The 288,358-nt window shown below is 47.3% G+C and overlaps 4 protein-coding genes and 1 long non-coding RNA gene across 12 annotated transcripts in view; 1 reads left to right on the top strand and 4 right to left on the bottom strand.

Annotated features, from left to right (window-relative positions):
* The window catches only part of KCNH4 (potassium voltage-gated channel subfamily H member 4), a 90,010-nt gene extending 6,368 nt beyond the window's left edge, over nt 1-83,642 (bottom strand). The window contains exons 1-14 of the mRNA XM_084804691.1: nt 83,362-83,642; nt 63,745-63,978; nt 59,276-59,407; nt 47,973-48,100; nt 41,775-42,018; nt 39,703-39,860; nt 32,294-32,495; nt 30,139-30,333; nt 28,863-29,062; nt 26,699-26,948; nt 25,571-25,785; nt 11,100-11,138; nt 7,845-8,212; nt 6,377-6,483 (exon numbers count right to left, since the gene is read on the bottom strand). Of these exons, the coding sequence (XP_084660817.1) occupies nt 6,377-6,483; nt 7,845-8,212; nt 11,100-11,138; nt 25,571-25,785; nt 26,699-26,948; nt 28,863-29,062; nt 30,139-30,333; nt 32,294-32,495; nt 39,703-39,860; nt 41,775-42,018; nt 47,973-48,100; nt 59,276-59,407; nt 63,745-63,978; nt 83,362-83,437 (2,548 nt within the window). The 5' untranslated portion in view covers nt 83,438-83,642. The remainder of the gene's footprint in view (nt 1-6,376; nt 6,484-7,844; nt 8,213-11,099; nt 11,139-25,570; nt 25,786-26,698; nt 26,949-28,862; nt 29,063-30,138; nt 30,334-32,293; nt 32,496-39,702; nt 39,861-41,774; nt 42,019-47,972; nt 48,101-59,275; nt 59,408-63,744; nt 63,979-83,361) is intronic.
* Nucleotides 83,643-90,760: 7,118 nt separating this feature from the next.
* Nucleotides 90,761-101,386, bottom strand: HCRT (hypocretin neuropeptide precursor). The gene is made up of 2 exons (XM_084807320.1): nt 101,276-101,386; nt 90,761-91,183 (listed from the first exon to the last, which is right to left on the bottom strand). Exons 1-2 carry the CDS (start codon nt 101,384-101,386, stop codon nt 90,761-90,763), a joined length of 534 nt encoding a protein of 177 aa, XP_084663446.1.
* A 24,247-nt stretch (nt 101,387-125,633) lies between these two features.
* On the bottom strand, nt 125,634-175,575 carry LOC146341073 (inactive phospholipase C-like protein 2). 3 transcript variants are annotated; one of them, XM_084804689.1, is made up of 6 exons: nt 174,985-175,575; nt 145,261-147,747; nt 141,882-142,091; nt 140,356-140,431; nt 132,505-132,614; nt 125,634-127,476 (listed from the first exon to the last, which is right to left on the bottom strand). In XM_084804689.1, the coding sequence occupies exons 1-6, from the start codon at nt 175,201-175,203 to the stop codon at nt 127,291-127,293; spliced, it is 3,288 nt and encodes a 1,095-aa protein (XP_084660815.1). In that variant the 5' UTR covers nt 175,204-175,575; the 3' UTR covers nt 125,634-127,290. The 3 variants fall into 3 exon arrangements, with proteins under 3 accessions (XP_084660815.1, XP_084660814.1, XP_084660816.1); XM_084804688.1 differs by lacking the exon at nt 174,985-175,575 and adding an exon at nt 148,552-148,781; XM_084804690.1 differs by lacking the exon at nt 174,985-175,575 and adding an exon at nt 148,537-148,612.
* Nucleotides 174,658-189,039, top strand: LOC146341072 (uncharacterized). The gene is made up of 3 exons (XR_014783820.1): nt 174,658-174,803; nt 184,116-184,324; nt 188,580-189,039. It is a non-coding gene; the product is annotated as an uncharacterized LOC146341072 (long non-coding RNA).
* LOC146341071 (signal transducer and activator of transcription 5B) lies at nt 182,304-284,969 on the bottom strand. 6 transcript variants are annotated; one of them, XM_084804696.1, is made up of 18 exons: nt 284,851-284,952; nt 279,591-279,632; nt 227,397-227,534; nt 224,958-225,114; nt 224,645-224,734; nt 222,670-222,844; nt 221,117-221,247; nt 220,862-221,013; nt 218,795-218,950; nt 218,319-218,498; nt 217,469-217,556; nt 216,544-216,966; nt 214,262-214,356; nt 213,896-214,026; nt 208,001-208,156; nt 206,868-206,919; nt 205,262-205,369; nt 182,304-182,460 (listed from the first exon to the last, which is right to left on the bottom strand). In XM_084804696.1, the coding sequence occupies exons 3-18, from the start codon at nt 227,522-227,524 to the stop codon at nt 182,352-182,354; spliced, it is 2,331 nt and encodes a 776-aa protein (XP_084660822.1). In that variant the 5' UTR covers nt 227,525-227,534; nt 279,591-279,632; nt 284,851-284,952; the 3' UTR covers nt 182,304-182,351. The 6 variants fall into 6 exon arrangements, with proteins under 6 accessions (XP_084660822.1, XP_084660825.1, XP_084660819.1 ...); XM_084804693.1 differs by lacking the exon at nt 182,304-182,460 and adding an exon at nt 191,730-197,120 and having other exon boundaries at nt 284,851-284,969; XM_084804694.1 differs by lacking the exons at nt 182,304-182,460; nt 284,851-284,952 and adding exons at nt 191,730-197,120; nt 284,754-284,838.
* Nucleotides 284,970-288,358: the final 3,389 nt, after the last annotated feature.

The following is a 288,358-nucleotide window of genomic DNA, read 5'->3' as shown; positions in this document are numbered from 1 at the left end:
CAAAGTCACTCTGGGAGCTTCCATGGCCGAGTGGGGACTAGAACCCAGATCTCCGGGCTCCCAGTCCAACACTCTCACCACTGCACCGCACTGGCTCTCCAGTGGCTACATTCAACTGCCAAACTGTTGCGCTCCAGTCCCAATTGGAGCATGTGGGGTATTTCCTAGCTAGTAACCATGACCCATCAATGCTCATTAAAATAAATATCTTCTAGCCATCTAAACCCATCAATCAAGCATCTTCTCAGCTAGATCTAGAAACATCAATGGGCCATTAGTCTATTAGCAGGCAAAACAGTATACAAAATATGGCTATCTCTTGATACCACATGAAAGCATTTCAGTTGCCTCTATTACTTTTGTATATTCTTTTCATTTAAATAATAATAATAATAATATGAAAAAAAGATTAGAAAGGCTACAAGAGCAAGACCCTTCATGGGGGGAGCAATCCTATGGCCACAAGTCAGTGCCTAGACGGCCATAGGATATCTGGTTTTCTGGGAACCAACAGAACAGCCCCATTCTCCACACTCGGAAGAGGAGCACGGAGCGGCCAAAACGGGGAGTTCTGGGGCGGGGAAGACAAAAATGCTGGTATGACACATCCTATGTGTCATCTGGCAGCCTCCTCCCTGGCTCCGCCTACCTGTGGCTAGACAGCTGAAATCGGCTGTCTATCAGAAAATGCAGGGCAGGAGAAGCGTGGAGGGAATGATCCCCTCCATGCTTCTCCCGCCCTGCATTGGATAGGTGGTCGCCTCTGAGTTCGGAGGCGGCCACCTATCCCCATAGGATTGCACCCTAAAAGTGTTTTCTCACTGAGATACAAAGATAACAGTGAGAAGATCTGTGTAAGAAATGGAATTCATTGCTTGGAATGTGCCGCCCAACAGCCCTCATATAATTTCTCCTGCCATTTGAACATTTGAACATGTGGACCAGCCCCTGTGTGGACTGGGAGGATGAGGTGTGAGCGTGACCCACAAGAAAATCATCCTCTATTGAAAGATCCAAGGACCGGTTTGCAAGTTACCTCCAGGGCAGTGTTCAAACGATGGGAGAAGCGGCAGGGGGACCCTTAATGAAATCCGCAAGCCCACCCGTTCATCACGCCTGCTCCCTGAAGCCTTCTAAATTCGAAGGTAGCCGTCTTCTCTCACCATCCCCCCTTGGATGCGCAATGTTTCAGGATAACAACCATTTGTTGTTCAGTCGTTCAGTCATGTCCGACTCTTCGTGACCCCATGGAACATAGCATGCCAGGCCTTCCTGTCCTCCGCTCTCTCCCGGAGTGTGCTCAAGTCCATATTCATTGCATCAGTGATGCTATCTAGCCATCTCACCCTCTGCCGTCCCCTTCTCCTTTTGCCTTCAGTCTTTCCCAGCATCAGGGTCTTTTCCAGAGAGTTTTCTCTTCGCATTAGGTGGCCAAAATATTTGAGCTTCAGTTTCAGTATCTGTCCTTCCAATGAGCACTCAGGGTTGATTTCCTTTAGGATGGACTGATTTGACCTCCTTGCAGTCCAGGGGACTCGTAAGAGTCTTCTCCAGCACCACAGTTCGAAAGCATCAATTCTTCGGCACTCAGCCTTCCTTATAGTCCAGCTCTCACAGCCATACGTTACTACTGGGAAAACCATAGCTTTGATTAGACGGACCTTTGTCGGCAAGGTGATGTCTCTGCTTCTGACTATGCTGTCTAGGTTGGCCATAGCTTTCCTCCCAAGGAGCAAGCGTCTTTTAATTTCATGGCTACAGTCACCGTCTGCGGTGATCTTGGAGCCCAAGAAAATAAAATCTGTCACTGCTTCCATTTCTTCCCCTTCTATATGCCAGGAAGTGATGGGGCCAGATGCCATGATCTTTGTTTTTTTAATGTTGAGTTTCAAACCAGCTTTTGCACTCTCCTCTTTCACCCTCAACAAGAGGCTCTTTAGATCCTCTTCACTTTCTGCCATTAGGGTGGTATCATCTGCGTATCTGAGGTTGTTGATAATTCTCCTGGCAATCTTAATTCCAACCTGTGATTCATCCAACCCGGCGTTTCTCATGATGTACTCTGCATGTAAGTTAAATAAGCAGGGCAACAATATGCAGCCTTGTCGTACTCCTTTCCCAATTTTTAACCAATCGGTTGTTCCATGTGTGGTTCTTACTGTTGCTTCTTGACCCTTGTACAGGTTTCTCAGAAGACAGGTAAGCTGGTCTGGTACTCCCATCTCTTTAAGAACTTGCCACAGTTTGTTGTGATCCACACAATCAAAGGCTGTAGTGTAGTCAATGAAGGAGAAATAGACGTTTTTCTGGAATTCTCTTGCTTTCTCCATGATCCAGCGAAAGTTGGCGATTTGATCTCTAGTTCCTCTGCCTCTTCGAAACCCAGCTTGTACTTCCGGTAGTTCTCGGTTCACATACTGCTGAAGCCTAGCTTGTAGGATTTTGAGCATAACCTTGCTGGCATGTGAAATGAGCGCAATTGTACGGTAGTTTGAACACTCTTTGGTGTTGCCCTTCTTTGGAATTGGAATGTAAACTGACCTTTTCCAGTCTTGTGGCCACTGTTGAGTGTTCCAAATTTGTTGGCATATTGAGTGCAGCACTTTAACAGCATCGTCTTTTAGGATCTTAAATAGCTCAGCTGGAATACTTTCATCTCCGCTAGCTTTGTTGTTAGTAATGCTTCCTAAGGCCCACTTGACTTCACCCTCTAGGATGTCCAGGTCAAGTTCAGTGAGCGCACTATCATGGCTATCAGGGACATTCAGATCTTTCCTGTATAGTTCTTCTGTGTATTCTTTCCACCTCTTCTTAATCTCATCTGCTTCTGTTAGGTCCCTGTCTTCTTTGTCCTTTATCATGCCCGTCTTTGCACAAAACGTTCCCTTGAGATCTCCGATTTTCTTGAAGAGATCTCTAGTCTTTCCCATTCTGTTGTTTTCCTCGATTTCTTTGCATTGTTCATTTAAGAAGGCCTTCTTGTCTCTCCTTGCTATTCTCTGGAACTCTGCATTCAGTTGGATATATCTTCCCCTTTCTCCCTTGCTTTTCGCTTCCCTTCTTTCCTCAGCTACTTGTAAAGCCTCATCAGACAGCCACTTTGCTTTCTTGCATTTCTTTTTCTTTGGGATGGATTGAGTTGCTGCCTCCTGAACAATTACGGACCTCTGTCCATAGTTCCTCAGGCACTCTGTCTATCAGGTCTAATCCCTGAAATCTATTCCTCACCTTCACTGTATATTCATAAGGCATATGATTTAGGTCATACTTGAACGGTTTAGTGGTTTTCCCTACATTATTCTATTTAAGCCAAAATTTTGCAACAAGAAGCTCATGATCTGAGCCACAGTCAGCTCCAGGTCTCGTTTTTACTGACTGTATAGAGCTTCTCCATCTTTGGCTGCAAAGGACATAATCAATCTGATTTCGATATTGACCATCTGGTGATGTCCATGTGTAGAGTCGCCTCTTGCGCTGTTGGAAAAGAGTGTTTGCTATGATCAGTGTGTTCTCTTGGCAAAACTCTATTAGCCTTTGTCCTGCTTCATTTTGTACACCAAGGCCATGCTTGCCTGTTATCCCAATGATTTCTTGACTTACTTTAGCATTCCAATCCCCTATGATGAAGAGGACATCTTTTTTTGGTGTTAGTTCTAGAAGGTGTTGTAGGTCTTCATAGAACCGATCAACCTCAGCTTCTTCGGCATCAGTGGTTGGGGCATAGACTTGAATTACTGTGATGTTGAACGGTTTGCCTTGGATTCGTACTGAGATCATTCTATCGTTTTTAAGATTGTACCCCAGTACTGCTTTTCCCACCCTTTTGTTGACTATGAGTGCTACTCCGTTTCTTCTAAGGGATTCTTGCCCACAGTAGTAGATATGATGGTCACCTGAATTAAATTTGCCCATGCTTGTCAATTTTAGTTCGCTGATTCCCAAGTTGTCGATGTTCAGTCTTACCATCTCATGTTTGACCACCTCCAGCTTACCTTGATTCATTGATCTTACATTCCAGGTTCCTAAACAATATTGTTCTTTACAGCATCGGATTTTCTTTTCACCACCAGACACATCCACAGCGGAGTGTCCTTTTGGCTTTGGCCCAGCTGCTTCACTCTTTCTGGCGCTACTTGGTAATACCCTCTGCTCTTCCCCAGTAGTATATTGGACACCATCCGACCTGAGGGGCTCATCTTCCGGTGTCATCTCTTTTAGCCTTGTGATACGTTCCATGGGCTTTTCTTGGCAAGAATACTGGAGTGGGTTGCCATTTCCTTCTCCAGTGGACCACATTTTGTCAGAACTCTCTGCCATAACCTGTCCGTCTTGGGTGGCCCTGCACGGCATAGCTTATGGTTTCACTGAGTTACGCAAGCCCCTTCGCCACAACAAGGCAGTGATCCATGAAGGGGATAACAACCATAGGGAGCCCTAAAGGAGAGTGCAGCTTGCTCCACCCTCAGGAATATTCCAGGCTCTCTTGCTGACTGTTCAGCTTTCATTTTAAATGAATAAAGAAATCAAAGTACCTTGGGGGGTTTATTTTGCAGTTGCCCTGCCTCATTCCCAGAATTTCACATGAGGTTCAGATGACGACGTCTACCATTTGTAGCCCTCCCGTGTTTTCCTATCACTTCTTCTAAATGGCCTTTATTCCATTGTTAAAAAGATTGGAGATAATGAGCTATTAAATTACTCCACTTGTGTTCCGCTTGCGTTCCCTCTGTGAAAAAGGAAAAGCCGCAAGAAGAGGAGCGAGATCAATGAACGATATGGAAAACTCCAATAAAGCGGAGGAGGAGGGGGAAAGGGGAGGAGCAAAAGGAAGCACGTGTAAAGGGAGTCGTTGTGATCCTGCATTTAAAATGGAAGCAGAAAGCCCCATTTTAAATGCAGGATTTTAGGCTGGTGTAGAGATGCTCATAAGAGAAAATGCATATAGGCAATCTTTTGTCCTATATCAATAAAAAGGAACCCTTCTTCCACCTTTTCATGTTCTGGCGAATGCGTGCAAAGACAGTGGGAACGCTGCCAAGTACATGGCAATCAGTCAATCAGTCAGTCAGTCTGTCTGTCTGTCTGTCTGTCTATCTAGCAAAATTACATATTATTGAGGATTCATATTGAGGATTTTGCCATTGCGCATTGACGTATGATAGCCCTTCCCACATAAAATTGCTCGCTATAGACCTGGTTGCTTGATTCATGTGCAACTCTGCAACTCCCATCATTCCCAGGCAGCATGGCAATGGTGGGAGTTGCCATCCAACATATCTGGAGGGCACCAGGTTGGGAAAGGCTGATGTAGAAGGAGCTTTACCAAGTGGACCCTCCAAACTGTATCAGCATTTTCATGGCCTGTGCAGCAACTAAAAACCCAGCTCGTCAGCTTTCCTGTTACGCTGCTCCTGAATATGCTCAGAAGCAGCAGCTGAAGCCCTATGACCTTTTTTTGCCCACACTATGAATCAGATTCCTATAGAAATGCAGACAAAATAAGTCTCCTACATCTTGTAGTACCAAACTTTAACATACTGATATTTTCAGAATATCTTGCAGGCTGGGAAAGCCTGCTGGATTTGGAAAGTAATCAGTTTGATTCACTGAGATATGAGCAAGACTTTTGGCTTGCCTGAAATCTCTTCACTCCCGCCTTTGCTCAAACAAGCAGAGAGACCAGGAAGTGTTAAATTAATTACACTTTCCGGTTTCATCTGAACTGAGAAAGGATGGCTAACACCTTCCAAATACGTCATGATATAAAACCACGTTTTGATGTTTTTTAACATTCTGGCTTGTTCCAAAGCTGTTAAACTTTGTGGTCCAGACAAAATGGGAACTTGAAGACTTGAAGACGTCCTGGTTTGTTTGATCCCACTAAGAAGAGATGAGCAAAGAGGGTGCGAGTGTAGCCAAAAGGTGCATTCATATCTCGGCTTGTTAAGATACCATTTGAACTCTCTCATTATGTGTATGTGGATTTTTTTTTAAAAAAATCACTTCATTATACCTATATCCTGCTCTTTTTATATAGGGCTCCCAGTGGTCTCCTGTCCACATTACTTGTATCTGGTCAACATGCCTCTTCGATTCAGTAGTTCTGCAACATCTGATGCTTCCAGATTCTTCTCTGGGCCTTCACTAGTAAACTATTGTAACAGAAATACTATTATGGTGGGTCAAGCAACCACTCATAACTTGATGGCTTGCTAATGAGCCCTGGTGCTCAATGGAGGCTCCTAGGGCTAGCTGAAGATGCAGGCTCAATTATCTACAAGATGTTTCTTTAATGAGCATTGATGGTTATTGGCTAAGTGGCTTCTTACCCTCGAAGGCAGGTGGAAAGACCCCTCTCCTCAGCTGCCATGGTTACCTGACACAGGAAGCTCTTGCACCGAGCTCTGTGGGTGGTGATCCATGTTGAAACTGAATGTTTGTGTCTCCGATGCTCTGCCATCATCTTCAATTCCATCAACGACTCTAGGGGAGACAGATTTGCTTCAGCAGGGGTCAAAAGGTAGGAGGATAGGGTCAAGCAATTGCTATTACACAAGAATAGAACCTCCATATTCCCAGGCAGCATGCCTCTCTATACCAGGTGTTGAGGATAAACAAGAGGAGACAGCTCTCCCCATCATGCCCTATTTGTGAGCTTCTCCATGGCATTCGGTTTTCTGCTCTTGTGGACAGAGTACAGGACTAGATGACTCTTTAATATGAACCAGCAAGATAATTCCTGTGTGTCGCTAATCAAAAGAATGCATCTGAGCCTGTGTAGAATGCATACACATCATGACGAAGAAGAGTCACCCGTTCATCTGAAATTAGGGGAGGACAGCTTCCAAATCAGAAGGTGTAACCCATGGATGGCTACTTCAGATGATCCGGGGGGCAAAAATGGCCTCCTGACAGACCGCCCTCCCCCGCAGGACCCCAAACCAGTGGGAAAATTAAAAAAAACAAAATGGCATCTCAAGCCTGCTATGGAGTGCCAAAATGGTCAAAATTATCTTGTTTGTAAGCTAATTTTGACCCTTTTGTGACTCTGCAGGAGTTACGGACACCATTTTGTTCACCAATTATTATTTTTTTTAGGATTTTTTGAGGGGGGAGTTACCCCCACATTTCAGTGGTGTGGTGGAGGCTGCACTGGGGGACTGGGGGAGCCACATGCTGCCCACCCATGGTCTTAAACCATTGAGAACGCTTGAGCCCAAGCAACTCCCTTTTTTAGAGATAAAATATCAGATACACAAAGCCACAAAACAACAACAAAAGGAACAAAAAAAGATTGCTGCACAAATAAACATGGTTCCCAAAGCATTTCAAAGAAACTTTATCAAGGGGATATCTGTAAAAAGCAAACTTCAATAAGCACCAGGTACATACACATCATTCATCCAGTCCAAGGAACTTGATTTTAAGCGTTTTTTCAACCAAGGGTTATTGCTAGGGTTTTATAAATTGCAGGAATTTCACTTGTACTGTAAGGCAATGCCAGTATATTTTAAAACCAGATCATCATGAAAATAAAGTCAGCCGACTAAACACACACACACACACACACACACAATTGGGTGAAAGCTTTAAGGGTATATAAGAAAACCATGCTGGCTCAAGACAGTTTCATGTGTGAGGCAGAAAAGCCAAATGTCATATCCCTCTCCTCCCACTCTTTAATGTGGAACACAACCTGCTAGGACTTTTCTCCTGCATAAGAGCACTGTGTCGCCCTTGCGCATCTCCTGTCCATTTTAATGGGGCTTATGCAAGAGATCTTCCCCATGGGTCAAATCTTTTTGCCATTTAGGCCCATCTGGGAGCACGATAAGGGCCCTTACCTGGGGCTGAGGTCCGGGGGTCCATAGTTCATGAGGGAGGGAATGAGGAGTTTGCCAGGTTTCCTGCCATTGTTGCTCTCGCTGTCCGAGTGTCGTTGTTCCCAGCGCCACCGCGGAGAAGGGCTATGTCCCCGGTTGCAGCGGGCCGGGGACCGACACGTTCGCCGCAGGGCTGAGAACTGGCGCAGGTCATCTCCTAGCAGGCTGCTGAGCGAGCCGCGCCTCACGGGGCTGTTGAGGTTGGGCAACAGGAGTTTACGGCGGGTGATCATGGCAGGCGAGGGTTGGAAGAAGTCTTCAGGATCCTCACCATATTCCTGGATGGAGGACAGGGGCTTTTCGGGGGTAGCACCACTTTCAGGGTGAGACTGGCCAAGAGGAAGGAAGGAAGATGATGGCTGAGGGGCAGGAAGAACTTTTACACATGTGAGACTTAAGTCACCTTAAGCCTCTCTCATGCTATACATGTCACCCTATGAGCATTGTTAATGTGGAAGGTATACAATTGTCAAGTAAAGGAGCATTATAAACCAGTTTAAGCCTCATATGTGAAAATGCTCTTAGCTTCATACCTCTATTCATCATTATCACCCATCCTTTATATAATATTTTTAAATTTAGGAATTGCTGTATCAAAATTTATTTATAAGGTTAACCATTTTTCTTCTCCCCTGTTACAGAGGAGGTTACAGGAACTAAGACTGCACCAAGAAATCAGGCTGCTGCTGCATGGTCATCCCTAAACTACCATATCAACAAAAGTAGGAGCAGCTCATAAAACAAATTGTCCTGCCTATCACTTAAAAAATTGGAGTTCTGACGAAGACGGAAGCAGTCCTGGATTAAGACTTGAGCTGCAATTCCACCCAGATCCACGATTTGGCAACAGTTCTGATTTAAAATTTCAGTTGCAAGTATTTGTCAAGCTTGGCTTTCAAGTTTTGACTTTGGATGGATCATGCTCTAAGTTTCCAAAACATATCCCTCAAAGTTTATGTACTTTTAAGTCTAATTAATTCAAACAGGAGAGTGAAACACATGCTAAACACTCCCCCCATACTGAAATCTATGGAACTTTAAGGCAATTAACTTTGTGACTTGATCATGCCCTTAAACAGTAAATATTGTGAGTTAAAACTGGTCTGATTGAAGTTTAAAGGCCAGAATGTTAAATAATTCGACAAGTATTAACTTGCCACATTCAGTACTTTAAACCCCTGGATTGCCCCACTAGATTCTTGTCTGACACTGTGGCACTATAGGCTCCAGGTTATTGTGGGGGCAGGGGGTGTCTTGGGCAAAGTGTCCTCAGTGGGCCTTCCTTCCTCTTCAAGATGCCACTGCCACTTTTGCCCTCATTTCTCTAGGGCTGCCTTTACACTAAGGAAAAAACCCACAGTCCTCCTGTTCTGGAGCCTTTCTGCATTTACAGCGGGCTCCCAGACAGCGGCTACATGATTGCTGAGGGGGAAGCTTTTAATTTTCAAGGTTCCATAGAACTGAATGAAACAGCGCCATCTAGTGGCTGTTTTAATCGCGTAACATTCTGACTTTTAAAAGATAGTTCATTATTTCCGGATCTTTTTGAGATTGAATAACCAGGAAATTCCTCTGGATGTGCCCTGGAGGTTGATGATGGCACGAAAAGGACCCGCAAACTTCCATGAGTGAGCAATCTCAATAGCAGGATAAAAGCTCCATGTGAAGAAGCCTTAGGGAGCTGCTCTCTCTCCTCACGCCTCTCTTTGCTTACATTGTTAGCGAAGGCAAGTGAACAGGCAGCGGCAGCAAGCAGGAAGAGGTGGAGGACCACAGGGCTCCAGAGCATGTCAGTGCAGGGATGTGGGCCTCCCCAATTATGCCCACCCCAATGCCATCTCTACACTGTGGGGCTCAAGCCAGGGCAGGACCGGCCAAAAACGTTTTGCTGCCTGAGGCAAAACACACGATTCCACCCCCTCCCCCTCCAATTCCACATACAGAAGCCAACCGGACCGGCAGTTGAATTTTACCTCAAAGTTGGTGACGGGTCAGCATCCTCCACTGCAGGGCTGGGCAGAAGGAGTTTTGGACTCCAACTCCCAGAAGCCCCTGCCAGCAGCGCCAGTGGTCAGAAATGCTGGCAGTTGTTCAAAACATCTGGAGATCTACTTTATGCCCACTCCTGCTCCATTGCATTTGAAGGCAGCAGGCTAATTGGGGATTGTGGGGGGAGGCCAGGCTGTGGAGCACAGACAGCTCTGTCCTCAGGCAACTGACCACCACTCCTGGTCCCACAGCATCCTCACTCTATATTTATTCATTCATTCATTCATTCATTCATTCATTCATTATTTCATTTCATTTCATTTCTATGCCGCCCAATAGCTGAAGCTCTATCTATTGGTAGGGCCAGCCCTGAGCCAGGGAGCACCGGTTCCCTGCTTCCTGCAACACAGGGGCCAGTCAGAGGAGGAAGCGGCAGGCAGTGAAATATGAGACAACATCCTGGAATCCCCCTGGCCCTGCATCTTTCCCTTCCCAGTTATTTTGGCGGAGTTGGTTGTGTGGCATGGTCCTCTCTGGAGAACTTGGTCCGCAGATTCCGGACATTCGGTGGTTCCTTGGACTAAGGTGGCAAACTCTAGGCTCTGGGCATGTTCTCATCTTGCTCCACGACTGTGGAATTCTCTCCCTGTATACCTACATATGGAACCAGAGTTGGACAAATTTAAATGAGGCTTGAAAACTTATTTGTTCGAGTCAGGAGAGAGGAGCAATTGGTTTGTAACTGGGTTTCAAATTGGTTGGTTGTTTTAACTGATCAGTTGTGAGTAGTTAAAATTTTTGATTAGTTGTTTATTTAATGAGTAATTACTGACTTTGTTTATATTATTCTGTTGTATGTTTTGGGGTTAATTGCAATGTGCTCTGGTATAGAGCGCAATATAAATATAATTATTATTATTATTATTATTGGGTGACATTAGAGGGCCAATCCCACACTGCTGTTTGAAATAAAGAAACCAAATTTGTTGTACATCCTCAATCTGTGCAGCTCATTACTGGGTGAAGCTTCTAGCTTATTCCTCTGTGTCACCAGACTACTGGTTTGCTGAACACCCGCCCTTGTCCTGCAAGTGCCCAACCATCTAATTAGCAGATGTTGCTTGGCTATTTATCCTCCCACTCCCAGCATTCCTTCTGGCTCTAATCAAGACAGCTTCCCCCATCCTTGCCCCTGTGCCGCCCCCCCCAGCATAAAATCCAAATTACCTGGGATAAACGCGGAGACCTGGAGAATCGGAGAAGTCCCTGGAAAAGAAAACAACACCACCACAAAAAAAAGTCAGTTCGCTCTTGTGGTTTCCACTGCCCCAAAGCTAACTGCCTTTGGCTGTTAGACTGATGACCCGGCTGAAAGCTGAAGAAAAGATACCTGACAGACAGTTTTTGCTATGGTTCTGACACCTGTGGCTTGTAGGCCATGAAACTTCTACTCCACCAGAAAGCTACATGAGACACCACTGTCCAGTGGCTTCATCTTGTCCTTGAACCATCAGATATCAGCATTTTTTCCAGCCAAAGCTAGGCCAGTGGTCATCACCTGGTAGCCACTATAAAGTAACAGGGATCATGACCTGAAGTGGGACCTAGATAGTTTATTTCCTACACCGCTAAGTCAGCTTGCTGGAGGAGAGAGCTGCAGGCATGCCCACTCTCTGCTGCACTTTAGTACCACTGCAAATGGCCACAGTGATATAATGGCTACTTGCTGAGTAGCGGTCAGGTGACAGAATGGGCCAAGAGGGCTTCACGGGGTCATATAAAGTTGCTGCCTCAGGCCTGGAGACTCACAGCCTGAGCAAGTTTTGGCCAGTTGATCCCTGCCTGACGCCCTTCATCCACACCACCAGCCTCAATACACAGGGAGCCAAATCTGGCCTCTGGGTTCCTGCTATTTGTCCCACCAACTAGTGGGGCTCCTACTTGCCTGCCTATCTATGTTTTCCTCTTCCACTCCCCTTATTTATTAATTAAATTAATTATTCATTAAATTTCTTAATCACCCATCTGGCCAGTCACCCAGCCACTCTGGGCGATACAACAGTTAAAAACAATACAATTCCACATTAAAATATTATATTTCTAAAAATACCCTAACCCACCCCAAATGCTTGCCTGAACAACCACGTTTTAATGTGTGGAGGAAGCTCATTAAAGAGGGGGCATGGCAGAGTTCCCTAGGGAGGGAGTTCCACAGAGTGGGGCCGCACAGAGAAGGCCCTCTCCCTTGTCCTCACCAGCCTAGGTGTCCTGGCTGATGGGACAGAGAGAAGGCTGTCTGAGGTTGATCTTGTTGAGCGGCCTGTCTGGTGTTGCTGGAGGCGCTCCTTGAGATAGGCTGGGCCGGAACCATATAGGGTTTTAAAGGTCAAAACCAACAGCTTGAATTTGGCCCGGAGAACAACTGGTAACCAGTGCAACTCCTTCAGCACCGGAGCGATGTGATCACACCAGCGGCTGCTTTTGCACCAGCTGCAGCTTCCGAACCGTCTTCAAGAGTTAACCCCACGTAGAGCGCATTACAGTAGTCTAGATGAGAGGAGACCAGGGCATGTACTACCGATGGGAGCAGATGGTCGGGAAGGTAGGGGCGCAGCCACCATATCAGATAGAGTTGGTACAGCACTGTCCAGCTCACAGCTGACACCTGAACCTTCATGGAGAGCTGGGAGTCTAAAATGACCCTCAGGCTGCGGACCTGGTCTTTCAAGGGTAGCCGTACCCCATTCAACACCAGGTCAACATCCCCCAACCTCCTCTTGTCTCCCACCAAAAGTACCTCAGTCTTGTCAGGGTTCAGCTTCATCTCATTCCTCCCCATCCAGCCAGAAAAAATTCTAGTTTGGGGATATGCTGTTAGACATCCTAGCCCATACACAACTCATGGGACTCCAGTTCCCAGGGTTACCTGGAAAGAGGAAATGACTATCGTACCAGTTTAAGTCATGTGTTCACTTCAGATGTTCAATCCGGTAGAACAAGAGTTCCTCCAGACCTTGATGTAGTTTTATGTGGACCTCATCCCACTTTGCCAGTTCTGCCCACTTTGGCTCTGGCTGCACCCACTGCTGCCTCCACCCCACCCACCACTAGCATGCAGCTCTTGACAGATCACCTCTGAGGGAATGAGGCGCTCAACAGAAAAAAATATGTTCCCTTCCCCTGAGGTGGAATGGACGCACACGTGGCAGAGAAGCAGCACTGTGGTGCTGAGCTCTGCCCTCTCCCTTCCTGTGTGTGTTCAAAATAATATATGTCATGGGAAGGCATCCTGGTGCCCTCCAGATGTTTTGGATGACAGCTCCCAGAAGCCCTAGGAGGAATGGTCAATGGTCAGGGATTCTAGGAGTGGTAATCCAAAACATCTGGAGGGAAGCAGGTTACCTACCCCTGATGTATGTAGCGGGAGCAAGCACTAAACTGAACAAATGTCGGTTGGGTTTGGAGCCTGCCTTTCCCCATGTGTGTTCATTCTGCCTGAATGAATGTCTGAACAGGGCTTCTGTAGTGTAGATAGGCCCTTATTCTTTGCAAACTGACAGGCTCCATCCAGAGTCTCTGAGGGTTCAATCCTATGTATGTTTAGACAGAAAAACAACCTACAATTCCCAGCATTCTCCAGCCAGCCATGCTGGCTGGAAAATGCTGGGAGTTGTAGGACTTTTTTTTTGTCCAAACATGCGTAGGATTGCACCTCGAGGGTCTCATCCTTGCCTGATGGACTTTCCTAATGACCTGTTCTTCTACTTGTTCCTTTCCTCTCTGTTTGGGGACCTGAAAGTACACCCCTCCACCACACCAGACAAACCTAGGGTCAGACATATTTCCATGTGCTGCATCAAAATGTGGGGAGGGGAGGCGGGGATAGGGGGAGAAAGGGCAGGGGAGCTTTTGACACTGAGTGGGTCATTGCGATGCCATGTGGGAGCAGCAAGGTGTGTTGCAGGGGTGGCGGGATGAGGAAGGACAGGATTGGGTTGGGACACACGACCTTTCACCTCTAGGTCACTGGCTCGAATGTAGCCCAGGCCGGTAGCGCCCAAAGCATGTTACCATCCGATGGCTGCTGGAGAGCCTACGGCCGATTACTGGCTGGTCACGGTCTTGGTCCTAGTGGACAAAAACCACCGTCACAATCAGCAGGAGGACGGGCAGGTCCAGCCAAGGGGAAATGGTGGATACAGAGAGAAGGAAAGATCGGGCAAGGAATGACCAGAATGTCCTAGGTCCCTCATTTGTTGGCTGGGCAATCCTAAACTTGGATATTAGATGCCATTTTCCCAGCTGTTGTGATCCCTGAAAGTTTCATGGAAACTCCTTCTACTCTCCAAAGTAGCCAGGCTCCCATGACTTAGTTTCTTTACATTAACAACAGCAGGGCTCTTCAGTCTAACTCTTCCATTGCCCAGCTAGGTTTTAGATCCAGTTGGAAACCTTCAATAACGTGGCCATCTTGCACTGGCTTACTTTTGTTAAACCAAACACTGAGGGCCAAATTGGACATGACGCCAGAGTTCTTCTTTTGCTTAAAAGCAACTACGGGGACAGTTCTTAGGCATATGCACAATAAAATAATATTAACGTATTAATTTTGGAAAGCCAGGCAAAAATAACTGTTCAGATGAGCAGCCTTCAGCGATCTTTCTAAAAGCTTGATAATAAGGAATTGGTGGACAGAGCGATTCAGCTTGTTGAACCTCCCTTTGTCTAGGTGAGGCAAACACTTGATGTGATCCCACTCCACTGCTTTCCTCCATGCCCCCAAAATGGAACCTTGATTTCCCAGTTGCAAGGAAGGCCAAATGGGTCAATGTTGGAAATGCAGAGCTGCTTTACTGCCTTGCAGTAGCAGCTTAACGGACTAGGTTATGCAAACAATAGAAACAAGAACTAACCCTTTTCTTGGACTCCCTGTCAACCAGGGGTGTTGCTAGGCACCCAAAAAATTCAGGGCCCAAGCCCATAGGACATCAATCTGCAAATTTAGAAAGAATTACTAGGATTTATTTAAATTTCATAGAAGGCAAAGCCAGCCAATTCATTTCCCATCCAAAGCACACCAAATAAATATGGACTGAAATAAGTGTGGGTGGACATAAGCCGATAGATAGATAGATAGATAGATAGATAGATAGATAGATAGATAGATATTTCATACCTTTTTATACACTAGACCATTGAAGAAGACTTTAGGTCAAAATGTGTTTGGTTATCTCTGGTATTGTCAGATATTATTGCACCACTGTGTTGTACTCTCTTCTATTTCCTTTCAATTTATGTCCCCCCACCCACCCACCACACACAAATTGCCAGTGCAGGGGGCCTAACCTATACCAGGACCCTACCATGGCGGTTGGGGTGGGTGGGTGTTGCTTTAATTATTTACCCCTGCTGTTGTGCTGATCCAGATCAGGGGCCGCTACACCTGCAATCTGCATTACAAAAAAAGATTCAGTTTTTTTCAATGGGATGTTTGGGCGGGGGGTTGCAATCCAAATTCCAGAGGCTGATCTGGATTGGGGCCATAGCAGAGGGCAAAGGGTTAAAGCTGGTTCCCCCCACTTTGGTTTAAGGGCTGATAGGATGTGGGGAGGAGTGGGGACTGTCAATATGGAAGGAGATGGGAAATGGTAAATCTGCTGGTATTCTGGCACATGTGGGGGTGGGCAGGGGGGACACATTCTTTGAGTTGCCAAATGGAACTTTTGCACTCAGGTTAAAAAAAAAGGGGCACCCATGCCAAGCTAAGCAATTATGCCCATTATATGGGCATGGATCAGAATGCTGAGACTTCTCAAATTGTTGGAGAGAGCAACAAAGTTTCATAAGAACGTAAGAACACAAGGAGGGCCCTGCTGGATCAGACCAAGGGTCCATCTAGTCCAGCATTCAGCTCACACAGTGGCCAGCCAGCTGCCCACAGGAAACCCACAAGCAAGGCATGAGCACAACAGCACCTTCCTGCCCATGTTCCCCAGCAACTGGTTACATAGGCATACTGCTTCTGATACTGGAGGTAGTATATCGCCATCAGGACTAGTAGCCATCGATAGCCTCCTCCAGGAATTTGTCTAACCTCCTTATAAAGCCATCAAAATTGGTGGCTATCACTACGTCTTGTGGTAGCGAATTCCATAGTTTAACGATGCACTGTGTGAAGAAGTACTTCCTTTTATCTGTCCTGAATCTCCGGGTTTCTCCACATGAGGCTTTTATCCTGCAATTGAGATTGGTTACTCACGAAAGTGTATGGGTCCTTTACATGACGTCGTCAAACTGCAGGGCCTCTCCCATGCTTTCTGACTGTTATCCCGGTTTTTTAAAGACTGCGGATAATGAGCTATTTAAATATGCCGAGTTGAATTTCTCCGTGAAAAGAGAAAGTGGTGCTATAACACAGCACCATCTAATGGCTGCATAATGAAACATAAGAGAGCTTGCAGATAAAAGAACTCCCCGGGAAAGAAAGCTGAAGTGCATGAAAAGGGGTGATCTTAATCCACAAAGAATATGGAAGCAGAAGCCCTGGTAAAGTTGCAGGATAAAAAACTCTCTGTGTAGAGAAGCTCTCTCACCAATCAGCTTCACTGGATGACTGGGTTCTAGTATTATGAAGGAGAAAAACATCTCCCTATCCACATTCTCCACACCATGCATAATCTTGTACAGTTCTTTCATGTCTCCCCTCATGCGTCTTTTTTCTAAGCTAAACTGTCCCAGCTGTTGTATCCTTCCCTCATACGGGAGATGCTCCAGCCCCTTGATCATTTTAGTTGCTCTTCTCTGCACTTTTCCCCAGCTCTACAATATCTTTTTATAAGTGCAGTGACCAGAACTGTACACAGTATTCCAAATGTGACCACAATGTAGATAAGGGCAATATGATACTGGCAGTCATATGGGATGAGGAATGTGAGAGAAACGGGAGGAGGTTCAAGGTACCTCTTTTGTATTACCAGAAAGTGCTGGAAGTAGCTTGCCCTGTACAGATCAGCAAAAGAAGCTACCTGCCCCCAAACCAGCAAACTTTTCACACACACTCATTTTGGTCCTGTTCTCTTCTCACTGCCATTTCATCACACATTACATTCACGGCCACCTTTGGGAACACCATAATGTGAAAATCAAGCGGTAATGTATATAGTCAGCAGCAATTCCCTTAATTTCCTGGTGACAATGGGAAGGAAAAAAAAGTTGTGTTTTAATTGCCAAGCTACATCCCATGATAAAATTGCCTTCCAGACAGTCACCTGTTGGCAAACTCTGGGCCAAATTTGCCCTTCATTTATCAACAGCAGAGGAAAATGAATGGTGTGGATATCTGACATCCATATGCTTACAGACCCTGGACTTTTCATGGGGAATAAGGCTATGAATGGCTATAAGTCATGATAGCTATATGCCAGGGGTCCCCAACCCTTTTCGGTTGGTGGGCACATTTGGAATTTTGAGTGTGTGTTGTGGGCACTCTCACAAAATGGCTGCCATGGTGAGCATGGCCTGTCACAAAACACTCATTTCCCAGAAGGCAGACTAAAAGAAAAGTGACTTGCTCAAGAACCTAAGTACAAGGCAGAGGTGGGTCTGAGCTCCAAAACACAAAACTGCTCCTTGGAATCCAAACAAAGATGGTGCTGGAGAGCAGCACTTCACTTTGCAACATGCCAGCCTCCCAGCTGAAAGAAAATTAAAATCTTAAAAACTAAAATAAAAATCAGGACTGCAGGGAGCCTGGGGTGCACCAGGAGAGGTGTCCGTGGGGCACATTGGATGTCCACGTTGGAGATGTTCGGTTTATAGTTTGTCTCATTTAAAATTGTTTCTAAATTAATTGAAATCATAGAATCATAGCATAGTAGGGTTGGAAGGGGCCTATAAGACCATCGAGTCCGACCCCCTGCTCAATGCAGGAATCCAAGTCAAAGCATCCCTGACAGACGGCTGTCCAGCCTCGTCTTGAAGGCCTCCAGTGTGGAAGAGCCCACCACCTCCCTAGGGAATTGGTTCCATTGTCGTTTTGCTCTAACAGTCAGGACGTTGTTCCTGATGTTCAGCCGGAATCTGGCTTCCTGTCACTTGAGCCCATTATTCCATGTCCTGCACTCTGGGATGATCGAGAAGAGATCCCGGCCTTCCTCTCTGTGACAATCGTTCAAGTCTTTGAAGAGTGCCATCCTATTAACCCTCCTCTTCTCCAGGCTAAACATGCCCAGTTCTTTCCGTCTGTCCTCATAGGGCTTTGTTTCCAGTCCCCTGATTATCTTCGTTGCCCTCCTCTGAACCTTTTCCAGTTTGTCTGCATCCTTCTTAAAGTGTGGTGCCCAGAACTGGACACAGTACTCCAAATGAGGCCTAACCAGTGCTGAGTAGAGGGGAACTAGTACTTCCCGGGATTTATTTATTTATTTATTTATTTATTTATTGCATTTATATCCCGCCTTTTTTCCTCTTGCAAGGAACCCAAGGCGGCTTACATGATCCTCCTCCTCTCCCTTTTATCCTCACAACAACAACCCTGTGAGGTAGGTTGGGCTGAGAGTCTGTGACTGGCCCAAAGTCACCCAGTGAGCTTCCATGGCTGAGTGGGGACTAGAACCCGGATCTCCCAGCTCCCAGTCCAACACTCTAGCCACTACGCCACACTGGCTCTGGAAGCTATACTTCTATTAATGCAGCACAAAACAGTATTTGTCTTTTTTGCACCCACATCATGTTTTTGGCTCATATTCAGCTTGTGATCTACAACAATTTCAAGATCTTTCTCCCTTGTACTGTTGTTGAGCCACGTATCCCCCATCTTGTAACTGTGCACTTGGTTTCTTTTTCCTAGGTGCAGAACTTGGCATTTATCCCGATTAAATTTCATTCTGTTGTTTTCAGCCCAGCACTCCAGCCTATCAAGATCACTTTGAATGGTTTAGGGGAATCGTGGGGGGGGGGGGCAAAGTCTATCACAGCTATGAGCCATGATAACTAAATTAAACCTCCATGTTCAGAGACAGTCTATCTCTGAATACCAAGACGCGGAGAAACAACAAGGGAGAAGCTTATTTGTGGGCTTCTCAGAGGTGTGTGGCCGTCATCTGTTGGAAATGGGAGAAGTGCTCATGGGCACCACGTCGGAGACACCCATTATATGCTACCTCCAGGATCAGAGGCAGTATGCCTTTGAATGCCAGTAGCTGGAGAACAACTGCGGGAGAGGGATATTGCCGTCACACCCCGCTTGTGGGCTCCCCATACACATCTTGATGGCTGCTGTAGGAAACTGGATGATGCACTAGACAAACCTTTGGTCTGATCCAGCACAGCTCTTCTTATGTTCTTATCTCCTGTGAAATGAGAGCTATTCCCGTTGTTTCGGTGGCCCCTTCTATCTCACCAAAGGAGCTTTCCTAGGACTCAGCATGCAGGACTTAAACATGCCCTGGGAGCAACAGCCTTGTGAGCTTTGTGATGGGAGATTCTGCAGTGCGAGGCTTGAGACTTAGATGCTCAGAGATGGTTAGATTTCGGGGGCCTGCACTGATTCTGCTTGAGGCTGATGCATGTACAGTCCTGCAGCCTGGATCAACTGTGTATATATCTCCATCTATTTCATTTGTCTGCAGAATTTATTCTGCTTCTGTCACTGGCAGGGCAAAGAGCTATTCGTCTCCAGACCACTGGACATTCCTGCTCTCACCCACGCCTCACTTCTGAGATTTCACCATTATTCACACACTTTCAAGCCTCCCATTGCAAATTTTGAAATATGCCTTTAAAAAGAAAGCCGTCCGGCATTCTCAGAGTGTTGAATTCTGTGACTGATACCAATTCCTGTGCTTATATTGAATCATGGAATAGGCACAGCCCCCGTCAGGACAGGACAGCCTGCAGAGGAAGAATCACAGGGAAACCTACATGAGTGAGCAAGAAGCTGAAGGTCAGTCAAACAGAGGCGATGAAACCCAGGCCTACAACAACAAGAAGAGAAGAGTGGTAGTAGTGGGAGACTCCTTGCTGCGTGGGATCGAGACCCAAGTATGTCGCGAAGACCCATGGACTCGCCAGGTATGTTGTCTCCTGGGAGGACGGATTACAGACATGACTGAAAGGTTGCCTGCACTCATAAAGCCCACTGACAGGTATCCCTTTCTTCTCATCCATGTGGGAACAAATGATACCGCCAAGCAGAGCTATGAAGAAATCATGTCAGACTTTGAAGCTCTGGGAAGGAAACTCAAGAACTTTGGGGCCCAGATAGTTTTCTCATCCATCCTTCTAGTAGTTAGAAGAGGAATAGAAAGGGAACGAAAAATACTCCGGGTGAATGACTGGCTACGAAGGTGGTGCCGACAAGAAAGATTTGGATTCTGGGACCACGGGCTACACTTCCTGGAAGATGGGCTGCTGGCAAGGGACGGGTTGCACCTCACAAAGGCTGGGAAGAATGTGTTCGGCCACAGCATGAAGAACTTCATCAGGAGGGCTTTAAACTGAATCCTACGGGGAAGGGAGATGTAAAGTTGGGGGTAACAATGGACGAAGGCTCATGCACTGCAACGGAGAGAACAGCTCTAATAGCGCCCAATAATAGTCAGACACATGTAGGAAGAAAGCCAGACTATGAAGCACATGGTCTTCGATGTCTACATACTAATGCCCAGAGTATGGGAAACAAACAGAACGAACTTGAACTCTTAATACAGGAGGGAAATTATGACTTGATTGGTATAACTGAGACTTGGTGGGATGCCTCTCATGACTGGAATATAGCAATGGAAGGATATAACTTGTTCAAAAAGAACAGGAGGAACAGAAAGGGAGGTGGGGTTGCACTGTATGTGAAAAATACATATCTCTGCACAGAAATACAGGAGGATGAGCTTGGTAGCCCCATCGAGAGCATCTGGATCAAAATAAATGGAGCAAAGAATAAAAGGAACCTGGTGGTCGGAGTCTACTACCGGCCACCCAACCAAGGAGAAGACAAGGATTAAACTTTTGAAAAGCAAATAGCCAATGTTTTAAGGAAGCATGATGTAGCAGTAACGGGGGACTTCAATTTCCCCAATATTTGTTGGGAGACAAATTCTGCAAAACATGGCCCCTCCAGGAAATTCCTGACTTGTGTGGCGGATAACTTCCTCCTACAGAAAGTAGAAGAAGGAACTAGAGGATCGGCTATCCTTGACTTGATCCTAACCAACAGAGATGACCTAGTGGATAAAGTAGCAGTTACAGGAACTCTGGGGGAAAGCAACCATGTTGCACTTGAGTTCTTGGTTCCAAGGGAAACAAAAGCCGAGTGTACTCAAACGCGTACCCTGGATTTTAGGAAAGCTGATTTTAATAAACTCAGAACAATGATCAGTAAGGTCCCATGGCAAGCGACGCTAACAAGAAAAGGAGTCCAAGATGGGTGGGAGCTTTTAAAAAAGAAAATTCTCAAGGCACAATTACAAACCATTCCAAGAAGAAGAAAAGGTGGAAGACAACAGAAGAAGCCAATGTGGCTTCACAAAAAGCTTAGAGATGACCTGAAAACAAAAAAGGACACATATAGGAAGTGGAAAGAAGGCCAAGTAACAAAGGAAGAGTACAGGCAGGTGGCACAGAATTGCAGGGATGGCGTCAGGAAGGCTAAAGCTGAGAACGAGCTGAGGTTAGCGAGGGATGCTAAAAGCAACAAAAAGCCTTTCTTCAGATACGTGCATAGTAAAAGGCAGAGGAAAGAAATGGTGGTTCAGCTATTAAATAAGGATGGCAAAACGATTACAGATGACAAAGAAAAGGCAGAGGTGCTCAATTCCTACTTTGGCTCAGTCTTCTCCCAAAAGAAGGTCTATGACCCCCCTGGCAAAGGCGAAGTACAGGCTGAAGGGGCAGGATTACAGCTTGAGATCGATAGCCATATGGTCAAGGAACACCTCATTACTTTGAATGAGTTCAAATCTCCAGGGCCAGATGAACTGCATCCTAGAGTAATAAAGGAACTGGCAGAAGAACTCTCAGAACCACTGTCTATTCGCTTTGAGAAATCATGGAGGACGGGGGAATTGCCAGATGACTGGAGGAGGGCTAATGTTGTCCCTATCTTCAAAAAGGGTAAAAAGGAGGAACCTGGGAACTACAGACCAGTCAGTCTGACATCAATCCCTGGGAAAATTCTGGAGCAGATGATAAAGCAATCCATCTGGAAGCACCTTGAAAACAATGCCGTGATTACTTGAAGCCAACATGGATTTGTCAAGAACAAGTCCTGCCAGACAAATCTGATCTCATTTTTTGATCAAGGAACCTCCCTTGTGGACCATGGGAAAGCTGTAGACATCATATACCTTGACTTCAGCAAAGCTTTCGACAAATTGCCCCATGATATCCTGATGAGCAAACTAGCTCAAAGTGGGCTAGACGAAACAATGATCCGGTGGATCCACAGTTGGCTACAGAATCGGACTCAAAGAGTGCTTATCAATGGGACCTTCTCAAACTGGGGAGAGGTAACGAGTGGGGTACCGCAGGGCTCAGTCCTGGGCCCAGTGCTCTTCAACATTTTTATTAATGACTTGGAGGAGGAGGTGCAGGGAATGCTGATCAAATTTGCAGATGACACAAAATTGGGCAGGATAGCTAATACTTTGGAAGACAGAAACAAAATTCAAAGTGATCTGGATAGACTGGAGTGCTGGGCAGAAAACAACAGAATGACATTTAATAGGGATAAATGCCAAGTTCTGCACCTAGGAAAGAGAAACCAAATGCACAGTTACAAGATGGGGGATACATGGCTCAACAACACTACAAGGGAGAAGGATCTTGGAATTGTTGTCGATCACAAGCTGAATATGAGCCAACAATGTGATGTGGCTGCAAAAAAGGCCAGTGCTATTTCGGGCTGCATTAATAGAAGCATAGCTTCCAAATCCCGGGAAGTACTAGTTCCCCTCTACTTAGCACTGGTTAGGCCTCATTTGGAGTACTGTGTCCAGTTCTGGGCACCGTACTTTAAGAAGGATGCAGACAAACTGGGGAGGGTCCAGAGGAGGGCAGCAAAGATGATCAGGGAACTGGAAACAAAGCCCTTTGAAGAGAGACTGAAAGAATTGGGCATGCTTAGCCTTGAGAAGAGAAGACTGAGGGGAGATATGATAGCACTCTTCAAGGACTTGAAAGATTGTCTCAGAGAGGAAGGCCAGGGTCTCTTCTCGATCATCCCAAAGTGCAGGACACAGAATAATGGGCTCAAGTGACAGGAAGCCAGATTCCGGCTGAACATCAGGAACAACGTCCTGCCTGTTAGAGCAATACGACAATGGAACTAGTGACCTAGGGAGGTGGTGGGCTCTCCCGCACTGGAGGCATTCAAGACGAGGCTGGACAGCCATCTGTCGGGGATGCTCTGACTTGGATTCCTGCATTGAGCAGGGGGTTGGACTCGATGGCCTTGTAGGCCCCTTCCAACCCTACTATTGTATGATTCTATGATTCTAGGACAAGCCCTGCTTAGGATGGCTGCTACACCTCTAAATGAGGCCTCCTGTCAGGGTTGGATCTGAGCCACCCATGGAGTCCCAAAGCAGCTCTGATTCTGATAAGGAGAGACAACCCATGAGGGAGGAACACTCTCAGACTTCAGAGGCGCAGCTGGAGGGGGAGCCCCCCCTCCTCACATCCCTGGGAGCAACAGTGAACCAGGCATGGAAAGGGAGGGACAACCTGAACTTTTAGACGCGAGGCGCAGACGCAGGCACAAGCGAGCGATTGTAGGAGCCGAGCTTCAGCGCTCAGCCCGACTGGCTCGACGTCAACAGCTGCACCCAGAAGCATCACGGGAGAGAGGGAGATCTTCTTCTCCCACCCCTTAAGTTCAGAAAATTGCTGCGTTTTCCCCAAACGGAGATCAACTGATGTCCTAACCCTTAGAAACCCCCAGATGGCTGTTCCTTTGTAGTTTCTCTGAGTCTCAAGCAATTAGCATCTCTATGCTTCATAAGGATAAATGGAATTAAAGTCTTGGAAAGCAGCCCTTTTGTCGGAGTGTTGATTCTGGCTATTGTAGGATTTGGTAGGCAACAGGGGCATCCTGACACCTCCAAAACTGACGACCCACCAAGAGAAATCAAGTGCCAGTCCAAGACATTTTGTGGCCTGAAGCAGAGCTCAAATGTCCATTGCTCCCACCGCTCCCCTGACAATGGAACCAATACTGTACAATGTCTTGCTGCACCATTCAGACACCCATTCCTGCCTTCATCTGCTCCCAACTCCACTGTCAGGGTGGAGACTGAGCCCATAGAGCCCCAGACCAGTTCTGATTCTGAGGAGGAACAGCAATCTGTGGGAGAGGAGCTCGCTCATCTCTCACAGGCACAGCAGCTGGCAGAGATTCCTCCTGCCAACATTCCTGGGAGAGATAGTGACCCTGGCAGCGAGAGAGCGCTGGAGGGGGGCTTGCTGGATGCTTGGCGCAGACGCAGGGAGCGACGACAGATGGAGGGCGCGGAAAGGAGGCGCTCCGCTTGTTTCGCGCGCAAACAACAGTCGCGTCCCAAGGACCCAAGGGAAAGAGGGAGGATCTCTCCCTAGCCCATAAGTTCAGGGTCTTCCCGTGATTCTCCTTCAAATGGGGACCAACTGCCTTACCTGGAGCTTAGGCTACTCTGCTATCTTTCCCCAGTGCTGTTCCTTGCTTTGGCGCTAGCAACTAGTATTCTGAAAGAGTCATGAAGTAATAAAGGAATAAAGCCTTGGAAAGAATCCTCGTTGTCTGTGTCCTGAGTTGGCTATTGGAGGGGACTGCAAGAGGCAGCTAGGGCACTCCTGACACCCACCCTCCCACGGTGCCACCTGAAGCAGATTGCTTCCCCCTGGTATGTGGTAGGGCCGGCCCTGCTGCCAGCCATGTATGGGGACCCCGGTAGGAACTCTCTTCACCCCCTGCGTTTGTTGTCTGCCCTGGCCTGCAGTAAGTGCGAGTTTGTCAAGGACATAGCAGGTCACAATACACGGCTTGTAAGCTGCATTAGATTGGACAGGGGGAGTCACAAATTGTCTAGGCCTGCCATAGTTCCTTCTCCGCCTGAACATTTGTAAATAAAGAGATTTTTCAGGGAGACCTCCCACCCCACACGCTTCCAGCACCCTCTGAAAGACATTCGCCCCGCAAACGCAATATATATATATTTTTTGCAAAGTTGAAAGAGGCATGTAACAGATACCATTGCCTGCGGGTGTTTGTAGTGCTTCAAAAACCTACAAGACATGTTTGTGACAGTGGTGACAGTGGGGCAAAAGGAACAAGTGCACGGACATGCCTGGAATAGATGGCTCTATTGTATTCCCTTAAAAAGTGTTGTCTGTCTGTCTGTCTGTCTGTCTGTCTCTGAAGGCTCTTTTTAGTTTCCCTGTAATTGAGGAATGGCCGGCGGGTGGGGAGAGAACCCCTCTGTCTTTCTCTACTCAGACAAGGGTATAAGAAGCAATGGTGGAAGGGCACTGATGTGGTCACAGGGACTAGGAACATGGATTCTAATGGTCTGGGACAACGGGTGGTGGTGGGTTGAGCAGAGGATGTGAAAGATTCCTGGGGATACGAAGGGGGCCTGCCCTTGTGTGGGCGGATGGCTAGTTGTACAGGTAAAAGGGGAAAGGGGATGGGTAGACATCAGTTTAACCTGCAGCACGAACCCACCTACCTCAATCTCACTGCCCTCACGGAGGTTGAAAGTGAGGTCCTGGTGGACATCTGCCATGAACTTGGCGGAATATTCGGGGTACAGCTCCAGCACCTCGAAGAGCCCGCGCAAGCTGATGTACTGGAGGTCACAGTAGGTCAGCGCCTTGACATCTGAGTTGGTCTTGATGACTTGGTCTTTGCTGGGCAAGTCGGCACCAATGAGATCCCCTTTACCTACGAACAGTCGAGATTTGGGATGTGTTAGAATGGGATCAGCTGGGTGGGAGGGGGACACTGCTGCCCTCTGCCTTCCTCCAGTCAAAGGTCGTAAAAGTCACAGAGTGCCTGGGTCCTGAACTGGGAGTCTTGTGGGCTGAGGCTGGGACTAGCTTTGTAAGCACCCTGAGCCTCTGTGTGTGTGTGTGTGATCAGGCCTTGGAGCCTTCTTCAGGCACGCAAGGGAACACTGGGCCGTGCAAAGTTGGTCCCTGTGACTGGCAGGCTAGATTGGATCCAGTGGGGCAGTGGTCAATTTTGAAGTGCGGGTGCTCATCATGACAATCGTGGTAGCCAGGCCCGCAGGGAGAGTCCCAAAATCCAGGCAGCTGTGTCGATTCATGTCAACAAACCAGTTATAGCAGCTTTCATCTTGATCAGGAGCAGGTTTTTTATAAAGCGAATGGGTCTGACTTGCCTATTCAAGACCAGGCTGCCCCCAAAATACTTTGCATTACAACAGGGAACAATGGATAGTTGCTGGGAAAATTCATTTCCTCCCAGCAGCTGTGAGGATCACAGGCAAGCTCAGAGAGACGCAGGGAATCCTGCGATGGGTGGCAGGTAACGTCGGAGTCCCTGCTCATCAAAAAAGCGCTGGCGCTGCATCCCTGGGGAGGCCTGGCTCCACTACTCCGCTGACTGGAACCACAAGAGCCGGGCTTTCTGCTTTGCCTGTCAGCTTCCCCTTGTCTTCTTTCTGCCTGCAGTAGCTGGCTGCAGACATCAGGGGCTTCTTCTAGTCCAGGACTAATATACCGCCCCCCATGACCCCAGCCTGGCCCCAAGACAGAGACGGCCGCCCCGCTCCCCAAAGAGACACAGATCTCACCCTGGGGCTGCTCTGCGCTCTGCTCTCCCAGAGCCTTACCCAAAATGGCCAGCACGATGTTGTCCTTGAGGACTTCAAGGGAGCCTGAGCAGACAAAGTAGTTTGCTTGCAGGGCGTCCCCTTGGCGGAGCAGGTACTCGCCGGGGGCGCAGAAGGAGGTCTTGATGTGAAGGGATAAGGCGCGCAGGCAGCCGCGGCTGGCGCTCTCAAACAGCGGCAGCTGCAAGATGTCCTTGTTCAGGTGCATGGCGATGTCAGCTCGCAGTTCATCCGGGAAGTCGCGAAGGAGCTGCAGCGGAAGCAGGGGAGAAAGGGAGGCTGCTGCATGGGGTTTGTTGCAAGTGGAGTCCACCACTGCCTTGCAACCTCCAGCTGTGTCACCGGGGGGGGGAGTGTTGGACGATCATGCCAGTAAAGGAAGCCGCCGTTGCTCCTTCCCCAGCCCCCACGTGTCCCACACCTGCAGCCGTGATTTGCGTAATTACCCGCAATTATCAGGGCGGGTTGCCGTGTCGTCCGAACCCGGTGCGTGGGGCGGGCGTGGTGACGTTTCACCCACCTGTCAGGAATGCCCCTGTTGCCTACTGAATCCTCCAATAGCCAGAATCAACACTCAGACAAAAGGGCTGCTTTCCAAGGCTTTAATCCCATTCAACCTAATGAAGCTTACAGATGCTAATTGCCTGAGACTCAGGGGAAATACAAAGGAACAGACAACTAGGGGTTTCTAAGAGTTAGGACATCAGTTGATCTCCGTTTGGGAAGAAACGCGGCAACTCTCTGAACTTAAGGAGTGGGAGAGGAAGATCTCCCCCTCTCCCGTGGGGCCTCGGGGCACAGCTGTTGACATCAAGCCAATTGGGCTGAGCACCTAAGCTCGGCTCCTGCAACCTCTCTCTTGTGCCTCCGCCTGTGCCTCGTGTCCAAAAAAGCTCAAGTTGTCCCTCCCTTTCCATGCCTGGGTCACTGTTACTCCCAGGAATGTGAGCAAGGGGGGGCTCCCCCTCCAGCTGTGCCTTTGAAATCTGAGAGAGTTCCTCTCCCACAAATTGCATCTCCTCCTCAGAATCAGAGCTGCTTTGGGACTCTATGGGCTCAGATACAACCCTGATACCACCCTACAGCCCTTACTGCACGTTGTGGGTTGTAGGGTGGGTACAACCCATCCCCGCCATGCCACGTGCTAGATTCGGACAACACAGCAACTCATGCTACAGTGTGGGTAATTATGCAAATTACAGTCGAGCACACAGATGCCCAGGGGCGGGGGGAGAAGTCACGATGGCTTCCTTTACCCCGTGATCCTCCAAACCCAGACACTGTCAGCCCCAGCGCCACCAGGTTCCTTGGTTATCTAGTGCTGTCCCTATAGCCTGCTCCATTTTCATAGAATCATAGGGTTGGAAGAGGCCTACAAGACCATCGAGTCCAACCCCCTGCTCAGTGCAGGAAGCCTGATTCCCAGGCAGTCTCCCAGCCAAGTACTAACCTGGGCTGACCCTGCTTAGCTTCTGTGATCAGACAAGATTGCGCACACCATTTTATTCCCCTTCTCAGGTCTTAGGGGAAAGAGACTGAGAAATGTGGGGTGGTTCCCAACAGATCAGGGCAGGGGGACCTGGTGGAGTAGGGTTGAAGCCTAACAGCAATGCAGCTAGGTAATTGTAGACCCTGGACTTATTTTAACGTGAACTTTACTAATTTCGCACTTTTGAAGCACCAGGTGAACTGAAACTCAGTTATCCTTTGAAATTTGCACCTCTCTGAATCTTGCAATGGAGTTCTCCAATCAACAAATGCATACAAAAATGTGTCTATTAGGCAAAATAATGTTCAACAATGCATTATATTAGTAAAAGCTCTTGCAAAAAAAGTGCATATTAGGAAAAATGTTTTTTTTTAATGCATGTATTGGGAGAAATGTGCACCAAAAAATGCTTATGAATGACCATGTGAACTTTTTCTTTTCTTTTTTTTAGAAATCACAACGTTTGGAATGAACTGAACTGAAGACTGGAGAAATTCTCAGCATTTGAGGCAAAGCGAACTCAAGAATGGAAAAATGAGGAATAGAAATGGAAACTGGCAGATTTGTTCATCCCGACCTGGGCTGGATTGATTCATGCCTACCCTCTGAGCCACTGGCCCACCACTCCCTCCCCACCTTTCTCCTAAGTAAACCTACGGAGCGAGCTGCCCCTACCTCATTGGCATCAATGCCATTGTTGACGGACCAGGTGGTCTGAAAGTACTCCAGCATACGCTGCTTGAGCTGCTGGGGTAGGCGGTGGACACGGATGAAATCCTTGAGATCTTTCATGCGGGTATGGTAGAGGGAGCGCCGCGAATACATGCGCTGGATGATGGCTGTCACATTGCCAAAGACCACGGCATGCATCAGAGCTGGGGCAGGGAGGAGAGAAAGGCATGAGAAAAGCCCTCTGGGATCAGACCATGGCTCCATTTAGTTCAGTCCAGTGGAGGCTGGTGGCTCTGATGTCAGAGGGGCAGTGAATCCACTCCGGGTTTCAGTCAGAACCAGTCAGACCTCTAAAGGAGTGCCCCAAAGGGGAAACTCCTTTAAAGTTCAGACTGGTTCTGACTGAAACCTCCACTGGTTCAGTCTCCCATTTCCAACAGATGACAGCCACACATCTCTGAGAAATCCACAAAGAAGCTCCTCCCTTGTTGTTTCTCCACATCTTGGTATTCAGAGATAGACTGTCTCTGAACATGGAGGTTTAGTTTAGTTATCATGGCTCATAGCTGTGATAGACTTTGCCCCCCACAATTTCCCTAAACCATTGCAATGAATTTAGAAACAACAATTTGAAATGAGACAAAACTATAAACCGGATGCCTCCACTGTGGACAGCCAATGTGCCCCACGGACGCCTTTCCTGGTGCCTCCCAGGCTCCCTGCTCTCCTGGTTTTTATTTTAATTTTTAAGGTTTAATTTTTTTTCTCTTTCAGCTGGGAGGCTGGCATGTTGCAAAGTGCTGCTCTCCAGTGCCATCTTTGTTTGGATTCCAAGGAGTGGCTTTGTGTAGCTATTCATAGCCTTATCCCCCATGAAAACTTTGCCTTCTGGGAAATGAGCATTTTGTGACCAGCCATGCTCACCATGGCAGCTATTTTATAAGAGTGATCACAACACACTCTCAAAAGTCCAAATGTGCCACCAATCCCAAAGGATTGGGGACTCCTGCTATAAACTATTCCCAACAAATACCATCCCCGCTCCATTTTTCACTCTTTCTGCTTTATTCCCATGTGTTCTCGTTTAGGATTAAGCCCAGAGTCAGTTCCTCTCTGAGATGAAGGGCTAGGAAGTTTCTTTCTTTCTTTTTTTTTTTTTACCAAATGGAAACGGAGATTCCCTGAATCCTAGATCCTCTGGATGCTAGTGCCAAATCTGCTAGTTTTCCATGGTGCGCTCGTTGTGACCGATGCGCAGCCGTGCCCGTGCTGGACTCACCACCAATGAGCATGGTACAGATGGAGAAGATTTTCTCGGCGTCCGTGTTGGCACAGACGTTGCCGAAGCCCACGCTGGTCAGGCTGCTGAGGGTAAAGTACAGGGAAGCAATGTAGGCGCTGCGGATGGACGGTCCGCCCACGGAGCTGTTGATGTACGGGGCCTCGATCCGCTTGCCCAGTTCGTGGAGCCAGCCTGCTGGGCACAGGCAGGGGTTAATCCTCTCGGGTTAGTCAGGGCTCAGAGAGGTTGAGTCATGCTAGCAGAGGAGGGGCTCTGATGATGCAGAGACCGAGGAGCTCTGGGTGGAGGAAGCGCTCCCAGAGAAGGCTCGACAGGGGCTCCCATGGGAGCGGAGCCCCAGAAGCCAGCACTGTCCTCATCTACTTTGCCTGGGGCAATCTTCCCCGACTCGGTACCCTTCAGACATATTGGACAGCATCAAGGGTAGGCACGGCGGGGCACCTGCTGAGGGCCCCTGCACCAGCAGGGGCCCACTGACAAGAGCCTCCTGGAGCTGCTCCTCCTCTTTGCCATGGCAACCTGCTTGTTCGCTTGCCTCTCGCTCTGGCCCAGACAGCGGTGGTGGTGGTGAGGAGGAGGAGCAGATGCCATGGCCTGCTTGCTCCCTGGCTCTCTGCCTGCCAAGCAAGCAAGTGGTGTCAGTGATGAGGACAAGGACAAGGAGCAAGAGCAGCCGGTGACCGTGGTGGTGAGAAGGTAGACCCACCGAGGGAGGGGGCCCACTGAGGGTGTCTTGCCCAAGGGCCCTCGAAAACCTGGAGCCAGCGCTGATGTTGGACTACAGCTCCCATCACCCTGACCCAGAACCACTGGGCATGCTGGCTGGGGATTGTGGAGTCGTAGTCCAACCGTGGGAGGCTGGCGGCTCCAATTTCAGTGGGGCTCTGAATCCATTCCATTTTTCAGACAGAACCAGCCAGAACTCTAAAGCAGCTATCCAAGGTGCTGAACCTATTGGGGGTCGTGGTGTTATGGTTCAGCACCTTGGATAGCTGCTTTAGTGTTCTGGCTGGTTCTGGCTGAAAACCGGAATGGATTCACAGCCCCACCGAAATCAGAGCTGCCAGTCCACACATCTGGAGGGCGGCAAGTGGGGCAAGTCTGACCTAAGGTCACTCTGCCCCGCTCCTCAGACTCCTCAGAACTTTTTGCACTGTGGGAGGGCACCCCATCCGCTACCATACCACATCCGGGGGCAGCAGAAGGCTTTCCCCTACTTAAGAAACAAGGCATGTCCCCTTTAAACCTCAAGAGTCTTCCCCAGGGGGGGTGGAGCTTGAGATGCCAGCCAGGATGAAACTCACAGTTGGGGCCAGGTTGTTGCTGGAGCAACATGTCACGCTTGTTCCCCAGAGTTGCTTTGTGCCCGACTCTGATCCCAGCTCCACAGTCTGATGGACATGGTCCTGGTTTCCCATAAAATAGCCTGCACATCTGCTGAACCTACCCTACACCTCCTGCAGGCTCCAGCCTTGAATAGGATAGGTTGAGAGCCCACTTGGATATTCTGCCCATCTGTGTAGCACTCATAGCGAAGACAGATGTAGTATTTAAAGAGCAGTTGTAGAAGGCTCTTCAACTTGCTTCGTCATTTGCATGGCAGACAGACATACCAGCAAGTCAAATGCTGGATCAGCCATCAAACTTTCTCCTTCCTGCCACACTGAGCTGCCCTCCGGTTTTGTGGTTTTGTTTAACTAGGCAACATAGATGGGCTTGTTTGTTCATGCATGCATCCTTAAAAACCTAATTGCAAAACTGCTCCGGGGACTGCGTGTGTGGGGCACAGATTGGTGACGTTACAGGCGCTAGCTGCTATGTGCTCTTCAAAACCAGTTTTTCCCTGGATCAAAGTGAACTGTGCTGCAAACTTGCAGAACTAGTTTTCCAGAGCTTGCCTCGGGGAGAAAAAAAAAGATATTGTACAGAACACAGGGCAGGCGTTTCCAAAACAGCCCCACTGATCTAAAAATATTGCATTTGTCTTTACTCTTGCTCAGACCCACGCTGCCTTCCTGGAATACACAATGCCTTAGCAATCAGTTCCAAGAGGAGATGCATCTAATTCCACTCGGGGCCACACACCCAGTATTTCTGCAAGAGGTGCTTCCCAATCATTCCCTAAGCTCACCAATGTCCCAGGTCACTGGGTCGTTGCTCTCCTGACGGCCGATGACATACCAGATGCAAGCCATCCAGTGGGCCAGCAGGGCAAACATGGACATAAGTAACGTCAGGACCATAGCACTGTACTGAGAATAGCGGTCCAGCTTTTGGAGCAGGCGTAGCAAGCGCAGAAGACGAACTGTCTTCAGCAGGTGCACCAGGTACGTCTGAAAAGGGATAGAGAGAGAAAAAGGTCAGAGTGAGTCAGACCAATACGACCATTCAGCCAGGGTGATGCAGGGATGGGGACGTTGGATTAGGAAAATACCCTGTAAAGAAATCCCATTGACATGGATGCTGGATATCCTCACCATTCATTTTCCTCTGCTGTTGATAAATGAAGGCTGGATTTGGCCCAGAGGTTGCCAGTTGGTGACCCTCTAGAACAGGGGGTCCCCAATGTGCCTGTGGGCACCTCCAATGGCACCCGTAAAGGGCTCCCCAATGTGACACCCAGAGACACATGCAAGCTTTTAAATTTATTTTTAATTCCCATTTTTTAAAAATACGTACATGGATTTGTATATATCCATATATCAGGGTTCCCCTTATGACCCGGACCCCCTGAGCAACTCCTTAAGGCACTCTTGCCTCCTTAAGAGTCCCACTTTCCTTCTTTTAAACTTCCCCTTCCCAATAATACGGGGTTTAGACTGTACATGTGGGGTGATTGGCACTCCAGACACCTGAGGTTTAACACAACAGTTTACTGCTAAAAATTAAAGCAAGCAAATTACAACTAGAGGTATTTACAGAATAGGGCTGAGTGATATAAAAGGCATTAAGAGAAAATAAAGGTTGCAAAAATGCAAGTTCCTCTACCCTAATTGCACTTAGACTTCTCCAGGCGGCTTCTTCCTGCTTTCTCTTCAGCTTTGGTCTTCTGGCTCTCACTTACTGGCAATCTCTCTTTTATCCCCCCCAAAACCAGAAGTACTGTTTCAAGCCTGAAGAAATGAAACTTAACTCAGGAAGATGAAACCTAACCAGGGAAATGAAACTACTCCTCTTAGGGTTACCCGTCCTAACAAAAAACCCCAGGCTTCTAGGCCTGACCTTTTTTACTTTTCCTTGCCTCTGTAGGCCTCAAACATTCACACCATAGCAATTAATACATATTAAATGCATAAAACATTTTATCCATTATACATAGACTTCTATACATACATGTATAGATACATACATATATATGTATCTATACATGTATGTATACATGTATGTATACATACATATACATAGACAAAGCGGACCAAATATCCAAATAAGTCTCCATTTGAAGGTGGTGTCTATATGCAACCCATTCAAATATTGAAAGCGTTGTAAGGTCCTCAATCCACCACATCATAGGAGGTGAGTGTTTATCCTTCCAATATCAGTCTTTTAGCTTTCAAAGAGGCACAGAGAATCCATTTATGCTGATCACTTGTTAATTTTCATGAAGCAGGTAAATAATTTAAAAGAGTGTGTACATAAATGAATATTAAAGACTGTTCCAGTACAAAATTAATCCATGTAATAAGCTCCTCCCCAAAGAAGCAACTACTGGACATTGCCAAAACACATGTTTAAAAGAAACATTAGCCATATTGCACCACCAGCAATTAGCTAAATTAGACAATCCCTTATTAAAGAGACATTGCAGTGTCTGATAGACACAAAACAAAAGTTTTTGCTGGATAACACACAGCCTAAGATCCATATATGTGAAGGGCAGACGCCAAAGTGACGATCCACTGATTAGGTATTTTGTGGTGGTGGCCACAGCAGTTTATAAAATTCCCAAATGTGCCCACAGGTCCAAAAAGTTGCAGAGGCAATTTTATTATGGTATGTAGCTTGGCAATTAAAATATGAGCTTTTTTCTCTTCCCATTGTCACCAGGAAATTGAGGGAATTCCTACTGACTATATCCATTTCTGCTTGGTTTGCACATTATGGTTGTAACCTACTTCACAGGGTTGTTGTGATGATAAAAGGGGTGGGGGTGGAGGTAAAACCATGTACACTACCTTGAGATCCTCAGAGGAAAGGTGGGTTATAAATGTAATAAATAAACTTTTGAAATCTAGGCCATGACTGTGTATCCTGACTGGTAGTGGTACCTTGGGGACTCAGATGGGTCTTTCCTAGCTTTGTTTCTTCTGACCTTTTAGAGATGTTGACCACCGAATCAAGGATCTAATGTATACAAAAGAATGTGCTGTACCACTGAGCTAAGATGAGAGCTTGTGAACTGGGATCCAGAACCCACATGTCAAGTAGGGGGAAGGGGGTACTGGGGGCTACCTGCAAGGTGAGGTGGAATAATTCTCAAGCAAATTCTGGTACCTTGGACACGGGTTTGAAGGTGACCTGGAGAGACCATCCAGATGTCATTCCTGCCTCGTGGACTGAATGCATCTCGGCTAATCCGAGCAAATATTTATTCCACTTGCCCTTCAAGACCTTCAGTGTCAATGAGTCTGGAACCGCCCAGCTAGGTAACCTGTTCCAGACACAGGGGCAGCCCTACCATTAGGCAGAATGAGGCATTAGCCTCAAGTGGTGGATGCTCGTGGGTTGGGGGGTGGGAAATCGATCCCCCAGCTCTTCCCATCTTCCTGAGCCAGTGCTCAGGTGGTGACAATCTTCACTTGTGGCTGGCCAAGGCTTGTCTGTTTGTCTTCCCCGCTCACTTTCTCCCAGCACATCACAGTCAGCACCATTGGGAAAGGCTCCGAATGGAGAGCGCATGCAGAAAAGAAGCCAGCCCAGATCACACACTCCAGGCGCCACCCGTGTGCATGTGTTGCCCTGCTCATGCGATGCATGAGTGCAATCCTATACACGTCTACGCAGAAGTAACCTCTGTTAAATTAAACGGGGCATACTCCCAGTAAAGTAGGCATAGGATCGCAGCCTTAAAATACTAAAAAACAAACAAATGCTCGCACTTTAGGAAGAAAAAGGTTTGAACAGCCCACCTAAAACTGAACGAAGAAGGGGCCAGCCTAACCGCTTTTGGGAGAGAGTTCCAGAGGCGGGGTGCTGCCACAGAGAAGGCGCTGTCCCAAATTCCCACCAACCTAGCCTCCCTTCATGGTGGGACATGCAGGAGGGCATCTGAAGAAGATCTTAAACTATGGGCAGGTTCATACGGGAGCAGGTGGTCTGTCAGATATCCTGGCTCCCAAACTATTTAGGGTTTTACAGGTAAGTACTAGCACTTTAAATTGTGCCCAGAAACAGACCAGCAACCTGAGCTGCACTCCTGAGCAATGCATGGAGGGGTCATCTTGCCTTTCCAGGTCCAGGTGCAAAAATGTCCAACTTCAGCACCGTATTTGCTCACTCAGCTGCAAACCCTCTTATCCTCTTTCTGGGCACTTGACGCTGCTGAAGCCTCCAAAGCGCTCTCCAGCCTTCTATCAAGGCTGAAATTCCGAGGAGACTTCCCCTCACGTTGTCCTTCCCCCAAACTGCTCCAGTGCTAAAGCCAACTGGAAAATACAGTGCTGACAGAGAGCCCCACTGGGCATATGCAGAGTGGATTCCCATCCCAACTGGGTAGCCACAGACTATCCCCATGTACATTTGGGCCTGAGGGGGGTTGGTTGGGCTTCCAACTTAGAATCCATTTTGTGACTTCTAAGCAGGCAAAAGTCCCAGCAATTCTAATTTCAGAAGCTGTTTGCTGCAATTCTGAGAGTTGGCGGAGGGGGAGTGGTTTGGGGGGCTCGAGAGGCCTTTGTTCAAGCCCCCACTGTTGCAGGGCTGAGGTCAGGTCACCACTAGCTTGAAAGGCAAGTGGAATCTGACAAGGTTTACTTGGGACATCAGCTGCTCAAAAACCTATTGACCCCAATTTGTTCCATGCACTGTCAAGGAAAAGCAATGGCTGGATAGCAACCTCATTAGCCAAAAGACTGTGTTGAAGGCCCCAAAGGCAGGATCCTGATGTCATTATGATACCTTCCATCAAGCTGCCTAATGAGACCCTGAGGGAGATGGAGGCAAAGAAATAAAGGTGCATCCACTGGTAAGAAGCAAGTCACAAAGGTGGGGTGTGGGATTTGGTACTGGAGAAGGAGCTTGAAGCTGGCCAAAGAGAGAAAAGATTTGATTCAGTTAGAATTCAAACAACATTTGGAGCCAATCAGAAATTCAGCTAAATAAATTTTGAAATTTGATTCCAGAATTTCAAAATGTGCAAGGGTTGATTTTAAGCATTTTGAGGAACAGAGGAACCTCAGTCCTAAATCTTAAGCATTGTTGTATTAAACATCGTTTTTTAAAAAATTGTAGCAACTTTGGACTACTACTGTGGGCTTTGACATGTGTGCAAAATCACCTAATTCCACAGATGAAAACTGTGACACATTTGTGTACTTATTATATATGCTAATAGCGAACTCATTCTCCAAGTGCCTATCCTTTGGTAGCCAAAATGGGACCACCCATGAACAAGAGGGAGGTATCAGCAGGATTAGGGGAACCTCAAGATTTGCAGAGGTACAAAAAATCTTTAAGGGGGGGAAAATCCCCAAGAGAACTGAGCATGGTCAGTGGGCATGGAACGCTGAATGTTCCGGGAGGAGGAACGGAATGGAATATCTCAGAAGAGGGCAGGCTGGCTGGCTGGAACTCTGTGAACAGGAGCATTCCACGCTGCAACATTTTGCTGCAGGTGCCCACTTGTAGTACCCCTAAGTCTCACATCAAGAATAGCTTCCGGATCCTGATAGCAGGTTGTGCACTACTTGTGGTCTTACATACGCAGATGTGCTAGTCTACAGTCAAGATTTGTCCTCCTCCAACTTAGATGTTTGACCTTCAGAGCAGAGGGAGCTGGAACATGAAGAATCGTCTCAGGTGGCCACACTAACTTTTTCTTTTTAAGCATCCTCAACATCTCCATCAAAGGCAAAACAGATGAAAGACAGAGAGTTCTTTACCAAGGACAGGTGCCAGAATTACCAGGGACTGTCTTTGATAAATAGGGCCAATTGGTCCGTCGGTTTTCTTTGTTGTTGCAGGGTTCAGTGCCAAGCAGGAAAGCTGGGATTTTGCAGGTGTTGATATCACTGGTTCAATTTGGAGGTGGCAGTGGCACAACTAGGACTGGAACTTGGGGCCAAAGTCCCGGACTCTACAGTACAGCCCGCCCCCCCATGACTACTCAGAGAGTAGTAGGTGATAAGGGCATCAGGGCAGCAAAAGTAAACTCCATTTTATTCCTACCTGTAGTCACACTGCTGCTATGGTTTAAGTGAGTTTAAAATGCAAAATTGCACACACTCAGAGTGGGTTTTCTTCCCTGGCCTGGCAAACAGTTTTGTTGTTTGAACGTATCAGGAATGTAGAAGCAGTTGTAAAGCATGGAATAGCAGTTGGGTGTGGGAGGAAGAGAATTGTTTGTTGTGTGCTTGTCAGGGCTCTCCTTATGACATGGACCCCCTGAGCAACCCCTTAAGGCTGTCTTGCCTCCTTAAGAGTCCCACCTTCCTTCTTTTAAATTTCCCCTTCCCAGTAACGTGAGGTTTAGGCTTTAGATGTGGGGTGATTGGCACTTCAGACATTTGGGTTTTAACCACAATAGTTTACTGGTACATTAAAGCAAGCAAATCACTACTAAAGGTATTTACAAAATAGAGCTGAGTGATGCAAAAGGCATTAAGAGAAAATAAAGGTTGCAAAAATGCAAGTTCCTCTACCCTAGCTGCACGTAGACTTCTCCAGGCTGCTTCTTCCTGCTCTCTCTCCATGCTCTGGTCTTTCTCTCTCTCTGATCTTCCTCTTTCTGTTCTCCCTCCCTCTGGCTCTCTCTCTCTTTATATCCCCTCCTTCCCCAAAACTGAATGTACTGTTTCAAACCTGGAGAAATGAAACCTAACTCAGAAAAATGAAACTTAACCAGGGAAATGAAACTACTCCTCTCAGGGATACTCCCTCCCAACAACAACAACCAGGCTTCTAAGCCTGACCTTTTTACCTTGTCTTTGTAGGCCTCAAACCTTCACAGTGTTTCCCAAATGAAAGGATACACCTGGCCATCTAAAGCCGCCCACCCCTCCCTGATAAGATCATTAAGTCCAGGGCTAAAATTCGTTGCAGTACTGGGAGATGTGGGCAGTTTCTTTCCGCAATGGAGATTTTTCAGCAGGTAACTTTCTTCACCCTATACTATAGTCCATAGTAACATATCCCTATGTGACCCTGATGGAGAGTTACTCATGTCCTCATGCTGTTAAACAAAGTCCACTACAGGTCCTCTTTTGTGGTGGCTCAGCCACAAGGTCAGGCAAGGCACGACTTTGGAACCGGTTTGGCATATTAGATCCAAGTGATAAAAAATAATCATGAAGAACAGCATGGCCCCTGTGCATGTGTAAAGTACATTCCACCATCACTAGCTAACTACAGCCTGGCCCCTCCCCTTTATGGATTAATGGGGTGGGATTCAAGCCTGGGATATAAGTAGTGCTAGACAGTGTTGCTAGACAGGAAGTGTCCACTTCAAACCTCACCTCGCTCTTGAACTGTTGGGTGGCCTAAGGTAAGCAACACTCTTTTGGCTTTGGCCCCTCTTCTGTCCTGTCTTATACACTAACAGTGAGCTTATTTGCAGAGTGTGGAGCCTTATGTAGCCAAAACGACACAATTCGTGCGCAAGAGGGAGGTATCAACAGGCTCGTGGGAGCCCCAAAGTTTGGAGACATACAAAGAAACTTTGGGAGAGGGGAAACCTACGGAGGGGAAGCCAAAAACAGCCCATTGAGGACACAGCATGGTCAGTTGGACACAGCATGCTAGCTAACTGTTGGACCAGGGTGGGGAATGGGAAGTGAGGAAGGAGGGGTTGGAATGGAGTATCCTGAAAGAAGGCATGTCTGTCTGGAACCCTGAACAGGAGCACGCTGCACTCCAATGTTTTGTTGCAGGTACCACTTCTGGGGATGATAATAATACTGATCTACCCTTCAAGGCTGTTGCAAGAAATGTTGAGATAAGGTATGCAATCTAAATGGAATTTTATAATTATTTCATCAGAGTGCCTCTGAGCATATGCTAAGTGCTTTTAGTCACTACTCAGTCAGTAACCGCAGTTCATCTCCCATGTATGCATTTGGAATAACAGGGCAGAAGGGGGGGGGGACCCCTTTGTTATTATAATTGCTGTAGAACCTTATCAGCTGTAAACCACTTTATTGTAATGATTATGGTCATCCTTGCAAGAACAGAAAGCATCTGCTTCTGATAGTGCAGCTTAAAGGGTGGGGGGGGGCATCTCTTTTTAGAAAGTAACCACTTGGCAATCCCAGCAAAAGGAATGAGGCCCTTCCTACCCCAGCACTGAACTCTTGCTGACTCCAAGGGGCAGAATGAGTCACTCACCACTGGAACGTTGAAGGCATAGAGGAGATCAAAGGGCAAGGCGGCAATCAAGTCCACAAAGAACCATGTGGCCACATAGTGGAGGCAGATAGAACGGGTATCGTAAACCACTTGGCCTGACTGGCTGACGTACGTGGTCCGGAAGTTCAAAATGATGTCTGCCAAGAGAGAAGAGGTAGCGTTTTCACGCACTGCGCATATGTGCCAGTCGCTCCTGCTCATTGGTTATGTTCGACAAACCCGCCCGCAACAGCGGTGGTGCAGAAAGAGAAAAATGGGCAAACTCCATGTCAAACCAAAAGCACAAGCAAGCACTATTTCACACCTTAACAATGAGACAAAGGTCCCACTGGATCAAACCAGTGTAGATCTGGTCTCACACTTTGTCTCCAACATGCCTGTAGGATGGAAACTCACTAGCAAAGTAGGTTGGAGATAGTCCTCCTCCACTGTTATTTCTCCTCAGTATCCAAGTATCACAAAGTTCCATTCATAGAAAGCTCAGCTAATCAACTCTAGACACACTACATATCTAAATCCCTTTCAGATCAGTTTAATGTTCCACCACTCCTAATCAGGGAACTCTGGAAACTGTAGGTTTGTGAAGGTACCCAAGATTCTCTAACAGAATATTCTCAGTACTCTCATCAAGTACTCAGGAATTATTGAGGAAATCCAGAACAGCTTGGGATAAAAATCTAGGGAGAGTTGCATGCCTCCCATTTTCTCCTCCCCCAAACCAGCAGTATTCAGTGGCTGAATGTGTTTCCTGTAGGCTGCAGGCATATGACCAATGAGAGGCTCCAAAGCTGCTACTCTACCTGACCTTCTGCCCCCACTAAGCCTCCAAGGAAATGGAGATCTCGCTTTTCATCTGCTACCTTGAAAGCAAGTCTTATTGCTCTAAACAGAAAAGAAAATGTTGCATCATTCAGCTTTCCCCAACCTGGCACCCTGCAGACATGTTAGACTACAACTCCCATCATCCCCAGCCAGCAGATCTGGAGGGCACCAGGTTGGGAATGGCTGACATAATTTAATAATTATTGGTGGTTATTGAGAAGATAACATTAAACTATGCAAGAATGTTTTCTTTCTATGATAGGATCCCTGTTATATGGACTTTGGTGCCCATTTTGTGCCTGCGGCCTATTTGCTCCACGGTAGTTACACAACTGACCCATTGCTAGGATGGCCAGGTTTCTTACTTTACAGAGGACAGTCCTGTATTTGGAAGGCTGTCCAGTCCAAATCTGGTTTAAGGTCAAAGAACCCTAAGAAAGGAAGAGCAGGGGCCTTGAAATTGCCCATCAAGTGATAGCACCTGGACAGCAGACTGAGCAGGCATGCAGGTCACCTAAAGTTAGAGATGCTGGAGAAACTCGAGATGGATTAAAATGAGCTCAGATTTCTAAGAATCTGGCCTGTGGAATCCACTGTGGAGTGATCCCCTCAGGCCCTGCGGAGTCCGTCGACTTTCGGATGATTTTTTTACTGTCCCGAAATTTACACATATAAATCTGTAGAAAAATACGTAAGTTTCTGCTGAGGAAACGTAGAATGGAATAGGGGACAATATACTAAATGTTACATACTGGGGTAAATTCTGTAAATACTTAAGTAAGTACTTACGTAAATATTTACATAATTTCCGTATTTTTCCACATGACGAAAAAAAAATTGCATCCGTCTGTGGACGGATGACAGAATGAAAGTCACCTGACAATCCGCAAAAGACAGATGGAGTAGGTTTTACACAGTCTGTACATCTCTACCTAAAGTACAAACCTATACTCAGAAGTAAGCCCCACTCAATGCAGTGGGACTTACTCCCAGGTAAGCATGTACAGAATTGCAGCCCTAGTCCATCTTCTCCACTATGGCGAGATGCCTTGTATTTCTGTTTACATCATAGTTATTCCTAAATGTGCACTGTACATACACATATACGTTTGCATATGTTATGCAAATTGGAACCCTCTTTGGGCCTCTTTGGTGATGCGCAGGTGGCCACCCTGCCTGTCGCACACCCCGCTGGGCCCCAGGAGAAGGTGCGGTTGCACTGCTCTCACCGACGATGAAAAGCATCTCCACCACAATGTCGCTGACGATGGTGCTGCGAGCTGCCACTGAGCTGTCCTCGGTGTCGGTAAAGCACACGTTGTATGGGACGGTCACAGCCACATAGAAAGTGGCCAACAGGATGAGCCAGTCCCAGAGGGCCTTGAAGACGCTGTAGTGGAGGAGGATGAAGCGAGACTTCTGGACAGAGGCCACTTTATACTCGGGCACTGAGGGCTTGTTCTCGAAGACATCCTGGGGAGCACAGGAGGCAAGAACCTCTTTCAGCATCCAGCATCTTAGCCATTTGTCTCTCCATGGCTCATGGGATGACGAAGGGACAGGGCATCCACAAGTAGGGGATTTCGTGGGGGTAGCCATCTCCCCCAGCCCAAGTACGCCCCTAGTAGCGATGCTATGTCATAATGTCATTCTCAGGGATGCTTGAAGTGGTGGCAAGATGGAAGGAGGGAAGGCAGGAAGGAGGGAAGGCAGGAAGGCAGGCAGGCAGACCGACCTCGGATACTGCATATTGAAAATGCAAGATCTCCCCATCACCACCCATGAAAGTCTTAGAATTACACCCCCCAAAAGTCCCTGAATACCACCATAGATGGGCCCACAAAACAGGGGGGGATATTCAGCACACCTTTATCTACAAGCCTTATTCATTCAGCAGCCCATGGAGCTAAGGCAGGGGTGCAAAAAGTGCCGCCCACCCTGCTATTTCTGGTGGCCCAGCAGACCCCCCCGGATCTGCAACTGTGGCTGCACTGCCTGAGGCTTCCCACACCATTGCCAGCAAGAGAAACCCTTCTCTATCTCTGATCTCTGATGAGGGATTCCCCTAGCAGGAGAAACCCCAGGGATTCCCTTCCCTTCTCTCCAAACCCTCATTAGAGATTGGAGATAAGGTGGGGATTCCCTTGCTGGTGATAGCAAGAAAACCCCCAGGGAGGGAGATCAGAGATAAGGATGGGATTCCCTTGTTAGTGCAAGCACTAGCAAGAGAAACCCCAGGGATTCCCTGTAGCGCTAGCACGAACAAGAGAATCTCCAGGTGTGTGGGTGTGGTCCCCTGGCACTGCCCAATGCAGCCCTCAGAGCCAAAAAGGTTGTGCATCCCTGGGCAAAGAGGATGAGAGATCCACATTCATTCATTCATTCATTCATTCATTCATTCATTCATTCATATGAAAACATTTTTATCCTGCCCTTCAGCAAAAGCTGTCAAGGCAGCTATCAAGAAAAGTTAAAGAAGTCAGTTGCATTTAACTCCCACTGACATCAATGGGACTTAAGTTAGCCATAACTAATTTTTCACACTTAATTCAGTGGGACCTAAGGGAGACTAACCTAGACTGGATCCAACCTATCCATTTAAGCATACAATAGCCATAGGAGTGTTATAGGATTACTGTCTGATTGCTCTGAAGGAGTCTGGGGTGGTTATTTTTGCACAGGAAAAGGTTAATGGGGCCAGAAGGATGCTTAGAGTTCTTTAATAGTCAGTGGCCTGGCTCACTCAATCACCACAGCCTACCAGGGCTTATTTAAGCCAGGTTAGGTTGTGGCGCATGCCGGTAGCCATTTTGAATATTCAAGCCATGGTGGGCAGGCACCATTAATAAACCACCCACAACACTAAAACAGCTCATGGGCTGTGGGTGCTTTGTTAACCACATTTACAGCCCACCCTTGCTGGTTTTGGATGCCATGATAAGCCATGGTGTCTGCCCACCAAGGCTTGAATATTCCAAATGGCTGCCAGGACGCATCACAACCCACCATGGCTTAAATAAGCAATGGTGGCTTGCGGTGATTGTGTGAACCGGGCCAGCGTGTGTATAAAAAGAAACAAAAGGATAGAAGTAGGTTGTGGAACAGAGAAAGACAGAGACCGCTGAACTCTGGAAGGTTCAAAGCATCTTGGGGCATTTTGCTGCCTCTCTGCGCAATCTGATGGTAGGTGTGTGTTTGCTATGAGCTCAGGGAACTATGCTGTCTCTCTCCACCCATGCTCAGCATGTATATTTGTAAATAAAATCAAATATTCCAAAATGATGTAAGCCTCCAGCGATGTAAGGCTCTCTCCTTCCAAAGGGATCTGACCCAGGCAAGTGCTGAGCCCCTGGGACGTCTCCCTGCTCAGGGGGAACGCATAACAATGCCAATAAAAAACCAAGCTTCTCAATAAAACAGCAACTAAAAAAAAACTCCCCTGCACTGGTGGGAACCACCCTAGACTGGGACTTATGGGTCAAGACCCACCTGTTGAAGACCAGTGATCTATAGGTCAGAGGGTGAGAACACAGGACCATAAGACGCAGCCTAATACTGAGTCAGACCATGGGCCCCTCTAGGCCATGGCACCAGCAGCTGTCCAGGGTTTCAGGCAGGGGACTTTCCTCGTCCTACCTGGAGCTGCTGGGGATTGAACTTGGGTCAAAGATTGGGTCAAAGTTCAAAGACTGAACTTTGCCTGCTTTGCATGCAAAGCAGGGACTCTTCCACTGACCTACAGGCCTTCCCTAAGGGCCCAGAGGACATACACGTCCTCAGCAGCAGAGTTCTCTGACGATTGTACAAAATGTCTTTCTTGTCTATTTGCCAGCCATGCCACACCATGACATGCCTCTCAAAAATCTACCAGTTCTGGAAATCAGAAGGTAGGCGTTGTCCGCACCCCTCACCTCCCACTGCCTTTTCCCATTGGGATAATCCTCTCTAATCCCCCTGGGACCACTCTCTGCCTAGTCACCCATGCAAAGCTCCTTAGCCCCCCAAGTGTGGATGAGGATTGGGAAGCCGCCGTCGCCACCCCACAGGGGTTGACCACGAATACTGTGCTGAAAATTTCTCCCACATTTTTCCGACCATTCTCATTCAATTTGATAGAAGAGAAATCGCTTTCGAAAAGAAACTCAATGATGAAGAAATTTCGGAGAAATTCTCCTAGGTTGAGGTTGGGTTTCTTGGGCTTACCTTACTTAGGAGGAGGCTTAGGAGTGTGTGTGAGTCTCCTGTTTTTCAATGCACAATCATCCCTCTGGCTGCCTTTGGCCTCCTCAGCTTCCTACGCTTCAATTAAAGCCCAGTTTAAGGCACCAAGAGGTAATTCCTCCCATGGGGCTTTTTCAGATCAGGAGGTACTGGCAGCCTGGGAGGGTATCAGTGATTAGGTAAGCTCAGAAATGCCACAAAAATACATTATGAAACATCTTGAATGAGGCACAACACTGGAAGCCTCTTTTATGGGGGGAGAAAACTTCCAGGAAATCAGAGGACAGATTTTGGCAGAGCACTAACCCCACCTCATCCCTGGAGCTGGACACAACACTGCCCCCATGTGCATTGCAGTGGATGCAAACTGGGGACCAGCCTGCCAAGACAGCTACTGCTGCTGCAGCACCCCCCCAAAAAAAACCCTGAGGGGAAAAAAAAGCAGCTGTGCTACAAGTCCTGCCAATGGGGAGCCCTACCTGGGAGAAACTGTGGAGGATTTCTCCTCCCCTTGGAGAAATTTGGTGAAATTGTCTCCCAAATTTCTTTGCCCACAAGCAAGGTGGAGAATTTCAAGAGGCCATTTGCACACAGCTCTAGCCACCATTATCAGCTTAGTGTAAGTCTTCAGATTTTCACATCGCAGGGCAGGGAAGGGGTTTACCCGGCTTGTAGCTGGGATGGCTGGTTTGCAAGAGCAGCTGCTAAGGCTGTCGTTCAACTGAGCCTCTCTCTCCCCCCCACCTCCCCACAACCCCCCGCAGCCCCCAAGCACCACCCTTCCCTCAAACAGCCGAAAGCCTTTTAATCTGCCTTGGCATTAGGTCATCGGAGGAACAGCTGTCAAGGCATCAAGAGCAGCAGAGGGAAAGAATGGAGGTCTTGGTTGTCAGCGGGGGCCCTCCATGCTGGGATTGGTTCTCCAGCTGCTGCCAGGCCACTAACAACACCCCCCCCACCGCGTGCACACAACACACACACCAGGTCCTATGGCAAAGTCAAGCAGGCAGCTGCATGGTGCAACCCTTGAATATGCAATCTAGGAACAAACTGAGACATCTGGCTTATCGATTTCCCCTACAACACAAAATCCACTCCAAAGAAAAAGCGGGCACGGCAGAAAGGGGAGAGGGTACCCCCCCCCCAAGCGAAACAATGCAAGTAAAGCAGCCTTCCCCAAGCTGGCACCATCCAGATGTGCTGGACTACAACCCTCACCATCCCCAGCCAGCAAAGCCAATGGCTGGGTATGATGGGAGGTGTAGTCCAGCACATCTGGGTGGCGCCCGCTTGTGGAAGGCTGAAAGAGAGCATCCCGAAATAAACCAAGCTGAATGCACAGCAACTTCAGTCTTACTGCAGCCCAACTAAACACTGCTGAGGCAGTACAGAGAACAACAACGATAAAACAATGTCCCAGGGCACGGTCTGAAGGCACATGAGGCAGCCTCCTTGCTGAAGCTGGGTCCAGTCAGCGCTTGGAGGGGATCATAGAATCCTAGAATAGTAAGGTTGGAAGGGGCCTATAAGACCATCAAGTCCAACCCCCTGCTCAATGCAGGAATCCGAGACAAAGCATCCCAGGACACCACCTGGGAACCACATGTAGCCACCTTGAGTTCCACAATTCATTCATTCATTCATTCATTCATTCATTTCATTTCTATACCGCCCAATAGCCGAAGCTTCTCACAATGGAAGAAAGGTGGGATATAAATGTAATAAATAACAGTAAAAGTTACTTCCCTTTTGTTTTCAGCAACTCTACAATAAACAAACCAGTTCCCATGCTTAGCCCTTGGCACACCGCATAAGCTGCCCTATGAGACATGGACTCACTCTCACTCTCCCACTGCCCTAAAAGGAGGAATCTATGTGGAGTCGTAAGATCGTGGACCACTTGCTACTATTCACACCATCAAGACCTTTGTGGTCCCAGATGAGGCTCTGTCCTGGACCATGTGATTTTATGCTGAAGAAGAAAGCACCTCAGAGCATGTGCAGAGTTCCCTCAGCTTATCTCTGCATAGTTATAACCAATCCAGCCCCTGTGTTTCAGGGCTTCATATGGGTCACAGCCCCTGCATATCTTTTCGTTATGAGTGCTCTCTTCTTCCCGAAGACAAACACAGCCACACAGTAACTCACTTTTCACCAGCCTCCCCCAACTTGGTGCCCTCCAAATTTTTTGGACTTCAATTCCCACCAGCCCCAGACAGCGGGGGCAATGGTCAGGAATGCTGGGAGTTGTGGTCCAAAACATCTGGAGGGCACCAGGTTGGGGAAGGCTGCACTACCCTCTGTAAAACTCCACATGGCCCTGGATGGGATGTGGGCCATTCAATCCATGTTTTGCCCCCACAGGGCATCCTTTTCAGTTGTAGTTCTTGAGGATACCCTTCTGCTCGGTGGCTCTCTCGCCACAGGCAGAAACCACCGAGCTGCTTCAGAGGGGGAAGCGCACAGCTGAAAGGTGACCCTCAGTTGTGGCTGCAGCATTCGCGGCCTTCATAGTGACGGGCTTATTGCTATTAAGACTGCAGGCACCAGGCTGCTGCCCAAAATCACGTCTGTGGACTGCACATCTCTGGGGGCTACACTCTGCTTGGAGAAAGCATGTCAATGGCCCCGAATCAGGAGCCGCTAATCCACAAAATTCTCTCTCGCGCACGCGCACACGCAAGCAAACGCACGCACACACACAATCCTCTAGGAGGCCTCATCACATCCATAGCAGATGCTGTAAAATTGCAGGAGGACTGCGCAAGCTATGCTAGAGACTCTCCCAGTGGCCATGGGTGAGTTAGGGGGCAATCCTATGCATGTTTAGAGAGAGAAAGGCCCTGCAACTCCCAGCATTCCCCAGCCACTTGGCTGGGGAATGCTGGGAATTATAGGACTTTTTTTCTGTATAAACATGCATAGAATTGCATCCTTAGTACATTTCGACACCACCCAAGAGCCAAAGCTCTCTGAATGGTTCACAATTCTTCAGTCTCTTTGCAACCCCCCCCCCCCCACACACACACACCAATCCTGCTAAGAGGCCCCTAATTCAGCATGGAACAATTACCTCTCAGAGAAAGTTGTTTGGGAGGTGGGTGGGATAAAGATGCTTGTGACTATCAATATGTCAGCAGTTGGGAAAGTTAAGACCACAGGGATCCCTCAGCCTCCCCCTTCCCACAAGCAGGTCCTTTCTTTACACTGTTAATCTTCATCTCTGTTCGCTCCTTCTTGCTGAATTGGCTGGCAAGATGGTGCAGTGCTGTGCGCCCCTGTTTCCTGGCCGCTCGCAGGTGGGAGCTCCCTGCCTTCTTACAGCGGTGCTTTTCTGGAAGAGAGGAAGAGTGGGGGCAGGTGTCACCATTCTGATCTCAGGAAGGGTGGCTTGGGTTTATGTATAGGCCTTCAACACAGCCATCTTGTTCCCCTTGGCTTTCCTCCCTGTTCCCCCCTCAGATGTATCACTGTCCCTCAGTCTCCCCACCCCATGCTGAACTGTTGATTCAGCATCCTATATGTGGTTGTCTCGCATGGGCAAGCTCTCCCAGCCACCGAGGTTTACAACAGTGTGATTTCATAGCGGGTTCCCAAGGCTGTTAGCAATGGAATGTTCATCAACAGGACAGCTTTGTAAGTGAAGTGAAAGGTTGATTCAGGGCAGCGGGGAACATTGCACAGGGCACAATGAGCAACAATCTTTGGAGGATGGGAGATTCTAAGAGCGGCCAAAGGGATAACAAGGAGCGTAATATCACATACTGATATGAGCTAACCCGCCAAACCTTTGGCTACAGGTCTCCAGTCACAGATTAAGAGTTAGATGGGACTTTATGAGTCCATCAAGTCCAATATGCTGCCAACAACAGGAATCCTGCTTAAATCTTGATCAAAGAACTACCCACCCTTGTCTCTAAACGTGGGCATCAGTGGTAGTGAAACCAGGGCTCACCGGGCCGAAGTGCCAGGACATTTTGATTAGCTGGGATGATATCATCTGTCACCCCACCCCACCACCCCGACAAATTTCCCTGTTCTCTCTAAGCTTAGCTGCAATCCTCACAGTAGCCGGGGGGTGGGGGGATGGATTTTCCCAGCAACGATATACAGTCAGGGCCAGAAATATTGGAACAAGGATAACTGTTTTGGCAGTTGGCCTCTGTACACCACCACACTGAAGTTGAAAGGAAACACACCCAGATGGGAGCGAAGTCAGGACTTTCAGCTGTCATTCAAGGGGTTTGACAAAAGTGGGGCACTAACCATTCAGGAAGGACAGCCAGTGGCATACACACACCCCCATCGTTGGTGGCTCATAAGTAATGGAACAAACCAACATCATCTCAAAATTAAGGATCGCCTTTAATACCTGGATGAAAATCCTTTGCCGTCAATGACTGCCTGAAGTCTGGAACCCATGGACATGACCAGATGCTGAGTTTCCTCCCTCAAGATGCTTTGCCAGGCCTTGACTGCAGCTGCCTTCAGCTGCTGCTTGTTTGTGGGTCTTTCAGCCTTCAGTCTTGTCTTCAGTGAGTGAAAAGCATGCTCTATTGGGTGGAGAGCAGGTGACTGACTTGGACATTGAAGAACATCCCACTTCTTTGCCTTGAGAAACTCTTGGGTAGCTTTTGCTGTATGTTTTGGGTCATTATCCATCTGCAATATGAAGCGGTGTCCTATCAGTTTGGCAGCATTCGGCTGAATCTGAGCAGGAAGTATAGCCCTATACACTTCAGAATTCATCCTGCTGCTTTTATCAGCAGTCAGGTCATCAGTAAACACCAGTGACCCGGTTCCATTGGCAGCCATACGAGCCCACGCCATAACACTGCCTCCACCAGGTTTGACAGATGATGTGGTATGCTTTGGATCATGAGCTGTTCCTTTCCTTCTCCATACTTTTCTCTTCCCATCATTCTGGTACAAGTTAATCTTGGTTTCATCAGTCCAAAAGAATCTTATTCCAGAACTGTGCAGGCTTCTTTAGGTGTTTGCTCATGAAGGCTAATCTGGCCTGTCTGTTCTTGAGCGTTAACAGTGGTTTGCACCTTGTTGTGAAGCCTCTGTATTTACACTCATAAAGCTGTCTCTTGACTGTAGATGTTGACAATGACATGCCTACCTCCGCAACAGCATTCTTGACCTGGCTAGATGTTGTGAAAGGGTTCCTCTTCACCATGAGCAGAATTCTGCAGTCATCCACTTTAGTTGTCTTCCGTGGTCTTCCAGGCCTTTTGCTGTTGCTGAGCTTGCCAGTTAATTCCTTCTTTTTCAGGATGTTCCAAACTGTTGTATTGGCCACTCCCACTGTTTTTGCTATCTCTCTGATGGGTTTATTTTGTTTCCTCAACCTAATGATGGCCTCCCTCACTCTCATGGACACCTCTTTGGACCTCAATTTGGGGTTCCAGTGAACAGCTACCAAATGCAAATGTAACACTCAGAACCACCTCCAGGCCTTTCCAGGCCTTTTATCTGCTTGATTGGTACCCAGGAAACAGGCCACACCTGGCCATGCAGCTGCTTGTCAGCCATTTGTTCCATTACTTATGAGCCACCAACGATGGGGGTGTGTGTATGCCACTGGCTGTCCTTCCTGAATGGTTAGTGCCCTACTTTTGTCACACCCCTTGAATGACAGCTGAAAGTCCTGACTTTGCTCCCATCTGGGTGTGTTTCCTTTCATCTTCAATGTGGTGGCGTACAGAGGCCACCACATTATCCCTTCATGGATCACTGCCTTGTTGTGGCGAAGGGGCTTGCGTAACTCAGTGAAGCCATAAGCTATGCCGTGCAGGGCCACCCAAGACAGACAGGTCATGGCAGAGAGTTCTGACAAAATGTGGTCCACTGGAGAAGGAAATGGCAACCCACTCCAGTATTCTTGCCAAGAAAACCCCATGGAACGTATCACAAGGCTAAAAGATATGACGCCGGAAGATGAGCCCCTCAGGTCGGAAGGTGTCCAATATGCTACTGGGGAAGAGCAGAGGGTATTTCCAAGTAGCGCCAGAAAGAGTGAAGCGGCTGGGCCAAACCCGAAAGGACACTCAGCTGTGGATGTGTCTGGTGGTGAAAAGAAAATCTGATGCTGTAAAGAACAATATTGTTTAGGAACCTGGAATGTAAGATCAATGAATCAAGGTAAGCTGGAGGTGGTCAAACATGAGATGGCAAGATTGAACATCGACATCTTGGGAATCAGCGAACTAAAATGGACAGGCATGGGTGAATTTAATTCAGGTGACCATCAATATCTACTATTGTGGGCAAGAATCCCTTAGAAGAAATGGAGTAGCACTCATAGTCAACAAAAGGGTGGGAAAAGCAGTACTGGGGTACAATCTTAAAAATGATAGAATGATCTCAGTACAAATCCAAGGCAAACCATTCAACATCACAGTAATTCAAGTCTATGCCCCAACCACTGAGGCCGAAGAAGCTGAGGTTGATCGGTTCTATGAAGACCTACAACACCTTCTAGAACTAACATCAAAAAAAGATGTCCTCTTCATCACAGGGGATTGGAATGCTAAAGTAGGAAGTCAAGAAATCACCGGGATAACAGGCAGGCATGGCCTTGGTGTACAAAATGGAGCAGGACAAAAGCTAATAGAGTTTTGCCAAGAGAACATGCTGATCATAGCAAACACTCTTTTCCAACAGCACAAGAGGCGACTCTACACATGGACGTCACCAGATGGTCAATATCGAAATCAGATTGATTATGTCCTTTGCAGCCAAAGATGGAGAAGCTCCATACAGTCAGTAAAAACAAGACCTGGAGCTGACTGTGGCTCAGATCATGAGCTGCTTCTTGCAAAATTTCGGCTTAAATTGAAGAACGTCGGGAAAACCACTAAACCGTTCAGGTATGACCTAAATCATATCCCTGATGAATATACAGTGAAGGTGAGGAATAGATTTCAGGGATTAGACCTGATAGACAGAGTGCCTGAGGAACTATGGACGGAGGTCCGTAACATTGTTCAGGAGGCAGCAACGAAATCCATCCCAAAGAAAAAGAAATGCAAGAAAGCAAAGTGGCTGTATGATGAGGCTTTACAAGTAGCTCACGAGAGAAGGGAAGCGAAAAGCAAGGGAGAAAGGGGAAGATATACCCAACTGAATGCAGAGTTCCAGAGAATAGCAAGGAGAGACAAGAAGGCCTTCTTAAATGAACAATGCAAAGAAATCGAGGAAAACAACAGAATGGGAAAGACTAGAGATCTCTTCAAGAAAATCGGAGATCTCAAGGGAACGTTTTGTGCAAAGACGGGCATGATAAAGGACAAAGAAGACAGGGACCTAACAGAAGCAGATGAGATTAAGAAGAGGTGGAAAGAATACACAGAAGAACTATACAGGAAAGATCTTAATGTCCCTGATAGCCATGATAGTGCGGTCACTGAACTCGAGCCGGACATCCTAGAGAGTGAAGTCAAGTGGGCCTTAGGAAGCATTAGTAACAACAAAGCTAGTGGAGATGACAGTATTCCAGCTGAGCTATTTAAAATCCTAAAAGATGATGCTGTTAAAGTGCTGCATTCAATATGCCAACAAATCTGGAACACTCAACAGTAGCCACAAGACTGGAAAAGGTCAGTTTACATTCCAATTCCAAAGAAGGACAACGCCAAAGAGTGTTCAAACTACCGCACCATTGCGCTCATTTCACATGCCAGCAAGGTGATGCTCAAAATCCTACAAGCTAGGCTTCAGCAGTATGCGAACCGAGAACTACCGGAAGTACAAGCTGGGTTTAGAAGAGGCAGAGGAACTAGAGATCAAATCGTCAACATTCGCTGCATCATGGAGAAAGCAAGAGAATTCCAGAAAAATGTCTATTTCTGCTTCATTGACTACGCTAAAGCCTTTGATTGTGTGGATCACAACAAACTGTGGCAAATTCTGAAAGTGATGGGAGTACCAGACCACCTTACCTGTCTCCTGAGAAACCTGTACGAGGGTCAAGAAGCAACAGTAAGAACCAGACATGGAACAACCGATTGGTTCAAAATTGGGAAAGGAGTACGACAAGGCTGCATATTGTCACCCTGCTTATTTAACTTATATGCAGAGTACATCATGAGAAATGCCGGGTCGGAATTAAGATTGCTGGGAGAATTATCAACAACCTCCGATATGCAGACGATACCACCCTAATGGCAGAAAGTGAAGAGGATCTCAAGAGCCTCTTTTTGAGGGTGAAAGAGGAGAGTGCAAAAGCTGGTTTGAAACTCAACATTAAAAAAACTAAGATCATGGCATCTGGCCCCATCACTTCCTGGCATATAGAAGGGGAAGAAATGGAAGCAGTGACAGATTTTACTTTCTTGGGCTCCAAGATCACCGCAGACGGTGACTGTAGCCATGAAATTAAAAGACGCTTGCTCCTTGGGAGGAAAGCTATGGCCAACCTAGACAGCATAGTAAGAAGCAGAGACATCACCTTGCCGACAAAGGTCCGTCTAATCAAAGCTATGGTTTTCCCAGTAGTAATGTATGGCTGTGAGAGCTGGACTATAAGGAAGGCTGAGCGCCGAAGAATTGATGCTTTCGAACTGTGGTGCTGGAGAAGACTCTTACGAGTCCCCTGGACTGCAAGGAGGTCAAATCAGTCCATCCTAAAGGAAATCAACCCTGAGTGCTCATTGGAAGGACAGATAATGAAGCTGAAGCTCCAATATTTTGGCCACCTAATGCGAAGAGAAAACTCCCTGGAAAAGACCCTGATGCTGGGAAAGACTGAAGGCAAAAGGAGAAGGGGACGGCAGAGGATGAGATGGCTAGATAGCATCACGGATGCAATGAATATGAACTTGAGCACACTCCAGGAGAGAGCGCAGGACAGGAAGGCCTGGTGTGCTATGGTCCATGGGGTCACGAAGAGTCGGACACGACTGAACGACTGAACAACAACAGAGGCCAACTGCCAAAACAGTTATCCTTGTTCCAATATTTCTGGCCCTGACTGTATTGTTGTGAGCTATCCCTGTTGTAATGCAAAGTCTTTGGGGCTGGCTTAGTCTTGAGTGAGCAATTAAGACCCATTAGCTTTACAAAAGACATACAGAGAGATGGACCAATGCAACTGCCTGTGTTTTTTGGACTCCCCTTAGGAGAATGACTGTAGGGACAGTCATGATGAACACCTGCACTTAAAAATGTACCATTACACCACTGGTGGATACCAGTGGAGGCTGGTGGCACTAATGTCAGTGGGGTGGTGTATCCAGTCTGGGTTTCAGTCAGAACCAGTTAGAACTCTAAAGAAACCAGCTGTTCCTCTAATCTTATGGAATCTACCTAAAATAAACTAACCAGAAGAAAACTACATTTTCTTAGGGATGTTGGGGAAATTCGAGATGGACTAAAATGAGCTTGGATTTCTAAGAATCCGACCAGCAGAATCTGCTGCAGACAGGCCTCCTCAGGCCACACAGAGGCCATGGACTTCCAGGTCTTTTTTTTTCTTTTTTTTAACTTTCCTGAAATTTAGACATATTTATTCGTAGGAAAATATGTACGTTTCTGCTGAGACCAGTAAATATACTCGGGGAAAAGTTGAATGGAATGGGAGTTGTTGTTGTTGTTTATTCGGTCAGTCACTTCCGACTCTTCGTGACTTCATGGACCAGCCTACGCCAGAGCTTCCTGTCGGCCGTCGCCACCCCCAGCTCCCCCAAGGTCGAGTCTGTCACCTCCAGAATATCATCCATCCATCTTGCCCTTGGTCGGCCCCTCTTCCTTTTGCCTTCCACTTTCCCTAGCATCAGCATCTTCTCCCGGGTATCCTGTCTTCTCATGATGTGGCCAAAGTACTTCAGTTTTGCCTTGAATATCGTTCCCTCAAGTGAGCAGTCTGGCTTTATTTCCTGGAGTATGGACTGGTTTCATCTTCTTGCAGTCCAAGGCACTCTCAGAATTTCCTCCAGCACCACAGTTCAAAAGCATCTATCTTCCTTCGCTAAGCCTTCCTTATGGTCCAGCTCTCGCAGCCATAGGTTACTATGGGGAATACCATTGCTTTAACTATGCGGACCTTTGTTGTCAGTGTGATGTCTCTGCTCTTCACTATTTTATCAAGATTTGGCATTGCTGTTCTTCCAAGAAGTAAACGTCTTCTGATTTCCTGGCTGCAGTCAGCATCTGCAGTAACCTTTGCACCTAGAAAGACAAAGTCTGTCACTGCCTCCACATTTTCTCCCTCTATTTGCCAGTTCTCAATCAAACTGGTTGCCATAATCTTGGTTTTTTTGAGGTTTAACTGCAACCCAGCTTTTGCACTTTCTTCTTTCACCTTCATCATGAGGTTCCTCAGCTCCTCCTCGCTTTCAGCCATCAAAGTGGTATCATCTGCATATCTGAGATGATTAATGTTTCTTCCAGTGACTTTAACTCCAGCCTTGGCTTCATCAAGCCCAGCACGTTGCATGATGTGTTCTGCATACAGGTTGAATAGGTAGGGTGAGAGTATACAGCCCTGCCGTACTCCTTTCCCAATCTTAAACCAGTCCGTTGTTCCGTGGTCTGTTCTTACCGTTGCTACTTGGTCGTTATACAGATTCCTCAGGAGGCAGACAAGATGACTTGGTATCCCCATCCCACCAAGAACTTGCCACAATTTGTTATGATCCACACAATCAAAGGCTTTAGAATAGTCAATAAAACAGAAATAGGTGTTTTTCTGAAACTCCCTGGCTTTCTCCATTATCCAGCGGATATTGGCAATTTCGTCTCTAGTTCCTCTGCCTTTTCTAAACCCAGCTTGTACATCTGGCAATTACTCTCATTCCATGAATTGCTGGAGTCGGCCTTGCAGGATCTTGAGCATTACCTTTCTGGCATGTGAAATAAGTGCCACTGTTCGATAGCTTGAACATTCTTTGGTGCTTCCCTTTTTTGGTATGGGGATATAGGTTGATTTTTTCCAATCTGTTGGCCATTCTTGTGTTTTCCAAATTTGCTGGCATATGGCATGCATCACCTTGACAGCATCATCTTGCAAGATTTTAAACGGTTCAGCTGGGATACTGTCATCTCCTGCTGTCTTGTTATTAGCAATGCTTCTTAAGGCCCATTCAACCTCACTCTTCAGGATGTCTGGCTCTAGCTCACTGACCACACCGTCAAATCTATCCCTGATATTATTATCCTTCCTATACAGATCTTCCATATAATCTTGCCACCTTTTCTTGATCTCTTCTGCTTCTGTTACGTCCTTGCCATCTTTGTTTTTGATCATACCCATTTTTGCCTGGAATTTACCTCCGATGTTTCTAATGTTCTGAAAGAGGTCTCTTGTCCTTCCTATTCTATTATCTTCTTCCGCTTCCGCGCATTGCTTGTTTAAAAATAATTCCTTCTCTTTTCTGGCTAACCTCTGGAATTTTGCATTTAATTGGGCATATCTCCCCCTATCACTGTTGCCTTTTGCTTTCCTTCTTTCTTGGGCTGCTTCCAGTGTCTCAGCAGACAGCCATCTTGCCTTCTTGGTTTTCTTTTTCTTTGGGACGTTTTTTGTTGCCGCCTCCTGAACAATGTTGTGAACTTCTGTCCATAGTTCTTCCGGGACCCTATCTACTAAATCTAGTCCCTTAAATCTATTCTTCACCTCCACTGCATATTCATGAGGAATATTAGTGAGCTCATATCTAACTGATCTGTGGGTCTTCCTTATTCTCTTTAGTCTGATTCTAAATTGTGCAATAAGAAGTTCGTGTTCTGAACTACAGTCAGCTCCAGGTCTTGTTTTTACCAACTGCATAGAGGTCCGCCACCATTGGCTACAAAGGATGTAGTCAATCTGATTTCGGTGTCGACTGTCTGGTGAAGTCCATGTATAAAGTCGTCTCTTAGGTTGTTGGAAGAGAGTGTTTGTTATGCACAGTGAGTTGTCTTGGCAACATTCTATCAGCCTATGTCCTGCTTCATTTTGTTCTCCCAGACCATGCTTGCCTGTAATTCCAGGTGTCGTTTGACTACCCACCTTAGCATTCCAGTCTCCTGTAATGAAAATAACATCTTTGTTTGGTGTACTATCCAGTAGGAGCTGCAGATCCTCATAGAACTGATCTACTTCTGCTTCTTCAGCATCTGTGGTTGGGGCGTATATTTGGATCACTGTGATGTTAAATGGCTTACCCTGAATTCGAATTGAGATCACTCTGTCATTTTTTGGATTGTATCCAAGCACTGCTTTAGCCACTTTATTATTAATTATGAAGGCTACTCCATTTCTTCTGTGGTCCTCTTGTCCACAGTAGTAGATCTGGTGGTCATTTGATGTGAAGTGGCCCATTCCAGTCCATTTCAGTTCACTGACACCCAAAATGTCTATATTTAATCTTGACATCTCCCCAGTAACCACATCCAATTTGCCCTGGCTCATAGATCTTACATTCCAGGTTCCTATGGTGTGTTGATCTTTAGAACATCGGATTCGTCGTTCACCACCAGCACCGTCGGCCGCTAGCCGTCCTTTCGGCTTTGAGCTAGCTGCGTCATCACATCTGGGGCTAGTTGAACTTATCCTCTGTTCCTCCCCAGTAGCATTTTGACCATCTTCTGACCTGGGAGTCCCATCTTCCGATGGTATACCAACATATCTCTGGTTGTACTGATCCATTTAGTTTTCATGGCAAGAATACTGGGGTGGGTTGCCGTTTCCTTCCCCAGGGATCGTATTTAGTCTGACCTCTCTGCCATGACCTTCCCGTCTTGGGTGTCCCTTCACGGTTTAGCTCATGACGTCACTGAGGTGCTCAAGCTCCAGCATCACGACAAGGTAACGATCTCCTTTGCTGAAGGAATGGGAGACAATATGCTAAATGTTATGGACTAAGGTAAATTACGTAAATTGTTGCGAAACCTCTTACGGAATTATTTGTGTATTTTTCCACATAACGGGGGGGGGGGGGAACAAATCCGCCTCTGACTGGACGACGGAGCAAAATGTTCCTGAGAATTCACAAAACACAGATGGAGTGGATTTTACACAGTCCATACATCCCTACATTTTCGTCAATCTCCTCAACCAGCCTTTCAAAATGTTCTTTACTACCTTCCAACCAAAGTCTTTTTGGATGCAGTTAGAGTGCAATATTTCCCTTACCATACCACCTCTGCACAATTGTCATGGGGTACAATTAGCGATGCATGAGGAGTTGGATCTTTGCAAATTCTGATATGAACTGATCTGACACACGCACACATGCACACCGCACAAGTCCTGGTGTAACACACAGATTGGAACTGAGTTATCCACCAGTTTTTGCTCTTCCCGAACATTCTGATGCATTTCTTGACTCAAAATCCTCATCAAAATACATTTAGAAATGCATATTTAAATCTGCATTCGAATGTGAATTTTGTGCAGATTTAAAAATAAATAAGATAAATCACAAACGAATGTGGAAGTGGGACAGAACAGAGTTATGGATGGACACATGAGAAAGTGGCACGGACTGGAAAAAGATGGATCCATCCATCCTTAGGCAGAATGCAGTGGAAAGTTCTCCTGAGCAAGCTCCATTGAAATGAATGGGAACTGGAGCCTGGTAGCAAACGTGGACACAGCTCCTTTCATTTCAATGGGACTTGTGCAGCAGAACTTCCTTAAAGCTCTTCCTGCCAGTAAGTCAGCTTTAGGAGAGGCATTTCAGCCTTTTAGAATGGGGAAAGAACATGCAAAAGCCAGGAAACCACCAAACAATCAGTGGTTGGAGGGAAGGAAAGTGGGGCCAGGGGAAGGGGTGTCGCCACCTGAGGAACCCCGGAGAGCCAGATTTGGCCCCCAAGCCTGAGGTTCTGCACCCCTGCTTTAAAGCAACCTCTTCACACAGAGCTGCTTCTGGCCTTCTAGAGAAACATGTAGAAACATGACTCACACTTCTGCTCCCAATGCTTCTGGATCTTGTCTGAAAGGAGGAGATGCACATGAATCCACAGGGAGGTGCACATGTCTCAATGGCAGGACAAGAATGCACTGCTTACGTGAACCTCCCTCTTTCAGCCCAGACCCAGAAGGGTGGAGAAAGGATACATTGAGCCCCCTGTGCTTCCACATCTGGTGCTTCCGGGTTTTGACTCTGAAGGAGGATATGTGCATCCCATGAAGAATACATGCGCTTCTTTCCCCTTTGGGCAAAGCTCAGAAGAGTGGAAGCCTGAGAGATGTGCACATCCTCTCCCTACCCTACTAGGTCCTGTCGAAAGGGAGTGAAGTGAGCATTTCCTGGGACGGATTGTGCCTCTCCCCACCAGGGATCTCAGTGCATGCACACGCATGCGCACACACACGCGATGAAAACTTGCAGAGCAAGAAGAGGAGGTGGAAGTCACTCAAGCTTCCTTTGTTGCCACTCCTGTCTCCTCTCCTCAGACATGAAGACTGTTTTAAGGCTTGCCCCTTGCCCTGGGTGCTCCTCTGCCCCCGTACCCGCCCCCCGATCCCAAGACCTCCTCCCTGAGTCCAGCCTGTCTTCCCCCCAGCCCTCACCATCCTTCTTTTCACTGGGGTGACTCTTTCCATGGCTCTCGGTGATGTCCTTGAAGGAGAAGAGGAAAAGGACCACCTCGCTTTTCTCGTTCTTGATAGGGACGATGTCCAGTAGGCACCAAAAGGCTGTTCCTGCAGCAAGGGGAAGAGGGGGAAAAACAAGGCCCCACATCATTTCTTCACCAAGGGAGCCAGGAAAAGATCAAAACTCCACCTGTCCCCTGCTTCCTTATGAGCACCTTAAACTTGAGGCTGAACCAACCCCAGGGAATCACTTCTTGCAGTTTTCCTTAAACACACATTAAGGGCACCACTACGCCCTTAAACTGCTTGTGATCAGCTCAGAATGTTTCGCTTTGGAGGGGATGTCTTCTTACAGGCAAAGGCACTCTGCACATGCACAAAGGCACTTTCTTCTTAGATCAATTTTTTGGGGGGAACCCCCCCAGGGAAATAACTTCTTGCAGTTTTCCTTAAATGCACATTAAGGGCACCACTATGCCCCTAAACTGCCTGTGACTGGCTTGGAATGGTTCTACTTGGGGGGGGGGTTCTTCTTACAGGCAAAGGCACTCTGCACATGCATAAAGGCACGTTCTTCTTAGATCAATTTTTTGGGGGAGGGAATGATAATGTTCTTGAGAGTGGGCAGGCACTCTACACCTGGCTCAAATGCGCTCTGTAAAACCAAAAGGTGATGACTGTATCAAGCCATCCTCATCGGCTTGGCTTGGCCCCAGCTGCTACAGTCTGACCCATTTTTTAAAAAAAAAGCTTTGCAAACCACACATCAGATGCCTAGGCTGGAGGGAGTCTCCAGAGAGAGACTAGGGACTATGTAGTGCAGTGGCAGCGAAACAAAAAACAAAAGAAGAGCTCAGCCTCAAGCAGACGTTGAGAGAGCATCTATTAATACCAATTAATTGCACAATGCATTTCAACGAACGGCTTCATCAGATATCAATAGACAAAGAAGTAAAATAGGTGTAAGGAAACACCACTGCCATGATACAGTAGACTAGAATAGCATTCATAAGAAAAGCATCAGAGTACAGAACGGATAAACCCCAAAACTAAGAGTAATAACAATTTCTTATGAGTGTCATTCAGGCCTTTTACAGCAGAAGATAGATTGAGATCTTGTGATATATCTATGGTGGTCACTTACACATTGCCAGAAAAGAGGACATGCACCACCGAAAAAGAAGACACCAATTTGCAGAACATTTGCATATGCTTAGTTATGTCAGAGATGCAAATTTAGAAATAATTAGCATAATTTAAGTAGAAATACAATAGAGTGGGAGACAGACTAAATGACCTGTGTGCCTGCTCAGATACTCTGCTTAGTCCCATCCAGGTACTAAGTGGGCAACTTCAAGGCCCCTGGCTGCTCCCCATCCTTATGATTAGAACATAAGAACATCAGAAGAGCCCTGCTGGGTCAGACCAGGGGTCCATCCAGTCCAGCATTCTGTTCACCCAGTGGCCAACCAGCTGCCCACAGGAAACCCACAAGCAGGGCACGAGCGCAACAGCACCCTCCCGCCCATGTTCCCCAGCGACTGGTGTACACAGGCATACCACCCCTGATATTGGAGGTAGCACATAGCCATCAGGGCTAATAGCCATTGAAAGCCTTCTCCTCTATGAATTTGTCTACTCCCTTTTAAAGCCATCCAAGTTGGTGGCCATCACTACATCTTGTGGTGGCGAATTCCATAGTTTGACTCTGCGCTGTGTGAAGAAGCCCTTCCTTTTTTCTGTCCTGAATCTCCCACCAATCAGCTTCATGGGATGACCCCAGGTTCTAGTATTATGAGAGAGGGAGAAAAAAAAGTCTCCCTATCCACTTTCTCCACACCATGTATAATTTTGTACACCTGTGTTTGACTTTAAACCAGACTTGGATTGGACAGCTCACCAAATCAGAGGACACCTTCAAATAGAGGACTGTCCTCTGTAAAGTAGGACAACTGGCCACCCTCTCAGAATGATTGGCAAGGATCTTTTGACTCCCGATTGTCTAAAAATAACAACATTTTAAAAACTACATTCCCCCCACCCCAGTAAATTGCATTGCTGGAAAAGAATGCTCACTAGGAAATCAGGAGTGGTTTTTTTTTTCTGAAAAAGGACTTGTGCTTGGTTCTGGTACTGATTACAAATTCCTGGGCTAAGCATATGCTCAGAGGCACTCTGTTTCTTATTTCATAGCACATGTCTGCCTACCTGAACCGCCCCTGAGATTGGTGTACATCGGGGTTCTGATTAAAAAACCCAAGTAGATCCCACAAGCATGAAGTCTGCCCTCCCTTGTTTTACAGAACAGTGGTCTGGTTCTTACACTGTTTTGCTTTTGATCTATAAATATTTACAGTCAGTTCTGATGCAGATCTTTGCTGAAATGTGTTGGGTATTATTTTTTATTAATGCATTACATTTTCCTTTGGCGACTGCTTGTGATTTACCCTCCTCTCTCGTTCCCTTTTGTGCTTTTGGGTCTATTTTTGCAGCGTTCTTTTTCTTCCTTTGTTCTCCTTTTTGTAAGGGCAGCTAGACCTGATGTCCAAACACTGAAACCGTAAGCAGTGGAGAAGACCAGATGCTAATAATAACTATCATTTTTCTTATGAGTGCTTTTCTAAAACAGTGGCGTGGTTCTTATATTGCTTTTTGTCTATTGACATTTACAGCTTCTTTCTTTGAAGTCTCCAGTCATAACATTGCACGCTAGGGGTTATGAGTTTGTCGAGCCTTTAGCAGCTGATAAAGACTTATTTTATCATTTGGTAAGGACTTCATAGCAGCCTTCCCCAGCCTGGCACCCTCCGGAGGAGCCAGACTACAACACCCATCACCCCAGCCATACTGGCTGGGGTGATGGGTGTTGTAGTCTGGCACCTCCAGAGGGCGCCAGGCTGGAGAAGGCTTCCTGATAGCATCTAGCTTTCCAGAAGGAGAGGCAGCCATGAAAATCACATCTCTGCGTACCCCCTTGCACCCAAAATGTGGCACATACATGGAGTGACCTTCAACCCCTGGTGCCTGGGAAATTGCCAAGTGCCAGATGGGGAAATTGTTTCTAGGGATTGCAAAACACAAGCTGCTGAGGGCATAAAGGTAAAGGTAAAGGTGTCCCCAACCAGTCGTGTCCGACTCTAGGGTGCGGTGCTCATCCCCGTTTCTAAGCCGAAGAGCCAGCGCTGTCCGAAGACGCTTCCGTGGTCATGTGGCCAGCATGACTGAACACCGAGGCGCACGGAACGCATTGTAGCTTTTAAAAAAACAACAAGCCAGAAACTCAAATTGTGGCCAGGAGAAAATGGGTATCCTGGGCTAATGCTGGAACACTGATATGAGTTGGCATGGAAGCCACTGGACACATCCTTTTCCCAGGGCTGACAAAAGAACCCAGGAATCCTGGATTCTGGCCCTATCTGCTATGCTCCACTAGCAGGTGTGTGTATCTTCTGGTGTATCCTCTGGTGTAGGTTGGACTCTCAACCTACATCCGTTTAAATCAGTCACTCCCAGTGCTATCCTAATCCACAGATCTGCTGACTGGAGGGGGCTTGGATGCCACAGAGGCCCCCTGCACCAGCGGAGAGGAGCTCTGCAAACGGGGGGGGGGGTAGTCCACCTGTTCTGAGGCACCAGTTATGCCCGCAGAAACCTCTGTAGGCATAAGGCGCTGAGACAGGTCCTTCCAGGGGCAGGAGCAGCTTTGGATCCACTGGATTGCAAGCCCCTCCATTCCCTAGTGAGGCACCTGGATTGGGCCCTCAACCAGCCTCAAGTTGGTGTCGGTATTTCCCCTCCCGCTGTAATCCATCGGAGGGGGAAAATAATTCTGAGACCTGCCCGAACCCCCCCCCCCAGTGAAAAATGACCCACCTCCCATCCTGGGTTTGGGAAGCAGCAGATCTCCCTGTCACGCAACCTCAGGATTGTTCTGCCCATCAGTCTGTACCAAAGAAACTTGAATTCTACCACCTGCAGAAACTAAGCTGCTATAAATATATTTCACAGTCAAGGGCAGAAGCATACACCTGCCATAACCTCACCCCCTGGCTGCAAATTGTACTTGCTCAGCCCAGCTTTGGCTTCTTAAATTTCACCGGGCATTGACACACACACTTTTAAGCCTATCTTTGCAGCCTTAAGGACTAGAAACTTGCCTTTTTAACAAGAAAAGCTAAGATTCTCAGGATGCTAATTTTTGTAGCCAGTACCAGTTTCGGCACGTGGCACTTATGGAATACACACAAACCCACTAGGCTGTATTTTTAAATTTTAGGAAGCCGGGAGTTCTGTGGCTCTTGGTCCCATCAGAAGTGTATAGTCACATACAACACAGAGGTCTGAGCCAGGTGTCCCCAGATTCTGTTCCGAAGTCTACTGCACTTGGATCCTGCTGGATCCCACTCTGAAAGGGGACACTCTGCAAGGGTCTCCCCCAAACTCACCACCCTTCTTGTAGAAGCAGACTTCTGTCTGGTATTCCTGCTTTCCCTCCAACACTTTCTCAATGCGCTGCAGAACAATTTCGCTGGTCTCACCGCCGTAGAGGAAGCGACAACTGCAGTTCTTCTGCATGACTTCGGTCCGGGCAAAGCCGGTCAGGTCGCAGAATCCATCAGAGCAGTAGACGATGGGGAAGCCGCGATGCACCTGGGCGTTGGCCAGGAGGAAGTTGCTGTCTGCAAAGAGCACAGAAGACAGATCTCTGCCCTGAGTTATTACGGTTGGCGTGGAAAGAACCAGGAATCCAGAGGCCACTTTTGATTTTGATGGCCTGGGCCCAGCCTGCTTTAGGGCAGGGGCGTTGCACCTCTTACTTACTTACTTACTTATTTCTTTCATTTATATCCCGCCTTTTCCCCTCCTTAAGGAACCCAAGGCAGCACACATAATCCTCCTCCTCTCCATTTTATCCAGCAACAACCCTGTGAGGTAGGTTGGGCTGAGAGTCTGCGACTGGCCCAAAGTCACCCAGCGAGCTTCCATGGCCGAGTGGGGACTAGAATTCAGACCTCCCGACTCCTAGTCCAACACTCTAGCCACTACACCACACTGGCTCCACACTGGCTCTCTTTCAGCCCGAGAGCTGAATTCCATGTCTCAGAAGCTCTCGGGGGCCCCTATTCCAGGGGTGGGTGGAGCTGAAGGCCAAAAGAGTGGGGCCCAAAATTCCTCAAATATCAGCATATTTGAACCATTGAAATGAATGGGAACAGGAGCCTGGTAGCAAACGTGCATACAGCTCCGTTCATTTCAATGGGACTTGTGCCAGAGAACTTCCTGCTGGGTTTTTCCCATGGAGAGCTAAACAACCAGCCCCGAACCTCTTTAACGATGGGGTGCAGAACCCATTTCAGCCCGAGAGCCAAATCCCATTTCAGAGAAGCTCTCAGGGGCCTCATTCCAGTGGTGGGTGTGGCCAAAGGCAAAGGGGGTGGAGCCGAAATACCAGCATAGGGTAGCTTACAGCTGTTCTTGCCAGTAACTGAGTCTTAGGAGAGGCAGTTCAACCTTTTAGAATGGGGAAAAAATGGCACAAAAGTAGGGAAACCAAATGGTTGGGGGAAAGGGGCTGTAGTTTTCTGGGGAACCCCGGAAGGCTGGATCGGAACTTCAGGTGTGCTGGATTTGGCCCACAGGTCTGAGTTCCACACCCCTGCTTTAGGGAATACCTCCTCCAGCAGTACAGCCAGGACAAATTTATCTTGCAGGTGTTGCTTGGTAGCCCCAACTCTTTGCCTTTAAGTGTACCCACCAAGCATCCCATTGACAGCCAGGCCCCTTTTCTGAAGTAACAGAAGCTGGAGACAGACAATAGGTTCCACCACCCCAAGAGTTGAAGGTAGTTTGAAAGAGGGATTGGTGCTCATGGAGAGTACGTTCATCCCACTTTTACCTCTGGACAAACAGGTTTGTTAGGTTTCGGTAATTTCAAAAACATGCCAAACCTGTTTGACCAAAAGAGACAGCTCCATAAACGAAATGTGCGTGTGCGTAACCCACTGGTATATTTTTCTTTACGAATTCTGAGTGGGAATATTCCTGCACAAGCTCAGTAAAGGAGTGATATAGGGAGTGGCCACCATTTTAGGCAGTTACCAAAATGCAGTGTGGAAGAGTTTTCTCCTCTCTGTAAAACTCAGAACCCTTGAGCCAGGTTAGTAGGGCAGTTTCCTTTTGAAATTTTTTTTAAGAGTCATGATTTTTTTTTACCAACACTATGAGTACCTTGTTTGTTTATCTTCTTTTATATTGTATAAAGGGCTGTTTAAAAAGTTGTTCCTGTGTTGCTGGATCCTGACCCATTTTTTAGAAAATTGCTGCAGAGCTGGAGTGAACTGAGTAGAGACTGTTTTCTTTCTTTGGCCAGCAGAAAAATCAAGCATCAGAGAGAAGTTTTATTTATATTTTTGCTGCGGACTCAAGCTGAAAGACAGAACTTTGGGAGGGCTGTGCTCTGTTTTATTGTTTTGGTGATAAGTGAATTGTTATGCATGTAAAATCATTACACATGCATTATTGTTTTTAATTAAGAAATTGAAATGAAATATGTCAATTGCCCCTATACAAGGCCTTTGCTGTGAGCCCCTGAAGAAAAGTGTTGCATGCGCACCATAGGCAGTGAAGCCTCTCTCAACCACTTCTGAATTACTTAAGAGCCATTGCCTGTCTCCAGCTAGTATTATTATATTACCAAATAAAGAAACGTACCTCTGAGCATAGGTGAAGTGCCCATGCCTCAGCAAGAAGCCAATGTAATCTTCCCTCACAAAAATAGCAGATCTCCCTCTCCCCCGCCTCGGGCATGTGGCAGGGAGGACTCCCATACAACACTCCTCTTTCCAGAACGTTCTGAAATGATTAAAGCTCATTGCGGCGCTCCTGTACCGCCACTCAGCCTCCTCTCGATACTCCGTCAATGACACCAGCCACACCATTTCACGACAGGCCTCTTTCCCCATGAGCCCCTTCGCCTGATGAGATCGAGGACAGAGCACAACACTCTGCATTTCCTCATTACAGGATTAGTATTCAGGGCTGTTTTTGTTATGTCACCTACCTAGTGGAACTCTTTGCCTCAAGAGGCCCCTGTGTGTCTTGTCTGTCTCTAGAGGCCTTTCAAAGCCTGGCTCAATCTCTTTTGTTTACACTGGGCATTTTCTCTCTCCGCTGTTCAGTGATGTTGAGCACAGACCCAGCACCCTTGGGCAGCTGCTGGCACGGACCCACCATGGACTCCCTTTAAAAATGGCAGTTCAGTCATGAGCGACGGGCACCTGCTGTTTTATTTGTTTGTTTATTACATTTATATCCCACCTTTTTTCCTCCTCAAGGAACCCAAGGCACCACACATAATCCTCCTCCTCCATTTTATCCTCACAACAACAAGCCTGTGAGGTGGTTTGGGCTGAGAGTCTGTGACTGGCCCAAGGTCACCCAGCGAGCTTCCATGGCCAAGTGGGGACTAGAACCCGGATCTCCCGACTCCCAGTCCAACACCCTAGCCTCTACACTACACTGGCTTTTAATTTCCCAGAACGCCCTAGAATGACACGATGTCAAAGGCATTGTGGGAGATTAAAATGGCAGCTATCCCATGCCGATCGGAGTACTGAGAGACCCCCTGAAATGTAGAACCAGACCCACTGAGTACTTGTCACCTCTACGTGAAACCACCAAGACAGGGGCATCTGGAGTCGGGAATGGGGTGTCACCAGTATCCAGGCAACACCCAGCTCAATCTCTCTGTACCATCTGGGTCCAGAGGGAAGGTGCGGAAGGGCTGAATCTGTGCCTGAGGTCAGTGGAGGATTGGATTTGGGCTAACAAACCAAATCTTAATTCAGACCAGATGGAAGTACCGTTAGTAGGAAGGGAGACTGATCTGATTAGAGAAATGTTCGCCCGTTCTGGGTGGGGTTGCACTCCCCCCGCCACAAAGCAGGGGTGGGCAGCTTGTGATCCTACAGACGTTTTGGCCTACAACTCCCATCCGCTCTTGCCAGCATAGCCAATGGTGAGGGATGATGGGAGTTGTAGTCCAAAAGATCCCAAAGGCCTCAAGTTGCCCACACCTGTTCTAAAGAAACAGGTATGCGGCTTGGGTAGGGTGTCCTACTTTGCAGATGGTAGTTCTGTATTTGTAGGGACAGCCCTCTGAAGGTGCCCTCTGTTTGAAGGGCTGCCAGCCTCGTGTGGCGCAGAGCGGTAGGCGGCAGTACTGCAACCGAAACTCTCCCCACGACCTGAGTTCGATCCCAGCGGAAGCCGGGTCCCGGGTAGCCGGCTCAGGTCAACTCAGCCCTCCATCCTTCCGAGGTCGGTAAAATGAGCACCCAGCTTGCTGGGGGAAAGGGAGTCACGACTGGGGAAGGCGATGGCAAACCACCCCGCTGCAGTCTGCCAGCGCAAGCGGCGTCCCTCTAGGGGTCAGCAATGGCTCGGTGCTGGCACAGGAGGAACCTTTCCTTTCCAGTCCAAGGCCAGTTTAAAGATCAAGAACTGTAGAAAAGGAGAGCAGCAGGGGCCTTGAAGTTGCCTAGCCACACGTAGTGCCGAAGTAGCAGACTGAACAGGTCACCCACTCACAGTCTTCCCCGCTCTGGTGAGATGCACTGTATTTCTTTTTAAATTATAGCACTTCTTTTTCAATGTTCATCTGTACATATTAACATGTGCACACTTTATGTAAACGAAGCCCTCTTTTGTCTGTTATGGGGGTGGTGGTGGTGATGCATTTCCAAGTGGCCGCTCTGTGTTTGTGGGTGCTCCTGATCAGGGTTGGGAGGGCCCTCAACAAAACCTTCTGGTGAGTCCCTGCTGTGCTGGTGGGCTCTGACAGTGGCAGTGGCAGCGCTGTAATCAGTGCAGATCTAGCTGGGCCCGAGCTGCCATTTTTATTTCCCACAATGCTCCTAACACATTGTAGCTCTGGGGCATTGTGGGAAATTTAAATGACCACCCACAGACCCAGTCACCCGGCACAGACAACCCAGGGCAAGCGTTGGCACTGGGGGAGCCCTCTGTGGCACCAGCAGCAGACTGAGTGGGGCCTGCTCCTGTACCCATCTCTACTCCCAGGGAAGCAGGTGCCGGCCCTGTCTGGAAATACACTTGCCCAGCTTCGTCCGGCACACAAATGGCTGTCTTTTGGAGAGGCAGCTGATCTCACAGTTCCGCTTGCCTGAGTTACTTCAACATTAGATTGCTATAATGCATTCTATGTGGGGCTGCCTTTGAAAAGTGTCTGGAACCTTCCCTTGGTGCAGAATAAAGTGGGAGGACTGCTGACAGGAGTCCTTTGATCAGATAGCGATAGATAGCAATAGTGCTGGGCTACCTCAGCAAGCAGGAACTAAGGTCTCTCTCAATGCCAGAGTGTGAAAAAAATGTTGCAAAGCATGGCGAGCTAACTGAAGGCCAAGCAAGAGTTGCATAGAGAGTGCAGAAGGAGTTGCTTTGTGTGTAGAACTGATAACCACAAATTGTTTCGGGGTCAAGATGTACCCTAAACTGGAAAATTCCAGTTTAGCGAGTGACTTAAGAATATGTGCATTTGTTTTACTGATAAGCTTGTTTTCCAAGAAATGGCTAGTGTATGCTGAACTTGCTTCCCTTGCTTATGCTGTTGTTGTAATCTCTGAGCATGCACAGATGTACTTATGCTATGTAAGGAAAAGTATATAACCACACGGAATATGGCAGTGGGGTGTCTTCTCTTGCCCAGGTTTGAGACCACCACACAGCTGTGTTGTCTGGGGAATAAACCAGACCTTGGGAGTAGTAGAGACTCATGTCTTAAAATTCCTCCATAATAGAGATAGATAGATAGATAGATAGATAGATAGATAGATAGATAGATAGATAGATAGATACTGCACCAACTCCCTATTTTGCTTCTGGGCCTAATTCCTGGTAACAGTTATTACCATTGAAGCCCTAAATCAGCCTTTCCCAACCTGGCACTCTCCAGATATGTTTGACTACAACTTCCATCACCCCAGCCACATCTGCAGGCACCAGTCTGGCGAAGGCTGCCCTAAATGATTTGGGACCAGGTGATCTGAAGGACCTCTCCTTCCATACGAACATACCCACAGGCTGCAGTTACCAGAGGAGGCCATGCTGCACATCCTACCAGTGGAGGCTGGTGACTCCACCTTTGATGGGGCTATGAATCCATTCTGGGTTTGTCAGAACCAAGCAGAACTCTAAAGGAGCTATCCAAGGTGCTGAAACCTATACCCAAAATAGGTTCCACACCTTGGATATCTCCTTCAGAGTTCTGGCTGAAAGCCAGAATGGATTCACAGCCCCACCAAAATGGATTCTGACTGAAACCCAGAATGGATTCACAGCCCCACCAAAATCAGAGTCACCAGCCTCCACTGTGTCCCACCACCTTCAGAGTTGTGGAAGATAGGGATGCAGGATCAGGCCTGCTCTGTAGCAGGCCTCAGGCAATGGATTTACTTCCCTGTGACATCTGTCAGGCCCCTTCACTTTAGATATCTAAATGGCAAGTAAAAACAACCTTGTTTAGATGTGCTTTTCCTCTGCAATTATTTCCTTTATTTTTGCTGGTTGTACTGCTTTATGTTATTATCTCTTATGCTGCTGCTGAATCAGTTTTCTTGTCTAGTGTTTCAATACAATATGATTTTTCATATGTCTTGATAGCTGCTCTGAGAGTCCTTTATAGGCCCAAAGATGCAGTATATAAAAGACTATATAAATAACACATCATAAAAACTAGATGATTATATTACACATTGATTGCTATAGTGCCGTCAATGTGTGTGGTGCATCACAAAAAGTACAAGAGAACAGGCCCCTGACCCAAAGAGCTTACAATCTAAAGTTTGAAATGTAGGACACAACAGAGGAAGAGCTATGATTTATTTCAACGGCCGTCAGTCCTGTTATTAAGAAGACTGGTTTTATTATCATTGCAAGCTTTAGCTGGTAGCAAGCTTTAGTCCATAAAGTGCTTTGGTTTTTAATAGGCATGGCTCCAAGAAGAGGCAAAGATGAGGCCAGGCAGCAGACTTTTGGTACCATTAAGAGCACCAGAGTGGGAAACAGATATATTTGGCCCATGGAGCACAATCAAATGGAAAGTTATGCACCCAGTGGCAGCTTCCCCATTCCACCCCCAAGAATGGAAGCTCTGCCCACACCATGCCCACAGGAGCTGCCCCATCCCTCATCCTGCTGCAAATGATTGTGGATTTCTGGGCTGACTATGCAGCTTGCTTCCTGGAGTTCAGCAATTGCTAGAACCAGACACACACCTGTGCCCTCTGGTGATGGGGGTGGAGAGAGATGTGTCCTAAGCTGACTGGATCCCTGTCAGAAGCCTTGAAGAGAAATTGCGATCATGAGCTAACTAGTGTTAGCTTAGCATGTGTCTATGGGGCAGAGGCAGGATATTTTGCTTTTTCTTTCTCCTCAATCATGAGTTAACTAACACTAGTTAGTTCATGAGTTAATCATGAGTTAACTAACACTAGTTAACTCAGTCATGAGCTAACTAGTGTTAGCTTAGCATGTGTCTATGGGGCAGAGGCAGGATATTTTGCTTTTTCTTTCTCCTCAATCATGAGTTAACTAACACTAGTTAGTTCATGAGTTAATCATGAGTTAACTAACACTAGTTAACTCAGTCATGAGCTAACTAGTGTTAGCTTAGCATGTGTCTATGGGGCAGAGGCAGGATATTTTGCTTTTTCTTTCTCCTCAATCATGAGTTAACTAACACTAGTTAGTTCATGAGTTAATCATGAGTTAACTAACACTAGTTAACTCAGTCATGAGCTAACTAGTGTTAGCTTAGCATGTGTCTATGGGGCAGAGGCAGGATATTTTGCTTTTTCTTTCTCCTCAATCATGAGTTAACTAACACTAGTTAGTTCATGAGTTAATCATGAGTTAACTAACACTAGTTAACTCAGTCATGAGCTAACTAGTGTTAGCTTAGCATGTGTCTATGGGGCAGAGGCAGGATATTTTGCTTTTTCTTTCTCCTCTTAACTCTTACCTCGTTCTCAGACACAAACATTGCTTAAAGTGAATGTTTTGCCCCACAGTTAAGGCTGTGGGGCAAAAATGACCAAAGAGGAAGCTGACCAAAGAACAAGCTGCTACTCAGAATATAGGCAGGGCTTAGTCAGGCCAATGAGCATCTATTTTAAACAATGGATCGTGTATCTGGGAGCAAGGTGCTATACAAAGAACTGAAGCTTCCCCACTACCCAAAGAATAAGTGGGAATTCTGCTCAACTGTATTCCCTTATTTCTGAGATTTCACCAGGAACTGCCCACTTGTTTTGATTTGTTTTTCCAGCAGCCTTAGGGGCTAGAAACTTTTTTTTTTTTTTTTTTTTTAAGAAATAGAACAATCTTGTGGGTGTGATTGCAAAAGCATGGAATATAGCCCTATGGGAGAACAGCAGAAAAACTGGGAAATAAAGAGGGAGAGCAAGAGGATGAGGGAGAGCTGCAGGAAAGCAATTTGGGGTGGGGGTGGGGGTGCAGCAGCTGGGCCCAGCACATCATAGAGGCCCATGCTGTAGTTAGGTCTGGACTGAATGGCCTTACAGGAGGAGCACCTCTTCAGATGGTCATGTGTATTACTTCATTTACTTCAAAATGTGCTAATCCAGCCCTGCTGTTTGGGGGACCCTCCTGCCCATTCTGCTGAGAGGGGCATTGGACCTCTGCCCCAAAGTCCTGCCCTGATGGCACCACTGGCCCCATGAAAAACACCCTTAGCAAAAGATAAGATGGGGTGGCAAGTCTGTCCAGCCCCACTCCACCCTTCAATTTTGCACTGTAGTCAAAACTGATGAGAGTGCCAGAGACCGGAATTTCACGGGATGCCCTAGAAAAAGGAAGACTTGTCCTCCTCTGCTTGGCCCAATTTACTTTTGCTCCTTTGCTACATGACTTTGCCTCCCCGTGCACAAGGGGTTTCTGCCAGGGGATAGACCCCTGGCAGCCTTCCCCCTTCTGACTGGTGATCCTCGTTTGATGAGATGCTTTGCAGAGTGTTGATCAGGAAGTTGCCACCTTGTGGGCAGGCAGAGTGTCAAGGCAGACAGATGGCCTTCAGTGCAGAAGGTGCCAAAGAGAACATTTGGGCTAGGATTTCCTCCCAGCAAGGTCAAAGCATTGCTCCAAATGGGACCCAGGTCCATCAGAAAGGGCCAAGGATCTTAGAACTGGATGCAAGACCCATGGGGCCCAACCCCAATGTGCAAATGGGATTGCCTGTGTCTTCCCTCCACACCACAGTGTGTTGCACAGCAATCACAGCCAAGATTGAAATGAATGGGAAGAGCATGGTAAGGGCTCTATCACAGAACCTTTCAATTAAGCTTGCATTAAACCATTAAACAAGCTAATACCAATTTTAAAAAATCTAAAACAATTAAAATAGTGTGCAACTTTAGGGAATTCAGTTAGTCCTTAAAGGCTTTGGTGGAAAACCATGTTTTAACTTGGTGTCAAAATGAAACCAACATCTGCGCCAATCGGGCCTCCAAGGGGAGGGCATTCTGCAACCGGGGTGCCACAGCAGAGAAGGCCCTCTCCCACGTCCCACCCTAGTGTATGTCTCACACTGGTAGGATGCAGAGGAGGGCCCCTCCAACAGATCTCAGACCCTGGGCAGGCATATATAGGGAGAGGCGCTCTCTCAAATATCAAGGGCCCAAGCCACTTAGGGCTTTAAATGTAATCACCAGCACCTTGAATTCCAACTGGAAGCTTATTGGCAGCCAGTGCCATTCCTTTAAAACTGGTGTTATATGATCTTTACGAGATGTTCCAGTCAGCAGTATAGCTGCTGCATTTTGCACTAGCTGCAACTTCTGAGTCGTCTTCAAGGGCAGCCCCTTGTAAAGTGCATTCCAGTACTCTAATTGGGAAGTTACCAGTGCATGCAGTACTGTGGCTAGGTTATCCCAGAGTACCTTGCCCTCATTGCTGAGGATCCACAACGTCTCACCTGGGAGCTGGGCTTGAAAGGTATGATTTCCAGGCATCTTTGAGCCTAAGCATCTCTTTCATCATGGACCAGAACTGCATTTGAAGAGGGTGGCATAAGTACCTGATAGACTATGATTCCAGATTGTGGTCTTTTCTCCAAGTCTGGCTGGGGAGCTTTCTCATCACCCTACCCCAGGGACAGGGAACATGTGCGTCTCCAAATGCCATTGGACTTCAACTCCCATCATGCCTCACCGTTGGCTGTGGTGGATAGGGCTGATGGGAGTTGCAGTCTACCCACACCGGGAGGGCAACACACATCCCTCACCCCTGCCCCAACCCAACTGGAGTTTAACTCCCTGTCGCCTCAGGTCACGGCTTGGATTAACTTGGGAGAGGCGAGCGAGTGAGTGTGTGCATGTCAAAAAATAGTTTGCATCTGTGGCGAGGTCCAGTTTTTGGCTTCTAGGATGCAGGATTAGGGCGCAGCTTAGATGGCTGTGCATTACAATGTGCACTCTCCATGGTCCTGAGCCGCTCTCGCTCTCTCCACCCCAGAACAACAGCCTGTAAACTGCACACCCTGAGAGGTCGCAAATGAACTTTCAGACTGAGTATCAGCAAAGAGTAGCTCGTCAGAGGAACATCCCAGCAGTCTAGAAGCATGACTTGGGAGCAGTCCAAAAGTTGTTTGATCAGGGCAGATCTGTTCAAATCCCCGTTCTTTATTCGAGCTGCACTCTCAGCTGCGAATAAGGCACTGGGAAGGACAAACAACGAAGTACGAGCCAAATTCAGCCTCATTTGAGGCATGAGATACTAGCACTCCCACCCCTTAAAACCAGGCACCTCCACATACTAAAATAAGGTTTTTCACACTGGATGCTTGTGGGACGCCAGCAGCGAAGGTGTGAATCGTTTTGCACAGGGTTGGGCAGCAGGTAGTTTGGGATCTACTGGTAGATCTCTGGTGATTTGCAATAGATTGGCAAGGTGTTCTCACTCCCACTTGTTTAACAAAAGCAACAACAAAATGACACCCCCCACACACACCTTAAATTATACTGCTGAAATGGAGAAAGTGGGGGAAGAATCAAGAGCGGATTTTTGCACAGAAGGATGGTGAGTTCTGTACAGTTCTGCTACTAAAATGACAGCCACACACCAAATTTCTGGCCTCTGAAGTATTTAATTCTTCTAATGGTACATCTTTTGCACCTGGCTCTAGTTGGTGGAACTTGGGGTTCTAGTAAAAATAAACAAAGTAGATACTGCAAGCCTGAAGCCTGCCTGTTCCTAGTTCAGCATATTTTACTAGCAGCAGGCCAGGAAGCAGTCAAGGCTCAGGGTTTCCCCCAAAGTGTGGATTTTGACCCCACTGGGATCACTGAAAAGGAGAAGTGGTGTTATGAGCTCACAACTGCTTAGGGTCCAATTAAACAGAAGGGCACAGATGAAGTTTTGAGAGGAGGGGAGAGAAGGTGGGTGTGTTTAGAAGCTGGGGTGCCCTCAGTGAAATATCTTTCCCTGTCACTAGTTGGCCTATTATGCAGCCTATTATATATACACCACTCTTCTTTTGAAGCGCCCAGAGCATGCTTAGGAACAGGGGGAGCTATCTTTCACAAAGTGGAGGAAGAACTGGTTATCCTTGACTTGATCTTAACCAATAGGGAAGAGTTGGTCAATGAGACTGAAGTAGCAGAAAATTTGGGGGAAAGTGACCATGTGATGCCAGAATTCATGATCTTACAGAAATGCACAGGTATAGGATGAGGGATATCTGGCTTGGCCATAATATATGTGGAAAGGATCTTGGGATTGCAGTCAATCACATGCTGAACAGAAGATAGCAGTGTGATGCAGCTGCAAAAAAGGCAAATGTGATTAGGAACATAAGGAAAGCCACGCTGGATCAGACCAAGGGTCCATCTAGTCCAGCATTCTGTTTGCACAGTGGCCAACCAGCTGTCAACCAGGAAACCACAAGCAGGACATGAGTGCAACAGCACCCACCCACCCATGTTCCCCAGCAACTGGTGTACATAGGCATACGGCCTCTGGTACTGGAGGGAGCACATAGACCTCAAACCTAGTAGCCATTGATAGCCTTTCCCCCCAGGAATTTGTCTAACCCCCTTTAAAGCCACCCATGTTGGTGGCCATCACTCCATCTTGTGGTAGTGAATTCCAGTTTGATTCTGCACTGTGTGAAGAAGCATTTCCTTTTATCTGTCCTGAACCCCTCACAAATCAGCTTCATGGGATGACCTCCAGTTCTAGTATTATGTGAGAAGGAGAAAAATGAAGATATCAGTGAAGATAGTCGGGTATGGAAAACAAGTCCTCTGAGGAAAGGTTGACGGAACATGGTGCATTTAGCCTGAGGAAGAGGAGACTGAGGAGGATATCATATCACTCTTTAAATACCTGGTGGGCTGCCAAATAGAAGAGGGCAGAGACTTGTTCTCTGCAGCCCCAGAGGGCAAGGCTAAATCTAGTGCACTTAAGTTGCAGGGGGGTAGGTTTAGGTTAAACATTAGGACAAAGTTCTTAATGAGAGTAGTTTGGCAATGGAAACAATTAGCTAGAGGGATGTCAGGCTCTGCTTTGCTAGAGGTCTTCAAGCAGGCCTGTGTGTGTGTGCACGCATATGCTCTGACTCTGGCTTCCTGCATCAAAAAGAGGGTTGGACTAGATGGTCCACAAGACACCCTCAAATTCTATGATTCTATTCCAAGTTGGAGCATTAGCCCACCTAGTTCAGTATTATTTATACTGAGCACAAGTGGTTCTCTAGGGTTTTAGACAGGGTTCTTTCCCATTCCTAGCTGGAGATGCCAGCAATTGAACCTTGGACTTTTTGCATGGCAAACATGTGCTCTAATGCTCTAACACTTTGCAAGGAAAGCATGTGCTGCAATTGTTGTGAACCGCCCAGAGAGCTTCGGCTATTGGGCGGTATAGAAATCTAATAAACAAACAAACACACTGAAGTACAGCCCTTTCTCTGGTGGTCTCCCATCCAGAGGGCCAGATATGTTTAGCTTCAGCAGGGTAATCATGAAAAATATAAAATGCAGATATTTTGCTCACATCTGATCTTATTACAACAACACAAAAGTGTCCTGCTCTGTGAACAGTCCATTATTTCTAATGCAAAAATAGCCTCATTCGCCATATGTCTATACTCCTGTGATTCCGCTATCTTTCCATGCTGAGCGATGAAGTGTTCTGTGAAACTTGGAAGCTTGCACACTCTTATACCAACCTACTCCAGTAAAGGACTTCATTTTACCTACTTTGCATATCCTGTTCTTTAAGACTCACATGGTTGCGACTGCTACCGTCTACTGAACTACCTAAGATAGACAGAGCCTGCCAAGAATAGGGCTCAGAGATACAGGCAGCCAGGATCCAAAACAGGATTGGACATGAGGATGTAAGGTTGCTGTGATGGAGATAATCCCAACGGCAGCCATTCATGTGGGAGGCAATGAAGGTTGTGAATTGAAAATCCAAAGCAATTGAGCCAAAGGATGAATGAGCTTTGCAAGCAATGGGGAATCATGGCTCTGTAGATTTGATGTTAATCTCCTAGTTAAAAGCCTCCTGTAACATACTACCATCAAGCATGATCCATGAAAGAGTCCCCTGGTTAGAGCCAAAGAGGGAACTCCAGAGCCCTGACTTCCTGCACCTTGCACATCGCTGGACATCGCTGGACATCGCTGCTTGCATAAGCTGATGATGGAAACTAGGAGTCCTGGTTCTGAACTGCCCTTGTTCTAACCCACTATGTACCAGTCCCCTTCTTGAAGAGAACCCAGGAGCCCTGGCTCCCAAACTCCCAAGTCATGCATGGTTCAAAATTGACTTTGGCTAGGTCTATCGTACTCTGCTGCCCTAGAAGTCCTTCCCCCTGTGCTCAGAAGTGTTGGAATTGGCTGTGATTACATAGTGCATGAGGGTAGACATTCTGTACAAGCTTGGAGGCACTCTTGATTATTACTTTCTATGCTCCAAGGCCTGGGAGTGCTGCCTTTTGAAACAGGTTTGCACAAGCTCCAATCTCTGTTAGACCCATCATTCACACCTGCCTCCGAATCAATTTTCAAACCCAAGTCTTTACCCAAGAGGATGGGATGTAAGATAGGTACCCTAGAGCATGTGCAGAGTTCTATCTATTGCCAGTGAGTATCCATCATTAACTCATACGATTCCAAAGTTTGGAGCTAAGAAACTCCAAGAGAGACAGGATGTGTTTTCTAAAGAAGCTGGGACCTTGGAACCACACATTTATCGAATCTGACCAGCCTCATTCTAAACAGTTGTCTGGAGTAAACACCTACGGACTGAAAAGAGTATTGGACTGTGCTAAGGATTTGGGTTGGAGCATCTTTTCTTGTGCAGAGCATGAAAGAAGCCCCAACCATAGCCCCTTATGCTGAGTTTGGGAGCTGCCCAAAGTGCTGAACTAAGACCCTTACCACCTTTATTACTGTGGGTTGTATCCAAAGTAATCTAACTTAGGTCCTATTCATTTAAATGGGTCTATGCTAAGTGGGACTAACATTGGATACAACCCTAATTGAGAACAACCCGGACTCCTTTGGAGGCATGGTTGATTGCAAAAATCCCTCTGGCTAACCAAGGAACACACTAATACGTTCCGCTCCTGTAAATACAAGACGTTCTTAAATCCAGACAAAGAGCCTGTCCCCAGCCTGGGTGCATGCTATTGCGTTTAATCAGATGTACATGATTGAGGGCATCCCCTTCCTCCAAAGTTCAACAGGAGCTTCTCTCTTCAGATATTTGCACCAGATTGCTCTGGCTCGGGCGGGGGATGACACATTTCGTTATGAAAGCTTTTCCTGGACATCCCCCAAAGGAAAATGCTAAATTAGTTTTCATTGATCTTTCTGGAAGCATTTAATTCCTCACCCCCACCCACCCTGGAATCCTCTTAAGGGAAAATCTCCGAGCCACAATATGACATTTTAGTTGTGTGTGTGTGTTTTTAAAAAACACAATTACTACACCTTCCTTCCCCACCCATGTATCCTTTTCCCAGCAGGGCAAAACAGGTGGTTAAAAGAGGGAGGGATCAGGCTGAGTTTAATTGTAACCAGTTCTCCAGCCCCAGAGCCTATGCAGGATGCCAGGGCAAAGACAATATATGAATTGACAATAAAAGAGCACTTCCAGCATGTGCAGAATGTGGTTCAAATGCCACAGCCCCCCCCCCCACACCTGCCTCCACACCTAGGATTAGGAAGCAGACCTTTCACATCAAATAGGCTTGAACCCCGCACCTCTTCTGCTTTTTAAAAATTAAAATAATCAACTATTGGGACCAGGGATTCAAGCCTGCCTGGAAACTCCTCCTGTTACCCCCTAGGGGTAAGGGAACAAGCTGTGCATGTTTTTCTCATTGGTGAGAATGAAAAGGAACTCTGCATACGGGCAGAGGTGTTGTTTGTTGTTGTGTCAGTTCCCTGACAGGGTGAGAAATGCTGAGACCTGAATGGCTTGTCCCTTAATACCACACATGGGGCTTTGTGTATGCTGTGGTTGTCTGAAAGTGGAGGGGGTTTCACATGTTCAGGAGCCCTCCGTTTTGATGGCTCCATATGTTGAAGAATGGTGCCCTGGCATTCCAAATTACTTCTGACTGGGGGTGAGACACTGATCACTGGCTTTGACTGAAAACACATTTGGGGTTCGAGTCCAGGCACAAATTAAGCCTTGGTTAAAGTTACTTTGCATTAGGGTTTTCTTTTCCTCCAAAAAGGCAATCTCTTTGCTCAGGACGGATGGTCTAAAGAATATGTATATGATGTGTTGTTATTTTTATTTAAAAACTACTAGGCATTTTTATCCCCTCCTTCCTATAATGAAAGCGCATTTTAAAATGGTCAGCTTCCCCCTTCCCCCCAGTCAAACAAGATAAAAGTTGGTTATTAGTTCCCATTTCAAAGGGGACAGTCCCCTGGTCATTGAGATATGAGATATGGGGCACCCCAAAGCTTATTTTGGGGTACAGGGGCATATAAACATCAGTACCTTATTGAGTCTGCTCATTTAGTTCTGTTTTGAATGTTCTCATGAGGTTAAGGAACCAGAAACTAATAATCAACTTCAACCTCGTGTAAAGCCACCACTTTTATAGTATAATCCTTTACATAGCTGCTTAGAAATAAGTCCCACTGAGTTCAATGGGGCTTACCCCCAGGTAAGCAGGCAAATATTTACAGCCTGAAATATAAGGATGCAGGGCTGGGTTGCAATGAACACACCTCCATTTGGAAGTGGGTTTCTTTTTCCAAAAAAGATATTTGCCCTGAATGCTCGATTGAGACTGGCTAGAGCAAGTCCAAGCTACATTCGCAGTTAATAATTTCCTGGACACAATTCATGGGGAATATATACATTTATTGGAGCCTCATTGAAGTGAACCGGTGCTTCTCTTAATCCTTACAACAGCCCTGTAAGGTAGGTTAGTATTTTTAACCACCATATTGCAGATGCTGGGGTTTGTGTGTGTGTGTGTGTGTGTGTGAATGTGAATGAGAGCAGTGCCCTGCCTAAGAGATTACCTAATATATTCATGGCAGAGGTGAGATTCGAATCAGAGACTTCCAAGAGCACAGCTCTGTCTTTTAGCCACAGTCCTAGATCTCTGGGAAGTTCCCCCCGGTAACTTCTCCCGACAGCTAGAATGGCGAAGTGGTTAGAGTGACAAACTTGTACTGGAGAGACCAGGGTTCAAATCCCCGCCTAGCCATGCAGTTCAACAGTTTGGTAATTTTACAATCTGGATGTTATAGTCTAAGCCTCCCCAACCCACACCCCTCCACACACACACACACACACACACACTTTAGATAGCAATGTATATTACTTCACTTACTTCAAAACGTGGTAAGGCAGACTTGTTGCATTTGGGGGGCCCTCCTGTTCATTCTACTGAGTGGGACCCTGGGCATCTGCCCCAAAGTCCAACTCTGATGGCACCTCTGCAGCCATGAAGCTCATTGGGTGACCCTGGGCCAGTCACTCTATGTCAGCCTAGCCTACCTCACAGGGTTGTTGTGAGAATAAAAGGGGCGGGGTAAAAACGAATGAAAGAACGTTGATATTGGGAGTTGCACAAGGAGAGCCTCATCCAAGTGAACAGGGATTGTGTGCAGTGGTGCTGTTAAGGCAGGAATTTAGGGCAGACATCCAGGGCCCCACTGAGCAGCTTGAGCAAGGGAGCCCCCCAAAACAGCAGGGCTGGCTTACCACATTTTGATGAGAGTGAATTGTAATGCACATTACCATCTAAAGTCTAAGAGCATTAAGTCCAGAGTCTAAAATCACCTAACTGCACTAGTGATCGTGCAGATCTCGCTGGGTGGGATTTGTACAGAACTCCCTGGCAGAGTTCAGGGGAATCAGATCTGCCTGTCTCACACCCTGATGCCCCTAATGGCACCCAAACCCCACAACCCAAGGCAGCCTCCTTCCCTTTCCCCTAGGAGTTCAGGCAGCACAAGGTTCTCCAAGCCACAGAAACGCAGTGTCAGCCGGCTTCTAAAGTTTCTCAGAATAAGTGATGCATGTACCTGATGGGCTCTCTTTTACCTCCTCATTATTGTTACTGCTGTTGTTTCACCATCAATACGCATGGTGTTTTATAAGAAGCAAAAATGAATTAAAAAATAGGGCCCTGCCCCAAGGAGCTTACAGCCTAAAATGTCAGTACTAGGGGAAACAGTGAAGGAGGTTGAAGGGAGGGAGGAAAACAAGGCCCAGGATAACAAAGGTAATCTTTAATTCCAGATGGGTGAGGAATCTTACCATGATTATATATTACGGAGGGAAAGCCCTCTGCAGATGTTCAGAGATACTCTTTATATTCCTGTTTCAAATGTTCTAGGCAGAGGTAGGCAGCTTCCAGGCCATGGGCCATGTGTGGCCCTAGGAGGCCACCTGTTTGGCCTGACACAGGGGATCAAGAAGCCTCCCACTTCCACCTCCTGCACCAAGGTGGTGCAATTGTGCTGGGGAAGAGGGCAGGCTGGGTTGACTCTCCCCATGTGCCTTCTTCCCCAATTCAGTCGCACTTTCCACGGAACAGCTGTTTGGCAGGCTGTTGGAGTCGAATGGAGCTTGGGAAGGGGCCGTGCGAGGACCCTCCCCCCTCTGCACACCCTCTTTCTCAGCATAATCCATCCCGATGCAGCCAGGATCACTGGGTCATGGGGGTTAACATGTATCACTTCACTTACTTCCAAGCGTAAGGAGGCAGTCCTGTTGCATTCCACGATCCCAACCTGTGTGTGTGTGTGCGCATGCGTATGTGTGTATGCATGCACACACACATTCATGTGTACATGCATGAATACACATGGGGAGGATGACCCATGACTTGGACCACATGGTGTTCTAGGGCTGAGCTAGCATTCCAAAGAGTGGTGCCGTCAGGACAGGATTCTGAGGCAGAGGTCCAGGACCCCACTGAGTACAATGGGGCCCCTCCTCTGTGCGAGGCAACAGAACTGGCCCACCACATTTGGAAGTGAGTGAAGTAATGCACCGCACCATCTAAGAGCATCCCTGTCCAGTGGCGGCTGGTGGCTCTGATTTCGGTGGGGCTTCAAATCCATTCTGGGTTCAGTCAGAACCAGCCAGAACTCTCAAAGGAGCTATCCGAGGTGCTGAGCCCTATTCCAAAATAGGTTCAGCACCTTCGATCGCTCCTTTGGAGTTCTGGCTGCTTCTGACTGAAATCCAGAATGGATTCACAGCCCCATGGAAATCGGAACCACCAGCCTTCATTGCCCCACCCCCATTAAGCCCAGAGTCTGAAATTACCGAACTGACAGAGGGTCCCCGCTGAACCCTTGCAGGAGGGAGATGAAAGAGCCTCTCCCCACTGCTGGCTGAACGCGACAGACCCCTCGCCCAGGCCAGTCCCCGCACCCGCACAAACAGTTTGGCCGGGGGACGCGCATGGGGGAAGTTCGACCCATTCCCCCTCCCCCGTTACTCTGAAGTAACTACACGAGGGCGGAAGGATCAGAGTCGGTGGCGCAGCTCAACATCAAAGCAGGGGGAGGAGTCCGCGGCAAGAATGGCCTCAAGCAGGGGCTTTCGCCCCCGGAGATACTGAGGGCTCCGTCCCTGGGCCATGGGGGCAGGGAAACGTCAGGGGTCAGGCTCACCCCCGCCCCCCAGTATCGATAGCGGTGGTCGCTGCTGACGCTGATGCTCGCCGAAACACAAAGGGCGCCTCTTTCTCCCTCGACTCTTTGTTAACTCCAGGGATGGGAAGGGTAGGGGGAGAGAAAAGAGAGACAGAAGCGGAGCCCGAGGCTGGGAGAGCCAGCAGGCCTGTAGCCAGGAGGGGGCTGGCGGGAGGTTGCCCCCCTAAATTTTCTCTCCGCCTTTTTTTTTTTTTTTACAAACAAATAATTACAAAACAATTTACGATTTTGCCTTTAAAAGGCCTGCAAACCAGATAAACTGCCCCCCCCCACTTCTTTTGACAGCCCTCCCCCGTGCGTTTAGGCCTGGGAGGCAGAGAAGCGATGGGTGTGTGTGTGTTCCCTTTATTGTTCTGGACTTGGAGCAGATACCACGCATCTGCACCCGCTTCCGACGCGGAATCTCCTCTCCCCCCCGCCCACCCGGTCGATTTAGGACTGTTTCGACCATCTCTTGGGCACTGAAAGAGAAGTAAGACGGACGGGACAGGGGAGGAGGGTTTATCAAGGTGACAACCGCCCCCCCCCCATTCCCCAGTCTCTTCCTCCAGTCCGTTGCAACTCCAGCGCCCATCCCCGAGGCGTCGGGGCGCTTCCCTCCTAGGCGGAGCGCAACTTTCGCACGGAGGGAAGGGAAGAGAGACGGGGAGGGTTTTTCTTCCATGACTTTTCCGCGATCATCAGTGAACTCGGCGGGGGGGGGGGGGACACTCTTCTTCACACACGCACCCTGGCCAAGACACCCGGCACCAGCGCGATCTCCCCATTCCGCCGCCCCCCAGGTGAGGCGGGGGAGTCCCAGAGGCGACTTACGTGTCCCATCGAACCTGTTGGCGATGTTGTCCAGGAAGGTGTTCTGCGGAGCCAGCAAGCCTTTCATCACCGGCATGGCGGCGGCACCATCGGCGGCGCCCCCCGCCCGCCGCCGCCGCCGCCCGCCCCCGCGGGGAGGCTGGCGCCTTGGGGCTAGGCGTCGCCGCGGAGCGGCTCAGGCAGCGGGCTGCGCGGCATCCCGGCCGGGGCTGGCGCGAGGCGGGCGGCGGGGCGAGGCACCGCCGGAGAGGCTCCCGCGCGCCCTGCGCTCATGTCGCTCCCTGCTAATCCCAGCCGTGCAATTAGCAATGAGCTGGGCGAGGGGAGGAGGGATCCAGAGGGATCCCGCCCAGATCCCGCCCAGATCCCGCCGCCCGCTCGCCCGAGGGGCGCCCGAGACGCGCGCTTCGGGGGCGCCCGGATCTGCACGCGCCTCGTGCGAGGGGCGCGGAGCGAGCCGGGGCGCGGGCTGCGCGCCCTCGCTCCCACACGCAGAGCGAAGGCGGCTCGCTCGCTCGCTCCGATGGCCCGCTTTGCACAAGCCGGAGGATGCGTACGGAACGTGGAGGAAGGAGCATGTGAAAAAGGGAGAATGCCTGCAGCCCGGTACCCACGTGCCCGGAGTAAGAGCCCTTTGCCTTCACTCAATGGGACCTCCTTCCCTGTGGACAGGTGCAGGGCTGCATTGTGAAAAGCCTGGGAGAATTAAAAACGCCTTTGCCTGGCGCCAAAAAGAGAATGATGTCAGTGTTAGGAGGGGCTCTCCAGGGGAGAGCTGCAGAAAACAGGGTACCACCACTAAGAAGTCTCTCTCTCTCTCTCTCTCTCTCTCTCTGGCCCTCACTTGCCTTACCCGAGATGGCCGGAGCACCTGGAGGAGAGCCGCCAAAGATGACCGATGGGCAGGTTAGCATGGGAGCGGTATCTGACCCAAAGCTGTGCCTGACAGGAATGGACTCTGACCCACCGAACGCTGATGGCGTCATCATTCTTAGCCTTGAAGGTGCTACACAAACTCTTTTTGGGTGTGCCTTCACCCTTCTGCGATTGTATTCATTCCTGCTAAACTGGACCGATCCTTTCCCTTTCCATTTGTTACTTTCCCTGAGGCACTGTGAGGCTTTGCTCGCTTGCTGGAGACATCTCAATCAGAGCCGCGGGTTCCTTTGGGCAGTGTGCCTGCACTCTGCTTGTGATGTGCACAGCCACATGGATGCTGAAAAGGAAGCTGTCCGGAGAGGCAAAATTTAAAGGGCCCACTCCCTGTGTGAACTGAGGCATCCCAGAATCCTCAGCAACATGGGGCCCTGCAACAGCACCCAGATGGAGTTGATGGTGTAGCTTGATGGGGGGGGGGCTCTTATTTGGGATGGGAGCACCCTTTAGGGAGAGCAGTGGCCAGTTGCAACCCCCTTCCCCGGTCATGTTTCGGATTCCATGTGATTTTTTAAATTATGAAATTAATTTATTAAGTAATTAATCATGAAACAGCCAGAACAAATGCTGTTAAAACACACTGCCTCTTGCAATTTAAATGTGCACACTGGCCTTTGTACTTGGCTATGAATCCCGCCCCCCTTTTAGAGAAATCCCTCCCCACCCCCACCCCAAAATGCTTGAAACAGTTGGAATAGATGGTCTTTTGTTGCTATGCCATCCAGCTCTATTATTCTCTCCTCCAGCCTAAACTCCATCCCAGCCATGATGAAAGCAGGCAGATCAAGATGACCATTCATGCTGGACTGCTTTCTCCCTGGCCTTCCACAGTTACCCTAGAAAAAAATCTTATCATTGCAGGTTTGGACCACAGAAGCATGTTCTGGGTTCAAATCCCATTTAGTGCCACAGAAATACTCGCGCAGATTTCATTCTGCTTTGGGTGGGTTTTGTCTCTTTGCACATTGGAGATGCCAGGTGTGAAAGCCTTGCCCTAGAAACCTGTTTTCAGAGCCAGAGCTCAGCCCAGTGGCTATGATACAGAAGAGAGTGCTTTCGACCACATGCAAAGTTCAACGTGTGCTCTGAGGCAGGGATCAATTTGGAGGAACCTGTTTCAAATGCTCAAAGATGCCCCAGTCAATCATACGCCTGGAGATGGAGTACATCTCACTTGGCCAAGGGGGTCCTGTTCCAAATATTGACCGCGATGGTGTCAGAAACAAAGCAGAAGTGAGTTTTCGGGGATGTGACAGGAGCAGACCTAGGGGCCTTCTAAACCCAAGAAGAATCTGGGCTTCAGTTGAGACATGGCCCAGCTCTTATTATGGGGTTCATCCATGAAGGATAGAGATGAGACTACCTCTGGACATGGGCAGAATTCTTTTCCCTCATAGTGCAGGGGTGGGGAATCCCCCCCCCCATTGAGAGTTCTATTCCCTTGGTGGGTAATCAAGGGAGGGGCTGCTTGCTGGCAGGTGGAGGGTCCACAGCCCAAAGTCAGTGGTGGGTGGGCCCCCTTCTCTTTCTCTCTCCCTCCCCCTGCCCACCCAGCAGGCTAACAGGGGAGGGAGGGATAACTTTTGCCAGAGACCTGAACTAGTAACTTGCAGACAGCATTTCACCCCATCTCCCATTCCTTCCATTGCTCCATCCATTACAGCCCCCCCCCCATATTTTCTCCCTCCTTGCCAGACATCTGAACTGATTGCTTGAAGAGGGCTTTCTCTCCCCACCCTTCCTTTGCTGCCTGCCTTTAGGGTCCCTTCCCCACTCCTTCTCTCCCTCTGGACTCCCCCCCCCCAACGGCATGAAATTAGGCTGAGGGCATGTAAAATTAGGTTGAGGGCTGCACACACCCCTGCCATAGTGTGATGAGGTACTAGCCCCAATGAACCCAGGACTTACGGTGCCACATGTCTAGGATAGAGGGTGTAGCTTTCAAGCAGGATCAAACCCCAGCTCCTCTCCTGTTAGCAACTGGCAACTTCTCAGTTTGCAAAAGCAAGCATAGTGTGTGGGAGAAAGTGGTGGAAGAGAAGACTTCTACATGGGATAATTTAGATAGCACTTCATTTGTGCCAGCACAGTAAAGAAGAGCAATAAAGAAGAGAGTACCTCTGAGCATGTGCAAAGTGTTATTTTCATTGTTAACAACAAGGAGCCCTTACACCATTGGGGTTACACATTCCAAATCAGGCTTTGTCATGACCAGGCAAGCAGGGAACATCGGAGCATCTTTTTTTCAGGAGATGAAGCCCTAACAACACACAAAAGAATCACCCACACAAAGAGATTTCGTGCAAGTTGCAGCCAGAGCTTCCAGCTTTGTTTGCTAACACTGCCCTCTGGCTGCCGACCAATGCCAACCCAATGAAGCTGCCCAAACAGCAATGGATCCATGCTGCAGCTGTCCCCCACCCCACCCGTGAGGCAGTGATGGATGGATGGTGGAAACATCTGTTTAACAGATAGGGAGTTGGGGACAGGCTCTCGCTTCTGGTCTACCAGGGCACACAGCAGCCAATTTCAGGACAACTAACATGATTAAAATGGAGGCCTGCTTTAAAAGAAAGCAGCTGTGCTACTGGCACAAAAAACTTTGGCAGACACAGCTGGCCCAAGTCAGATAGTGATGGGACAAAAACTCACCAGTCTGGGCCGCTTTGCAACCACTGAGGAAACGGGAGTCCTAGTCTGAAGAGGAACTGCCTACATCCTTTGCCCATTGTTTCCATCTGGCCATACATTGCTGGCTTTCTTATAGAAAGGGTGGGTGTCTGGAGGCCTCAAGGCTAAATCTGACTGGAAAAGTATTTCCATTTGGACCCCAGCTTACATACGCTCATACTTGCTGTGAAGGTTTGAGGGCTACCGAGGGAAAGCAAGGAAAAAGGTCAGGCCTAGAGGCCTGGAGTTTTTTGTTGGGAGGGGGTATCCCTGTGAGGAGTGGTTTCATTTCCCCAGTTAAGTTTCATTCAGGTTTCAGTTTTGAGGGAGGAGGGTATAAAAAGAGAGCGAGAGAGACAGTAAGAGCAGAGTCAGAGAGACCAGAGCAGGAAGAAGCAGCCTGGAGAAGTCTAAGTACAGCTAGAGTAAAGGAACTTGCATTTTGCAATTTTTCTCTTAAATCCCTTTTGTATCACTCAGCTTTATGGTGTAAATACCTTCAGTTGTGTTGTTTAAAATACCAGTAAATGGTTGTGGTTAAACCCTGTTTCTAGAGTGTCAGTCACCCCATGCCTACAGCCTTAACCCCACTTTACTGGGAAGGGAAAGGTAAAAGAATGAAGGTGGGACCCTTAAGGAAGCAAGAGGTCCTTAAGGAGTTGCTCAGAGGGTCCCCTGGCACCCTGGCAAATAGTGGTGTAGCTGAGCCAGGCCTCACAGGGCTGCAGCACCAGCACTTTTTTACAAGCAAGGGTTCTGACATCATCTGCCACCCCCACCCCACCCCACCCCAAATTCCCTGTTCCCTCTGTGTTTAGCTGCAATCCTCACAGTAGTTGGGGGGGGGTGAATTTTCCCAGCAACAGTATATATTGTTCCTTGTAATGCACCGTATTTTGGAGTGGCTTGGTCTTGAATGAGCCGTTAAGGCCCATTAGCTTTTCAAAAGACCTACTCCAAGCAGATGAAAACTCCTAGAACTGTTTGGCTGATAAGGATCAACACAGCTGCCTGAATATTTGGGCTCTCCTTGGGGGTGTGGCTTTGGGGACTGTCACAATGACCGCCTGCACGTCAACATTTACTGCAACGCCACCGCTGCCACGCTCCCCTTAACTGCTTTCTCTGCTGTGTGAAGCCCTGCACGCTCCTCTCGACATTGCAGCTCAGCTGCTTACAACCGAACACAAAGCAAGGTGCAGGGGCATCATGGTGTGAGCGCTGGGGGGCCTAAAGGAAGGGCTCACATTCTGTTCACGTGACTGGAGAGGAAGGGGTTCCAGAGCCCTCTGCCTCAGCCTTGGCTGGCTTGGGAATGAATCGGCGGGTGAAGCCAATGGGGGGGGGGGCTGGCTCAATTCAAAATGGCCCCTGTGCTTGAATTACAACTGGGGTGGAGAACCGTGGGCCTGGGGGTCAAATCCTGCCTCTGTGGATTCCAATCTAGCCATCTGGGGTTCCATAGATGGCCACGCCCCCTTCCCTTGGCACCACCCTCTTTCCCCCAATCATCGATTGTTTGCTGGTTTCCCAGCTTTTCTGCTGTTTTTCTGCAGTTTTACGTCATTCTAAAAGGTTGAAATGCCTCTCCTAAGGCATAAGGGAGCTGCCTACCATAAGAGCTTTAAGCTAAAATATGCTGGTAATTTTAATATTTGTCGCCCTGCACCTTTTGAATTTGGCCACACCCCCTTTCTATTTGGCCCTGCCCTCCACTGGAATATCGTCCCCAGGAGCTTCTCCAAAATGGAATTAGGCCCTGTATCTGAAAGAGGTTCCCCACCCTGAATTACAGGGAGTGGGGGCGGGGGATCACCTTTTGTAATGGCCTCCTTAGCTACTGTTTTAGAAGGCTACTGGGAGGGGGATGATTTACTTCCACCCCTGTTCAAGGCCTCCCATGGTCACCCTACCATGATCTCTTCACCAGTGTCTCTCTGGGACTTTGCACTTGGCTGGGGGGTGGACAGTTCAGTTCTGCATTGCTTTGCTCATTCAGGCCTTCTATCCAAATCCACCCATGTTTGGTGCTTGAATTAAGGGGGAGGGGGGTGGCTTCCTTACTCTTTGCAATGGCCCCTCTTAGAAGGTCTTTGGAAGGGTTTGGGGGGCATGGTTTGATCCATATTGGGAGGAGTCAGGGGTGGGGCTTGTGAGGTTTATTAAGGACCCCTACCTTTCCTCCCATAATTCAAGCCTTGTATGGCACCTGTTAAAAATTACTTGCCCCCCCCACCCCCATTTTAGAGCTCGTCATCTTATGAAGGAGTTTGGTCATTTGGCAAAATTCAGATCCTTGTCTGGGCAACGGTGTGGCTCCTGAGATTATAGAAGGTAACTTGCCCAGATGAAGGCAGTGATGATGGTATCTGATCTGGAAGGATTTTTCTTTTCTTTCCAAATGTGGCGAACAGTCAGATCTTCGGTATGAACAACAGCCGCGCAGCCACAGCATCTCAAGACAATTTGATTGAGGGGAACTCTCAACTCAGTATCCTGTCTGTATATGCAGAGATACATGATGTCCTAAACTCTAGGATGGGGGGGCAACTTTGGGGGGTCTGGGGGCACTTTCAACCCTCTGCCCCCCCCCCCCGAGCTGCACTCCTGCCTCTGTGCTGCCAAATAAGGCACCAGCAAAAAGAATTAGTTTGATGGCAGATTTTGATGGCAAACTGATAAAGATGAGAACAAGCTAATTTTTTTACCCCTGGACCTTTTTACCCCCCTGTAGCGGGGTAAATTCAGCAGCAAACCATTGGGGTTTTTTTTGCCACTACTGCACATTTTGGCAGGGTTAGTGGCCCACCCCTGCTGCCTTATTCCAGGTCAGACTACTTGTTCATCTAGCCCATTTGTTTGCTCCGCTGACTGGTAGTGGCTCTCCGGGGTTTCAGGCTGAGAGCGGCATCTTTCTCGTTACCTGGTGCCTGATCCTTTGAACTAGAAATGACCAGGATTGAACCTGGAACCTCCTGCATGTAAGAGCTGCACTCTGGTTCCTCCCTGACATGACGGCATTGTAGTCTACAGTATTATGGAATTAACAAACAACATGTGTAGCTTCACATTTCTTTTGTTTCTGAAATGCTGCCAGGCTCTGTACCGGCGCAAAAATTTATTTCAGCTTTCATGTGCTGAAAAGAATACGCCAGCTTTTGAATTTTATAGAACACTCCTTGTCCTAAGAGCGTAGGAACATAGAAAGCCAGCTGGGGATGATGTGGCCTGTAGTCCAACACATCTGGAAGGGGGAAGCTGGCAACCAGAGTCCAGACACACTTCTGGAAGGATGGGGGTGGGTCTTGCATTTTAAGGGCAAATGTATGGAGTTGAAGGTTTGCAATGGCTATTGGCCATGCTAACAAAATTGAGCCCCCCTGTAGAGAGGCAGTATACCTCTGAGTATCAGAGGCTGGGCACAGCTGTGGTCTTCATGTCCTGTTTGCTTCTTGGGGGAACTTAGGAAACCAAATACTGGACCAGACGGACCTTGGTTTGATCTAGAAAGGGAATTTATAGGTTCTTCATGTCAACAGCATATCTCACACAGACACTGACAAGGCAGCTATGGAACATGATAGCTGGCTTTATTTGGGAAAGACCAGAAGAGGATGAGGTGACAGACGTTTGAAAAGAGCTATTTACACAAGGGGAGGGAACGCACCACTGCTGCCTCCGGTACAACCCCTGGCACCTGGCTGGTGTTTCAACGACAGCCAAGAGCAGCAGAGACAGAAAGCAGAGGGGGTCACGTGAACGCTTTGAAATGTTTTCTCTGCTCGGACACACCTCAGTAAATGGTATCTGTGGCAGCACCAATGTTTGGGCCAGATGGCAAGTCCTTTTCCAGGGGTGCCAGGCAGCTGCTGCCTAGACTAGGCCCAGCAGCATATGGCACCGGTGACAGCTGGGTGCCACTGGACATGTTCCCCTCATGCTCCAAGGCCCGCCTGCCCATGGTGAGGATCCCAGCGGCCTGGTTATCCAAGCCATGCAAGAGGCGGTAGAGGTGGCTCTGGAAGGCCTTGGCGGGCGTGGCGCTGCGGCGCTTGCCAACGGTCAGGATGCCGGCGGCGTGGTTGCCCATCCCGTGCAGCAGCTTGAAGATGCGGCACGAGCAGCTCTTTTGGAGGCAGCAGTCCGGCATGGCTTGCTTGGCCATGGCAAAGGAGCACAGCGAGAAGAGCAGGAGCAGTACAGCTGCTCTCTGGGCCTGCAGAGACATAATGCTGAGTTATCAATTGAGTCATCAGCCACCCAGGGCTCCCCAGAGAGCTACCTCCCTTTCCCCAAAGCACCCATCCTTTGCTGGTTTCCCAGCTTTGGTGTAGTTTTTCTCCCCCATTCTAAAAGGTTGAAAAGCCTCGCCTAAGGCTTCATTGCTAGCAGGAAGAGCGTTAAGCTAAAATACGCTCTCATTTTGGCTCTGCCCCCTTTGCCTTGGCTCCACCCCCTGCATTAGCCCCGCCCACCACTGGAATGTGCCCCCTCCCCAGCTTGTCTGAAATAAGATTCAGCCCTCAGGCTGACAAAGGTTCCCCAACCCTGCTTCATAGCCAGAGGAATCTTCACAGCACCCTCCACAAAAGGGATATAACAACCAAGGCAGAGCTGGTTGGGGGTGGATAAGAATGGGCCAATGAATTGGAATGAGTGTTTATTTATTTTAATTAAATGTCTTAATTTGAATTTGTCTGCCAAGTTTTCAATTAACGTTCTCCCAATTAAAATTTTATTCCCATCTGTGGATACTGTCAGACGGAGAATTTTGCAATAACAATAGTATGAATTTGGGGGAGTTAACATGCCTGGAAAATTATTAAGGCAGTATGGTTTTATCAGGTTTTCTTATGTGTGCTCCAAAATAAAATAAAATAAAAAAAGGTTAATATAGTTTAAAATTCCAGAATTAAAGAACAATGTTTCAAAAATCCATCCCATCTCAAACTTATGTGGAAGCTTATTTTACCTTACATCCCCTGCCTCAGCCACCTTTCTCTGAAATATTCCCTTCTTCAACCCTTGCAACCCGGCCCCTACCACCACCACCACCACCACCACAAACCTTCCTAACCAGTCAGGCTGAAGTGCTCTGAAGAATAGCATTTTCAGAAACTACTGGCTAAACTCCACTTACTCTGATCGTATCACCCTTCTTTCTAAATCCCTGTTTGTTTTTTTTGGCTCATTGTCATGTTTCACATTGACGTCAAGGTTCTGGTCCTGATGTTTTTTAACCCCCCCCCCCCGTACCCTTGCTTCAATTCACAAGGGCATGCAAGGTCAGGATGCCACTTCTCTGCTGCAAAGTGGCAGAGCGATTTTGCAGGGGAGAAGTGTTGAGTGTTTGCTTAACCCTTCCCTTTCCCAACACTTCTCCCCTGCAACCCCCACCCTTGCTCATTCCTTTGTAGAGGAAACCCCCCCAGCCGCCTGAGGTTCCAAATCTGTGTTTACCCCTGAATATTTAGTTCATCCCTTAGATCAGGGATGCACAACCTGTGCCCCTCCCCAGGCCTTAACTGTGCCCCCCTGGGTGTTGTGACTCTCCCCATCATCTCCGATTTCTAGTTGTGGCTAACTTTTTCTCCCCACCCCTTCCCCCAGCAATCCTGTTATAGATTGCTCTTTCCTCGTTGGTGGCTGGAGATGAAGCATACAGGTGTCCATATGCTCATGCACATCATGTGTCTATGTATATTTGTGGCCCCCAACCTGGCTTCACATGCGGCCCTCAGGCCTGAAAAGGTTGTGCACTCCCTGCATTAGATTTATTATGGCATAAGCTTTCTTCATTAGTCTTTAAGATGCCACAAGACTCTTTGTTGTTTTTGCTGCAACAGACTAACACAGCTACCCCTCAGGAAAATAAGAAATACAGATAGGCATAGACCCTGATCATACGTCATGCTAAGCCATGGTGGTTAGGCTGTTTTTGCTGACTGGGGTGGCTTAGCATGTCGGGAACCACATTCCGCATGGTTACTCAGCCACCCCGGGTAACCACCCCCTGCAAAAGGGTTAAGGGGTCCCGGGGTGGCTTACCGTTATGTGTGGTGGGCTCCCTGGTGGCTTAAATGGTCTCAGGAGGACTCCCAGGCTGCGGCCATAGAGTCCGCTGGCTAGAACGCTTGCTAGTGTGGGCGATGCTGTACTACCGTGGATTTTCTCTATTGTTGTGTGGCCATTCCGGCTGGTGGAGCGGGTGCCAAGAGCCTATCTGCACCATGGAGGCTGCTGGGATCCCCGCAAACCACTCAGGTAAGTGGTAATTATGGGGGGTAGCAGAACCATGCAGCACCGCGTGGTTCCTGGTCGTCTGACAGGCCGACATGCAGTGGTTTCACTCCCCCCCCCCCGTAGTTGCCCTAACCACCCTCCCCCCATGCACGTGTGAATAGGCCCATTGTCTGTTCAAGACTGATGGATAGGAGTCGGTTGGCCTGGTATAGCCATAATTGTGTGGGGACAGTGCTGTTTTGGCTACACAAGGATCAGCACTGTTTATATACTAGCTGGCCCAAAAGTAGGTATACAGTTGTTTAGAATGTTGATAGGAGGGGGAGAGAATGTGTGAGTAGAAGATGTGTGGGTGGAGTCAGAATGACAGTTGGGAACAGTGAGTGACAGGGAGTGACAGTTAAATCAGATAAGTGTAGAGAGTGAGGGGAGTGAGGCCCTTAAGTAGATATACAGTTGTTTAGTTCTTTAGTTGTTTTTTTTACTGATATATTGTGAATGATGGCAGCAAACTTGAGTCAAGAACAAAGAAAGTGGATTCTAAAGCAGTACTGGAAGACTGAAAATGCCAAGCGGGTGCACACAGCGTGGCAAGAAGCATCTGACACTCCTCCACCAACACATCTGACAATTTATCGTCTTAGAGATAAATTGACCCTTGCCCTTCATGGCTTATTAAATCAAACAAGGAGGGGTTGTCCGGCTGGGTCCAGGAGGTTGTAAATTCCTCCTTGAGAGAGGGAGTGGTGCCTGCTGCTTTAAAAGAGGCAATAATTAGACCACTCCTGAAAAAGCCTAACCTGGACCCAGAGGATGTTAACAATTAGAGGCCAGTGGCCAACATCCCCTTCCTGGGCAAGGTGCTTGAGCGGGTGGTTGTAGGACAGCTCCAGGCACTCTTGAATGAAACGGATTATCTAGATCCATTTCAGTCGGGCTTCAGGCCTGGTTTTGGAACGGAAACTGCCTTGGTCGCCCTGTGGGATGACCTCTGCCGGGAGAGGGACAGGGGGAGTGTGACCCTGTTGATTCTCCTGGACCTCTCAGCGGCTTTCGATACCATCGACCATGGTATCCTTCTGGATAGGTTGTCTGGGTTGGGAGTTGGAGGCACTGCACTACAGTGGTTCCGCTCCTACTTGGATGGCCAATTCCAGAAAGTGGTGCTGGGGGATTACTGCTCTGTGCCATGGCAATTGTGCCATGGGGTTCCACAGGGCTCTATTTTATCCCCCATCTTGTTTAACATCTACATGAAACCGCTGGGGGAGGTTATCCGGAGGTGTGGGCTGAGGTGCCATCAATATGCGGATGACACCCAGCTCTACCTCTCTTTTACATCAAAACCAGGTGAGGCAGTGGCTGTTCTGAACCAGTGCCTGGGCACGGTAATGGACTGGATGAGGGCTAATAAACTGAAACTCAATCCAGACAAGACGGAGGTACTGTTAGTGGGTGGTTCGTCTGCCCGGCTAGGTGATATTCAACCTGTTCTGGAGGGGGTTGCACTCCCCCTAAAGGATCAGGTTCGTAGTTTGGGGGTGCTCTTGGATCCAGAACTGTCACTTGAGGCACGTGTGAACTCAGTGGCACGGAGCACTTTTTATCAGCCTAGGCTGGTATACCAACTATGCCCTTATCTGGACAGACATAGCCTAGCTACAGTTATCCATGCTCTGATAACTTCTTGTCTGGATTACTGCAATGCGTTATACGTGGGGCTGCCTTTGAAAACGGTCCGGAAACTTCAGCTGGTCTAAAATAGGGCAGCAAGATTGTTAACAGGGACTGGCCTGCGAGCTCATATTACGCCTGTACTTTTCCAGCTGCACTGGCTGCCAGTCTATTTCCGGGCCGATTCAAAGTGCTGGTGTTAACATTCAAAGCCCTTAACGGCTTGGGGCCAGGTTACCTGAAGGATCGCCTCCTCCCATATGTGCCTGCCTGGACCTTAAGGTCATCATCAGAGGCCCTTCTCCGTGAGCCCCTGCCAAAGGAAGTGAGGCGGGTGGCTACTAGGAGGAGGGCTTTTTCTGTTGTGGCACCCCGGCTCTGGAATGAGCTCCCTAGTGAGGTTCGCCTGGCGCCTACATTGTACTCCTTTCGGCGCCAGGTGAAGACCTTTTTATTTTCCCAGGCATTTAGCTTTCTAAATTTTTATCTTTGCTGTTTTAAATCTGTATTTTAAACTCCTGTACTGCTGCTAGGTTTTATTGTGGTTGTATTGTTATATTGTGGTTTTAATGTTCTATATATTTTAAATTGTTTTATTGTGTGTTGTTTGGTTTTAGTTTTTGTGAACCATCCAGAGAGCTTCGGCTATTGGGCGGTATAGAAAATAAATAAATAAATAAATAAATAGAGATAAATTTGAAGCAACAGGTACAGCGGCTAATGCACCGAAATCTGGACATCCTAGGATGTCTATGACAGAGGAAAATGAGATGAGAGTCGCTCTGGCATTTGTCAACAGTACCTAAACATGTTACGCGACGTGGTAGTGCAACAACTCAGAACCAGGTCTAACTTTGCCAAACTGCTCTTCCAACAAGATGGGGCACCTCCCTTACTACGCTTTTGCAGTAAGGGACTATCTTGACAACACCTTCCCACAGCATTGGATTGGATGACATGGCAGCATTGAATGGCCGCCACATTCACCTGACTTAACACCAATGGACTTCTTTTGGGGGGGCATAGTAAAGAATAAGGTTTTTGAGAGGAATCCCCGGACAGTGGATGAATTAAAAGAGTTAATCTCGGAAGCATTTATGGACATTGATGCGGACCGGAATTTGTGTCGTACTGTGTGTCACAGTGTTCTGGACAGGTTCGAGGAATGTTGTAACGTTGATGGAATACATTTCAAGCACTTGCGAGATTAAACAGTGTTAAACAAATGTAAATGTAATAAACAATGTAATAAAATGCAAATAAACTATACATATACCTACTTTTGGGGCACTCTGTATACGACAGTAGTGGGGTCATACTATTAACTCACACACTCATTCCCCATCACAAACTCTGAGGGTGATCATGAGAGGCAGAAAGAAACCAGGGAGGCAGCCATAGAAGAAAACATTGTAACAATGGCTCATTTTGGATAAATATGCATTCAGACCATCACAAAGAAACAGTATTTCTAGATAGGATAAATCTGGAGACTGCGAGACCAGAAGGAAGGTCAGGATCTACTAGTCTCTGGGCGATTTTCAGAAGATCGGTAAGGAGTTTTGCTTCCCAATACTTTAACGATAGCAAATGAAACTATTACCTTAAAGGGGGAAAAAAACCTAAAAGTCCCTCCATCATGGCTGTCCTTGTGCTGATCACTTATTTCTCAATCTCTGTGTGCCTCCCCCGTTTCTCATCGCCTTTCACCAGATCGTTGGGTTTGATTTCCAGTTCTGTAGTAAATCAGGGCCCAACTAGGCATGATGTTAAATGTGCCTTTGCATTTGATGTGCAGGTTTAAGAAACAACAACAACATTGGCTTGGCAGGTGAGGGGCTGATAATGATTGGGATCATAGCAGGGGTGGAGGGGGTATTTAACCCATTCATCCCCTGCTGCAGTCTAGAGGAAAATCCCTCCTCTGATGTTAGTATTTGCATTGGGAGGAAATCCCCCACTGATGCCAAAGATGTTTATACACACACACACACACACACACCATCTATTGAATCACCCCCAAAAGAGCAATCCAACTGGTGCAGGTGGTGGTGGGGGGGGGGAGAGATAAGAAGGTGGAGAAACTGCATTATCCAAAGCTTTGGGGGCTTGTGCCGGCAGGGCCAATAGGACAGAGGAGTGGTGTGTGATTTTTCGTGTCCCTGTCCCCACATTCTTTTATGATTTCCCTCCCATTGGTTGCAATGGAAGTGAAATCACGTACACCAGGGCTGCTGTATATTTCCCCCCAATTTCTGGAGCACATCAGCGGAATGAGAAGGCTGTGAATCCTATGGATGCATAGCCTCCCCTCAATCTGCCCACGGATACCCCCCCCCCTTTACCTCTACCACAGTGGCAGTTCTGATGCTAGGGAGGCAAAGGCTGTAGAACTGGCTGTGGCAGCTGGGAGAGGGTTTGGGAGGTTATATCTCATCCTCTGGAGCGGGATCTCTCTCTCCGCCAGGGGCGTCGCTAGGCTCTTTAGAGATTCAGGGCCCAGTCTTCCCATTGGTGGAGCCGCCCCTACCATTAGGCAGAGTACGACAGTCGCCTCTGGTGGCATATGCTGGGAGGTAGCAGCAAGGTGTTGCAGGAGAAAGCTGTGAGCCCTGCAGCCTGCCCCATACTTCCTAAGCAAGCCTGCTGTCATCAGGTACGTGGGAGGGCACTGTCCCATTGCCAGTTTTCAAGAAAGATTTATCTGCCAGTCCAGCTGGCTTTTGTTCATGGAATGGGAGGGGGGCCCATTCTTTTCCTCGGGCAGCAAAGGGTCTTGGGCTGGCCCTGCTCATTGGTATCAGTGGAAGATATTTTTCTCAGCTCCACTGCCATGTGGAGCAGGGATTTTATGGGGTCACAGTGCACAGGGAAGGAGGGTTCACCCTTTTGCCCCTAGCCGCTATCCCCCTGGAAATAAGAGGTTTAGGAAAAACCTCTTACTGGCACCAATGGAACTATTTTTGTCTAAGTTTAATCAGCATGCAGGGGGTTGGGAGAGCGTTGCAGCAGGTGGGGAGGGGTGTTAACCCTCTCCAGCTCCAATCCCCCTTGAAAATAGCCCCCTGCATGGCAATTAAGCTGAGAAGAAAAAAAAACCCTTCCATTGGCCCCGGGAAAAATACTTGCGGCATCTTGTGGCAGTGAGTTCCACACATTAATTGCACACAAATGGATCCTTTGGTCTGTCCTGAATCTCCTGCTGATCAGTTTCAGTGAGTTGTATCCAATGTTAGTCTAACTTAAGTCCTATTCAGTTCAATGTGTCTGCTCTAAGTAGGACTAATTTTGGATACAACCCATTGGATGACTCCTAGTATTATGAGAAAAACTTATCTCTATCCATTTTCCCCACACCATGCATAATTTTTTAAACCTTATTATACACCCCTTCCCCAGTTACCTGTTCTCTAAATTAACAAGCCCCAATTTTGTGGTAGCAAAGGTGTTCCACCTCCATCATCCCAATCATTTTGGTTCCCCTTTTCTGCATACTTTCCAGTTTTACAATATCCTTTTTGAGATGTAGGCAGGCAGAACTGTACACAGCTTCCATGAGTGTGGCCACACCAGAGATTTGTATATGGGCGTGAAGATACTGGTAATTTTACTTACAATCCCTTCCTAATAATCCCTCATATGGAATTCCCCAGTGCTACATAATTTTCAATTTCAATAAAGCTTTTATTGTTTCAACCAATGGTTACAGCAAGCATACAAAAAACATAGATGCCTAAAATCAGATAAAACATACGTTACACATTTTTAGTCAGTTTGCAAAGTCAAAAAAATTACTCTATAGCTTTGGGCTGTAAGGGCAAAATTAGCCAGTGCCAGGAGAATTGTCATAATGACAGGTAAAGAAAAATAATATTCTGTCTGAGTCAGACCAGATGGACTTTTTCTCAAAAAAATTATCTAAATAGTTGGAATGAATTTGGGAAAAGATAGAAAAATAGAACAGATAATGAGGCAGGTCTTCCACTTTGTCAATACGACAAGGGCAAAGTCTGGAGGCATAAGGTGTTTTATTAAAACGCCCTTCCAAAACTGCCGTTTTCATCTGCTGCATCCTTAGTCGTGTTAGAGCTGATCTGAGGCCAGGATTAGAAATGAGAATCAAATATCTTTGCTACATTATTTATTCAACCATGATCTCAAGTTAGGTTTTGAACGGGTTTGAAGATGACAACATATTATTCAGGAGAGTGAAACCCCAAGCAGAGAGATCAGCTTTAATTTGTGATTTGTGGAGAGCTTCCAAAGGATATCTCCAAAGCGTGCGTATAGGCATCAGAATGGCAAATGAGACTCACTGTAAATGTAAAGTGATGTATGGGAAAGTGTACTTAATTGTAAAGTAATGCATAGTGAGGAGAAAGAATCCCAAACTGCATACATACATATATGGGATCTGACCTGGTTATGAATCTCTAGATTACATACATATATAAGGTAAAGGTAAAGGAGTCCCCAACCAGTCGTGTCCGACTCTAGGGTGCGGTGCTCATCCCCGTTTCTAAGCCAAAGAGCCAGCGCTGTCCGAAGACGCTTCCGTGGTCATGCGGCCGGCATGACTGAACACCGAGGCGCACGGAACGCTGTCACCTTTCCCGCTGAGGCGGTACCTATTTATCTACTTGCAATTTCTTGCTTTCGAACTGCTAGGTTGGCAGGAGCTGGGACTGAAGACGGGAGCTCACTCCGTCACGCAGCGCCAGGGTCTCGAACTGCTGACCTGCCGACCTTCCGGTCTGCAGTTCCGCGTCTTAACCACTAAGCCACCGCGGCCCTTACATACATATATAGTATGGGCATATTTAAAATACTGTGTACGGTGCTGATTCCCCCCCCCCCCGCCACTTCAGAAAGGATGTCATGTCACTGGAAAAGGTTCAGAAGAGAGCGTGTAAGTTTCCCTTATAAGGGAAGGGTAACTAAGGCTGCAGCCCCGACACACTTTTAATTGGCTCAGACCCATTGAACTCAACAGAGCTTACATCCGAATTGATTTTACACATACATAGATGTGATGGTGCTGTAAAACATTTAGGGCTTTTTCAGACTAAACCCGCCAACTATGTGAGTGACATTATGCATGATGCAGGAGAGTGGGTTTTTTCTCTCACACAATGCTAAAATGCAAGGTCGCCTAGTCAGACCGGCTGTAGTTCCAGGGCAGACAAAATGAAACCATTCGCACAGGGCATAAGTGGCTGATAGTTCTCACCGCATGCTGTGCTAGTCCCTCTTAACAAAACAAACAAAAGAAAACAAGATTAGACAAATGGATGACAGATCTGGCATCTGCTATTAACCATGATAACTGTGGATAAAAGTTCCATGTTCAAAAACAGTATACCTCACTGCACCAGATGCTGAGAATGGTCGATAGGGGAGGGCTTTCGTCTTTGTGCCTGCTCATGAGCTTCCTAAAGACATCACAGCTGGGAGACATCATCCCTGACCAAATGGACTTTTGCCCTGATCCGGGAAGCTCTTTCTCATCATCTCCTGTTACCTTTCACTTTCTCTCGTTCACCTGTTCCACTCAAGCCCCCTTGCTGTGGTGTCTTTCAGCCCCATCATCCATGCCACTTCTAGTGCAGCCTTCATCAACTAGATGCATTGAACTATGATTCCCATCTTCCCCAGCCACCCCTATATCATTCCCCCCCCCAAAAAAACACCTTCCTGGATCATCCTAACTTCACCTTCCTCCTCAGCCACTTGAACTCCTCGCTATTCCTACTGCATTTCTACCATCTGTTTGTCCAACCTGAACCTCTCCTCCATCCTGACCTTTTTGGTTCCAAGGCCCCTCGGACAGAGGTGGCATTGCTTTTATTTTCCATATAGTACCTAGTGTCCTGTTGCCATCCAGTAGCAGTGGTAGAAAATCATGGGAGGGGAGACGATGCATAGTAGGTAAGATGGTATCTTCTAGTGCACCAGCTTCAGAATGATGCAAGATTTTGTGTTCCAGAGCATTCGCCTGTCTGATGAGGACGCTCAAGCAGGTTTCATTCTCCTATACTGGCCGGGGTCCTCTAAAATGGGGGTGGAAAAGTCCAGATGCTGTTGGACTGCAACTCTCATCAGCCCTAGCCAGCATAGCCAATGGTGAGGGATGATGGGAGTTGCAGCCCAAGAACAACTGGAGGTCAACACGTTTCCTACTTCTGCACTAAAAGGTTTTTTTTTACCTGCTTTGTGTACATATAATGGAATTGCATTAGCCAGTGCAGCTTCTCTGTCATCGACTCTCTTCTAGGGGAGATCCTAGCTTGCATCTCTTCACCCCAAACTGGCATCTCCAACCTGACATGATGTCAAACCCCCCACCCCCCACCCCAGGTTTGTCCTGGCCAGAGAAGAGCATGATAGGTACCTTAATATTGTGCCTCTCCATAGTCTTGGGTTTCTTCAAGGCCACGAGTGAGCTTGTGTCATGACCTTCCAGGGACGATGCTCTCAGCAAATGCCATTGGAGGTGGCCCATTTATAGGGTCAGGTTGTGTGCAGGCCTGGGGGCGCCATGTCTGCTCCTTTTCACAGCCCCCTCTCCTCCTCCCTATGGTAGTGCCAAAAATAACCCTCTCCCCACCACCCCCTGAGACAGGAGCAGCAAAGAGAAGGAGGATGCTTTTGCATGCCATCTCTTAGAGACGAGCCAAGTCATCTTCCTGCCTTTTGTCGTTTTCCTTCTGCTAATGAACCTGCAGCCATCTGAGGAACCGGGCAGCCACTTATTGGCCACAAAAGCAGCTGAAGGCTAGGCCGAGATAATGAGACAGGCCACAATCGGTAGCATGGACCCATTAGGCTAATTACTTCAAAAACACCGACCGAGAAGCTTGCGGAGCCCTTTTCATTGCCCAGCCCTGGCACGTGGAATTGGCATACTCCCCACAGTGGCACATGGCTCTACAGAGAGCTGAGAGAGGGGGGCTCCCACTGCTAGTGGTTAGGTTTTGGGGAGGCACGCCATCTCATGGCAGAATCATAGCCTTTTCTATTTGGAGGGGGCTCTGAGGTCATCTAGTCTAACCCGCTTGCAGGTTCTAGCAAGCACAGCATCTCCATGGCACCCATCCCCCCAGCCATCCTTCTCAAGCCCCCAAATGAAGGAAAGATGTTAAGGGGCAGCAGTTTGCATGGAAGGAAGGGACACTGAACGTTCTGGGGATTGTCAGAAAAAGGGGAGATTTTCTTGGCCTGGAGATTCATCTGCTCAATTTCCCTGGGTTAGACGGCTGCTAAAAGGCAAGGGCTGTGCCAGAAAACCAAACAAACTACCCAACCTGGCAATCCCGTTCTAACTTCCTCTGCATTTGCAGGTAGCCCTGTTTAATTTCTTCATACATTTAAGACGTATTTAAGGCCTATTGTGCTAGAAGCCATGCCGAAACTTCGCTGGCTAACTTGGATTGGGAATCACTTCTGTAGGGAGGTTGCAGATTCAGTTATGCCTTGGTAAGTGGGGCGGGGGGAGGGTAGGATGCCCCTGAGGGATAAATACAAAAGGGCCGGGGTTGTATAGAAAATGAGGGTCTACCTAGGCATGATGACAGCATGACCCCATGTATTAAGACACCGATTGTGCTCAGCAGTGCCACCAGCAGCAGAGGACTTTGGGGCAGAAGAACAGGGCTCCACTCAGCAGAATAAGGGGGGGGGGGAACAACTGATCAGGTCTGGCTTAGCACATGTTGAGGTAAGTGAAGTCATACATATTACCAGTGAAGGCTGGTGGCACCAATGTCATTGGGCAGTGAATCCGCTCCGGGTTTCGGTCAGAACTCTAAAGGAGCTCTCCAAGGTGGCTCCAGGTTTCAGTCAGAACTCCAAAAGAGCTGTCCCAAGTGGCTCTGGGTTTCGGTCAGAACTCTAAAGGAGCTATCCAAGGTGGCTCTGGGTTTTGGTCAGAACCACTCAGAACTGTAAAGAAGCTCTCCAAAGTGGCTCCAGGTTTCGGTCAGAACTCTAAAGGAGCTCTCCAAGGTGGCTCTGGGTTTCAGTCAGAACTCCAAAGGAGCTCTCCAAGGTGGCTCTGGGTTTTGCTCAGAACCACTCAGAACTGTAAAGGAGCTCTCCAAAGTGGCTCCAGGTTTCAGTCAGAACTCTAAAGGAGCTCTCCAAAGTGGCTCCAGGTTTCGGTCAGAACTCTAAAGGAGCTCTCCAAGGTGGCTCTGGGTTTCAGTCAGAACTCCAAAGGAGCTCTCCAAGGTGGCTCTGGGTTTCGGTCAGAACCAGTCAGACCTCCAAAAGAGCTACCCTTTACTGTTCTGACTGGCTGGAGCCACCAGCCTCCACCGGTGAACAACTCCCAACATTCCCCAGGCAGCATGTCTAGACATATGCACAGGACTGGGTCCTAAACAGTTCAGCAACATATGCAAAGGATTAGCAATATAAATTAAGGATGAATGCAATGGGAAACATGGTGATAATAGTTAGACTGGGCACGCTGGCAGTTGTAGGACTTTTTTTCTGTCTGAACATGCATAAGATTGAGCCCTAAAGCTACAATAAGCTGGTAGTTTTGGGTCGAGAACTGGTACTCCAGCCTGTGCTTTCTCGCTCTATGGTGGTGCTCCATCCTCTCAAACATGGCTCCAGCACTACCAGCTTTACTTCGACTCAGAGTCAGTGGCAGGAGTAGCCTACCACCACCTTCTCCAACCAGATCCCACCCACCTCCCGTTGTGATGGACTACAACTCCCAGAATGCCCAGTCAGCAGGACCATTAGGCATGCTGGGTGGGGATGATGAGAGTTGTAGTCTGACACACCTGGATGCCACCAGGCTGGCCTCAAGAGTTTTTGAGCTTTCTGGTTTCGGTGACCTCTTTCCACGTTGTTCCATCTGCCATAGGGGCTGTCAACATCCCGTCTTAGGGCTGTGTATCTATGCCGCAGGTGGTGTTGTTTGTTTTAAAAATGCAAATTGCGTCAGCTGTGGTGCTGAGTATTTGATGAGAACAGATCAGGCGTGTGTGGAATATAACCGCTCCTGAAACAGTCCTGAGTTAAATCTCTCTTCTGAAGCTAGTATGCACTTGTGGGATGGGAACCCTCCATTTGTACCACTGGGGGATTTCCTCCCAGTGCAAATGCCAGGTTCAGAAAAGCGATTTTTTCAGGACCGCAGCAGGAGAGGAAAGTGTTCACCCCACCCATGCCTGCTCTGATCCCATTATCAGCCCCACCCCTCAGCAGATGCAATTTGCATTTTAAAAAAGCACACACACCTGCAGCTCTAGATGCAAAGCAGCATTTAACTCCAGTGTGGTTTGGCCCTTAGTTCACACTGAGCACCAGCCAGGCCTGCTTGAACTGAAAGAGCAGCCCAGAAAACACTGAATGCTCCCCTGGAGCTGTGTGGCACAGGGGAAGACCCACAGCGGACGGGCAAACTGACATTCAAAGGAGACCTGTCCCCTCCTGATCTTATTCAGGAACCACTGATAAGCTTTTGGGGAACCCCAGCCCCTCCAAAGACAGGTGGAACATAGGTGCTGTGCCTTACAGCTGGCGAGTCCATCAGCCTGCCTTCTGCTGTTCCCACTTGGCCCTGCACTACTTCTGTCTGGAGGGCCAGCTCGGACTTGCTTCACAGCTGCTGTGAACCCCCCCCACTCTGAAGCAGGCTTCGGGCAGCAAACGGGCCAGCGGTTCTGTGCCTGCCTTTTGTGCAGGCCTTGTCTTGCCTCAGGATTCTCTTTCGTCAAATTCGGGGGGAGGACGAGGAAGCAGTCCTCACATCCGGGTCACCCGGACTGCGAGATGCATGGAGTCTCATGGATGGATTGGGGGAGCCTGATGCGAGGCAATGGTGTTCCAAGTTTCCATGCCCCCACCGGGCTTGGTGGGGTCCCACTCCTGGGGGCAGGGAAAGCCACTGTCGCATCACAGGCCGCAAGCCTAAACCCAGTTTCCTCAGAGTAAGTTCCGTTGCACTCAAGGGGACCTGTCCTTGTGGAGAGAGGTCTAGGGTTGAACTGTTAACCTTTGTGGGCAGGAGGAGGAGGAGGAGGAGGAGGAGGAGATGTGGTTCAGCCTTCAGCAGGACCTGCACAGAGTGTAGCTCCAGCCCCTGTTCACCTGCCCATCCCAAAAGGACAATGTCTGGCTTTAATATTAATGCAATGATCTGCCACTTTTTCCTTTGAGAGATTTGCTGACATCCACGTTGGCTGGGGTCCCAAATGCAGACCACATAATAGCAGCCCTCCGTTGCCACGAGCTGTGCAGAACGTTCGTGGACCAGGACCCAGAGCTGAGGCTTCAGAGGGTCTTCTTGTGGTGGTGGTGGTGGTGGTGGTGGTGGTGGTGGTGGAGGAGAAGATGGAACAAAGAGACAAATTGCAGTAGCCTTCCTCCAAGCTGGTGCCCTGCAACGGTGTTGGAGCACAACTCCCATTCTCCCCAGCCTGCATGGCCTGTGGCCTTGCTGACCAGGGATGGTGGGAGTTGTAGTCAAACACATATGGAGGGCAGCAGGATAGGAAAGTCTGAGTTAGACCAACAGTGGCCAATTACAACAAGAACCGTCGACGGCAAAGTCCAGTTGTTGAGAGTGGGCAGTGCTAGGTACCTAAAAGATCCGGGCCACAGGCCCATCGGATTCAAAATGGCACACATTTGCATATGCTACTTCACATATGCCAGTATATGGGCAAAATTCAAAATAATTACTATAAATGTTATAGAAGGCAAGCTAATTAATCTCTTGCTTGCTTTCAGGACTGGACTGTGCAATGTCCCAAGCAGTGCTTGCTTACAATTTGCCCTCCCTGCACCCACACTTTTCCTTGGTCTTTTAGGCCCAAATCCAGAGGATGAGGACAGAGTGCCTGGCACCAGCAAAGAGCTGTTTGGCACCTTAGGGTGCAATCCTATGCTGATAGGCGGCCGCCTCCTCCAGGGCAGGAGAAGCACGGAGAGGATTGTTCCCTCTGTGCTTCAGCCATCCTGCATTTTCTGCTAGACATTTGATTTTGGCTGTCTAGCCGCGGGGGGCTGAGCAGGGGAGGGGGCTGCTGCATGATGCATAGGATGCATTGTTCAGGCATTCCCACCCTCCCTGCCCCGGAACACCCCCAGACATGCCCCTTTTCGGCCACTCCAAGCTCCTCTTGCGAGCGCGGAGGACAGAGCTCTTCCACGCTGCCTGTGAGGCACGGTAGAAGTGTGGGGATGTCGGTTCCTGGAGAACAACATATCCTATAGCCATCTAGCCGCTCACTAGCGGTCATAGGATTGCTCCCTTAAATGTTTACAGATAATCTGGAAACTGAGCACCGTGGCCCTGAAGGGAGGAGTTGCTGGAATATGCCTCCTCAGATATACGTTTTTATTATGATATAGCATGTCTACCATTTCGGAGGGGAGAGTTAAAATCCCCATGTACTGGCTTACCAGTAAATGTGTAAGATGTACCCTCCAATCTACTTCTGGGAAGAAAAAGTCTGTTTCCTGTTCCCCATGCTGTGGGTTCACCAAGTGTGGCTGATGAGGGCAGCCCCCCCCCCCCGAGCTGTATGGCACCTTAAAACATTCACCGATTTATTGCAAACTGACCATGCCATGCTGGCAAGGGCAGGAATGTATTGTAGACCCTAATAACCCATGCTCGTAAGCTGCAAACTTACACAATTAATAGGGAGTAACCCCCATTAAACATAGTGGGATTTACTTATGAGTAAATACACACACACACCCAGCAAGCACAACAGCACCAGACAGAATGGTCCTGGACCCCGGACCAGATGAAGAGGCAGAGCCAACCAAAGACAGCTCCTCAATTTATTTCAAATACTCTTTTTTTTTTTTTTTTGGTTTCTAGGATTCCATTTGTTTTACAGTTCTTCGGTTCTCATTCCTTGAAATCTGAAAATCAGCGCCAAATGTCACAATGTTACGTTTCTAGCAACTTCATCATTCTGCACCTCTTAGCAAAATGCATAGCTGGATACCTTTATTAGGACCAACCAAAATTCCTAATAAATTCCTAACTGCACAACTATGGATTTGGGGTTTTTATTTCTCACAGACCAGCAGGGCTACCTTTGTTTTAGTTTGTTTGCTTTTTAAATTACCAGACTTATAGATCCCCAGGTTTCATTTTAGGTCCACATATTGGAACTACCTTCAGGGTGGATAAGGCAGGTTGCAGCTCTTTGAGGAGTAAGGGTGTCTCTACACGAGTGATTTATTGCACACTCATGACTGGCCACTCATGGAAGTTTGCAGGTCTTTTACATGACATAGTCAACCTCCGGGGCGTCTCCCACACCGTTTCCTGTTTAACCTGCTTTCAAAAAGATCAGAGATACACTGGGAAAAAAACGGGGGGATATTGGCAGTGTGAAATGCTGGTGTAGCACTATGACCTTGCCTAGGAAGGACCTTCCTCAATTCAAGCCACGTGTCTGCTATGTAAATACTTCAGCACATTTCTCGAGCAGCGGGATAACACACACGCGCGCACACTCCTTTGCACACCTGCCAGGGAGGGAGGGAGGTGATCCCTGGATTCAAACCACGCATCTGCCGTATAAAGGAGCCCATCTTAATCCTGCAAAGAAACCAAAAGCAGAAAGCCCCGGTAAGGATGTGGTGGTTTGCATGGGTTTTGCTAATGTAGAAACACCCTAAGTCTCCAATCCGACATACACTTACTTCTAAATAAACATGTTTAGGATTACACAGTAAGTTTGATGTAATCCTGAACATCTTTCCCTATCCACAGATCTCTCTGCACCCCCAGTTGTTTCCCTACTCCACATAATTTTGTGTACAATCTCAGTTGTACTACCCCACCCAACAGGCTGGCCAGAAGACCATTTACTGCATGAGGCAGAGCAGTAAACTGCACCTCCCCCTACCCCCACCCCAGTCAAGGTGCACAGTAGTACTCAAAGCCAATCAAGCTGTTTTGGCCCCTGAGGCAGAAAATCCTACAAGCACCTCTCCCTTGCCCTGGCAGTGAAAATACAATAATGATTAATAAACAGTGAATAATTTGCTGCTTTTTCATGACGCCCCGAATCAGCTGCCTGTGACAGTTGCCTCAAGCTCTAAAAGGTGCGTGTGTCTTTAAGGACCCAGTCGCCTAAGGACACCCCTATTTGTAACAGGGATGTATGGACAGGCGAGAGAAGGGTGTTAGATTTCAGAAAAACACCTCAGGAGGCAGCAGGAAGGGAAGCACATACGGGCAAAAAGCCAGCTAGCCCAGGGGGATTAGATGCAACAGAGATCGTCAGGGCCCCCATACCTTTATTTCAGCAAGTGCCATTTTTCTCCAGTTACATGAAAAGCAACATATTTCGAAATAACTTTCTGCTCGGCGGACTCCTGTCCACTAAGCTTTATTATGCTGCAGTAAATTTGTGGGTCTAAGTGCCACAAGGCATTGTGTCTTTTGAACAAACAAGAGAAGAAGCCCCTAACCTCCTCCCACATCTATTCAGCTTTCTTTAACCTGCTGCAAACCCCTGATGCCAAGGAGGACCATGCACCCACCAGAATCTGTCCACATGGATCATGCAAAAAACAGGAGCGCTCCAGAAAGATGATAGCAGAGCCAAGGAGCTCCAGACGCTCTCAAGAAAGCTAGCAAGCTAGGGCAAGCCATGCAGTCATTCATTACCTTGCCCCAAATGCTGCTCATTCAAACCCTTTTTGCCAGCAACCCCTCTTGTGTGTTTTTCCCCCAAGGTAATGGATCTGGGCGATTTTGGAGGAAAGGCAAATGAAGAAGTCCTCTGGCATTCCGTTTGTTATGTGATCAGCCAATGTGCCTGCTCTTCCCATTTTTAGGCCCTCGCTGCCTACAGTGGCCCAGGGCACAAGAGCAATTGCCCAGGAAAGTCTCTGCAGAGTCAGGCGCACTCCGAGAAAGCCGGGTGACGGTGGTGCTGTTAGGCAATTTTGGACTCTGGTCTTAATGAAAGTAGTGAGTGGACTATGGAAGGAAAGGTGGCAGTCTCCCCTCCAGTTTCAAAGCCTACTGCCTTCATGTTACACTCCCTATTAGTCTGCTAAGGCAGTGAGTCCTGAGGTGTCCTAGCAACTGCAAGGCTGCTGAGTTCAGAGGGAAGAAGCAGGCTTGTATTAAGGCAGATGATGGCAATTGGGGCAGCTCCGAAGGTCCGGGGCCCATGCCCATTACATTGCCCATGCCCCAAAGTATTTTCGGATAATGAATGCTGCAATTTAGCCTCTCGTAGAGAGATACAACCAGTCAATTTTGCCCTTAAATGCTACCTACACCATGTTTTCTGTAAACATTCATTCAGCAATATGGAGGATTGTGCCATTTTCAGGCCATTGGAATCTTGGTAGGTGTTAACAGGTACCAGATCCAAATCTGGTCTGGGTGCACAGAATTATTCGGAGACCCGAACGATATAATACACCCTGGACAAAACTGGTGTGACCCTTTGCAATAGGTAGCCCTCAGAGGGAAATATCTAGAGTTCAATCCCTTTTTGACCCTGGAGGGCTACAGAAGGAAGGGAGGTTCTGAGGAGAAAAAGGGAGACCGAGATGGTGAAGAAAGGTCCTGAGGAAACAGATGAGGGAAAGAGAGTGACAGAAAAGACAGGTCTTGAGGAGGCTGAGAAAAGCAGCAATAGCCAGTGGTCCCCAATCCTTTCGGGTCAGTGGGCACATTTGGGTTTTTGAGAGAGTGTCATGAGCTCTCTCACAAAATGGCTGCCACAAGGGTACCTTGTCCATTCACAAAATGGCTGCCATGGTGGGCATGGCTGTTCACAAAACACTTAGTTCCCAGAAGGCAAACTGGTGAGGCTAAAAGAAAAGTAATTTGACCAAGAACTTAAGTCCAAGGCAGAAGTGACAAGCTCCAAAACACAAAACCACGCTTTTGAACCCAAATAAAGATGGCACTGGAGGGCAGTGCATTAAGCCTCCCAGTTTAAAAACACACACACACATTTTAATTTTTAAAAATCTTATGAAATAAAAAAAAAATCAGGGAGCCTGGCAGACACCAAGAAAAGCATCCATGGTCACATTGTCACCAACAGACACCACGTTGCAGAGTGCAGGAATGGGGTGGCCAGGTGTCCTATTTGCCTGAAGATAATCCTTTATTTGAAGGACTTTCAGAGGACAATCCTCTGTTTAAGGTCCCGTCAACTAGAGGGGCTGTTCAGTCTAGTTTGGGGGAAGTCGCTTTCTCCCTCACCCATCTCACTACTGGATGAACCAAGGTCCCATGATTTCCGCCACCCTACAGAGTTGCAAGTAGGGAACGTGGGATTACAGTGGGGAGAAGAGCTGGTCATCAGATGTACTGCAGCTACAATGGCCTTCCAGAAACTCTCAGTCTAATGGCCAAACTACCCGTGACATCATTCATGCAAAGAGCAACCGGATACTGATTTATTTAAGGTAATCATATATTGCTTCATAGACTGACCTCACAAAGCAGTTTACATGAAATCATTAAAACAAAAAATCAATAAAATTATGCAATAAAAAACAAAAACAAAAAAGCCAAACCATTCTTTGTCTTGGAGAAGCTGCTTTTGTTTCTTCTCCTCTCAGGGCAAGATGGGACTTCCTCATGCCAGTGATGCCATCCTCCACTGGGTTTAGGTAACTGGGGCAGGTCTACGGTGCCCATAACTGCTCCGCATATCATCACCACCCCTGCTGACTTTCAGAGAGCACTTGACCCATCCACAGCCATTCTCTTCTGAGTAAAATTCTGTGGGGCACCATTGATGCTGTGATCATAGAATCAGGGGAATCGTAGAATCCTAGACTTGAAAGGGGCTCTGGAGGCCATTGAGGGCAACCCCTGCTCAGTGCAGGAATCCAGTTTCAAGCATGTATGGCAGATGGCTGCCAAGCCTCAGCTTGAAGACTTCCAGTGAAGGAGAGCCAGCATCTCCACAGGCAGCTGGTTCCATTGTCCCGCTGCCGTGACCATTAGGAAGTTTTTCCTGAAGTTCAACCAAAATCTGCGTTCCCTTAACGTAAGCCCATTATTTCGTGTCTTGGATGACAAAACAATGACAGGTTATGGCCCTCTTCTGTAGGACAAGCCTTTATGTACTTGGAAAGTGCTATCATAACCCTACCCCCACCCCATCTTCTCAAGGCTAAATATTAGCCGTTCCTTCCATCTTTCCTTGTAGGACTTAGTTCCTAGTCCCCTGATCATCTTTGTTGCCCTTCTTGGAGCTCATTCCAATGTATCTGAATCCTTCTTCAAATGTGATGTTCAAACCTGGACACAGCATCCAAGGTGAGGTCTGACTGGCGCAGAGTAGAGTAGAACTTTCCCTTTGCGTGATTTTGAAAATATTCTTCCATTGATGCAACCTAAAATTGCTTTTGCCCTTGTTGCAAAGAATTTGATACTCCCAGATTGTCAAAGCTTCTTCCCCACCTGCTCTGCTCTTGAACATCAACCTGTGGGACTCTTCAGTTTCAGATTGCCTCTTGTTGCAACTGCTGCCTTGCAAGGCCAAATACCTCCCTCCAGTCCTAGAAGAGATGGCTCAGGCTGCGTGGGCATCCCCATGGTTGCTCTCCCATGGTATTTTCTGGAGATGTACCCCCTTCTCCCCTGTGCCCCATTGCTCTGCCCCATAAGGACACCATCTCTTTGGCTGGTTCAGCTTGCAATGAGGCAGAGAGAGAGGTCTTATCAGTGGGTGTTCTCCTATGTATGCACTGGGCAAAATACACAGGTGAGTAGTGAAAAAGGCTACGTACCATCAAGCTGGAAGCCCTGCGCCTTATTCTAATGTGACAGGTGATTAGCTTCACCCCTGCCAGTTGTCCGCTCCCATTCCCAGATGTCCCATCTCTGGAGTCCTGGAGGGATCACCAGACGGGGGTCATGTGACTCTTCTACGAACTCATCATGCCCCCATGGACCAGTAGGTGTAGGGTGTAGACCCCTGCCATTCATGCGGGGGACTGGAAGTGACCACGCGGGGTCATTTCCAACCCCATGCCCAGAAGTCCTATCCTGGAAGGAGGGATCACCTGATGAGGTCATGTCACCTGTCTACAAACACATCATCATGCTAGTTCTTCCTATTCAGCCATGACAGCATGAGGAGTTTGTAGAGGGGTCACATGATCCTATCAGGTAAACCCTCCATCCAGGGATGGGGTTGGAAATTATCCAGTGTCTGCTACCTTGCCTCCCGGACCTTGCCCTGTGATTGATGCTCTGTTCTACTGACCCTTGGACTCCTTTTTGACTCTGCTTCTGGACCGTGTAATGTATAAGACTTCCTGACTGTGTTTTCACCTCTGACTGCTATGTTGACCACTTCTGCCTTACCCTGAACCCCTGTATCTAACTGCTTCCAGTCCCCCACTTGTATGGCAGGGGCAAAACCCATGAATGTATAGAGGAGTCACCGTCAGGTGATGCCTCCATCTGGGGCAGGGCTTCCAGTGGTGAGACTTCCAGGGATGGGGTGGGACTTCTGGCAGTTGCAGGGCTAAACCACCCATCACACTTGAATAAGGGGCAGGGCTTAGGGCTTGGTGTGAGGTGGCCTTTTCCAACACTCGGCTCTCCGTCTCCCACAACAGGCTCACCAATTTCCAAGTACAAGCACCTTTCTTTGTCCCACATGGGGACAGACCCGAAGGAGAAGGATGGAGATGTTCGCGTGACCTGGATGAAAGGAGGGGCATTTGCTCTGAATGCTTCCCCTGAAGCTTTAGGAATGGGGTTTCCTGGCTTGGTGTCAGACCCAAGGGAAGGGGTCTGCACACAAGGCTCACTGTCTGTTCTGGGTCACTCTGAGCAAGGCAGTGTCCACTTCGGACATGGCTGGAGGCAGGGCAGGACCTTGGAGAGCGCTGTGCATGACACGCTAACCGGAAGGTTCTCCCAGAAGGAGCTCTTGTTCTAGCAAAGGACTACAGTCAACTGAGGCCTGAAGAAGCCTGGTGTTTCAGTTAATCCACCCGAGCTGGTTACTTGCAGTTCTTTAATGGCTGGTGTCAGTTTCTGTAGTCTCATCTCCTGGTGGCTGGGGAACAGGGGAAACTGCAGGGATAGAAGAATGCTGAGGACTTCCCCTGAAGTGGGGTTACCTGTGATGTGTCTGAATCTGAATTCTCCTGGGGGTAAGTAGGGGATGTGACACCTTCCCCCTCCCCAGGCGTGCCCCACCTCAGCTGTTTTGTGGTGCAAGCTTGACGGGTATCATTTGTGAAATTTCTGGATAAGTTGAAGTACCTGGACATGGATGGTGGACTCCCACAAATGCTCTTCTGGGCTGTAACCTTTCCAATCAACTATATATTTGAGTTGCCCCCTCAGTACCCAGCTGTGCACAATATTGTCCATAATATCCTGCACCTCAAACTCTTCTCCATCTATTTATATTATGGGGGCAGAGTGAGTGATACTGATGTGAGCCTCAGTCAACTGTGAAGGGACTAATGGAACACTGGGTGAATTTTCATGGGGCTGGGAAGGTGGAGCTGGAAAGCTCCAGGAATTGATAATCCAGCTTTTGGCAGGGGTGCACAGTTTTGAGGTACTTGGAGGAAAGCCAAACTTTATCTCCTATTGAGGGGGTTGTCTTTGCCATCGCTTCTTATCAGACTGGGTGTTATACAACTTTTTTTGCTTGTTGCAATACTTGCCTAAGGTCCTTCTGTACAGTATGCAACTCTGCTAGGAATTGGTCAGCTGTTGGTAGAGTGCTGCATGGGCAGCAGGGATTAAGGAGTACCAGGGGTGGAAACCATAATTCGGGAAGAATGAGCTGAATTGAGTAGATGCAAGAACATTTGTTGTTGGGCAAACTCAGCCAGAGGCCCAGTTATCTTGTTGATAGGTTGCATAACAAAGCAGATACTGTCCCAGAGTTTGATTTTGAGCAAAGGAGAGGCGTACTCCTACATCCAATGCCTGAAATAGTGCTTTCCAAAATGTGGCCAAAAATGGGAGTCCTCAATCAGAGATGAGCCAGTCTAGACCTTGTAGTCAGAATATACATTGAAGGTAAAGTTGCACTTACCCTGCTGGTGTAGATGAACGTGTGCATGGTTCAAAATGAGCTGTTTGGGTAAAGGGGTCTACTACCACTCGGATGGCCATGTATTGTTGAGACAGAGGTAGCTCTGGAATCAAGTCCTGGGTTACAATTTTCCAGGGTCCATCTGGAACAGGCAAGGGATTAACAGGCCCTCTGGTTGCCCAGAGTGATTTTTCACATGGGCACACATTTCACAGGAGGTAACATAATGTCGTGTGTCTTCCCTCATGCATGGCCACCAGAAATCTCTGGTTATCTGATGGAGTGTTTTAAAGAGTCCAAAGTGGCCTGCTGGGGGGTCATTGTGACACAGGTGAAAACCTGGAAACCAGTGAGACCACCAGGGATATTCAGGCAAGATTGCACATACAGAGGTCCATCAGATACATAATTGCCCACAAGAGGATTGTCGTCTTCTGCCAGTGCTTGAAGCTGGGCTTGGGTGTAGGCTTCTTACTGTTGCTGTTGGCGGACAAGGGTTAGGAAGTCAGAGTCCTGGACCCTGGCTGCAAAACTCCATGGATGCAAGAGGCGCAGCTGAGCTGTGTCCTTGGTTTTCTGCAAATACTTGGTTTTCTGAGAAAGAGCATCAGCTCCACAGTTTTGGGTGTGTGGAATGTACAATATCTGAAAGCTGATCCCACTAAAAACAGAGAAGACCAGATTTGGTGCTGGTTGCATTCTTTAGCTGTTTGAAAGTACTCAAGATCAAAACGATCAGTCCAAACTGTCACGGGGTACTGGGCTACTTCAACATAATGGTGCCAGGTTTCAAAGACTACCTTGATTTTTCATTTCATTTCATTTCTATACCACCCAATAGCCGAATGTCTCTGGGCGGTTCACAAAATTAAAAACACAAAAATACAACAGAAAATACAATATAAAATATAATAGATCAAAACTACAGAATAAAAATACAACCAGAAATAAATCTAGCAGCAATTCAGGTATTTAAAATGCAATAGCAGAGTTAAGACAGCAGAGCTAATAAAAACTGGAATGCTAAAATGCTAAAAATGCCTGGGAAAATAAAAAGTTATTCACCTAGCACCAGAAAGAGTACAATGTAGGCACCAGGTAAACCTCTCTAGGGTGTGTTCCACAACTGGGGTGCCACAGCAGAAAATGCCCTTTCCCTGGTAGCCACCCGCCTTACCTCTTCTGGCAGGGGCTTCTGGAGAAGAACCCCTGAAGATGAGCTTAGGGTCCTGGCAGGTATATATGGGAGGAGGCGATCCTTCAGATCACCTGGCCCCAAGCCATTAATAGCCAGTAGCTCCTCCTCCCAAATGGCAGAGTTGCATCCCGATGAGGTCAGGAAGGGAGATCGCTTATCGTGTTAGCAATTGGTCTTCATACAATTCCAAAAAGGAACAACAGTCAATTTGTTAAATTCCACATAGCAAAATAAATTACAATTAAAATAGCTATTAAAAGAAAGATATAAAAACAAAAACAATCTGATTACATCTAGACAGTAGAGTACAGAAGGCAAGGTTCCCAGCTCATCAACATTATAGATCCAGTTTGATCTATAATGATCCAGTTACTTTTGAATGTGCTTTCAAGGCAAGTACAACACATTTTCCAGTTCTGAACGTGATATGTCTTAGTCACATAGCAAATAGTCATTTCTCATGGCTGGTTTTCTTTGTTTTCCTTGCCAGTAGCAGCTGTATATACAGGACTCTAAATATAGTAGAAAATAGGCAAGGTCTTCCACCGCTACTTCGTTACATGGGCAGATTCTAAGGTTCCTTGGGATAAGAATAAGGATATTCCTTGGGATAAGGCTATAAGGATAAAGATAAGGATATTCCTTGGGCTATTCCATGGGGTAAGATTCCTTGGGATATTCTGAGATGCTCAGTATAATATGCCATTTAGTCCTTTGATCCATCTTCACTAGATGTTCAAAATAAAGTGGCACCTGAACGGGAATACACATACTTGTGCAGAAGGGATTTGATTTACAAAGAAGAAAGTCTGCGCAGTGACATCTTGCAACAAGGCTCCTTTAACCTTCTCATAACCCGAGCTTAGTAAATAAGAAACAGAGAAGCTCAAATTTCAAGCTGTCTCCCAGAGCTTCTGTGATGAGGTCACTTTTCGAGAAAAATAAGCATATGCATGGGGAGGTCCTGTGTCTTGTCCCAGTTGATATAAAATGGCTCCAGTGGCCACATTAGATGCACCCACCTCTACAGTAAATGGTTTTCTGGTGTCAGGGTAAATGAGCACTGCAGCTGAGATGAACTGTTTTTTGAGTCAGTCAAAGGCAGCTCAGGACTAAGACAACCACTTGAAGTCTACCTGGGTTCACAACAGGTCTGTCAATGGAGTAACTATTCTGGAAAAGTGGGGGGATAAAGCAACGGTAGTAGTTTGCAAAGGCTAGGAATAATGTGCCCCCAACATACAACGCTGGTCTTGTCAAATGCACATTTTTCCATTTTTGCATGTAACTGATTTTCCTGAGGCTGCTGCAGAATGATTCATACATGCTGCACACAAAGATCTGAAGCAATCCAGATACCACACGGATCCCTGTGGGATCCTGCTATTTACATCCCTCCATTGGGAGAATTTGCCCATTATTCCTACTCTCTGCTTTCTGTTCTTTAACCAGTTACTGATCCGTAAGAGGACCTGTCCTCTTATTGCATGACTGCTGAGTTTGCTCAGGAGTTTGGTGAGGGACTCTGTCAAAAGCCTTTTGGAAGTCCAAGTAAACAATGTCTACTGGATCATCCCTGTCAACATGTGTACTGACACTTTAAAATAACTCTAAAAGGTTAGCGAGACAGGACTGACCTTTGTGGAAGGCTCGTTGATTCTTTTTCAGCAGGACACACTAATTTTATATGCCTATTAATTTTATCTTTAATAATGCTTTCAACCAATTTACCCAGAACGGACATTTGGTGTTACATTGGCCATCTTCCAGTTCTCTGGTACAAAGGCTGATCTTAGGGACACATTGCATATTTTGGTTAGAAGATCAGCAATTCATATTTGAGTTCTTTGAGAACTCTAGGATGGATACCATTTGGGTCTGGTGATTTATTTGCTTTCAAATTATCAGTAAGGTTGAGAACTTCATCTTTTGTCACCACTGTTTTTCTGTTCCTCAGATTCCCTTCCTGAAAACATCAGTTCAGGCACAAATATCTGTCCTACATCTTCTGCAGTGAAGACAGATGAGAATTCGTTCAGCTTCTCTGCAATCTCCTTGTCCTCCTTTAACTCCATTGTCATCCAGTGGTCCAACTGCCTCCCTAGCTGGTTTCCTGCTTCTGATACATTTAAAGAATTCTTCAGTGTTGGCCTTGGTGTTGTTAGAGATATGCTCCTCAAAATGCTTTTTGCATTTCTTATTGTCTGCTTGCATCTCCTTTGTGCAAGCTTGTGCTCCCTTTTGTTTTCCTCATTTGGGCAAGAGTTCCATTTTCTGAAGGAAGCCTGCTTTTCTCTAATAGCTTTCTTGATACTGTTTGTTAACCATGCCAATGACCTCTTAGACTTGGTACAACCTTTCCTAACATGCGCTATACATTTTAGCTGAGCTTCTATTATTGTGGTTTTGAGTAACCTCTAAGCATTCTGAAGGGATTTAATCCTCTTGACCCCCCCCCCGAACTTCTTTTTCACCAGTTCCCTCATTTTAGAGACGTTTCCTCCTTTGAAATAAAATGTCACTGTGTTGGACCTCCTTGGCAATCTGATAGCACTGTGATCACTGTTACCAATTGGTTTAACAACATTTACATTTCATACTAGGTCCTGGGCAATACCACTTAGGATTACATTCAGGCTCCCCTCCCATCTGGCCAGTTCCATGACCAACTGTTCTAGGGCACAGTTGTTTAGGGCAGTGAGAAATTTAACCTCTTTGTCATGATTGGGACATATATTTATCTAGTCAAACTGGGGGTAATTGAGGTCACCCATTTTTACAACACTTCCTGGTTTGGAGGCCTCCCTGATTTCATTTTCCATCTCAAGGTCAACCTGAGCCTTCTGGTCTGGGGAACGATAGCATGTTCCTAGTTCTAGTACTAAATTAGTATTGGAGCCCAGTATTGTCACACACAGAGCTTCTGTGGAGCAGTCTGTCCTTTTTAGGTGATCTAGTCTGCTCGACACTATGCCCTCTTTGGCATATAGAGCAACACCTCCTTCAGTGCGCCCTTCCCTGTCCTTCCTGTAGAGTTTATATCCAGAGATGACCGTATCCCTCTGGTTCTCTCCATTCCATCAGGTTTCCATAATGCCTGCTGTATCCAGGTTCTCCGTTAAAACCAGGCACTCCATCTCTCCCTTTTTGGCTCAGAGGCTTCTAGCATTTGCATAAAAACACCTATACATGGTATACCTCCCCAGATGCCTCTGCCATGCGCATCTTTTGCTATGGGATGTTGGCCCCTTTGATTGGATATTATGTTCTACCATGTTGTTGTTGTTGTTCAGTCGTTCAGTCGTGTCTGACTCTTCGTGACCCCATGGACCATAGCACGCCAGGCCTTCCTGTCCTGCGCTCTCTCCCGAAGCGTGCTCAAGTTCATATTCATTGCATCGCTGATGCTATCTAGCCATCTCATCCTCTGCCGTCCCCTTCTCCTTTTGCCTTCAGTCTTTCCCAGCATCAGGGTCTTTTCCAGGGAGTTTTCTCTTCGCATTAGGTGGCCAAAATATTTGAGCTTCAGCTTCAGTATCTGTCCTTCCAATGAGCAGTCAGGGTTGATTTCCTTTAGGATGGACTGATTTGACCTCCTTGCAGTCCAGGGCACTCGTAAGAGTCTTCTCCAGCACCACAGTTCGAAAGCATCAATTCTTCGGCGCTCAGCCTTCCTTATAGTCCAGCTCTCACAGCCATACATTACTACTGGGAAAACCATAGCTTTGATTAGACGGACCTTTGTCGGTAAGGTGATGTCTCTGCTTCTTACTATGCTGTCTAGGTTTGCCATAGCTTTCCTCCCAAGGAGCAAGCGTCTTTTAATTTCATGGCTACAGTCACCGTCTGCGGTGATCTTGGAGCCCAAGAAAGTAAAATCTGTCACTGCTTCCATTTCTTCCCCTTCTATATGCCACGAAGTGATAGGGCCAGATGCCATGATCTTTGTTTTTTTTAATGTTGAGTTTCAAACCAGCTTTTGCACTCTCCTCTTTCACCCTCAACAAGAGGCTCTTGAGATCCTCTTCGCTTTCTGCCATTAGGGTGGTATCGTCTGCATATCAGAGGTTGTTGATAATTCTCCCAGCAATCTTAATTCCGACCTGTGATTCATCCAACCCGGCGTTTCTCATGATGTACTCTGCATATAAGTTAAATAAATTTTGAACCACTTGGTTGTTCCATGTCTGGTTCTTACTGTTGCTTCTTGACCCTCGTACAGGTTTCTCAGGAGACAGGTAAGGTGGTCTGGTACTCCCATCACTTTAAGAATTTGCCACAGTTTGTTGTGATCCACACAATCAAAGGCTTTAGCGTAGTCAATGAAGCAGAAATAGACGTTTTTCTGGAATTCTCTTGCTTTCTCCATGATGCAGCGAATGTTGGCGATTTGATCTCTAGTTCCTCTGCCTCTTCGAAACCCAGCTTGTACTTCCGGTAGTTCTTGGTTCGCATACTGCTGAAGCCTAGCATCACCTTGCTGGCATGTGAAATGAGTGCAGTTGTGTGGTAGTTTGAACACTCTTTGGCGTTGCCCTTCTTTGGAATTGGAATGTAAACTGACCTTTTCCAGTCTTGCGGCCATTGTTGAGTGTTCCAAATTTGTTGGCATATTGAATGCAGCACTTTAACAGCATCATCTTTTAGGATTTTAAATAGCTCAGCTGGAATACTGTCATCTCCACTAGCTTTGTTGTTACTAATGCTTCCTAAGGCCCACTTGACTTCACTCTCTAGGATGTCCGGCTCAAGTTCAGTGACCGCACTCTCATGGCTATCAGGGACATTCAGATCTTTCCTGTATAGTTCTTCTGTGTATTCTTTCCACCTCTTCTTAATATCATCTGCTTCTGTTAGGTCCCTGCCTTCTTTGTCCTTTATCATGCCCGTCTTTGCACAAAACGTTCCCTTGAGATCTCCAATTTTCTTGAAGAGATCTCTAGTCTTTCCCATTCTGTGGTTTTCCTCGATTTCTTTGCATTGTTCATTTAAGAAGGCCTTCTTGTCTCTCCTTGCTATTCTCTGGAACTCTGCATTCAGTTGGATATATCTTCCCCTTTCTCCCTTGCTTTTCACTTCCCTTCTTTCGTCAGCTACTTGTAAAGCCTCATCAGACAGCCATTGGCTTTCTTGCATTTCTTTTTCTTTGGGATGGATTTCGTTGCTGCCTCCTGAACAATGTTACGGACCTCCGTCCATAGTTCCTCAGGCACTCTGTCTATCAGGTCTAATCCCTGAAATCTATTCCTCACCTCCACTGTATATTCATCAGGGATATGATTTAGGTCATACCGGAATGGTTTAGTGGTTTTCCCTACGTTCTTCAATCTAAGCCAAAATGTTGCAACAAGAAGCTCATGATCTGAGCCACAGTCAGCTCCAGGTCTTGTTTTTACTGACTGTATAGAGCTTCTCCATCTTTGGCTGCAAAGGACATAATCAATCTGATTTCGATATTGACCACCTGGTGATGTCCATGTGTAGAGTCGTCTCTTGTGCTGTTGAAAAAGAGTGTTTGCTATGATCAGCGTGTTCTCTTGGCAAAACTCTATTAGCCTTTGTCCTGCTTCATTTTGTACACCAAGGCCGTGCTTGCCTGTTATCCCGGTGATTTCTTGACTTCCTACTTTAGCATTCCAATCCCCTATGATGAAGAGGACATCTTTTTTTGGTGTTAATTCTAGAAGGCGTTGTAGGTCTTCATAGAACTGATCAACCTCAGCTTCTTCGGCATCAGTGGTTGGGGCATAGACTTGAATTACTGTGATGTTGAATGGTTTGCCTTTGATTCGTACTGAGATCATTCTATCGTTTTTAAGGTTGTACCCCAGTACTGCTTTTCCCACCCTTTTGTTGACTATGAGTGCTACTCCATTTCTTCTAAGGGATTCTTGCCCACAATAGTAGATATGATGGTCACCTGAATTAAATTCACCCATGCCTGTCCATTTGAGTTCGCTGATTCCCAAGATGTCAATGTTCAATCTTGCCATCTCATGTCTGACCACCTCCAGCTTACCTTGATTCGTTGCTCTGACATTCCAGGTTCCTAAACAATATTGTTCTTTACAGCATCAGACTTTCTTTTCACCACCAGACAAATCCACAGCTGAGTGTCCTTTCGGCTTTGGCCCAGCCGCTTCACTCTTTCTGGCGCTACTTGGAAATACCCTCTGCTCTTCCCCAGTAATATATTGGACACCTTCCGACCTGAGGGGCTCATCTTCCGGTGTCATCTCTTTTAGCCTTGTGATACGTTCCATGGGGTTTTCTTGGCAAGAATACTGGAGTGGGTTGCCGTTTCCTTCTCCAGTGGACCACATTTTGTTAGAACTCTCTGCCATGACCTGTCCGTCTTGGGTGGCCCTGCACGGAATAGCTTATGGCTTCACTGAGTTACGCAAGCCCCTTCGCCACACTCCTGGCCTATTTCCTCCCCTTCTACATTTGGGCAATCAAAAACTTTTTCATCTTCATCGTTTTGGGATGATTTAACCCAAACCGGATGCTTCCCAGCTCCTGTCGGCTTCCCCCCAGGGTTTAGTTTAAAAGCTGCTCTGCCCCGTTTATGTTTAGCGCCAGCAGTCTGGTTCCATTTCGGTTCAAGTGGCGCCCGTCCCTCTCGCACAGACCCAGCTTGCCCCAAAACGTTCCCCAGTGCCTAACAAATCTGAACCCCTCCTCCCTGTACTAGTGTCTCATCCACGCATTGAGACTCCTCAGCTTCGCCTGTCTGGCTGGCCCTGCGCGTGGAACAGGTAGCATTTCAGAGAAAGCCACCTTGGTGGTCCTGGATTTCGACCTCCTACCTAGCAACCTAAATTTGGCTTCCAGGACCTCACGACCACATTGCCCCACATCATTGGTACCAAGATGGGCCACGACCACTGACTCCACCCTGGCACTATCAGGCTATCTAGACGGAGGGTGATATCTGCAACCTTCGCACCAGGCGGGCTATTCACCATACGGTCTACATGCCCATCACAAACCTGACGGTCTATACATCTAATGATTGAATCTCCTCCTACACAAGCCCCCCTCCCCCCAGAGGTACATCCTTCATGTGAGAGGGTATTTGCTCACCTTCTGAGGAATGGGTCCCTTCTAAGGGATCATTTCCCTCTTCCTCAGAATGACACCCTCCTTCCCGAAGACCCCCATTCGCTGTCACAGCACAGGAGTTGTCACCCTAGGAGTGGGACACAACTATTGGGTCCCTGAAGGTCTCACCCACCAATCTCCCTGCCTCTTTTAGCTTCTCCGGGTCAGCAACTTTGACTTCAAGGGAACAAGCTTGCTCCCTGAGAGCCAGAAGGTCATTACACTCAGGACACACCCACAGCTTCTGTCCAGCAGGCAGATAGTTGTACATGTGGCACTCAGTGCAATACACTGGATAGCCCCTACACCCTGCTGGCTCTCAACCTTCATAACTGTTTTTTTACTATTATTATTGCTATAATTGGGTTTATTTACCTGGAAAACTAAGTTGTTACTAGAAGGTGGGGAATTTATTTATAGTTATTTATTTACAGTTACTTGCTATGAGTAGGGAGAGAAGAGGCAACTGCTCTGGCTTTCTCCCCGTTGCTAAACTCGCACAGGTGCTTAACTCACTTGTGTACTGATGCTTCGTCACTGGGGCTCCTCACGTTTCCCCAATGTATGGAGAGAGGCACGATTTAAACACTCTTCAGTGTTACCTATGGAATGCATTCGATAATTTCTGTAGAATCAAACCAGGTGGTTTTGTTTTGTTTTTTAAATACAGAGTGAACCCACAAGGCTTCCTGTCTTCAAATGATTCCTTCAACTGCTCTGCTCAGCCGCAGAACATCCAGTTCTGACCACCACAGCAGAGCTCACAATGGAATATGCCATTTGCAAAGCTCTCCCTCTGACAATGGAAGGTACCATTACACAGTTCTCCCTCTGACAATGGAACGTGCCATTGCACAGCTCTCTCTTGAACAATGGAACGCACCATTACACAGCTCTCCCTCTACTGACATACAAATATGCATCCCAAAGGGGACCTGCCACCACTGCTTTTCCTCCAGTGAGTTCATCTAAATTTCCTCCTGCTCTCAAAATGAGTGACAGACACTCTGATGCCAAATCTGTCACCTATCTAGGAATCCCCCCTGCCCCATGCTTTGATGTGCTTTCTGGTTTTTAAGAAGTTCCATGTGTACATTTATGCAATCCGATGTGCATTCGTCCCAATTACCACCCCTCAAAATGACTGTTCCAAAGAAAAGGGAAAAGGTGAGCGCCCTTTCAAAGCAGCTCCAACACGCAAGATACATCTTTGTGGGTGCCATATTATTTATTCGCATATTTGAAGTTGTTTTATGCTGCTCCTCAGCCAAAAAGGCGCCCAGAGTGCCGCACATACAATCAAGTAGCCACGACCATCCCTGCCCGCAGGCTTACAGTTTAAAAAGACACGACACACAAGGAAAAAGGAAGAGGGAGGGAAGAGGAGAGGAGAGGGGAAATGAAGACTATCAGCAGGGCTGGTGGAATGGCCCTGCTCTCCCTCTCATCTCCCTCAGAAAAATGTGCTGGAATGACTGGAATGCCCTGACAATATCCCTAGCCTTGTCACAGAAATATGATTGGCTTAAGGCTGTATCCCAACTGTATCTTTTTTCCATCTTTGTGGGGTGGTCCTGTCAGGGGCAAATGAACCAGACAGGTCCACCCTAAAAAGGACGTAACCTTCGCAAAGGGGAGTTGGATCGTGTGTCCCGCTAAGAATTTCCTGAGCCGATTTCAAGCGCTGAAGTGAGAGGGCAGGTAGCCTGAAGGAAACAAAGAGAATGTAGGATAGCCGCTGTCCATCCAACCTGGCATTGTCTGCTCTTGACTGTCGGCAGCTCCCCAGGGTCCCAGTCTGAGCACTTGTCCATCACCTCCTACTCGGAGATGGCATGGGTTGAACATGGGACTCAGTGCACGCAAAACAGGTGCTCTGCTACTGAGCTATACCTCCCCTTCCCTGCTGTTGGGGTTACTTCAGAGTAAGCACTTGACTTTTATACTATGCATATACTTTTTAATGTGAAAGGAATACATGCTACATTCTACACGAGGATGAGGGAATATCACAATGTGCTCCCCTTTATTAGAGACTACCTTCTAAGCCAGGGGTGTTGAGCCTTAGGACCAAGGGTCCAATCCAGCCTTCCTGAGGTCCTAGATGGCCCTACCCCCATCCCCAGGTGGTTCCTGCTCTCCCCCACACTCTGAAATCATTTGACGGTTTTCCAGCTTTTGCACATTTTCCCCCATTGTAAAAGGTTGAAATGCCTCTGTCTCCTAAGGATAAGTTACTGTCAACAGGAGCTTTGAGCTAAAATATGCTGGTGTTCTTGGCACTTTGGACCCCTTTTGCCTTTGGCAGAACTGAATTCCGCCTTCAGGCTTTTCTTCACAGGGCTTTTATCCTGCTTTTGAGATTGGTTACTCACAGAGGTTTGCGGGTCCTTTAGATGATGCCGTCCACCTCCAGGGTGTCTCCCGCACTAAATGAGCTTTATCCCATTTTTTAAAAGATTGGAGATAATGAGCTATCAAATTACAACACAGAAAAGAAGAGCTACACCACAGTGCCATCCAGTGGCTGTATAATGAAACACATACACTATTGAGATTGGATACTCACGGAGGTTTGCATGCAGATAAGGGGGAAAAGGGAAGTGTGTGTAAAGGAAGCCCTTCGTGATCCTGCATTTAAAACGGAAACAGAAAGCCCCAGTAAAGTGGTGGGATTTTAGGCTGGTGTAGAAATGCTCTGAAAGAGGTCCGGCATTTCTGTTTTTAGTCCTCACTGAGCATCTTCCCTCCATCATACACTAGATCCAGTTACAAAACCATTTCTTTTTAGAAAGGAACTGGTCACCCCCTGTAGAGAACGTGGAATCGCTTTGAAGTGTGATTTCTAGATGTCCTTGGCTAGGATCAGTGCAGTGGCCATTCTTAACAGGTTTGTAAATTATTTAATTTTGTAGTGCTGACATAGGCCCCATTTGCAGGGCAGCAAATTGTGGGTTAATTCACTAACCTATGATTTGCCATGGTGCATGCCCTGTGTGTGCATGCCCACCATGGCGCAAACCCACCATTTTGAATAAGCAACCTCCGATCAGGCTGATCGCAGGTTGCTCCGGGATGTCCAAACCTGGACATTATGGGTTAATTGTGGGTTAAACAACTCAAAGTTAACCTAACAACTAATTGCAGGTTAGCTTTGGTTGTTTACCCCACGTATCCGGGTTCAGACATCATGGAGCAACCTCTGATTAGCCCAATTGGAAGTTGCATATTCAGAATGGTGGTAGCACATGCGTCTGGCAAATCATGGGTTAATTAACCCATGCTTTGCCACCATCATGTACAAACCATGTCACAGAGTTCTGATGTCAAGGTGAGAGGGACCACATTTGTGTGTGTGTGTGTGGGGGGGGGGGAAGACTATCAAAAGAATCAGAAGGAATGGAAGAGAAGCTCAGCTTTTATTGTCAACTAAACCCAGGCCTTTCCATTCCAGAGCAAGCCTCCCAGGTCGCCTCCCCCTCCCACCCCCCAAACAAGCTAGTAATGGAAATCAATGTAATTCAAATACAGTTTTGTGCAATTTCAGAGCTTGGCCAAACGTATATCTGACATTTCAAATATCTTTCCCACCCCCCCTGCCAAAAAAAAATTGATTTTCTGGGACACGTTTGGAAGTCTAATTGTTTAGGGTTGTGGATACTTTTTTTAAGGTAATAGTGTTAAGTACTGTTTCAGATTGAGGATTCTGCAAAGAATTATGGAACTGCAATGAGAATAAGATTCGAGAAATCCTGATTTAGTGTTTTAAATTGTGGGTCTAGTCGCTAGTCTAATGACTGTAATAAATCGTAAAGTATTAATCTGGCAGATCCAAAATTTTACAGCCTACTTTTTGGGGGTGGGGAATGACTCTAAAGGTGCAATCCTATGCATGTTTAGACATAAAAAAAAAAGTCCTACAACTCCCAGCATTCCCCAGCCAGACATGCTGGGAGTAGGATGACTTTTTGCTGCGTGAACGTGCATGGGATTGCACCCTAAAACCAGCAATATTCCATTACTGGAAACTCGTGAAAAATCCTAATCACGAGAATATAAAATGCGTTTCATTACAGCCAAACTCGAGCTAGGAAAACTTGAGAATCACCCCGCTTCATTGCAGCCCCATCTCGGAGCTTGATAGCTTGGTGACAGCGGGGGTAGAACAAGGAACACAGGGACTCCTTCATGTAGCCCAGCGGTTCCCCACTTTGGGTCCCCAGATGTTGTTGGAGTACAATTCCCATCATCCTCAGCCAGCATGGCCAATGGTCAGGGATCATGGGGGCTGTCATCCAAAATAATATGAGACCACCCCAAGGTTGAGAATCACTGCACTCCTTCCTTGTCCGCAAGCACCGTGCACTGTGGGAGGTCCTTGCTTTACACACAATGGATTCCCCAGCCTTGCTTTGCTGTCATGATCATGGAGAACAATCTGCCAGGGCGTTCTCCTGTGCAAGCCCTCTTAGGACTAACATTCTTCAGCAGACGTCGAACCAGGAACCTGGGGAAATCTCAGGCAGGGATTTGGCTTGTGGGGCACCGCCCAGCTCTGGCTAGGAAGGGGGAACTACAGGGGCTCAGCCAAGGATGCCTCCGTACACCAGTAGGCATATACCAGTAATGGATCAGCTGAGACCTCCCTGAACACTGTAAAAGGTTCCCGGGCAGGCTTGCTGGCCGGTCTGTGGAATTAGGAGACCTGCTCTTGCTGGCTGCAGATGGCCTCCTCTGAAATGAAGGGAAGAGGTCAAAGAAGGCTTCAGCCCCTCATGGTTTCAGTGGGGTTTGTGCATAAAGTTTTTTTCTACCGTGGGTTGTATCCCATGTACAATTGGTCTGCTACTGCCATCCTTGCAGTAAGATAGCCCCTGGTTGTTACACACATGCACGCACGCACACACTTGGAAATCGACTGGCACTCTCTTGTTCCGCAACACCGTGCTTGGTGTCTCTTTTTTTAAAAAAACCCACCACATGTCAAAGTCTCTGTACGGCACCCCGCCCCCGTGTCCATGGGTCCCCCTCCCCTCCCTTAGTCCTATCCACTCCCAGTCAGCAAGACCCCGTGTCACTGGCTCCTTCGGTTTCTGGGATGGGATCAAGAATGCTACGGCCGCGGAACAGGTCAGGAGAGGCAGCTCCATTCCGCCCAATGCCACATGACTGCGCGGCATTGTGGATCTGCCACAGCGTGTCGAGTGCTTCTGCTTTGGAGTGCTTGAGCAGGTCTGCCTGGCCCTGTGGACAGAGGAAAAATCAAAAGGTCAAGAAAGATGGCTTGGAGATCAACGGAAGAAAAGCCAAAGGTCTCAAAGGCAACTCCAGTGTCAAAATATCTAAACAGTTCCGCTCTTAATAATTCTACATCTCAAAGTTAAGTTCCTAGTCCTCCGGATAGTTTAGAAAACCTGAAGATGAGAACAAGGAATGGTCCCTCCCCCACTGCAGTACTGATATAGTCCACCCCTCCAGCTGTTGTTGGACTCCATTTCCCATCAGCCCCGGCCAGCATGTCCAATGGTCATGGATGATACGAGTTGTAGTCCAACATCTGGAGGGCCACAGGTTCCTGACCCCTGATAAAGATATTCTGTGATGTTTGCTTTGGCTTCTTCTCCCACATTCACAAAGAAAAGATACACAGGGTTCTTCCAGACGGAGGACTCTTTTATTTATTTATTTTATTATTTATTAGGGTTACATCCTGCCTTTCAAACCAATAAATGATGAAAGTGGCTAAAAATAATCAAATTGAGATTAAGCAAAGACTTAATTAAAACATAACATAAAAGCAAATAAATTAAAAGCATAATTAAAAACATAATGATAAAGGAAATAAACAGCACCAAACTCAGTAAGACCCCCCAAGACCAGCTTACATGCCAAAGGCCTGCCTGAAGAAAAATGTCTTTGCTTGCTGGTGGAAGGGCATCAGAGTGGGAGCCAGCCTAGCCAGTCTTGGCAGGGAGTTCCAGAGCCTCAGAACAGCCACCAAGAAGGGCCTCTCTCACATCCCCACCAGTCGTACTTCTGGTGGTGTCGTTCTCAAAAGAAGGGCCTCCCCAGAAGATCTTAAAACCCAGGCAGACTTGTTTGGGAGAATGCAGTCTTTCAGGGAGCCTGGTCCCAAGGTGGGTAGGGCTTTATAGGTCATAACCAACACAATGAATTGCGCTCAGAAACAGACCAGTGAAACTGTTGTAACAAGGGAGTCACGTGCTCCCTGTAACCACCCCTGGCCAACATTCTGGCTGCAGCATTCTGGACCAGCTGAAGTTTCCAAACACTTTTCAAAGGCAGCCCCACCTACAGGGTGTTGCGGTAGCCGTGGCCAGATCAGACCTCTTCCAGTGACAGGCACAGTCGGTGCACTAGCCTCAGCTGTGCAACTGCACTCCTGCCCACCACTGACACCTGGGCATCCAGGTTCAGGGTGGAGTCCAGGAGTACACCCAAACTGTGAACCCGAGTCTTCAAGGGGACTGCAAACCCAGCCAGCACATGCTGGAACCTTGCTTCCTGATCTGCCTTTTGACTAACCAGCAGCTCTGCTGTCTTGTCTGGCTTAAGCTTCAGTTTGCTCACCTTCATTCCATCCATTACGGACATCAGACACTGATTTAGAACCAGAACAGCTTCCTTGGATTTCAATGGAAAGGAGAGACAGAGCTGGGTGTCATCAGCATACTGATGGCACCAAACCTCAAAACACTGGACAACTTCTCCCAGCGGTTTCATGTAAATGTTAAATGGCATGGGGGTGCCAAGGAGGAACCCTAATGCCACAGACCAACAGCCAGGATATCAAACCGGAGTCCCTGAAATCGCCCCTCCAAGAAGGGCCAGAGACACCATAGAACAGTCCCTCCAAATCCCATCCCAGAGAACACCTCAAGATCATACCATGGTCGATGGTATCAAAAGCCCCAGAGAGGTCCAGCAAAACCAAAACATGCCCCTTGTTCAGAAACCTCTGGAGATACTAACTGGGACAGACCCATGGTTGCCATGGAGGCCATCATGTCCTGAGCCATACTCCATTGGGTAATCTCTGCATGTATGTTGAAGTCTCCCGACACAACAAGCTGGGGAGACTCCAGCACACACACTCACACCCCAAGACCATGCCAGGTAGCTCAAGGAGACCATTAAGCAGTGGGATGGGCGGCATACCGACAGAACCCCTATTCTATCCCAAACACCTACCTTCAGATATACAGTCAAAACTGAAAGATCGAAGGATAGGGTGCCTGGTAATGGGGGACAGAATCATAATAGATCACCGCAGCTCTGCCTTCCTGTTCCCCCCAGGTCTCGCCTCCTGCAACGTGGAGAAGCCCAGGGGACAAAGCTGGGAGAAATTTACTCCCCTGGTCTCACCCAACTAGATCTCTGTGATACAACCAGGTCAGCAAGCTCAAGTCATCCAGGATGGTGGTTGTTTTCCCATTCGTCGATCTGGCACTGTGGCAGATCAAGCAAATCTTTCAATTAGGAAATTCCATAATCAAATGCCTCCAAGAGAATTCTGGAATTAAAAACGAGATCCCAGTGCCTGATACCAGCCAGTATAGCCTTCTGACCCAGGAGTAATAAAAATGTCTCATCTCTGAGGTTTGCCAGATGAGAGACCATTAGAACTAGGCCATTAGAAATAGAGCATCAGCACCCTTTTACTGATTAGAAAGGAACCCAGATAAGGAGGTGTCAATGTTAAATTTAGGGTGATGACTTTCACTTAGAGGGTACTATAAAATAATGCCAGATGGGCCATCAGATAAGTGACCGAGAGGCATCATTCCAGACTGCAAATATGTAAGAAAAAGAAGTTCCTGAGAATCAAGAAAATAGGTTTGTATCAAAAACATACCTGTAACAAGTTAAAGAAAGCTAAAATGTTTGGATAAGTATGTTGTTATGGGGGTGAATCTCGATAAGAAGCTTCAAAATTCAATAATCTTATTTAGACATATGAAGATTTAAAGTAGAAAGATTATCTTTGGAATTCTTGGATAAGGAATATAAATTGCAGCAAAAATAGTTCTTTTTTAATAGCATCAAATCAAGCTTGATATTATCATTGGGAACTAGCAAATGTGCTTGACTCTGCTTAGATGCCTTGTTTAAGAATGATGTTAGATGTTTCGTGTGTTTGAATTCATGCATGCATAAGCTCTTGTATTTGATACTGTTATGCTAATACTTTGTAGTAAAAAGACAAAAAGACAAATCTTGTCTGAGAGAGTGTTTCTAAAGAAATAGAATTCTCTATCACCCATATCAAGAGTAAAATACTAAGCCTACTCTTAGATGGTATCTGGTGTTAGGAGAAATCTGACTGTATACACAGTAGACAGTGGTTGCCAACATACTGACAATAGAGTTTGAGAGAATCTCTGAACCACGGCATATGCCACAGCACACAGCAGCGGTACCTTCAAGCAAGGAGGATTGTCTTCAACGCAACCTGGGCTCTCTGAAATGGGAGACAGTTTGGGAGCAACTGACACCCTGTTGCACTTCCCATCTCCATAATGGCTCAGCTGCCTCTCCCCTGCCCCCCGTATCCCCCTCCGCCCATTACTGCTACCATGGTCAGTCCCTGTTTCCCTCCACCTCTTTGTCCCTTTTTAGAAACACATCTCTCCTTCCAGCAGGCAATACTGGCAGCTCTCATAAAGCCAAACTCTGATAAACCAAGCTCTGATAAAACCAAGGCCAACGTAAAACAATCAGGCTGCCACTTCCCCCTCCATTCTTTCCAACAGCGCTGTGCAGTTATCCTGTCCCCCTCTCTTTTAGGGTGCAGTCCCATGCATGTTTAGACAGGAAAAAAAGTCCTACAACTCCCAGCATTCCTCAGCTAGCATGACTGGCTGGGGAATGCTGGCAGCTGTAGGACTTTTTTTCTGTCTAAACATGCATAGGATTGTGCCTTTAACGGATTTTCTGCACTAAGGAAAAAAATGGAGGCAGCAGTGGGAAAACACAGGAAGGCTACAAGTGGAAGACAACATTGTCTGGACCCCCCCCCCCCATTAAATTCTGTGAATGAGGCAGGGCGATGGCCCTGTAAAAAAGCCTCGTTTGGAAGCACTCATAGCCCCACACCTCACACTGGATTTAAGGAGCCGTTTCCTAGCCTGATTGCTAGGGAACAGCAACAGGGTACTTTCTGGAAGGAAGGTGTCAGCATCCCCTTTCTACCACCAAAAGGGCTGGCTGTGGAGCTAATCTGTCTATCCAAAGCTGGGGGGGGGGCGTTTAAAAGCAAGAGCTTAACGACACACAAGTAGATAGCCACCCAATGCCCACTAGGTGGCAGCGTTTGCTTGCCACATGACCAACTGCAGCTTTTGGTTCTAGTGGAAGCTGCTTGCCAGTGGAATGGACTCTGGACCAAACAAGAGGGGATGTTAAATGTGGGAATGCACTTGATGTGTCTAGTTATTGTTGTTTTTCTTCTAAGTAAGACTCGTGGCAGGATCCAATCCGAATCGGGACTGCGATTCTGGCAGGGTTCACCCTTTCCCTGCCTGCTGTCGTCCCAATGAAATCCCCCTCCCCGGCTGCTCCAAGCTCCAAGAAGGATGCTTCCACACGGCTGCCCAGAGCAGCTTCCTTCCTGGGGAAAGTAGGGGGGGGGGTTCATCAGGGCCACAGCCGTCCTCATTCTGATCGGACAGCTTGAAAAGGGGATTAGACAAATTCACGGAGGAGAAGGCTACGAATGGCTACAAGCCCTGATGCCTATATATTAGCTCCAGTATCGGAGGCAGTATGCCTCTCAAGGCTAGTCGCTGGGAGAGCCCTCCGACAAGGGTGCTGCGGTGCTTGCATCCTGTGCAAGGCGTTCCCAGAAGGCATCTTGCTGGCCACTGTGGGTTCAAAATGCTGGACAAGGTGAACCTTTGGTCTGATCCAGCACGGCTTTTCTTCTTTGGATTTATCATCACATTTATTATTACATTTATATCCTGCCATGTTTCCTCCAAGGAGTCTTACATGGTCCTCCTGTTCCTCTCCGTTTTTATCCTCACAACAACCCTGTGAGGTAGGTAATTAGGCTGAGATTCAGTGGCTGGCCTAAAGTCACCCAGTGAGCTTCATGGCCGAGTGGGGACTAGAACCAGGACCTCCTGAGTCCCAGTCCAACACTCTAACCACTACACCACACTGGCTCTTTTCTTAGGTGCTCTGCAGTCCCAGCACTGGAACTCTGTCCCCGGCAAGCCCAACCTCACTGTAAACGCTGCTCCAAATTACCTTGAGGACGGTGATGTTCCAGGCAAAACTCTCTAGAGCTTTCTGCAGCTTCCGCCCTTTCAGGCCTTCTTTGGCCTCCAAACGGTGCAGCTCCTTGTGAAACCCCATTCCTGGAAAAATGCGGGGGGCGGGGAGGAAGAGAGGCAAAGCGGACACTGTCACAGGCCTGCCAGCTTCTGATCAAGGCTGGACTTCATCACTGAAGGGTGCAACCTTATGCATGTTTAGACAGAAAAAGGTCTTATAGCTCCCAGCATTCCCCAGCCAGCTATGCTGGGAGCTGTAAGATTTTTTTCTGTCTAAACATGCATAGGATTGCACCTTAAGGCTGGAGACATCTCCCGCTGCAGAGTCAAATCCAGTAAGGGAGGCATCGTTGCCCACGCTGTGTATGCTCATCCTGCTATGCTCCCCTACTAAACAGGTTCTGCTGATTTTTGCACTAATTCCTAAAAACCTGCAAAATCTGTTTGTCCACACAGCCAGCTGTGTGCATACCCAGGTCAGCGATGCCTCTGTCATAACACTTTCTCTCTTGAAGAATGATCATCTCTCTCCAGCCTGTGTGCAGTTCCTTTCCCATGCCTGCCTGTGAGTATTCCTCCTGTTCCACTTATCCCTACAAATACTGCTCCACAATCGAACATCCCAAGTTGTCTTTGCTGGTCCTTAATCTCCACCCCTCACTTATCACTTTAATCTGGAAGTAAGCATCCTCTGGCCCGTGGGCCAAATGCAGACCTCCAGGCCTCTCAGTCTAGACCTCTGGCCTCTCCCCTCTCTTTACCAACCCTATTCTTGGTTACTGACACTCTCTACTCCATCCTGCTCTGCTCCCCCAACTACAAATGGAGGGAAACTTACACAAATGGGGGGAGAAGAAGGCCTGGATACAAATATCTCCCTCCCACCATCACCCTGGGTTGCATACTGAATGAAGGTAAGAGTCACATCTGTAACTCTGCCCACTTTTGCCTCTGGCCACGCCCACTGCTGGAATGCAGGACGCCCCCTCCCCCAGGTTGCAACCAAGGTAATGCAGAACTCGCCAGGAAAAAAGCTTCTCCATCTCTTAACTGCTTTAGTCCTTACCAGGGGTACATTCCTAGAACTGGAACCTGGGAAAGAGAATTATGCCAATATATTTGCACATATGCAAAGAAAGGAGGAAATGCTTCTATGCCTGGCGAAAGACGGAGAGAATCACCTGCAGGATAAGTGCCATCACTCAAAACTAAGCTGGGCGATGATCTAGGAACTTTGAGCAAACCATTCTTGGGGGTGAGGGGGCGCTGATCTGCACATGTGTGTACAGGCTGCGGTTTCTCAGCACTTTATGACTTGCAGCTGAATCCACTGCGAACAGACTCCATCGAAAATCATGGTGTTTGGGGCGATATAATAGCTACAGAGGATTTGATGCATCAGTCAGATATGCAAGTCATCATTTGGTGCTGCAGTTATCCAGTCATGGGACATAAACATGTGAATGGGGTCCAAGTTCTTTCAAGAAGAAGGGCATGAACTAACTGGAGGCTAAACACAAAATGATCCATGAGATCCAGCGACAACCTATTTATTTACTTAGTTATTAAAGGGTTTAAGGGTCCACCTAATTATTATTCATTCATTATATTTATAACAACATCCCCCTTTCCGTAAAACGTGCCCAAGGTGGCAAAAAGCAATAAAATCCACAATGGAAAATAGCTGATCCATATACCAGAATAAACAATAGCGGAATAAAACCATATAAAAATCAAATGAGAGCTGATAAAAAGTAAAAAAGGGAGCTAGCTAAAAACATAATCAAATTAAAAATACAGATTAAAAACACAGAGCAGCAGAGACCTTGCATATGTGAATGGACAAGCGGAGAAGGCAGTGCAGATGGAGCTTTTATCTCACGTTACATTTACTGGAGCCGGTTCACATGTTCAGTTTGCAGCCATCCAGTGTGGACACAGGCAAGTATGAACCAGCCCCAAAATCTAACCAATAACTGAACACTAGGGGTTGAGGAGTCAGACGTAGACAGGAGCAATCCTAAACATGTCTACTCAGAAGTAAACCTCACTGAGTTCTCCCAAATAAATGGGTATAGGATTGCAGCCTAAAGGTGGGATGCAGGTGAAATGAACTGGAGGACCTCGGGATACCTGTAGAAGGATGGGATGCAGGTGAAATGAACTGGAGGACCTCGGGATACCTGCAGAAGGATGGGATGAAGGTGAAATGAATTGGAGGACCTCGGGATACCTGCAGAAGGATGGGATGAAGGTGAAATGAATTGGAGGACCTCGGGATACCTGTAGAAGGGTGGGATGCAGGTGAAATGAATCGGAGGACCTCGGGATACCTGTAGAAGGATGGGATGAAGGTGAAATGAATCGGAGGACCTCGGGATACCTGTAGAAGGATGGGATGAAGGTGAAATGGATTGGAGGACCTCGAGATACCTGTAGAAGGGTGGGATGCAGGTGAAATGACTTAGAGGACCTCGGGATATCTGTAGAAGGGTAGGATTCAGGTGAAATGAATTGGAGGACCTTGGGATACCTGTAGAAGGGTGAGATGGGGAAGGAGCCTGGGAAAGGAGGACCAGCCAGCAGCTGTACCGGGTGAGCCTGAGCCTGAGCCTGCTTCTGCCCCCGCCCACAGGTACTTAAGGCGGGGCTGCCAGAGGCTGCGCCTCGGCATGCGCCTCGGCGTCGCGCCAAGTGCGACGCTAAGTGCACACTTAGCGTCGCACTTGGAGTTGCGTAGGACCTGAAGACCTACCCACCTGCTTCTCCAGAGACACCAGCAGCCACAATACCAGCAGCAAATAGCAGCAGCAGAGGGCAGCAGCTTTAAAGACAAGGGGAAAGGGGCAAACGTGGACTTTATCTGCTCCTTCTTAGCTGCTGTTCTCTTTTATCTCTTTTATCTTTTATATTCTTTTAAACTGTTGTGCTATTTATATCTTAACATTTTAATATGTGCCTGGGAGGACTATTGGGCAACTCAGGGAGTCAGAGAAGTGCCACCATAACTGTGGTCACGGACAGCGGGAGGTATGGCGTTGGGGGATTAACAGGCCAGATGAGGAGAAAAGGGGCTAGACACCTTACAGCTGTCCCCTCTTCTGGTTCTTCCCCCAACCTGATGGTTCCTGGCAGCCTTACCAGTCTGCCCTCGGGTCTGGTGGTGCTGCTGCTAAATGCCAGGTCGGTCCAAAATAAAATCTCCCTCATCCATGATTTGATTGTGGATGGGGGGGCTGACCTGGCATGTATTACTGAGACCTGGGTGGGGGAACTGGGAGGGGTCACTCTCTCCCAGCTGTGCCCTCCTGGGTACTCGGTGCAGCACCAACACCGACTTGAGGGTCGGGGAGGGGGGGTTGCCGTGGTCTATAGGAATTCAATCTCCCTCTCCAGGCTTCCTGCTCATTCGAGCGCAGATCTTGAGTGTTTGTACCTTGTGTTGGGTACCCGGGACAGATTGGGGATTCTGTTGGTGTACCGCCCACCCCGCTGCCCATCAGACTCCCTGCCTGAGCTGACGGAGGTGGTCTCGGACTTGGTGTTGAGGACCCCTAGGATGATGGTCCTGGGGGATCTCAACTTCCATGCCGAGGTCGCTGTATCCTGGGCGGCTCAGGACTTCATGGCCGCCATGACAACCATGGGGCTGTCCCAACATGCCATCGGCCCAACGCATACAAAAGGACACACGCTTGATCTGGTTTTCTCGACTGGGCAGGAGGATGGTGATCTGAAAGTGGAGGAATTAACATCTGTCCCTTTGTCATGGTCAGATCACTTCCTGCTGAGGTTTAGACTTCTGGCGGCCTTTCCCCTCTGCAAGGGTGGGGGACCTATTAAAATGGTCCGCCCCCGGAGATTAATGGATTCCGATGGATTCCAGAGGGCTCTGGGGGATTTTCCTGCTGGTATGGCTGGTGCTCCTGTCGAAGCCCAGGTCGCTCTGTGGAATGCAGAGATGACTCGGGCGGTTGACACGATTGCGCCCAAGCGCCCTCTCCCTCTGAGCAGAGCCCGGCCAGCTCCTTGGTATACACCTGAGCTGAGGGCAATGAAGCAAGAGGGGAGACGGCTAGAACGCAGGTGGAGGAAAACTCGTGCTGAGTCTGACCGAACACAGGTAAGAGCCCACTATCAAGCATACTCTGTGGCGGTGAGGGTGGCAAAGAGACAGTTCTTTTCCACCAGCATTGCATCTTCTCAGTGTCGTCCGGCGGAGCTTTTCCGAGTGGTTCGCGGCCTGTTACATTCTGGGCCAGGGACAGAGACGGTGGAACCCTCGGTAGCACACTGTGACGAGTTTGCACGGCACTTTGAGGATAAAGTCGCTCAGATTCGTCATGAATTGGACACCACCATTAATGCAGTTCCATTGGTAGAGGCGTTCAGAGCACCGTCTGGTCCAGTTTTATTGGATGAGTTTCAGTTACTGAGGCCTGAGGATGTGGACAAGGTGCTTGGCCAAGTCCGATTGACCACTTGTGTGCTTGACCCTTGCCCTTCATGGTTTATTAAATCAAACAAGGAGGGGTTGTCCGGCTGGGTCCAGGAGGTTGTAAATTCCTCCTTGAGAGAGGGAGTGGTGCCTGCTGCTTTAAAAGAGGCAGTAATTGGACCACTCCTGAAAAAGCCTAACCTGGACCCAGAGGATGTTAACAATTATAGGCCAGTGGCCAACATCCCCTTCCTGGGCAAGGTGCTTGAGCGGGTGGTTGTAGGACAGCTCCAGGCACACTTGAATGAAACGGGTTATCTAGATCCATTTCGATCAGGCTTCAGGCCTGGTTTTGGAACGGAAACTGCCTTGGTCGCCCTGTGGGATGACCTCTGCCGGGAGAGGCACAGGGGCAGTGCGACCCTGTTGATTCTCCTGGACCTCTCAGCGGCTTTTGATACCGCCGACTATGGTATCCTTCTGGATAGGTTGTCTGGGTTGGGAGTTGGAGGCACTGCACTACAGTGGTTCCGCTCCTACTTGGATGGCCGATTCCAGAAGGTGGTGCTGGGGGATTACTGCTCTGTGCCATGGGGTTCCACAGGGCTCTATTTCATCCCCCATGCTGTTTAACATCTACATGAAACCGCTGGGGGAGGTTATCCGGAGGTGTGGGCTGAGGTGCCATCAATATGCGGATGACACCCAGCTCTACCTCTCTTTTACATCAAAACCAGGTGAGGCAGTGGCTGTTCTGAATCAGTGCCTGGGCACGGTAATGGACTGGATGAGGGCTAATAAACTGAAACTCAATCCAGACAAGACGTAGGTACTGTTAGTGGGTGGTTCGTCTGCCCGGCTAGGTGATATTCAACCGGTTCTGGAGGGGCTTGCACTCCCCCTAAAGGATCAGGTTCGTAGTTTGGGGGTGCTCTTGGATCCAGAACTGTCACTTGAGGCACAGGTGAACTCAGTGGCACAGAGCACTTTTTATCAGCTTAGGCTGGTATACCAACTACGCCCTTATCTGGACAGAGATAGCCTTGCTACAGTTATCCATGCTCTGATAACTTCTCGTCTGGATTACTGCAATGCGTTATACGTGGGGCTGCCTTTGAAAACGGTCCGGAAACTTCAGCTGGTCCAAAATAGGGCAGCAAGATTGTTAACAGGGACTGGCCTGCAAGCTCATATTACGCCAGTACTTTTCCAGCTGCACTGGCTGCCAGTCCATTTCCGGGCCCGATTCAAAGTGCTGGTGTTAACATTCAAAGCCCTTAACGGCTTGGGGCCAGGTTACCTGAAGGATCGCCTCCTCCCATATGTGCCTGCCCGGACCTTAAGATCATCATCAGCGGCCCTTCTCCGTGAGCCCCTGCCAAAGGAAGTGAGGCGGGTGGCTACTAGGAGTGCTTTTTCTGCTGTGGCACCTCGGCTCTGGAATGAGCTCCCTAGTGAGGTTCGCCTGGCGCCTACATTGTATTCCTTTCGGCACCAGGTGAAGACCTTTTTATTTTCCCAGGCATTTTAGCATTTAGCCTTCTAAATTTTTATCTTTGCTGTTTTAAATCTGTATTTTAAACTTCTGCACTGCTGCTAAGTTTTATTGTGGTTGTATTGTTATATTGTGGTTTTAATGTTCTGTATATTTTAAATTGTTTTATTGTGTGTTGTTTGGATTTAATTTTTGTGAACCGCCCAGAGAGCTCCTGCTATTGGGCAGTATAGAAATGAAATGAATGAATGAATGAATGAATAAATAAATAAATAAATAAATAAGATGCAGGTGAAATGACTTAGAGGACCTAGGGATACCTGTAGAAGGGTGGGATGCAGGTGAAATGAATTGGAGGACCTCGGGATACCTGCAGAAGGATGGGATGAAAGTGAAATGAATTGGAGGACCTTGGGATACCTGTAGAAGGATGGGATGCAGGTGAAATGAACTGGAGGACCTCGGGATACCTGCAGAAGGATGGGATGAAGGTGAAATGAATTGGAGGACCTCGGGATACCTGCAGAAGGATGGGATGAAGGTGAAATGAATTGGAGGACCTCGGGATACCTGTAGAAGGATGGGATGCAGGTGAAATGAATCGGAGGACTTCGGGATACCTGTAGAAGGATGGGATGAAGGTGAAATGAATTGGAGCACCTCGAGATACCTGTAGAAGGGTGGGATGCAGGTGAAATGACTTAGAGGACCTCGGGATACCTGTAGAAGGGTGGGATGCAGGTGAAATGAATTGGAGGACCTCGAGATACCTGTAGAAGGGTGGGATGCAGGTGAAATGAATTGGAGGACCTCGGGATACCTGCAGAAGGATGGGATGAAGGTGAAATGAATTGGAGGACGTCGGGATACCTGTAGAAGGGTGGGATGAAGGTGAAATGACTTAGAGGACCTAGGGATACCTGTAGAAGGGTGGGATGCAGGTGAAATGAATTGGAGGACCTCGAGATACCTGTAGAAGGGTGGGATGCAGGTGAAATGAATTGGAGGACCTCGAGATACCTGCAGAAGGGTGGGATGCAGGTGAAATGAATTGGAGGACCTCGGGATACCTGCAGAAGGATGGGATGAAGGTGAAATGAATTGGAGGACCTCGGGATACCTGTAGAAGGGTGGGATGAAGGTGAAATGACTTAGAGGACCTAGGGATACCTGTAGAAGGGTGGGATGCAGGTGAAATGAATTGGAGGACCTCGAGATACCTGTAGAAGGGTGGGATGCAGGTGAAATGAATTGGAGGACCTCGGGATACCTGCAGAAGGATGGGATGCAGGTGAAATGAATCGGAGGACCTCGGGATACCTGTAGAAGGATGGGATGGAGGTGAAATGAAATGGAGGACCTCGGGATACCTGCAGAAGGATGGGATGAAGGTGAAATGAATTGGAGGACCTCGGGATACCTGTAGGAGGATGGGATGAAGGTGAAATGAATGGGAGGACCTCGAGATACCTGTAGAAGGGTGGGATGCAGGTGAAATGACTTAGAGGACCTAGGGATACCTGTAGAAGGGTGGGATGCAGGTGAAATGAATTGGAGGACCTTGAGATACCTGTAGAAGGGTGGGATGCAGGTGAAATGAATTGGAGGACCTCGGGATACCTGCAGAAGGATGGGATGAAGGTGAAATGAATTGGAGGACCTCGGGATACCTGTAGAAGGGTGGGATGCAGGTGAAATGAATTGGAGGACCTCGGGATACCTGTAGAAGGGTGGGATGCAGGTGAAATGACTTGGAGGACCTAGGGATACCTGTAGAAGGGTGAGATGCAGGTGAAATGACTTAGAGGACCTCGGGATACCTGTACCCATGGAAGGAGGGAAGGGAAAGAAGGAAGGAGGGGTGTCATCCTGAGCAACCTGCCATCACCTACCTGCTTGTTGCACCTGAATAATTTTGGCGTGAACAGCATCGGCTGACTCAATCAGCGTCCGGCTTGTCTGGATCATCTGGGGGTGGTGCGGAGGAAGTAAGAGAGAGGTGTAACGAGTGGGTGGGAAGACAGCAGCCAGCAAAGCATCCCAGTCTCCACAGGTCTCTTCAGCCAACCCTTTCCTTATCCCTCAGCACCTGCAACGCGATGTCAACTACAGCAAGTTCTATGGATTAACTGGGCTTTCTCACTAGGACTGGCGCTTTGCAGCACGAGTTTTCATAGAGGCAGGAGGCCTGTGTCTGTCTGGACTGTACCACTTTCAGACTGCGGGGGGGGGGCTCACACAATTGAACGTCTCTCCACGCATGCACGTGCAGGCACCAACTCCGTCCACACAGAAAACTAGTCTCCTTGACATGGGGGTGGGAGGTATGGAGGACTGTTCAGTCATGTGAGCTCCTCCCCTGCCACAGTTGGAAGTGGTACAGCCCCAACACAGGCTTGCTACTTCAGTGAAGAATGAGACTTCAACTGTCAGACGCAAGCACAAGCTCTCATGTGAACAAAAAAACGATAGAAGTTATCAGATACAAGATGCTGTATATAATCAAGGTAAAGCAGGCCCTGCCAGCTACCCAAGGGTGCCGTGTGCTGACATCACGCCTGACGCTAATAGCCACTTGAGGATAGAACAGGAAGGGAGTTTTCACATGAGGCTGTAGTCAGAAGTGGGCAACTTGTGACCTTCCAGATGTTTTGGTCTACACCCCCCATGGTTAATCTAGTACTAAAAGGATTAACAAAGAGTAAAGATGGCCAATTTGATCTGGAATGGTAAAAGGACCTGAGTGAGGGTTTTCGGGAGACCTACAAGAAGAGCCTCTAGAAGATCCCAGACTCGTAACCAGTTTTATATTCCAGACTCTTGACCCGTGGGCAAGAAGACTTTGACGTTTGATCCGATGCTAAAATGATATTATTTCACTAACTGAGGCTCTAAGTTACCCACCGGGGTGCTTCGGACCCATTTAGTGCAGGTTCCGAGGTTAAACAGGGCTGAATTTACACCCATCAGCCAGCATACCCAATGGTGAGGGATGATGGGAATTGTAGGCAAAAAAAATCGCAGGGCCGCAAGTTGCCCACCCCTGATTTAAACGGCTCTTGCCCCAGTCGGGCCTATAATGTGCATGGTAAGGTTGACATGTGAGCAATGCCCATGAAGTGGCAGGACCATGATGCAGTGGGAGGGACGGCTGCTCTGTCCTCGCATCTCTATTGCGCAGGCCCTATTCGCCGGCCGCTGTTGGCCTCAATGGCTATTTGAAACGGGGAGTGAACACTGATGGGGACCCTTTGGCTGAGATTTGTGCCACAGCTGTGTGCCCCTGGACTTGCTCTTTACTGGGCCTCAAGCAGAACCAGAAGGGGGGTCCAACTCATTATGGGAGCCCGGCAGCGAGCACTCACTGGACAAGGCCAGGCGGGACTTCCCCCAGCTCCCAACCACCAGAGGCACTCACAGTGTCGTAGGCTGCCAGCACTTTCCTCAGGAGCTCCGGCACAGGCCCCTGGGCCTCCATGGAGGGGTACTCCTCGCCGAGGTTCAGGGTGACGGCGGGGGGGCTCTCCTTCTCACTGGGCTGTAGCCACGTGGCCAGCTTTAAGATGCACTGCTTGACGTTGGCTGCTGGTGTTAGGCCACACAATTCCTTGAAGGAGACCAGGGCATTCTGGGAGAAGAAAGAAGAATGAGGCAAAAGACCAACACATCAGGGCACCATTGGGCCCTCTGCCCCATACGTTTCTGGCCACTCCCTTCTAGCACAGGCTCGCCATAACCCCATCCCCAGGGATTCACAATTCTGGGCTAGCCTTGACCCTTGATTTCCCTTTACTTGTGAGGGACAGGGTCTTATCTCTAAGCTTCAGGATGTGACGGTAGAACATGCCCCTCACCCTCATGCCAAACTCCTAGCTCAGGAGAAGACCAGCAGTGCATCACATATACCTCAAGCCGGGGTGGGGGTGGGGGAATACTTGCCATGGTGAGTGAATGGCTATCCCCTATGCTAAACCAGTAGGACCTTACTTTGGCAAGGGCCACTATTTGGCTCAGATCCATTCAGAGGCCACCCACTTTGACTCGAGTCTGAACCGGAACCTTGCTTTGGAAAATCCAAAGCTCTGCATGCCTCTCCATTGACTATAATGGAGAAATCTACCAATGGCTGTAACCTTTCTTGCTTTTTGACAGAACTGGAAGAAAATGGCAAGTATAGTAGCTGTTTCTAAGTGGGTGAAGCTTGCCACATTTCAGAATAATAGGGGTGAAGGCTTTTGTGCACCTTGGCTTTAAAGTTTGCAGATGGTTTTGTTTTTTAAAGGAAACTGTCTATTAATTTTTTTATTTCTTGGTGTAACTGCATGAAATCTGCAGGCAAAGTTGCCTCTTCTGACAGGATGTTGCCTGCCTAGTCTGCTTAGTATTCAAGGGTGACCACGAGAGGGCACAAAGAAGCCCACTAGGTTCAAAACGCCAGGGGCTGCTACAATGAGTCAGGATGGGAGATTCAGCTTGCCCCCCAAAATGCATTTCCTCTGGGGGAGATTCAGAACACTGGGTTTGTTCATATTCTTGCTAAAACCAAGAATAATTTTGAATGTGAAAGATAATTTGATTTTCAGTTCTAATCCTCGTCTCAGATCAGCTCTAACACAACTAAGGATGCAGCAGATGAAAACGGCAGTTTTGGAAGGGCGCTTTAATAAAACGCCTTGTGCCTCCAGACTTTTCCCTGGTTGTACTGGCAAAGGGCAGGGCCTGCCTCCTTATCTGTTCTATTGTTCTCTCTTTTCCCAAATTCGTTCCAAATATTTAGATACATTTTTTTGAGAAAAAGTCCATCTGGTCCGACTCAGACAGAATACATTTTTTGTTTACGTGTCACAATAAGACAATTCTCCTCGCACTGGCTAATTTTGCCCTTGCAACCCAAAGCTATAGAGTAAATGTTTTGATTTTGCAAACTGATTAAAAATGTGTAACATAGGTTTTATCTGATTTTTACTCCTCTATGTTTTTTGTATGCTTGTTGTAATCATTGGTGGAACCAATGAAAGCTTGACTGACTTATTGATTGGGTTTGCTCATGCTGATGTTTCTTAAGGTTGTGAAAGTCTGTTCTTCCAGATCAGACAAACCACAGCAAACCTGGAGCTATATGGCTATCCCTGGAGCGTGGGGGTTACCTCCCTTGCGTGAGTCACCTGGAGCTGTTATGCTCTGCACTAAGGATGTCGGAGAAATCCGCAATGGATTCAAATGAGCTCGGATTTCTATGAATCTGACCTGAGGATTCTGCAGCACAAAGAATCTGCAGATTGTGGACCAGGTTTTTACTTGCGGGGGGAGGAGGATTTGTGCAGATGCACACTTGTGCCAACGCACATTAGCGCAAGTGCAGATTAGCACTAACGCACAATAGTGCAAGTGGAATGAAATTCTCATACATCCCTCAAAACAATCCAATTCTGGACGATGGAATAAAAGATGCCTGACAATCCATGAAACACAGATGGAACAGATTTACCAAAATCCATATAACCTCACTCTAGACGGACATGTTCTTTGGAAGTACGCCTGCTCTCAACCTGTAGTGCACTGCAATTACAATCACACAGGCTGATCTACGAAAGAGGTTGGTGGAGATGATGATCATGGTCCAGGAGAGGGTGGATTTGATGGCCTTCCTGCCCCTTAAAACACTTCAACTCTCTATGCCCTGCTTGAGGAAGGACATAGCTCAGTGGTACAGCACACATCTTGCATGCAGATGGCCCTGAGATCAATCCCTGGCATGTCCATGACAAGGCGACAGGTGATGGAATAGACCTCTCTATGCCTGAGACCCTGGAAAGCAGCTGCCAGTTGAAGGAGACAATACTGGACTAGATGGAGAAAGAATCTGACCTGGTGTAAACTAAGCTTCCTGTGACTCCACACTTTTTCCTTACTCCGTCCCTCCAGGCACTAACACAACAGACCCCATTCCTCACTCAAGACACGTCTAGCACACAAACATAAACATGTCTTAGCTGTCACAGATCTCTGTCATGTCACTCTGGAAATTCTAGTTCTGTAGAGGGATTAAGGGACTCTTTCAAAGAATCCCCAGCACCTGTCTGGGATTGCTAAGCCCTCCCGCTGAGCAGTGAGGTAACTGTGCAATCCACAAAACCTTTATGCAGTTCATAACTCCTCTTCACACCTGTAGCATTACACCTAATTTGCTAAACAAAGCAAGGCAGTGGCCTGTCAACTCAAACGGAGGGCTTCCCGCTGTGCCCAGACTTTTATCAGGTTCTTCCTACAGGGAGGGTCCTTCTGACCCAATTTCTGATAGGCAGCCAATCTGGCAGACCACCTTCCACCTCCTCTCAACTCTGCCCTCTTAACTCTGCACCAAACTGGGGCATCTCTCAGTTCCGGTGCTCCCTCCCCCTCTGACAAAGGGTGAGTTCCCACAGGGGGGATGATGGCCTCCTGTTTGAGTAGCCCCTGGGAAGAGTCATCCCAGACTCCTGGAGAGTCTTGGGGAATTTCATCCCCTGCTCCCTGTCTTGGCTGGACTTGTTCTAGCTCTGGCTCTGAATCAGAGTCTGAAACCAAACCAGGGAGCTTGAGCCCAATCCTGACAGCACCCACACAAAATGATAGCCCCCAGCTACCACGTGCAGAAGGATGGGGAGAAGTCAGGAGAATTAAAGCAGTTTCTCAGAGGAATTTATCTTTGTGGTGCAGATGGGCTCCAAACCCAGGGAATACCCCTTCTTCCCATCTCCAAGACCCTGCAAACCAAATTCAGGAGCCCTTGCTCCTGTCTCCCACTACCTGGGTACCTGCATGTTTTCCCGCAGGTCTGTGGCCTCCCGCAGTGGCTGAGTGGCAGAGCGGAACACCTCGTCAATGGCCTTGATTCCCGTGGCCTTGGTGGAAGTATACTCCCGCAAGCGCCGTCCCTTGCGCCCCGCGAGCCCCCGCCGGTGGGCTTTGCCTCCGCCCCGCCGGTTGGTGATGGCCACATGCACAAACAAGGTAGCATCGGGAAGGAGCTCGCCTGCCAGGGACTGGAGGGGCACGTGGCGGAAGCCCACCTGCAGGCATTCAAAGGGGATTGTGTACTGCGCAATGAACTCGTCCCCGATGTAGTCGTCATCAAGCACCATGAACCGGAGGATGGCCAGCTCCGGGAGGTTGACCTGGAACTCCAGGGTCTCCTCGAAGACAGGGTTGTCCCCACTCTGCAGCACCGTCTTGGTGCGCTTTTCAGCACAGTCGGCGGGAATGCCGTGCATCTCGGCGCAGACGTACGGCTCCACCACGTCCCCCTTGGCCCCGGAGCCCTTGGGCTTGGGCAGATTCTGGCCACTGATGATCTTGAGGTGCAACAGCTGGGCTGAGATGCCAGGCAGGGTGTCCCTGGTGTTGGCGCTGAAGAAGGAGACCTCCTCACGCATAATGGCCGGCCGGAGCACGTAGCCGCAGCCCCCGTTCTGGCGGAACCAGCCGGCGTTCAAGTCCATCATGAGGCCTGGAGTCTGGTAGTTCATGGCCACCATCTGGCAGCCGCACTTCCAGAAGTCCTGGGGGTTCATGTTGCTGGCGTCGATGCGCATGGGGCTGGGGTACACCCGTGACAAGAAACGCTTGTTGTAGGCCACGAAGCCCTCCGGCTCCTCGTTGGCATAGCGGCCGGCCTCCACCTCGCTGAAGGAGCAAACCTCCCAATAGCACTGCCCCCGCCGAGAGGCCTCGAAGCCACGGAAAGACACCGTCTGGCACAGGCTCACCAGGTCCGAGAGCTCGCGGCACAAGACCCGCCGGCAGCGGGGCTGCTCCCGGCCCTCCTCGGTGAGCAGCAGGCCTCGCTCTGAGGCCTCCTCGTCGTCGGATACGTCACCCTCGCTTGACTGGCAGCTGGGGAGCAGCTTCCGGCTTTTGATGAGGATGCATCCCTTGAGTTGTTCTGGAGAGGGGAGGTAGACTTCGTTGGGGTTCGGGGGTGTCAGGTACAGCTTGTCCCCAAAGCTCTTCCTCAGATGTTCAGCCATGAGCCTCTGCTGAGCCACACAGCAGTGCACGGAGAGGCACAGGAGCAGCGGAAACTCTGAGGCCTCGAAGGCGTGCTCTGCCACGGCGCCCACCACCCTGGAGAAGGCCAAGCGGGTCCCAGCACCGACCACTGGCTCTCCAGACGAGCCGTCGCACACCACGAGCTCCAAGCTCCGGCAGCCAGCCTTGAGGGCCGCCACATAACCCCCGATGTCTGAGGTGGAGCCGCCCCAAAAGCAGCTGTCCTCAGCCAGACACGCGCCATGTGCAGAGCTAACAAAGTAGTGGGAGAGCGGCTGGCTCATGTCCTGGCACACCTTACGGTGCTGCGGGTCGAATATGTCGCAGTCCGCTGACAGGAGGTAGCGCGTAAAGCCATCAATGGCCAAGTAGCCCTTTTCCCGGCCCTCCTTGGACGGCTCGTATTTGCCCACGATCTCCATACACATCTCCTCCGTCACCCCTTCCATGCCCTGCTCCGCCTCTAAGAAGCTCATCAGGTCCTTCAGGCCCATGTACTCCTTATTGCTGGAAAACTGCACTAAGAGGAAGAAAACCTCTGGCCGGGTGCACAGCTCACAGTAGGCCTCCACGAAGACCTGGCAGTTCACCTCCTCCCCGAATCGCTCGCTGGCTGCTTTCTGAAGCTCTTTGAACTTCAGCTCGATCGTCGAGGCCTTCATGCCAGGGTTGAGCGCCCGGATGAGCTGCACGGCGCGGGAAACTGGGATCCGGCCATCCTTCTCCAGGTTGGCCAGGTGAAAGACAGAGGAGATCCAGGAGGTACGGGGGTTGGGATGGCCCGTCTCGGGGGCCTCCTCCAGGGTGTGCTTCCCGTAGGAGGCCAAATACCGTAGCCCCATCACCCATGCATGCACCACATCAGCAGAGCTCGCCACCAGGTCCAAGGACTCGTAGCTGTCTCCGTAGATGATGGAGAAGGCGCACTCGTCTGGGAACTGGTCCGAGAGGCCGTTGGAGCGCAGCACCGGCGTCTTCTTCCCGACCCACACCTCCCGGATCGACTTGATCTCGATTTTGGCTTTCTCAGAGTCCTTCTTGGAAGGCTCCCAGTGCATGAAGCGCAAGTCCGGGTCCAGGACAAAGAACCGGCTGTACATGCGGGAGTTGGAGCGCACCTTCTTCATCTCGCAGCCCTCCAGCATGAAGGAAATGCAGGCCGCGGTGCTGCTGAGCTTGCGGTTGCTGGGCATGGTGCTGAAGGAGACCGTCTTCTTCTTTTGCTGCTGCATGGAGCGCTGGCGGGACCCATCCTGCGGGAAGGGGGAGGAGAAAGGCCAGAGAAGTCAGGGTTGCGGCGGGATTGGCAAGGCCTTGGAAAGTCAGGACAACAGCAATAGAAGAAAGGATGAAGCTGGGGAGGGAAAGAAGCTTTTCTGGGTTACGAATTCTGTCGAACTCCGTGGCTTCCCACAAGCTAGGACAAAGCCTTGGGGCCAGGAGGAATGGAGGACCTGAAGGAAAACTATGAGGAGCTTGTAAGCTGGGAGAAGATGGAGAAGTGAGAATGAAAAACATCAGGATGCATTTACACAATGGGTGAAGGCAGAACTCTTACAAGAAGGGGGGTGTTATTTCATTTTTTAAATGTGTGTTTCATTCAGGTACAGGGAACCAAGGACTGGGCTGGAAGGAGCAGACAGTGGCCCCCTCCCCAAATGACCAGGCTTGACCTGAACTCTTAAAATGTAGCCCACCGCCACCCCCCAAGGTACAAGGGCCAGATAAGACTGAACTGGTTCCAGGAACTCAGCGCCCACAACTGCTAAATGTAGCTACATCCGACCATTCTGTTGTTTCCTACCCCACCACCCCCACTCCACACTTCCTGATGGTTCAGCTGGAAGGCCAAGTTGTGGGGTGGGAGGTGGGATAGGGTAGAGAGAAGACTAGCACAGAACAGGGAAGAGGGGAGAGCAAACATGTTGGAAATAGATACATTTTACTAATTGGAGCTGCAGGAAAAATTTTAAATTAAGCCCTAAATCCAGCATGCTGGGAGGGCACCAAGTTTAGGAAGGCTGTCCTATTACGATACTTGCCTAATTCACACTCACCACTCTGCAGGCCTCAGCCAGTTCCTCTTTAACTCCTTTCTCACTCCCTATAATTATGCAGAAACTGAACAGGAGAAGAAAAATGGAAGGCCAGTGTGGTGTAGTGGTGAGAGTGCTGGACTGGGAGCCAGGAGATCCGGGTTCTAGTCCTCCCTTGGCCATGGAAGCTCACTGGGTGACTTTGGGCCAGTCACAGACTCGCAGCCCAACCCACCTCACAGGGTTGTTGTGAAGCTTAAATGGAGAGGAGGAGGATTATGTATGCCGCCTTGGGTTCCTTAAGGAGGAAAGAAGGCAGGATATAAAAGTAATAAATAAATACATAAATCGGTCATTCCCCATGGTTACTTTCTTAAAGAGGAGGCACCAGAGCTAAATATCCATTGAGGCTGCAATCTTACTGTTGAACTTTACACAATTTAAAAAAAAAGGTAAAGGTGTCCCCAACCAGTTGTGTCCGACTCTAGGGTGTGGTGCTCATCTCCATTTCTAAGCCAAAGAGCCAGCGCTGTCCGAAGACGCTTCCGTGGTCATGTGGCCGGCGTGACTGAACAGCGAGGTGCATGGAACGCTGTTACCTTTCCCGCCAAAGCGGTACCTATTTATCTACTTGCAATTTCTTGCTTTCGAACTGCTAGGTTGGCAGGAACTGGGACTGAAGATGGGAGCTCACTCCGTCACGCAGCACTCGGGTCTCGAACTGCTGTCCAGTCTGCAGTTCAGCGTCTTAACCACTAAGCCACTGCGGCCCCTTACACAATTTAGTTCTAAGTAAATATGTACAGGATTGTGCTGCACAAGTCATGTTCTTTGGCCCAGAAACTCCTCTCTATGTCACCCCCAAATCAGGTAGTGTGTTACTGTATTGGTAAATGCATGGTTAGTGCTACTGTATTATAATAGCGTAATTATGATTCATTTGTAAGGGATTCTGAACATTTAAAAAAAAGTAGGGTAGCATATTTTAATTTAAAAAAGCATATTTGAATCAAACAATGACTTCTCTTCATGCTGTTACTTGGTTTACTTTATATGTTCTAGGGTTGAGCTCAGCCTCTGAAAAGGGTTTCCAGAACTAAGCCCTGGAGAGGCCCCTCATAATAAACATGGCAAAGAAACAACAGAAAAAGACACAAGATAATGCATATTTTGGGGGCCCAGGAAGAAGCAAAGTACACAATGGTTAGGATCTCAGAGAGTGAGAAGGGACTTCGCCTTAGCTGAACAGGGATAGTCTCAAGGCAAAACAATTACATCTCATTCCTGCAGAGGATAACACTGACAACCTTCTTGTCAATTTTGCTTTTGAAGGGTGGGCCTTGAAACAGGAGCTGAACTCCTTAGGAGATGGAGGAAATCTTGTCAATTTTACTTTTTAAAATATTAAAATATGCTCCCGGCACAGCCCCAGCAGCAGCTGCAATCCTGGGCATTAGCCCTGGTGAACATGGTGGGACTTGTAACCCTGCATAAGGCTGCAAGACCCCATTGTTTCATTTGTATTCCTTTTGTTCGCCATTTCTTTATTTATTGCATTTCTATACTGCCCAATAGCTGAAGCTCTCTGGGTGGTTTCTTTTGAAAAGGAAAGGTGAAATATAAATACAGTGTCCTCCAGATGTGTTGGAAAGCATGAGAACATATGGCTGACTGGGCCATGCTAGGAGCTGTAACCCAGGTTCAGGAAGGCTGAGCTAAACAGATGGACAGATAAAATTGTGTGGGGACTACCTAACGTACAATTAGCATGGAATCAGGCTAAGGTTGTTTTAGCATTCGCAAAAAAACACTTTTCCAAGCTGCTCCAAGTCCAGTGTGTGTGTGTGTGTGTGTTTGTGTACGCGCATGTGCGTGGGAACTGTTTTGCAAACTGCGACTAAAAGATAATGTGCACATGTCAGTCGATTACAGTGAATGAGATGTAATCACCAAGGGTGGCAAAACCCACAGATACAGATGGGCTCAATGCACAATCAAGCCTTGTAGGCTAGTGCTAAGTTTGCATGAACATCCCCTGTGAGATCTTTACCATTTCTTTTCATTTATTAGATTTCTATACTGCCCCATAGCTGAAGCTCTCTTGGCAGTTCACAATTTAATTTTTTTTTTTAAAAAAAATACCTTATAGAAAGTATTAAATAATTCATGTAATGACATAGAACAAATAGCTCACACAACAACAACATATCAAAAACAATTTCAAATGATCAGCCAGAGACAAACAAAGAGACTCCTTATATGCTGCCAAATGCCTGAGAGAAGAGGGCAGTTTTAACCTGGTGCTGAAAAGATGGCAATGTTTTGTCTCGACGACCAATCTAAGTCACCATTCAAGCTCAAAGTAATGGTGTCAAATCTGCCAAGGAACTCCACTTCAGCAACCTCATGCTCTATTGTATTCCTTCAGTGCAATTTCTCAAAATTTTTGAGCTTGCCTTTCCTCTTCTAAACTTATCCTGCCTTTAGGCCTCCACACCAGGACCAACTATTTGTCCCACAGCCAGGGACAGAAGAATCTGTGAAGTTCAATTCCACTCTATTTCCCATTTGTCCTACATTAACTTTGCACCATCCTGTTTCCACATTACTTTGTGAATGTTTCTGAAGTCCGCACAAACGTTTGCACGCATTTTCATATGCGTTTATCTACTGGCTGAGGATTATGGGAGTTCTAGTCCAACACATCTGGAGGGCACCAGGTTGGGAAAGGTCTAAATCTAAATCTATCTAAATTAATCTGATCTAAACCTATGCTCTTGTGTATGCACTTTTCCAAATATACAGGCTTGTTTGTACTTTTCTAAAGGTGTGCCTTTTTGTGCAAGTGATTTCTCCTTATATAATGAAATTTTGTGAACACTTCCCCTTTTGTATAAATGTGAGTACGTATTTTGATCTGTGAACTGCATCACAAAATTTGAGGAAGTGCAAACATCGCCATTTCACTGCACTGTAATTCATGCGTAGGTTTGGGAAGTGCGAATCTGGTAAGTTCACATGAAAGTGCAATCCCAACAAATTTCTCACTCATCCCTACCCGCAGCCGACCACGCAAAAGCATGGTGTGCAGCCTGCTGGCATTTGCAAGCATCTGTAGCTGAGGGCCACTAATCCAAACACTAGCAGCAGAACATACAACCAAGAGTCTTGTGGCACTTAGAGACTAAAATTCCACAAACGTTTATGCCACAATAAATCTGTTTGCCTTTGAGGTACCACAAGCCACTCTGTTGTTATTCCTGCCAGAAACTTAAGATGTACCTCTCTGGAATAAACAGCTCTGCCCCTTCCCAAAAACTACACACAGGGAACTAGCTTTGGAACAAAAACTGTAGCTATTCCCAAATCAAAGTTGGGATAATGGGGTGATGGGGGGGGGGCATTCATCCACAACCAGTGCAACCGGAATCCTTTGCCAGAGGCATTCAACCTACCTATATCCTGCCTGGTGAAGGGAGGAAGGCCCCATCTATCCATCCCAGAAATGCTGTGCTCCTTTCCAGGAGTCCCATGCCTTTGAAGATGGGCCTTCCTCACAGTGTGAGAATCGTGGCTTTAATACCAGCTACATATGGTCACACCTTTGTATCCTGCATTAATCGGTAGTCCCACCCAGCATCCCTTCCTGGTTTTTAAATTTCCAGTCTTTAAACACAAGATCGAGATCTCCATTTCCCCACAATGAACTTGCCCTTTTACCATCTTGATTGTAGGCACAGAACAGGTGGCTAAGGGACTACGTGGCAAAGCTGGTAGAGATTCGGCCTTGGATCTGTGAGGCCTGATTTCATGGCTCCTTTGCCCTGACCCTCTCTCTTAGCCTCAGCATTCTCTCTCAGCTTCATCACCTGTAGAATGGGGACAGTAAGCGATATACACCTCATAGGATTGATGTGAAGGCCAGACACAATGAAACACGTGAAGGACTTGGCAAATTAGAAGTGCTATAGGAATGATACTTTCCCATTTCTCTCTCTCTCTCTCTCTCTCTCTCACTCACTCACACTCACAGACTTTGGCTATAATCAACAAGTAAAAGGACAAAGCTGGCTGCCACCCAAGCAACCATGTCGCCCTCCCCTTCCTGGGCACAATGGAAGCAGATAAACTCATGGCTGGGAGACAGCAGAAAAGGTGGTGCTGGGTGGGTAGTTCATCAACAGGAGAACCTGCCTGGGACTCAGCACTGAGGGGCACTAGAAGGGACGCCGGTATTCTTTTAAAAGATTGCCACCCTCTCTCCTTTTCCCAAGCCACTGTATCTGCAATGAGCCAAGGAAGTGTCCGGTCTGTTTACACTGCTGGCAGCCAGGCATCAGGGATATTAGTGGGCCTGAAAGGCCGGCTGGCTCCTTTAGATGCCACTGCTCTCTGCTGGGCTTGGGAAAGCAATGAGGCCCTTTCGGGGGCCCTGAGATAGGCATGGGCGGATGAAGCTTGCAGGGAGCGGAACTGTGCCTCTGGAGACAGGAAAGACATCTTCTGCTGGAAAGTTAACTGACTCCCGGATGGACTGCGACCCACAGGTCAGATCTGTCCAGGCCCTGTCCTGCTGCCTTCAATGACACAAAATTGGTGCCTGATGTGGACACCTCTACTTACCTCGGGGCGGGGGGGAGGGGGCGCTTCTTCTGGAGGATCCAGCCTTATGCCTCCCTCACCCCCCCCACCTTTGACCCTTCTGCTCCTCAGCTGAACAGGGCACCCCTGGATGAGCCTAGCATGGTGTAGCAGTTAGAAATGTGGATTAGAAACAGGGAGAGCCAGGTTCAAATCCCAGCCCACCAATGGAACTCACTGGGCAGCCTTGGAGCCAGCTGTCAGAGCCAAACTCATTGAGTCTAATCCAAACACCAGAAGCTCCGAGCTGGCCTGTGCCCTGACCTTGGGTTGCCACGAGAGGGCCTGTTCCATTCCAGCACCACTTCCAGCATCCCCCCATCCCTCGATGAATGTGAAGACATGCCTTGTAGGCTAAGGGCTGTGGTGTCGCGGTACATTCTCAACTGCAGGCGTTCATCATGACAGCCCCATAGCCACACCCCCAAGAAGAATCCAAACGTTCAGGCAGCTGCGTTGATCCATATCAACAAATTTGTTCTAGCACTTTTAATCTCCACCAGGAGCAGCTCTTTTGCAAAGGTGATGGGTTTTAAGGACCTATTCAAGAGCAAACCACCCCTAAACATTTCGCATTACAACAGGGACAGGTCACAAAAATATATTATTGCTGGGAAAATTCATTGCCTCCCCAGCTGCTGTGAGAATTACAGATATGCTCAGGAGTGGCAGGAAATTTGAGGGGGGGGATTATTAGCATTATCCCTGTTAATAAACAAGTGGCAGTGATGGCTTCATTACATCATTGGCTAAGGGCTAGGATTGAAGACCCCCTGTAGTACCACCTGCCCCCCTCCCCTGGCCTGCAATTGCCAACTTGGAGGCAAAAGAGGCCTGGAGGATCAGGGAAAGCAGAACCCCTTCCTTTTAGTACCGGGTGTGTTGGAGGCAGAGGTATCTGCAAGTAGAGAAAAGAACTCTGCACATGATCAGAGGCAATCTTGTCAGCAACTGGATACAGAGCCATGATTCAGAGAAGTGATTCCAGGGTATTTTCAGTTGGCACATCAGTTTTTCTGTCATAGTTCCATCTACCAAGATTTCAGTCTTAGAAGTCCTGCATCTGACTTGTATAAAATATGGCAGTATTTTATTTTATATACCAATCAGGGACATTCACAGCAGTATTTGTCAAAGCCTTTCCTCAGAGTACAGAAAAGAGACTAAGGGTGCAATCCTATGCATGCTTAGACAGAAAAAAGTCCTACAACTCCCAGCATTCCCCAGCCAGCTGGGGAATGCCGGGAGTTGTAGGACTTTTTTCTGTCTAAACATGCATAGGATTGTTCCTTAAACATAATCCGATATAGTGAAGAATTACAAAGAAGCCTCCAAGCATCCTATGGATTCTACCTATATCTTGGTCTGTAAAGTAAAGGAGGAAAATATACATATATGTTAAATGTACTACCCTCTGTCAATATTTAGATTGAAATTCAATGCATTAATTTTAATCTATTTTTTCTTTTCTTTTTGTTGGTTTGTTTAATCTTGTTTTGGAAAACTAATAAAATCTTTAAAAATGACAAAGAGAAGTGGTTCCAGCTCTGATCTCGGAAGCTGAAAGTTTTGGGTCATGAGTACAAAACTCTGCTCCCCTTCCTTGTGTCTCATTCCCCAGGTAAGATTCACAGAAAACGCCTTGAGCTGGCAGGAGTGGCATTCACAGGAAAGGACAGAACAGGACGTAGCTGGGACCTCTCCTTGCCCCGCAGCTGGAAATCAGTGCTATGTTGGCTGGAAGGCTGGTTGAAGACGCTTTTCACTTTGCCAGGCCATCCGGAGGTGCGAATGGATCCCATATCCCAGAAAAGGCAGGGAGGGTGGTACCAGAAGTGACAGAGAGGGGGTGGAGATGAGTCAGCCGTCATCCTTGCATAATGTACCATCTCTAAGGTTACCAAAGGGAGGAGGGGCAATTGTTGGTTCCTAAACTGACACAGATCAAGGGAGTGGGATGGTGGAGTGGGGTGTGGGGGGGATAAGTTAATTCCAACGCACTGATTTTGGGCCCTGTGGGTTGGGGAGGAGAAAGAGATGGATGCTGACTTCGGACCGGTGTGGACCAAAGTTTCTGCCCTAATTTGGGAACTGAACACGTAGATGGATCCACTAGATCTTAAAATGGCAGAAGCAGTTCTCGTTGTTGGGGGTTCATCCATGGAACACATGAAGTCGTAATAAAGACCGGGGCTCTCTCCAGCCATGCACAGAACACATATTATTCCCTAGTCGGAAACTACAACCAATCCTCACATCTGGGTCTGGGTTCAGTCCTTGGCACCTCCAGTTTTAAAACATGGATCAGGCAGCAAGTGATGGGAAAGAAATCCGTCTGAGACTCTGGAAAGTCACTGCCAGTCAAAACAAACAACACAGCGGCCTGGTTCGTACATCACGAGAAGCCACCGTGGGGGAATTTCCCCGCAGGGCTTCTCATCACGGCAGGGGCATCCATTCTGAATATTCAAGCCATGGCAGGGACACGCCGTAGCCTTTCGTTACATGAGAACCCAGTGAGGGTGGGTTGTCGGGGCATGCGACCACCCACCCACAACCCTGAGACAGCCCACGGGTTCTAGGTGGCTTGTCTAGCACACCAACAGCCCACCCTTGCCAGGTTCACACGTCATGACAAGCTCCGGCGCACCCGCGCCACAGCTTGAATATTCAAAATGGCAGCCGCTACCATGACAAGAAGCCCCGCGGGGAAATCCCCCTGCGGTGGCTCCTCATTACTAAGTTAGATGGATGTGTAGTCTGACCTGGCACAGGACAGCTTCGTAACGACTGAAGCACTGGGGTCCCTTTGCAGTGGTAGACCACTGGCTTTGCACGCAAAAGTTTGCAGGCTCAATCCCACGGAGCCTCAGGTAAGGCTGGGAAAAGACTCCTGTCTGAAGCCTGAGAGAGCCGCTGGCAGTCCCTGTGCAGACGATCCTGAGCTACCTGGACCAATGGTCCAATTCGGTTTTAAGGCTGCTCCCTATGACAAAGGAATATTCATAGAATCATAGAATAGAATAGTAGGGTTGGAAGGGGCCTACAAGGCCATCGAGTCCAAGCCCCTGCTCAGGTAAGCAGGTAATTATTCAGGTAAGCAACCTAGTGCCCCTCCAGATATTTTGGACTATAGCTCCCAGAATCCCTGGCCACTGGCCATGCGGGCTGGGGCATATGGGATTTGTAGTCCAAAACATCTGAAGGATGCCAGGTTGCTTACCCCTGTAAGCCATAGCAGCAGAAAGGTCTGCACCAAGACCCGGGCTCACACACTTGCCCTTACCTTACACTAAAAGAGAATTGGCCTTATGGCAAATCTGACCAATTAGGCAAGCACTGCAAAGGTTGACATTTTAAATGGTAAGTTTATGGAGTACAGGTGCACTGATGGCTAGGAGCCGCACCTGTACAGAATCTCCAAGCTGAGAAGCGGCGGACCTCCAAGGAGCAGAGGCTGGGGACAAACAAGCATTGGCTGTCATCCCCAAGGGCGTCTGCTTGACTCATGTTAGCAGAAATAGACTGCTGGGCTGGATGATGGAAATTTGGTCTGATTCCACAGGACGACCCTTACGTTCCACCCATGTATGAGCATGCAAGATGGCGCAGGATCCCCTGTCAGGCAAAACAGAAAGGCCAGCAAAGATCTCAAGCCGTTTGGAAATGCAACGGAGTATGAGAGGAGAAAGAGAGACACTTTAGACCAGCCTTCCCCAACCTGCTGACCTTCAGATGTGTTGGACTACAACTCCCAGCATGCTCCAGTCCGCCATGCTAGCTGGGGGATGGTGGGAGTTGCAGTCCTACACACCTGAAGGGCACCAGGTTGGGGAAGGTTGCTTTAGATGGTGGCCTAATGAGAGGGCGGCACGATCCACCAGGAAAGCAGCACATTCAGTTCAATTGGGCTTGTATGGAAGAACATTCCAGCGGATTGCACCTCCAAAGCATTTAACATTCAGGCAGGAGCCTGCATTGAGGAGCAGTGAGTTACAGAGTGTCAGAACATCCCCAGAATTCAAGGTCTCCGTTTGACTTCATCTCTCACAAGGTTATGAAAACTCACAGGTAGGAGATGCGGAGGGTTTCGACAGAAACTAGAGGCGGGAGGCGGGGAGCCGGCCAAGCACTGGAGAAACGGCTCCTCCTGTTCCAGGCACAGTCCTCTGACCCCACCCAATGAGTCCCTTTACTGCTCCTACCCCAGCTAAATGCCTCCTTTCTTCCTTCCCCTCAGGTGCCATGCCGCAACAGTCTGCATTCTGCAACAAACAAGCAAACAAACAGTACCTCATACATCTGCAGTAAGAAGCAAGATTTCGGTTTGGGCTAAGCCTCCCAACTGGACTACTGTAAGGCGTTGTAAGTGGGGCTGCCCTTGAAGACACCCTTTAAAACTTTTCAAACCCTTTCTCTTTGCCCAGGCATGTCAAGTTTGTTAGTCTATGGCACTGCATTTTTTTTTACTACCCTTCAATGCTGTTTTATAATGGAATTTTATTGATTTTTATTGCATGTTGTCGTTATTTTTCGTTATATATATTGCTCACTGCCCAGGGCAATGTATAAATATCTAAATTAGGGGTGCAGAACCCCAGGCTCCGGGGCCAAATGCAGTCCTCTGGGGTTCCTCAGAAGGCCCCGCCCCCGCTCCCCTGACCACCAAGTATTGGGTGGTTTTCCAGCTTTTGTGCAGTTTTTTCCCCCTGTTCAGAAAGGTTGAAATGCCTTTCCAAAGGCTTTAGTTGCTGGCAGTAAGGGCTGTAAATTACAATATCCTGGTATTTTTTAGTCCCACCCCTTTTGCCTTCAGCCCCGCCCACCATTGGGATGCGTCCCTTGGAAGCTTCTCCAAAATGCAAATTGGCCCTTGGACTGAAAGGTGTTCTGCACCCCTGATCTAAACAAACAAACATGCCATACCTTCCACTTACAGCTTTGGGTTCTCTACACTTAAAAAACACATGTTGTGCCACTAGGCCCTCCCAGTTCTGCTGGAACCTGCAACCCATATAGAAAGCTGGATCCTGCAACCCACATAAATTATGCAATTTGAAACCGTTTGCATAATCTCTTATTTTGCAAAGTTGATTCCGGTTTGCTGCGACACCGGCAGAGGCAAGAAGCTTGGAGAGAACTAAAGCCTCACTCTGCAAGCCTTATTCCATGACACTTCAGCACACAATTGCTCACACTATCTCAATCCTATCCTGGCAGCCAGGAGGGCTAAAAACTAGCCTTTTAGTTTTATATTTTGGTAACAAGGGGCGAGACTGATAGGAAACTCAATCCTGTGCCTGACAGCTGATTCTGTCCTTTTCTTGTGCTTCCGAGCAATCACAGCAGACAACCAGCCCTGCCGATCCCTGTGTGCTTCCCATGGGCCCAGAGATGACTGCGAACTCAACGGCTTACAGCTTTTCCAAAGCAATTCATTTATCAAAACGGGAGAAAGGCTGGACTGGCACCAGCCAAAGATACTCTACTCCAGCCTTACCCAGCCTGGCACCTTCCAGATGTGTTGGGCTACAATTCCCACCATCCCCAGCCAGCAGCGTGTAATAACGGCCACCATATAAAGCGCTTCTCATTTTAATGATTTCCCAGTGCAACCAGCAGCTAGGAATAACTTTGACTCTCTTGGAGAGAAGGCAGAATGCCGTCCAGGCCCCACATAGTGTCGCATTTGTGAAAGGCCCAACTTTTCTCTCCTTGATGTGGTAAGCAGATGGACACAGCGGGGGAAGAGGTCGATCAGAAACTGACTCAACCGCTTCCTCGACAGAGACACATACTCCCACCCCCCCAATATACTTCCTCACCATCAGGCACAGCTGAAGGGCCAGATGTGGACGTCATCAGGAAGTCTGTGCAAGAGGAATAGCTTTTCCTGCCTTTGGAAACCGAACAGGTGTTTTGGCATGAAGTAGGGTGGGGGGAGGAAACAAAAGATAAAATTAGAACTCCAAGCCAGGAAGGAGAATGTACTCCCAATAAAGCAGGCTGCAAGACTGCCCAGCCATACCAGCACCAGCTAGGCAAGCCTTAGTTTAGGACAGGCCTCACTAGGGTCTTGTTTCTCGCTTACCTCTCTGCCAGGGCTCAGCTCTGACATAAACAAGAAAATTCTCTTGGTACTGCTGCCATCGGAGGTGTGCCTGGTAAGGATGCGAGAGAGGGCCTTCTTGGTGGCCGATCCCAAGAGCAGGAACTCTCTGCTGGGAGAGGCTAGGTTGGCTCCACCTCAATTGTCCTTTGCTTGGAAGGCAGATGTTTGTATTCAGGCAGGCCTTTGGCATATAAACTGGTCTGCCGCTGAACGGATTATCTAATTGGCCAGTAACTGTTTATTTCTTTGATTGTCATGTTATTAAATTGAATTTTTTATTTATTTTATGTTAACATTTAAGTAAGATTTTGATCACATAATGCCTATACTGCACCACCTGCTGGTTACTAGTGTGGTTCTGAGCCCCATTTAAAGGGCTGGTTCTGACCTTTAAAGCCTTCAACAGTCTGGGACCAAGTTACTTGAAGTGTAACTTTACCACTATCAGCCTGCCTGCTCTTTAAGATCAGAAAGAGAGGCTGTTCTCAGGTGCCCACCCGTGAGAGGGCCTTCTCTGCAGTGGCCCCACACCTTTGGAACAAGTTGCCATCAGACGTCTGCCATGCTCCATCATTGCAGGCTTTTAAGAAAGCCTTGAAAACATATTACTTTACCGTGGCCTTCTCAATAAAGCAATGCTGGGAGCTGTAGGACTTTCTTCTGTCTAAACATGCATAGGATTGCATTCTTAGTCACTTATTTAATTTATATCCCCACTTTCCGCCAAAGAATGACACTCAAAGCAGCTAACAAGAAAATCCAAATTAAAACAAAACCCTATTTATTTTAAACATTTCTTGGCCACCTTTCAGGGCAGAAGCCCTCCCAAGGCGGCTTACAGCAATAAAATACTTAACAGTTAAAATATGATATGACTGCGGTTGTTGCTGGCTTTGCCATTGTTGTTCTTGCTGGTTTTATTGTTGACTTTCATTGTTGTTTTTATTGCTGTTTTATTGTGTTCACGTTTTTATCACTTTTAATATTTTAACTGTTTTTATGTATTTTATTGCTGTGGAATGCTGGGAGTTGTAGGACTTTTTTCTGTCTAAACACACATAGGATTGTGCCCTAAATAACTAAATTGTCAAGAACGTTTCTGTGCTGGGGACACAAAGTGGGGTGGAGGGGAGGCAAAGCCTGCCCAAGATAGTGATGGCACTTGAGGCCAGGTGACAAAAGCTTATTTTGCTATAATAAACTGGTGAGTCTTCAAGATGCCACAAGACACTTTGAGGCTTTTGAACACAAAAGAAGGCAGCCTCCCTCTGCTTCTTCACTTCTGTCCGCCTTTCTCTAGCAAGTGCAAACCCCTGCTGTCAAGGAGGACTACACACCCGCCACAGCCTGGCCTCATGGATCATGCAACCAGCAGGTGCGGTCCAGAAAGATGCTTTCAGAGCCAAGGAGATCCAGACACACTCTAGCAAGCCAAGCCAAGCCAAGCCACACTCACATATTACCTTGCCCCTAGTCCACACTTTGCTGCTCGCATCCCTTTTTGCTTCAGTACAATTTCTGTCCCGCTGACCCAAGTAAGGGACCCTGGGCCACCTTGGAAGAAGCAACAGGTAAGGAAGGCCTCTGGCACGCCATGGAACGTGTCAGCAGCCCATGCACCTGCCCTGCACCTTGCCAGAACCTTCACTGCCTACAATGGCAAGGTGTAGTAATTGGCTGGGCGCCGCTCTCTGCACCATCAGGTACTTGCTTACAATGGTGCTGTTAAGCAATTTTGGATGCTGGATGCAATAGTCTTATAGCCCCCTTTATATCTTAAAATGCATCATTTCACACGGCAGGTATACCTTCCACGCTGCACAGCTGCTACATTACTGAAGCTAGAGCAATAATAGGGTTTTTTTTTTTAAGATTCCACACATTTTAAACTTGCTTAGGGCGCAATCCTATGGGGATAGGCGGCCGCCTCCGAACTCGGAGGCAACCGCCTATCCAATGCAGGGCAGGAGAAGCACAGAGGGGATCGTTCCCTCCGTGTTTCTCTTGCCCTGCATTTGTGGCTAGATAGCCAATTTCGGCTGTCTAGTCGCAGGACGGCAGAGCGGGGGAGGAGGCTGCCAGACGACACATAGGATGTGTCGTACTGGCATTTCCGCCTTCCCCATCCCGGAACAACCCCCGGGACACCCCGTTTTGGCCGCTCCATGCTCCTCTTCCAAGCGCGGGGCTGTTCTGCACTACCTGTGAGGCAGCGCAGAAGGGGGGGGAAGGTCAGTTCTCTGGGAACCAACCTTGGCGTGCAGGCTTCGAGGTCGGTTCCTGGAAAACCACATATCCTATACCCGTCTAGCCAATGACTAGCGGCCATAGGATTGCACCCTCCAGGTGCAGTCCTAGGCATGTTTAACAAGAAAAAAGTCCTACAACTCTCAGCATGCCCAAGCCAGCCATGCTGGCTAGGGGATTCTAGGCATTGTAGGTGTTTTTTTCTGCCTAAACATGCATAGGATCGTGCCTTTAACTCATCATGTCACACTAGCATGACTACAGGGATTCAATAGGATTTCCTTCTGCTGCCCTGATGCTGAACACACTTACTTAGGAGTAAGCACCATTTTGGTATAGGAAGGGAAAATATATATTTTAATTACAATTTTAAAATAAGTATCTGTCACCATGTGCAGAGTTTCCCCATGGAAAACCTGGCTGATTCAGTGTTGTGATTATTTGATTGGGTCTGAAATGCAGTTTTGCATGACTGAAGGAGAGGCACTCTGTATATGTTTACAGGCACTAATCACTACTGGAATTATAATCTTTAAATATGGTTAAACATCCCACAGTATCTTGCCATTCTATTTCTGCAGTGCCTTCATCTGTATCCCCTTTCCCCTCCCTTTTCTCCACCCTCCTTTTTCAGGCTGAAATCCTATGCACATTTACCTCAGAGTAAGTCCTATTGAACTCAGTGGGGCTTACTTCTGAGTAGACGTACTCAGGATTGTGCTGCAACTCTATTTTTAAGGTGGCATAAGACACACACACATATGCACTTGCTGTGTTTACCAAAGGAACAGCTTGCTGGTTACTGCATCATATTTCTTTGAAAGAAAAGGTGGGTTGGATACCCTAAATTAAGCAGGGGCAGATAGGAGTTGTTGTAGCAAGCACTCCTGTGCTGTTGCAAACCTGAAGCTGGATGCAGAGAGATGGTGAAGGGCCTCAGGGCATTCAACTACTCCATCAATTATCACCTGGCAGCATCCTTTCCATCAGGCTTCTAGCAGAGTGAGCTGCGGTCACAGTCACTCACAGTCACGACATCAGCTCTGCTGAAACAACACCACTGGACCCCTCCCTCCATCTACTGTCACCTGGCAGCACCTCTTCTATCAGGCAGAGGGAGTGAAGGGCGGCTGGGCTACTGTCAGCTCTGCTGCGACACCAGCAACCTTTGGCTCCTCCTCTCCTTGACCTCTTCTCCACTCCTGTTGATCATTTTAAGACCTTTGTAACCAAGAACTAGCACCAGAGTTTGTTCCCACCCTGCTCCATCTCAATGCCTTTTCTGTCGTGCTTTTTTAGACTGTAAGCCTGAGGGAAAGGGCTGTCATATCATTGTAAGCCACTCTAGAATCCATTTTTTAAGCTGAAGAGAATTAAATATTTAATTAAATACTTAAATATTTAATTATTTGCAAATATTTCAAATAATTAACAAATGGTACTAGAAAGTACCATTTGCCCTAGAAAGTCAACTTCACAACCATTGCCCCACTGCGAGTACCAGAACCTTTCTTTTAATTTTAATGCTTACTGTGTGCCACTGCACCCAGGTGCCCATTCACCAGACACCCTGGTTAGTTTCTTCTGGTTCTTTCGCAGCAAAAGTTATATCCTGCTAATTCATGAACCTGTTACAAAGTTCTCTCCCCATTTATTCTAGGCATGCTGCATCTAATTCATTGGAGCGTGTATGGGTGTACGGATATAATTGCGCAAACAGTAAAACAAAATTAAAATCATGCTTGCAATCCTGGAAGGAGGATGCATGTATGAATGGAAAACGGATGTGTGAACCGAGGTGGCCACGGCTCCATGGGTAGAGGACATGCTTTGCATGCAGAAAGGCCCAGGTTCAATCCCCAGCAACTCCAGTTAAAGAAGACTGAAGGTAGTGTGGTTGGGAAGGCCTCCACCTGAGCGAGCCACTGCAAACAATCCTGGGCTGAATGGAGCAATGTTCTGACTTAGTTGAAGGCAGGTTCACATCATAATTAAATAAATTTCAGTAGCAGCAGCATTTTTGCCCTGTTCTTCGGGGGCGGGGGGAAGGCTCCCAAAGCATCTTACAAAGATTAGTAATATGACAGCCCGTGCCTGCAGACTTACAATCTAAAAGACACCACACAAAAGGAAAAGAGATTGGGAGGGAGGAGGAAAGAAGCAAACTCAGGCACTAGTTCTTAGTCACAAAGTTCTTGTATGTGTCCTTTCTGGCAGGGAGGGAGGAAGTTCGCTCTTGGCAGCAACAGCTGCTGCTCTGGCTGATGGATGGGGCCAGGTTGGTCTCTCTCTTGCCATGATGTTCTTCCTGGAAGGCAGTGGGAGCAGCCTCCCAGGGGTCCTTGACCCCCTGGTTGATGGCAGAGGCCAAACTGTGCTGCCCTTATTAGCGCTTGTGACAGCAAGGCACAAATAACCAAAAAAAAAAAAAAATGAAGCTATTGCTGCTCTGAACGAAGTTTTTAGAGCCCTGTAGCTACTCTTTCCACAACCAATCTGATGGATCCATTTGCCAAACTGGGCACCTTCTTTCCCCCTCCCCAAAGCAAAGGTCTCCCCTCCCCTCCCCAATACAAGACATTCCTTTGCTCCCTTGGTCAACTAACATCCGTTGATTACCGATTACCGCTCCAAGTCTTGCCAGGCCTTAATCTCAAAAGTCCCAATGAACTGATTTCTTCCTGAGTGGAATTAATTTGCTACCGAGGACCGAGGGGGGGGGGGACACGACGTGCACCTTCCCTGCTCAAGCTTCTTGTCTGCTTCCCCACCCCCCATCTGCATTCTTTTTCTGGGATAAATGGGGGTGGGGTTGAAAAAGCAGCGGAGAGACAGATGGGCAGAGAATTCCATTTGAGCAGCAGGGCCATGCAGGTGCAAACTGAAGTAGGGAAGGGATTGCAGCTCCGTATCAGATGCTGCCGCCTCCCTGTGTCCACTTGTGACCTCTCAGATCCTCTGAGACAGCCTCTCCCTTGGCAGAATGTCATATGCCCAGCCAAAGAGCTCATTTGACATTTGATGTGAGGACCCAGCTGGGAAGCAGAGTTGCCTTCATGTTTAATGCCAGATACACTATTCCAGCCACCTGTGAATCCTCTCCGAAGGGCATTCTCTGCCCATCCTCCGCCAGAGGGCCCCCATCCTTTGGGCAGTGGGAACGTGGGTCTTGGTCTCTCCTGCAAGAGCTGCAGGCCGGGATCTCTACAGCAGAGCCCTCAGCTGTCACTTAGACAGGCAGCTATCATGTGCGTCAGCCAGCCTGTGCTGTGACGACAATGAGAGCAAATAAAATCTGCAGGGTGGTGGTGCTGGTGGTGGGGAATACTTCTTAAGACGCTTTTTAATTTGTCCACCCTCCATGCATCACAGTGGAATAAAAGGAGGCACATAGACATTTGACCTTGGGGGGCTGCCCATAAATCTGCAACACTCTTCCCTTTGGGCACTTTCAATCTGTTTGGGTGCTTTTTTATGTACTTGGAAATCTCTTTGTTTGGCGTGTCTTTTGGTTCCCATGTCCCACCACAACTCAGCTTGCAACTTCACCTAAGAACACGTGCCTGAAACAACAGCATATAGCTTCCTGCCATCCCTCCCCTTTCTATATTGCAGGGGTGAGCAACTTGTGGTCCTCCAGATGTTTTGGCCTCAGCTCCCATCAGCCCGAGCCAGCAGAACCAATGGTGAGGGATGGTGGGAGTTGGGAGGCCAAAATATTTGGAGGGCCATCAGTTGCCCTGCTCTGTTGTTTCCCCAGTGTTAAATTTTAGACTGTAAGTTCCTTGGGGCAGGGACCAGCCCTTTTTTACTCTGTAAAGTGCTATGCAAACTGATGGAGCTATATAGATGATGATGGCCAGGGTGACTTTAATTTGATGCAAGATTTTCTCTTGCTTCTCTTGCTGCTACCTACTTAAAGTTTGCAAAGCAGAACAAGCAAAATGCAGAATGAAACCTGGAGATGATAGATCAAATTCCAGCTCAGTCCTAGTCTTGTTGGGTGGCTCTGGGGGACGTCCCCATCCTTCAGTCTCAGTTTTGTTTTTAGTACAATGTTTTCAAGATCTTAATCATTCAATATTTTCATTGGCTGTATTATTGTGTTGGTTGTTATTTTACTGTTATTTGGGAGTTTCATGACTGCTCAGAGAGGACATTTGGCAGTTGGGCAGTATATAAATCTAATATTTTTTTTTTCCAATCTGAAAAATGGAAACACTAAGAATCTAATGCACAGCTCTAAGACAGAGGAAGTTGTGGGACTCAAGGTCTATGTTTCACTAGAACGTGGACCATGTAGGTCAGAGGACGGCAGAAAGTAAAATGGGATCTGCTGGTAGATTCCCCCCCCCCCCCCGTGATTAGTGGTAGATTGGAAAATAGGTACAGATTTGTGTATAAAAAGATGGGCATGTGAGTTCTAATTCTGGTACTGAAAACAGTCTGCCCATGCCTCATCTGGGTCAGCCTGGGAAGGGGCCAGTGAGTGGGTATTCCTGATGGATTTTTTGCACCCTCCAAATTTGTTTACCAAATTTGTACACTGCCCTTCACCATAGAGCTCAGGGCAACATACAGGGGTGTGCATGTGTGTGTGTTAAACCCACGTGATCTTCACGATGACCCTGTGGAGCAGGCTTGGGTGAGAGGTGGGGACCACCTCAAGGTCACCCAGCAAATTTCAGACGCCTGAGTTGGGATTTGATATCCCTGGTCCACTACACCAGACTTCATTCTGGGTTCTACAAATAGGTTTTTTTGCTGTCAGGGAATGGGGCTCAGGCACTTTTCCACACCTCTTGCCAGATCTCCTTCTGACCTCCATTGACCCTACCCATCCATCTGCACTTGCAAAAGGTTATTATTCCCGCCACTGTGGATACATCCCAGGCGCTGCAAAGGAATGCCACTGCCCAGCTTTTAGAAAGATGATTGGAGAACGGTAAGCCCCGCCTGTCCCCTGCCCTCCCAAATGTGGGCTCCATTTAGCCCAGCTTTCCCCAATCCAGTGCCCTCCAGATGTATTGGGACTACAGCTCCCAGCATCCTCCAGGCAGGTTGGAGAAGGCTGATTTATCCTTTTAAGAAACACGCTGCAGACCGACAGACAAGCTCATTCGTTCTCCTCCAAGGTACGCACGAAAGGCCCAGCAAGCAGGGGGCGTGAGGGCTGGAACGCAGCCCACGCGCCCGGTATTAATAGCACCGGAGCAATCAGTGCTTAAAATAGGCTGCGAGGAGCAAGGAGGCGGGTCTCGGGTGACAGTAGCCTATTCTGGAGACGAGCCACTGTGACGCGCAAGAGCAATTAAACGGCTGCTTAGAGAAACACGCACACCTACCAGGAGCTGCACCTCCGGCAGAACTCCCATTACACCCCGCCCCACCCGCACAGTGGTTCTTACCCTCGAGGTGGGGAGGGCAAGTAAAAAAGCAGAGGCCAGTTACAGCAAGAGGTCCTTCCTTAAGGGAAACCGGAGTGGAGCCACACCGCAGCGGTTTTCACCACAGCTCAAGCCCTCCCATCTTCAGTTCAAAGGATGCCCAGGATGACCGCTGTTAATAATGTGGTAGTCGCGACCAGTACTTTCCACATGGAATTTCTTTCTGACCTCACTGATTACATTTCTTCCCCCCTCCATCGCCATACGTGCCGTGTAAAAACCTTGAAACTCCCCATAATACATCACGCGTCTGATGAAGTGGACTACAGTCCCCAAATGCTTAGGCCAGAATAAATGTGCAAGTCTTTAAGGTGCCACAAGACGCTTGGTTGTTTTTGCTGCAATAGACTAACATGGCTACCCCTCTGGAAATTGTTCCAGATAGAGGGATCCCAGCGCTACCCAGAGAAAGGCATTGTTATTCCACCTTTCCATCTTTAGTGTGTGTGTGGGGCGGGTTTCCTGGTAAGAAAAAGGGCAGAAGAAGCAAATGGAAGATGTCCCCAAATTCCGTGAATGAGGCAGGGCTGTTGCACAATAAAAGCCTCGTCCGGAATCAAAGGATTTAGGGAGGGGCCATTGCTCAGTGGCTGTGCACCTGCTTTGCATGCAGAAGATCCCAGATTTAATCTGCAGCATCTCCTGTGAAAAGGGCCAGGTAGCAGATAACAGTCCAACTAATCTGGAGGGTCCCAGCTTGGGGAAGGCTGACCCAAAGAGCTGAAACCAATCAGGGCCAAAACCTATATTCCATCTAAGTGCAGTAGAGTTTTGAATGCCTAGGCATTAAATTTTATTTTAAAAAATTTAAAATAGTATTTAAAAAACAAAAACGAGAACTGTGCTACATTAACTCAGTAGAGTTCACTCATTTGACTCAGTAGAGAGAACACAGATACCTAAATCTGTGAGGGATTGAGAGCCAGTGTGGTGTAATGGCTAGAATGTTGGGCTGGGAGTCGGAAGATCCGGGGTCTAATCCCCACTCAGCCATGGAAGCTCACTGGGTGACTCTGGGCCAGTCACAGACTCTCAGCCCAGCCTACTTCACAGGATAAGAATAAAATGGGAGAGGAGGAGGATTATGTATGCCACCTTGGGTTCCTTAAGGAGTAGGATATAAATGTAATAAATACATAAATAAATCCTTATTAAACTTGATCATACTGAGAACATCCCACTGTTGACCGTTATAGACACAGATGTCAGTGGGCACTTGCTGTATGCACACTCCAAGAGGGAGTTGGGCACAGCCAGGCTCCCCAAGTATGGCTTTAAGGATAGGCATGACTGAGCACCTGCTGAGGACCCATATCCCAGCAGGGGCCATCTGACAAGATACCCCTGGACTTGCTCCTCTTCTGCACCATGCAACCTGCTTGTTCGCCCACCTCTCGCTCTGGCCCAGATGAACGTGGTGGTGAGAAGGAGAAGCAGCAGACACCAGATGAAAGTAGGCGAGGCCTCCTTGCGTGCTGCTCTCTCTCCCTGCCGAGCAAGCAAGCAATAGCAATGATGGGAAAGAGGAGGAAGGGCGAGAGCAGTTGGTGACCATGGTGGTGAGAAGATAGTCTCACAGAGGGAGGGGGCCCACTGAGGCTCCAAAACCTGGGGCCAGCACCGCTCATTCCCAGAACCTGATTTCAGTGCCACATGCTCTAATCCTGGAACATGTTAAATAATAACAACTGGGACCTACAAGGACAGGTTGCAGTGTGACACACTCCTGTTCAGGGTTCCAGCCAGCCATGCCCCCTTTCAGGAAACTCTATTCCCTCTCTCCCTGGTTTCCTGCTTTCCCCCATGACAGTCTGTCAGCATTCTGTGCCCACTGAGCACGCTCAGTCTATACTGGCTGGTTTTCAGGTCACCCCCAGCACCCCACCTAGGGTTTTTAAACATCTATTTTTCTACTTCTGCAAACCTTGGGGTTCCCCCAGGTTTGCTGACACCTCCCTCTTGTGTGCAGGTGATGATGTATTGGCTACATAAGGATCCACACTCAGAGAATGAGTTCACTATTAGTATATCGAACAGGGGTGGAGAACCCCAGGCCCGGGGGCCAAATCTGGCCCTCCTGGGGTTCTAATCCAGCCCTCCAAGGTTCCCCAAATGGCCACATCCCCTTCCCCTCACCCCAGCCCCTTTCCCCAACCACCTATCATTTGCTTTTGCATGTTATTTTCCCATTCTAAAAGGTTGAAATGCCTCTTCTAATTTGGGGTACTTTTGCCCTGCCCACCACTGGAATGCGCCCCTGTGATTAAATGAACAACAACGACATCGAAGAGTGCGCTTTGACCTGACCAATAATGGCAACATCCGCACCACCCAGCAGAAAGGACAGAACACATTTGTGATGCTGACTGGCCACATGTTGCCTCACAGGCAAGAGATACATGACAGCACCCATGCGGATGGGTAGATCTGAAAAGCAGTAGGAAAGAGAGGGGGAGATGAGGCAGGATAATAGTCTGAGGGAAGGGAGAGGGGCCTTTCGGGAGGGCTTCCATATCAAGTTCGAAAAGGAATGGAAGATCCCTAGGGAATCTTTTTTTCCTGTCCGGGGCCACATATCAATGGTGGGCCCAGCTGAAGCTAGGGGTGAGCAGGGGTGAGCAGGGCCACAACCCAAAGTGAGCAGAGCCACAACCTTTTCCTCCCCTTCTGCCACCCCCCTTTTCTCCCCCCCTCTCCCCTTCTGCCACCCCCTTTTCTCCCCCCTCTCCCCTTCTGCCACCCCCTTTTCTCCCTCCCTCTCCCCTTCTGCCACCCCCTTTTCTCCCTCCCTCTCCCCTTCTGCCACCCCCTTTTCTCCCTCCCTCTCCTCTTCTGCCACCCCCTTTTCTCCCTCCCTCTCCCCTTCTGCCACCCCCTTTTCTCCCTCCCTCTCCCCTTCTGCCACCCCCTTTTCTCCCTCCCTCTCCCCTTCTGCCACCCCCTTTTCTCCCTCCCTCTCCCTTTCTGCCACCCCCTTTTCTCCCTCCCTCTCCCTTTCTGCCACCTCCTTCTCTCTCTCTCTCTCTGCCACTCCCCTTTCCTCTCTCTCTCTCCCTTCCTCTCCAGCCAGAAGGCTGTGGGGGGGGGGGAGCTCACTCTTGCCAGGGGTCTGAACTGATCACTTTCAGAGGGCTTTTGAAATTAGCCCAAGGGCCACATGGAATTAGGCCAAGGGACGCAGCTTGCCCACTCCTGCTTTAGGGAGATACCCACTGGTCATTCCTTGGGAACTCTCCATGAGTCCCTGACACAGAATTTTCCTCCAGAAGCTTGTTGTGGAGATCTTCTGCTCTCCCATTTGTAAGGGGAGTTGGGGGCAATAAAAATCTTTCGATACTGCTTCTCTGTCAGGTCTCCCCAGAATCCGGCACACTCTGTTTTTATTATTTACTTGAAAATATTCATATTTTCTTACTCATCTTTGTAAAGTCAGACCAGCTTCCAATCACCGTGATGGCCGCACCAGCAGTTAGAAGGGCTTCTCAATCACGGAATGAGGCTAAGGAGAACGCTTGAGCCCCAGAACCTCTTTGTTTTAGAAATTAAGTACAGAGCATAGCAATGAGATTTCACTTTCCACCACCACAATGTTACGGGCCTGTTCAGACGTCACGCTAAGCCGCAATGGTCAGGGAATTTGTACAAACCATGGTGGCTTAATGTGTCGTGGGGGGCGAGAAAAACCCACTAACCACGGTTCAGGAACCACCCCGGGTAACCATCCGGCTTACTGTTACACCTGTTGTAATGGGCCCTGGGTGGTTTCTAGGCCACGATGATAGAGATGTGGCCTAGCATGTCCACTACTTCCGGCAATGCTCTAGCTGGCACAGACTTCCTCTAAGGTCGCCGGGGCATCGTGACGCGCGAGTTCTCATGGCACAAGGCCTGCTGGGATCACCAGAGGCGGCAGGAGGATAGTTACAGTAACTATGGAGCGGGGCAGTTACGGGGACCGCGTGCCACCACATGGTTCCCAGTCATGTGACAGGCGCGCTTGTCGATGATTCGCTACCCCCTCCCGTAGTTACCCTAACCACCCACCCCCCGTGCACATCTGAACAGGCCCAATGCGAGGTGCAGGGATGGGGAACATGTGGATCCCCAGATGTTGCTGGACTACAACTCCCATCATCCCTGACTATTAGCCATGCAGGCTGAGGCTGACAGGAGTTGGAGTCCAACAGCATCAGGAGGGCTGGAGGTTCGCCATCTCCGATGTAGAAATTCTGCCCTACCCAAAGTTGAGAGGTGCCTCACGCCTGCCTGGAAGTCACGTCTACTGAGCTGAAAGCCCTTCCTTCGCCTGACCTCAAGTGTATATAGGTTGGCCGGATGTAGTTACCCTGTGCTGAGGGGAAAGCCCTCTCACAGCTGGTGTCACCACTTGGCATTCTTGGCAGAAATCGCCTTCAATAGTTGGCCTGGCCAGCCCTTTAAAAAACAAAACAAAAAACATCCTGACCCAAACAAGGCTGGGTTGAGCTGCCATTTCAATTTCCCACAATGCCTGGGGGCAATGCTACACTGAAGGCTTTGTGGGAATTACAGTGGTGGCTAGATCCAGCAGCCTGCCGCTGCTCCTCCCACTGCCAGATAAGCCCACCAGGCCCCACCAAAGGATGAGCCTACCAGGGGCCACTTTGCCGGAAGACCCTTCAAACTTGGAACTGGCCCTCTCTGTGGCTTCAGAAACACCTTAGTTGCCTGGCCTTGTCAACACTGGCTCCAGAAATAAAGCCAGCTCAAATGAAGCTCTCATGAAGCAGCAGTACAGGCCAAAAAGAAAAGAAAAAAAGAACGAGGGGGCAGCTTCGTTCCAGCCCTCTTTTCACCACAGGAGCCCTCACCGTCCCATGGAAGTGGCCACTGCCAGGGGACCCAAAACACCTCCCCACTGAGACCCTCCAGCAGCCCAGAAAGGTCACATGAAAGCCAAACAAACTGGCCACGTGACTCTGCTCCCTTGGCCCCATCAGCCCAAGGAATGGCCTTGGCCACGCTGATTCTGGTAAACAAGACATAAATAACCTGAGGGAACCCGAGAGCCCCTCACAGTGAAGGGGAGGGGGGAACAGCAACATCCTTCAAGGATACAGGCACTAGAAGGCTTTAGGCTCCCACCCCACACCCCACCTCCATGGCCTAAACCTTGGCTCATTTGCAGGCGTCATCTGCAACTATCTGCTGGGCTGCACGCCTTTTCTGTAGCTCTCGCCTCATGTGATGGGGTCCGTAGCGCAGTTCACTCCCTGGTCTCTCCCGTTATTAAAGGATCTCAAGCTGGGGAAGATCCTTGCCTGTAGAGATGAAAAGGGCTGCCCCCAGCTCCTGAGCTCAGCAGACAAACGGGAGTGTCATTTCCATCCACATGTGGCGGTCACTGCGAGAGCAAGATGGCCTCGCCTGGCAGCAGAAGGCTTTCAGTTGCTGACTCTGAGTCAGATTTTTATACAGTCCCAGCACAGAAAGTGTCCAAGAGAATCCCCTGGGATTTTCACATGAACTCTGGAACAGAACCAGTGTCGGGCAGGGTGTGGGAGGGGCGGTAGTGGAAAGGCAAATCGTCTTGCTGCTGCTGCAGTGTGGAATGTTTTGCTTAGAAAGATGGCGCAACCAACCGATGAGGCTCCCCTTTGCAACCTCCAAAGGGAAACCCAGGCAGGAGCCCCCCCCATCCCCCGCACCTAGGAAAGAGGGGCTGCTGTCTACATGGAGGGCTGCCATGCAAGGCTTGCTGACCTGGGTTTCCCATAAGATGGGGGTGTCAAACCTCTTGAACCTCGAGGGCCAAATTCCATTTCAGAGAGGCTCTCGGGGGCCGCCTACTATTCCAGTGGTGGGTGGGGCCAAAGGCAAAAGGGGGCCGAGGCAAAGAGGGTGGGCAAAATAACCCAAAATACCAGCATATTTTAGTTTAAAGCTCTTAGTACCTGAGCATTCGGAGAGGCATGTCAACCATTTAGAACGGGGTGGATGGGTGGGAACATGCAAAAGCCTTGGAAACCACCAGGAGAAGGGAGTGTGGGCAACCGAGGAACCCTGGAGGGCCAGTTTTAGCCTACAGGCCTGAACGTCTGCACTCCTGCCATAAGATCTACTTTCCAGAGTCCTTCCCTATAGGCCATAGTCAACACATTCCAAGCTGGTGGACATGTGACAGCCCCAATGTGAGGAACGATGCCAAATACTCACATATGTACCCTTGTATTCCAGGTTTACTGATTTGGGATAATAATCCCCCTGATTCTATACTCACGATTGCTAGCATAGATAAGAATGTCCACCCTGGCCGTAGGAGCTGATTGACAGACACCAGTTCCGCCACCATCACCACCTCTCTCTTGGCATCGCCTTCCACACAACGCTTGTCTCACGATAACTGGCAGCTGAATGCAAGTCACTTCGTACGGCACAGCCATTCCCAACCTGGTGTTCTCCAGATGTTTTGAACTTCAATTCCCATCTGCTCCAGCCAGCACAGCCAATGGTAAGGAATCCTGGGAACTGTAGTCCCAAACCTCTGAAGAGCACCATGTTGGGGGAAGGCTGAGGCCTCACATGATCCATGGAGTGGAGGCACCAAAGCACACAGGTTGTACATGCAGTCTCCACTATGCGTGCAGTTGCCAATGCTCAAACAAAGCCAGTTGCAAATGGCTGGGACCACAGGAACAAGTCCCAGGTGGGGATGCCGGTTCATATAACCGACACCTTCATGATGCTCCTGCCAGGACACGAACCCAGAGGCAGCCCCACATTTCCCAGAGCTGATCACAGAGGGGCTGCCAAAGGTTCATGCTGTACCAGGCTCACATGTACAGCAATGACATGTGTGAACCAGGCTGGCGGAAAGAAAAAGCCACCATTTCTATGTTTTGGGGGCTTTGTTCATACCTGCACATTTCATCACGTGCTGGCTGCAATATCAAAATGATGACTTGCAATTGCAGGTCCGCTGCCAATATAAACAGAGCAGGTACAACCCACAATGCGGAGTCAGGTCACACATTCATCTGTCCCCAGCTTATCCCCCCCCCCCCCCGCGGTCATCAAATGCACAGCGCAGAGTCATGAAGTGTTGTCCATGCATCCATGTGCGAAGCAGGCTTCTAAATTAACCCCAACTGAAAGTGCAACAACCCAGGATGGAGTGTGTGAAGAGGCTTCTGAATACGCGCCCTGAAAGAACACCAGGGGACCGCAGCAGGGACTGGGAACCTCTTTCAGGCTGCTGGGAGCAGGGTTGGAAGGGGCCGTTTGCAGGGGTAGGTGAGAAAGGGTAGCAACTCCAGCTTAAGAGGCCTGAGCATGGGTTTACACGGGAGTCAGGCTGAAGGCTGACTGGGGTGGCGGGCTGAAATAAGAGCATCCAGGATTATTTCCAGAGGAAGGCATCTTAACCTGAGCTAAGGCTGAAGCCTAGAATCAGTTTTCCACATCACACCTGTACCTTACATAAAATTTTTTTACTACATTTCTATGTCGCCCAACAACCAAAGCTCCCTATAGTACTACGCTGAAGAACAGAGCGCCTTTGGGCATATGCAAAGCGTCTTTCTCTCTTGCCAGAGAAGAACCCCAATAACCAACCTGCCCATCCAAGGAGGAACCCTCCCCCAGCACCTGTTTTAGAAATGGGAGGAAGTTGGGAGGGGGGAGCATTCGGGGGGAGAGGGCGCTCTCAGCGTGGCCAGCGGAAGGGAAAGCAGATGGGTTCGGAATCTCTCCTGGATCCCTGGGTTAGATTTAGAAGGTCAGATGAGGGCAGAAGTGGCGGCGGCGGCGGCCCTGGGGCGCGCGGCGGAGGGAGCTGGCTACCGCGGGTAGGAAGCTCAGTGAGGATGCCCTGAAGAACTGGGGAGGGGGAGCTGGGACATCTTGGTGGAGATTCCACAAGGCGGGGGGGGGGTCTTACACACGTGCCAAGGGAATCCGGGCGCAGAAGGCCTGGAGAGGGGGTTTGCTGGAGAGGGGGGACGGCGCGGGGGAGCGACGGGGACCCACCTTCATGATGCCGCCGGCGGGGGCGGTCCGGGCCAAGCCGGGGGGGTCCCTCTCGGCCGAGTTGTCGCGGCTGCTGCAAGCGGAGCCGCCCGACACGGAGCGCGGCGGGCTAAGGTCACCCGGGGCTTCTGCGGCTCCTTCTTCTGGCGGCGGGGCGCGGGGGGGCCCGGGCCGGGGCGAGCGCGAGGAGGAGGGGACACCGGGGGTCCCGTCCGCCATCCCCCCGGGGGGCTCCCAGCAGCCGGCCCGGCCCGGCCCGGCGGGGGCTCGCAGCGTCTGCCCCAGCGGCGCCCCGGCCGCCGCGCGCTCCGGCTCCTGACCCGGCGCTGCGGCGCCTCGCCTCGATTTGCGTGGCTCGGCTTCGCGGGGGGAAGGAGGGACGCGGCGAGAGCTCGAGGAGGCGCCGCCGCCGCGGGGGTGGAGGGATGGTGGGACGGCCGGGGCGGGGCCAGGCAGAGCCCGGCCTCCCCGCCCCGACCCCCAAACTGCTGCGTGGCCCCACGAGCGAGAGCTGCGCGCACCCCCGCGCCGCGCCGCCTCGCCACGGTTGCGCCGGAGTCGAAGAGGAAGCTGCTCGGGAGCGTGTGGCGCTCAAGGGGGCCCGTGACGGCGCGTTCACACACGCACGCACGCCCGTTGTCTCGCTTGCGGAATGCAAAATCAAGCCATGATTCGTGGGCATGGCGAGCCAGCGCCGAGAGGATGTTTCACACCATGAACCCAAATACAGCCGAGCTTCCCCCCGCCGCCCTGCCCCGTGGAATCGCTTCACACGTGCAACTGCCTGCCCTCAATTACAATCAAAGACGTGAAGGAGCCTCAGCCAGGCTACGTACCTGAGTCCAAAGACTAGGCCTTCCAGGTCAGAGGACTATTGCTAGGTGGGCTTGAGCCCCAGCACCAATTTATGCGTCACGTCTTTATCCTTATCTCATCCTTCCTCCATGGAGCTCAGGGTATGTGCAGGGTTCCCCCCTCCCCATATTAAACTTGCCACAGCCCTGTGAGGAAGGTGAGGTTGAGGGTCAAACTAGAAGAGATGTGGGCAATTCGTGATCACTCAGGTTCTTCTACTGAATTTCTTTACATTAATACCCACAGTCTGTGGTAATGGGTTCCATGGTCGTATTGCTCTAACAGGACGTTTCTCCTGATGTTCAGCCGGAATCTGGCTTCCTGTCACTTGAGCCCATTATTCTGTGTCCTGCACCCTGGGATGATGGAGAAGAGATCCTGGCCTTCCTCTCTGTGACAACCTTTCAAGTACTATGCTGTCTCCCCTAAGTCTTCTCTTCTCAAGGCTAAACATGCCCAGTTCTCTCAGTCTCTCCTCATAGAGCTTTGTTTCCCATCCCCTGATCATCTTTGTTGCCCTCCTCTGAACCCTCTCCAGCTTGTCTGCATCCTTCTTAAAGTGCGGTGCCCAGAACTGGACACAGTACTCCAGATGAGGCCTAACCAGTGCTGTGTTGAGGGGAACTAGTACTTCCCAGGATTTGGAAGCTATGCTTCTATTAATGCAGCCCAAAATAGCATTGGCCTTTTTTGCAGCCACATCACATTGCTGGCTCATAGTCAGCTTGTGATCTACCACAATTCCAAGATCCTTCTCGCTTGTAGAGTTGTTGAGCCATGCATCCCCCATCTTGTAACCAACTGTAGCCAACTGTGGATCTGCCTGATCATTGTTTCATCTAGCCCACTTTGAGCTAGTTTGCTCATCAGGATATCATGGGGCACTTTGTCGAAAGCTTTGCTGAAGTCGAGGTATATTATGTCCACAGCATTCCCACAGTCCACAAGGGAGGTTACTTGATCAAAAAATTAGATCAGATTTGTCTGGCACGATTTGTTCTTGACAAATCCATGTTGGCTTCGAGTAATCACTGCATTGCTTTCAAGGTGCTTACAGATGGATTGCTGTATAATCTGCTCCAGAATTTTCCCAGGGACTGATGTCAGACTGACTGGTCTGTAGTTCCCAGGTTCCTCCTTTTTACCCTTTTTGAAGATAGGGACAACATTAGCCCTCCTCCAGTCATCTAGCACTTCACTTGTCCTCCATGATTTCTCAAAGAGAATAGACAAGGAGGCCATGTCTTTGTCAGTGGTGTACTGGAGCCAGGACTCATGGGGTCGAAATGCCAGGATGTTTTGATGAGCAGGGATGATGACGTCATCTGCCACCCTCCTCAGATTTCCCTGTTCCTACCAGTGGAGGCTGGTGACTCCGATGTCACTGGGGCTGTGAATCCGCGCCAGCTTTCCGTCAGAACTCTAAAGGAGCTATCCAAGGTATGGACTGATTCTGACTGAAACCTGGAGCAGATTCATCACTCCACTGACATCAGAGCCATCAGGGTCTGCTGGTTCTTACCGAGCTTAGCTGCAATCCTCACAGCAGCTCATGGGAAAATGGATTTTTCGCAGCAGCAGCATACTGTTGTGAGCTATCCCTGTTGTAATGCAAAATATTTTGGAGTGGCTTGGTGAGCTTAGCACAGGGCTGAGGAACCTATGGCCAAATGTTGTTGAACCCCATCTTCCATCACTGCTGACCACTGGCCATGCTGATGGAAGCAGATGGGTGTTGGAGTGCAATAACATATTCAGGACCACAGATGTTCTCCTCCCCTGGTGTAGGAGTTTGGGCTTAGACAAAGGTGACCGAGGTTCAAATCCTTGCTGCTCAGACAGGAATCTCATTGAGCAACCTCGGGCCCATTACTCTCTCAGGGCCAGACAAGTTACAGGAAGCCAGATTCCGGCTGAACATCAGGAAAAACTTCCTGACTGTTAGAGCAACACGACCATGGAACCAATGACCTAGGGAGGTGGTGGGCTCTCCCACACTGGAGGCATTCAAGATGACACTGGACAGCCATCCATCAGGGATGCTCTGACTTGGATTCCTGCATTGAGCAGGGGGTTGAACTAGATGGTCTTATAGGCCCCTTCCAACCCTACTATTCTATGATTCTATGAAGATGTTTATAGCTGTGGTTGGGCGGGGGCACAAATTGGCTCAGGATGGCAGTGTGAGCAGGGAGGGTTTTTAAACCAGCCCAATTCACAGCACATACATACATACACACACACACACAGACTGTGGGTATTAATGTTTTTAACCCTCTGCGTTGGCATCCATAGATGATGCTGTAGTCTCTAGGATGCCAACATAAGGTAATATTGGCATCCTCTAGGTGATGCGCTAGAGGATGCCAGCATAAGGTAAAAAGAGTGTTCTGCTTGGACTGGGGAGATCTTGATTCAAATCCCTGTCCATCTGTGGAGCTTCTTTGGAGAAGTCAATATCCCTCAGCCTAACCTACTTTGCAGAGTAATTGAGAGGATAGATGAAGTTAACCCCATGTATGCTGCCCTAAGCTCTTTGGAGGAAAGGTGGGATGCCAAAACAATCAGGTGAGTGGCCGTTTACAAGCTTGGGGGTAAAGGGTCTCCTGGCAAGGCCAGCCTCACCATAAAACCACTCCAAGTAGTCACTTCTGGCAAGAGATTCCACAGCAGGTGCCACATTCCTCCAGTTTTCAACTCGAAGCATCATTTAAAAACAGAGAGGAAAAAGTTCTTGTCCAGAGCAAGGGGGTATTGTTTTGTTACGAAAATGACTGAGGTCATCACCGACTCTAGACAGAGTGTCAGAAACTGCTGTAATCCTCCCCCAATAAATCCCTAATCATAAATCCAGAGCGCTCCAGTTGTCTTTCAGAGCTATTGGTTCCAAGCGATTGCAGTCAGGAAAAATGGCCTGTTAGAGCCACCTTCATCCCCCTGCCACATCTTATCTGCACCTGGCCTAGAAGGGTGGCCATCTTCCAGTCTCTGTTGATCATTCCAAGAGACTGGGAGAGGTGTTAATGAGATCCCGGAGCTTGGCCACTCTATAATTGGCAGTGTAGCTTTGCAAGGCCTCAGCCGGCCAGCCCAGAACCCATGGAACATGCTGTTGGCCTTTATCGTGGGGGTAGCAATTAGTGGTAGAGCTAAAGGAACCCCCCGCCTGGCCTTGCTGAGCACCAGCTGCTGGCATCAAAGCAGGAAAGGCCAGCATAGGCTTGCATGTCCATGCAGGAAAAGGCAGAGGATGGGATGCCATGCAGAAGGTGGCAGGGGGTGCAGGGGTGGGAGATGGACACAAGCCATTTCCCATCTAGTTTAGTGTTCCCTATTCCCTCAGTATTAGGACGTGATGTTCATATGTAAGTTAATACAATAGCAACAACAATACTTATATCAGCCTCTCCTGGCCTGGTGCTCTTCAGATGTGTTGGACTACAACTTGCTGGCTGGGGGCTGCTGGGAGTTGTAGTCCAACACATCTGGAGGGCACCAGGTTGGGGGAGGCCGATTTATATCACTGTCATTATTAAGGCAAGGAAAATGGTGCAGCTAGATAATTGGGTCTTATGGGGGGGACGCTTTAGGTCAGGGGTCCCCAACACAGCACCCACGAGCATCTCCACTTCCTGTCCCCTTCAAAATTTTATTTTTAATAAAAAACTTGAAAAACATTAAGGCACCGGGTTCACTTTCCTGTTCCTAAACCTGCCACTTATCAGCTGTTCAGTGGGCATGAAGAGAAGGAAAGAGTTGCTTCCTGACCCCACCCAATCTTATTCCATCCACACAGACCTTTCCCCTTTGCACTCTCTCTCCACTCCCAGCCCCTAGCCTTGCTCTTTCTCTCCCACTCGCCCCTTTTCTTGCTATTTCTCTACCTTCCTCATCCTAGCCTTCTTTCCCTTCCTTCGTAGTCTTGCTCTTTCTCGCCCACTCCACTCTTTTCTTACTATTTGTCTCCCTTCCTCATCCCTAGCCTTCTTCTTTCCCTGCCTTCCTAGCCTTGCTCTTTCTCTCCCACTCGCCCCTTTTCTTGCTATTTCTCTCCCTTCCTCATCCTAGCCTTCTTTCCCTTCCTTCGTAGTCTTGCTCTTTCTCGCCCACTCTACCCTTTTCTTACTATTTCTCTCCCTTCCTCATCCCTAGCCTTCTTCTTTCCTTGCCTTCCTAGCCTTGCTTTTTCTCTCCCACTCACCCCTTTATCTTGTTGTTTCTCTCCCACTCCCAGCCTCTAGCCTCACTATTTTTGTGCTGCCCCACCTCTTGATCTCCAAGGTTCAATCCTAGGTGCACCAGTGGATGAGTGCATGGTAGCCTTTACAAGATAGGTTTCCTTTGCAGGGAAGAACACTGAAGACTTATTCCACCTTTGTAATAATCCCTGCAGCTGGCCCAAGCGATACAAGGGTACAGAAACAAGCAAGCAAGCAGGCCGTGCCAGTCTGAAAGCCACATCGGTTCACTGGGATGCTTAAACCAGCTCTCAAGCCACATCCCCAAATGGTTGCCTCCTTAGCTCAGCTTGCACGCTCTCTGCTAGGCAAAACTGGGTTTTCATCCTCCTTCCAAGCGGCAGGTGAGTGGAACACAAAGAACATTTCGGTGCGGCTTTGGACAAAAGAGCATTCCAATTGTCCACAAAGCACACCAGGACTAATGTGAGAGCTGTTTCCCCACTTTGCATAGAGGAACAGCATGGTTTGTCACTGCCTGCCCCTGTGGATCAGGCTTTACTGGTAGATCTCCTGGTGATTTGCAGAAGATGGACAACAGTTTCTGGCTCCCAATGAGGTAACAACAGCGACAACAAAAAGCCCCCTCCCCCAAATTAGGCTGCTGAAATCCAGAAAGCTTGGGGTGGGTGGGAAACAGGAGTAGATTTCAAAATCCATACTTGGGCAATGCGTTTCTTAGGCCGACTCAAGATTACAAAATAGGGCACAAGCTTTTGAGTTCTCCAGAACTCTTCATCAGGCAAGATGCTCGGAGGCAGCCCTGCTCTGACATGAGACAAAGTAAGCTGGCTGCCACAAGAGGCTGATTTGGAAGGCTAAAGGGCAGCTGTGTAGGAGGCAGAGAGACTTGACCCCTGGGGCACAGTCCACTAGGGTGCTCTCCAGTGGTGCCATCAGGGCGGAAGGACTTTGGGTCAGAGGTCCAGGGCCCCGCTGAGCAGAATGACCACAAGAGCCCCCCAAAGTAGCAGGACTGCATCCTTATGACCTGGACCCCCTGAGCAACTCCTTAAGGATCTCTTGCCTCCTCGAGAGTCCCACCGTCCTTCTTTTAAACTTCTCCTTCCCAGTAACATGGGGTTTGGAGTTTAGGCTGTAGAAGAGGGGTAACTAACACTCTAGACACAGGAGTTAACCACAACAGTTTACTGATACATTCAAGCAAGCAATCACAACTAAAGGTAATTACACAATAGAGCTGAGTGATACAAAAGGACTTAAAAATAAAAGTTGCAAAACGCAAGTTCCTTCATCCTAGCTGTCCTTCGACTCTTCCAGGCTGCTCCTTTCTGCTCTGGTCTTCTGACTCTGACTCTCTCTTTCACTCTCCTTTTATACCCTCCTCCCTCAAAACTGGAAATACTGTTTCAAACCTGAAGAAGTGAAACTTAACTAGGGAACTGAAACTGACACTTAACTGGAGAAATGAAACTACTCTTCTCAGGGTTACCCCCTCCCAAGAGAAAACTCCAGGCCTCTTAAGCCTGACCTTTTTTCCTTTTGCTTCTGTAGGCCTCAAACCTTCACAGCTGCCTTGCCACATTTTGAAGTAACTGAAATAATACACATTGCCATCTAAAGAGGAGGGCCCTGTAAGACCGTTTGAAGTGGAGTCAGACAAATTACCACTTAAAGAGAGCCTCCGTGGGCCATAGGAATATTAAATCCAGAGTCTAAAATTACCTCGGGAATTGCCATTGGAGTCCTCCGGCGCAAAAGTACAATAGTTCATTTCCTGTTGCATTCAAGGGGGCTTGATCAGAACCTCCCGGTGGATTGTGCTCAGGGTGAAATCTGGCTATCTCCCATGCAGCGGCCCAATCTCCAGAATCCATTGCCTGCCCCCAAATAAATGAGGGACAACAAGAATGCCATTTGGGTTTTCCGCCTCAGGTACCAAAATATCTTGGCCTACCCCTAGAGAAGGACATGAACAGAACCCCAACTGAAAATGCAAACTCTAAGCAGTCTTTTTTCTTGTTTTCCTCTCCACCACCCTAAAACTTTGTAGAACACAAATCTTTTGTTTCTTTGCAATATTTTGCAAGTTTGCTGGTATGATTCGGGCTGGGCTACAGCTCCTGTCGCTATTAGTCTTTCTGGTCAGGGGTGATGTGAGTTGTAGTCCAACCCATCTGGGGGGTGCTGGGTGAGGAAAGGCTCTCCTAGAGGGGCACATTCAGAAATTGGATTCTTGCCAGCCTCACGGTTGCCCCCAGCCTATTTCTGGGCAGCAGCTGTCCCCTCAGCGGGCTCCCTCTGCAGGAAGGCCTAGCCTCTCCACTTGAAGCCTGCATGTGTCCACAGAAGCCAGCTGGTCCCAGCCAGCTGGGGAAATGACTCCGTATTCAAAAGGGTTTCACCAGGAGCCAAAGCTGTGCTGCAAGAGGAATTTTTGTTTTTAATCCAAACAGAAAGTCACCCTCTAGACACACACATGAAAATAAAATCTTTTAATGGAGATTAAAGGAGATTCATTTGTGGTGGCAAAGCATGATTCCTTTTATTTTAGGGAAAAAGAGACAATCCTGCGTCTTTTTCCTTCATCTTTTAAACACACACACTCACACAGACTTGTTTCTCCTAAACCAGAGCATGGTCGGCTTAAGAGGCAATTGGGAGTGATCTGTCAGGTCGAAAAGGAAAGGTCCTGGGGTCTCCAACCGCACCAAAGCCACAGCTGCTAAGCTGGAAACCCAAATCCCCATCTGTGGGGTAACAGATTATCATGATGAAGATTAATTTAGGTCATAATCCTATGGGGATACTTGGCTGCCTCCAAACTCGGAGGAGGTCAACTATCCAATGCTGGGTGGGCAGAGCATGGAGGAGATCTTCTCCGCCGTGCTCTGGCTGCCCTGCATTTGCAGGTAGACAGCCAATTTTGGCTGTCTAGCTGGGGACGTCAGACCAGGGGGAGGGGAGGCAGACTGCACTTCCACGGTCTTCTTCCCACTCCCGGGAATGACCCTTTTTGCCTGCTCCGCGCTACAGTTATGAGCATGGAGAAGGGGACGAACTGCTCTGCCTAGGAGGAGTGAGGTTTCTGGGAACCGAAAAATCCTATGGCCATCTAGACACTGTCCAGCAGCCATAGGGTTGCTCCCTAAGCATATATTTATACCACTCTTTGTCTACAGATACTAGGACAGTATATAAAAATGTAATTTAAAAACCCACAATACAGTATAATAAAACCAATCAAACATTAAAATGCAACATTCAAGGGCAGAAAGCACATAAAACAGACAACTCATGTCAACCAACTTAGAATGCCTAGGCAAACCGGGCTCTGGAAAGAGTACAGGGAGGGTGCTCCACCATCAGGGCACCACAACGGAGAAAGCTCTCTCCATTGGTGTCACGTAAGACACCAGTGGGGTTCCTCTGTGCAGAGAAAAGGCACTCTATGCTTTCCACAAGCACTCTCTCTTCTGTTATTACTTCACACGTGTTCCATGAAGTTGAAGCCTTGAAGTTGAAAACAGGGCTTGGGCTTTGAGCCAGATCTCAAATTAGGCCTGAGGGAAGCCCTGTTTCTGTGGTACAGAGATTTACACTTTCACATGATGCAGGACAGAGTGAAGGAATAGTGTTAACATTTGTGGTGCAGAAGAAAGATAGATGGGGAGTAGGTAAGGGAAAAGACTGTTTGGGAACCTTAGTAAATAGCCTGAAGAGGATTAATACTCTATGCTTCTAGGGCATGTCTTTATGCTTTTCCTAGTTGCAGGAAAGGCAGGAATCCCAACACTTGAGGTTTTCCCTTGCAGTGATGTGGAAACTTAACTTGTTGGATTTCTACCTCTCCTAGACCTGTTAAAGGCACAGGAGTGTTGCCAGAAGAGAAGCGTGATAAGCCTGCCAGAAGGTCGGCACTGAATTCAGCTCCTTATCTTCCTGCATAGGGACAGACCTGCGATTTGGAGACCTACCTGCAAATCCAGTGCACTGCCTTTTGGAGTAGGCATTCCATCAGTCCAATTTCAGCTGAGGCTTAACATTGTCATTTTTCTTTTTTTTTTACTCACATAGAACAGCAAAAGCAGATGGAAAAAGATCTGTTTGGAAAGTAAGAGAAGAAGGAACCACCTGGATGCAAATTGGCCTGACTCCTTTTTTCAAGTTGAGAAAGATTGGCTTCGGAGCGCCCTCCGGTGGCTGCATCATGCAGGGAATGGACTCCTTGGCCCTTTAACCTCGTCACAATTAACAAGGATCAGCAAACAACAGCTCTAGATGAGGTGGGAAAGAATAAGGGCATTTTTTTTCAATCAATTCCTTTTCTCTGACCCGGCAAGAAAGGGATGGAAAAGACCAGGATTTAGAAAGAGCCCCTCCCATCTAATGCTGAGTCTATACATGCACATTTTCAGAAGGGTGGCTGTGTTAGTCTGTTGCAGCATCATCCCCAAAGGTCTTGTGGCCTTTTAAAACTAACACATAATGGCATAAGCTTTCATCAGATGCATAAAGAATCTGACGAGGCAAGTGATGAAGTAGATACTAGTCTACAAAAGCTTATCAGGTGTGGGGAACTTGTGACTCTCCGGGTGTTTTGGCTTACAACTCCCATCATCCCTCACCGTTGGATATACTGGCTAAGGCTGATGGGGGTTAGAACATGAGAACAGAGAAAGAGCCATGCTGGATCAGGCCAAGTGTCCATGTATCCAGCATTCTGTCCATACAATGGCCATCCAACCACTTCCCACAAGTAGAAATAGCATTCTCCCGCCCATGTTCCCCAGCAAAAGGAGTACATACTCCCTACCAGGAGTCCTTGGTCTTCACCAGGCCCCCTCTCTGGGAGACCAAGGTTGCTGAGTGCATGTACTGGAGGTTGGGCCCGAAGGGCAGTCTGGGGATTCTGCTCATGTACTGTCCACCCTGCTGCACGACTGACTCCCTGGTCGAGGTGCTTGAGGTGGTCTCTGATGTGCGTGTGCAGTCCCCTAACTTGTTGGTTTTGGGGGACTTCAATGTACATTCAGAGGCTGTCCTCACGGGGGCACCTCGGGACTTCATAGGGACCATGGCTTCCTAGGAGCTGCACCCTATTCCAACTGGGCCCACCCATGTAGCCAGTCATGCGCTAGACCTTGTGTTTGTTTCTGGAGAAGCGGGGAATGATCTGGAAGTCGGGGGTATATCCATCACCCCCTTGTCATGGTCAGATCACTATCTGGTGACGTTGGACTTCTCGGTTCCACAATCCCTCCACAGGGGTGGAGGACCCGTTAAAATGGTCCGCCCCAGGTATCTTATGGAGCTGAATGGATTCCTGAACGCGCTTGGGGATTCTCTGGAGCATGCAAACGGCCACTCAGTCGAGACCCTGGTGGGTGGCTGGAATGCCACAATCACTGGGGCATTAGATCGGGTGGCTGCGAAACACCCTTTCCCCCTGAACAGGGTTCGAACTCCACCATGGTTCAATCCGTGGTTACGAGCCCTGAAACAGGAGGTGAGACGGCTAGAGCGCCAGTGGAAGTCTCGCTCCAAAGACGATCGGACATGGGCTAGAGCTGTATCTTCAGCCTATCACGTGGCGGTGAAGGCAGCAAAAAAGGAATACTATGCTGCCTCTATCATGTCCACAGAGTGCTGTCCCAGGAGGCTGTTCCAAGTGGTCCGCAGCTTAGTCGGTCCAGTTGCTCCGGAACTGCTGGAGCATTCTAAGGCCTTCTGTGAGGCTTTGGCAAGACACTTTGCGAATAAAATTGATTGGATTAGGAGTGTTTTTCCATGCACCCTGGATACAATTAGTGAGCGATAGGTGGCTTGTGGCAAACCGGTTTTGTGGGATCGGTTCCAGCTTCTTCCTTCTGATGAAGTGGACAAGGTGCTTTCATCTGTAAGGCCGACCACCTGCTTACTTGATCCTTGCCCATCTTGGCTCATTATGAGTTGCAGAGAGAGGCTGGGTGAGGGGATCAGGGCGGTGGTGAGCGCCTCCCTTGAGGAGGGAGTGATGCCTTCAGCCCTCAAGGAGGCAGTGATAACACTGCTCTTAAAGAAGCCCTCCTTGGATCCCCAAGTCCTGAACAACTTTCACCCAGTTTTGAATCTGCCATTTTTGGGCAAGGTGATTGAGTGGGCGGTGGCGATGCAGTTGAAGGCACACTTGGAAGAAGCCAATTATCTAGATCCATTTCAGTCGGGCTTCAGGCCTGGACATGGGACAGAAACGGCTTTGGTTGCTTTGGTGGATGATATGAGGAGGGCTCTGGATAGGGGTGAATGCTCCTTCCTTGTTCTCCACGACCTCTAAGCGGCTTTTGATACTGTTGACCACAGTATCCTCCTGGACCACCTGGAGGGGTTGGGCATTGCAGACACCATGTTAACAGTGGTTCCGGTTCTTCCTCTCCAGCAGGTACCAGAGGGTAGCACTGGGAGAGGAGGTTTTGGACCCGTGGCCGCTCACTTGCGGGGTGCCACAGGGTTCCATCCTCTCCCTGATGCTATTTAACATCTATGTGAAGCCGCTGGGGGCTATCATCAGGAGGCTTGGGGTGTGGGGTCATCAATATGGAGATGACACGCAGCTCTACCTCTTGTTCAAATCTTCACCAAGGTTGGCCGTAGAATCCCTGTCCAAATGTCTGGAGATGGTGAGTGGCTGGATGGGGAGGAATAAGCTGAAGCTGAACCCTGGTAAGACCAAGGTACTTTTGGTGGGAGACAAGAGGAGGTTGGGGGATGTCAACCTGGTGTTGAATGGGGTACGGCTACCCTTGAAAGCCCAGATCCACAGCCTGGGGGTCATTTTAGACTCCTAGCTGTCCATGGAGGAGGCTCAGGTGTCAGCTGTGAGCCGGACAGCGCTGTATCAACTCCATCTGATATGGCGGCTGCACCCCTACCTTCCCAACCATCTGCTCCCATTGGTAGTACATGCCCTAGTCTCCTCTCATCTAGACTACTCTAATGCACTGTACGTGGGATTACCCTTGAAGACGGTTCGGAAGCTGCAGCTGGTGCAGAATGCGGCAGCTCGCCTGATTCAAGGCAGCCGCTGGCGTGATCACATCACTCCGGTGCTGAAGGAGTTGCACTGGTTACCTGTTGTTTTCTGGGCCAAATTCAAGGTGTTGGTTTTGACCTTTAAAACCCTATATGGTTCCGTCCCAGCCTATCTCAAGGAGCACCTCCAGCAATACTAGACAGGCCGCTCAACAAGATCAGCCTCGGATGGCCTTCTCTCTGTCCCATCAGCCAGGATAGCTAGGCTGGTGAGGGAGAGGGCCTTCTCTGTGGTGGCCCCCACTCTGTAGAATTCCGCCATGCCCCCTCTTTAATGAGCTTCCGCCACACATTAAGAATGTGGTTGTTCAGGCAGGCATTTGGGGTGGGTTAGGGTATTTTTAGAAATATGTTTTCATGTGAAATTTTATTATTTTAAACTGTTGTATTGTATATTGCCCAGAGTGGCCGGGTGACTCAGCCAGATGGGCGATTAAGAAATTTAATAAATAAATAAATAAATATAATAAACAAACAAACAAACAGGCATACTACCCTTGGTACTGGACGTAGCAAATAGACATCAAGTCTAGTAGCCATTGATTCATTCTCTTCATGGAATTTGTCCAATCCCCTTTTAAAGCCATCAAAATTGGGATCCATCACTACATCTTGTGGTAGCGAATTCCATAGTGTGACCATGCGTTGAAAGAGTGCAATCCTACGGGAATAGGTCTCGAAGGCAGCCATCTATCCAATGCAGGGATCTCGGAGGCAACTGCCTATCCATTGCAGGCCAGGAGAAGCACAGAGGGGATCGTTCCCTCTGCGCTTCTCCTGCCCTGCATTTGTGGCTAGACAGCCAATTTTGGCTCTCTAGCCGTGGGAAGGCGGAGCGGGGGAGTAGGCTGCCAGATGACACATAGGATGTGTTGTACTGGCGTTTCCGCTTTCCCCACCCTGGAACGCCCCCCCGGAATGCCATTTTGGACACTCCTTGCTCCTCTTCCGAGCGCAAAGCTCAGGGCTGTTCCGCGCTGCCTGTGAGGCAGTGTGGAAGGAGGGGAAGGTCAGTTCTCAGAAAACCACATATCCTGTGGCTGCCTAGCTGCTGACTAGCGGCCATAGGATTGCTCCCTCAGTAAAGTACTTGGTTTTATCTGTCCTAAAATCTCTCACCAATCATGAGATGACCCTATTGGGTTCTAGTATTATGAGGGAGAAAGAAGCCTCCCTATCCACTTTCTCTACACCAGGCATAAATTTGACACCTCTGTCATGTCTCCCGTTACTTGCCTCTTTTCTAAGCTAAACAAGTTTTAGGCCAAAACACCTGGAGGTCCACAAGCTGCCCACCCCAATGCCATAATAATGTGTTAAATCTTTTATGGTGCCACAAGACCCTCTGTTGTTCATACGTTCAAAGTTGTGTAAGCAAATTTGGGGCAGGAGAGTTTTAGTTCAGCATTTCAAATTCAACGCAAGCCCAGTCCTGGCTCACATTAAGCCTAGTATCCTGTCTTTCTGCAGAGCCAGCCCTACCAACTGGATGTCTAAAGGACCACCTGTCTTCCTATGAAGATATTAAGATCTGCAGGAGAGGCCCTTTTGAGGGTGCCATTACCTACAGAGACCTGTTTGTCAGGCACACTTGAAAGAACTTTCTCCTGTGTTGCCCCCAAACTATGGAAGACGACCTCTCAAGGATTCCAATTGCCTCCCACACTCTTGGACTTTAGAAATGGTGTAAAGATGTATCTTTTCAATTTAACATTTTAAAATGTGTTGTTTTCAATGTTTTTACTGTTTTCAATGTTCTTGTTTTTATTGTGGCAGGGTTTGACTGTTTTAAATTGTTTTACACCTCCTTGATGGCTGTTTAGCAGATAAAGTGCCCTATAAACATGAAGAATGAATGAATGAGCAGACTGGGGTGACTGCCTCGGGCAGCCGCTTTTGAACAACATGAAAGGTCATGAAATTGTTAGCTATTTAATGTTATTGGTGTATTTTTATTGCCAGGGAAGGATAGAAGTACTTGTGAGATTTTCTGCCTTTGGTACCAAGTAACTTGGCTGGCCATGAATACTACTATGCACCATGGCTTGGGGGGGGGGGGGGGCACCATTTCCTATTGTGCCTCGGACAGCAATTTGTCTTGGGCCAGCCCTGGTTACCCAGTATGTTTTGCTCCCAGCAGCAAATAGCAGCTTCAGTACCAGAACTGCTATGTAGATTTACTATTCGATAGGCTGGTGTGTGTTCATGCACGTGCATAGCCCTCGCCCTCTCTCCTTTGCCAAAGGGCCACTCTTCACTTTCCCATGTCCTGGTGCAATCCAGAAGGACGTCCATGACGCTATTTTGTTCATATTCAAACTTGCATTTGGCCCAGTGTCATGTAGACTTGTAGCTCAGTGGCAGAGGACCGGCTTTGTACGCAGAAGGCATTTATTTCATTTATATCCCACCTTTCTTCCATTGTGGAACTCAAGGTGGCTACATGTGGTTCCCAGGTGGTCTCCCCTCCCAACACTGACCAGATCCAGACCTGCTTAGCTTCAGCAAGGTGGCTGTCTCATGTGCCTTCAGACCATGCTTGGCATCTTCAGTTAAGACCAGGAAAGACTCCTGCCTGGAACCCTGGAGAGCTGCTACCAGGCAGCGTTGACAATACTGGGCTAAACGGGCCAATCGTCTGACTCAGTATAAGGCAGCTTATGTTCTGATGACCTAGTATTCACTGAGGTGGTAAACAAGTGTTTGGGCTGTACCACTTCAGACTGTAGGTGGGGGTTAATGTGACTCTTCCACACTTGCTATCCCTTAGAGTCATCCAGCAGAGTACTTTGCAATTGTCCCAAACTGGTGATTCAAGGAGCTGTTTGCAGACTAATTAGGTTAGCTTGTGCCCAGTGCAAAAGATTACAGGTTGCAGCAAAGTATTCCGGGACAAAGAAGCGGTGTCCATTCTCCTTTTGAACACACAAGAAGTCAGCATATTTATTCGAAACGATGTCTAGCACTGATTGAAATTCATAGGTATCTTGTAACCAGCCGACAGGCGTTCTCCATCCAGCCCGCAGAGGCTTGGCCTCCATCTGCTGGCTCCCACACCCCACTTCCTGGCCTGCAGGCTACCAGGGGCTTGGGGAGGAGGCAGGGAGAGGAATCTCCTTGTCATCTCCAATCCATGATCACGCCAAGGATAATCCCTTGTTATCTCCAATCACAGATCAGAGATAACAAAGGGATTCCCTTGGGGGAGTGGCACCCGGATTGCTATGCACTTGGTGAAGTCCTTTCCCTTTGCATGCTGCCTCAATCAGGATGGCAAGCAGTGCATGAGGAAGGCACTTGACCACCCTGGCTGTCCCTGAATCCTCACCCAGTCGTAGAAGGCACGGGGAGGCTTCCCTGCAGGCCTTCCTCAATGGGGAACCTCACATGCAGCAAAGCCAGGCCCCAACTGATACACTGGATGGATGATGAACCTGGCACATCAGCCAGGGATTAAGTGACATCAGGGGCCATAGCCACACCTGTGACATAATTCAGCCCACAGACAGCTGAGTGGAGTGGGGGATCATCCCCCCCTTCCAAGACTGGCTCCCCATCCCTGTTGTTGTCAGTTCCTGCCAGCTGACTGCAGCTGGCAGCGAAAGCTCCTTAGCTGATAACAAGGTTGTAAACCTCTCCAAGGCCAAGAGAGGGAAATGGAGGCTGAAGTGGGAAACTTTACCAGTTCATTCAAATTTGAGGTGATGTGGCACAGAGAAGTCTGTTTCTCAGTCCAAAGTCCAACACACGAGGGAACATGAGCAAGGCAGGGGTTCGGAGTCGAGGCGAGGCTGATGAGACCCGGCATGTGACAACGACGTTGTTCTCCAGCAGCCTTGCCCCTGCCTGCTCCCGGCTTTTAACTGCCGTGTCCTGAAGCAGCAGCAAGTAATCAGTCTCTTGCTGCCGAGAGCCTCTCTGTCTTAAGTGGACAGAGGCCCGCCCACGTTGTTCTTTCACATGCAGCCGCCTTCACTCTGCTGGAGTCGGTGGCATTTCACCCTCTGCATCCCCTGGGGAGGCTGCAGTCAGGCAAGGAACATCCACAGGAGGTGAGGGGGCTCAGGATCCTTCTGCGCTGGTCCCTACCCCTGGGTCTGGAGCCTGCCATTCCCCTTCATCCTTGGGGGAGTCCAAGGGAGGCATGACACTAGTAATTAAATTATTTACCACACAATCCTATACATGTCTACTCAAAAGCAAGCACCACCTAATTCAATGAGGCTTACTCCCATGTTAAGCGAGTATAGGATTATAGCCTTACACTGCAATCCTATACAAACCTACCTGGGAGTAAACCTCATTGAAATGAATGAGGTTTATTTGTGAGCAGACATGCACAGGATCGAGCTGTTAAAACTAAAAACAACTAAAAATTAGCTGGTCTTAATAAAAGTACCATGCAATGTCTTATCCATGCAGAGGGTTTGCCCACAACATATTCAACACTCACTTTGCAAATCCTCACAAATCTTCAAATTGTTAAGTTCTTGTTCCCTGTTCCCTAAAACAGAGAGAGTTCCTCAATCAAACTGCTGATAAAACTAGTCAGTTATATACACGATCCTTGTTCCTCTGAGCATGGTGGTGACTGTTAACCAAAAAACTCACATTGGCCGTAAACTGCCCTGCAAATTGCAGGCAACACTTTATTGGTAGCACAGGGCTAGAACATCTTTCAAAACATGAAGATTTCATCAAAATAAGTTTTTCCACATACGGGTCCAAATAAAACTTAAAAGCCATTTAAAACTATGCCCCTTGAGGTTTTTCTGCCTTTTCCCAAATTTAAAACAAAAAACGATCACATTTCCCTCATGATTTTTAGTGATATTTTAGCAGAACACTTTATTTTTTACACACCATCAAACTCTTCATAGTTTTGGCAGAACAATTGCTTAAAATAGTGCAATATTTGTGCTGTCTCTCTCAGTATTAGAGGTACTTTTCTGAAAATATTAGGAACATCTGTAACAGTTGCTTGGACAGACCTGGTCTCACTAGTGAAAATGGAACAGCCACCATCCAGCAGGAATTTATGTGCAATTTCCACTGAAATGAATGGAAGCATTTTGCTTCCATTCATGTAGAGAAGACTGCCATAAGGCATCTTCCTCATGGATCATTTTGTTCTATATGCAAACGGGAAGAGAAACAGGAAACCTCTGGTTCCTGCTCTGTACTAGATTGTTTATCTATGTCTGTGTTCCAGTCTAAAGCTGGGTTGACATACAATGCTCGCGTAGCATAATTTGTCCACTTTCAGCAAGTTGCAAGGGATTTGAAGCATCTGTTCACAGCAGTGTTAACTGTAATTTACTTAAACATGAGTGGTTTGCTTTGTGTCAAGAAAAGTTTAGGAACATAGGAAGCTTCCTTATACCAAATCACATCATTGGCCCACCTGGTTCCACACTGTCTACGCCGACTGGCAGTGGCTCTCCATGGTTTCAGGCAGGAACCATTCACGGCACTACCTGGAGATGCCAAGAAGTGAACTTGGAGCCTTTGGCATACAAAGCATGTGCTCTTAATGCTGAGTTATGGTCCTTGCTTTTGTTATTGACAAGGCTAGCCCAAAAAGATTTTGGTGTCTCAAGTGGAAAATCTGAGTGGCACCTCATTACCTACATTAATTAATATGAAACACCATCCACGGTGAAATTCTCCTGTGCATGTCTCTTTGGAAAGAATGGTAGTGCTCGTGCCACAGCCCCTGTTCATTTCAATGGGAACTGCACATAACCTCCTAGTAATGTGTCCCATAAGTCAGATCTATCGGTCTCCCACTTCAACACTCTTAATGGCAGCTATAATCTGCCCCCTGCCATACCTTGGCTCATGGTAGGGCCATCCCTGGCTAATAAGCTGAGGGGTCAATAAAAGCCCAGGGTTTTCGAAGTTAAAAGTAATAAAAAGTGTCAAAAATTAGTTGATATCTATTCTTTGGAGAGGGTGTGAGAAAGGCAGCACTCCTCCATTTTTAACTACCACCACCCACCATCCTTGTTTCAATGTATGTTCTTGCCCCCTCTAATTTGGGTAACAAGGATATTTCATTCACCAAACACTGCAAAACAAGTGATCCAAAACAAGTGACAGCTGGAAAATGTCATATGACCAGGGAGACCATAGCTCAGTGGTAAAGCACATGGGTTATATGGAGAAGGTTCCAGATTCAATCCCCAGCATCAGTTTGTAGGTTATGGGAAACATCCCCGCCAGAGATCCTGAAGAACCACTGACAGCAAGAGTAGACCAGCCATCCCCAACAGGATGCCCTCCAGAGAGGTGTTAAACTATAACACCCATCATCCCCAACCAAGATGACCACTGGAGAAAGCTGGAGTAGACAGTATTGGACTAGATAGACAAACAGTCTGACCTGGTATAATATCAGAATATTCATTGATTCTGCCATTTCAAAATGTTGCAACTCCACCGCTTTTCAACTTTTAGAATGAGCAAGAAGATTTTAAACCCCAGAACATTCTGGAGCAGGGTCTTGAGAACAAGCACAGTGTGCTATGGTACTTTAGAAACAAGGTTAGGCTGCAATCCTATACACACCCTTACCTGGGAGTAAGTTCCATTGAAAGCAATGGGGCTTACTCCTCAGTAGACACACATAAGAAGATTGTACTGCAAGCCAGTTGTAATGAACATTTTGTTCAAGGCCAGCGGTATGCTAGAGGCTGTACACAACTACAGAAATGACATGGGATATAATCTACAGTGGACAAAGAAGGTAAAGGTGGAAATAGGATGACAGAATGGGCAAGTTGAGGCTATGCTCTGAAAAGGTTTTGGGCTGGCTATAGATAATAGTATTTTCCCATGTGTTGACGGTGGCAGGTGAAAGGCATCATTGCACATGGTGCATACAGTCTTCCCGCTAACCAGTCTGGAAAATAGGTTTTTGTACTGTTTCAAAGGCCTCAAAATCCATTTGACCGGAGCTGTATAGTGTGTACATCAAGGATGCCTCTATTACTACACTTTCAACTTTCTCCACACAAAAATGTGTCTGCCTCCATCCTAAATAAGCGAGTATTGAGGAATAGGGGGAAACAGCTTGGCAACAGAGATAGGGAACTACTTCAGAAACCAAAAGGGTCGTTGAGACTGTGCAAGGGGGCAACGGAGTAGGAGATGAAGGGGGCTGATGGGAAATAAGATTGAGAAAAGTGGAGGGAACAGGAAGAGCTGTAAGAAATGAGACTGCCAGGTGCCAAAAACGGGGTAAGAATTCCCAATGTTAAGGACTGGGAACTTGAAATTAGCGTGAACAAGGGCAGGAAGCTGGTGCAGGGATGTAAGATGGCCTTTAAAGTGCCAGAGGCCTCTCTCTGTCCCTTCACTACTATGGAATAACCTGGCTTTCGAGAGCTTCTGGGGGGTTCTTTCCTGTGACTGCTCCAAAGCTTCTGTAAGTGCTGCACTATTGCTAGGTATCTGAAGCAATGTCCTATCTCCAGGCAACAAAAGGGGGTGAGCTTGCCTGGCTGCTTGACAATAGCCTTGACATGGCGGGAGAGAGCCTTTAAAAACAAACGGTTGGAGGCATGTCTTTGTGCATTGGTAAAGGCAAGTGCTCAGCCTCAGGAGAAAATAGAAAAGAAAACAGGGAAATGGTGGTGCTAAGAGCAACACCGAGCTGAAAACTGCTCTATCACAAAATCTGTATAAGAATTGGGTTCTGGTTATGCTGAGTTCCAGCCCTGCCCCCATCACATTTTATAGAGCTTGGTGTAGCCGTTATTACAAAGGACACTGCGTATTTGAAAGTGGAGTCATCGGAAGGCTGTGTTGAGGTGAAGCATTTGCAGCAGAGGGTTGTGCCTGCTCTTTGCCCCTTAGGACATCCCAAAAGGAACATTAATGCCCTACGTCTTTTGCGACAAAGCTCAACACAGTGAGACAACTCTTTCCTCCCCTTCCCAAGTTTGCTTACTGAGCTAAAACAGCCCATATTGCATGCACTTTGCACTGGCAGAAAATCCTAAAGCCACCTGCTGAAGGCTACAGAGACGGATATATATCTCTAGAGTAAACACAGTATATTCATTCTGTGAAGGCTGGCTGTGAAGGTCATGCTGTGAAGGCTGGCTGGTGCCAAATTGATTTCATGCTGTTTGCTGATCTGAAATGTTAACAAATACCAGTTCTCAAGAGGGCTGCTCCAGACGCTACTTCCTAGGAACAACCAAGATGGTGTTGTCTCGGACAGCATGCTCGTTATGGTAGAGTCATCAGCAAATGTTCCTACAGGCATAGTTGTTGGGGGAAAGTGATTCCTTCCCCTACCTAGTGCTACTGTTTCAGGTCCTTCAGAGTGAAGTTAGTGGCTGTGCTACTGTCATGGACACCTGTTGGATAGTGCCTGTGAAGTCAGCAGGAGGGACATGACAGGTTCTTCTCTTGCCTTCCTGCACTATGGTGAAAAACCAGTAGGTTAAAAAACAAGTTCCCCATGACTCAGGTTCTACTGTCTTGCGCATCAACTGCAAGAGACCGGAACTGGAAGAGGATTTGCCTTTGCCATTTGTCTGCTGATGGTAGAAGATGCACTCTAAAGAGTACAATTCAAGAGCTGTCATCCTTCCCATTTGGTTGCCTGACAGGAAAGTCCGAATTTTAGAAGTGAGTGGACAAGGGCATGCTGTACATTTGTTTGTCAACCCCAGCAAAAACATGATGGTGTTTGGATTGGAGACTGGATCCTTCCTTCTAAAAATATCACCTGCCCTACAGATACATATGTGAGAAATCTGTAACTTTGGGTTAAAATAGTCTGAGCTTTATTGACTTGTAGGTATAAAAATAGTGCTTGTAGGGAGCTGTTCTTCCCAGTTGTTCAGCCAGACGAGAGGGCGGGGAGGGGAAGAGAAACAGAAGTAGCAGATGTTGTCCACACATCTATTATTCTCCACTCAGGACATCCCTTTTTTTCTTCGCCCAGCAATTAAACCCAAGAACCTGCCTCCCCACTCAAATGAGAAAGGATACCATTATTTTCAACGTTAATTCTGTACTTTGTTTGCAACTTATTTAAACCAAACAAAAACACCCTCCACAATCTGCTGAACATGTGGTATCTGGGAGCAAACGTCAGACACAGCAAAAGCCAAGGGTGCTAGATGCAAGAGCCACAAGCTAAGCAACTATCTTGCAACAAGGCAAAAAGAAAGGGATTGGGATGGGACTGAAGGGACGGACACATAAAATGGCTCCAGAGGGTTCTGTCTTCTGGGGAACCTGGTAGGAGCAGGCTCCTGCAGTGTCTAGCAGAGCTCCCACAGAGTCAATGCCTCTTGCACAGAACACTGCACACATACGTGCATACAGGAAACACAGACCAAATGCAGGTGCGCGCGCGCGCGAGCGTGCACACACACACCGTTTATCTTGGGCGCAGCTGAGAAAAGAAATTTCAGACACAGAAAAAAAGATTACAAAAGACAATACTTCAAATAAGGCCTACTCTCCTCCACAGCCCAGCCCCCTCTCCTCCCAGATACCGAAAGGCTTCTAGGCAAAGAATGGCAGTGTGTTGAATTCTGGGAGGAGGGGAGGGAATGGTTCCCGACACAAATCAAACGGCAGCTTGGCAAGAGGAGGCGGTGTGCCGAAGCAGAAGGCCTGAGGTAAGCCTCTCAGAAGAGCAGATGGGAAAACCAAGCAATATACTCCACTGCCTTTTGTACATGGACAAGGGGAGAGACGACACCCGCTGCCTCTCAGGCACCCCCTCAGCCAGAGCAGGGAAAGCCTGCCTCACTACGGGGTGAGGGAATGCACCCCCCACAGCAGCTGCGCTCCCTGATGGCAGTGCCCCGATGTTTCACAGTCTCCGCATGGTCTCTCCGGGGCAGGGGGCAGGGTCACGACTGTGCGTCTGAGATCCACTGGCTGTCCATAGGGCGCCTCAGCAGTTCTTCCACGTGTCGTGCCACGTCCATTGAGTCGTCCAAGTCGAAGTCCCCTTCTGGGTCCAGCACGGAGTCAGGGCTGAAGTGGAGAAAAAGGAGCTCTACGGATCAGGTGGCCTGTGGGGAAAAGCCCCCTCCCCCTTTCTTGGAAAATCAGGAAGTTGTTTGCGAAGGGGCTGTGGCTCTCCAAACATTCTCAGCACCCTCCTTGGAAAACCACAGTTCCCAGGGGTGTTTGGAGGAAGCCGTAACAGTGAAATTGGGCTTTAGCAGAAGAATACACGGCACTACTCCCCCTGAACCCCTTATGCGTCTTTGTGGAGAGGTACTTTTCATAAAGCTTTAGGTCTGCTTTATACCTTGATTTTCACAGCGATGACCTTGATTTTATAATACGTTGCATATCGACTGCTCTTTTATTTTTGAGCATTTTTTGTTTGTTCTTATTATACTGAACCAAAAGATTGTTTCAAACAACCACAACACAGTTGGACAGGTTGCTTACATGCAACTAGCTCTTCAAGTGGTCATCTGTGCACATATGGGTTCTGTGCCTGTGCAGAGCCTCCGCTGGAACTTTCTAGAGCTGAGATTTTTAGGTGGGAAGCCCACCCTATGCCCCTCCCGTGCATGTCTAGCGGGCTGTGCACCTGTCAGGGTGGACACTGAGCCCATAGAATCCCAGAGTAGTTCTGATTCTGAGGAAGAGCAGTCGCTCCTGGGAGAGGAGCACGCTCCTCTTTCCCAGGACCAACAGCTGACGGAGATTCCTCCCACCAGCATTCCTAGTTTAGTTAGCAGTCCAGGGAGTGACCAAGCACAGATAGCAGACTTGGTGGATGCGCGACGCAGATGCAGAGAGCGGTGCCAGATGGAGGGCGCGGAAAGGAGGCGAAGTGCCAGGTTGGCGCGCAAACAACGGCTGCGCCCAGAGGCTCCAAGGGAAAAGGGGAGGGACTCTCCCTAGTCCTTAAGTTCAGGGGTCTGCCAGTAATTCCCTTTCAAACGGGGACTGTTCCAACTTAGGGCATAGGTACTGTGCTGCTCAGATCTAGTTGCAATTGGTATAGTTGTTAAGTTGTAAAAGAAGAATAAAGCTTTGAAAGGAATTCCTTTGTCTGTGTCTGGACTTGGCTACTGGTTTAGACAGAGAGAGACCTCCAAGGAGCCCTTGACAGCACCCACCTTTCCCCTCCGTTTCTCTGAGCATGCTGCAATGACATGCCCAGACCAAGAGGAATGGTGAAAAAACCCAGAACGCTGGTAGGAGGGTGGGTTGTGTGACTGCAAAGATGACTGCTCCAGGAACTACAGTTACAGTAAGCAATCTCTCCTTTTTCGTAGTCTCTGTGCATCACATATGGGTGATTAACAAGTTGACTTACCGAGGAGGAGGAACAGGTGTTAGGAGAGTATTGCTCATCCAAACAAAGCATCCTTTTTCGCTTGAACATCAAGGCAGTAGTGTTTGATGAACATCATGGACCATGACCAGGTAGCAGCCCTGCATATTTTGTGAAGAGGGATACCCCTGAAGAAAGCTACTGAGGAGGAGACAGCTCAGGTGCAATGAGCCTGTACCAACTGTGGTACTGGCAGCTGGGCCAGAACGTACCAAAGCTTGAACATTTCAAAAAGCTAAGCTGATAATTGATATGTTGATACCAGAGCACCCCGTAGCAGATGGAGAGTTTCACGGTCTTCCGGAATGAAGAGGTCTGGTGAAGGCAGAAGGCAAGGGCCCTTTGCACATCCAAAGTATGAAATGAAGTCTCTAAAGGAGTGAAAGGGTTCGGAAAGAAGACAGGGAGAGTGACATCCTGGTTCAAATGGATTGGTGACATAACCTTAGGCAGGAAGTTCGAATCCAATCTAAGAATCACCCTGCCCCTATGGAAGACCATAAATGGAGGGTCAGATTAGAGAACTGCCAGTTCACCCGCTCAATGACCAGAGCTTATAGCAACAAGAAAGAGAACTTCAAAGGTAAATAACCTGAGATCAACCACAGCCAGTGATGCATAGGGTTTAGAAGTTAGGTCAGACAGAACCATAGAGAGGATCCAAGTTGAAGGTGGTCGGGAAACTGGGGGATATACATTTTTCAATCCTGTTAGGAATCTCTTAGTCATCGGGTGCAAAAAAACTGTATGTCTCTGAACCCAAGAGTGGCGTACAGACAGAGCTGCTGGGTACACTTGAAAGGACAATAAATCCTCAATTGCAAAGTGAAAACAATAACTCGAAAACATCGTAAAGTGAACAAGTCACAACAATGGACACAATGTTGGCACAGAGTTGGGATGCCTTCTATTTTAAAGCATGCGAGTGCTGGGCTTCTGTGCCGCCTCTTACACTCTTTCCATATTGGAAGGGACAGGAGAGGAGGGTGAATTCGCCAGGCCATTAGTCAAAGCCAGGTAAGGTCTGGGTGCCGCATTTGGCTGTTCTGTTGAGTCAGAAGAGATGGTGAATGGGGAGGCATCACCCTGACCTGCCTCGACAGTGACAGTAGTGTGGCAAACCACGGTTGCCTGGGCCACCAAGAGGTGAAAAGAATTATATCTGCATTGTCCCATTTGATTTTTGCCAACACCCTCGTATTGGCAACACCCTCATGATAGCCTACACAGAGGGCACAGCTGTAAGGGAGGGGCATCCCCCCCCCAAGTTATTCTGGCTGGTCACTAATTCCCACTTGGCTCCTCTATTGATATTTGTAATTGTGTGGAGTAGCTGTTTTCCTTTCTAGCCTGAGAGTCTCCGAGGATTTGCATTTGTAATGACCCCGGTTGTTAACTAATGAAGTAGTGAACCTGAAGCCTGGTATCCTGGAGTGTGTGATTGCCAAGGGAGAGCGCGCCAAGGGATCTGACACAGCCTAACAAGGAGGCATCTGTAGTTGCTATTCAGGACTGTTGTTTCCGTCAAAAGGGAAACCGTCAGCGAACATGAAATGCAACCATCCACCATCGCCACAGCGACAAACCAAAGTGGGTAGTATTAAGTGTTTTTGAGGTGAGTCTCATTTGGGATGGAAAGCACTCAGGAATCATACTTGGAGCATCTGCATGTGTAACCTTGCATGCAGGGTGACAAAGGTGGTTGCTGCCGTAAGTCCAAGTAGGTTTTGAATGCAGAAGCACAGACGAAGCTCTGGCCTGCAACGAAGTGTGCCATCAAAATCAGGGTATCCACTCTGTCTGGTGCCACGAATATTCTCGCTCATTCCAAGTCCAAGATTGCTTCAATGTACTGGATTCGAGTAGTTCGGCCAAGACAGGATTCGGAGACGCTGACACAGAGACTTAGCTCAGAAAGAAGCAGCAGAGTAGAGTGAAGATGATTCTCGAGAAGGGAACGTGGTAGAGCCACAAGAAGCCAGTAACTGATATACAGAAACACCCTGATGCCCTGTAAGCGGAGTTTAGCAGCCACAACAATCATACTTTGTGAATACCCTTGAGGTGGTAGTGAGGCCGAACAGTAGTACCTGAAATTGGAAACTTCTATCACCAATGGTGAACTGTAAATATCAGCAGTGGGAAGGGTGAATGGAAATAGGCGTCCTTAAGATCCAATGAGGTGAACCAGTCTCCTTCTTGGAGTAAGGGAAAAATGGAGTTTAGGGTCACCATTCAGAACTCTTTTAGTTGGATAAAGAAATAAAGGTCCCTTAAGTCTAGGATGAATTGAAGACCGCCATCCTTTTACTTAAGTGTAAACTAACAGGTCATGAAACCCGGGGAGACTGTTAGGGGGTCAATCTGTTCAACAGCAGCAAAGTGACTTCCTCTGCCAGGGTGGGGGAGGAGGCGGTTACTCACAGGAAACCCAAAGGGGGGAGGATACGGAATTAATCATATATTCATACTGCACAATGGTAACGACCCTTGTGTTGGTTGTGATGTATTGCCATGAGGCGCAGAACCTACTCAGATGGGAACCAAAGGATGGGGGAACTGGCATTTCTGGTTGTGGTGGACAAAGGTGCCATTTCTGACCATCCCCCAGCTTGTTGTCGGTACCGTGTGGGAGGAAATGGTTGTTTCGGCTGCTGGGGTGAACAGGGATCGCCTCTGCCTGGCGACCAACTCCACGGCCTGGAGCGTGGATGAGTTGTTGGGTAGTTCCAACATTCATCTTAGTTTTGCTGATGTCTTGATTTTACAGAGATGGTCTAGGGTGCTGTCCATCACAGAGTTGAACAAGCCCTGTTCATCAAAAGTTTTCCATCTTTTGTTATGTCAGAGGGGCTCAGGAAGGCTTCTTCCCAGACTCCCTTGCCACCCTAAGGAAAGATGGGAGGACCAGCAAGGCAACAGGACCAGTCGCTTCAGACTGGATGAAATCCATGACAGAGTCATCTACGGGTTTATCTGCCCTTTGAATTTCTAAACCTAATGACAATGCCATCTGGAGTACTTGCCCCATGTATGGATGGTTCTCTTCAGCAGGAGATTAGTTATCTACTCCTTGATCTGGAGAGGAGGCGAAGGGTTGAGCAGACTGTGATTCAGAAGACTCAGACTGATAACCATCCGGATCAGCCTCCAACTGTGTTGTTGGCTCAAATGGTGTTTTGTTTCTAGTCGTGGACTGAGGGACGGGTGCCAGGATGCACTTGTCTGGAGCTGTTGTTAGTTCCAACTGATTCCTCTTGCTAGTTGTGGTTTGCGTGATCGGCACTGGGAAACAAGTAGTCAAGGTCCGAGGGACATATGTTGTTGCATCCTATGTTGTGGTGACTGGCAAAGTTGGGAGGGTGGGGGGAGGCAATGAAATTATGGACAGTGCCAAAGATGGCTGAGGAGATACCACTGAGGCTGAATGTAGCACCGAGGTTATCGTGACTAGTGCTGTTAGTATGGCCTAATCTGTCCTGTAGGCCTAATTTGCCTAGAAGACATATCTTTTGGTAAGAGAGCTACTGAAAGCAAGCTAGTTGCCTTTCAACTCCAGACAGATTTCTCGCCATGCTCAGATGACTTTTTCTGAGCTCCTGCCTTCAGGATGGATCCTCTCGACCCAACTTCTGTTGGGCAGCCAACCTGGTGTGACGCCTCCCGCCTCCTCCTCTCAACTCCTCCTGCTTAACTTGGCAGCGGGTTCTGGCATCTGTCAATTCTGAAGCTCCTTCCCTTTCTGACAGAGTCTGGGTTTTTTTGGGGGGAGGGGGTCTCTGAGCCTGGCCCTCTTCCTTGATAAGCCCCTGGAAAGGTTCTTTGCTGGCTCCTGAGGAGTCTTGGGGAATTTCCTCCCCCAAGAGGAAATTCCCCCAAGAAATTAACTGCTGGGCTTCTTCTAACTTCATCTCCAAATCTGAATCAGAGTCTGAAACCAAAACAGAGGGCTTAGACTCAATCCTGATGTGGGATATGAATCCTCCTCTGGCAACGCTGACTTCTTTTCCTTCTTCTTTTTGGTCTCTGTAGCCTAATCCATAGGAGAACACTTAGATTTGGCCTTCTTTGCAATGAAGTGGCCAGGCATCGTGGGGTGAGGGGTGTCAGCCACCTGAGTGTCTGACCGAACTGAGGGATCCAACTGTGCCACTGGACCTGATGAGGATGTTGTCAGAGTTGGAACTGATGAGGACAGTTTCAAAGTAGTTGCTAAGGCCATCGTGAGCGATGGCTTCAAGCAGATGGGACTCTTACTGCTTCACTAAGTCAGCCGCCAGGAGGGCTCATTCCCAAAGGACTGCACAAAGGTGAGAGGAATGATTTCACTGTGCTTGTTTGGTGAAACCTGGACAGTGCAAACATGACTCTACCACATGGCCCTCGCCCAAACAGAAAAGGCACAGACTGTGTCCATCAGCAGGTGGTAATTTGCTCCCGCAGTCTGCACATTTATGGAAGGGGGCCCAAAGGGCCATAGGGCACTGGTAGAAAGGACCACAAAGGTGATGAACACGCTCACAAAAGAAAAATAAACCTTTAGAGTAGTCTGACTTAGCACTAAAATAAAAGGAAAGTAGAGAGAAGAATAAGAAAGAGCTGAATCGCTAATGAAGCAGTTTAGTGCAGAAAGCTCTCAGGGCTGCTGCTGCGGCAGTCACAGAGAAATGGAGGGGAAAGGTGAGAGCACTGCCTGCTGTGCATGCATGGGAGAGGGGTAGGATGGGCTTGCCACCTAAAAATCCCAGCTCTAGAAAGTCCAGATGGAGGTTCTGCGCAGGCACAGAACCTGTATGTGTGATGCACAGAGACCACGAAGAAAAACAACAGCTTTCAGACAGATTTAAGTTTTTATGTAGAGATGCCCTTATCTGTAGATACATTTTTACACTGTCACTATGGGCAGTGAACGAAAGCTGAGGAGCTAGCAAGGAGAAACCGAGAAGTGGAGCCTTGCAATATGGGGGGGGGGGGGGAGAACGACATGACTGGCCTACAGGTAGGATTACCTTTAGCTCTGTAAAAGCACTGAACAGATAACTAAAGCTGGATGTACACATGCATGCAGCAGAAACGGGTGGGAATGTCCTGAGGTGGTAAAAGACTGAACCACTTCAGAGTGCTGTGGGGTAGGATCACATTTTTAAATGTTCCCTTGCATTAATAAAAACTTTCCTGCAAGTCAAAAGTGATCTCAGAGGGGTGTGGTCTGGGCTCAAGATTTTCACCCTGATGTGTTAGGTTTTTACATGAGGGAGCATTCAAGAATAGTAAAGCCCACTCTGCCTTTGCAAGACTGTGCAACCTCATTTCTGCTTCATGTGCAGCAGTGAGAAATTAAGAGGTAAGGACATGAGGATTTATAATAGGATTTATTATGCTTTCCTCTGTCAATTCTCAGATAGCTTAGCTGAAGTTAGGCAACCTGGTGCCTCCAGATGTTTTGGACAAAAACTCCCATCAGCCCCAGCCAGCACGGTCAATGGTCAGGGATTATGTGAGTAGTAGTCCAAAACACAAAGAGGTCACCAGGCTGCCTATTCCCAATCAACACTGGATTTGGATGGCAAGAAAGCAGAGAGCTCTTGGTTCACATCTAGGAAGTGGCAGGTCAGAGCTGGGAAGTTACACACTGCAATAACAGATTTGCTTAAGACACGTGTGGTTCAGCCAATGGACAGCATGTGGCCCTTGGAGGCCTTAGTGGGGTTTGCCACAAGTGTTGAAATCCCCACATTTCTCCCCATTGCAAGCCCACCACCCTACTGGGTTGAATGGGAATGTGATGGGGAGGAAACTCATGAGAATGACCCTTCCAGTGCAACATCTTCCCTGAATAAGACGCACTCTGCCCAGCTCGCCAAACAGCTGTACAGAATGGGCCAGTTTGCACGACGCAACAGCCCATCATGGCTCCATTTACCCTCAAGGAGCTGAAGCGAGTGTCAGCCACCATTATGACTATGCAACCCCTAATCAGGGGTCATGCGAACCCAGTCAGTGGGGGTTATTGGAGGGATAAATGAGGGTTATTTAGTCCTCAAATAACCCCTGCCAGCCGGGCTCGCATGAGATGACAACCCCTCGTCAGGGGTTGCATATTCATAATGGCAGCTGGCATGCACCGCAGTTCCTCGAGGGTAAATTAACCTGCAACGGGCTGCCGTGTCATCCAAACCAGGTCAATGTAACAGTGATGGGGAAAACACAGCACAGGGGGAGTAATCCTCACATGTCATCCTCCCTCTTTAAATCATGCACCTCCCTCCCAGCCCAGCTGATTGGTGCTGGGAAAAGCTGAGAAGTGCCTGGATTGGTGCACTCCTCAGATGCTCCAGTGCCAATCATCTGAGCAGTGGGGTGGGGGGAGGTATGATGGGATCTCAGTGTGCAGGAAGAGGTTTAAACCTCTCCAAAACCATATACTGAGATGGTGTGGTGGGGTGGCAAAAATGTGTTTTTCTCACTTTCTTTGTGCATCTGGGTATGGGGAAAGTGTGTGTGTGTGTGTGTGTGTGTGTGTGAATGAGTGGGTAGTAAGGTGGGGTGGGGTGGGGTGGAGAGACAGAGCCTGGCCACAGCCACTGCCCCTGCCTGACCAGGACCTACCCACAGCCACTTTCAGCCATGCCCAGCACTGGCACCTGCCCCCCGACCCACTGCCCATCACTGCATGCAGCCCTCAGGGCCAAAAAGGTTGCCCACCCCGGCTTAAGAGCAGATGAGCAGTAGTCAGCAGAATGTTAAGGTGAGGGACAACACCTTCTCAGCCATGGAGCCTAACTCATTTCAACAGCGGAAGCCCTCTCTTACTTACTTCTGTGCATACATGTTGTAGTGGGATGGAGGGCAGACAGCTGGGGATGAAGCTTGCTCCATGTAGGTAGTTCCTCCACCTGCAGAGTCCCCAGATGTGGCATTAAAACTGCAAAAGATATGACAGGAATACAGTCTTGCACTCCCAAAGATAGACCTTTTGCCTGACCCACTGGGCCACAAGATCCATCACAGTTGCACTTGATAGGAGCAAGTGCGGCACAGCTCTCTGTTAGCAGTCCCCCCAGATGCCATCATGGCTTCGTTAAGATCCAGCACCACTTTGCTCTTCCTCAGCAGCAAGAGCAGCATTAGCTGCCTTGAGCACCATTTGGTATAAAGTCAGGATACAAATGTAACAAGTAAGAAATCTCTTCTAATGAGCTTACACCGTCCTGCTTAACAAGTGCTTCAAGAAAACCAAATGCTGTGCATTCCAAGTGTTCCATTTTATTCCAGGCCATCTGTATGATGGCTCCAGTCATGTTTTAGACAGCTTACCTGGTTCCTACGTTTCTTCCATGCCCTGTGTTTTTAGGATCCCCTATGCTTGCATATGAAGCAGTCTAACTCCCTCCCTCCCACCTACCACCCACACAACTGGAAGCTGGTATAGTAGGTAGCAGAAAGCAGAGACAGAGCTGGAAAAAGAGCCCAAGCACGGTGTGTGTGGGAGCGGCACAGCCCTGGCCATCATGCCACAACTCTTCAACCTAGCCAACCTCCACCCCTTCTCCCACCCATCTCTTCTCAGGGGTGGAGCTGAAAAGATGTAGATCCAGATCCACCTAGCTTGCTTCATGTTATTTAAAAACATGAATCCTGATGGGAGATGCATGTAGTGAATTGGTTGGGGAGCAAAAAGGTGGACTTCACAGCATTCCTATATGCTGTTAAGAGACCTGTGTAGTTTGGGTTAACCGCCAGCTTTTTGGTTAAGTAAGCAGGCCCTTTCACACATGCCGGTAATTTACAGTTTCACTTTGAAGCTGTTTTGCCCAGTTGGGTGATGTCAGCTCCTGAGAGATACATTTCGCTTCCCATGGGAAGGAAGAACCCCTGTTCTCCCTGTCAGCTCCTGAGCCGGGAGAGAAACCCATAAAATCAAGCAGGCTACTTTTGGTCTTCGGTCTTGCTCCAAGAGGCAGTGCACGCATGTACTGCCAGCTTGGAGGACTTTTGCTGGTCCTAGAGGAACGAGTTCTCGTACTCTGTTGGGGGGGCCACAGAGTATAAACAGCGTGGCAGAGAACTGCTTTGTCAACTGAAGAGAGGTGTGAGCTTTCTTGGCATATTTGTTCTGCATCTATTTTCTATCGATAAACTGTCATCCTTTTGCACAAGTGGTCTCGTTTCATCTTGGCAATCAAAAGAATTTACTTTGACTGGGACCCGCCAGAATCAGAACCCCAGATCGATACATTGTATCCGCCAGGTTTGGGGATGAGGCCCCTGGCAGGTCTCTTAGTTGAAGGATAGAACACTGGAAGGGGAACTGGGGGGAAAGGGCAGCCCAGCTGAGAAGAAACATCTGCTTCCCCTCCATATTTATATGTCCCACCGCCTTTAAAAAAACAAAACCCACCCTCTCCTCCCATGGCACTCACTCTGGCACAACTTGCTTGATCTGTGGCTTCACATATCCATCCGCAGCCTTTGCTGCAAAACAAGGAAAGGGGTTGGGGAAGCAAAGAGTTACTGTGTAGGTTATGGCAATCTCCTTGTCCCACCAGCCCTGCAACAAGAGTCCCGAACAGATGAACACCAACAAACAGTTCGGTATTCCTTGTCCCCCTTGTTGTGTCCACACTGAGTCACACCTGGGGAAACCCTCTTGCCCATAGAGAAGGCAGTATTCAATCTCATTTAAAGCCTGCCCAGCTATAAATGGATGGAGCACGAGATGTCTGGTTTGTGTCAGTTTTGCATGTGTTCATTCCCAACTCCATTCTGTCCCATTTCCTCATTAAACTGCTTTAAAGAGAAAAATCTATGTGAACATTGTTTTTGGAAAACCTATTTCTCTCACAAATTACATATGTCTAAACACATACATTATCCTAAAACATGAATGTTTGGGGATTTTTTTGAGACAAGAACTGCACTGAAAATTCTGAGAAGTGCAAATTCTGAAGGTTAATTGCATTTTGATTTGCTCATTAGCCTGGGAAGTGTGGATCAGGTCGGCTCCTTACAAAATGTGGACCAAACAAAATTCTCAAGCATCCCTTCTCTCACTTCATCCCACCCCTTTTTAAGCTTTCCTACTTTCTGGTAAATTAGCTGTTTCCTCTGTGAGAATGGTTGCTGAGCAGGTAATAAAAGATACCTTGTTCTCTCTTTAAGAAGCCCACTGGTCACAAAGAAAAACTAAGTCTTATTTATTGCAACAAATTATTTCCAACAGTGACTCCATCTTCCTGGGACCTACCCAATGCAAGTCTAGCCATACACAGTTCTCTCTCCCCTCCCTTTAACATCTTTACCTCTCTTCTCGGAGCTATTTCAGATGTATTTTATGCATTTTTCCTTAAATATGTGGCTTAACACTATAATTCTTTCTATGCATCACAAAAGAAAAATGTTGCATTTACCACAGTACAAAGATGATGCATATTCCAGAAAAAGCTGCAGTTGCATTAAATTATTGCCAGGGTGGTCTTGTATGCACTTAGTCATGGGAGCAAAATTATGCTATGGCTGGAAAGATCAAGTAATTTCCATAGTGCTGCAAACTTACTAGGGAATGGCATGTAGTATTTGGAGAAGACCTCTTCCTTGGGCCGGTCAGGGTACACATAGAGGAGGTATGGGAGGTCACCAAGACGGTCTGCCAAGGAGCGGATGGAGAAGTCACGGGTGGTGAAGGGCATCAGATTCCAGAACATTCTGTCAGCTGTAAAACGCAACAGCATCGTAACATAGCAGTGAGAAACAACAAACAGTTCCGTGAACCAACCAGAAACAGAGACTAACTCCCAACAAAATGCAAAATGCCTGCAAAGAGTGCCACTTAACAACTGCTACAAACATCACTGCTACAGCGAACTGGTTATTATAATTTGTCACATGATGTAACGGGAATAGATAGGAGAAGACGACAAACTAGATGCATTTATTAAGCCAACACTTTGACCCAGAAGGGCCAAATAAGTGCATAATGTAAGAAAATAAGAACATAAAAAGGGGCATGCTGGATTAGACCAAGTGTTCATCTATCCAGCATTCCATTCACACAGCGGCCAACCAGTCACTTGTGGGAAGCCCACAAGCAGGACATGAGAGCAATAGCATCCTCAGGCTTGTGTGCCCAACAACCAGAATACATACGCATACTGCCTCTGATACTGGAAGTAGCACACTAGCCAATCATGACTAGTAACCATTGATAGCCTTATCCTCCATGAATTTGTCTAACCCCCTTTTTAAAGTCATCTAAATTGGTGGCCATCACTACATCACGTGGTAGCGAATGCCATAGTTTAACTGTGCACTGTGTGAAGAAGTCTGTCCTTTTCTTTGTCCTGAATTTCCCACCAATCAACTTCATGGCAAGCTGTAGTGCAATGGATTATAAATTATAGATCTAGCTTGTACAAGACCTACTCATTTATAACCAGGGCTCTTTAATGCAAAGTATGAAGTATCTTTGATTTTATACATAAAATAGGAGCATTTGAGTGCCTCTCTTGAAACATAGGGCTTGAGAGGAGGTGGGGGGGACGCTCATTCTCTTTTGCTCTGCAATTCCAGCTGAATGAGGAGGGAGGTGCATTTCAGCTCAAAGCCCAAAGCAAAAAAAAAAAACTGGGAGGGGTAAATCATGGGGGGAGCAGCTTACAATTCCCACAACATGGGAGTTCTTATCTGGTTTGCCGCCCCGCTTTTTGTTCTTTTTGCAACAACAAAAAACCTTTGCCCCTTCTTTTTAAAGCCGCTGGCTTTGCTGGTGTGGTGTGGCGGCAGCAGCAGCAGCAGCAGCAGCAGCAGCAGCAGCAGCAAGGAGTTCTGGTGCTGTGCCAGCAAACCCAGTGGCTTTAAACAAGAAAATAAGGGAAGAAATAGACAAGCTCAAGGGAGAGGACCTTCTCTGTGGTTGCCCCTACTCTATGGAACTCCCTCCCTAGGGGACTCCATCATGCCCCCTCTTTAATGAGCTTCCGTCACGCATTGAAAACTTGGTTGTTCAGGCAGGCATTTGGGGTGGGTTAGGGTATTTTTAAACAATGTTTTAATGTGTAATTTTACTGCTTTAAATTGTACTGGTGTACATCGCCCAGAGTGGCCAGCTGACCGGCCAGATGCGTGATTAAGAAATTTAATTAATTAATAAAAATAAAGATAAAACTGTCCCCCAGTGTGAGAATTGTAATCCCCCTCCCCTCTCCACCATACCATTTTAGGGGTTAAATTGCACGCCCACAATGGAGCCAAAATGGGAACCCCTGTTTTGGCATCTGTGAAAGGGGTGGGGAACTGGAGGCAGACCCTTAGCGTGTAGCCATTCTGAAAAGGTGATCACTGTCCCTTCTTTCATTCATGTGATCCAGGGGCTAGCATGAGGAAAAGGAAGCAACCATGTCTAGGGCAGGCAGTGAGAGAAACTTCTCTTTCACTGGCCATACAGCTGAACTAAGAGTGCATCCAAAGATGCATTCATTTGAGCATCTGAGATGCTGTAAAGGCACACTCATTACTTAGTGTACAGATGTACCAATTTCTCTCCAGAGCCGAGTTATAGGAAAATCAGATCTCCCACTTTGCAGAACCAGCCAAGTGTACAGAGCACTGATTGGCTGATGCCTTGTTGTTCAGTTGTTCAGTCGTGTCCGACTCTTCATGACCCCATGGACCATAGCATGCCAGGCCTTCCTGTCCTCCGCTCTCTCCCGGAGCGTGCTCAAGTTCATATTCATTGCATCGCTGATGTTATCTAGCCATCTCATCCTCTGCCGTCCCCTTCTCCTTTTGCCTTCAGTCTTTCCCAGCATCAGGGTCTTTTCCAGGGAGTTTTCTCTTCGCATTAGGTGGCCAAAATATTGGAGCTTCAGCTTCAGTATCTGTCCTTCCAATGAGCACTCAGGCTTGATTTCCTTTAGGACTGACTGATTTGACCTCCTTGCAGTCCAGGGGACTCGTAAGAGTCTTCTCCAGCACCACAGTTCGAAAGCATCGATTCTTCGATGCGCAGCCTTCCTTATAGTCCAGCTCTCACAGCCATACATTGCTACTGGGAATACCATAGCTTTGATTAGACGGACCTCTGTCGGCAAGGTGATGTCTCTGCTTCTGACTATGCTGTCTAGGTTTGCCATAGCTTTCCTCCCAAGGAGCAAGCGTCTTTTCATTTCATGGCTACAGTCACCGTCTGTGGTGATCTGGGAGCCTAAGAAAATAAAATCTGTCGCTGCTTCCATTCCTTCCCCTTCTATATGCCAGGAAGTGATGGGGCCAGATGCCATGATCTGAATTTTTTTAATGCTGAGTTTCAAACCAGCTTTTGCACTCTCCACTTTCACCCTCAACAAGAGGCTCTTGAGATCCTCTTCGCTTTCTGCCATTAGGGTGGTATCGTCTGCATATCTGAGGTTATTGATAATTCTCCCGGCAATCTTAATTCTGACCTCTGATTCATCCAACCCGGCATTTCTCATGATATACTCTGCACATAAGTTAAATAAGCAGGGCGACAATATGCAGCCTTGTCGTACTCCTTTCCCAATTTTAAACCAATCGGTTGTTCCATGTCTGGTTCTTACTGTTGCTTCTTGGCCTTCGTACAGGTTTCTCAGGAGACAGGTAAGGTGGTCTGGTACTCCCATCTCTTTCAGAATTTGCCAGTTTGTTGTGATCCACACAATCAAAGGCTTTAGCATAGTCAATGAAGCAGAAATGGACGTTTTTCTGAAATTCTCTTGCTTTCTCCATGATGCAGCGAATGTTGGCGATTTGATCTCTAGTTCCTCTGCCTCTTCGAAACCCAGCTTGTACTTCCAGTAGTTCTCGGTTCACATGCTGCTGAAGCCTAGCTTGTAGGATTTTGAGCATCACCTTGCTGGCATGTGAAGTGAGCACAATTGTACGGTAGTTTGAACACTCTTTGGCGTTGCCCTTCTTTGGAATTGGAATGTAAACTGACCTTTTCCAGTCTTGTGGCCACTGTTGAGTGTTCCAAATTTGTTGGCATATTGAGTGCAGCACTTGAACAGCATCATCTTTTAGGATTTTAAATAGCTCAGCTGGAATACTGTCATCTCCGCTAGCGTTGTTGTTAGTAATGCTTCCTAAGGCCCACTTCACTTCACTCTCGAGGATGTCCGACTCAAGTTCAGTGACCACACTATCATGGCTATCAGAGACATTCAGATCTTTCCTGTATAGTTCTTCTGTTTCCACCTCTTCTTAATCTCATCTGCTTCTGTTAGGTCTCTGCCTTTTCTGTCCTTTATCATGCCCGTCTTTTGCACAAAACATTCCCTTGAGATCTCCGATTTTTTTAAAGAGATCTCTAGTCTTTCCCATTCTGTTGTTTTCCTCGATTTCTTTGCACTGTTCATTTAAGAAGGCCTTCTTGTCTCTCCTTGCTATTCTCTGGAAATCTGCATTCAGTTGGGTATATCTTCCCCTTTCTCCCTTGCTTTTTGCTTCCCTTCTTTCCTCAGCTACTTGTAAAGCCTCATCAGACAGCCATTGGCTTTCTTGCATTTCTTTTTCTTTGGGATGGATTTCGTTGCTGCCTCCTGAACAATGTTATGGACCTCCGTCCATAGTTCCTCAGGCACTCTGTCTATCAGGTCTAATCCCTGAAATCTATTCCTCACCTCCACTGTATATTCATAAGGGATATGATTTAGGTCATACCGGAATGGTTTAGTGGTTTTCACTACGTTCTTCAATCTAAGCCAAAATTTTGCAACAAGAAGCTCATGATCTGAGCCACAGTCAGCTCCAGGTCTTGTTTTTACTGACTGTATAGAGCTTCTCCATCTTTGGCTGCAAAGGACATAATCAATCTGATTTCAATATTGACCATCTGGTGATGTCCATGTGTAGAGTCGCCTCCTGTGCTGTTGAAAAAGAGTGTTTGCTATGATCAGCGTGTTCTCTTGGCAAAACTCTATTAGCTTTTGTCCTGCTTCATTTTGTACACCAAGGCCATGCTTGCCTGTTATCCCGGTGATTTCTTGACTTCCTACTTTAGCAATCCAATCCCCTATGATGAAGAGGACATCTTTTTTTGGTGTTAATTCTAGAAGGTGTTGTAGGTCTTCATAGAACCGATCAACCTCAGCTTCTTCGGCATCAGTGGTTGGGGCATAGACTTGAATTACTGTGATGTTGAATGGTTTGCCTTGGATTCGTTTTCTATTGTTTTTAATTCTATCGTTTTTGAGATTGTAAAATCTAAAAATTCTATCGTTTTTGAGATTGTACCCCAGTACTGCTTTTCCCACCCTTTTGTTGACTATGAGTGCTACTCCATTTCTTCTAAGGGATTCTTGCCCACAGTAGTAGATATAATGGTAAGCTGAATTGAATTCGCCCATGCCTGTCCATTTTAGTTCGCTGATTCCCAAGATGTCGATGTTCAATCTTGCCATCTCATGTTTGACCACCTCCAGCTTACCTTGATTCATTGATCTGACATTCCAGGTTCCTAAACAATATTGTTCTTTACAGCATCGGACTTTCTTTTCACCACCAGACACATCCACAGCTGAGTGTCCTTTCGGCTTTGGCCCAGCCGCTTCACTCTTTCTGGTGCTCCTTGGAAATACCCTCTGCTCTTCCCCAGTAGTATAATGGACACCTTCCGACCTGAGGGGCTCATCTTCCGGCATCATATCTTTTAGCCTTGTGAAATATTCCATGGGGTTTTCTTGGCAAGAATACTGGAGTGGGTTGCCATTTCCTTCTCCAGTGGACCACATTTTGTCAGAACTCTCCACCACGACCTGTCTGTCTTGGGTGGCCCTGCATGGCATAGCTTATGGCTTCACTGAGTTATGCAAGCCCCTTCGCCACAACAAGGCAGTGATCCATGAAGGGGGGCTGATGCCTGCAATGTCACAAACCCAGTTCCCCCTTCATCCATGAAAGAGTGGGTGCTTCCAGATGAGGTTTTTATGATGCAATTGCCCTGACTCATTTATGGAATTTTATAGGGGGTCCATAGGAGTTTTCTTTAACTTGTAACCCTCCCTTTTTCCCACCACTTCTTCCATCTTTTTTCTTACCAGCAAAAAAAAAACGTTAAGGAGGAAAAGATGGAATAGCTACACAATTCCTTTTGACTGGTGGTGCTAGCAACTCTCGATCTGGAAGCACCTGGTTTTGTCACTAGATTTTACAGTTTTTGCTCTAATTAAAGCAATGAATGAATGTTCGACATGAATACACTTTCATGCAGGGCTTTACAAAATACTACTGTTAACTGCAGGAAATATATGATATCCTCTCATCATGTGTCAGGCTCTCAGAATGAGGTCTAGAACCCCAGCAACAACTGAGTAACAGCTATGTACTGTTTACGCTAAAAAAACAACAACCTGTTATCTGGAAAGGTCCTGATCGAACACTCTCAAAGCAGTCAAGGGTAAAGCACAGCATTTCTTCTGGTAAAAAAGGAACTCACTATTATCAAACTTCCAGGCGATTGTGATACCTCCAATCTCAGAGTCACTGAACCTCAGAAGGAAGGTTCCGTCTGGCTTGTTGATTAGCAAGTCATGGGCCTGCTGCTTGTTGACAAAACCTAAGATAGCCCTGGAGAGGGGGAAAAGAGGGACGAGTCAGGCCACAAAGAGTTATGGTGGAGCTCACAATCCAGGAAAGCCCTTTAGAGTTCAAGCCTATGTATGTTTAGACAGAAAAGTCCTACAACGCCCAGCATTCCCCAGCCAGTTGGGGAATGCTGGAAGTTGTAGGACTTTTTTCCTGTCTAAACATGCATAGGATTGCACCATCAATGCAGCAATGGGGAAGTGGGGGAGAATCTCACCCGTCATTCCAGTGAGGCTTCAAGTGTTTCTTCAGGACCTCCATCACCCCATCAAACCACTGCCAGAATGTGTAATTTCGCCCTGGAAGGTTCTCCTGGTTAAATGGAAAGAAAAGCCCAACATTTCTGCCTGTATCTCACTCTGGGGTCTTGCAAAAGCAGCTGAATATCTTCATATGTCCTCTGGTCCTATGCTAATGGTTTACAGAAAGCATGTATTAAGTAACTGGCAACGTTTATGAGTGAGCTCATTAATTACGTACGAAATATGCATCTTAAGTGGAGCTGTCTCCGACTCCCAAATGGATCAAACCAACAGCTAGAATGGCCTCTGGGCCTCTACAGATTTGAGCAATCTGTCAAAGGAGTTTTTTTTCCCAAGGAAATAAATCATTTGCTGTGCAGTTAAGGCAAATTTATACCACCTTTATGTATTTGTGTCAAGCCATGTGTTTTCAATCTAGGTTCCAAACACAGTTGTGCTGGAAAGGCCATGTGAGTGGTTCAGGCAAAGCTCAGATGCTGATATTGGCAGCTACTATTCAAGATACTTCAGGAAGAATCTTGGTGGTGTGCCAAATGCGTGTCTTTGTAGACAAACCATTTACATAGCTAGAATGGAAGCACATTTTGATCCTGGCTTGAAAACAAGCAATCTCAAAGAATCTTGAGAGCTGGTATAAGGTAGTAATTAAGAGAATGAGCTTTGAAATTGGAAGCCCAGACTTCAAAAATCTCACTTTGGCCATGAATGTGCTAGGGGACGTTAGGCAAGTCACTATTTCTGACTCAGCTCTTTATCTGTAATACGGGGGTAATAACACCAGCCTACTTGACAGGGTGTTCATAAGGATTACTGAGACTGTATGCAGTTATTTGTTTATTCAAAGCAGGTTTGCTACTATCATAAGGATGGTGTGAATGAGCCCTCAACTGAGAGGTGCTTTTGTCTTTCTTATATATCATGGGGATGATTGTGATTATCAGCTGTTACTATAATACTTTATCGCCAAAAGGCAGTACAATCACTCCTTCTCACAATACCCCTGTGAGGTAGGTCACTATTAACCTTTTACAGATTGGGGACTGAGGAAGAGAGGCTTGCCAAACGTTACTGAAGGCACCTATGGCTGAGCAGAGATATGAACCCAGGTTTATAAAGTACATGCCTGTACCTGGAACTACTGGATCAAACTGGTTTTATGTTATGCCTCCCTCGGACTCCTCCAAGGATGAAGGGGAATGACAGGTTCCAGACCTGGGAGAAGGAACTAGCACAGAAGCTGCTGGAACCCTCTTATCACCTGTTGATGATCAATGCCCTGCTGCAGCCCCTCCATTAGATTCAGAGGGCAAAGTTCCACTGATTCCAGCAGAGCAAAGGTAGCTTCACGTGAAAGGACAACGGAGGCGAGCCTCTGTCCGTTTAAGACGGACAGGCTCCCAGAAACCAGAGGGCTAATTGCCAGCAGCTGCAGCAGGACACTGCCACTGAAAGCAGAAAGCAGGCAGGGGCGAAAAAGCTGGAGAACAACGTTGTACCTACACGTCGGGTCTCATCAGCCTTGCCTTAGACCCTGAGTCTGGACTTCACCCTATACTCCTGAATCCCTGGTGTTTGACTCTGGACTGCTAAAAGGACTTCTCTCTGCCTCGCCAACTCATCTCTGTGGAATTGGTAAACTTCCCAGCTCTGGGCATCCTCCCTCCTTCCCTGGCCTTGGGCAGGTTTATTACCCAGCTTATCAGCAAGTGATTTATTGCAGCCCTTGCATACCAGTTGCGGCCAGTCAGTAAGGACTGACATTTTACCTGCATAAAGCTACTGGCTCACAGTAAGGCAGTCAATTGGCTAAAGTTCTTTTAATCAGTCGCCCCAGTTTTACACACATGGCCCTTGCTTTTGCAAATGCCAATAAATGCATTTTTGCTTGGCACTGCTTATTGTGTGAGTTCATACAGGACCGGTTCTTTCTCATCTTCCCTACCATAGGGATTCCTAACTGGCAGCCCTGGGCAAGTGTGGCCCAAGAGGTATTGTCTGGCTCACCAGTTGCCAGCCCAAGCTCTCCCTCTTCCTTTGACATCAATGAATATTTCAGGCAATGGGAAGAAGAAGTGAGAATAAACACAGTGATATAGGCAGAAAATGAGACACAAGCTGGGGAGAATGTTGTGGTGATGGGGGAGGCCTCTGGCCACGGGAACTCCCACTCTGTCTTCAAAATGGTTCTGTGGCCAGTATAGTTGCTAGCCAATTTCATACTGGCGCACCTGCTTACCCTGTTAAACTGAGCCCAGGAGACAGTCATGCCATTATAATCTTCTAGGTGGTTGATGCTGCTATTGAAGAGCTTCTGGGCCAGGAAGAGAAGATTCTCCTTGGTGAGCCCTCGGCTACTCTGGACCTCAGACTTGAACTTCATGTTGAGGGCCTCACACAGCTGTGACCACATCACCTTGTCAGGCACAGCAAAGGGCACCCGGCCTGGCTCTGCAAATGCGTTGTCCCACAGCACCGTGGCAGTGGCGTTGTTGTCCTGGCTGCCATGCACTATTACCACCACTGGCAGAGACAATGTCTTCACCTGGAAGACCAGCTCATTGCCACCGACACTGAACTGAGATTCAAAGAGGATAGTGAACTTTTCCTCAGTCACTGACTCAGCACCACGCCGGTCTGAGCGCTTGATCCGCTTCAAGGACTGTGGAGGGATGGGGTGAGTGAGGGAGACACAGAAAAAACAGAGAACAGATAGTCAAGGGCCTAGAAGCAATATGCAATACTTTGTGTGGTGGGGGAGAACTATATACATGAGCAGAACTATACAGTCAGGCAGATTTACAGAGGTAAATATACTTAGCATAATTTGGTCTGTCTGGAGAGTTTTTGGTTGCAGAATTTGGTATTTGCATTACAGACTATAGCAGTGGAAAAGGAAGATGGAAGGGGCCACATATAACTTTGATGGAAGGGTAGAGAAATCGAGACAGGAAGGCAGGAAGGAGATGTACAAGAACCACCCACCCTTCCATAAGTTATTAAAATAACCATCCAGGGCCCTATCTTGAGAATAGCCACTGTACATGTTCCAACTTTTCTCTGAAACCCAGGAGGACTGGTAGCATGTTCTTCATAAGAAAAAGAGTAAGTGAGATGTGGAGTTAGAAAGACAGGGTGGGAATCAGTGTACACGTCTTTCTCACCATGTTGCGAAAATGAGCACTCAGCGTTCCAGTTGCTTGGTGATATTCCATCACACAGCAGTTGTTCAAGATATCACCACTGCTCTCACTGCCAAAAGGAAGCAATAGCAGTTAGCAGAATACAAGCCAGTGCACCATGGGCAATTTGAGATCTTCCTGCTGACGGTGTTGAATTTTGCACCACAGGGATGCTGGTGATGTGGCTCCACCCAGTGGAGAGACTGGTTTGTTTCTCATGTTTAAGCAAAGACTTGCTTGATTAGCTAACATTAACTATTAAAATCAAATAAAGACACATACATAGAAACATATTAAAAAGGGTTAAAACTGAGTTGACACTTTTTTGCATTATGCCCTTTTTGCTAGCCTTCAGGTAAGCTGCTGCCATGTCATGAAACATCAACCAACACTTCAACTTCTCAAGAGAAAACTTTCTCCAGCGGAACACAAACAGTTAGTGCAACCACTGTAGAGGATAGGAAAGATTTGTTTGACTGAAAGGTCTGCTTGACATGAGACCCAGAGGCCACAATAGCAGCCAGGTAAGGAAGCTTCACAAGTTCTGGGGAACAAGGGCTAGGCTGAAATATACACAATGACAGGAAGCCTTCCTGCCTCTTAGTTCTCTAACCACTTGCATGCATCCATACAGCTGCTCGGTCAATCATGTTTTCCAGGTGTGAGGACTAGATCGTTCTTCTATTTCAACAGGATTAAACTGTCCATTTCCACGTACAGCTCCCACCCTGCTCTCTTCACAGCTTACGATGTGTGTTTGTGTGTATCCTTCCTTCCTTTGACAAATGATTCAACTTCCCTGCCACATGTAATGTGTGGGAGTCATACATACTTGCGGGTGCTCTCATTCTTCAGTAGGGCTTTGGCCTGCTGCTCGCTAATGATGGTGGCCTTCACCTGTGGGGGGTTCATGTGGACATTTAGCTTTCCACCAACCAGCAGCCGCACAGTGGCTGCAAACTTAGTCTGGGTCTTCAGGACCTGGGGAGGCTGCTTTTCAATTATGAAGGTGCTGCAGGGAGAGGGGAGGAAATAGAAGAAGCCTTTATTTACAGAGGCAAAAGATTGCAAAGGAAATCCTTGACATAACAATCTGCCGTAACTTGATCTGTACGAGCTTCTCCATCACGGCTGTGATTAGTGTTGAAACGTAGGACATGGAGAGAGAGCCTTGGCATAATGCAGGAAAAGAGGGTATGCAGTTTACCCACGGTGAACACCATAGCAAACAAGCTCTCCTCAGAAGATTCCCTCCTTTTTCAGCAAAGATGCCCCCACTACCACCATCACTACACCCTCACTAATTACCTAGTGACTAGGGCAGAAATTACATCTGTGACAGTGCTGTTGAGGTCTGTCAGCATCTCTTCAATGGGTCCTGGAATAGGCAGCTGCTGGCATAGGTGTTCAGCACGACGCACTTGTTGACGGTTCTGGCAGATGATCTCAGCCAGCTTCTCACACCTAGGGAAAGAAGAGTCAGTTGTGGGGAATAATATTGTAAACCTAGGCTAATTGCTGGATCAACAATAAATTTAATCTGAATTAGCACTGAGACTGCAGGGCATAAAGAAGAGAGGGATGGATATAGTTAGTGCAGGAACGGCATCATATTCTGATCTCCAGATGACCTCAACCTGTAGCCATACGTGCCGAGCGCAAGGGGCAGGGGGGACCAAGATGTAATCCTGCTGGATTCTACAAGGAATATCTGGTGAGGCAGGGGCTGTTTTTAGCAGTCCCCCAGTTGAGCTGAATGTAAGCACATCTGTGTGCAAAGCAGATAATAACCTCATTACAGTGCAGATGAGACAGCTCAGTCTCTGGGCAAAGTTGTCAGATTCAGCATCTAGAGTGGCACACCTGGACAACATTATGCAGACGACAGCAACAAATAATTGCTATCATGATTGCTGCAACACTGTTTTTAAAATGATTTATTCCATAATCTGTCAGTTTTGAAGTAAGATGAGGGTCACTTGGGATGGAATTACATATTCCACCTCCACCTCACTCCTTGAAGCCCCTGGCATCGGGAGAGGAGCAATCTACATGGGAAAAACAGCAGGTGGGAGGAGAAGTATTTAATCCTTCCCCTGCTTACCAATGTTCTGCTGTAACTGGGATTCCAGGCCCATGTTCACAATAAATATTTCTGTCCTTACTCTAGTCTAGAAATCTCTAGAAATTACTCTAGAAATACTTCTGTCCACTCTAGTCATTCTGCTTCTTATTGTATGCACTTCACGTCCCTGTAAATGAGGGGTACCTGTGCTGATGAAGCAGTGGAAGAGATTGCCTGGGAGCAACTATGTCAATAACCTTAAATCAATTATGTCAACAAGGCTATCAACAGGCAGTTTAATGAAGTCAGTAGATAAAATATCCCCAGGAAATTTTGGAATATGATTGGCTCCATCGAGTCTCTCTAGGGGACAAACGGAAAGGAAAGGAAAGGAAAGGAAAGGAAAGGAAAGGAAAGGAAAGGTTCCTCCTGTGCAAGCACCGAGTCCAAGAACGGGGCAGGGAGCTGAGTCCATGAATGTCATGGAATCAAAGACGTCCCGAGTTGGTCTTGAAGATCCAGCTTCAGTATGCATAGTGAAATCACCCATTAACTATAAAGTTGAGCAGACTGAACACAACCTTCAAGTCTAGCTCAGCCAGAGAGCAGGTTGTGTGGCAGACTGTCGGTCAGTACACCAACAGAAATCCTAGTCTGCCCCAGGCCTCTAATACAAAGAACATGTATATTGTCTTGGATGTATCAGGCTTTGGATATCTCCAGAGAGCTGAGGCGGCGGCGGCACTCGTGGGTTTTGTTTTTGTTACAAATTATTGGTATTTGTGGTAAATTTGTGTAGTTCCCAAGTTCTGAAATATTTTAAAACCTGGCATTATATAAAGAATGGTCAGGAGATATACCCCAGCCATGCCCTTCACCTCAGATCCAGATCTTGGTTTCTGAAGCAGCAAGTGCTAGGCTTAACTTTGCCAAAAATTCTTCCCCCTGATGTGACCTGCAAGCCCCTTGCCCTGATCTCAGAGATGTACAATAGGACTACGATCAGGACTGTGTGTATGCGGTGATCCTGCAGAAGTGCGGGAAACTGTAGAATACAAATGGCTATGAATTGCTAAGAATCTTTGCTTTCATTTTTTTAGAAATATGGCTCCAGCACTGATGGGCTGAATATTTTATACTGTAATTCACATTCTTACTTCACATTCCCAAGGTTGAGCCCCTAGCATTTGAAGTGTGAATCCAGTGAATCCTGAATTAAGCCTTCACCCATCATCATTCACTACACGTGCAGGTAGCTGGGAGATCCCGTTCCCTCCCTCAGCCCGTTCCCTCCCTCCCACCCCACCTACCAAGCCTGCAAGCCATCCAAAGGGCCCTCAGGGGGCCCGCCATTTCCTGATAGCTGCTGCCGCCTCTTCCACTGGATCAGCTCGTCATCCAGAATGATTGTCTGCTGCTTACGGAGCAGGGCCAGTGTGTGCTGGTGCTTTTCGGCCAGTTCCTGAGGAGAAAGAGGAGATGTGCATATGGGGTTCATGACCAGCAGCACAATGCCAGGGTAGAGGGAGCGAAGGAGGGTCAGGACTAAGGATGGTGGTACTTACCACACGATATTGCTGCAGCGTCTGTGCCTCGCGGTGGATCCATGCTTCCAACGTTACCTTCTTCTGCTGCAAAGTAGGCTCGCGGGCCATGCGCTCCTGGGGGTTTAGCTGGGAGAGCTGAGTAAGCTGGGCTGGGAGGGGGAAAGATAGTGCATTAGGCCCTGCCTGGACACTTCATAACCTGCGCGTGGAGTGCAGCTCCAGGTCCTGGAGGGCCCTTGAGGAAGACATCCTCAATGAGCCTGCCTTCTCAGCAGCTGCTCGTGCTCCTCATCCTCTTTCTCATCACAGCTTCCACTTGCTCGCTTGAGAGGCAGAGGGCCAGGGAGCAAGGAGGCTGTGGCATCTATTGTTTCTCCTTCTCACCACCACCACTATTGTCTGGGCCAGAGCAAGAGGCAAGCGAACAACCAGGTTGCAATGGTGAAGAGACAGAGTTACTCCAGGAAGCTCTTGTCAGTATTGCCCATGTAACATATGCCTAATGTATGTGTTTTCATTGTTAAATGTGACCAGGTAAGAGAGGGTTAACTGTTTGGTTGTGAGTAAGGGAAAGGTGGGAGAGGCTTGTGCGTGCGTGCGCAGGCGCATGTGGATTCTGAGGTTATAAAAGGAATGAACTGACAGTCAGATAGGGCTTTAGGCACCCTGGAAGCAACATCTAGTTAGCAGGGTTTATATTTAGGATTTTAGAAGGGGGAAAGTAGGTAGGGAAGTTAGGACCAAGCAGTAATGAATAATAATAATAACATATAACTCTGCTTGTGTTCAATACATTTTTGTTTGTTTTTAAATACAGACTCCCATGTGTTGATTGAATTGTTACACTACTACTATTAAGTCTATTTCCTTGTTATTTCTCCTGCAGTGGGTTGAGAGAACCAACTGAGCATATTGGGTTTCTCTGGGACCCAGAGAGGGTAAAAGGGCTGAAGCGTGGGTTTCAGTGGGAACAACTGATCCAACTGAAAGCAGGCATTTCCTGAGGGGGGTGTATTTCAGTTTTAGAGGTGAGGCTGGGGAAATGGTGGAACCCATTTCCCTTCAGGAAAGCCACATTATGGCTATGACAACATCTCCCAACAAGCAAATCCCCTTCTCCCAGCTTGTTTCAAAACGTTTGGTCCAAAAAGTATGCTCTGCCATTTGCGAGAGGACATACATTATTTCTGAAATGTCCATGAATGTCATGGAATCAAAGACGTCCCGGTTTCTCTGGGACCCAGAGAGGGTAAAAGGGCTGAAGCGTGGGTTTCAGTGGGAACAACTGATCCAAGTGAAAGCAGGCATTTCCTGAGGGGGGTGTATTTCAGTTTTAGAGGTGAGGCTGGGGAAATGGTGGAACCCAGGCAGGTACATCACAGTCCACTCTACAATGACTGGCAGCAGCTCTTCTGGATTTCAGAGAGAAGTCTTTCCCAGCCCTACCTGAAGATTAAACCTGGGACCTTTTGCATATGAAGCACATGCTTTACCACTGAGCTACCTTTCCCTTGGTTTAGCCAAGGCTGGTGCTTTTGCATAGTGACCCCATCCCTCTTCCACTTACGCACCTTGTAGACGAAGGCTCTCTTGGTACTGGATGATGAAGTATTCCTGCGTCTGCTGAAGCTTCTTCAACTGGCTCTCAGTGTCCTGAGTCACCAGGCGTAGCTCCTCAAAGGTCTGGTTGATCTGCAGGTGCTTCTGAGAAAGGGCATCAGCCAGACTGCTGGCAGGGGAGGGGCTCTGCAGACATGGGCAACAGGGAGGGACAGAGAAAGAGTGGAGATGACTGCAACATGCAGGGATGATGGCTAACCAACCATCTTAGCCACACTCACACAAACCTATAGGCAGGAGCAAAATTCACAGAGTAGGACACCCCCTTCCCAAGGCTATATGATATGATCACAGGCTATTGATATGATCGTTCCCAACCATCCTCGACCTAGTCGTAGAACTGCGTCAGCTCCTTGGTATTCTGAGGAGCTGAGGCCAATGAAACAACTGTGTTGATGATTAGAGCGCAAATGGCAGCAGACTCAGAATGAATACGATCAAACACAGGTAAGCATCCACTTGCGATCTTATTCTGTGGTGGTGATGGTGAAGAAATCCTACTTCTCCGCCACCATTGCATCTGCTCAGTGTTGTTCAGCAGAGCTCTTTCATGTGGTTAAAGGCCTCTTGGATGTAGCCCTTGGAACACAAGAACTCGAACCCTCAAAGGCCCGCTATGAGCAATTTGCCAGACACTTTGCAGATCCTCTTTTCTGGATCGTTTATCTGGATTGGGCTTGGGAGGCACAGTTTTAAAGTGGTTCTGGTCCTTTCTGGGGGAGCAGTCTCAGAAGGTGGTGCTGGGGGTCTTCAGTTCAACCCCATGGCCATTAGCCTGTGGAGTGCTGCAAGGTTCTATCTTGTCCCCCATGCGTTTTAACATCTACATGAAACTGCTGGGGAAGATCAACAGGAGGTTTGGGCTGAAATGTCATCCGTACATGGATGATACTCAGCTCTACCTCTCGTTTCCATCTGCACATCCCAGGGACGCTGTGGAACTCTTGAACCAGTGTCTGGGAGGCTGTTTTGGGATGGATGAGGGTGAACAAGCTGAAACTTAATCCAGTCAAGATGGAGGTACTGTGGGTTGGGAAACCAACTACTTCGGATGGAGGTTTACAACTGGTTTTAGATGGGGCTGCACTCCCCCTGAAAGACCAAGTGTGCAGTCTGGGAGTCCTCCTGCACTCTGAGCTAACTGGGGAAGCCCAGGTGACTGTGGCATCCAGGAGTACTTTTTACCAGCTTAGGCTGGTACGCCAACTGTGGTCCTATCTGGAGAGGACGGACCTTGCCTCAGTTATCCACACACTAGACACATCCAGGCTGGACTACTGTAATACGCTATACGTGGGGCTGCCTTTGAAGACGGTTCAGAAACTCCAGAATGCGTCTGTCCGAGTATTGGTGGGGGCGAGGTGATTTGGTCATATAAGGCCTATACTGCGCCAGCTGCACTGGTTACCGGTACGTTTCTGAGCCCAATTCAAAGTGCTGGTTTTGACCTTTAAAGCCTAAACGGTTTGGGACCAAGTTACTTGAAGGACCGCCTATGCCCATATCAGCCCACCCGCACTTTAAGATCAGAAAGAGAGGCCCTTCTCGTTTGCCCACCCATGAGAGCAGTCAGGTGGGTGACCACCCGTGAGAGGCCCCACACCTTTGGAACAAGCTGCCATCAGAGGTCTGCCATGCTCCATCACTGCAGACTTTTAAGAAGGCCTTGAAAATGTATTATTTTACCTTGATCTTCTATTGATATGACTGCTATTGTTGCTGTTGCTGCTGTTAACATAATTGCTGGTTTTATTGTTGGCTTTTATTGTTGTTTTTATTGTTTTTATATTTTTATCGCTTTTAATATTTTTATCGCTTTTATGTATTTTATTGTTATAAGCTGCCTTGGGAGGGCTTCTGCCCTGAAAGGTGGCCAAGAAATATTTTAAATAAATACAATAAAATAAATAAATATATCTCACTCACATCTGAGGCCTCTCGCACCAGGCGCTGCTCGTGGTACAGGATGTGTCGGATGCAGCGCACCAACTCCAGAGGGCAGTGGTCATATGTATTCTGTAGGGACAGGGAGAACAAACAGCCTGAGATTTGGGGGTAGAAGGAGTGGGGAGGAGCAACTTGTGGCCCCACAGCCCCTTCACTCATGAGGAATCCCAAAGGCAACATCTTTCAGCTGTGCCCAAAACCACCATACCTGCAACTTGGGGGTTGGACTCGATGGCCTTGTAGGCCCCTTCCAACCCTACTATTCTATGATTCTATAACTACTGGAACCCACCTGCAGCTGGGTTGCATAATGACCCAGTTTGATCTTCAGAAGGAAGCCATCCTCGCCCACCTGGTGGTCTGCCTTCTTCTGTAGCTCCTGGATCAGTCCCTCCAACAACTGTGTGGCTTTCGTACCCTCTTGGGGGTTGTCCAGGTCAATGGAGTCCCTGCCAGGTGGAGCACAGACCAGGTATGTACGTCTCAGTTCCTGAGGGCAACCCCTGCTTCTTGCCCAGGTGCCTAATCCCAAAATGAGATGGCACAGGCAGCTAATCTTACCACTTCTGGACTTTCAGATGAGGGGCAGAAAATCTCTGGCACCATTTAACAAGTCCATATCCTTTTATTCTGTGTTAGTTAATCTGAAAGAGTACCACTTCCTGGTTTCTTATGATCACTACATTGATTTAGAATTCCTGAATCATTCCTAAGCTGGCATTTAAAGTGTATGAAAGTCCACCCATCTGCCACTCTGACAAGAAGGACAATTCAGTGTGCACGAAGATGTAACACTAAAACGGGAAGTGTACTTTTCTCCTGCAAGGTATGCTCAGCATCCTCCCACCTCTGCAGTGTAAGTCACAGAGATAAATAATCAACCTGAATGTTAGCTCAATCATCAATCTGTCTGCTTTTTTAAAAGTATTTTTCAATGCTGGATGTTTTTATCTATTTATACATTCATCACCTTAATTTTTTAAAAGCACAATACATTTTAAAAGAATTGCAAAATTGCTCAAGGAATGAGGAAGAAGTGGCTCTGTGATGTGCACAGCACTAATTGGCTAGTGTTTGTGACAACTGGATTCTGCTGGAAACTCACAAACTCTTTTAAAAAAAAATCCTGGGGAGAAAATAGTTTGTTTAAAGCAGACTTCCCCAACCTGGTGTCCTATAGATTTTTTGTACTACAATTCTCATCATGCCTGGCCACTGGCCATGCTGGCTGGGATGAAGGGTGTTGTAGTGCAAGACATCAGAAAGGCACCACGTTGGAGAAGGCTGGTTTAAACAGATGCAGTGAGTCCACTTCAAGAGCAGTCCCACTGCTCAAATAATGGTATGTCTATTCACACGGTGAGTGGATGAAGAAATGAAAACTGGGCAACCGTGGCTGTGTTCACACAGAACAGTAAGTCAGGATTGTTGGCGAATCCTGGCATACCATGAATGAGCCGTATGCTAACGCATGCTGTCTTTGCATTTCCAGTTGGCTCCTCACACTGGCACAAGCGGGTAAACAAACCAAAAATAGTTTGCTTTGTGTGATGATTGAACCAGGGATCCTGGTTTATTGCTCTCAAACAAAGCAGGATTTGTAAACCAAGAACAAACCCTAGCTTGTTCCTAACTAATTTGGGAGCAACAACCCAGGATCCCTAGTGGACCTCACGTGAAGCAAACAATTTCTGGTTTTTTTACTCACTCACGCTAGTGGGAGGAGCCAAGCAAGAGTGAATCAACATGCAGCTCATTCAAGGTTAAGCTATGATTCACCAGCAATCCTGGCACACTGTTCTGTGTGAATGTGGCTAGTGAAAGGAAACAGTATATTATGGAGAGCTGAGGGAGCAAGATGAAGGCAGTTGTTAGAAAAATGTATCAGTTAGGAGGCCCTTTCCATGAGGCCTTACAGAGATAGAAAAGACAACTCTTGGGGAAAGGAATATTCTGAAAGAAGGCTTACTGTCCAAAACTGCACACTTCCAGGAAGAACAGAGAAGTTACAGGGTGGGAGTTGGAGGGGAACTGAAAGTAATTACTTGTTCAGCAGCCTCAAAATGCAATTGCTGGCAGATCCGGAAGGAAAACTAGTGACTGAAGAGACAATGAGCAACAGCTTAAAACTTGGAATTGAGTCAGGGACACCTGGGAGACACGTGAAGTAGGCAGATGTCTTGCCTGGAGTACCAAGGCAGCTTGCCAGGGGTAGGGAATGAGGGCCAAACTATATATTACCTTAGCTGCATAGTTCTGGCCTTGAGTGCAGAGTTTTGCCCTCCACAAATTGCCAACCCCCATCCCCACCCATCTAGATTGGTACCACAGTGGAGGGCAGGTAGGGGGCTTTAACCCTCCCCCCGCCCCCGCCGTCCTGACCAGGATTGAAGCCCCCAAGCCTGCAATTGGCATTGCCAAAAAAGGTCCAATTCATTTCAATGGGACCTTTTTTGTTAATGTAAATTGCAGGTGCAGGGGCCTGATCTAGACTGCAGCCGAGGGCGGGGGTGGTTAAAGCCCCCTATTACCCATGCTAGGCTCACCCAGATCAGGTTCCCTACACTGGCAATTTGTGAAAAAAAACTGCACTCAAGGCCAGAATTATACAGCTCGGGTAACAAGTACTTTGGCCCTCTGTTTCATCCAGAAGGGGTCAGCATCTCATCCCACCCCGCCCCTCTGCAAGGCTGAGGATCGTCCTGGACAGCCAGGCCTCACGCTCACCTACCATGGCTGGCTCTCAATCCACTGTGAGAGGTAATGGCGGACCTCAATAGGAAAGTGCTGCCCATACAGGGCCTGCATCTGCCGAAGGGCATCCCCCTGCAGCTGCTGGGCTTGGATCCACACTGCCATGGCTCAGGACCTGGTGGAGGAGAGGCTTGTTAAAAGAAGAGAGCATCACGCATAGAGCCTTTATATTCTTAGTCTGTGCCTTACACAAACCTCCAATGGATTGAGAGCTTGTTTCCCACTACAGACTAAAGGCAGACATATCAAGAGTGCCTTCCCCTTATGACTTTCCTTGCATAGCTTGAGCAGACACTTAAAATATACCTGGATTCCTTTGGAAAAACATCATTTATTTCAAGGATTTTCATCCTGCCTTTCTTTCCAACGGAAGGATTAAGAAGGGATGAGGGGGAATATGGGGGCAGGTTAGGTTTAAATTGGATGACTGCGGTGATGATGTTCCAGCTTTAAAATGCACACACTTATTAGGTGGCATGAGAGGTAGACATCACTGTGTCCTTTCTCATCCATAAAGTGGGAATTATAGATTACTTTCCTCTTAACAAGCTTATTGAGAGAATCAAGGAGGCAAAGAGCAAGGCTGATCTCTACAATATGAAATGCTGGGAACCAAGCCTGCCCAGAAGTTTAGGCTTCCTGAAGTTCAGCTCCTGAAGTTGCAAACAGCACCTTCAGGGAAAATAGCAGCGGGGGGGGGGGGGGGAGATTGGCAGAAAACTGGTAGCCACACTCTCGATCAGGGCCTACAGGGCTGTAGTGGCATTAAGCACACTTTTAAAAAATGTAATGTGTAGTTTGGAGCCAGAGGGGTGGAGCCTAGTAGCATATGGCAGGGGACATCGTTGAGTGGGTCAGGAAGTAAGAGTCTGGCTGCGCCTGAGCGGAGGAGCCTGATTGACACTGGGTGGAGGAAAAACACTCCAGCCAGAAAGAAAATAGTCTGCTCCCTTATTTCTGCTTCTTCCATCTTTTTTTCTTTCCATAAAACATCCAGTGAGGAGGAAAAGACAGGATAGCCACACAATGTCTTTTGGCTGCTAGCACCCCTAGATGCTGAGAAGGAAGCTAAAACTCTGAAATGTTGGGTCAAACCTTGCTCTGCCCCCTGCTTGCCTTCGGCTACTGGGTGGTATAGAAATGGGGGAGGGGGGATGAAATAAATAAATTGCCTTGAGTCCTTGGGATGAAAATTGTCAATCTACTGTGTTATACGGGTGGAAGTATTTCTCTGCAGACTCACTGCAGACTGTGGTTACTCGGTGATTTAAAAGCACTCTGCACGTGGGTCAGGTGCACTCTCATTTACTATTACTCCACATGCCCCCCACTGAACACTGGCAATGAAAAATAAAATTCAGGAAAGGGCCATGAATTGGCTTATACAGCCCAAAAAGATAATTATAGGCATTTATCAACCAGGATTGCTGAGGAAATCCTTCTGGCATCAAAGACAGGTAGGTGAAAGTGAAATAGGATACGCCCATTGCCTGCAAGTTTGGAGAAAACTGCTGAGAGAAACTAGAGGGTGTGAATTAGCGTCCTCAAAAACTAGGCAACTTGCTTACATTTCTAAAATGCAATGCTTGCCTTCTGACCCGAAAGATCTCCTGCTTAATCTGTGATCTGTGGTGGATGGCTGTAGCTCTTCAGTGGGAGAATGTGTGCGTGTGTGTGGCCATGCTTAGAAGTCCACGTATTCCAGGGCTGAATTCCAAGGCTGAGGCAAGCAAAGCTAGCCATTTTATTTACCATGATCTGTGTTTTGAAGAATCTCTGTCAAGGGCAGCAGTCAGATAAACTGGAAGACCCAGTAAATAATAGGGAGGTTTCCATTTTTAATGTGAACAAACTGAGATACGCTCAACACTCATACTAGGGCATCCCTACACCAGCCTAAAATCCTGCATTTAAAACAGGGCTTTCTGCTTCTGTTTTAAATGTAGGATCCTGATAGACTCCCTTTACACACGCATCCTTTCCCCCCGTCCCTTCCTACTACCTTCTCCCCATATCTGAGTCTTCCATTCTCTTTCATTGATCTCGCTCCTCTTCTTGCCACTTTTCCTCTTTTCACAGAGGGAACTCAAGTGAAACACAACGGGGTAATTTGATAGCTCATTATCTGCGATCTATTTAAAATCGGAACAAAGAGCATTTAGTGCAGGAGATGAGACGACTTGGATGATTATGGCGTCATGTAAAGAGCCTGCAAACTTCCGTGAAGGAGCAATCTCAATTGCAGGATAAAAGCTCTATGTGAAGGAGCCCCTAGTAATCCCTTTCTACAAAGCCCCCCTCCCCCTTGTCCACTGAACATCCTCCTGGCGGGGGGATTCTAGAAGTTGTAGTCTAACACATCTAGAGGGCACCAGGTTGCAGAAGGCTGTCCTAGGGGATAAAAGCTACACTGTTTGGGGCTTTTTTAGTTTAGGAAAAAAAGACAGCTCAGGGCCAAACTAAACTTTACCTCTGGAGATTCATGATTGACCTCCTGATGGGAAGGCTATACAATTTTTACTAAATGCAGCCATCCGGGACTGCTAATATGATTCACTGTATGGATGAAGAAACATAGGCATGATCCCTGTATTTTCCCCCCATGGAGCAAATGGCAGCTGGGCAAGGACAATTAATGGCTCAATCCTGTGCATGTTTAGACAGAAAAAAGCCCTACCACTCCCAGCATGCCCCAGCCAGGCATGCTGGCTGGTGAATGCTGGGAGTGGTAGGACTTTTTTCTGTCTAAACATGCACAGGATTGTGCTCTTAGATAGGGAAAATGGCACAGGAGGGAAAGAGTGAAACACACCCAAGACCTTAAGCAACTTCCCCAAATTACCACAGCCACGCCCATGGCTGAATTTAGCAATAATTAACCCATACATCAGGAGGTCAATCAGAGATATCCTGGCATATTTATTTATTCAGGTACATATGATCTGCTTTTAGAAGCAAAAAGGCCGTCACACAGTGGCTTGCAATATTAAACTGATATAAATACAATTTATACAGCTGTAGTAATATATTCCTTGCATTGGTAGGGGTAGGATTTAGATGACCTTTGAGGTACCTTTGAGCTCTACGATTCTATACCAGTGTAGTTTAGCCCTAAGGCTGGGACATGACAGAGGTTTGTAGAATGATGAACACTGTCAAAAAACAATCTTTCTCCCTCTCTCATAATACTAAAACTCCAGGCCACCCCTAGAGATTGATTGATGAGATTGACAAAAGCAGATACTTCTTCACACAATTCACAATTAACTTAATGGAATTCAGTGTCATAAGGAGTCATTATGGCCATAAACCATAAAGATTTTTTTTTTAAAGGATCACACAAATTCATGACAAGGATCAGGTTTACTGATGGCTTTTAGCGACAACAGCTAAATGCAACCTCTGTGTACAAAGGCAGCATACATTAATATCAGATGCTGGTGGGGGAAAAAACAGCAGAGGGAGGTTATGAGCTTCCCAGAAGCACATGGCTGGTTGCTACTGGATTAAACAGAAGGATCTTAGGTTTGATCCAGCAGGGTCATTCTTATGTGGATCTTGGGAGCTTACGTACAGTCAGACATCCAGCCCACAAGAACAAGAACATGATGATAGACAGAGTTCTACCATTGGATTCATGGGTGCTATTTTTGGCCAGTGTGACTTCCCAACACCAGTAAGGAGATGCCAACTTCTATTTTGGCTCTGGGTGACACTCAAGCTTGACAGTTTATTTTGGGCCACTGGGTATTTAAATTGGCGTGAACTGGAGCAGGCACAACAAATGAAAGTGCGAGAGGACAGATGAGGGTAATAGGCTTATAAAAAGCAAACTCCTGCCTTGTCACGTTCAGATCTGAAGCTTGACAGGCCAGATTCAGTAGCTGAAATCTTAAGAGATGATGCAACTAAGATCAAAAAGGCGATGCAACATGTGTGCATGGGAGGCTGGACAATGGCTGGCCACAAAAGCACAGGAATGCCACTGGTAGTTCAAAAATAAATAAATGCAAGGGTCTTCCATGCCAAAGGGCAGCCTAGGAAAGACCCAGTATGATTGACAAAGTGGAAAGCACGGCATGTCACAGTGTGATCCATCTCTGTTTCCACTGTATTAATGAGGGAGAAATGAGAAATGAACCAAATGGTTCTTCTGTATAGTGCAGGGGTGGGCAATTCGTAATCCTACAATTCCCATCAGCCCTAGCCAGCATAGCCAATAGTGCGGGATCATGGGAGGTGTAGGCCAAACCACAAGCTGCCCACCCCTGTAGCTGGATCCCCTTCTTTAGGCATACTATACATATCCTACCTTAGCTGCACTGCTGTAAACACATACCGCCCAACAACATGTAAATGTTGTTGAACCAACTGGAAACAGTGACCACAATGCTATCAGATTTAATATATATTTAAGTGGAAAATTGCCAAGAAAGTCCAACACAGTCACATTTGACTTCAAAAGGGGGAACTTCTCTAAAATGAGGGAACTGGTGAAAAGGAAGTTAAAAGGGGGAGGTGAGAGGATTAAATCCCTTCAAAATGCTTGGAGATTACTCAAAAACACTATAATAGAATCCCAGCTAAAATGCATACCACAGGTTAGGAAAGGTAGCACCAAGTCCCCAAGAACTCACCGGCATGGTTAACAAGCAGGGTTAATTAAGGGAGCTATTAGAGAAAAGAGAGCTTCTTTCAGAAAATGGAAGTCTTGCCCAAGTAAGGAAAACAAAAGGGAGTACAAGCTTGCACAAAGGTGATGCAAGCAGACAATAAGAGATGCAAAAAAGCATTTTGACGAGCATATCGCTAAGAACATCAGGGCCAACAATCAAGAATTCTTTAAATATATCAGAAGCAGAAAACCAGCTAGGGAGGCAGTTGGACCACTGGATGACAATGGAGTACTGAAGGAGGACAAAGAGATTGCAGAGAAGCTGAACGAATTACTTTCCATTTGTCTTCACTGCAGAAAATATAGCACAGACACCTGTGCCTGAATGGATGTTTTCAGGAAGGGAGTCTGAGGAACTGAGGCAAATTGTGGCAACAAAAGATGAAGTTCTCTACCTTATTGATAACTGAAAGCAAATAAATCACTGGGCCCAAATGGTATCCTTCCTAGAGTTCTCAAAGAACTCTAATATGAAATTGCTGATCTTCTAACCAAAATATGCAACATGTCCCTATGATCAGCCTCTATACCAGAGGACTGGACGGTGGCCAATGTAACACCAATTTCCAAAAAGGGATCCAGGGGGGATCCAGGAAATGACAGGCTGTTAAGGTAAATTGATTGAAGGCATTATTAAAGATAAAATTAGTAAGCATATAGAAGCCAAGTCCTGCTGACAAAGAATCAACACAGTTTCTGCAGAAGTAAGTCCTGTCTCACTAACCTTTGAGAGTTACTTTAGAGTGTCAGTAAATATGTAGACACGGATGACCCAGTAGACGCTGTTTACTTGGACTTCCAAAAGGCTTTAGACAAAGTCCCTCAGCAAAGACTCCTGAGCAAAACTCAGCAGTCATGGAATAAGAGGACAGGTCCTCTTATGGATCAGTAACTGGTTAAAGAACAGAAAGCAGAGAGTAGGAATAAAGAGTAAATTCTCCCAATGGAGGGAAGTAAATAGTGGCATCCCACAGGGATCTGTATTAGGACCAATGGTTTTCAATCTGTTCATAAATGACCTGTAATAAGGACTGAGAAGTGAAGCCGCCAAGTTTGCCAATGACACCAAACTATTTAGGGTGGTTAAAACAAAAAGGGATTGTGAAGTGCTCCAAAAAGATCTCTCCAAACTGGGAGAATGGGCATCTAAATGGCAAATGCGGTGCAACATAAGCAAGTGTAAAGTGATGCACATTGGGGCAAAAAATCCCAACTTCAAGTTTAACCCGATGGGATCTGAGCTAGCGGTGACTGACCAAGAAAGAGATCTTGGGGTTGTGATGGACAGCTCAATGAAGATGTCAACCCAGTGTGCGGCTGCTCTAAAAAAGGCAAACTCCATGTTAGGCCTAATTAGAAAAGGCATTAAGAATAAAATTGCCAATATAATACTGCCCTTATAGAAATCTATGGTGCGACCACACTTGGAATACTGTATACAGTTCTGGTCACCACACCTAAAAAAAGATACTGTAGAGCTGGAAAAATTGCAGAAAAGGTAAACTAAAATGATCAATGGCCGGGAGCAACTCCCCTATGAGGGAAGATTACAACAGCTGGGATTGTTTAGCTTGAGAAAAAAGAGGGAAAGAGGAGACATGATGGAGGTGTACAGAATTATGCATTGTGTGTAGAACGTGGATATGGAGACATTTTTCTCCCTCTTTCAAAATACTAGAACACTGGGTCGTCCCATGAAACTGATTTGTGGGAGATTCAGGACAGATAAAAGGAAGTACTTCTTCATACAGTGCATAGTGAAACTATGGAATTCATTACCACAGAATGTAGTGATGGTCACCAGTTTGGATGGCTTTAAAAGGGGGTTAGACAAATTCCTGGAGGAAAAGGCTATCACTAGTCTTGATGGCTATGTGCTACCTCCAGTACCAGAGGCAGTGAGCCTATGTACACCAGTTGCTCGGGAACATGGATGGCAGGTGCTGTTGCACTCATGCCCTGCTTGTGGGTTACCCGTGGGCAGCTGGTTAGCCACTGTGTGAACAGAATGCTGGACTAGATGGACCCTTGGTCTGATCCAGCATGGCTGTTCTTATGTTCTTAAGATGAAATCTGCACTTTAGTTTCTGCAGAGCATGGCATACAGCAGCCTTGAAAATAAATGTACAGAACTTACTAGCTCCTACATTAACCTGCCTGGCTATTATGATCGTCCTCAGAGGCCCCACGCTGTGTCCACCTGCCATCTGATGTAAGATGGATGATTACAGGAGACAGGTCCTTTTCAGTTGTGGCATCTCAGTGATGGCATTCCCTTCCTAGAGAGGCCATCTTTATTTTATTTTTGACGTCAGGTGAAAACTGTTTTATTTGTTCAGGCTTTATACTTCTGGAGTTATTTTATGCTGGTTTTATTAACTGCTTAGTGAAATTTATTGTTAATGTACTTTATTGTATCTATAGGATTTTATGTTATGTATACATTACTCTGAAAGACATAGCTGAAGAGCAACTAATACATATTTTAATAAATAAATAGAAATAAAATTTTTAAAAGCCTCCCTACTGGGTTGCTTCGAGATAATTCTTACTTTTCACAGACAACCAATCCAGTATCTGTTTACAACCCTGACATGTTGTTATTTATAATGGACAAACCTAAACAAGGCCAGGCATACTTCATGTAATCGTGGTGAGTTTAATTATATGTGAGTGGGGAATACACTATCCTGTGCAAAATCAAGAATCTTAAGCTTAAAAAAAAATAAGGTTCTAACGTACATGGCTATGGAGGAAAAATAAATGGGGCCAGTGTTTGGTAAAGGCCCAGAAACCAGAAAGTCCTATGTGCCTGTGTTGGAAAGCCTGAGGTTTTATTGTGTGCCATTTCACCACATGGAAGATGCCCCAAAATCCAAAGGCTGGACTGGAACTGAAGTGAAGAGGGTATAGCTCACATTTCTGACAGCCACATTCCAGGTCACCAGTAGATTCCACCATGTGCTAGTAACTGCAGAACAGGTTTAGAGCACACGTTTTGTCAAGGTTCTCTCCACACCTTAGGGCAGCCTTCTCCAACTTGGTGCCTTGCAGATGTGTTGGACTACGACTCCCAGCATGGCAGGGCTAGCAACGTGAAAGTGAATGGAACCTTTAGAAATGGGAGGGGGGGATCCCTTACAGAACAGTCCTGTTTCTAACGTACACCTACTGGGCTGGATAGGATCACAAACAAAAACCCTTGTGTCAATGGAACACAAAAATATGCCAGCAGAGCAAACTTATGCCAGCAGAGCAATAAGATTCTGGTAGCGGAAGGCTGCTTATGTCAGTGAAAAGGACAAAAATGGGTGGCATGTATGAAAGGGGAGGAATGGATCTTAGAAGCCTCTGCTCCCTCAGAGGTCATTTCTGCTGCCTAAGGAATATTACACCAGCAAAATACGTAACGAAAGTAACATTCCCATTAGAGTCAATGTAGTGTCAAACAACAGCTCATACAGAGCACACAGGGTAAGTATGCAATTCACATTAAGGGGGCCTTTGCTGCCAACAAACCCCAAATTGCAGGCAAGCCTACACCATGTACTGTGAAAACCTATGATAAGCACAGCCACTGTTGTTAGTGAACACCAAGAAAGCCTCTCTACCAACTGAAACGTCTGATATTCCTTCTTGCAGTATCAGAGCCAGAGCACGCAGCAGTGGAACAAACAGTAGCTGGAGGCAGACTTCCAATACAACTCCCTACATTGGGTAGCAATGATCTTAATGTGAGGCATCTCTCCCAACAGGCAAATCTTCAAACACAGACATCAGATGGGCCTATCAGGGAAGTGCATACCCAGTGGGACGGTAGGTGACTGGGCTGAGGAATACTGCGTGGAAAAGGACCAAGGTGATGGAATCTTCACTCAATTATCCATTACATGACCAGCTAGAGCATCTCTACACCAGCCTAAAATCCCGCATTTAAAATGGGGCTTCTGCTTCCATTTTAAATGCAGGATCACAGCAGACTCCCTTTACATGTGCTTCCTTTTCCCTCTCCCTTCTCCCCCTTATCCGAGTCTTCCATATGTTTCATTGATCTAGCTCCTCTTCTTGCGGCTTTTCCTTTTTCACAGAGGGAACTCAAGCAGAACACAAGTGGGGTAATTTGATACCCCATTATCTCAGATCTAAAAACAGAATTAAGGTCATTTAGTGCAGGACATGCCCTGGAGGTTAACAATCTCAATAGCAGGATAAAAGTTCCCTGTGAAGAAGCTCCTAAGTGTGTATTGAACTTGCTACCCATTATGCCCCACTATCATCCTGGGTTTTTTTGTCTCTCTACAGGCAGGCAACCATCCACCAATCCCAGAAGCAAATATGTTCCCCTGATTAGTCCCTTGCAGACCACAGGTGAGGCCCACCACAGCAGTAGTACTGTTCCTATGTTGGGTTGCCACCTGTAGAGAGGAAAATTGCCTCTTTTTAATGGGAAGCCAGGAGATCAGGAACTGCCTAATGAGGAGACGAAAGGGTTACAGTCAGGGGGTGGAATGATCACAGGGCAGAAAACGATGAGAAAACAGCAAGAGGAAGGAAGAGAGTCATGCCCAAGAAGGAAAAGTGGTTCTGCTAGAAGAAGCAGAGAATTTGGTTAGTAGGAAAAAAAGAGACTTCATTTAATCAAGAAGAGGCCAGAAAGCATGGCTAGGAAAGAGTGGGAAAAGCCCACACAACTGTTGCAGGGCCAAAACTGAGCTTGCCAATGTCCTGACTTAGGAATACTCCACTGTTCTCCAAACATGAAGCTCCATTTTGGAGGAGGATCAATCTCCTGGGTCATTAAAGTGCTTCTCAACTTTTGGCTTGGATTTTGTTACTTTCCTTGTGGTATGAAGGAAAAACATCCAAAGAGAGTGGCACCCCAGTAAGTTTAGGAAGGCCTCTCCTGAACAAGCATATCAGACAGGGAATGAAAAGACCCTTCTAGGCCCAGGCTGACAATCCAAACCCACATTGTTACGCCACCTTTACACTCCCATGACTGCAATACCTTTCAAAAGAACTTCCCCGCACTCCTCATCAATAATCTCATGTGTTTTGCAAAGGGGAGGCACAATAGGAGGATGTCAATGGGCTTTCCACCTGGGCTTCACAACTGCACCTTGCCCACCACTTTGACACTGAAACACCAGGAAGTGATGAGGCAGACCCCAACAGTTCAATCTTCTCGGACCGCCCCCATACTGGTGCGATAAACCAAGCAGGGATGCTGAATGAATTGGAGGGGGAGGGTCAATAACAAGGCCTGCTGGGAAAATAACCAATGGGTACTGGCAAGCAGCTGATGTCAATGTTAAGAGAGGTGTAGCTGGGTGGGAAGAAGGGAGCTGGGCAAAACAAAAGCCATTTTGAGGTTAAAGTCAGTCAACTTCCTGAGGAGGACCAGTGGCCCATGTGCCAGTACCCTTATCTAACTATTACACTGGACTGTTTCAGATATGCACATGTATGATTTGTTCCAGTCTTTTCTACTGGGAAACTGTAATAAGGGATTGAACCTCGGACCTCTTGAAAGCTAGCCTGTGCTGTTCCATTAAACTGTGGCTCCACATAGGGGCCCTTCAGTACTGAGCTATACACCAGGATTCCTGGGTATGATTCATGAGATATAGGGGAAGGGGCCATTTCATGGGATAGGGGCATTGGCAGATTGAAAGCGCACTGTGAATTCTTCTTGGAAGTCCTGGTGCATAGTGTGTGGAAGGGAAACAGACTGGGTTCTACAATGCCATCATGCTGCTCCAGCTGGTACCACGTATTGGTGCTTTCCATGTATGGGGGGGGGGGATGGCAAGCATTATTGTGACTGGTGAGTGATGACAGAGTTGCCATGGATGCTGTGGGAGTGGATTTTGGCATTGCTATGTTCATTCTATTTTTCTAATAGCTTTGTGCTGGATGAGCAAAGGACTCCAGTTTGGCTTGCTGGCATAAGCCCTGGTGTAGCAGGACCATATGAACCATCTATAGTCTGAAAAGGAGGCAATGAGGACAGACCACTACCTTTCTCCCTAGCCTACTCTTCCACAGGTTGCCTCCTTTCACATTTACAACATGACTGTTAGGACTCTCTTATGAATATTACTATAGGGGAAACCCATGTCCATTATGCTGTGAACGCAAGTGTGAGTTTGGGCTGGAAAAGGCCTGGGAGGCTGCACTGGGAAACAAAACACCAGGCTATTCACTTGCACAGCTTTGCTGCAGTACGAAAAGCCACCGAAAGCAAAATGGATGAATCTTGAGTCACAAGCCACAGAGTAACTCCAAACTGCAAAATAACAGGAAAACGAAACAAAGAGCTATTAATATTGGAGCATTTAAAAAAAAACAACCTAGGCTGAAGGAAAGTCCTAATTACACCATAAAGACACAGCTATGAGACTAGGTGTGAGGAAGGATGTGTCATGAAGTGAAAATATCAGTGCTTAAAAACCCCAACAAGACCAGTGCATGATTTAAAAAGTACCCTGAAACACAGTTACTTTTGCTCAGGGAGAAATGTCACAGCCCCATTCAGATGGGGTCAAAACTAAAATGTTGAGATAGATAATGCCATTGGCCCATCCACAGGAAATGCAAGGACCCAGCTTCATATCCTCAGGGTCACTGCTTGGCTACTGGAGGAGGGGAATGAAAACACCGGCCTAACCCAAAACACAGTAGGCCTATATGCTGTTAACCATACCTAATCGCCCAAGTGATCTCTGTGGTATGCGTATAAACAAATGAGGGGAGAGAGAGAGAGAGAGAGATCCCAATCCAGAGAGTTTGCAAATGTGAAGAGAGGTAGAATACAATCTGCCAAATTTGGAGATGGGAGGTTGAAACATGTCCTAGCCTCACACCTGGAGCATGAAGACAGATATAAAGGAAATATCTGACTCACCTAGCAGCAGCAAGAAAAGAGGATTTGCCTGCTCTAATAGATCCTCCGAAGCAGTTAACTGGAATAAGAGTTTGGGGGGAGAAGGGGCAAGCCCTTAGGGTTCCTCCCCATGTTTACTCTCCCCCTACCCCCATAAATCTATCCCTCTGTGCCCCACTAGCTTGCTCTGATATTTGTCTGAGCCTAGTGTTTAGTCAATTCGAAGATTTTTACCGCATCAGATTCAACCTGCACACAAACACATTTCAAATAACTGAAACAAACCAAAACATAGTAATGTTAGAACCGCAGACATGCGCTTCTGTACAAAGGAACAGCCCACCTACACGGAGATGGGGTGATATAAGATAGCAAGGTATAACAGACTGAAGTGGCACACATACAGGCAATGTGTGCTGTAGTGACTTGGAGTGGGAGGGAAGCAGTGCAAAGACTTTGAATTAAGCATGCAGTTGCACCCCATAAAGTACAGTACCCCACGCCTAAGAACTTCCATCTGTGCCCAGTGGCTCTATACTGGATGGAATTTGCAGCCTTGCTGGTTCAAACTGCCAGGACTTCAGCCCACCAGACATGGATGATGGCCCATCACAGGCTTGATACCATCACAGGTTTTGCTACCTGTCTGAGACTACAAAAAAGAGGATTTGACAGGCTGACGAGCTACGACGGTGGTTCACAAGTTTGTAGGGCTGATCCAGTCGGATGCCAGCAAGTAGCCTCACTCCCACAGTAGCAACTGAGCCCCCCAGTTCTTGTCACTGCTGTTTCTCCAGCTGCCCCTGACAGGAAAGAGCAATTTCCTTCCAGAACATCAGCTGACTCTAGCAAACCCCAGCTTCCTCCCCCTCAAGGTACAACAGCAACAATCACCCACATGCTTTTACTTGCCTGGAAGACAAATACACAGTGCTAGGACCTGTTGTAATCATTGCACAGTGAGAGTGGGTTGGGCTCAACTACAGATCCAATCCAAGCTGCTTATACAGGCAAGAAATGTTGGGATATATCTTATCCTGGGCATAGTTGTCCCCAGTGTGCAGGTATTTATCATAGCACAGCAGCAGAGCATATACTGCCCCTTGATTCCAGACAATGGCTTGGATCCAGAGAAATGCTGGAGGGGGTTGGCAGAAAATGAGTTTCCCACCCCTCCTCCCCCTGGCAGCCCTCCAAACCCCCTGTAAAGCCTCTCCTGAGTGGCATGGACTGTGGCACAGGGAGGATCACTAAAAATAAGATGACGGCGCCTTCTGCAAGAGGAATTCCCACTCACAGAATCTCCCTCCACTGGATTTTTGGCAACCCCCGTTCCTCTTCAGCCCCCCCATATCACCACCCACCCCCATCAGGAAGGTTTTCAGGGAGCTCAGAGGGCTCCCAGAGGGAGGAGGGGGCAAGAAAGTCATGCTTCTCTAGATGCAAGCTAATGACTCGTATGGCCCTAGAAGACTCTGAAAGACCTAGTTTTAGTCAACTGACCCTGGCAGAGGCAACCAGTTACTTGCTGCACTCTAGAAGACATATACACTAGGGTAACCTACCTCTCTAAGAACCAATTACCACACTGTCACTGTTTGGCTGGGGGTGGTGGCGGGAGAGAGAGAAAGGTAAAGGGCCCCCTGCATCTGAAGAGGCTTTTTCAAAAGCAAAGCCTGAAGAGCTTTTCAAACTACCAGTTCGGTAAGGGTTAGGCTCAGTTCCAACAAAGCTTGAGGGCACTTTGTCATATCCCTGAAAGCTGTGTGCTTCATTCTTATTAGTCAATTCATCTGTAAAGAAAGACGTGATCCACTGGATTTGAGTTAGGCCAATTTAGCTGAGATACAGGCTGCTTCCAGACAGAGGGCTCCTAGGGCTCCTTCACACGGAGCTTTTATCCTGCGATTGAGATTGCTCCTTCACAGAAGTTTGCGGGCTCTTTACATGACGCCATGATCATTCAAGGCGTCTCCTGCACTAAATGTCCTGTTTTTAAATAAATCGCAGATAATGAGCTATCAAATTACCCCGTTGTGTTCCGCTTCCATTTCCTCCATGAAAAGAGTAAGAGCAGCAAGAAGAGGAGCAAGATCAATGAAAGACAATGGAAGACTCAGATACGGGGAGGAGGGGGAAGGGGGTGAGGGAACAGGATGCATGTGGAAAAGGAAAAGGGAGTCGTTGTGATCCTGCATTTAAAATGGAAGCAGAAAGCCCCGTTTTAAAGGCAGGATTCTATGGCTGTGAGAGCTGGACCATAAGGAAGGCTGAGCGAAGGAAGATAGATGCTTTTGAACTGTGGTGCTGGAGGAAAATTCTGAGAGTGCCTTGGACTGCAAGAAGATCAAACCAATCCATACTCCAGGAAATAGAGCCAGACTGCTCACTTGAGGGAACGATATTCAAGGCAAAACTGAAGTACTTTGGCCACATCATGAGAAGACAGGATACCCTGGAGAAGATGCTGATGCTAGGGAAAGTGGAAGGCAAAAGGAAGAGGGGCCGACCAAGGGCATGATGGATGGATGATATTCTGGAGGTGACGGACTCGACCTTGGGGGAGCTGGGGGTGGCGACGGCCGACAGGAAACTCTGGCGTGGGCTGGTCCATGAAGCCACGAAGAGTCGGACGCGACTGACGGAATAAACAACAACAGAGATGCCCCTAGCCCTATCTAATCATTGTTCTTCCATTGTAAACCACAAGCAGAATTGCAGTTGACTTTCCACACGATTGGGAGTATGGCGCTCTAGTTATGTGCACATCTCACTATGATATGCCCACGCCGTTGGCCATGGTATAGCTTGCTGAGGGTGGGGACCATTTGAAGGTTACCATACTTTCTTCATATCTGGGGTCTCCAACATGGTGCCCAATGTGCTCACAAACACCTCTCTTGGTGCCCACCAGGCTCCCCGCCCCTCCTGATTTGTATTTTATTTCTTAAGGTTTTTAACAATAATTAAACCAGCTGGGAGGCTGGCTTGCTGCAAAGCAAGCCAGTGCAAAGCAAAGTGCTATCCTCAAGCATCAACCTTATCTGGATTCAAAGGAGTGGTTTTGTGTTTTTGGAGCTCAGCCCCCACCTCTGCCTTGCACTTAGGTTCTTGGGCAAGTTACTTTTTCTTATAGTCTCACAAATTTGCTTCTGGGAAATGAGTGTTCTGTGACTAGCCACACCTACCATGGCAGCCATTTCATGAATGGGCCAGGTGCCCCCATGGCAGTCATTTTGTGAGAGCACTCATGACGCACTCTCAAAATTCCAAATGTGCCCACCACCCAAAACAGTTGGGGATCCCTGCATTAAAATGGGACACCATTTATGACCACATTTTTTGTTTTTAAATCAGTCTTTTAATTATTCATAAAACACACTTCCGGCTGGATTTTTTTAAATGAAAGGGTCATATGATGCTTTAACATCATCATCATCCCTTTCTGCCAATACCTTCTTTGTTTCTTGGCAGAACTGGATGAAATTTGCAGGGGCAGTTTCCCCTTCTGAAGGTATTGAGCCCACCAAGTTTCAGATGAATAGGCACAGGGGGGTTATAAAAGAGCAGCTTTCATATTTTGAGGGTCTCGAAAACAGGACGTGCTTATTCCCCTCTGCTCATTGTAGACTACTGTTCTGAAAATGACAGACCATCAAGTGGTGTCCAAAAATAGGAAACACTGTGCTCTTCCCGGCAGCAGACGAAGACCTTTTTATTTTCCTAGGCATTTTAGTCTTTTAGCTCTGCTGTTTTAAATCTGTTATTGTGTTATAAATCTCTGCATTGCTGCTAGATGTTATTTTGGTTTGTACTTCTATATTGTAGTTTTAAGCTTTTGCATTTTATATTGTATTTTAATATGCATTTTGTGGTTTTGATTGTTGTGAACCGCCCAGAGGGCTTCGACTACTGGTACTATAGAAATGTAATTAAGTAACCTGCAAAGTTTTAGAAGGATGTGGTGGTTCATGTGGAAGGGGTCCTCAAATTTAAGAGGGGGGAACTGATTTCCTTCCCCTTCCCTCCCTCGCAAGTTTTTTGGGGCAATTTGTATGAAAACAGCACGCATCATAGAGGTGTCTCCAGGTAAGAAACCTGCAAAATTTCAAAAGGATAGGTGTAGGGGTTACAGAATTATGAGGAGTAAAATCAGCTGAAGGTTTTTTTCATACTGAAGTCTGCTAGCGTTGGAAGAATGGCCATCTCACAGTCGCATCCTTGCCCTCACCCAAAGTACAGTGATTGGAGAGCCCCTGGTAAAATGTGTCCTATGATTAGAAGGTAGACCTGTCAGTCACTCAGCCCCCTTCCCTCCCCTCTCTTCTCCCTCATCTGTGTTTAGAGAAACAAAAGCAAAAGATGCTATTTTTGGAGACATGCTGTCTGCCTTTCCGAAGGCAAATTGTGAATGAAACCTCATGGAGGGTCAAGAATCAGTTGTGGTCACTTCAGCGGGAAAGTGTACGTCGCCTTGAGAAGCACCAGAAATGGTCCAAAGGGGCCCAATTTGCTCAGCCTTCAGGCAAATCTGATGCACATCCATAGCTGAAGCATATGAATTTTATTATCTGGGTTATAAAGAACAAACCCAAGAACAAACCATGGGTTAACTTGGGGTTACTTAACCCACGAACAACCTCAAGTGCCCAGGTTCAGTTGTCACGGAAACAACCTACAAATGCCATATTCGTAGGTTGTTGCTGGAAACTGGAAGCAGCTTACACGCAGTGCACACCCCCACAATTTGTGAGTTAATTAACCTGCGTTACATCAGAACCAGGTCGTTGAGGGGGCCAAGAGAATTAGCAGGGTCACAATCCTGTTTCCTTCTCCTGGCATAGGTTATCTGTTACAGTGACCAAGGCAGTGACCGCGACATTTTTATTGTCTCACCACAGGTCATCTGTTGTGTGAAGTAATTCCTTTTTGTCAGTCCTGCTTCACTGGGTACCCAAGTTCTAAGAGTTGGCTTCAGACTAGGCTTTTATTGTATAATTGCACTGCTTAATTTATGGAATTTTATGTGTGTGGGGGGGCGGTATTTGGAAGATAATGTCTTCAATGTGTCGCCCCCCCCTGTTTTCCAACCACTTTGTCCACCCTTTTTTTAACCAGGAAAAAATCCCTTAAGACAAGATGGAATAGCTGCAGAGGGCTGATGAGTGCTGGCACTAACAGCCCTTTGTCTGGAAGCACCCTAATGTTATGAGACAGGAGGGAAAATTCCCTCTTTACTCATAATTTTATTAACTAATTATATCCCTCACCCTGTCTTTTAAAAAAAAACACACTCCAAGCCCATCGCCTTTCCTCATAGGAACATAGTGCTATCCCACAAAGCTGAAGTCCTTGTATGTTTATACGTACTACCACGCATTCAAATTTATTTTTTGGCAGACATTAATTCCTTTCCACAGCACAGGCCAGATTATGAAAATCTCTCGCCAGCTGTCCTGACCCAGTTGTTTGCTGCATGCTGCACCGTCCCTCAAAAATTAAGAGGACTTAGAAAGTCATAACCTGGAGGATTGGAAGCCAATATGCAGCCCATAATAGCTCCTGCTAAATAAAGAGGGCATCAAGCTCTATCAGAGAGACCTGCTGCCTACCACAAGCCCAAGTCACATGGAAAGGAATTAACAGAAAGTTACATGTTTTGGGGCAGGGGCTCCAAATCCTTCTGAGGGAAACATACTCTCTTTTCTATATTATGATGCTGAGAAGGAAAAAGGGAACAGGACCACCAGTTCATCAACAATAGCATGCCAACTATTAGCAACAAACACAAGTATGATGCATGCAAATTCTTAATCACAAGGAGAACACATTACTGGGCTAATCTGCTGAGATACTGTAAAGGGCCACATCTCCTCAGATTTTTAGGACATTAGGAACCAGAAATCTGCATCAGGTATACTCCATTTTATTTGAAGTAAAAGCTTTAGTTGTTGTTTCCCCTCAAACTTGAATATTCTCTACATAATTTTGCAAGTTTAGCCACTTTTTCTCTCTGTGGAAAGAAAAAAATACAAAAAAAGTAGGAGGTGCAGGAGAAGGAAGCTTGGAGAATACTGAATTCTGGAAGCCACCCCTGTCAATCACCAAGATTTACAAAGGAAGGGGAGATGCCCTTTAAGAGGGCCAGGAGAATGAAATTGTGAAATGAGGTCCAGACCGCTCTTGCCTGCTATCTCTGTAGCATGGCAAAACAACCCATGAACAACCCACAATTCTGGGTTCGCACATAGCAACCCATGGTTTGAACAACCCACAGTTCACTACCAAACAACAAACCATCGGTTTTCTTCGTCAGTTGTTCATAGTTAACAATCCACAGTTAACCCAAAGTTCTGGGTTCACACCTAACAACAACTCATGATTCAACAAACCACAATTAATTAAACCATGTTTTGTCATTATGTGCGAACCAGGTCAAAGCCTTTGGTCCCTCAGCATTGACAGAATCAGATTGCTGAAGGAAACCCAATGTTCATCTAGTCTAACCCCAGCTTCAGGTCACAATCACCAGCCTCCAAAGATCAACCTATGCAACCCAGACTATGATGTGCTACAAGCTGGGAGGAGCTGTAATGGGAGCTTGCAATGGCATGCCTCCAGATTATTCAACCAAACAACTCAAGCCACATATCGCAAGGGACATTATAGATTTTTTTTTAAAAAAGTAGAAGCAGGAAGCTCATAACTGTCTGAACTTTTGAAAAAGAAGATTTTTTTTTAAAAAACCCATAAAACCCCATAAGACTGAAAAATGGTGTGGCATTATGAACATACAAAGCTGCATTTTATTACTGTTTCATATAGCCTAATATTGCTCTGACTGGCAGTGGCTCTCCAGGGTCTTTGGTAGATGTCTTTCCCATTACCTGACCATTTAACTGGAGATGCTGGGAATTGAACTCTGCATGCAAAACAGGTGCTTTACCACTGAGCTATGACCCTTCTCTACATTACTGTGTGGAAAAAGCAGTAGTCTCATTGATAATGGCCACTTTATAACTTTTTAATGGCTGTATGAATGTTACCATACCTGAGTAGCACAGCAAAGGAACATTGTGTTACCAAATAATTGAAATTATAAATCTAAAACTGGTATGCAAAGCCATGGGCATGAGGAAGTTACGACCTGGTTTGTATGTAATGACAACCCAGCCTAAGGGTTGTTGAATTGTGGGTTGTTGTAATGTGCAAACCCAGAACTATGGGTTATGGGCTGTTAACAATAAACAACCCATGGTTTGCTGTTAGGTTGTGAAGTCTGAGTTGTTTAAATCATGGGTTGTTGTTACGTGTGAACCCAGAACTGTGGGTTGTTCATGGGTTGTTTTACCAGGCTACAGTGATTGCAGGCAACAGCTGTAAAAAAACAACAACCAGCTGCTCTACATGCCAGTACTACAGTGCCACAAAGGCATTTCAGATACAGGGAGTGAGCAAGCAAAGGGGCCAGGAACCAAACCACCCAGGAACTGACAAAACAACCAGCAGTTTGCTCAACTGTCTGGCAGCCAAATTGTGGACCAACTCTGGGCAAGGCAACAACTCATGGGTTAATTAAGCCATGGGTTGTCATTATGTGCGAATCAGGTCTATGAGTGCTATCCAAAGGTGCCAAAGGCACTCACAGAACCACATTTCATACTGCACTAATAATTGCAATAATAATAAGCATTAGCAGAGGGAAGACTGCAATTTCTCAGCCACAAAATACTGCATTTTCAGCGTCTTGGAAAAACTACATACCTCCCTAATAGCAATACTACCTCAAGGAAAGCCATAGAGGTAGCCCCACTCCTTCAATAACAAATGAGTAAAAACTATGCACTGAAACAGCTTTAGGTGGGATTTCCACTTTTGTCAAGTTATTGGGCTTGATTACTCTTCCAGCCCTATGATCTATATACTGGCTCTAACGTAAACATCTAAACAATTTCACACTGCCCAAACCTCCTATGAAAATTTAGAATTATCTATTCACACCTTAATCCTGAAGCACTTTGCTCTTGGACCAAACAGCATCAAAAAGAGGTATTTACAGTTCCAAATGCTGCCAACCAGAACAGCTGCTTTACTAAACCCCAGGGCTCAAGCATCAGATGGGACACGGTATTTTTCTTTGTCCGCAATGAGAGATGCCAACCAAACCCTAATCCGACTGGGAGATTCCAGGTTAAACCTGTCTTTAATCTCTAACATAATAAAGCAGCATCTGTCTGCACATATACACTTTAAAATGTGTCATTTTGCAAATACTGACCGAAGGAATAGATCCCAATGTTCTCAAATCATTAATATGCACAAGACAGAAAGTGGTTCAAGCTCTCTTGGTTTAAACTTGACTGCTCTTCTGCCTCAGTTTTCACAAATATTTTTTTCTCCTCTGTACCAGACAATGTTGTACTGCACAACTCCAAGAAAAACTAGGGTGTGTGCAAGTTGTACACACTTTAAAAAAAACCCTGATGCAGATGGTTTAAACCAGTGTGTTCACCATAACAAGCAAAAGCAAGTGCAAAGCTGACTGGCTTTTGTACAGGAGGCCTGGGAAGCAGTGCATCGGTGTTGGGAAAATCCCAGGTATTTGGTTGCTTTGAGATCTTATGCTGGTATCCAGAAATTTGTAAAATCTGTTCAGCATGTGAGGAGCTGGCAACAAAAATGTTGTGCTAGCTCATAAAAAAATGAACACCAACCAACACCAGTAGGGAAACTGAAATATTTTTTCCCCAGACCTAAAGCAGAACCTTCCCACTTTTTCCCTGTTCCTTCAAAGATTTCACACATTCTGATTAGCTCAGCCTTCCAATTGCCTAAGAACTCTATGTGGATCAGACAGTCAACCTCAGTCCTGAACATTATTCAGGTAGCAACTTTGCTCAAGACTTCCTTGCAAAGTAAAAATCAATGGTTCTTTAAAAGACAGACAATTTTTATATTTTAAATTGGATTGTGTTTATTTTTCAATTCAGTTATATTACATGCCACTTAAAAAAACTAGAAAGAAATCTGCAGGTAACGTAAAAGATGTTGAATTCTACAGTTACCTCTTAAAACTGAATGCATGATCCTTATACTTACTGAATCAAAGCCTATTTATGTGAAATAAAAAAAACATAGGGGAAAGTTTGGCTTTTAAGGTCAAGTGTTATAATTATGATACAATGGAACATGTAGTGCCCATTGTAGCATGCACAATGGGCCATATATTTATTACTGTTGTAAATTACAAATATTATGACTACTAACCAAAGGGTAAAGCCACTTTTTCTCTATCTTATAGATAAACACTGCTTTTTCCTAGTAATTACCACTCTTAAGATCAGAAAAAGAGCCTTGCTGGATTGGACCAAAAGTCAATCTAGTCTAGCATCTTGTTTCCCACAAGTAACCAAACAGATGCCTCTGGCAAATCCACAAGCAGCACCACTTAAGGCAGCAGCCTTCTCCCCAGCAACTGATTCTTAGAGTCATAATGCCCCTGAACATGGAGGTTCTATTCAGCTAGTACAGCTAATATCCACTGACCAATTTATTATCCTCCATGAATTTATCTAATTTTGTTTTAAAGCCATCTAACCTAGTGGCCATCACCACATCTTGTGACAACAGCTTCCTTAAATTAGGAGCCTTGCTTCTAGAAATGTCTTGGGAGTCAGTGCACCAACACACCTAACACTGTCTTCGGCTTTTGACTTCAAGTAAGTAAGTGATCTTGATAGTGTCCTTGCCAGTGTGTATAAAGCACCAAATGAAAATCCATGAATGTTATAATTGTTGCCTGTGTTTCTAAGCAGATATAATTGTGCACCACAAAAAGCACGTGAGTTCAGTTATCACACGACTAGAGGCTTGGATAACACTCCTAGGCTTTATTTAGGGCCAAAGTAGGTGTGACACGTATTTTATTGATGTGACTGCCCTATTCACACATAAAGCAGGGAGATTATATAATATTTGTATGGCATGGAACGTGCAGGTGAAGGAGAGTTGAGTCCTACTCGTCCCTCACCAACTGTGCTTCCTTCCATTGTTTCACACCACTTTCTCCCTAGCCTGGCTCACTTCCAGCATCAGTTTGGCTGGGAGAAAACAGCTTGACACTACTGAGTGTAACAAAGTAAGGTGGGGGTGGAGTGGAGGATGGCTTCACTCCCCCCCACCCCATATACATCATTTTATGTTTTAAAAAATAGTCCTATCACATCCCCAGCTTTATATGTGTTAATGGGGCAAATACATGAAGAAATATGCCTGGATGCCCTATCCCATCTAATTTGGCCCTAGGTTGCAAACCAATGTGTTTTAATTGTTAGAGCAAGCATCTGATTTCAATAAATGATCTAAATTGGTCTTTTTTTTCTTGGTGATTTAAGTTGCCTCGATTTAAAAATCAAACCAATTGCTCAGCCCAATTCAGATGTACCTGAAGCTGATTTCTATATCTTCAATTCCTATCATCTCTTGCTGGTTTGGGGAAGATGGCTTCCCTGAATTCAAGCATATTTGCTCAATGTGGGTTGCATGCTAGTATGTAAAATGTCAGTGTTTTGTTCATGACAGGAATGTCAGAGAACCTACCTATCATAGGCAGATACCCACCAAAGGCATGGGGACAGGGGGAGCAGCTCCTAGACCAGGCCTGCACAACTTGAGAACTGAGGCCTATCATAGTCCCCTCCTTATTTGTGTTCTCTGGGGAAATTCCAAATACCCACTGATTGTGGCCCCTTCCCACCTCTTTGTGGGAACATCTAAACTAAAGCTGCTTCTTATGTTATGCTGGCAATACAGGAGTTGCTGCTGCACAGCTCCTTCACATGGGGTAACATGACACGTTCCAAGCCACGTGGGAGAAGCTCATATTGTCACTCCTAACGACTCCAACTTTGCCCTGTTCTAGGAAAGCAGTTGCAATGTGAGCTTCCCATCCACGGGCCAAACTTTCTCATTAAATCCTGGTGGAGTGAGAAAGATCCACATTGCACGAGCTCCCACATCAATAGTAAAGCACAAGAAAGGGGGAATAAGGCCACAAGAAAGGGGGAATAAGGCCTATCCTAAGCCAGATAAAAGTGGTGGTATGGATGGAAGAATGCTTACGATACCATGTCTGCATTGCGCCTCATCTCCCTGGCTTCACAGATGTGTGGTGATTTGGCACTAGTTTTCCAACCTGTTCAGCCACCCTTGCTGTAAGGCCCACCTGTGTCAGTGTGAGAACTGCTGGGAAATTGAAAGCCCTGTGTGTTTTTGCTGCAAAATCTACCAAGGAGAAGTAGAGATGGGGGAGGAGAGATAGAAACAGAGCAAAGAAAAAGGCTGAAAAAGGGTAAACTGCAGGATGGAAATGCAGAGAGCCAGATAGGTAAGAGAATAAGAGGCAACAGTGAGACTTGTGGTGAAGAGAAAAGAGAGTGGGATGGACAGAGACACTTATTTGATAGAAAAAAAGATAAAACAAGTGGGTAGCTGAAAAATGGGAGTGCAGAGAGATCTGTGATGGTGCAAGAAAGAATGTTATGCATTACCGAGAGAAAATGGGAGGTAACGAAGGTGGGACTGCACAGAGATCTGTGGGTGAGGGTAAGAGATGGGAATGCAGACTTCTACTTGTGCAAAGAACATGTGTACAAAGGTGCAGGGTATGAACACAGCATGTGCACACTAAGATGTGGGGAGGGTGGAGGGAAGAATTGGTGGTGCAGAGAGAAAGGAAGGAACATAGTACAAGGTGCAGAGAAAGAGGAAAAGAGGTTACTAAAGAGTGGGCAAAAAAAAAACAGAATTAAACATATAACAAAAATACTTGTCTACTGTTAACACAACAATGAAGTCTTCTTTAGTTAATAAACATTTTCAAATGGTCCTCAGAGTGATGAAAGTTGTACACCCATCCTCTACTCACAACAAAACCATCAAGACAGTATTACACCAAGAATTCAGGACAAAGGCAATGATCATTCAGCCAAATCCCCATGACTAGCCAAGTCAGAAATCCAATGAATGGGAGCGAAAAGTGAAGTGGAAGGTGAGAAGAAATTGAAGGAAGGAATCATCATCCATGTACCTTCTTCTTTAGCTACCATTTCATCAAGACAGTGAATGTCATTATTGCCATTTTGCAGACAGACAAATTGTATACAGTATTGTTGTCGCTGAAAAATAACTTGTGGGCATAGCATGCAAATATTAAATACCATTAGGGCATAGTCCAACCAATCTTACAGAAATACCCTCGATATGCACATATTATAACATGTGTACATATTGAGAATATTGCAAGGCAGTTGCCTTATTCTACAATGAATATAGAAAGGAGATCACAATATTGGTGTGCGATGAAGTAATTTTTTTTTTTGATCCAGCAATTCTTTTAACTGCCATTCCAGAGGAAGGGGGTTAGGGGGGATCTTGCAACTTTTTCTCAGCTTCTCAGTAGTGTCTGCTCCCAGCAATGCAATAATAGACAAGTGTTTCACCCGGTGTTGCCCGCCCCTCCACCCAGCTGACAGGAATCATTGCACAATCAGTATGTGGCTTGTATAGTTGGCATCCTGCTTTGACTGTGGGAGTGTCGCCGGGGAGGAGGGAGTGTGGGTAGGGGCGGGAGGAGAAAGAAAGGTATTCGATATTATCCAGAAACGCTTTTTCCTATCCTCCCAGTAACATACTATAGCTGCTGTGAGAATGGATCTCCTTGGTAAATGTTGTTCAGCCCACAATGAAAACATTTTCAGATATGAAATCAGTTTGTAACAAATCCATTTTCAGCTATCTGGGGGAAAGAGGAGTTAACTTGGGCAGGTTCTGAAGTGGAAGGAACAGCAGCCAAAGTGATCAGGAACAGCCCCAAGCTGTCCTCTTTCAAGCCCTCTTGACTTCTTGTGCAAGAGGAAAGGAGAGCCACAAACTCAAGACCGTCACAATACACAGCCTCCAAGCGAATGGTGACCTTTGCTTCCACCTGAAAGCACTCCTCGCAGTTTTTTTATGAGCATAAAAGGAGTGCTGCCGATGAAGGGATACAAAAAGAGAACATAACGAGTGCAGCCAGAACTTGCAGCCGGAGACGTCACAAACACGCAAGCTTGGCAGTCAGGGAAGGTCACAGCTTTATTTAATTTTCAGAAACAGCACAGCTATTCTGAATTGCTTTAGAGCATGCTGCCTGGTTGTGCAAGATACAAAAATAGGCAAACATTTCATTAGCTTTCCCCGTGCCATCCAACAGATATCTCTGGGCAAGCATGCAAAACACCCAGCTCTTCAAATCAACAATAAGACACTAAACATGAAAGCAATGTACCCAATGTACAACTTTTTAATAAAAACAAACACTCTCTACATTTGAGATGTTGCAAGAGTTCACAGAACCAGCTTTGCTCCAAACAAGATCTAATGTACTGCGTGCATACAATCAAAAGAGGGGGAGGAGCGTTTGCCAAACTTACCAACAATTGTATAAACCAAGATTAATTTGAGACCACATTACAGCTAGGTTACAACACTGCAGAGTGGGAAACTGTTAGCAAGGAGTTGGGACACTGACCTACTTTATCAAAGGCACAAACATCAAAGAGTAGACTTGTACATACAACTGTAGAATATAAACAGCAAAAGTAGCAGATTAAGCAGTGCTTTTTGGCTTTTGCAAGCAAACAGAGGGCACTTGCCATTCCACTGTCTGGGCCAGTCAGATGGGGGAATCCTACTTTATCAGCAGCTTAAGACCAGCCATATCATCCAGGAAGTGGTGATCGCAAAGAGCCACCCCCAACACTTCCCAGCGCTGTAGGGAGGAACAGTTAAAGGCGACGCACCTTCTATCAACTGACAGATGTTCATGGTTGTCCGGACACAGGCAAACAAGCTTTTACTGAAAGCACACCACAAGGCCTACTCTCTCTTGCCAAGCAGCATTCCCTCTAACCCCCTCAAGCATGCCCCCACACAAAGGGATGTCCTTCTATTTCCCCCCCAAAGCTAGAAAAAGATTGGAAAGTATGTGGAGAAGGTCTGAAAACTGCTAGAGCCAAGAACTGAAGGCCCAATACTGTTAATTTTCAAAAACTGAAGAGTTTTTTTAATCACTTGCTGCAAAAAATATCAGTAATAATGAGACAAACCTCGAAAACGTTAAAGAAAAATCACCCAGTGTTGCATCTTGTCCTACTCATGGATAGAGTCTAATAAGAATTTCTGGAGCAAAGGCTTCATGTTTCATAGGCAATGGCCTGTTTCTCATAACTGTCCTTTCTCTGTATATGATTTCAACACATTGCACGACTCAGGCCATCTCTGGAGACAGTTGAAACTCACAAGTCAGAATACAAGGAATTACTGCTTAGCTTGGAAGCCACTGAGTCAAATGAATTTCTGTACTAAACAAAGCTCAATTACCAGAAATACCTTCCCTTCCACCCACACCATGATGATGATTGCCAAGCCTTGGACATGGAAGTGAAAATTTTCCTGATAAAAATACTCTAAGTTTTGTTATTACACATACCTGCACACACCAGGGGGCGGGGGGGGGGGAGGATCACAGGCATACACTAATACTTCACTTCTAATTCTGACCAAAGACTATTATCATTGCAGAATTGCTGAGGGCAAAATGTAAGGTTTATGCATACAGAAAAACCTTTGTCACAGAGTGATGCAACAACCAGGCCTGGATGGTTTTGAAGATACGCTATCCCATCAAGGCATTTAGTCTCAGATTAGACCCTCCCCACCAGGCTAAGTAACTGTGAAAGAACTATTGTTGTGCCTGGAGCAAGGGGTAACTTGCTCAGAAGTAACCAAACTGGGGGCCTCTTCACATGTCACGCTAACCCATGGTGGGTGATAAGCTACGCATAGTAGTTTGGTTTGCAAACAACCTACTGTGCTCCCATCAGATGATCAGGCAAACAAGCTACGCAGCGTGGTTTATTTCCCCCTCCTCGCCCCTCCTCCTCTTGCAGTCTGCCTGCCTGGCCAACCAGGCATCCCAGCTTCCCTTGCAGTGGAAACCATATCCCACCGTCCCTCGCGCTGCCTTTCCAAGCCTTTGCTGTGTCCCCTATCTCTGCTTGTGTGCAACAAAAAGGTATGGGGGACCTCCAAGTCCTTGAAACTTTGCAGGATGGGGACAACATTTAATATACAGGTTCCCCTTATGTGGAACCACCACATCTACTCCTGGATAAATGCGTGGCTTTGTTTTTTCATGGAAAAGTGAGGATTTAACCACAGGTGAAACAAACCCTTTGCTTCCCTTCCCGCTCCTACCCCCTCTTCCCCAGTCCTTATTCCCTACCTGCTGCCCCAATTTCTAAGTCTTTGCAGGCTCCCCCTTCATCAGCAGCAAACCAACAACACAGAATAAAAGGAAACTTTTTATTGATATACAAAGCAGCTTATTTGGCTTACTTAACACTGGGCTTGCTTAATACTGCCTTGAATCTACCTGCGGGAAGGAAAGGTTCCTCCTGTGCAAGCACCGAGTCATTGCTGACCCCTAGAGGGACACCACTTGCACTGGTGTTTTCATGGCAGACTGTAGCAGGATGGTTTGCCATTGCCTTCCCCAGTCGTGACTCCCTTTCCCCCAGCAAGCTGGGTACTCATTTTACCAACCTCCGAAGGATGGAAGGCTGAGTCGACCTGAGCCGGCTACCTGGGACCCAGCTTCTGCTGGGATCGAACTCAGGTTGTGGGGAGAGTTTCAGTTGCAATATACACAAAGACAACATATATCTAAAAAACAACTTTGAGCAATCAGCCAAACCATGAAACAAATCCAGGATCAATTAAAACTCATCATGTGCTGCCAAATGCCTGGGAAAAGAGAGAGATCTTTTCGGCGCCAGATTAAGACAACAAGGTTGGCGCCAGGCAGACCTCATCGGGAAGCTTGTTCCACAGATGGGGGACCACCAATGAGAAGGCCCACTCTCTCAATACAGCCTTCTGCGCTTCCCTTGGATGAGGCACTTGGAGGAGGAGCTTAGATGTTCAACGTAGAGTACAGGTAGGTTCATTTCAGGAGAGGTGTGCCGTCAAGAAGAAAGGTTCCTCCTGTGTAAACACCAAGTCATTGCTGACCCCTAGAGGGACGCCTGCTTGCGCTGGTGTTTTCTTGGCAGACTGTAGCGGGGTGGTTTGCCATTGCCTTCCCCAGTCGTGACTACCTTTCCCCCAGCAAGCTGGGTACTCATTTTACTGACCTCAGAAGGATGGAAGGCTGAGTCGACCTGAGCCAGCTACCCGGGGCCCAGCTTCCGCTGGAATCGAACTCAGGTCGTGGGGAGAGTTTCGGTTGCAATACTGCCGCCTACCACTCTGCACCACACGAGGCTACCTGTGGGAACATTCTACCAAAAAAAGAGGGGCTCCAACTCCTTGAAATTTTGCAGAAATTGAAAGCAATTTAATATACACGTTCCCCTTACGGGGAGCCACCACATGCACTACTGGGTAATTATGCAACTTTTTCAGTAAAAAGTGAGGATTTAATCACAAGTGAACCCATTTGGGAAACATGGGGGGAGGGGGGAGATGATTTGGAGTTGGAGATACAGCTGAATGTGGCAGGAAAACAAGTTTGCTCAAACAAAGTTTGCTTGAGAGGAGCAAAGCGGCAGCAGGGTTTTCAGCCGCTCTTGCCAAGCAGCTCTGTAGGCAATTGCCATAACCAATGGTGGTGCCAGACGACATGCTAACCCACTGTCGGTAAAACAACCTCTACTGCAGACTGTGGGTTCTCAGGATGGGTTGTTTGAGGGAAAACAAGCCACCATGGGTGGCGAAAACAGCAAACTCAATCCAGGTGTTGATAGAAATAACAGCAAGGGCAAATCAGTCCAAAGCCACAAAGACATAAGTAGGTGGCCTTTTTCTGGAGAAATTTGTAACAAAATGGTTGTCCTCATCCTCCACATAAATTCAACTGTGTAGACCAGGACAGGCCAAAGGCCTAAACCAGCACTCATGTTTCTGTATTGTCCTATCATCCAGCTGTTCACACTGGTAGGTAAGCAATTCCTCCACACTACACCATTTACAAACGATTATTAAGTAAGACTAGTAAAGGGAACTGGCTCACATCACTAGGACTACTATACAGTGAAAATCCGTACCATGGTGTCACGATGTAGAGGCTGCACCTTCTTGAAAAGAAAAATGAAATTAACCTAAAAAACATGTTACATTTCTTAAAGCTCCATATTCACATCCTCTCTAGCGCTTGGAGGCAGTGCTAGGTCAGACGAGAGCCAGTAACTGAAACTGAATCCCAACAAAATGAAGGTACTGTGGGTTGGTGGTTCTCTGGTCCAGTAATTAGGAGAGAGGCCTGCTCTGGATGCAGTTGCACTCCCTCTGAAGGAGCAAGCATGTAGTTGGGGGGTACTTGAGTCTATCTTGTCAATGAAGGCCCAAGTGGCTGCAGGAACATGGAGTACCTTTCTCTGGCTCCTGCTGGTTTGCCAGCTATGGCCATTTCTGGACAAGGATAGTCTGGCCACAGTAATTCATGGCCTGTTAACCTCCTGGCTAGACTACAGTAATGCACTCTACATGGGGATGCCCTTGAAGATGGTCCAAAGATTGCAGCTTGTGCAAAATGCAGCCTTGACCATATAACACTGGTTCTTAAGGAGATGCTTCTTATTTGTCACTGAACCCAATGAAAGGTGCTGGTTTTGATGAACAGAGCCCTAAACAACTTAGGACCTGGCCACCTGAAGCAGCGCCTCTCCCTGTATCATCCTGCCAGTGAAGTGAGATCAGCCAGGGAGACCCTTTTGGTTATACCATCACGTAACGAAGTCCAGACTTCCAGACTCTTAACAGAGCCTTCTCTGTGGTGGCATCCTGGCTCCCCTCCTGGAGGCTAGACTGGAGCCAACACTGATCAGCTTTTGGTACCAGATGAAAACAATCCTTTTTTGAGAGGCTTTTTGATTAGATGATTGGGCCTATGTATAAGAGCAAGATAGTTGTCAAGTGGTATATATGTTTATTGCTATGACTTTTTATTGTTTTTAACCTGCCCTGGGATCATTATCTGATGACGGGTGGGATATAAATGTTATAAATAGATGAATAAAGTAAAAGGATTGGGCTAGGTGGTACCAAGTTAACACTGAGGTCCGGATTCATAAGTAGGCACAAGCATTTAATTAGTTAAATATTGGTCAAAATGAAGAAAAACGTTATAGCATGCAAATCATGCTTTTAAAAATATGCAATAAAAGAGAGTTCTACAACAAATGTAGAAGTATGTATATATTAATGGAAACCTGCAAATATTGCAGAAAGGTGTATGCCATTATTTTGAATTCTGCTCTCGGCCCCAAGTGAACACAGCCCTTTCTGCTATAGAGCCCTTTGCGAAGTTTCTCTTCCAGAAGGCTTTGCACATCACAGCAGCTTAGGAATCAGTCAGTCATTCCCATCTTCTAGCAGCTATTCAGCCTCTTTCTCCTAGCCCCCATCTCCCTAAACACCCTCCCTCCTCTGGTGATCCTTTCTGCATCCTCCTGTGCTATTTTCCTTAGATCTCTACTTCCCTTTGTCAGTTCAGGCCCTCTTTTATGTCTTTGACATTCAGACCCATATCCTGCCCTCCTTTCGGCTCTATCCTAGTTCCCGTCTCCCTCTCAAAAATCCTGAGTTAAAGACTATGAGATATATATAAATAGACTAAAATGTTGTTTTGCTTGCCTCCTGTTACCTTACAAACTTCATACCCCTCGCCAATGGCTGAGCTGCGCATTATCATGGAACGTATACACACATTCTAACTTTCCAGTGTGTGTCAGCAACATAATGTTGTCTACTAATGCAACTTCTGTGATGGAAGTCAAGTCAGTTTGGCTGAGGGAAAGGTCACCGAGGGTCAAGAACAGGAGGAACTGTGTGTTGTTCACAGGAAGGGGGACATAGACAGGACAGTGGGAAGAAGACCCTGGGGAGCTAAGGTACAGGAAGACCAGGAGCAATGTGGATGAAGAAAAATAGGTAATGGGCTGAGGAGGAGTGATTGGAAGAACTGGGGCAGAGAAGGCAGAAGGTGAGATAAACAGGGGCCAAAGAGAGCGTGCAGCTGGGGTGAAACAGCTTGCACAGGGCCTAAGCACAAGAAAGGCTCTGAGCTGTTGGCAGAAAAGGAACTATGGAGCAGGGAAAATGCAAAGGTGCAGGCTGAATGTCATATGTTGAATTAAACTAACCAGCCAAATCTGTAACCACAGGTCTCTGGTGTACTTAAAAATTAGTTACTTTCATTATTTTAAGCCCAAAAGCATATAGGAAACAATGAAATAAAGGAGTAAGATAGTGAGTATTATTATGTTTGTGTTTTACAGGAGATCATTATTCAAGGAACATACAATTACAGCAGAAAGCGTCTACTGACTGCCTTCCACAGCCAAGTCAAATTGGGCTCCGCACCATCTGGAAGGTTGTGTCATCATGGGACACTCAAAGGAGAGCAGCAGCCATGTTTCCAGCTGCAGAGAACCATTCTGCCTGCCAAGGTGAATTAACTATGGTTTCCAGTGTTTGGGAATTAAGGCTTGTGCCTGTGTCCATATACATTGCTGGACAAAGCAAAAGGCAATCATAACACTATTTGTTTCCTTCGTCTCTCTCTCACTTTCATGACTTCTAACATATGGCTCTCTTATGCTTTGAGTACTCTCCTTGTGTTTTGTCCGCTAAGGCTCTTCCTTTCTTTTCCCTCAGCAAAGCATTTCCCCAGCCACCTTCTACTTCACCTTGCCTCCAGTGGCAGACCACATGCTTCGCATTCATAAGGACAAAAGTTCAAACCCTGCCACCCCCATTTAAAAGATTTTTGGTACCAGAGCCAGGAAAGACCTCTATCTGTGACCGCTGAGAGCTGCTGCCAGTCAGTAGACAACAGTGGAATAGATAGACCAATGGTCTGGCTCGGTATAGGGCACATTCATGTGTCTCCCACACACATACAAACACAGCTACCTGTTCATCAATCCTCATCTTTCGCCCTTAAGCCTGTATTGTCCATCAAGTGTAAACTATGAGTTACTGGAGAAATTATTGTGCTAGTTCTATACTCTGCACAGCACCTAGCAAACTAAACATTACTTGTGCTACATAAAATGTCTAGCAGTTATGGGTGTAATGTATAGGGCCCTAGTGCCTAATCAATACCCTACATCTGCAGACTCTACATTTCACAAGGGTATGCAAACTCTGCACAAAAGTAAATCAGGTCCAGTAATTTATGGAGATGTGCTCATGTACTTATTTTTCATGTTTGTCCATATAACCACCAAAATGGGCAAGGAACCATGTAAGACACACAAGTGCCTCCCTTGACCACAGGAAATCCTGTTCAGCTGTTATTGGGCTTCAGAGATTTCCTTATTGTCCGTAACTTTTCATCTTTATTGCTGAGATTCTTGGGATACTGAATTCTGTACCTGACACAGATACTATTTGGTAGCATATGGCCTGATCATGGAAGTACAGAACACGTGCTGCCCTGATCACAGTGATCCATAAGCAGGAGAGGCCATGGTGCACCAGGGCAAAAGTACTTGCAGTAAACAGAACACGTTCAGTAACACAGAGATATTGGAGACATGTGATATTACACATGTACTTGCATGTGCAACCAGTTGAGCATGACATAAACACGGTGATTCATATAACAGCTGTGCACTTTTTCATAACACCACATTCATAATACATAGTGATCATTCTCAGCTATTGGAGCATGTGGTATTGCATATGTGCACACAGGTATAACCAATGGAAATGCTTGTATCTGAGTAGAATATAACACAGCCTTCCTGAACCTAGTACCTCCCAGATGTTTTGGACTGCAACTCCCAGCATTCTTGACTACTGGTCATGCTGGCTGGAACTGATGGGAGTTGAAGTCAAAACATCCAGAGGGCACCAGGATTAGGGGAGGCTGGTATAACACATAGTGCCATATATATCAAACAAGATGTCATGACTACAGTTCATAAAATCATTAAATACACCAGGATAGTTTCCAAAAACCATACAATTGTAATTTTAAAGGTTTCTTTTTTACATAATGCACATGAACATTTAAAATAATATGCATTTGTTAGCCGCATATAATACTGCACAGGTTTATAGAAATCAGTAGAAAATTGGACATATATTGTTAAAAAGCAAGTTTTTAACTTAACAAACATCAGAGCTGAACAATATTATTTTGGGTTACTGAATGTAATTGCTGGAGCATTCTCCCTCACAAGAGCCTCGGAAGTACTGTCTGGATCCTGACAGGACTAACCTAGTAGACTGCCCTCTTTACATGTTTCTCACAAGCAGCTCATGTCAGTGGAATTCTTTCCGCAGAGTTCCTTTTTGCAAACAGCTTCCTTCTGGCCTTGTCCACATCAGTACAGGTGCTTGTTTGATAGAACAGCAGGATGACAAACCAATCAATAGTATGCACAGGTTTTTCTAGAATACTATAAGAGCCAATCTAGCAGTGCATCACTAAGCTTGGCAGAGCATTCCATGTGGACCAGGCTGTTATTTGCCAAGCAAATGATGATACAGTCGATATAACATCCTGTTAGTTCATGGAACGCTGGAAGGGCACATAATTTCTCTGGCCCAAGGCAGGAGGCTATTTCATAAGCAACTAGGTAACAGAACCTTTCCCCTGATCCAAAAGCCAACCATAGTTCATCATCAGATGGAAGAGTCTATGCTACCATTACAGACAATACCACAACATCAGTGTCAAAAGTAGGGATGAATATCTTGTGATGACCATGTTCCCTGGCACATAGTCCATGCAGTAACATAGGGTGTCTGTTTCTTCATGGCTGCATGGGGAAAGTGAATGAAGAACATGTGATGGTGTACCAAGTACCTACTCCCCTTCTGTGACAACAAATTCCTTGTCTGCCTCATCAACCCATGTGTTATACCATGCTCGGTCAGCTGCACATGCACAAATATGTGTATTATCATATGTCTCCAATCGGCAAATTATGTATTAGGCCACAAATGGTGTAAATTTGGTGCTTTTCTGGAAAAGTGCACAATTGTTTTATGTCACTGTGTTTTACACCATATTCAACAATGCACACGCACATATGTGCAATAATCACATATTTGAAAATGATCACCATGTATTAGTCCACAAATGGTATGTGTGGTGCTTTTCTAAAAAAGTGCATGACTGCTGCGAGAAATGCAGGTTGCTTACCTGTAACTGTAGTTCTTCGAGTGGTCATCTGTGCATTCACACATGTGGGCTCTGCGCCTGCGCTGAGTCTCATTCGGGAAGCTCCTATAGCTGAGGAACGCTTTTGGTGGGAACCCTCCCCCACTGTCCACTGCGCATGTCCAGGGCTTTTCCGCCCATTCCCTCAGTTCCTTGAGACCGCCAAATGTGGCCTTGGACCCGAGGAAAACCAATCACACCTCAGTACTAACAACGAATTCGACATTGATACCGAAGTGGGGACAGTGGGAGGGTTGTGTGACTGCACAGATGACCATTCGAAGAACTACAGTTACAGGTAAGCAACCTGCATTTCTTCTTTGTGGTCTCTGTGCATCACGCATATGGGTGATTAACAAGCTCACTTACTGGTGGTGGGTAGGTGTCTCAAACCAAGACTAACGACAGAACGGCTCACTCAAACGCAGTCGGAACATGCCCTGACATTGAGTTTGTAGTGCTTCATAAAAGTGGATGGTTTCGACCAAGTTGCTGCCCTCCACAAGTCCGACAGCAGTATGCCTTTTGCGAAAGCTGTAGATGTGGCTACTCCTCAAGTAGAATGCTCTCCGATGTGAGATGGGCGCTCCAACCCAGACAAGTCATAAGCCAGATCAATGGTTTGCACAATCCATGAAGCTAGTCTTTGGGAGAAGACAGGAGAACCCTCTTGGAGCCCTCATAACAAACAAAAAGGCGTGGCACAGAACAGTGCTGTCCCAGATTTGTAAAACGCCAGTGCTCTCTTGACATCAAGAGCATGCAACTTTCTCTCCAGGTCAGAAGAAGGGTCTGGGAAGAAAGCTGGTAACGACATGATTTGGTTGACGTGAAAATCAGAGACCACTTTTGGTAGAAAGTCAATGTCCGATCTCAGGTCAGCTTTGTCCTTGTGGAAGACCATGTAGGGATGATCCACTCGTAAGGCACAGATTTCACTTACATGTTGAAAGAATGTGATAGAGACCAAGAAGGCAACTTTCCACAATAGCAGACGAAGGTATGTCATGGCCAGAGGTTCAAAGGGCATGCAGGGCAATGGAGAGACTCCACTGAGGAACAAGAGTTCAAACTGGAGGAGTTAAGCTCTTTGAACCTCGCAGAAACTGATGAGCAGTAGGGTGATAAAATGGGGAAAAACTTGAACTGGCCCTCTGTAACAAGAAAGAGCCACTAAATAAACCCTTGTGGATGAAAGTTTTAAACCTTTTTGAAACAAACTATGCAGAAAGAAAATAACATTCTCAACTGATGCCTGAAGAGGATCGAATGCATGAAGACTAGCAAACATCAAAAAGACAACCACTTTGCAGCATAGGACCGACGGGTAGACAGTTTCTTAGCCACATCCAGGACTGCCTGAACTCGAACTCGAAGAAAAACAGTCATTGTCGAATCCTCCAAGCCGTTAGCTTCAGAGTGTCAAGATCGGGGTGACGAATCCTGCCCCAGTCCCAAAAATCAGGTGTGGAACTTGTGGAAGATGCAAGAACCTTCTTCCTGACAGACGCAGTAGAATTGGAAACCATGGCTGTCTTGGCCACCAAGGAGCAATTAGAATGCAGTCCATCTTGTCATGCACTATCTTTTGGCGCACCTTGGAGAGAAGAGGAAATGGTGAGAATAGATAAAAAAGGTCCACTCACCACTGTTTCTGGAATGCATCACCCAGAGAAGATCGACCGATCCCTGCTCTCGTGCAGAAGTGAAGGCACACGGCATTCTCTGAGGTTGCGAACAGATCCATTGAGGGATGGCCCCAGTCCAGAAAGAGATGATCCGGAATGGAAGCCAACATCTGCCACTCATGAGGCGACTGGTACACCTGACTTAGGGCATCTGCCAAAATGTTGTCTTGACCCGCGATGTGAAGAGCACTCAAAAAGATGCCCTGTTGAATTGTCCATTGGAAAATGTCTAGGGTGAGGTTCACAACTCTGGAAGAGTGCGTCCCGCCTTGCTTCCGGATGTGCCACAAGACCGTCATATTGTCGGTCAGGATTTGTACATGTCAACCTTGCAAGTAAGGTTCGAAAGCTCGCATTGCTTTCCAGGCCATCAGAAACTAAAGTTTATGTGGCACTTCTTTTCTTTTGCCGACCAAAGGCCTTGAGACCGCAGTGGGCTCCCTATCCAGAGAGAGACACATCTGTCATCAGGATGCGTGTAGGAGATGGTTGGATGAAGGGCATGCCTTGGTCCAAGTTGCACAGATGCATCCACCAATGAAGGGATGTCAACACTTTGTCTGGGATCGTGAGTCGACAACGCCAAGCATCCAAGGTGGAATCGACATTTTGGAGCAACCAGTTTTGCAGTGGCCACATCTGAAGTCTCGCCCATTGAACAACTGCAACTGTAGCCACCATTCGACCCAGCAAAACTTGAATGGTGCAGGCAGTGACGTGTTGAGGAAGAAAGACAGTCTCTGCAAGAGTAACCAGCTGATCCTGCCAGTTTCGAGGAAGGTAAGTGCATGCAACTGTTGAATCTAGTTGTGATCCTATAAACTGGAGACACTGAGTAGGTTCCAGAGATTACTTTCCTCTGTTGACATAAAGGCCCAGCATACCCAGAAGGTTCAGAACAATCTCAATGGCACAGTAAAGATCCCTTTTGGAGTCCGATACAAGGAGCCTTTGTAAAAACTCTTCGGGTGGTTGCCAGACCGAAGGGCAGAACCCGAAACTGTAACATGTCGGTGCCAATGATGAAATGCAGGTACCAGTGGTGAGCAACCACAATCGCTATATGAAAATATGTGTCCTGCAGGTCTATGGCGGCAAACCAAATGTTCTTTCGAAGAAGCGGGAGAATCGTAGCCAACGTGATCATTCTGAACCTTCTGGGGATGATGAACTTGTTTAGGTACTTTAAGTCCATGATGGGATGGAGGCCTCCGACCCGCTTCGGTATGGTGAAATACCGAGACAAGAAGCCATCTGCCGGCTGGAATGGGAGGACTCTCTGGATAGCTCCTTTTTGAAGCAGGGTGAACATCTCCAGAAGGAGGGCTTGCGATGATGGAGTGATGCGTACAGTCCCTGGGGGGGGGGGGAGAGAGAGTATGAGATTCTATCATGTAACCCCAAGCAATTATATCTAAAACCCAGGTGTCCGACATTCTTGCCTTCCAGGTCGGCAGGATACATGCCAGAACAGATCCAAACACAGGTCAACTGGGAAGGTCAGGGGGAATAGACGTCTGGAAGTCAAAGGTGACACTCTGAAAATGACTCAGGCCTGCTGCGACTCTGACAAAACTTTGAAGACGGAGAAGACTGCTTTTTCTGCTGTCGGGTGGGCTGGTAGCATTGGTATTGGTCAATCCGTTGTTTGGTTGCATACAGTTGAGGTCAAAACCACCTGCGGCTTCTGTACTGGCGCTGCGCAGGTTGAGGGCCCAAGCCCATTTTACAGTCTTCACTTTCTGGACAGAGTCTTCGCTCATCCATTTTCGAGTTAAAGAGCCCTTTGCCATCAAAGGGCAAGTCTTCTATTCGGGACCTGGCTTCAGGAGTCAAGCCCGCAGACCTTAGCCAAGCATGCCTTCTGAAGGTGATGGCGCCAACCATCGACTTGGCGCTACAGTCCACCTCATGCCAAGAGCTATTAATTTGCTGTCTCGACAGCTTGACAGCCTCAGCACGGAAGACCCTGGTGAGATCCTTTTGGTCCTCTGGGAGGTAGGCACAAAGGGAGTCCATTTTTTCCCACAGAAACAGCTGGTATCTGGCCATCATGGCCTGACAATTTGCTACATTGAGTCCCAGAGCAGCAGAGGAATACATTCTCCCACCCAAAAGATCCAGACTCCTCCCTTCCTTGTCAACAGGCGACGCATGAGGGTTCTGCAACCGTCCCTGCGCTGATTCCACGATGACAGAGTTGGGTTGTGGGTATAAATACAAGAAGGCCGTGTCCTTCTCCTGCACCCTATGCAGGGATTCGAGGCACTTAGGCGTTGGAACCATGGAAGATGGAGCCTTCCAGGACTGATGGACAGTCTGAAGAAAGAAAAGGCAGTGCAACCAGTTTCGACAATTCAGTATGGACTGTGTCAAAGATGGGTTCCTGAATGTGCTCCTCCAGCTGCTGTACTTCAATGCCCAAAGAATGGGCCATCCTACTGATTTGCTCAGTAAAGTTGAACATGTCCTCCGAGGGAAAGGCTCCCTCCTGGGATCCTGCTACCTCATCCGGAGACAGGATGGAAGGTGGGACAGAGGAATATGAAGGTGAATTGGACTGGTAATCATCAGCTGAGTCATGATGCGAGGCTGGCCGTGGCGACAGTTCTGCAGGCGGAATCAGCTGTGGTTCTGATTGAGTCGGTTTGGGTGGCTCCAACTGACTCCACAGCATAGAAGAGGAAGGAGGTGGCATGGGTGGAGGCACGAGGAACTCATCTCTTGCGGGGGGATGAGAAACAATGTCCGATGCCCAGAGTAAATACTGAGGTGAAACTGCTCTCATATATCTGGAGCAGCCAACAAAGTACTCTCGGTCCCAAATAGTATGCCAGTCCTCAAAGTGGCAAGGGTGTTTTGGAGGGCAAGACCATTCTGAACCCCTATCCCAGTCGCCATGTGGAGACCTTGACTTCTCCCTATAATGGAAGTCGAAGCGGCAATCCCCATGGGGGAACGACACAGCCCAGGATGAAAACGTTGCTCTCGGGCCGGAGGAGAGGAGATGCGGCGACGTGAGGCTTCCTGCCTCACTGGTGACTGACGATCTCTGGATGGAAAAAACTCTCGATCCCAAGAGACTGGTAGTGGAGGGGAGAAATCCGAAAGTTCACCCTCAGACACTGCTGACACCGGCTCAATGACTGGAGTTGTCAGTACCAGCGACAGACAATACACGAATTGGTGACTCCAGCAAAGGCAGAGATGCCGGAATTTTCAGTTTGGGAGATTTTTCAGCAGCCTTCTTTTTATTCTGTTTTTTAAGGCCATTCAATCCCAACTTTGCAATCTTTGCCTTTTTAGTGATCTTTCTCGCGACTCAGAGTGCTAAGGAGCGCACCGGAGTCAGAAGATCAGCCCGTTCCACAGAAGTTGATGGTCGAGGGGACATCGACTTAGGCATAGACATAACTGCCCCCACTTTGTCTTTTGCACAAGACCCTGCAGCGTTCTTTGGATCTGTAGCCAGTAATGCTCTTCTCCACAGCTCTGCCTTAAACCTGTCCAATCTGTTCTCTCGTGCCTGTTTAGTAAACAATTGGCACAGGGAGCAGGAGTCGAGTAAATGGCCTTCACCCAGACAAAACAGGCAGAGGGAGTGAGGGTCAGTGGGGGGCAACTTACTCCCACACTTGACACAATTACGAAAAGGTGCCTTTGTGGCCATAAGTGACACCGCAGCCACGGTCGACAGACAGTCAAACAACGAAGGAACATTCTTTTAATTTTTTTGTGGGACAGGGGAGAACAACAAGAAAAAACACAAATAACAACAACAAATCCCCAGCAGCACCAGAAAAAGAAAACGCCGTGATTCTCTTTCTAGTAGAGAGGACGCTCCGAAGAAGACTACCCACTATGGCGGTCGAAAGAGAACTGAGGGAACAGGTGGGAAACCCCTGGACATGTGCAATGGACGGTGGGGGAGGGTTCCCACCAAAAGCATTTCTCAGCTACAGAAGCTTCCCAAATGAGACTCAGCACAGGCACAGAGCCCATACGTGTGATGGACAGAGACCATGAAGACGTTGAGTTATGATGTTATACTAATATTCTTGAAAGGCTCAAAGCAAGCAGCACCATACAACCAGGAAAGGCAAAACTCTTACAGTCACCAGACAATCTTCATAATCTTCAGAAGAATGCAGCACCTCAGATTCACAAGATATCAACAAAGAAAGCACAAGCTGGCTGCAAAATAATCAATCCCTGCCTAAGCCAGGCATCTGAACGTTCATCATCATAAATTCTATTTCCAAACATCAGAGGAGGGTGTCCACCATTAGATAACAAAATCTGCCCATGCACAAGAGGGTAGACTCTTTGGAGCCCCACATTTTGCAGAAATACACAAATCTTTAGGGGGAGAAACCTAAGGGGGAGGGGAATCCCTAAAGCATAAGAATGGCACAGAATGTTGAAGAGACTGAGAGGGAAAAAAATGAAAACTGGATTGGGGGGGAAATGGAATGGAGTGACGGAAAGGGTGGAAGATAATCACAGAGATTAAAAAATGTAGAGAGAACCATCCCACTGTCTGGATAGGTAATTTCCTGGTTCAAACTGAAAAGCTATTTTTAAATGTTCCCAAGGACAGAAGTGACAGCTGTCCATAGAAATCAATGGAGAAATCCAAGTGTTTAATGTAGCTGGGATTGTGTACCAGTGTATTTCCCCCTCACCCAAAGGCCCCAAAAGATAGCAGAGAAGAGTTCTTACTCTAACCTAGTTCTTATTTAGCGCAAAACATAAAAAATAAACCTGCTTACACAAATTCCAACGCAATCCAGTTCATTTTCCATTCTGCGGGATGAAAAGGGCTGTGGCTAGGAGAGTAGCTCATGATATCTCTGCAGTGTAGTGCACAATGAATATTATAGGTCAGGCTCTGAGTGATTTACAACAACTTTGCAATGTTTTCCAGTGGTATTAGACTCCTATTGCAGGTTGGGCTGAAATACAGGGAGTGCAAACAACCCAGCAATATTATCCACTGTTTTTATCCCAACATTGCAGGTTGGGCTGAAAGAGCTGTATACAACAACCATGCAGCACAGTTTACTGTTATACTCTATTGCAGGTTGGAGGGCCCTACAGAGACAAAAACTTACAACAGCCCCACAATATAGTCCACTGTTAATATTGCATGTCAAAGATGAGGCTGAGGCTGGTTCAGATTCCCAGTCAAAAATTCCCCAAACTCTCAGGTTGCAGCAAAGGTCAATCTACTTAAATTGTCCCTTCAGTCCTCATCCCAGGCCAAATCAAGCACTCAGTTGCATGCAGAAGCCTCAAGCTCCACTGACTTACATGCAGACTGGTTGCACTTTTAAATGTTTGAACACTTAAAAAAATGCACACGAAATAAAACCCAAGTTAGAGCAGGGACTCCAGTCTTTTATGCTAATGGGTTTTTTCAACCCCCACAGACACAAGCTGGAGTAATGCACACACATTAGGAATACACTGCAATATTTTGTTGCAGGGCTCCTCTTTTCCCTCTATTTCTGACACAGTGACTGTGAGTGCTGTTGGTTATGTAGCCAAAACATCACCACTGACATACAAGAGGAAGGTATCAGCGGGCTTGGGAAAAGAAAAGGTTTTCGAAGTGAAAAAACTCTTTAGAAAAAAAATGGGGGGTGGTCCCAAACAGCCCAATGAGGATGGAGCAGGCTCAGTGACTACAAAATGCTGACTGACTGTTGAGAGAAGAAAAACAGAAAAAAGGGGGCGGGTGGAATGGAGTGGCTGGAATCCTGAACAGCAGAACCCCACACTGTAACATTTTGTTGCAGGTCCCACTTATGAATTCTTCAAATCCCAATTCAATAAACATGGATAAGACTATGACAGAGAGAAAACATATTTACTAATCTGGTGTCTAAGGGCCAAACTGCACATTACCCAGGACATCTGTGATTGGATCACTGAATATTTGGATTTTTACTTAATAGCAACCACAGCCATGTATGTGTATGTGTTGGAATTTGATTGGAGCAGTAGTGCTGGGGGAGGGTTTGTTTAATCCTTCCTCCCTGTGCTGTTTTCCCAATCTACAGTTTACCCCTCTCTCTCAAAGCTGATGTATCTTTAACCCTGCAGGTCTAATAGCAAGAGGGGTGGGGAGAAGGAGAAAGGTTATCTCACAAAAACAGCATAGATGTAGCTGTTTTTGACAGGTATATCTTTTCTCATTCCTGCATGACATGCTGCCTCTACCAAAATCCACTCTTTTGAATAATATTATTGGTACAGTAACCATAGTCTCCACACTGGTGGGGACCAGTACTGGGACAATCAGTACGGAAGGTCCTGGGACCATGTCAGCCACACTTCTGGAGCTTTTCTTTTTCTTCAGTTCAGAAGAGGATTTGGAAGATCTGGCCTTTTTTGACAACTTTGGTTTTTACCAAAGACAGTGTCAAAGACTGCCCAGGCATAGGTGGGTCTTGCCGGCTTGTTGGATCAGATGGATTTGGAGACTGCCCAGTCACGGGTAGGTCACCAGCATCTGTAACACAAGCCTGACTAGGCTGTGTGGATGACCCTGACACTATAGGTCACGGTGACAAGAGGCAGGCTTAGTTGCCCTTCCTTTTGGCAAGGTGCAGGCAATGCCATTGGCTTGGCAGGTGCTTCCACAGCTTGGAGAGCCCTTTGCCAAAGAATGGCCCAGAGCCAGTCTGAAGGAAGGACAATGGGCACAAGTGTCAACCTTATGTCCCTCTTTCAGGTAGAAGAGAAACAAGGAGTGATTGTCTTTGGTGGGAGCTTGTTGCCACAATGGCCACACTCACAGAAAGGCACCTGGAGGGCCATACACGCGAAAGTGATGGAGCGATTAAGAGCGCAAGAGATGAAAAATCAACAAAATGAAAGTAGGAACACGAGAGAAAAACAATAGAACAGAAAAAGACAGAATACAAACCTCAGCTTTGAAAAGCACTCAAAGAACTCTAAAAGGATAGTAAGGCAGGTCTTAATTTTGCAGATGCCATATTTATTAATTAATTATATTTACATTTATAACCCACCTTTTCCCCTCTTGCAAGGAACCCAAGGCGGCTTACACGGTCCTCCTTCTCTCCATTTTATCCTCCTGACAACCCTGAGAGGTAGGTTAGGCTGAGTGTCAATGACTGACCCAAGTCACCCAGCTTCATGGCCAAGTGGTGATTAGACCCCAGATCTCCCAAGTCCCAGTCCAATGCTCTAACCACTGCACTACACTGGTCTACTGATTCTTCTTCATCAAGACTTGTTGTTCTACATGCTTGATCATTTTATTTTTAAAGGTGCTTCCAGAGGAATCTTTCCTCATTCATGGAATTGGGTTGTTTTTTTTTCCAGATGACAACATAACCCTCCAACCACTTCTTCTGGTTTCTTTCTTTCCATAAAAAATCCACTTAGGAGGAAAGAATGAAATAGCTGCACAATACCTTTTGATTGGTAGCCCTAGGAGCCCTCCATCTGGAAGCACCCTAATAACGCTTTCCTTCAACTAACCTGGAACTGGCCTGGAACTTCCTGGATCCCCCTGGATCCCTTTTTAAAAACTGGTGTTACAATACTCACTTTCCAGTCCCCTGGTACAGAGGCCAATCTTAGGGAAATGTTACATATTTTTGTTAGAATATCAGCAATTTCAAATTTGAGTTCTTAAAGAACTCTCAGATGGATACCGTCTGTACCCTGTGATTAGTTTGTCAGTTTGTCAATAAGGTCTAGTATTTCATCTCTTGTGATCATTATTTGCCGAAGTTCCTCAGACTCCCTCCCTGAAAATATCAATTCAGGCAAGTGTATCTGTCCTATGTCTTTTGCAGTAAAGACAGACACAAAGAACTCATTCAGCTTTTTTGTAATCTCCTTATCCTCACTTAGTGCTCCTTTACCTCCATTGTCATCCAGAGGTCCAATCTACTCTCTAGCCGGTTTCCCGGTTCTGATGTATTTTAAGAATGTCTTTTATTGTTGGTCTCAATGATATTAGTGAAATGCATCTCAACATCCTTTTTTGCATCCCCCATTGTCTTCTTGCATTTTTAATTATTTGGGGGGGGGGGTTCCCTTGTTTGGGCAAGACCTCCATTTTCTGAAGAAAGCCTTTTTTTCCTAGTAGCTTCCTTGACACTGTTCATTGACTATGTTGATGACCTCTTAGACTTGGTGACACCTTTTCTGATCTGCAGTACACATTCTATTAGGCTGGGAAATACTGGGAGTTGTAGGACTTTTTTCTGTCTAAACATGCCTAGGATTGCACCCTTATTGTGGTTTTAAGTAGACCCCAAACATTCTGGAGAGATTTTCCCCTCCTGACTTTCCATCGGAACTTCCTTTTTACCAATCCCCTCATTTTAGAGAAGTTTCCTCTCAACTGGTACTAGCAGACTTCCCCCATAGCCAGCACCGCCCAATTCTGATTGAAATTGGCACAAGTATACCTCTGATGTCATCCTTTCCCCATCCAAGGTGGAATTTCACAAAGGCGAAATGGGATGTCTTTACTGAAAATCTAGACAAATGCTTGGGCTGGATCTCCCCTAAATCCAACAATTATGAGAGACTTACAGGCACATTTCTACGTGCGGCAAGAAAGGCTATTCCTAGAGGATACCGCAAGCAATATATTCTGGGGTGGAATGATAACTGCGAGAACCTGTATCAAGAATTTTTTAAAAATGGAGACCATGATATTGCAGATGACTTGTTACATAGCCTCGATATAGCACGGCAAGATAAATGGATGGAGACCATTGAATCACTCAATTTTAAAATGTCTAGTAGAGAAGCATGGTCATTGCTACGGAAATTAAGGGGAAGTAAGAAGAAAATAAATGATAAGACACACATTTCAGCCAATAAGATCGTGGCACATATATTGTCCACATCTAGAGCTACAAGGGACAAAGTCCATACAAGACAAATTAGACAAAAACTTAGTGCTCTTAAAACTACTTGTCCTGAACAATCTGAATATTCATGCCTTTTTCCCCCCTTTGAAATTACAAACACATCAAGGATATAAAAGCTGGCAAGGCACCTGGCCATGATGGTATACATCCTGAATTCCTCCTGCATTGTGGAAAATATGCAAAAAGATGGTTGGCAGAATTATTTTCGGATATTATGGAAACAGGTATAATACCACACAAGATGAAGCAAGCAAAAATCATCGCAATACTCAAACTGGGAAAACCAAATGACCAACCAAAGAACTATCAACCAATCGCACTGTTAAGCACTGTCTATAAGCTTCTCGAAAGGCTTCTGCATAATAAAATCAGCCAGAAGATACTCCAAATAATTCCAGTGGAACAAGCTGTATTTCACCCCACACGAAACTGCGCTGACCAAGTGCTTTCACTAACAACCTATATAGAAGCAGGATATCAGGCGAAGCAAAAAACATCAGTTGCTTTTATAGATTTAAGTGCAGCATATGATACAGTGTGAAGACATGGACTACTTTATAAAGTAATACAAGTAACCACATGCCAAAAAACTACCTGACTTATTGATAATATGCTTGCTGGAAGAACTTTGTGACTATAGGAGAGGATACTAGCATCCCTAAAATTTTAATCAATGGACTACCACAAGGCTCGGTTCTTGCACCTCTCCTTTTCAATCTATACATAGCTGACATACCACACACAAAGTCGAGAAAGTTTGGCTACACGGATGATTGGGCTATAGCCACACAACATAAATCCTTTGAGACAACTGAAGATGTCCTCACTTCCGATCTAGACATACTGGATAAATATTTCTGTAAGTTGAGGTTACGGCCCAATCCGACAAAGATGGAAGTAACATGCTTCCACCTTTGTAATAGATCAGCAGGCAGAGAGCTCAACGTTCAATTTAAGGGAAACCGGCTCAATCACAACATGCATCCCAAATATCTTGGGGTCACACTGGATAGGACACTTTCCTATAAAGAACACTTGATGAAGACTGCTGCCAAACTGAGAAGTAGAAATAACATTCTACACAAACTATGTGGCACTAGCTGGGGCTCAACAGCGGATATACTAAGAACGACCCCACTCAGTCTGGTTTACTCAGCAGCAGAGTACTGTGCCCCAGTGTGACTTAATAGTCCGCACACGAGAAAGATCGATACACAACTGCATGAGTCAATGAGCATTGTTAGTGGGACAATACAATCTACTCCCACATGCTGACTGCCTGTTTTGTGCCATATACACCTCCGGATGCAAGACGAAAGAGCGCCCTTCTTCAAGAATACCGGAAGATTACTGACAATCTCCAGCTACCAATATTAAATAACGTAACCTACTTGGAGCGAAACAGGTTACGATCAAGACATCCAGCCATTTCTACCGCTAAAGCTCTTCTAGAAGATGATTTCAATATCCACAACACATGGAAACAACATTGGCTAGGAAACTGCCCTCCACAATGCCGAAGCTTGCCCAGCATCTTGGAAAAACCACCTGGATTTGACCAGCCCCATGCGATATGGACAACCTTGAACCAAATTCACACGGGTCATGGTAGATGTGCAGATGCCCTTTATAAATGGGGCAAAACAACATAATCAAATTGTGATTGTGGGGCTGAAAAACAAACTATCCAACATATAGTGACAGAGTGTCAAAACCGAACCTACAATGGAGACTTTGCTGATTTCCGGCTGTGACAACTGAAGTAAAAAACTGTATCTGTAACCTAGACATCCGTTTGTAATATTCCTGTCTATATTTTATATTTCATATTTATTACGCTCTATGTTTTTATTGCAATGCAATGTAAATGTGCCATACGATCGCTCGATCGATCGATAAATAAATAAATAAATAAATAAATAGAGAAGTTTCCTCTTTCAACATCAAATGTGACTGTGTTTGACTTCCTTGGCAATTTCCCACTTACATATAACTTAAATCTGAAAGCACCATGGTCACCGTTTCCAGTCAATCACTTCAAAACATCTTGTACCAGTCCTGGGTGCCAAATAAAATTAAGACTAGGAGTTGCATCCCTTTTGGTTCTAGGACACAGTCATTTAAGGTATTTCAAAATTTATCACTTTGTCATGACTAGAACATGCATTCAACTAGTCTACGTAAGAGTAACTGAAAGTCAACCATTATTACAACCCTTTCTACTTCAGATACCTCCCAAATCCCATTCTTCACCTCAAGTTCACACTGAGCATTTTCCATACTATATCGCTATTCTACTTTAAAACAAAGCAGGCCAACTCCCTCATCTTGGCTTAAAGACTTAGAGCATTAGCATAGAGATGCCTATAGATGGTTTCCCTCTCTAAATGACTCTGCCATGTGCATTTTCCCCTGTGGCTCTTTGGCCTCTTTGACTGGCTATCATGTTTTACTGACTGTTCGTGACTTATTTCCACCCTGACCCTATTTCAACGATCAAAAGCATTTTCATCATCATCCCCTAGGGATGACTCATCCTGAACCTGACACTCACCAGCTCCTGTCAGCTTTCTCCTAGGGGTCTGTTTAAAAGTTGTTCTGCCACCTTTTTGATATAATGTGCCAGCAGTCAGGTTCCATCCTGGTTCAAGCAGAGCCTGTCCCTTTTGTAGAGGCCAGACTGGTCCTAAAATCTTTCCTAGTACCTAACAAATCTAAACCCCTCCTCCCTGTACCACCTTATCATCCACGAATTGAAACTTCTCAGCTTCACCTGTGTAGCTGGCCCTGTGAATGGAACAGGTAGCATTCCAGAGAAAGCTACCTTGGAGGCTTTCAACCTACTACCTAGCAGCCTACATTTGGCTTCCAGGACCAAGAGTAACAAACTTCTTTTATTTCCAGTGGAGTTTGGGGAACACAACGTTACAGCAGATACAATGCCATCAGTTCCCCCCAAAAGCAAGTTTTCGCAGTGCTCTCCCTTTTATTATCCATCACTCATAAAATATTCTGCTAATTTTTTATGTTCAGACTCTCCTCCCAGGCTGGCACCTTCAGTTGCTGCACTACAGCTTCCTCTCCCCCATACTAAGTGCTTGGGAAATGCAACAATCTGAGGAAACCTACAGAAGTTGTTATGAAGGACAGAAATGCTTCACATGGAGAGGGATGTTCCATGTTGAAGGATGGTCAGTATGCCTTTTGAACAAAGGAGTGTCTTACGAATCATAAACACACAACAGACCAAACACATAACAGACCGTAGCAGCCACCTGTTTCCAACCTGCAAGCCACCCAGTCTTTTCCCAAGTTCTTGTGCAATGCTATAATGTTCACAAACATTGGCCCAATACAACAGCCAATTTACCAAGTGGTAAAGTTTTCTACCACCATTTTGCTTATTATGCGTTAGATCCAGATCTATGCTGGATCAACTATGCTGGCAGAAGCAGACTCTCCCCACCCTCCTTCCCAAGGCAGCCCCTTTACCACCACCCCCTTAAAAATGCTACACAGACAATCAGGAGACCCTGCTGGAGTGAGCTGTGACATGGAGGGAGGAGGGGCGGCATCCTGAAAAATCAGATGGAGGGACCTTCCGCAAGTGGAGCCCTTCCTCTCAAGGAAAGCAGATCCTAGAACCAACCATATGTCTCTGTTAATGAGACATGCTTTTTTCCTGCCTTGCATTCTAATGTGTGGTAAAGGTTGGGGCCAATCAAAATGCATTGTGCAGCTATTCCACCTTTTCCTCCTTAACAGATTTTTTGTAGAAATTTAAAAAGCAGAAGAAGCAGTAGGAAAACACAGGAGGATTACAAATCGAAGATGAAATTGTCTGGACCCCCCATAAAATTCCATGAACAAGGCAGGCCTTTTGAACAATAAAAGACTAATCTGGAAGCACGAAATACGACATTAACTGTGTAGTTCGGCATTGTGTGTGCCTTTTAAAAAATGATAACAACAGCTGTGAGGAGCATTAAGATTTGACCCACACAATGTGGGGAGAAGGTTTAACCGTTTCATCCTATACAGCAGTCCCAACGAAAATCGCCCTCCAGACCTACTACTGGCCTAGAAAGAGAACCTTCCATTGGTACTACAGGAAGTTTCCCTCCTGGGGCTAAAAGCAGCTGAAGTGGGGGGTGGGGATTTTCATTAGGACTGCAGCACTGGAGGAAAACGTTTTTTTAAAAAAACCCTTCCCTGCACATTGCAATTCTATCCTTGTCTAGCGGTGGGAGGATGGAGCAGGGAAGGAGGCTGCTATATGACACATAGGATGTGTCGAACAGGCATTTCCGCCCTCCCCACCCTGGAATGCCCCCAGCCACACCCCTTTTCGGCCGCTCCGCACTCCTCTTGCGAGCGCAGAAGATGGGGCTGTTCCGCGCTGCCTCAGAGGCAGCACAGAAGTGGGGGGAGGTCGGTTCCCGGATAACACGATATCCTACGGCCATCTAGCCGCTGTCTAGAGGCTATAGGATTGTTCCCTAAGTGTTGTTTATATATTTTGAAAGGTTTAAATATGTGTAGTTTTTGTAAGGCATTTTTAAATATCCCCTTCAGTTTTGCCGTGTTTTGTACAGGAACGCCTTTTAATATATAAATAAAACTCCCACTCACTTTATTTACAGGCTGTTTATTGTTGGAATATATGGGGCAGAAACTAAAAGGAACAGAAAAAAAACGTGTAAGAGTGGAATCTTATTCCAGTACATAATGATAAGAGGTTCTAAATTTAACCCCATAATGGTCAGACTTGAGGGGTTTTGTTTCTGTATGAGTTGTGTAACAAGGGGACTGGGTGTGGCATGGTTTTATGTATGTATGTATATATATGATTTTAAGGTGTGAAATTACACATAATAGATAGCTTCACAGGCTTAAAAGCAAAACAACATAGGACTTCACAGGCTTAAAATTAGCACAAACTTATTTTAAAGAGCCCCAATTATTTCCTAATAGAAAGATAATAACTCCAGAAAGGAGAAATTATCTTACTGACCTCTCTGGAAATAATAAAACAATATCTTTAATTATTTTTGGAAAAAAAGGTTTTATATGCAATATCAATCATTACACATGTTTCTATATAATGTGTCCCTCTGACAGTTCTGCTGGGTTATGTAGATGAACAGATAGATCATATACATAAAGAAATGGTATGGAATCAACTGATTGCTTCTAGGATTTTGGTTGCCAGAAATTGGACAAGTAACGTTACATAACTATTCTTTCAAAGTGGGGATAACAAGATGACAGGGAGAGCAACCTTATGGCCCCTAGATAGCATCTGGGGAGGCCATAGGATACTCTGGATTTCTGGATCTGAGGCTGGGGACAACGCTCCAACCTCAGACCCAGGAGTCCAAGCTCCCCTCCCCCTCCCGCTTATACCCAGCGCAGAGAGAACCACACCAGCTGCCTCTATGAGTTCGCAAACGCGGGCTCAGAGAGAAGAAGAAGGGGGCATGCCACTGAGAGGAGGGGACTGGGGAAGTGGGGATACCAGCTATCCCCAGCCTTCCCCAGCCTCCGTCCCTTCCCTTCCCTTCCCTGATGCCTCAGCTAGACATGCGAAAATACCCATCTAGCTGAATTGCAGAGTGGGAGATGTGTCTGCTTTGGGTACTTGTAAGCCTCCAAGTTCGGAGGCTTATGAGTAACAAGGGCAGATCCAATAGAATTGCACCCTAAGGGTGCAATCCTATGCATGCCTAGACAGGAAAAAGTCGGCTGGGGAATGCTGGGAGTTATAGGGCATTTTTCTGTCTAAACATGTATAAGATTGCACCTTAAGTATACAATTATATGCATGCTTAAACAGAAATAAGTCCTACAACTTCTTATCTAAACATTTTATTTATTAATTTATTTAATAGATTTATATACCACTGAACATATTTAAAAATATCTCTAAACATGTGTAGGATTGCGCCCTAAGTTAACAAAGCATGACCATTTAAGAGATGGTAGGCAAAATACTGTACTTTTCTAATGTTTTGAATCCTTTTATTGACCATCTACTTCTCTGAGAGAAGAACCAGAAAGTAATGACAAAGGAAGGGAAGGGAAGGTTCCTCCTGTGCAAGCACCGGGTCATTACTGACCTCTAGAGGGACGCCGCTTGCGCTGGTGTTTTCATGGCAGACTATAGGGGGTGGTTTGCCATTGCCTTCCCCAGTCATGACTACCTTTCCCCCCCAATTATTGCAACCAAACTAGTTGGTAATTAGGGATAAAGCAACCACCACCACAGAATACTATGAAGCAAGCCAGTTGTCTGTATTGCTGCATTTTAGCATACATTCAAGAAGTGGCCAAACTTTCCCCATTTACCACTTGATATGCTGGTTGTCTCTCTTCACCCATTCTAAACATTCAAGATGAGAAAGTCTGTGAAAGTGTGGACTAATAGTGCGGCTTTTGTGATGGAAAGTTCTGCCTGGATGGGGAAATAAAACCCAAGAGCTTAGAAGGAACTATGTGTAGGAAGAAAATGGTGCTGGAAAACTGAATGTAAAGAGGGCCCAGGGAGCAGAGGATCTAATGCAGCCTTCCCCAAACTGGTATCCTCCAGATGTGTTGGACTGCAACTCCCACAGTTCCCAGACAGCAGGTTTCGGGAAGGCTGATCTAATGGATGGGGCAGCAGTATCACTGAAGGAAGGGGAACACGACAGGGAGCATGTAAGACTCAAGATCTTTAGAGAAGGACAGATGGGAGGAGACCAATGCCCACAGGAAAAGGAGGCAAAGCTCTAGGAGGGCCTGGATAGCATTAGTGGGAAGAGAACAGAGAGTTAAGGAAGCTTTGGAATGTGAGAAAATGGGTAAGGAAACCAAAGAGAAAGGAAAGCCAATGGCTGGTGGAAAAATCGGGGGGCACTGAATTTCATACAGTTGTTTGAACTAACTAGCCACAGCGTTGGCCACACATTCCTAGTCTACTGGAATTATTTTGAAAGGTGACAACAGGCATATGGATAGAAGCAATTTCATGGACAGATAAAAGGAAGTACTTCTTCACACAGTGCACAGTTAAACTATAGAATTCACTACCACAGGATGGAGTGATGGCCACCAATTTGGATGGCTTTAAACGGGGGTTGGACAAATTCCTGGAGGAAAAGGCTATCAATAACTACTAGTCCTGATGGCTATGTGCTACCTCCTGTACCAGAGGCAGTGAGACTATGTGCACCAGTTGCTGGAGAACATGGGTGGGAGGCTGCTGTTGCACTCATACCCTGCTTGAGCGTTCCCGGCTGACAGCATGTGAACAAAATGCTGGGCTAGATGGATCCTTGGTCTGATCCAGCATGGCTCTTCTCATGTTCTTATGGTGTACTTTGTTTTCAAAAGCGCATGACCACGTCTTTATAAAAAGTTGGCTTACCTCAAGTATCTACCTTCTGCCTATCTCATCTATACATTTTGTTAGCCAAAAGCACAGACCACAACAACACCTCCAAACAGTCCCCAAGCAATTACCCCACCCCACCCCATCTCTCCCCTCCCCTGCTCACATACCAGCTTTCTGCACTGCTCTAGTGTGCCAAGCTCCCTGCTAGGGAAAAATTTAATCTCACTGATGTTGCCTAAAACCACAAAACAGATCCATGGGTGAGGAGGACAAAAATAAATGATAAAACAGAAGCAGCACAACAGAAATTATGTAAACATAGATGAGGGTTGGATTTCTACCTCCACTGGTTCCTTGCCCTTGACTGGAACTCTTGAACACCACTGTAAAAAAACAAAAACAAAAAAAATTAATATAATATGAAAGATTTGGACTCCAGCAGGTACACAGCGTGCTCCAAATAAAACCAGACTGTAGATATATTAAGTATGACTGTAGTTCTTTAAATCCTTTCTCCCAATGTAGCAAGGCAATTTTTCCAGACCCCCCCCTAAAGATGAGAGCCAGATGGAATCTGGTCTTGTGAAAACATCTCATTGTGAGTTCTGCTCCCTTTCCACTATGCAAAAAGCAAGACAAGCCAAACCTGACAGACCCTTTTACAAAGCTGAGCTATACCAGAATCACTTCACAGAGGCTGCGAAAATCATTCAATTAAAAGAATTTTTAAAATGCACCATGAATAATGTTAGTATTGTACATTGCTTTGAGTTCATAAGAAAAGTGCTATATAAATAAACAACAAAAGCCATAAAATCCTATCTGCCTCATATCGTTTCTATGCTAGAAACATTGAATCATCAAATGGAAAGGGCCTACTGTAAGTTGTCCACCCATCCAACAGCAGGACCAACCCCTACCAGCTACTAAGATCAAGCCATGAAGTCCAATGCACCACAAGCAGAGAAGTATACCACTGAGAAAGGAACATGTGGAACAAATGAACCCATAGGTATGCCTCATGCAAACAAATCAAGCCACAGTGTAGGCTGCAGGTAAATGTTCCAAGATGGAACTCGAAGCAAAATGCTTATCAGTTGCATTGCATAAGGAATTAGCAACAATATCTGTAAACTGTTAACAGCAGGTAGAATCAACTTACACTGCCAGCTGATGGAAAGAGCCACCCTACTTCTGAGCATCTGCTTGACGTTTGCCCTAGAGGGAAATGTGCCATGAGAACTGCCAACATGGTGCAGCGGGCAATGTATTTGGCCACTCAAGACGCATGTGCAAGGTCCTGTTCATCCATGAAGCATTAATGTATTACTAGCAAAATGCCCACTATTATGACAGGCAGAAGGGAAGGCAGGGGGCGTGCAATGCAGCTGTGTGCATTGATGATTATGGGAGCAAGTAAGTGGACTGCAACTGGGGACACATATACAAGTACACCAGTATCTGGGACATGAAATAGGTATTACCCCAGTACCTAAGACATGAAGCTGGTATTCCACTACCACCCTCAGCAATTTGTTTTCTTTGTTCCATGTTACAAAAACAATAGGACACATTGAGCTTATCCCTATAATCCTATTTACATCAACCCACCCTAGTTTCTGTTTCTTGGTCACGCTAGATGTGACAAAGACACTATACCCAGGAACCAGCTATTTATCTATCTACACACACACTCACAATTTATATCTATATCCATATATATGCTTAGTCACATTTGTATCCTACCCTTCCTGAAAGGAACTCAAAAGTAATGTACGTGAGCAGATGCCAAGTGATATCTCATTTTATCATTGCAATGATCTAGGTTATGTTGAAAGACTGTTGATACATTTGCATACTTCATCCCGGTAAAATAATCAGATATAGCACCAGTTGTTTGGGGCAGGAGGCAGGGAGCGGGGTGGACTAAATAAAGCCCACTATTTACCTGCCCAAATGGATGATCAATGCTATCCCTACTTTTATTAGTGCAATTATACACATGCAGAGCTAGTGAAGGTACACTGCGGAAGCAGCTTACGGAGCAAACAGGTGAAGATGATTCACAGAAGACAGTCAAACCACATACTACAAAGGAACCCTGGGGGCGGGGGTCACCATGCAATCTGGCCTGGGGGGGAATTCCATTCCTGACTGAGAATCTGGCAGGCAAACCTAGAGTATGAGCAAAGCCAATCTACAGAGTTTCCAAATCATTTTCTCTCAGTAGTCTCCAACCTTTTTGGGCTCCTGGGCACATTTAGAAATATGAGAAACTGTCCTGGGCACCATCACAAATGGCTATGCGGGGAATGACTAGTCACAAAGGACAAGTGACATGCCCAAAAGACATAGTACAAGGGTCTGAGCCAAAACACACAAAACAGCTCCTTTGAACCCACAGTTTTCTGCGCCAACAAAAATCTGTTTCGCAGAAGGGAAACTCTTTTTCTCCCCTGCTCTCTGCCAGCCAACTCATTCCCCCACCTCTTCTTCTCCATTACCCCAGATCACTACCCATACACACATGCACGCTCTCTCTCTCTCGCTCTCTCTCACACACATACACAAACATATACACACACACCACATACCCATCATTCATTCATACATACATGCGCATACATACACGCTTCCCTCCCTTCTCCTCATTGCAAACACATGAAAAGCCACTCTGTTTCAAGTTCTCTCTAAAATCCCCCATCTTTGGATCACCCCTAAACCCATTATCTTCCCCTCTCCTTCTCTCTCACATGCCACCCCCATCCATTCAGACATACAAGCACACTAGCACTCCCCAAACCCCAGATTGCTCCCAGCCGGCTCCCCCATCTCAAAGCTGGCATCTGCCTGTGCCCCCATACCAGCTTCCTGCTGGATTCTCTGACCCCTATGCAGGCTTCCCCAACTCCCTGGCTGGCTGCCCTTCCTAGCACCCCTAGCACTTACCAGATAGCTGCAACAGGAGTTTTTTCTTTCTTTCCATTCCTTTTCTTGATGGTTGGGTACATCACTGGCTTGCAGCAGCCTGCCATTTTCATTTCCTAACAATGTCTCTGAGCCCCACATGCAGCCCAGAAGCATTTATGGGAAATGAAGATGGCAGCAGCTGGAAGCCCTCACTTAGCTTTGAAGTGATCCTGGCTGCCAGTAAAATTTTTATTTATTTTTAAATAAAAATTGGTAGAGGTAGAGCACTTTGGTAGGCAGCAAGGAAGGTGTGCAAGGGTTCACTGGTGCCCACAGGCATCATGCTGCCTACCCCATGCCTAAGCCTACCTCAAAGGATGCTAAATATTACTTGTTCACTTAACAGGGTTACAGAAATAATAATTGTTTTAAAGTCAAACATATGCAATAAAATTAGTCCATGAATTAAGTATTGGTAGCTTGGCCACAGTTATCCATACTCCGGTAACAACTAGGAAGGACTACCATAATGAGCTGTATGTAGGACAGCCTTTGAAGACTATTGAGAAACTGCAGTTTGTTCAGAATACAGCTGCTGGAATGCTGTCTGAGACTAGTCCTTTTCAACATATTATACTGGTGTTTAAAAGGACTTCACTAGCTACCAATCTGCTTCTGAGAGCAATTCAAGCTAAAGATACTACTTACTTTTAATCCCTATATACTGTAATAGTATGTTGCTTTGGGCCTAAGTACCTAAAGAAATGCTTTCTCCTTTACCAACTTGCCCATGTATTGAGGTAATCTTTCGAGGCTCTCATCAAGGCACCCAGCTGTCTCAGGTAAGGAGGATGACCAGAGAAAGAACACCTTCTCATTGGCACTGCCCCTTTTGAGGAATTCCCTCCCTAAAGAAGTTTACCCAGCATCAACATCACTACGTTTTCTGCAAAAAATATGTTTAATTTGTTTAGGCTTTTTAATGTATTGTTATTTTAAAATGTTGTGATTCTATTTTATTTTGATTTCTGTATTTTTTCATCACATTTTGGTAAATTGCTCTGGAAGTACTAGGGATATAAATCTTATAAATACATAAATAAATGAGTCTATGTGAGAAAAATCAGAATAGAAATTTTCCTTTAATAATATCTAAGATATATGACAGCAGTTGAAAAGTACTACAGTGCTCTTAACAAGTGGTCCAGTAAAAAAATAAATCCTACAAAGATATTGGGAAAGTTGTGTATTTCACAGAAAATTTCAACTCAGCTCCCAAAAGCAGCAGTTCTTGAAACATGTACCATCAACAAAATTGTGAACAGTTCAATATGATACATGTGGTTTGATGAACTATTGATCCACCAATGGAGTTGGCTGGTGATTATGGCAGAGAAATGTGCATTAATAATAATAATATCTCAGTGCTCCATGATGGCCATTCTGTCTGAAAAATAGCACAGTTAATAAGGAGAATTCAGGCTTCATAAATTAGCACCTTGACTTGAAGGGGGTGGGTTTCTGCATTTTCTCCAAAAGACAATGCCTTCAGAAGCAACAAAAGGCAAACATCAAGCAATACAGACAGGAGATAGTCCACACTCCTTAACCCTTGCACCAATGACATTGCTTTGAAATTGAAACTGTCAGCAGCAACGTTTGGGAAGAGGCAGGGAGGGGAAGCTGCATGGCAGATTTATTACTTCTTCTGCTGGAAGGTAAACACTTCTCCACCTCCAGCACAAGCTGTTTACAGCTCAGCAGGGAAAGCAAAAAACCAAAACAGACAGCTTAAAACCAATCAACAAAGCCCCGTGAGTCTTGGTCATCCATGTAGAGTGCACACGTAAGGCTAGCTGGCGTCCTATATAGGATTTAAGAAACCAATCAACCCAGGAGGGAGTTTGTTGTGAGCTTCATCTGGTTAGGAACCTATTTTCAGTGCAAAAACCAGTCTTGCCATTTGCGAATAAACTAACACTTTTGAGCATGTGCAGAGTGTTTTGCTCTTCCCGTAAAAGAGCTTGTAGGGCAAACTTTGAGGCAGGTTCAAGTCCTACCACCTCTTCTTTAGAAATTAGGCACAGAATCTACCTTGCTCAAAACAGAAAGCCTCCCTACCACCACCACCACCACCCAAACTGGTGGTGGGATGGGCATTCATGCCTAGGCTCAGATATAAACAACTTTAAAAAAAAAAACTGCACTTATTATTTCTGCTGTTCTTAATAACTGCTGTAACAAAACACTCCGCAATCCTTATCTCGTTCATAACACACGCTCTAGGTCCGTCTACAACACATGCCACACGGTGGCAAATATTTATTTACCGCCATGCGTGCGCGCACACGGGGAGCAAGCGGGGAAATCGCGCCTCACGACCGCAGCACGCGCACCCCAAAGGCCAGGAAAACACGGGTTTTGCCGCGCGCGCGCCGGCATGTGTCTGCACGATATTATGGATAATGCGCGAACACGCCTTGCCGGCTCCCAACTGAGACCGTGCGAGCGTCTTTTGATTGATTAATTAAAAAGGGGGGGGAGGCACACACTGGTCTCCCTCGCGCGTCTTTTTCCGCCCCCCTCCCACGTACCAGCGAAACATGTAGCGTGTGAAGCGGCGTCCTCGCGACGGACGCGGGTGTCTCCTTGGCCCTTTCTTCCCGCTGCCCAGCAGCCCCCTTCTCTTACCTGGGCCGGCGCGGCCCTGCCCCGGCGCGGCTCCCGGGGCTCCGAACGCAGCGTCCCCGCTCTTCCCTCCGTCGACTGCGGGCCTCGCTCGGTCCCACAGCCCTGCCCCCGTCGCGGCCCCGGCTCCAGCCACAGCCCTTCCTGCCTTCGCGGCCCGCCTCCCTCCCTCCCGTCTCCCTCCGCCTCCCTTCCCGCCCGAAAGCGGGGGCAGGCCCGCCTCGGCCAAACTCCCCTCAGCCTCGCAGCCTGCTCCGGCGCGTCGAGCGGACGGGGGAAGGGGGCCATTTCGCGACGCCGCCCCCGGCCCTTCCCCACGCTTCTCCCCCGCATCGGCGCGTGTCGTCGTCGCCGCCCTCGACCCGCATTCGACAGAAGGGGCGGGTTCCCCACAACGTCCCCGCCAAAGGGCGCCAAGGCAACTCCGCAGCACCCATCCATCCCTCAAGACAGGGGCCCCGCGACCAGGCGCACCCATCAGCGTTGGGCCCGTTGCTTGAGGAACGAGACGACACGGATACACACGTTCACGTCCCCCGCTCTGTGCGCGCGCCCCCCTCGTAGTTTATATATCTTACTCTTGCCATCTTCAGAGGTGTCTCCTTGCAACCCCGCTAGGCTTCCCCAGATCTTCTGGCTCTTCAGACATCCCAGTGTATGTATGTATGTATGTATTAAATTTATTAATCGCCCATCTGGCTGGTCAGCCAGCCACTCTGGGCGATGTACAACATATAATAAAACAGTTTAAAACAATAAAATTCTACAATAAAAACATTTTCTAAAATACCCTAACCCACCCCAAATGCCTGCCTGAACAACCACGTTTTTAATGCACGGCAGAAGCTCATTAAAGATGTATCTTACCCTTGCCATCTTCAGAGGTGTCTCGTTGCAACCCCTCTAAGCTTCCCCAGATTTCTGGCTCTTCAGAAATCCCGGTTTGTATATCTTACTCTTGCCATCTTCAGAGGTGTCTCCTTGCAACCCCGCTAGGCTTCCCCAGATCTTCTGGCTCTTCAGACATCCCAGTGTATGTATGTATGTATGTATTAAATTTATTAATCGCCCATCTGGCTGGTCAGCCAGCCACTCTGGGCGATGTACAACATACAATAAAACAGTTTAAAACAATAAAATTCTACAATAAAAACATTTTCTAAAATACCCTAACCCACCCCAAATGCCTGCCTGCAAAACCACGTTCTTAATGCATGGCAGAAGCTCATTAAAGATGTATCTTACCCTTGCCATCTTCAGAGGTGTCTCGTTGCAACCCCTCTAAGCTTCCCCAGATTTCTGGCTCTTCAGAAATCCCGGTTTGTATATCTTACTCTTGCCATCTTCAGAGGTGTCTCCTTGCAACCCCGCTAGGCTTCCCCAGATCTTCTGGCTCTTCAGACATCCCAGTGTATGTATGTATCTATGTATGTATTTATTAAATTTATTAATCGCCCATCTGGCTGGTCAGCCAGCCACTCTGGGCGATGTACAACATATAATAAAACAGTTTAAAACAATAAAATTCTACAATAAAAACATTTTCTAAAATACCCTAACCCACCCCAAATGCCTGCCTGAACAACCACGTTTTTAATGCATGGCAGAAGCTCATTAAAGATGTATCTTACCCTTGCCATCTTCAGAGGTGTCTCGTTGCAACCTCTCTAAGCTTCCCCAGATTTCTGGCTCTTCAGAAATCCCGGTTTGTATATCTTACTCTTGCCATCTTCAGAGGTGTCTCCTTGCAACCCCTCTAGGCTTCCCCAAATCTTCTGGCTCTTCAGAAATCCCGGTTTGTATATCTTAGGGCATTTCTACACCAGCCTAACTCTTGCCATCTTCAGAGGTGTCTCCTTGCAACCCCTCTAAGCTTCCCCAGATCTTCTGGCTCTTCAGACATCCCAGTTTATATATCTTACTCTTGCCATCTTCAGAGGTGTCTCGTTGCAACCCCTCTAAGCTTCCCCAGATTTCTGGCTCTTCCGACATCCCAGTTTATATATCTTATCTTCAGAGGTGTCTCCTTGCAACCCCTCTAGGCTTCCCCAAATCTTCTGGCTCTTCAGAAATCCCGGTTTGTATATCTTAGGGCATTTCTACACCAGCCTAACTCTTGCCATCTTCAGAGGTGTCTCCTTGCAACCCCTCTAAGCTTCCCCAGATCTTCTGGCTCTTCAGAAATACACATACTCCCCAACAGCCCTCAAACCCTTCTGTCCTTTCTCCCTTGCTGCCTGGAATTCCTCCATGGAAAAGGTGAGTTTTGAGGAGGGGTTTGGGGAGAGAGAGAGATGGCCTCCCATCAACACCCATCTCTCTCTCCAAAGCTCTCCTCAAAACTCACCTTTTCCATGAAACCTTTGACATGCAACCCCTTTTAGGGCATAATCCTATGGATGTTTAGACAGAAAAAATTCCTACAACTCCCAGCATTCCCCCAACCACCATAGCTGGCTGGGGAATGCTGGGAGTTGTAGGAGTTTTTTCTGTCTGAACATCCATAGGATTGCGCTCTTAGTCTTCCACCTGGGACTGAAACCGGTAATTGAGCAGAACTCATGTTCTCCTGTTTATACTGGCCTCCAACCAGCACCTCCCATGTGAAAAATAATTAGATTTGTAAGCTCTTCAACTCAGGGCCTGCCTTCTTGTAATTACTCTATACAAATGTAACATGCGTTAATGTAGCTGCAGGAGTAGTAAACTGTGGACACAGATGCACAACCACAGACTTTCCTTTAAATCTTTACAGCCTCTACGCCAATAATTCTCATCTTGATTTGTACATTGCTGGTCAATATTAATTTCCAAAGTAGTTACAGTATAAAATTGCAAAAATCATAAAACAATTCAAATAAAACAACATTGCAGACCTTGCTTCTAAAGAGAACAACACAAAAGGAAGGTGTTAACCCTCTTCCAGAAACATTACCAATTCAGAGTCCTTGTCCCCAGGGCAAAAGCTTCTTGGGTTTCCTCAGAGCTAGGAATGGGGAAGAACAGAAGCTCTAATCTTGGGGCTAAACTTTACATTACAACAGAGATAAATGACTGCATCTCCATCTCTAAAGTTCTTGTAAATAGCAACATGGAGGGACCCAATCCAGATTGGGACCATGGCACCAGAGGTTAATACTTCTGGAATCCTGGAACCTGGAATCCTGAACCATAATCCCATATATGCGGGGATGGCCTGCTGTTATTAAGTGCTGAGATAAATAATGGGTTGGATCCAGTCTGGATCCAATTCACTGTATTGGAAGGTTAGAAGCACACTTTAAAAAAAAATTACTTCACATATTCCATGACTGAGCCCAGGCATTCAGTACATGTTCCAAAACTGAGCCCTAGCTCAAATTAACCCCTGCCCACAGCTGCAAATGTAAAATCCACTTTCCTTGACACAAGAGTGGAATCTGCTATGCATCCACTGCAGTGTCCAACTTTACAAAGGTACGTGGGGCTTTTGGTGAGGGTGGGAAATCTGGCAGGCTCCAGATTTATTACC

This window comes from Heloderma suspectum, chromosome 6, assembly GCF_057233095.1.
Source record: "Heloderma suspectum isolate Gila_16-S chromosome 6, 16-S_ref, whole genome shotgun sequence".
Classification (NCBI taxonomy): domain Eukaryota; kingdom Metazoa; phylum Chordata; class Lepidosauria; order Squamata; family Helodermatidae; genus Heloderma; species Heloderma suspectum.
Note: the sequence above shows the minus strand (reverse complement) of the source record. Positions and strands in the feature narration are given on the sequence as shown.

Excerpts from the sequence above, each read along its gene's own strand:
- LOC146341073 (XM_084804689.1), bottom strand. The coding sequence starts at position 175,203 with ATGGCGGACGGGACCCCCGGTGTCCCCTCCTCCTCGCGCTCGCCCCGG. Across the intron at positions 142,092-145,260 it reads ACCTGCGGGAAAACATGCAG|AATGCCCTGGTCTCCTTCAA; the intron begins GTACCCAGGTAG and ends TTCTTCTCCCAG. Across the intron at positions 127,477-132,504 it reads GGAACATCACCGTCCTCAAG|GGCCAGGCAGACCTGCTCAA; the intron begins GTAATTTGGAGC and ends CTCTGTCCACAG.
- LOC146341071 (XM_084804693.1), bottom strand. The coding sequence starts at position 227,524 with ATGGCAGTGTGGATCCAAGCCCAGCAGCTGCAGGGGGATGCCCTTCGG. Across the intron at positions 224,735-224,957 it reads ATTATGCAACCCAGCTGCAG|AATACATATGACCACTGCCC; the intron begins GTGGGTTCCAGT and ends CTGTCCCTACAG. Across the intron at positions 214,027-214,261 it reads AAGCCTCACTGGAATGACGG|GGCTATCTTAGGTTTTGTCA; the intron begins GTGAGATTCTCC and ends CCCCCTCTCCAG.
- HCRT (XM_084807320.1), bottom strand. The coding sequence starts at position 101,386 with ATGGGCCACCTCCAATGGCATTTGCTGAGAGCATCGTCCCTGGAAGGT. Across the intron at positions 91,184-101,275 it reads TGGAGAGGCACAATATTAAG|GCCCAGAGAGCAGCTGTACT; the intron begins GTACCTATCATG and ends ATGTCTCTGCAG.